At 50.2% G+C, this 230,933-nt stretch overlaps 4 protein-coding genes across 10 annotated transcripts; 3 read left to right on the plus strand and 1 right to left on the minus strand.

The window, feature by feature from the left end:
• The first annotated feature begins 77,347 nt into the window (after window positions 1-77,347).
• Window positions 77,348-94,692, plus strand: MLYCD (malonyl-CoA decarboxylase). The gene is made up of 5 exons (XM_033219152.1): window positions 77,348-77,941; window positions 85,474-85,586; window positions 86,620-86,776; window positions 90,456-90,605; window positions 93,473-94,692. The coding sequence occupies exons 1-5, from the start codon at window positions 77,414-77,416 to the stop codon at window positions 94,004-94,006; spliced, it is 1,482 nt and encodes a 493-aa protein (XP_033075043.1). The 5' UTR covers window positions 77,348-77,413; the 3' UTR covers window positions 94,007-94,692.
• A 13,256-nt stretch (window positions 94,693-107,948) lies between these two features.
• OSGIN1 (oxidative stress induced growth inhibitor 1) lies at window positions 107,949-143,388 on the plus strand. Of its 4 annotated transcripts, XM_033219147.1 has the most exons (8): window positions 107,949-108,041; window positions 126,814-126,917; window positions 127,748-127,895; window positions 134,348-134,446; window positions 135,952-136,088; window positions 137,577-137,768; window positions 137,991-138,082; window positions 142,123-143,388. In XM_033219147.1, exons 2-8 carry the CDS (start codon window positions 126,861-126,863, stop codon window positions 143,066-143,068), a joined length of 1,671 nt encoding a protein of 556 aa, XP_033075038.1. In that variant the 5' UTR covers window positions 107,949-108,041; window positions 126,814-126,860; the 3' UTR covers window positions 143,069-143,388. The 4 variants fall into 4 exon arrangements, with proteins under 4 accessions (XP_033075038.1, XP_033075041.1, XP_033075039.1 ...); XM_033219150.1 differs by lacking the exons at window positions 126,814-126,917; window positions 127,748-127,895 and having other exon boundaries at window positions 107,954-108,041; XM_033219148.1 differs by lacking the exons at window positions 107,949-108,041; window positions 127,748-127,895 and having other exon boundaries at window positions 126,819-126,917.
• Window positions 143,389-145,417: 2,029 nt separating this feature from the next.
• On the plus strand, window positions 145,418-187,643 carry NECAB2 (N-terminal EF-hand calcium binding protein 2). Of its 3 annotated transcripts, none has more exons than XR_004439010.1 (14): window positions 145,418-145,649; window positions 148,902-148,926; window positions 156,151-156,259; window positions 158,509-158,534; window positions 158,699-158,796; window positions 175,603-175,739; window positions 179,414-179,532; window positions 179,722-179,801; window positions 182,355-182,408; window positions 183,298-183,410; window positions 185,686-185,763; window positions 186,689-186,780; window positions 186,864-186,989; window positions 187,187-187,643. XR_004439010.1 is itself a non-coding variant. In XM_033219153.1 (14 exons), exons 1-14 carry the CDS (start codon window positions 145,449-145,451, stop codon window positions 187,213-187,215), a joined length of 1,239 nt encoding a protein of 412 aa, XP_033075044.1. In that variant the 5' UTR covers window positions 145,418-145,448; the 3' UTR covers window positions 187,216-187,643. The 3 variants fall into 3 exon arrangements, 2 of the variants coding, with proteins under 2 accessions (XP_033075044.1, XP_033075045.1); XM_033219153.1 differs by lacking the exon at window positions 186,864-186,989 and adding an exon at window positions 186,990-187,067; XM_033219154.1 differs by lacking the exon at window positions 186,864-186,989.
• A 7,139-nt stretch (window positions 187,644-194,782) lies between these two features.
• Window positions 194,783-230,357, minus strand: SLC38A8 (solute carrier family 38 member 8). 2 transcript variants are annotated; one of them, XM_033219927.1, is made up of 11 exons: window positions 230,116-230,357; window positions 229,529-229,719; window positions 223,676-223,874; window positions 219,985-220,126; window positions 218,315-218,416; window positions 215,577-215,634; window positions 207,724-207,838; window positions 202,353-202,500; window positions 201,720-201,928; window positions 198,122-198,173; window positions 194,783-194,990 (listed from the first exon to the last, which is right to left on the minus strand). In XM_033219927.1, exons 2-11 carry the CDS (start codon window positions 229,715-229,717, stop codon window positions 194,897-194,899), a joined length of 1,308 nt encoding a protein of 435 aa, XP_033075818.1. In that variant the 5' UTR covers window positions 229,718-229,719; window positions 230,116-230,357; the 3' UTR covers window positions 194,783-194,896. The 2 variants fall into 2 exon arrangements, with proteins under 2 accessions (XP_033075818.1, XP_033075819.1); XM_033219928.1 differs by lacking the exon at window positions 230,116-230,357 and having other exon boundaries at window positions 229,529-229,842.
• Window positions 230,358-230,933: the final 576 nt, after the last annotated feature.

Here is a 230,933-nt window from a genome sequence, read left to right on the forward strand (position 1 = left end):
TGAGAGTGTGGGCGGAGCTCTCATGCTGGGAGTCTCAAGCCTGGGCTAGTCCTAAAATAATTGAAAAGGAATTGATTCTTAATTACCAGAACATCCACGCTCTCGGACCAAGTGTGACCTCTTCCACCTTCTGAACCGAGGAGTCCACCCCTAAGCCCGAGGAACTGAGCATGAAGAGCCCTCACGCCATGAAGACTTGAATCACTTTAAATCAATTTGCCTCTGATTAAAATGTACTTCAGTAAAAAATCATTTCAACTCTTAAGCCACAAAAGGATATCCAGTCATTTAAAGCTTCCTGAGTGTTTCGGTTGATTAAAAAGGTTTTAAAGAGCATAGTAAATATTTTACCAGAAGGATAAGTTATTCAATACGGAGATTATTTATTAAAAACTAGTAATTTATTAGTTCATTTATCTTTATTTTCGTGTAAGTGCATTCTTTTAATCTAGGCACACTCTTTTCTATTCCCTCAGCAGGTTAAGCCGCCACTTGACAATTCTGTAATACATAAATGTATTTAAATAGAATTTAACTTGTGAAAATAACAAGATTTCACTAATAATGGGAAAGATAGCTGTACAATTACGGTTTAATTTGAACTTTCAGAGAGTTTTAAGCATAGTTTCATGCACTTAACAGGGAATCACATTTGCTGTTTTGAAAAAAGAACAAGATTCTCATGTATCGCTTGGGTCATTGATCCCGAAGGAAATAACTAAGATGTAACTTCTTTTTCTTATAGCTGGAAAGGAAAACATGTAATACATTAGCCCAAAATCAAAGTACTGGGTTCAAGTACTTACGATTGAATATTTTTTTCTCTAATAAAAACATTAGAATGTTTTCAGCTGCAAGCAATGACTAAAAATGGTTTAAATCACAAGGATATTGAGGGATCTCACGCATGAGATGCCCAGAGGAGGCTGTGCTGTGGATAGGAGACTTGTCACCCCTTCTGTCCACCCGTGCTGCTGACTCTTCTGTGGGGCTTGTGGCTTTCTTCTCAGGGTGACACAATATCTCCAAGCACCGCCTCTGTGGGCCACCCCAACGCCCTTGCCCCAGACCTTTCCTCAGCTGTGGGTGGAATGGTGTTCCCCCCAAAAGACCGGTGAAGTCCTAACCCCTGTACCTGTGAATGTGGCCTTATTTGGAAATGGGGAAAACCAGCCTGGGCAACATCGCGAGACTCTGTCTTGAAAACAAAAGTTGAAGGACATGTGCTCACCGACCGCTGCTCCTGTAGAAGGAAGGGAGGCCTTGCGATACCAGCTTGCTGCTGCCCTTGTTTAAGTCATCCCAACTCGGATACACGTTTCCCAGGCCCCATCCAAGGCAGGGAGGCAGAGCGGGGGCTTTGGGTCATCCTCTCTTTCTCTTTCTCTTTCCCTTTACCCTCCCTCCTCCTCCTCCTCCTCCTCCTCATCCTCCTCCTCCTCCTCCTTCTTCTTCTCTCTCTCTCTCTCTCCTCTCTCTCTCTCTCTCTCCTCTGTGTGTGTGTGTGTGTGTGTGTGTGTGTGTCTGTCTGTCTGTCTTTCCCCCAGGAGCACACTTTCCCATGATCTTCCAACAGACCTGCCCTTCTATCTGTTTGGCCAGGTGCTGGTCACACGCCCACCTCACAGCCATCACTGGTAAGGGGGTCCCAAACAACCTTGACTGGCTAAGGGCCAGCTGGGGGACAGCCTCATCTTCTCTGAGCCCGGGACATACTTTCAAGAAGGGGAGGGAAGGCACCTAAGAAGCACCAGCTGCCCACCCACCCAAACAGGTCACCCAGGCTGGCCCAGCCCTGGTGACGTCACTGAGTTCCACGGCATGGCTCCTCCACTCACTGGGCTCCAAAGTGGCCGCGTAGTCATTTTCAGTGAGAAATCAAAGTATAAAGGAGTCCTCTCCGCTGGCCAGTCTGCCCAGGCAGCTGAACTCCACTGAGAAGGTAGCTTGGAGCATGTGCTCCCAAAGCAAGCAGGACACACCTACCTCCCCAGCAGAGACCAGCCACTGCAGGGACCCAGTACCCAGAAGGCAGGAGGCAGAGTGCCCGTGGTTGCTCCCCAGCTGTCTTTGCATGGGGTGCCAAGGCTTACCCACCTCCTGGGTGCTTTTTGTCCTTTGCTGATAATGTTGATATAGTCAGATGCTAGACTAAGCTGGGCTCCAGGGTCCCGCTGTGTCTCTGGGCTGCCTGCAGAAGAGAGGAGTCGAGAGCGAATGGACAGATGCATTGCTCTGCTGTAAGACAAGACACAGAAGCAACAAGCAAGGAAGACTGTGGGTGTTGACACCAAGGGCAGACGAAGGTCATGCTGGGCCCTGCAGCAGCAACTCTGCAGACTTCTCTGGGGCTCCACCATTACCCTGTGTGTGACTGTCCTGGGGCTGCCCTAACAAAGTTCCACACACCAGGGTCCTTAAAATGGTAGATCTGTGTCCTGTCATGGTCTGGAGGCCAGACATCCAACATCAAGGGGTGGGCAGGGCTGTGCTCCTTCTAGGGCTCTAGGGAAGGGCCTTCCTTGCCTCTTCCAGGTCCTGGTAGCTCCTAATGGTTCCTAGCGGCTCCTGGTGATTCCCAGCATCCCGTGGCTGGCAGCTGCATTGCTCCCATCTCTGCATTCATCATCACATGGGCTTCCTCCCACCGCGGGTCTGTGTGTCCTCACGTTCTGTTCTCCTCTCCATGTGTCTGTGTCCAAGTTAACCTCTTCTTATAAGGACCCGAGATGTTGGATTAAAGCCCACCCAAATCCGTGATGACCTCATCTTATCTAGTTATATCTGCAAAGACCCTAGTTCCAAATAAGATCACATTCACAGATCCCAAGGGTGAGGATGTCAACATATCTTCTTGGGGGGGATGCAAGTCAAAGGACAACTCTGTGCCTGTTTGCCCAACCCCCAAGCCTGGAACCACCAAGCCACATGTTAGATACAGAGAGAGGCTCCGACTGGCCTCATTCACCCTTGCTCGTCAGAGCAGCTCGCTCACGTCTGTACCTGATCACAGGCACCATCCGTGTTCTACCTTTATCCTGGTGTGCCTGTCCCCTCCCGGGCTCCCTTTGTGTGTGCATGGGTTTTGCCATTGTCCTGCAAACTCTGAACACCCCTTTTTTCCCCAGTTTTCATGAATTCATTTGGACTATCTCATGCTGCCTGGCTTGGCATCTTATAGCCAGCTTTTTAAAAGCAATCATGGCCGGTACACCAAGGGTTGATTTGGTGTGAAGAAATTAAGCTTTTTTTTCTCTCATAAGCAAGTAAATTGGGAATTAAATTAGGTCCAAAATTCATCTGAGGCTTCTGAGAACTTGTTTGCAGAAAGTAATTGCTCTGGAACTGGCAACTTTAGTAATCAAAGAGAAGCTAAAGAAAAACAGAAAATTGAAAGAAAAAAAAGGAAGAGGGAAATAAATTTGAACCAAGTTCATTTTTTCCAACATCTTGAAAAATTTTAAACGTTCAACAAAGATAAAAGAATTTCTGCAGTGAACTCCTGCATGCTACCTCGCATCAACTGCTAACATGTGACTCTGCTCAATGTATGATATCGCTGGCTGTGCCATGGCACAGGTCACAGGAGACTCCAGGAGAGGAAGGTTCCAGGCTCCCCCTGAGATGGGCCAATGTCTCAAAGCAAACTGTCCTCAAAGAACTTGTGTTATCAACATTCAAAGCCCTTCAAGAGGCCAGCATGGCCATCAGATTCCTTGTGGAAATATCCATTTTACCCTGACAGTAACACCAGCAGCCAAAATTTGTTTTAAAAATTATTGCACCTCAAGCCTGTAATCCCAGCACTTTGGAAGGCCGAGACGGGCGGATCACGAGGTCAGGAGATCGAGACCATCCTGGCTAACACGGTGAAACCCCATCTCTACTAAAAAAATACAAAAAATTAGCCGGGCGAGGTGGCGGGCGCCTGTAGTCCCAGCTACTCGGGAGGCTGAGGCAGGAGAATGGCGTGAACCCGGGAGGCGGAGCTTGCAGTGAGCTGAGATCCGGCCACTGCACTCCAGCCTGGGCGACAGAGCGAGACTCCGTCTCAAAAAAAAAAAAAAAAAATTATTGCACCAGCTGGGTGCAGTGACTCATGCCTGTAATCCCAGCATGTTGGGAGGCGGGTGGATCACTTGAGGTCAGGAGTTCAAGACTAGCCTGGCCAACACAGTGAAATCCTGTCTCTACCAAGAAATACAAAAATTAGCCAGGTATGGTGGTGCGTGCCTGCATAATCCCAGCTACTTGGGAGGCTGAGGTGGGAGAACCACTTGAACCTGGGCGGCGGAGGTTGCAGTGAGCCAAGATCATGCCAGTGCACTCCAGCCTGGGCAACAGAGTGAGACCCTGTCTCAAAAAAAAAAAAAAAATTGCACATTCCTTTTTGTTTTTTCTCATGACTAGTGTGGTAAAATTTGGCTACCTACTACTTATCTGTTTATTGAAGTGTGCAATAGGTTTAAATATTCTTGCAACTACTTACATACCATAATAATTGAATAAATAGAATTCTTCCATACTCTGCAGCCTACGATTCTGAAAATGGTCTAATGGCGTGCACTGACTTTTCTGGGCTGACCTGGAAACATAGTCGTCTTTACAAGTTCTGTACCAGCACAGTGCCTGGCACAAAGTAGACACCCAGCAAACATTTGATCATTGGATAGATGCATATCCTGGAAAGCTGTGGTCAGACAAAAATAAATAAAGGATCCTATAGAGTCAGTATCAAAGGTCTGCAGTTGCACTGATGAGGGGGAAAGATCTCAGGATCTCAGGATCCCATCTTGGCTGAAGGCAAGACTTTGACTCAGGTACCAGTGCCATTTGCTCCTTGAATGCATCTCTCACTCCAGACTGAATATTCAGCTCCCTGCAAATCCCTGTAAGGTGATTCAGGAACCAAGGGACAGGAAATTTTGTTCAGGTTATTTACATTCCTTATCGCTTGCTTTCAGCTGCAAGTGACCAGTAATCTACCTCAAGGCATTGAAGTAAGAAAGAGCATTTGTTGACACTTGGAAGCAGGAGTTTTGGGGTAAATTCAGACATTGCTGAATCCAGATGCTCAAATTCATCAGGAATGGATGCTGCCAGTCAACTCTACCATCCTGTATGATGCCTTGGCCACCATGGTAAGATGGCCACAAGCAGTTCCAGCAGCATTCAAACCCCTCAGGCACCAACCCCTGGACAACAAGAGCTTCTCTGGGCCGAAGTTCCCGCAAATGTCCCAAGGTTATATCTCATTGGTCTGGTTTGGGGTATATGCCTATCTCTGAGCCAATCACAGGAGCCAGCCGAGAGGAATGGAATAATCTGATGGGCCAGGCCCGGATCGGCACTCTACACTGAGACTAGGCGTGGGATTAACCCACTCATCAAAGAACTGGAATTGATGATGAGGGAGAAGAGTTACCTAAGTGGGATCAGGTGCTCTTTGATCAGGCTACGTAAATTTAAGGCTCACCAAGCTCCAAATATTCAGGAAGGTGCACCTAATTTCCAAGTCTTTCCCACTCTCTCTCCCTCTCCAGCCAGCCCCAGGTGGCTTCCCCCACTGCCTGGCAAACTCCGAGCTCCTAGTCTGATGCAAACATGGAACCCAAAGTTGAGTCTCTTCTTGTTCATGACTCAGTTTAATTTTCAGCGTAAGCCCTCCAGTCAATTCGTTGCTCTAAAAAGTTGGAAAACATTTATTAAACACCCAGGAACTGTGCCAGGCCCTACAAATGGTGCTGTAGTCTACCTACTCATTAGAATCACCTGGAAAACCTTTGACACACAGCAATGCTAGGGGCCCACCCGCAGCATTCCGGGCAACATGCCCAGACCATTAGTATTTTTCCAAAGCCCTCCCTCCCCTGGCTGTCCAGCCAGGGTGAGAATCCCTGCATTAGGAAATAAAACGTATTATCCCGTAGGTAATGGAGCGCCTTCTTGGGAGTTAAACGTTGAGCTGCCAGCTGTGCCTTCTAGAAAGAGCCCTGGAGGAGACAGTAAAGCCCTGAGGTTGGAGTGAAGCAGGCCTGGTTGGAACCCACAGCTCTAACAGCAGAGCAGACACAAACTTTCCAGGCCCAGTGCAAAAATGGAAATGCAGGGTTTTTTTGGGGGGGGGGAGGGGGGTCTCACTCTGCTGTAGTCCAGGCTGGAGTGCAGTGGCGCAAACTTGGCTCACTGCAACTTCTGCCTCCCGGGTTCAAGTGAGTCTCCTGCCTCAGCCTCCCAAGAAGCTGGGATTACAGGCACCCGCCACCACGCCCGGCTAATTTTTGTCTTTTTAGTAGAGACGGGGTTTCACCATGTTGGCCAGGCTGGTATCAAACTCCTGACCTCAGGTGATCTTCCTGCCTCGGCCTCCTAAAGTGCTGGCATTACAGGCGTGAGCCACCGCGCGTGTCCAAGAAATGCAAGGTCTTGTGTTCAGAAACTGTTAGGAATCTCAAGATGACAATGGCAGAGCATTAAACCGAGCACAGGGCCCTGTGCGTACGTAGGTCACAGACCCCTGAAGCCAGCCCTGTTTTCCAGCTTTATAGCTCATAATCTTGGGAAAGTCATCTGACCACCGCAAGCCTCCTGACTGTCATTTCTGCGACGGGGATAGCAATAATTACCTCCAGGTTTTTGTGCAGGTTGCAATAAGATTATGAACGTGCCATACTTAGGGCGAGGCTTAAGCATCCATTCAGTGGGTGAAAGGAAGAGGAGAGAAGAGAGGAAGAGAAGCCCCATCTCCACGCAAAAACAGAGCAAAACCAGGGTGAAGGCTACCCACAAGGTACTGTGTCCTGCCCTGCTCAGTAGCCTGGCCCAGACTTCCATCTGCGGCCAGCAGAGGGCAGCGTTGTGCAACTAAAGCGCCCGGATTCGGGCAAGGCCCCAAACCCAGAGGACAACTTTGCTAGAAGGTCTGGCAGGGAGCCTGCATAATTTACTCCTAATTCTCAAAACTAAAGCAAACAACGTCCCAAGAAATGATACCTAAGAGGCACGTGACCTGCATGCAAATAAAGAGGTAACATGAAGTAATCGCTTTCGGGTGCGGTCTAATTTCCCCCTCACCCCCACCCCGCTCTCAGGATGAGAAGCTTCAGACCCCCGCATGGTTTTTCCAAGGCTAGAAGGAAGGATGTTTGATAGGGACTTCCCTGTGCCGTATTTCATTCGATTTTCCCGATAATCTGAAAGTTGGGCATTTTTCTATATTCTTCTGTTTCTAAACAGAAGAGTAAATCATGCTCTGCAAACTGTTTCTGGGACGTGCTGGCCTCCCTTCCACCCCAGGACCTTTGCTTGTGCTGTTGTTCTTGGCAGAAATCCCATCCTCCCACCGCACAGCTCCTTGGCGAACATCTCCATATGCGTACATCTCAGCTCAGACGTCAGGTCCTCAGGGGAGCACCTCAAATCTTGCACACCTGGCCTGGTGCTCTGGTTTCTACTTTCATACCAGGTTGTTTTTTGCAGAGCTTCTATCATAGTGGGATGTGTATCTGTGTGCCTTTGATTGTCTTTCTCCCTCACTAGCCTGTAAGCACCAAGAAGGCAAGAACTGTTTTTGCTCATCATTGACTCCCTAATATCCTGGACATTGCCTGGCACACCCTACCAATGTTTATTTGTTGAATGAATGAAGGAAGGAATGAACTTGCCCAAGGTTGCACAGCTGGAAGAGACGGAACTGGCATTCGACCCAGATCCTCTGACCTGCTAATCAGTCCACATCCCGCTTTATCTTGTTGCCAAATATGAGCAAATGTTGAAAATTGTTTTTTTGTTTTGTTTTGTTTTTGTTTTTAGTCCTCCCACCCAAGGGCATCTGGGAGATTTATATACCAACACCTGTCAGTCATGGTTGGGGGCTGCTGCGGGGGAGAGGTGGGTTAACAGTGGTGCTAATTCCCTGGAACGGGTGGTAGCGTGAAATCCTGTGGCAACAGAAAGCTCTCTAGCAAAGAAGTGCAGTTGCTGGAGGTCAGATGTCAGGCCAGAGTTTACAGAAGTGACAAAGGCAAGGGACATGGGAAGGTCGCTATATAGATTGTGTCCCCCCAGAAATGTGTGGAAGTCCTAACTCCCGCTGCCTGTGAATGTGATCTTATTTGGAAACAGGTTATTTGCAGATATCATCAAGTTGAGATTAGGTCATACTGAATTAGGGTGGGCCCTAAATTCAATAGCTAGGGTCCTTCTAAGAAGGTAATTTTCACAGATAGGAAACACCCAGGGAGAAGGCCAGGTGATGATGGAGGCAGAGACTGGAGTGACGCAGCTGGGAGCCAGGGAACATCAAGCATCACCAAGCATCACCAGGAACCGTCAGGAGCTGGAGGGGCGGGAAGGATCCTCCCAGGAGCATGGATTTGCAGACACCTTGATTTTGGACTTCTGCCCTCCAGAACTGTGAGAGGGCAAGCGTCTGCTGTTGTAAGCCCCTCAGTTTGGGGCACTTTGTTGCAGTGGCCCTGAGAAATGAATACGGGCCCCTACAGTGCCGCAACGGTCAACGGGGAGCTTTGTGCTAGTGACTGGGAGTACCACACAGAGCTTGCAGCTTGGACTCTTAGTACAGGGTCACACAATCTGTAGTTGGTAGAGCCCAGATTTCTGTGCTGTCATATCTGCTCCTCGAGGCCATGGAGTGAGTTTCTCTCCTCTTCCTCAATCAGCAATTCCCCCACCCGCAGCTTTGCAGTGCATCCCTTCTCATCTCCTAGGGCACTCCTATCCCATCCACACTATTAACAGAGGGTGTGCAGGGCTGGGACCCATGTGAGGCAGACCCGGGATGGCATTGCTGTCTGAGAAACTGTGCAAGTCTTTATTTCAGTTTTCCGCTGCTGTGAAGGGGTCACACAGGCCCAACAATAGGGTTCCAGTGTTTCCGTGAGCCTCCCTGGACCCCTCACCCCCAGGTGTGTCCGTGCCCAGGAACCTGCAGCCCTCCTCACCCTCCGACTTGCCTCCAGATTCTACTTCATGAAAGCACCCCTTAAAATGGTCAGTCCAAGCCAGATCCTCCTTGGAAGATGGGGAGAGCAGAGAAGCCGATGGCAGTGCCCAGTCTGCCCTGGCAGGGCAGAGGATGAGTGAGTCGGAACAGGTCAAGGGTTCATCGTTTTCATGGCCCAGTCTCATTGATGGAGAGACCCTCAGAATACTCAATCCTGGCCAAGACTAGGGAAGGGGGCTGAGACCTCCATCTTCAAGATAAGGGAGAGGTCAGAGGATCAGCTGGGTGGCAGAGCTACACTTTGAACAGCCTGTCCCCTGGGACTGGAGTGAAGGCCTCTGGGACCTGAGCCATCCTACCCAGACCAACATCCTCCCCGCTCCTCAGCCCATGTGACCAGGCGAGGGCACAAGCCTAGGAAAGAAGGCGCTCTGCACCTGACTATTACGAGATGAGAGAGTTGCACCAGCCCCTGGACAGGCGCTGGGTCCCTTGACAGCAGCAAGAAGGAATAGGGGCTCAGTCCTCACTAAAACGAGGCCCCACATAGCAAGCACAACTATCCCCTCTGACATGTGGCATCAAATTGCACGTCAGTATACAGAATCCTGGTAGATTTTTATTTTTATTTATTTTATCTATTTATTTATTTGAGACAGAGTTTTACTCTTGTTTCCCAGACTGGAGTGTAATAATGTGATCTCACTGTAACCTCCACCTCCCAGGTTCAAGTGATTCTCTTGCCTCAGCCCCCCGAGTAGCTAGGATTATAGGCATGCACCACCACGCCTGGCTAATTTTGTATTTTTAGTAGAGATGGAGTTTCACCATGTTGGCCAGGCTTCTCTGGAATTCCCGACTGCAAGTGATCTGCCCTCCTCATCCTCCCTAAGTGATGGGATTACAAGCCTGAGCCACCTCTCCTGGCCCTCGGTAGATTTTTAGAAACCTTCATCTCTGTGTGATTCCAGAAGCTCCAGGAGGCCAACAGCAGCCTGGGAAGGTGGAAAGCCCGTTTCCCCTAACTGGCCCACAGACAGAGGCTTTGGGACCCGCTGAGGTGGCTGGGTCTGCATCCTAGAGGAATGTGCACAAGTGCACAGGGAGGCCGAGGCACCGGCCAGGCCTGAGTGACCTATTCCCTGGCCCCCTCCTGCCTCCTCCCTCTATGCCCCTTCCTCTTTTGCTTGCAGTCCTGTTTTTCAAGTAGAACAAAGGCGTGCGGGTAAATTAACACTGAAGGATGACACCACAGCGTCTACCTACAGGGAGGCGGGGAAAAGGGTGATTTCATTTGATTTTGTACATTGATTTATTGTTTGCATTTTTTAACAGGCACATTCACGCATAACCTCTATAATCAATTTTGTCTTCTGTTTTCTTAATTCCCCAACAGGCAGGACAGCCGTGTCCCACGTTTCCCGCCATTTCCCCATGGTGACTGAGCTGCAGGGGTCCTGGGAGAGGGACGCTCACAAGGTCCCCGCACCGCTTCCCGGGGGTCCCAGAATGACAGATTTGTATTCTAAAGGTGAGTCTGTCAATTGCATTCTGCCCTATGGCAGTCTGGCCAAGGGGATGGCACCGCAGAGACAGGAGGGCAATCCCAGTTCATGGTCACCAGGCTCAACCACAGGCAACGGGCTGCTTGCATTCGCGTGCCAGGTCCTAGCTCCCCTGTTGTGTGGACAGGCGCGCGATGGGCGGAGCGTCGGTCACAAACTCTTGCCGGGGGCGTGGCCACGTGACTTGGTTGGTCCAATGGGATGCGAGCGGGGAAGCCCGCCCCATCCTAGGTCAGTGCCTGAGTCGCTGGAGCTGAGTGTCCTAGCCACATGCGCATGCTGGAGCGGAGGGGCTGTGCCTGGCCCGTGCTGCGTACGGCGGGGTGCCTCTGTTTCATGTCGGGTCAGTTTAGGGACACGGCATCATTGCAGCAAAAGCCTGAATCCATATCGCTGAAAAATCACCTTGGCTAATGGAGAAGCTGAAGTAGGGCTGTCTCCCATGTGACGCTGGCAAAAAATCATGTGACTTATTCGGGTCACATGACAGCACGCCCCAACCCTGATCTGAAGGTGTCCACGTGGCCGAGGCAGGCCAAGCAGAGTGCTTTTCTTTCTCGAAATCACGGCTGTAGGAAGCGGCAGCCTGGGCGCCCTGTTGCAAGGTAGAGTCTGTGGGTCATCCGAGACAGAGCAGAGCCACTTTACTCATTAGGTGTACATGAGCCAGCACTGGGGCCTACGAACTTCTCAGGACCTGTACATTTATTACAGACTTTTGTGGGGAAGGGGATGATATTGATACCAAAGTGAAATTCCAAAGTCCAACACGTTTGAATCAATATCTACGAAAGATACCGTTCTACCAACCTCATTAACAGGTATATTTAGCATTCATAGAATGTTGTGTTGGTGAGTAATGGTGTGTAGGTTTCATTTTCTTATGTCACAAAAATTCCCAAGTATGCAGGATAACTGCTGAGAAATCGTAGCCGACAGTAGAGGGAGTAACTTGCTGTGGAACGCCTCCTGGGAGGAAGGCTTCAGTAGCGGGTAGCAGAGACGCCCTTGACGCTGGGTCAAAGTAATAGGGAGGTGTTTTTCTCACAAAGCCAGAAGTCTGAAGGGGAGAGATCAGTCAACATATATTTAGCCGGAGACAGCCACACATCCATTTCTGAACCAAATGCTGGTAAAGACAATGAGATTGAGATTTTATTTAACAAAACGCTCTGTGCCGGGTATCATCCTAAGCACTTTACAATATGAGCTCAGTCCTCTTACAGCCCTATGAAATGTCTGTCATTATTATCCGCACACTTTACAGCCAAGGAAACTATGGCCCAGAGAGGTGAGGTTACTTACTCAAGATTGCATAGCATGTAAATAGAAAGGCAGGGATTTTAACCCAAGCTGTCTGACTCCAGACTTGACAGCAGTGCACACCACAGTCTTGTCTCTCGATGCCAGTGGAGGAGGCAGACGCATCCAGGAGCCAGGGGTTGGAGCAGCTCCTCCTGAGGGGTGGACTGCTTTGAGCACAGGGCAGATTCCAGAGTGAAACTGGAATTCCTTTAGGAAGAACGGGAATGGATGCAGAGCGGGTCCCAGTGCTGCCCCTCCTCTCTCCACTCCTCCCTCCTCCCTTTCTGCTCTTACTCCTCTCCCTTTGCCACCTCCCTGGGGAGGTGCTTGCATAAACTGGGAAACTAAAAATCCAATAACTGCTCCTCTCCCACCTGCGACCCTCATCATCCGGTCTGCCCTTGACCTTCGCTTTCCGCTTCTCAGACTTTGATTCGCATAATAAAATGACTTTTGCAATGTCAGCCATAAATAGATTATGAGAAGAAAATCTTTTGTTTAAACAGAAATTCTAATTTTCTGAAAGGTGGTGAATAAACACTCTGGAATGCATTAGAGATCAGCAAATCTTGTTTGCTTAAAATCCATGCTTCTATTTCTTTATATAAGCAGAAAATACTAGTTCTAACGTCCTTGCCAGAAGCTTCTTTGTATCAGAGTATTGGTCTCACTATTTCTATTTGAGTAGCTCAGAAGGTACTAAAAAGCCCTGGCTAGGTGAGAGGGCGCCTCTAACAGAACCAGGTGAAACAAAGGCTTGCTCGGGGATGCTGCGGCTCCTCTTTCTACTGCATTGCCCCAATCCTTTCCCAGAAAAAGCATTTTTGAAGGTGAGAATGAATTATAAATTGCTTTTACCAATGAGAAGAAATGCCCATGGCCTGGATCCAGGAGGACTGAGCCCCGGGATTGGAAGAGCCCTCCGTGATTGCTTAGTTTTTGCTGCCATCAAAGCTGAAGGTTCTTTTCAGCATTTCTCACCAGTGGCTCCAGTGTCTGCCTAATCCACAGGCCAAGGAGGGTCTTCAGGAGGCTTGGGTGGGCATCACAGAAGCCACCACACCCAATCTAAGCAAAATGGGGGCATTTCCATGAAGGGACAGGCGGGTCTCATGGAAGCAAAGCAATGTCCCAGTTGCCTGTGCTTTGTAACACAGCACCCAAAACTAGGCAGCGTAAACCACCCTTTATCCCTCCAATGGGGGTGAGGACTCAGCTCTTAAGGTAAGTCTTGGACACCAGACCAGCTAGACAGGGACTGGGTGGAAGCACCTTTTTATAAGACACACCTACCGGTGTTCCATGTCAGTTTACCATAGCCATGGCAACACCCGGAAGTTACTGCCCCTTTCCATGGCAACAACCTGATGACCCAGAAGTTACTACCCTTTTCCTTAAGATGTCTGCATAATCCTCCCTTTAATTTGCATGTAATTAAAAGTAGGTGTATTAGTCCATTTTCATGCTGCTGATAAAGACATACCTGAGACTGGGCAATTTACAAGAGAAAGAGGTTTCATTGGACCTAGTAGCTGGGGAGGCCTCACAATCATGGTGGAAGGCAAGGAGGAGCAAGTCACATCTTACATGGATGGCAGCAGGCAAAGAGAGCTTGTGCAGGGAAACTCCCACTTATAATAACCATGAGATCTAGTGAGTCTTACTATCATGGGAACAACGTGGGAAAAACCTGCCCCCATGTTTCAATGACCTCCCACTGGGTCCCTCCCACAACACATGGGAATTCAAGATGAGAGTTGGGTGGGAACACAGCCAAACCGTATCAGTGGGTATCAATATGATGCAGACCTGTCCCTGAATTGCTACTGTCAGCACACTGCCTATGGGATAGCCTTGCTCTGGAGGACCAGCCACAGAGCTGTAACACTGCTGCCTCAGTAAAGCTGTTTTTCCCACCATCAGCTGTCTCTCAAATTCTTTTCTGAGTGGAGCCAAGGAACCCTCCCAGGCTAAGCCCCAATGTGGGGCTGCCTGCCCTGCATCAGGAGATTTGTGTAGGGCAAAGCAGGAAGTGCATGCCACCACTCCAAGGGACAAAGTGCATGTTCCTGCTCCAGGGCTGAAAGGCTGCAGGCCCCGCCTCTCACTTGGCCGGTAGGTGATACGAGTGGTTGGCTGGGACCTCAGCTGGGCTGTCCATGGCCCAGGCCTCAGTGAGAAAATGTCTTGCAGGCCTCTGACTGCAGGGAGGGTGACAGCCCCACAGCCCCAGCTGCTGAATCCTGAAATCCATTGCCACATTTGCAGCATGGCCATGCTTGCCATAAGCTGCTCCCAACCAGCGACTGAGCATGGCAGAAACATTGAGCCAGGCCCCTTCCTGCGGGATGCAAGACTCTGATGGGGGACCTGACTCATAGACTCCCTGGCATCTCTGCCCAAGCTTTCTGAAAACTGCACTGCAAGAGGAGTATAACTCCCTCCTGCTTAGATGTGGGCGGCAGGCAGTGACTTCCTTCCAAAGAGAGGACAAAAGAGTCACTCTATGTATTATTTTTGAGACAGGGTCTCGCCCCATCACCCAGGCTGGAGTGCACTGGCATGATTATGCCTCACTGTAGCCTCACCTCCCAGACCCAAGTGATCCTCCTGCCTCACCCTCCTGAGTAGCTAGGGCCACAGATACACAGCACCAAGCCTGGTGTGCGTAATTTTTTATTTGTAGAGTCAAGGTCTCACTATGTTGCCCAGGCTAGTCTCCAACTACTGGCCTCAAGCGGTCCTCCTGCTTTAGCCTCCAAATGTGCTGAGGTTGCAGGTGTGAGTCACCACTCTGGGCCTAAAAGGGTAACTTTAAAGTGGAATAACATAACAAACATGACCCTGGCCAGGTGACCAAGATCAGCATCAACAATGACATTCCATTCACTGGAGGCCCCTTGATATAATGTAATGAGAAGGACATTTGACCGCCATAAAGTCTTTGTCCCCAGAACTCACAACCCCAGTCTCATGAGGAAAATCATCAAAGCCCAGTAAAGAACATTCTACAAAATACCCAACCAGTATTCCTCAAAATTACCAAGGTCGTCAAAAACAAGGACAGTCTGAGAAACTGTGGTGAGGTGGTATTGTTTGGGTCTGTGACCCCACCCAGATGTCATCTCAAACTGTGATCCCATGTGTCCAGGGGGGAATATGGTGGGAGGTGATTGGAACACGGGGGCAGTTTCCCCCATGCTGTTCTCTTTATCGTGAGGGAGTTCTCAGAAGATCTGATGGCTTAAAGGTGGCAGTTTCCCCTGGGCTCTCTCTGTCTCTCCTGCCACCATGTGAAGAAGGTACTTGCTTCCCCTTAGGCCATGGTTGTAAGTTTCCTGAGGCCTCCCCAGCCGTGAGGAACTGTCAATTAAACCTCTTACCTTTATAAATTACCCAGTGTGAAAACGGACTCACATGTAAGGGGTATGAGAAAATATAGGGTGTTTTGAGAACCTAGAAAAGGGAAGCTTCCCTTGTCTCAGAGGAAGGGCGCATAGGAAGATTTTACCAAGGAGCTGAAAAAGTTGTCTGAACAAAGAAAGTGGAAATAAGACTGAAGCAAAGTGACTGTTAGTATTATCATTATTTTAACCCTTGCTGTAGTCTAGGGAACAAAGTGATCATTTTGTGTGCAGGCTCTTGAAACAACCACTTTCAGAGCTTCCAGCAATTCAGAGAAGACCTCTGTGCTGGAAGCCAGACATGGGGAGGAGGTCTTAAGGAAAAGCTAGAGCACTTTGACAGAGGACAAAGAACCTTATTAAGACTTTTATTCTGAAAGACTCAGGAAGCCATTGAGAGGTTTTTAAGCAGAGACGTAACATAGTAAGATTTGTGGGTTTATAACCCAGTTTATAACCCACCTGTAGTTCATTTGCTTGTTCCAAACCAGCCACTGCAAGGAAAATGGGGCTGCCCTAAGTGGCTTAGAGTAACCAAAATCTATCCCTGGGTTGGGAAAGGGGTCACTTTCCCTTGAGTCTTTGGGTGTTTTCATAAAGTAGGACTTGGGTGTTGGTTGCCAGACAGGCACCAAACCATGTCCACCCCAGAGCTAGAGGGGATTCCCAAAGACCCATGGGAGGTCTCTGCAGGGCTCCAGGCATGACGTCACTGAGGTGCCTTGGACAAGCAGTAAACGTTGGAAGGACTGGATTAACTGATGTGCATTCAAGAGGTAGAATCAATAGTTTTTTGTTTTGTTTTTGTTTTTGTTTTTTATGGATTGGCTAGCTTGGTGCAAGAAATCAAGTTTTTATATGGATATACTACATGGTGATTTTCCTAAATTCAATTTCCCGGTAATCACATCCCAAAACCACCACAGAAAATACCATTCTACTATAAATGTGAGTCTTCAAAGAGGGGTGTCAGTATTCCCTGTTAGTAACATAATATGAAATTCCATAAGAAGAAGGACCTAATAATTTACCGAGGATATTTTCTATCCCCACCCATGACTTCACCACATGTTCCAGTCCTGAACACTTAGAAACATTTCAGCCCAATTTGGAGTAATTTTTAATGGGAAAAAACAAAAAGACTTTGTATTCATCAATTTTATGTGTAATAAAATTATGCCACTTAAGACTTCAATGTGATTAAATTTAAAATACAAATGTCTAGGTATAAAGTAAAACATAATGGCTTTTATTTAACCAGCTCCAGTCAAAAGCCCAGTTCAGATTTCCTGTGGTTTCTCATCTGCGTTTCCTGCTGAGTCATTCTTTCCATAAACAGCTTCTGAAATGATAAAGCATACATTTATCAACATGGATATTGCCATCTTTTCTTGTAGAGAACGTTATCACGTTTATTCCACTCAGAAGGAAAGGTGGCATGCCTATTTGTATTATTACCCCCAGAATAACTCTGTCATGAATAAGCCCTCGACAAATCATGGATCCGCTGTTCATCTGTGCTCTTTTTCTGACAGGAGCCTTGCAAGTTCTTTGCAATTGCTCTGAGCTGCTACTTTGATATCCTTCGGAGCCATACATTTTGCTATATGCCTTAAACTTCATTTGGAGGCAATTTAACCCTCAATTTATCCACAAACTTAAACTGGGCAATTTCCTGAAGCAAAATATTCCTGAAATATGCGTGGTGTCTCATAAATGTGGCCACGTGAAAACTGGTAAGGACTGCTCTGGAAATTAGGACAATTCAAATTCAAGCTAATTCAATAGTGACAAAATGGGTCTGTCGTTGTTGTGTTGTTGGTTTGTGGGAATTTTTTTTTTTTTAATCTTTAGGTTGTTAAAGATTTAAAGATTGGCAAAGGGATGGGTACTCTCATAATATGCTGATAAGATGCAAATTGGTTCAGCCTTGTTGGAAGGTGTCATAGCAATAGCTACTAAAATGTTTAGAATGCACATACCATTCATTGCAGTAATTTTGCTTCTAGATTATAGAAATACTTCTCCACGTGCCAAGAAGCAATAACTGAGGTGCCCCTGGTTGCAGTGGTTGCAGTAGGATAAAATTATAAACAACCTAAAATCCATTGAGATTTAAATGAGCAGTAGTGTATATCCATTCAAAAAGAATGAGCTGGACCTATCTGATGATTATTAAGATATGCTGTTGAGAGAAGAATATGGTAAAAAGTGAATCAACTTCAAACCCATGTTAGAGAATACTCTCCTAGGGAATTTTCTATTGGGGTATATATTTAGGTAGGTGCTTGGAAAAGGGTCTGAAACTTCATGCAGAATCTAGTAGGTGCTCAGTAGCTGAGTGAATACATGGTTGAACCAATATATGTTGTTAATAATTTTTCCCATTTGGTATCTGCCTATCTAATTTCCTTCATGGAGTTTTAAGCAATAAACTTATTTTCAAAATCTCTGATAATTGTCTTAGGATGGAGTCAATGCCCTTTTTCATTGTCCAACTTGGCAACTTTCTTTACTTGGTCTTGATTTCACTCAACTCTAGACAGCGGCAATTCTCAAATGAAATCTTACCTTTCAGTGACTTTTTCCATGGCACCCTTTTTCTTCTCCCTACCCTTCCCCTTTTCCCTTGATACCTCTTTTATCCCTCAAGAGAGAGTTTGGACATCCCTTCCATGGAGAAGAGCCCCTAACAATCCTGGAATAAGGCAGGTCACCTGTGGCTCAAACTGTGATGTTATAAGGTTGTTATGAAGATGAAATATCTTAATGCTTATATATCATTTAGAACAGTGCCTGGCACATTATATTGTGGGAACTCTGCAAGTGTGAACTGTCATTACTAATTGTAGTTACTAGACTGCAAGCTACATGAGAATAGGAACTCCATCCATCTCATTTGCTATGGTGAAATGCAAAACATGGCCACATTGCCCCAGATTCCTCTCATCCTGGTGTACATGTGCCTCTGCATTGTGATTTTGCCACTCCTCGCATCCAAAGGTGGAGTCCTAGTTCCTGCCATCTAAGGGAGCTAGTCTAACCTAACTCCCACCTGGTGGAGAACTGAGGCATCCCACCAGTACCCAGCACCAACAAATTCATATGCAAGGGAGCTATATTAAGATTTTCAGCCAGCAGAAGAATTATCCAGCCAACCCACAGAATCATGAGCCAAGCAATATCATTGCCATTTCAAACTAAGTTTAAATAGTAAGTACTGGGGTGGCTTGTTAGCCAGCACAGAATAACCAATACATTTACCATTGTATCCTCCAGCATAGAGGATGCAGCGCTGGTGCTAGTAGATGCTCAATAAATACTCGTTGAATAAATGAATGACTGCATGATGCAGTGGGGGAGAGGGAGAAAGGAAAGGAAAGGAAAAAGAAAAAGAAGGAAGGAAAAGGAAAGAAAAGGAGGGGAGAGAGAGGGAGGGAAGAGAGAGAGGAGGGGAAGAAAAGAAAGGAGAAAAGAAAGGAAGGAGGGAGAAAGGGGAGGGAGGGAGGGAGGAAAGAAGAAAGGAAGGAGGATGGAGGGAGGAAGAAAGAGATGCAACCTTCTTATTCCGTTGGAAAGATTAATGCCACAGAGTAGGAGGATCAAGTTACAACAACCATGATCTCTTTTTAATTGCTGATTTCATAGGCTGTGTACTTAGAAAGGGAAATGGGATCAGATGTAATCATGTAATCACATTGGAACTACTTGTAATCACATTGGAACTACTTGCAGGAGAGTAAAGGAATGTCCAGATTTCGGATCCAGGTCCCCTGACTGCTTTAAAAACTAAAATGTCCACTAATACATTTCAGGAAATGACACTCATATTGGTTGTCTTAATTATTAGTAAAGTTGATTATTTCTCCTTCCCTCAAACACCAATGAAAAATGTCATTTGTGAACACTGACAATAATTTGAACTCTATTGAATTCTTTAGTTTATCATGTATAACCAAAATCTTGGCCAGGCACAGTGGCTCACATCTGTAATTCCAGCACTTTGGGAGGCCAAGGCAGGTGGATCACCTGAGGTCGGGAGTTCGAGACCAGCCTGACCAATGTGGAGAAACCCCATCTCTACTAAAAATACAAAATTAGCTGGGTGTGGTGACACATGCCTATAATCCCAGCTACTTGGGAGGTTGAGGCACAAGAATTGCTTGAACCTGGGAGGAGGAGGTTGCATTGAGCCGAGATCAGGCCATTACATTCCAGCCTGGCAATAAGAGCAAAACTCCATCTCAAAAAAATAAAATAATAACAGAAATCTTAATTTTCCACTTGTATTAAGCTCTTCTTATTCCTGGGCAGAACCAGAAGGCACAGAATCTCCAAAGCCAATTGATTATGTTCGTGTCTTCTTAGATTTCAGCTTTAAAACAGAGTTGAGAAGACAAAACAGATTAATTCATTCAAGTGTCACAATTGTTGTTATCTAATTTGCTTTACTCCCAGATTTTCAATATTTTAAATTCAGCCAATAGTTAAGTTTTGAGGATTTATATGGCATCACATTTGTTAATCAACTGCCATAAAACCAAGATTTTAAAAAATGATTTCCTGGGGCTGATAGGGAGAGGAATATGATGAAAAAATAAATAGGACAGTTGTTTTTTCATTTTTCATGCCAGAGAGTCAACAAATACCATCCAAAGTTAAAACATGGAGTTTAAGAAAAAGCTAATGACTTCAGCCTCTGATTTTTCTAAACATTTTTCTTAACTTTAAAGGAACAGAGAACTCGTTTCTCTTGAGTGTGTATGCTCCTGTGTCCTTTGTGTATTTCTGTGTGTGTGTGTGTTTCTATGTCTGTGTGGGTGTCTATGTTTGTGTGTATCCAAAGGTCAGCAATTTCTTTAGTTTAACTTCAGATTCTTTTACTGGCAAATCTAAGTAAAATCAAACATTTTCATTTTAAAAGTAGCATCTACAGTAAAATTCCCCATTTTCAACTAATGTCTTTTTATTTGTCTTTTTATCCATGCAGCAGAGACCAAAGACTGATAATAATGATTATTTCTGGGAAGCAGGAGATTGAGAGTATCTTTCCATTCACATTATTATCCTTTGCACTTTTATACGTTGTTCAATGTTTTAAAATACCACATATAGTTTTATGAATACTATAAAGTTGTCAACAAAAAGAGTCAAACTCGGTAAAATATTTAAAGAGGTTTATTCTGAGCCAAATATAAGTAACCAGGGTCTGAGACACGGTCTCAAGAGGTCCTAAGAACATGCGCCCAAGGTGGTTGGGTGACAACTTGATTTTATACATTTTAGGGGGACAGGAATTACAGGCAGACATCAATCAATACGTGTATACATTAGTTCCATCCAGAAAGGTGGGACAGCTCAAAGAGCTGGGGGTGGGGGAGTGGTTCCAGGTCATAGGTGGATTCAAAGATTTTCTGATTGGCAATTGGTTGAAAGAGTTATTAGCTAAAGACCTGAAATCAGTAGAAAAGAGTGTCTGGGTTAAGATAAGGGGTTGTGGAGACCAAGGTTCTTATTATGTAGATGAAGACTCTAAGTAGCAGGCTTCAGAGTGAGTAGAAGTTAAATGGCTCTTATCAGACCTAAGAAGGTGCCTGCCTCTTAATCTCTCCTGAGTCAGAAAAAGACCTGGAAACAGAGGGGAATTCTCTAGAGAATGCAAAGACAACTTTACAGGGCCATTTCAGAATATCTCAAAAAATATATTTTGAGGTAAAATACTTCAGTTTCTTTCAGGGCCTGCCATCTGTCACATGATGCTATACTAGAGTCAGGTTGGAATTTGGTATCTTCTGGCTACAAAGAGTCTGTTTTATCAGCCTAACAATCTCTGTTTTAATGTTAATGCTGGTCAGTTGTGCCTGAATTCCAAAGGAAGGAGGGCATAAAAAGGCATGTCCAACTCCCCGCTTCCCATCATGGCCTGAACTAGTTTTTCAGGTTTACTTTGGAATCCCCTTGGCTGAGAGGAGGGATCCATTCAGTCAGTTAGAGGGCTTAGAATTTTATTTTGGGGACTGGGCACAGTGGTTCACACCTGTAATCCCAGCACTTTGGGAGGCCAAGGCAGGCAGATCACTTGAGGTCAGGACTTCGAGACCAGCTTGGCCAACATGGAGAAACCCTGTCTCCACTAAATATACCAAATTAGCCAGGCATAGTGGCGCATTCCTGTAATCCCAGCTACTCGGGAGGCGGAGGCAGGAGAATCGCTTGAACCTAAGAGATACAGCGGTTGCAGTGAGCTGAGATCGCGCCATTGTACTCCAGCTCAGGCAACAAGAGTGAAACTCTGTCTCAAAAAAAAAAAAAAAAAAAGATAAGGCTGTGGTGACCAAGGTTCTTATTATGCAGATGAAGCCCTCAGGTAGTAGGTTTTAAAGTCTCACTCTGTCGCCCAGGCTTGAGTGCAGTGGCACAAACATAGTTCACTACAGCCTCAACCTCCTGGGCTCAAGCAATCCTCCCACCTCAGCCTCCCAAGTAGCTGGGAACACAGGCATGCAGCACTATCCCGGCTAATTTATTTTATTTTATTTTTTATTTTTATTTTTTTGTAGCGACCAGATCTCATTATGTTGCCCGGGATGATCCTAAACTCCTTGGTTCAAGTGATCCTCCCGCCTCAGCCTCCCAAAGTGCTGGGATTACAGGCAAGAGCCTCAGCTCCAGATGTAAATGTTTCTCATCAGACTTAAAGCATCTGTTCTGTCAGTCTTAAGATCTCTGTTTTAAAGTTAATGCTGGTCAGCTGTACCTGAATTCCAAAGGGACGAAGGTATAATGATGGATGTCCAACAACCCATTCCCATCATGAACTGAACCAGTGTTTCAGGTTTACTTTAGAATGCCCTTGACCTAAAGGAAGGGTCCATCCAGTTGTTCGGGAGGCTTACAATTTTATTTTTGTTTGATGGAAGCCATAAAAGACAAAACTGATATATTTGCTGTAAAAATAAGCTCTTTGGCCAGGCACGGTGGCTCATGCCTGTAATCCCAGCACTTTGGGAGGCTGAGGCAGGTGGATCACTTGAGGTCAGGAGTTTGAGACCAGCCTGACCAATATGGTGAAACCCTGTCTCTACTAAAAAACAAAAATTAGCCAGGCATGGTGGCATGGACCTGTAGTCCCAGCTACTTGGTAGGCTGAGACAGGAGAATCACTTGAACCCGGGGGGCAGAGGTTGCAGTGAGCTGAGATGGTGCCACTGCACTCCAGCCGGGGCAGCAGAGCAAGACTCTCTCAAAAAAAAAAAGAAAATGAAGCTGTTCTGCCCAGAAATGTATACCATAAACACAGTAACATGACAAACTGAAAAAGACCTGATTTCTTTGATATGAAGGGAGCTCCCATGTATGAATTGATGAGGCTCAGGACACACCACCCCAAAATATGAATCAAGGAGACTGGCATAGGCCACCCAAATATGCCTCTTTGTCATAAGGATTATTTTGACCTGGTTATTTTGAGAAACTGCAGACATAGAAGATCTGAAAAGTTATCCTTTGTAAGAGAAATTGATATCTGTAAAGGAAATTTCAAATCTAATTTGAAAGGATGTCTCCCTCTAAGAGTCTCCATCAGTGGAGAAGGCTTCAACTGAAATCTGCACAAGCTCACTTTTGTTTTCCAGGACTTTTCCTGACCTTCTCATCTTAAAGGGGACTTTCCCCACCCTCTTGGCTTCGTTTCAGCAAACAATGATATTTCAGCCTGAAGCTTACACTCTTTTTTTTAAGATCGACTCGTTTCTTTGGGTCATCTCCCGTCTCTACAGGAGGGATAAACATTCTTAAACTTCTGTTTGTTTTTCTCCTGTGCATCTGTCTTTTGTTTCAGGGATTCCTGGCTAAGAACTATGAAGGAGAGAGAGAAAATTATTTTTCCTCCCCTGGAGAATCAATAAGAAAGACTGACAGTTGTGCAGAAAAATGAGCAAGGCTATCAACAGACAGTCCCCAGTAAAACAAAAACACTCACTCTCACTCACTACGCTTAAATAGATGAGAAGCTCAGTCTCACTTGGGAAAAGAGAAATTAAACTTAAAATGATGCAAGAGCTTCCCTTTTCCATCTCTCAGACTCTGGCAAGGGGAAGAGGCTTTAAGAGCCTGGATGAGGGGGCGCTTAGTGTTTCTATTTACGGTGTACACTTAAATCTTATGGCCTTTTTGAATTTCATACCATGGACATATTTTGCCTTTTCAAAACTAAATGTGTTTTAAATACAGAAGTCCTAAGCAAAAAGGTTTGAAATGGAGAAGTTAGATGTTAACTCTTCTCCCACGAGGCAGCTACTCGTTCACTCATGCCACTGACACTCCCTGAGCAACTGCAGTGCCTGGCGTTCCGGGCCCTGGGAAACGGCTGTGAAGAAAGTAAAGTCCCCAGCCTGGTGGCCCTTGTGTTCTGGCAGCGGGAGACAGACAATAAACAAACGAGTCCCTATGTGGTTTGCAGGTGATGACAGGTGACGTGGAGGACTGGCAGGGAGGGGAGGGGAGGAGCACTGGGAGGGAACTGGGTAGACTTCGGATGCTTTCTTAGCATAGGTTGCTCAAGAAAGTCCTGAGCAAGACAGTGACATTTGAGCCAAGTCCTCAAAGAAATGGGGGAGCCAGTCCACGCGCAGTGGCTCATGCCTGTAATCCCGGCACTTTGGGAGGCTGAGGTGGGTAGATCACCTGAGGTCGGGAATTTGAGACCAGCCTGACCAACATGGAGAAACCCCATCTCTACTAAAAATACAAAATTAGCTGAGCGTGGTGGTGCATGCCTGTAATCCCAGCTACTTGGAAGTCTGAGGCAGGAGAATTGCTTGAACCCGGGAGGCAGAGGTTGCAGTGAGCCAAGATTGTGCCACTGCACTGCAGCCTGGGCAACAAGAGCGAAACTCCATCTAATAGAGAGAGAGAGAGAGAGAGAGAGAGAGGAGAGAGAGAGAGAGAGAGAAAGAGAGAGAGAAAGAGAGAGGCCGGGTGCGGTGGCTCAAGCCTGTAATCCCAGCACTTTGGGAGGCCGAGACGGGTGGATCGCGAGGTCAGGAGATGGAGACCATCCTGGCTAACACGGTGAAACCCCGTCTCTACTAAAAAATACAAAAAACTAGCCGGGCGAGTTGGCGGGCGCCTGTAGTCCCAGCTATTTGGGAGGCTGAGGCAGGAGAATGGCGTAAACCCGGGAGGCGGAGCTTGCAGTGAGCTGAGATCCGGCCACTGCACTCCAGCCTGGGCGACAGAGCGAGACTCCGTCTCAAAAAAAAAAAAAAAAAAGAAAGAAAGAAAAGAAAGAAAGAGAAGAAGAAAGAAAGAAGAAAGAAGAAAGAGAAAGAAAGAAAGAAAAGAAAGAAAGAAAGAAAGAAAGAAGAAAGAAAGAAAGAAAAAAGAAAGAAGAAAGAGAAAGAAAGAAAGAAGAGAGAAAGAAAGAAAGAAGAAAGAAGAGAAAGAAAGAAAGAAAGAAGAGAAAGAGAGAGAGAAAGAAAAGAGAAAGGAAAAGAAGGAAGGAAGGAAGGAAGAGAAAGAAAGAAAGAAGAAAGAAAGAAAGAAAGAAAGAAAGAAAGAAGAAGAAGAGAAAGAAAAGAAAGAAAAAAGAAAGAAAGAAAAGAAAGAAAGAAGAAAGAAAGAAAAGAAAGAAAGAAGAAAGAAAGAGAAAGAAAAGAAAAGAAAGAAAGAAAGAAAGAAAGAAAGAAAGAAAGAAAGAAAAGGGGGAGCCAGTCATGGAACTATCTGGCCAAGAGGAAGGTGTTCTAAGCAGAGTAATTGCATATGCAAAGACCCTGCCTAATTCAGCAGCTGGGACAAAAGACAGAGGTGAGGCTGGTATGCACCAGGAGCAGCAGGAAGGCCTGCCAGGCTGTGATACAAGAGTAGGAGGAAAAGGGGAGGAGGAGAGACCGAAGAGACAGTGTTGGGTTAAACAGAGTGGGATTTTGTACATCACTCTAGGGTCGGGGAGCCAGGGTCATGCCGTGGTGCAGTGCCGGGCACGGAACCATGCACCTCTGTAAATGACTACTGGATTTGAATTTCAAATGCAACATGTCATCGTGTTAAGGGAAAACTCCCTTTACTATTTTTCCACTATTTTATGAAAACAGAGTGTTGAATAATGTTTTAAAATTGTCCATTTCAATTATTCATGCCTTTAAATATTTTCTCTATTCCATGATAAATTACCTTAAGAACAAAGCTTATTTGGCCTTGGTGACTTTTGTTTAATGAGTTGTTTTATGCTGGTTGGCAAAATTTTATGAAGGACTTCTGCATCTATCATTACAAGTGCTATTGATCTGTAATATTTTTGAGAAGGAGGATTTTTCATGGTTCTAGAATACTCCATTATAATAGGGTACCATAATCATCTAAGTTTCTGGGATTGAATATTCGAGAAGGGTTTGCCTTAATAGTCTCTCTCTCTCTCTCTCCCTCTCTCCCTCTCTCCCTCTCTCTCTCTCTCTCTCTCTCTCTCTCTCCCCCCCCCCCTCTCTCTCTTCCCCCCATCTCCCTCTCCCCGCCGCTTTCACTCTCGTGTGTGACTGCATGCACATACACGCACAAATGGGATAAAAAAATACATATATTTAAGACACAGATACATAGTGGGATTCAGATTTCTGTACTTGACCACCACTTCCTCGTATTCCATAGAATTCATCTGGTCTCTCCCGAGGCCCCGTCTCAGGGGTCATGGAATGAACTGCCTTTTGTCCCAGCTGCTCATTCAGGTCGTAGCTGGCCACTGGCCGTGCTAAGCCTCTCTCAGTTCTGTCTCTGCTTGCTCACCCCTCCCTGAGATGGGGTCTGGGTGTTTGGGAGACCAGGGGGCCCCCATGGTACCCCTTACAGCAGAGGGAAGCACTTCTCAGGTCCAGGCGGTGACCATGACGCGGTGCCAGCAGCCCCGTGGGCCTTCAACATGTAAACTGGGGGCTGGGGTAAGCTTCCGAGATGAGCTTGTTTGGGACCCAAGAGATCCTATGGCTGCCTCAGTCTCACCCCAGCCCTCTCCAAACTGGTCTCCTGTGAGTCTCCACCATGTCCTCCGTTTGCTTCCCTGTCCCCGACAGCCCATACCCAGCCTCTGCCTAAGGGTCACCTTGCCCCTTTCTACCCGGGAACCAAAAGGAGCCCAGTGAAGCCGGGATCAGGTGCGCCGAGCAATCCCTGCCCCCTTCAGAGAAGTGTCCTCCCCTGTCCCCGAGCCTGGTGCCCAGAGACGCCTCTGCCTGTGGCTTCCAATTGGGTTTGGCCAACAGACAGCACCAGCTGAAGCAAAAAGGAGGGAAAACAGGGCCTTGGGTTTTATCCTCATTTTCTGATTCCCCCGCTGTTGGGTCCTCTCCCCAAGGCCCAGCACCTATGGGGAGCCAGTCTACCCAGCACCACCCACCACTCTCAGGCCTGGGAGTGGCAGTGGCTCCTGCCTGTGCTGGCCCCAGGCCCTGTGGCCCCCTGCAACATTCTCTGTGCTCTGCTCACACATGGTCAAGTTCCCAGCCGGTGTGGGCCATCTGTTTCCTGCCAGGAGCCTGCTAGCTATGCAAGGCCTTCCCTCCTAGTCTCACTCCATTACTGACTTCTCCCTGATGCTGAAGTGGTGTCTTGTCTGGGGTAATCCCCGAGGTTCCTTGCCTCATGCCAAGACAATTAAGGACATCGACACACACGAGGAATGAGTTTAAGAGGGGAGGTTCAGGCCGGGCACGGTGGCTCACAGCTGTAATCCCAGCGCTTTGGGAGGCCAAGGCAGGCGGATCACTTGAGGTCAGAAGTTCGAGACCAGCCTGGCCAACATGGTGAAATCCCGTCTCTACTAAAAATACAAAAATTTACCAGGTGTGGTGCACACCTGTAATCCCAGCTACTCAGAAGGCTGAGGCACAGGAATCACTTGAACCCAGGAGATGGAGGTTGCAGTGAGCCGAGATGGCACCAACTGCACTCCAGCCTGGGTGACAGAGCGAGACTCTGTCTCAACAACAACAAAAAAAGAGTGGAGGTTTAATAGGCAAAAGAAAGAGAGAGGAGAACATCTTTCTCCCTTGCAAAAGAGAGGGGTGCCAGAATAGGACTTTTGGCCTGCAGCAGAATGCAGCAGATTTTACAGACAGGCTTGAGGAGGGGATGTGTGATTACAGAGGGCCTACAGACTGGTTGGACCAAGTGTGATGTTTACGTAGCATTCGGGGAAGCTGGCCATCCCACTCTCATCTTATTAAGCAAATTGGCTTTCCACTTGGTGGGTACCATGTTGTCTGCTCCTTACTGTACACTTGGCTGGCAAAGGGATGGGAAGATGGCGCCACCGTGCTGGACTTGCGTAGACCCAGGCAGACCCTTTCCTACTGGCACAGCTGCCAGCATTCACCCACGCAAGGTTCTAGCCTGCCTTTTTATGTGCACAGCTCGATTTTACAGGCTGCTCTTTGTTAGAAATGATTTGGGGGCTGCTTTTCATTAAAAGGAAAACCTTACTAAGGACATCCTTACTCTTCCTTAGTATCTGCCTAAATAATTTTTTTTTTTTTTGGTGGAATCTCATTCTGTCGCCCGGGCTAGAATGCACTGGCGTGATCTCGGCACACTGCAATTTCCACCTCCCCAATTCAAGCAATTCTCCTGCCTCTGCCTCCCAAATAGCTGGGATTACAGGCACCCGCCACCACACTAGGCTAATTTTTGTATTTTTGGTAGAGACGCAGTTTCACTATGTTGACCAGGCTGGTCTCGAACTCCTGACCTCAAGTGATCTGCCCACCTTGGCCTCCCAAAATGCTGGAATTATGAGTATGAGCCACCATGCCAAGCCAATAATTTCTTCTTAACTGCAGTATCAATGCAGTCAGGATAGCAGAGAACTAAACAGGAACCAGAAAAGAAGGCCTCCTGCTCGGGCTCCCTCCCAACTCCCTGCCAGGGGTCTCCTCCAAGAGACTCAGCAGGACCCATGCATCTGATCTTCCCCTCTGCTCCCTCAGGTCTGTTCACCCCACAAACTTCAGGAGCCATGAGCAGAGGGCTTCCCCAGGCTGCAGTTAGTCTACACAGCGTCTTGGTGTAATTTAGAAAGAGGCACCTCCTTCCTCAGGACACTTTACTTCTATCTGGAAGAAATATTGCTGTATTTATTTTGTATCTAGAAAACTGTCAGGACAAATCTATAAATCTACAGTGTGTCTGCCACGAATGAGAGATGTCGCTTACGTGAGATTCTTGCACAGTGTACAACCTGTACTCCCGGGCCCTGCCTTCCTGGCTTTTCTCTGTCTAATATATTTGTGTTCATCTCAGCTCTACTCTCATGACTGAGTACTAAGTATTTCTGCATCTTGGGAGGATCTCTAAGGTCAAGTGGTGAAAAACATCTTCCTAGAGAGATCAAGTACGCACTCTGTCCCAAGGATGATACCTTCCTGATTTAGCCTGAGGAGGCAGACTGCTTCATGGAGGACCTGTTAAAAAGGGGAAGTTAAAATGTGGCAACTTGGCCGGGCGTGGTGGCTCAAGCCTGTAATCCCAGCACTTTGGGAGGTCGAGACGGGTGGATCACGAGGTCAGGAGATCGAGACCATCCTGGCTACCACGGTGAAAACCCGTCTCTACTAAAAATACAAAAACTAGCCGGGTGAGGTGGCGGGCGCCTGTAGTCCCAGCTACTCGGGAGGCTGAGGCAGGAGACTGGCGTAAACCCGGGAGGCGGAGCTTGCAGTGAGCTGAGATCTGGCCACTGCACTCCAGTCTGGGTGACAGAGCGAGACTCTGCCTCAAAAAAAAAAAAAAAAAAAGTGGCAACTTAATATTGGCAAACATATTTTGTCCTTTACATATGCTAGAGACCTTACGCATCTCAATCTTCCCATGTTTCATTCCATTTTACAGATGTAGAAATTGAGCTACCCCATGACTCAGCAGCTCCCCCTAACATACCTTGTGAAATGCTATACGGTGAGGCTCTTCCCACTTCCAAATCCACTGACTGCTCAGTAAATTGGAAAACAAGAATTCAAGAGCATAGGAGATCTGTCTATTCGGACTCACTGTCCTCCACCCTGCTTTTTTAAAATGTGGCTCTGAGGCATTTTTGGCCATCTGCATGCCTGGGTTTGCAAGCTTGGATGCCAGTTTTCACTTAAGGAAAATTTTTACACTGCAGTCAAAAGCCATTTAAGAAATAAACGCTGGGAAGATGATAATGGAAGTGCTGGTAACCTTTAATGACGGTGGCGCTTGCAAAACGTATAGTTCAGGAAGGGCTGATGCTTGATCCAAAAAGCTCTTGTTAAAATCCAATCTTCTTCAGCAATGAGCATTAGCAGGAAATGCTTGCGATGAACAAAAACACAGGAAAGGTTAATGGCCTTCTTTGCTATAACAATTCAGGGTTTTATCTCACGTTCCAGCTCATCCTCGGATCACGCATACGTTGAACCGTGTTTTTTTTTCTTTTTGGTAATCAGGAGAAAAATTGATTACCAAAATTATAATTAAGAGCTGGGAAAATATGCAACAATTTGGCTGCTTCATTTAGCACATATTTCAGGTTAATTGCATGATTTTACTAATGAAGATATTTGCATGAATATTTTCAGTGGCTACATTCAACTTATTGTGTAATGAATACTCTGCTAAGCAGATGAGTTTACTTTCTGTTGGACTTACAACAAAGGCCACAACCCTCAGTGAGATGTGCAAGGAGACTGTTCTAGGCTTATATGTCAGCCTCTCAATTAGTAATCTAGTATGCTTCCCTGGCAGAATTTACACTGTCCACTGTAAAACCAGATCCTTTTCTAATTTTGAAAAAGACTAGAAGATTCCAAAGAAAGTGGAAAAACAACCTCTATTATCCCTTAAAAAAAAAAAAAAAAAAGGCCGGGCGCAGTGGCTCAAGCCTGTAATCCCAGCACTTTGGGAGGCCGAGACGGGCGGATCACGAGGTCAGGAGATCGAGACCATCCTGGCTAACACGGTGAAACCCCGTCTCTACTAAAAAATACAAAAAACTAGCCGGGCGAGGTGGTGGGCGTCTGTAGTCCCAGCTACTCGGAGGCTGAGGCAGGAGAATGGCGTGAACCCGGGAGGCGGAGCTTGCAGTGAGCTGAGATCCGGCCACTACACTCCAGCCCCGGCGACAGAGCGAGACTCCGTCTCAAAAAAAAAAAAAAGAAAGAAAAGAAAAGATAGCCATTGTTAAGGTTTAGGGACATTCTATTCTAAATATTTCTTCTTTGGTAAGAAACTTCTTGTTTCTTACCAAAATGAATTACACTGTACATACGGTTTTGTATTTAATCTACCTTTTTACTGAACAATATAAATTGTGAACACTCTTTCAATTGGTAAACGTTTTTCTATCACCGTGTAAGGGTACAAAGTTTTTCATTGCGTGGAAGGGTCACAGTTTATTTAGGTGATTCCCTTTTATTGGACCTTTAGGTTGAACTCAGTTGTTCACTGTTGTAAGTAGCAGACAGTGAACATTGTTGAAACTCTTTGAACACATCTAGAATTATTTCCTAAAGATACATTTGTAGAGATTAAATGATTGGAAAGCCCTGATAGAGACTGCCAAATCTGACACCCTGGGAAGATACATATTTGAAATCCCACCAGCTGGGTGGGATAAGGCTTGTTTCCCTGCAGTCTCACCAACACAGGAACCAATGCCATCCTTTCAAATGAGACCTGAAAAACTGATCTCTTTGTTGATTTCGTTTCCATTTCTTTAGTTCCTAGTGGAACGAGTGACTATTTATGGGCCATTTATGGTTCTTTGTAAACTGCTGGCTCAAGTGTTTTGCCCATTTTTTAAAATTGGGGTTAATTTTGTTTTTACTGCTTTGTAAGACTTTTTTTTTTTTTTTCTTTTTCTTTGGTCTTAAGAATATGGCCATTAAACTGCTATATATGGTACAAATATTTTTCCATTAATTGTAATATGTTTGTATTTGTGCAATAGCCAGCTTAGCTGCAACCCCCTGGTGAGGCCAGAGCTCCCAGCAACAGAGAGTTTGCACTTTGAGCGGCTGCATGTGGAGAAAGCTGGGCCTGAGAACCAGAAGGCCACGTGCCACCTCCCCCCCAATCACCATTAGTGTCCTGAGGGAGGCAGAGGCTCCCTGGGGTGCAGATGGAGAAGGGTAGCTGGAGACAAGGGAGGGCACTGGGCTTGCCCCCCTAGCGTTGGGCCAAGCTAAGGTTGGGTTGGGAAAAGCTTTTGTTCCCAAGCAGAGACTCCGCATGAGTTAAATCTAGAAAATGTGAGGAAATCTCAAAAAAACACAAACGACTGTTCCTTCAAAAAGATATTTAGGCCAGGCACGCTGGCTCAAGCCTGTAATCCCAGCACTTTGGGAAAATGGTTTGAGGCCAGGAGTTCAAGAACAGCATGAACAGCGTGCATAGCAAGACTCCATCTCAGCAAAAAAGAAATGATATTTAGTATGATTCTGAAATACAGTGAAGGGTCTTAGATTGGAGCCTGAGTTATGGAAAATATTGCTAGATGGCCTAGTATTGAACAGTGGAGTATGGATTATTTAGATCATAGTGTTGAATCAATATTGAGCTTCCTGAACTCAATCACCCCATTGTGATGACAGAAGAAGAGGCCTCGGTTCCTACGGGGACACCAGCTGAAATATTAAGGATAAATATCACACTGCCTGCAACTTACTACAGTTTAGAGGCTTCCTGAGAGGACCTTGGAAGACACTCGTGGTGAACATGTGTGTTTAACAAGGCAGGGACCTAGGAGAAGGGTCTGTGTGTGGCTGTTCACTGTTCTGTTCCTGTGACTTTTCCATAGGTTTGGACGTGTTTTCAAATTGAACATTTTTAAATGCTACTAAAATTCTAGGCCTGGCCAGGCTTGGTGGCTCACATCTCTAATCCCAGCACTTTGGGAGGCTAAGGCAGGAGGATCATTTGAGCCCAGGAGTTCAAGACCAGCCTGAACAATATAGGGGAACCCCATCTCTCCAAAAAAAAAGGGAGACAGGCACGGTGGCACATGCCGGTAGTCCCAGCTACTTAGGAGGCTGAGGTGGGAGGACCACCTGAGACTGACAGGTGGAGGCTGCAATGGGCTGTGATGGCACTACTGCACTCCAGCCTGGGTGACAGAGTGAGACCCTGTCTCAAAGACAAAACTAAACAAAAAAATCTAAGTGTAACAGCCAGGCTTGTTAAAGATGAACAGTTATTGGCAGAACAAAGTCAGGATTCCTGAGTCCTCCATCTCAGAGGCAGCTTCCCAGGGGCCCAATCTGCCACAGCAGCCCCAGCTCTGCCCCTGTGACCTCCCCCACACACCCCTCAAGTCTTCTACCTCACCCCTATTGTTCCCCACACACATCACACAGGAAAGACCTGTCTTTCTTGAAAACGGTGTTATTCACACTATTTCAAACACACACAAAAAGAACAACGCAATGAACGCCCATCTTCCCCAGACAGCATTATCACATCTTAGCCAAATGTCGCATTTCCTCAAATCTCTCTGTTGTTTTTCTTTTTTTAAGGAATAAAACATCATGGAATCACTGGGGCCCCCATGTAGCTGCCTCTAAGCCCTGTCGTCCCCCCTCTCCTGTGGTTCCTCTCTCATCCACTGGGTGTTTCTCCTTCACCTGTTTGTTTTCAAACTTTCAATACATATGTATGCATCCACAAACAATATGTGGGTTTTTCCAGGTTTTAAAACTTTACATAAATATTATGCAGAGCGCATCATTCCGCGACCTACTTTTCTGGCTCTGTGTTGTTTGTGAAATGCATCCAAGTGAATATACATGTGGTTCTAACCCATGGAATTTAACCTATGTTTCGTATTCCACTGAATTTGAATATCCCCTCATAGATTTTATTCTTTTCCCCATAGATGGATGTGCACCTGGTATCCCCTTTTACAGGCAGTGCTGCAATTCACCTCCTCAGCCACAGTTCCTTCAGCACCTGTGACAATGTCAAAGGTGTGTTTACCTGTTAAGGAAATAAAGGGAAGGGGAACTGATGGCGTTCAGCAGGAAGCACCATCTGAATCTCAGACAGAGCACATGCTCAGAGTTCAGACTGTGCGACTCAATTCCCTGTTTTCTGTCCCTCCTCTGCTTCTTGCACGTTGTCCCCCAGCACCTGACACAGCACCTGACACAGTATCAGTCAGGGCTTTGCTGCATTAATGCTGTGTCATAAACAATCCCAGATTCCGAGGGCTCTCAAGTATGTATTGCTCGTTCATGCATCGGGCTCAGCTCTGCGCCAGCTGTAGGCTAGATCTGTCCGCTCTGTGGGTGTTCGATTCCTGAAGGGTCACTGGTTTCCTGGGACATGCTCTTCTCCTGGTGAAAGGCCAAGCCAAACCATGAAAGCACAAAAGCACATGTAAAGCCTCTGTCCAATGCGGCGGATATGATATCTGCTCATATTCATTGGCAAACAAAAGTCACATGGCTAAGCCTGAAGTCAGCAAGAGGGGAATAGACTCTAACCACGGCGGTGCCTTGGGCAGGAGGGGAGGCAGAAGTATGTGCTAAATGATGCCATCTACCCCAGGCACAGACCTTCTCTTCCTCTGTTCCTCCCACCAATCACACACACACACACACACACACACACACACACACACACCAAAGGCGTTCAAACCAAAGTGACTCCATCTTGAATTGGGGTTGGGTAAAATAAGACTAAGACCTACTGAGCTGCATTCCCAGGAGGTTAAGGCATTTTTAGTCACAGGATGAGCTAGGAGGTCAGCACAAGATACTAGTCACAAAGACCTTGCTGATAAAACAGCCTGAGGTGCCGGGCGTGGTGGCTCACACTGTAATCCCAGCACTTTGGGAGGCCGAGGCAGGCGGATCACCTGAGGTCAGAAGTTCAAGACCAGCCTGACCAACATGGAGAAACCCTGTCTCTACTAAAAATACAAAATTAACTGGACATGGTGGTGCATGCCTGTAATCCCAGCTACTCAGGAGGCTGAGGCAGGAGAATGGCTTGAACCCAGAGGCGGAGGTTGTGGTGAGCCGAGATCATGCCATTGCACTGCAGCCTGGGCAACGAGTGAAACTCCATCTCAAAAACAAAAAACAAAAACAAAACAGCCTGAGGTAAAGAAGGTGTCCAAACTCACCAAAACCAAGATGGCGATGACAGTGCCCTCTGGTCGTCCTCACTGCTCTTTCTACACTAATTATAATGCATTAGCATGCCAAAAGACACTCCCACCAGCACCCATTTACAAATGGCCACGTCGGGAAGTTACCCTACATGGGCTCAAAAGGGGAGAAACCCTCAGTTCTGGGGATTGCCCACCCCTTTCCCAGAAAACTCATGAATAACCCACCCCTTGTTTAGCATATAATCAAGAAGTAACAGTAAGTGTAAGCAGCTGAGCAGCCCATGCTGCTGCCCAGCCCATGGAGTAGCCCTTCTTTATTCCTTTACTTACCTAATAAACTTGCCTTCACTTTATGGATTTGCCTCAAATTCTTTCTTGCTGGAGATCCAAGAAGCCTCTCTTGGGGTCTGAATCGGGACCCCTTTCCAGGAACATGCACACACACGCACGCACGCACACAGACGCACAGATGCACACATGCGCGCATGCACACGCATACAAATATGCACACTTGCAGACTCCTTCTCACCTCTCCTCCCCAGTTACCTACTGCCCACTCCCTGGTTCCTACCAGTTGTTCCAGGGCTGGATTGGGTTGGAGAGTGACAGCTAGACAGGTGCTGGGTGCACTGGTAATAAGGGCAGCAAATGCATCATCAGAAGGGTAATAAGATGAAGAAAACAGAATCTGCCCACAAACCTCCCCAGGAGGCTGAAATCATCCATTGGAAATGATCATAGGATGAGCCCCTGGAGTGGAAAGAGGGCCTCACGGGGCAAGCTCAGCTCACAAGCCAGGTTAGCGGCTGCCCTCCCAGAGGTAGAATGTGGCTCACTGCAAAGCCTTCGCCCCTCATGCCCAGGCAGGTTTTGGACCCCCAGGCAGAGCTGAGTTGCTGGGGACAAGAATGCTCAGCAGTACATGACTCGTCCCAGCCCTCTCCACTCAGCGCTCAGTCTCTCCTTAAGTAAATGTTGGTAAAATAAAGAACATGAGTTTGAGGGATTCCAAGGAGAATTCTGCTAGGATCCCTATATATCTTTGTTAACCTTAATGGTAGATTTCAGATTTCAGGACCCTGATGCAACCAAATAACTTATATTTTTGTCATTAGAGTTCTATTTTTCCAAGCTTAATCTTTCAATTTTTTTTTTTTTTCTTTTCTTGAGACAGAGTTTCTTTCTTGTTGCCCAGGTTGGAGTGCAATAGTGCAATCTCAGATCAACACGACCTCTGCCTCCCGGGTTCAAGCGATTCTCATTCCTCAGTATCCTAGGTAGCCGGGATTACAGGTATGCACCACCACACTCAGCTAATTTTTGTATTATTAGTAGAGACGGGGTTTCTCCATTCTCCGTATTGGTCAGGCTGGTCTCCAACTCCTGACCTCAGGTGATCTGCCCACCTCAGCCTCCTAAAGTGCTGGGATTACAGGCATGAGCCCAAGATTGGTGCCCACCCAATCTTTTAAGTCTATGAAGGAAAATCTATTGAGGAAACCAGCAAGGGCTCTTAATAAAATGTTTGTTGTGGGTGTTTGTTGACTGCACAACCAACATGTATGCCCTCCCTACCCATCTCCTCCAGGGCCCTGTGGGGAATTCACCCTCCCCCATTGTCAGCCATGTGGCTTGGTGAGACGACCCTGCCCTCAGCAGCGGGTGGGCCCCACGGACTTGAACCCGAGTCTTTTGGGTCTAGCGGTAGAACACAGGTCCAGGACGGAGGTTGCTGTGTAGCCGTCAGGAGTGGGCAGCCCCAGGGTAAAGCTGATATCAGAAGAGGCAGAGCCAAACTTGACACTGTCTTTTGAGCCCTAAAACGAGGCCCTGGGAAAGCAAGGCCAAGGCGTGTTTCAGATCAACATGCTCCCAGGTAATGAGCCAAGGAGCCGTTATTCAACACACCCTGGCCTGTTCATTTGGTGCTGCCTTGGAAAAACGGAGCCATCAGTGAGGCAGCGTCATTCTTCTGGGGTAATACCCAAGGTTTGTTGCCTCCTGCTAAGGAAATCAAGGACAGGCGGAGTGAGGTTAAGAGTGGAGGTTTAATAGGCAAAAGAAGGGAAAAGAGAATAGCTCTCTCTGCTGCAGAGATAGAGGGGTGCCTGAGGGGGTCTTCTGGTTTTATGGTGAAATGCATGGGGTTTCATAGACAAGACGGAGGAGGTGGTGTCTGATTTACATAGGATCCAAGAGATTGGTCAGACCAGGACCAGGTGCAACGTTTGCATAGCGCCAAGAGAAGCTGGTCACCCACCCTAATCTTTTATTACGCAGGGGGTGTCTCTGCTTGGCCAGTGCCATGCAGGCCGGCGCCATGTTGTCTGTTCCTTACTGTACACACGGTCAAGAAAGAAAAGGGAAAATGGAGCCGCCATGTTGAACATGCCTGGCCCCCTGGTAGCCTTTTCCTGTTGTCACAGGAGCCGCCATTCACCTTTGCAACCTTCCAGCCTGTTTATATTTGCAGCTCAATTTTACAGGCTGCTCTTTGTTAGAAAATAAATTATTTGGGGACTGCTTTTTGTTAAAAGGGAAGCCTTACCGAGGATCTCCTTACCCTCACTCTCTGCCTAAATAATTTCTTTTTAACCGCTGCATCACTTAGCTGTGTTACTTAGGGTGAGGAAATCAATAATGAGCCAATTATTGATAGGCATATGCCATGAAGCCTACTGAAAATATCACTTGAGGGCTTTAGGAGAATGATTGCTGTGTTTCTTAGCGGAATGACCATACAATTCCAGCTTTCAATTCCCGGTGCCACGCGGGCACTTTGCAGCGATGTAAGCTGATGTGTGCCCCTTGGCTCAAGCCAGTTGAAGGCCTCTCTATCATTCCTGACGTACAGAGGCCCAAAGCAACCCAACGCCCAGATCTCCCTGGGCTAACACTAGAGGAAAATCTCCAAGCCTGGAGCATCCACAGAGCCTCAGACCTCAAATGCTTGTCCCCACAGACCCACCATCTCCTGAGGAAACCCAGGCCAATACTCACTCTCCCCCCTACACAGGGTTTGGAGGACACCACGCCCCGTCTGAAGCTCCAAACCAGGGCAGGACACAAAGGATCTTTCCTTGAGTCCACCTAGCATCGTGGAGGAGTCCCACCAAGACCCCGAAGTGTGAAAGGGAATGTAGCAGAACTATGAAGTCCCACGTAGGAATGATGCTCTGCGGTCACCATCAGAAGGTCTGGATCGGGTTCCATCAAGGGATATGATGGATTTCTTGAATTGTCATCAAGACAGGATCTGAGGGCACGGCCAGGCATGGTGGTTAACACCTGTAATCCCAGCATTTGGGGAGGCCAAGGTGGGAGGATCACTCAAGCCCAAGAGTTTCAGACCAGCCTGAGCAACACAGCGAGATCCCATCTCTACAAAAAAAACGTTTAAAATTAGCCAGATGTGGTGGTACATGCCTGTAGCCCCAGCTACTCAGGAGGCTGAGGTGGGAGGATCACTTGAGTCCAGGAGGTGGAGGCTGCAGGTAAGCCATGATCCTGCCACTGCACTCCAGCCAGGATGACAGAGCAAGACCCCATCTCAAAAAATATATATACGTTTTTCGGGGCAGCCTGAAGACTAGATGGGGGCTAAGTTGGGGCAGGAGAACACTGAGAGGACTGAGCAACTGCAAAGACAGCATCCCAGTGTTTGCAGAGAATGATCACAGAGGCCAGGCTGCTGCCCTGGGGACGATCGCTTTGACTGCAAGGATCACAGTGGACAAGGCAGGGTCCATATCCCGCACTGAATAACAGAAAACAGCACAGATGGCGAAGAACCCCATTCATCCTGAGCAGTGAAGACCTCCAAAAAATCAACCCACTTTGAGAAGTCGGGCCACCTCTTACAGTGTTGGGAGAGAGATGCCAGTGTCAGTTTTAAAGAGCAAGCTATCTTCTCTTCTGGTGGCAACAGAATGAAAATACCAGAGAGCATGTTCCCTTCAAGTATTTAGCTTCACATAACAAATATTTATTGAACACCCAATATTTGCAGATACTCCTCTGGCCTGATAATGTGGAACAAGGGTTCTTTGCTAAGAATTTGAACAGGGTTCGTCTTATACGAGAAATGGATGCAAGCTGTAGATCCACCCTAAGTTGTCATGAAGCCACTGGCCCCTACACTCACAGAGTCGTGACAGGTGTGCGTGCATGACAGCTGGTGGGTCTTACATATAGCTTGTTAATGAGGATGAAGCTGGATAGTCAGAGCACACCCAGGGAGGGACTCTGGTTTGTTTAATTAAACAACAAGAGAATGGTACAAAAATCAATACTCAATTCCATTCTCAAAGCCAAAGACACCCAAATTCTGCATAGGTCATTTGTGCTTCAGGTGAACACGCTCCCAGATAACAAGCCAAGTAGCCGTCCCTCAACCTACCGTGGCCTCTTCATTTGGTTCTGGCTTGGAAAAACGGAGCCATTAGCTGCATTACTCAGGGTGAGGAAATCAATAACGAGCCAATTATTGATAGGCATATGCCATTAAGCAGACTGAAAAAATTACCTGAGGGCTTTAGGAGAATGATTGCTGCATTCCTTAGAGCAACGGCCATACAATTCCAGCTTTCAATTCCTGGTGCCATATTCACCAAGATTTACGGGGCTTTTGTAATACCTAATTGGGATTTGTAACAATACCAGAGCCTCCACCCTGTGGAATGATTTAGGCATGTATGAAAGCCAGATGACAAGGAAGGAGGAAATCAAATCACACCCAATCCTAGAAATGCAGGGAAGGGCCCTCGGGGTAACTGAAGGCCTGCCCTGCACTATATAGAAATTGTCTCCTTTAATCCTCACAATCAATGTATTGTTTCCCTCTGCAAGGCAGTGAAAATGAGGCTCAGAGAGGTGTACTTGACCAGCGTCACTCAGCTGAAGAGAGGTAGGATGGAGATTTGAAAGGACATCTGATTTAAAAGGCCACGCCCCTCCTGGTGAACCTCATTCCAGGTTTTCTCAAAGCCCCGATAGTTTCTTTGTCAATAAAATGATCATAGAGTGGGCAGGGCAACAAGATGAGGAAGAAGGGGAAGGAGCTCAATAAGAGTGTGATTTGTGGCCGGGCACGGTGGCTCACGCTTGTAATCCCAGCACTTTGGGAGGCTGAGGCGAAGGGATCACAGGTCAGGAGTTGGAGACCAGCCTGGCCAACATGGTGAAACCCTGTGTCTACTAAAACTACAAAAATTAGCTGGGTGTGGTGGCACATGCCTGTAATCCCAGCCATTCAGGAGGCCGAGGCCGGAGAATTGCTTGAACCTGGGAGGCAGAGGTTGCAGTGAGCTGAGATCACACCATTGCACTCCAGCCTAGGCAACAGAGTGAGACACCAGCTCAGGGAAAAAAAAAAAAGGTATGAATTCCCTCCCTTCATCTGGACCTAATACCTTACTTAATACAACCATTCGTCACATTTCCTTGATGGCCACCACATCCCATTGCTGGTCTGAAAGTGGCTAAACCTCCCACAGATATTCCGTAGGAATGTCTCTTAAGCTAGGTCTCCCCCACCCGATATTTGTGGGGGTTGGGAGGTATATGAGGCTACTACTTAGCATTCACACTCTTTTTGACTTACTCCAGCGGGTCTCCAACTTGCCTTTCAACCTGCCTTTCTCCATCATTGGAGAGACATCATCTGTATTTACATAATAGCTTCCCAGGTTTTCCTAGTTTCGAGTCAAGCTAACAAATTTGTAGCTATTATGGAACACAAATTGCTCTGGTATGTTTTAAATTCTGCAAATGGAAAACCTTGCCTGTTGAGAGAGGTGGCCAGACCTCAGAACAATTAGTGTATAATAAATTGTTAATGTCGGAGATGCTCAAAGATGCAGTTTTAAATGCCTACCTTAATGTCTTATGTGCAAAAAGAAAGGCATTTGAAGAAGCCATCATCGGGTTAGGCATATTAATATGACTATATGATTTTGTGAAATGTAAAAAGCTCCTGTTGTGTCTCTAAAAAGGGACAAATGAAGCCAGCATCCTTATTTTTATCACTTAATTTCCCTACTTATATACAATACAAATGATTGGCTGATTATTGCTAATTGTGGAGGGAGGCAGGTGGAGGACCACTGGATTGAGGGGAGAAGAGGTCAAGAGTTGAAAGACCCCTGACTGGGAGTGCACGTGGCGAAGGCTGGTCACCAGGCCTGCCCAGGGCACCTGTGCTGGAGAAGTCACCGTACTGCATGGTCTGAGCTCCTGCAAGCTCTAAGATGTGAGCTTATCAAAACTTGGAGGACTCACTTCACTAGGGTCAGAGAAGCTAGTGCAATCATAGGCAATGATGTTTTCTGCCCAGTGCCCTTCTCTTCCGACAGAGCAGCTCCCCTTCATCTAGCGCAGTGGTTCTCCCAGCCGATGGTGCATCAGGATCACCTGGAGGGGTTGTTAACCAGATGCTAATTTAGTACCTCTGCAGTAACCCCCAAATGCCCGTTCAAGTTCCCAGGTGATGCTGATGTTGCTGTCATGGGACCACACTTTGAGGATCATTGAGGTGGGGGAATTGATCCTTACGGAATCAATGTTAACCTTCAGAGAAGGTCATGTGACCTACAACGGGCTTTCCCATTGATTGCTCTCATATCTGGATAAAAGATGCCTGTTCCTTACTCATGGAAAAATGTGAATCTGGAAACTGGATCCAGCTCATGGACAAAGCCGACGGAGAGAATGAAGACGGTGCGCAGACAGGGAAAGACAAGGTGAAGAGGAAGGATTTCTGGTTCCAGCCCCAATGACTGTTCTTTCCAAGGTTTGACCTCAGCTAACCAGCTGCCCTTTTTGCCTAAGGTAGTTTACAATGTATTTCTGTCACCTGTAACCAAGAGACTTCTGACTACTACAGAAGGACAAACAAGAATGCCAATTTATGAAGATACAGTGAGGCCGTAACTGACAGCGGCCTCCGTGTCAGTACAGTCTTTCACTGAAAGAGGCCAGGCACGGTGGCTCACCCCTGTGATCCCGGCACTTTGGGAGGCCAAGGCAGGAGGATCACTTGAGCCCAGGAGTTCGAGAGCAGCCTCGGCAACACAGGGAGATCCCTTCTCTACAAAAAAAAAAAAAAAAAAAATTATCTAGGTGTGGTGGTGTGCACCTGTGGTCTCAGTTACTCAGAAGGCTGAGGTGGGAGGATCACTTGAGCCCAGGAGGTGGAGGCTGCAGTCAGCCGTGATTGTACCACTGTACTCCAGCCTGAGCAACAGAGTGAGACCCTGTCTCAAAAATAATAATAATTAAAAATAAAAAGTCTTTTGCTGAAAGAGTTTAATAGGATTACCAGATAAAATTCAGATAACAAATACTTTTTTAGGGTAAACAATGTCCCAAATATTGCAAAAGACATACTTATCCTTAAAAAAAATCATTTGTTGTTTATCTGAAATTCAAATAACTACATCCTGTGTTTTTCTTTGTTAAATCTGGCAACATTAGCTTAGGAGCAGGGCAGACCTAGGTTTGCCTCTCAGCTTGATCACTGACCATATGACTCCAGCCTGCATCTCCCAGGCTCCCGGGGCAAACTGGTCTGGTCAGTGGAGATGTCAGCAATGACTGAAGCGCAGGAGGAAGAGAAAAGCCACAGTGTTTCTGGGCCCATCTCTGATGGTGGCTGCCTTCCCTCCAGGGCCCCAGCTTCAACTGAACAGCCCACCATGGATCCTATTGGTACATGTATCATGTTGGTACGTGTATCATAAAGGTACATATTTTGACATTTTTTACCCAGGATCAGTTCTGTTTGTCTGAGACTCCATTCCAATTAAATCATACACTGTGTACTGCTGCGATCTGGCCTCTATCACTTGGCATGTTTCTGAGATTCATCCATGTCATTGCGTTTATCCGCAGTTCATTTCTTTTCATTGCTGTGTGTATTCTGTTGTCTGAATATACCACCTTAAAACAAATTTCTTCTCCTGTTGGTGGAGACTTGGTTAGTTTCCAACTTGAAACTATTGTGAATAAAGCTGTGAAGAACATTTCTATACATGTCTGTAGAGACACGTCTTCATTTCTCTTGGGTGAATATTTAGGAATGGAATTGTTTGACTGTAGGGTGGGTGAATGCTTTGTTTAAAAAAAAAACTTTCTGACCTTTTTCCAAAGTTTACCATGCAGCTACACGTGAGCATTGAATGTCTGTTATGACACGTTTCTTAGGATGAGACTACAAATCAGAATGGCTGAGATCCTTTCAAGTCTGGGATTCTGTGCTTCTTTTGTAATGACTGTGTTAGTGTTTTCTAATGCAAAATTCCCCAGGTAATTAGGTATGCAGAAGGTGCTGAGTCAGCAAATCCTCCTCTTTCCCAGAACTTCTGCAAAGATGCGGAATAAGAGGCAAATACACTCACTGCAATGTTATATTAATACATTTAATTCACACAGTTGGGGAAGTGGGAGTGAAGCTGCTAAGTTCCTGGTTGATGCCTGCTATGGTTTGACTGTGTCCCCACCAAAATCTCATCTTGATTTGTAGCTCCCATAATTCCCACATGTCATGGGAGGGACCCCGGTGGGAGGTAATTGAGTCATGGGGGCGGGTCTTTCCCATGTTTTTTCTCCTGATGGTGAATGAGTCTCATGAGATCTTTCGGTTTTATAAAGGGGAGTCCCCCTACACGAGCTCCCTGTTTCCTGCTGCCTGGTAAGACATCCCTCGCTCTTCCACCATAATTGTAAGGCCTCCCAGCAATGTGAAACTGAGGTTCATTACACCTCTTTCCTTTATAAATTACCCAGTCTTGGGTATTTCTTTATTAGCAGTGTGAGAACAGACTAATGTAATGCCCATCAGCTCTAGCTGAGCTGTTAGACTATGGGAGGGGCCACTATGAAGCACAACAGTAATATATAATCCATAGGAAAGCCTTCGTGGTACAACCACCCCGCCTGTGCCTTTGCTGAAGACCTTTAGAGAGAGGAAGACAGCCTTGAGTCCAGGACAAAGATCAGGCAGAAGCATCCTTAAAAGATAAAGAACAGCATGCAGCTGGTAGTTTTTGGAAATAACCAAAAGCAACCCTAACAGCCATAAATAAAAACAGGGGACATGGTTCCCATCATGGAGGACAGGCAAGGCTGAAGAAGGAATTCAGATGACACCGTCAGGCCTCCTGCCAGCTTGCTTTCCTCCTGTTGGCTGTGTTTCCAAGCAGACTTCCTCTGGTGGTCCACCTTTACATCCTCAGGTTTGGCAAGCTCCATGCAAAGGGAGCATCTCTATAATAATAATCCAACTAATAATATTCCAGTTGGGTCTCATTGGCCTGGTCTGGGTCACATGCCCATCCTTGAGCCAATCAGGGCCAGGAAGATGGAGTAGGCTGATTGGCTGGGCCTGTGTCACGTGACCCCCTTTTGTGCTAGTGGCACAAAAATTCTATGTGCTCAGAGTGGGAGGATCCCCTTAGACCAGGAGTTCAAGACCAGCCTGGGTAACATACCAAGACCCCTTCTCTACCAAAAAAAAAAATGTTTTTTTAAATTAGCTAGTCTGACACCAGAGGATTGTTTGAGCCTAGGAGGTCAAAACTGCAGTGAGCCATGATTGTGCCACTGCACTCCAGCTTGGGCAACAGAGCCAGACCCTGTCTCAAAAAAAGAAAAAGAAAATTCCACGTGCTGAGAGTAAAAGGGAGGATGATTATACCAAATCAACTTGCTGGTAGTGGGATAAAAGAGTGAGCTGGGCCAGCAGAGCCTCCTACATCTGCCATATCCTTCTGTCGGTCTACCTGATCCTATGCTGGGAGATATTAGATAATCAGGGTTAAAACTGTTGTGATTAGCAAGACCTTAGAAAAATAAACACTCAGGACGTGAAGACAAACTGCCTCCATTTTTTTCAGTAATATGTAAAATCAGGTAATACTGTGTCCGGTACTTTGTGGAAGTCTACTGAATAAGATTATAAATATACAGAAATCTCTTTTGAGATTACTTAGTGAAAGACAAAAGAGACATACGTCATTGGGGAAATGCTGCTTCTTTCCACGGCAGTAAAAATTGGGTAAAATAATATAGAGTGAAATGCAAATACCAAAATGCATTTCTTTGTCAGCATAGTCATTAGAAAAGGCATAGAAAACATGGAACATTTGAAGAAAGTAGGATTAAAAGAAATTATGCTGTGTGGGAGGTTTTTTGTACAGCTGGGTGAGAATACCTTTTTTTTTCTTTCAAAAAAGACATGTCACAGCTAATGGTATTTGCTAGATTTTGTTTCAATAAAGAAATACACAAAAGGCCACTTTTTCGTGAGCCATTAAATACAAGATGTACCAGGGAATACATATTCTCCAAAGTATATTACTTTTTTAATAGGAATACTGTCTAATGGAAAAGCTGTAAAGTATAGGTTGTAATGGAATAAAATAGAGCTCAGGCTGTGTGTGTGTGTGTGTGTGTGTGTGTGTGTGTGTAAAAATTTAAAATATAGGCCAGGTGCAGTGGCTTATGCCTGTAATCCCAGCACTTTGGGAGGCTGAGGCAGGCAGATCACCTGAGTTCAGGAGTTTGAGACCAGCCTGACCAACATGGAGAAACCCCATCTCTACTAAAAATACAAAATTAGCCGGGTATGGTGGCACATGCCTGTAATCCCAGCTACTTGGGAGGCTGAGGCAGGAAAATCGCTTGAACCCGGGAGGCAGAGGTTGCAGTGAGCTGAGATCACACCATTGCACTCCAGCCTGGGCAACTAGAGCGAAACTCCATCTCAAAAATAAATAAAGTACAATAAAGGTAGCACCACAAATTAGTAGATACACAGTAGATTGCTTAATAGATGGTATTAGGAAAACTGAGACAAGATTCCTGTGTAACATCTTACAGAAAAGTGGCCTCCAGTGAATTAAGAGTTAAATGTGAAAGATGAAACTATAAAGCCAATAGAAGAAACTTAGAAAAATGTCTTTCTGAGCAAAAACAGAGGAAGAAATTATCAAAAAACATTTTGAGTTTTTGGGCTGAGATGGTGGGGCTTTCTAAATATAGAATCATGTCATCTGCAAACAGTGACAATTTTACTTCCTCTCTTCCTATTTGAATACTCATTATTTCTTTCTCTTGCCTGATTGCCTTGGCCAGAACTTCTAATACTATGTTGAATAGGAGTGGTGAGAGAGGGCATCCTTGTCTTCTGCCAGTTTTCAAAGGGAATGCTTCTAGCTTTTGCCCATTCAGTGTGATATTGTCTATGGGTTTGTCATAAATAGCTCTTGCTATTTTGAGGTATGTTCCATCAATACCTAGTTTCTTGAGAGTTTTTAACATAAAGGGATGTTGAATTTTATCGAGGACTTTTCTGCATCTATTGAGATAATCATATGGTTTTTGTTGGTTCTGTTTATGTGATGAATTATGTTTATTGATTTGCGTATGTTGAACCAGCCTTGCATCCCAGAGATGAAGCCAACTTGATCGCGGTGGATAAGCTTTTTGATGTGCTGCTGGATTCTGTTTGCCAGTATTTTATTGAGGATTTTCACATCCATGTTCATCAGGGATATTGGCCTGAAGTTTTCCCTTTTTTGTTGTGTCTCTGCCAGGTTTTGGTATCAGGACGATGCTGGCCTCATAAAATGAGTTAGAGAGGAGTCCCTCCTTTTCAATTGTTTGGAATACTTTCAGAAGGAATGATACCAGCTCCTTTTTACCTCTGGTGGAATTCAGCTGTGAAACTGTCTGGTCCTGGGCTTTTTTTTTTTTTTTTTTTTGGTTGGTAGGCTATTATTGCCTCAATTTCAGAACTTGTTATTGATCTATTCAGGGATTTCACTTCTTCCTGGTTTAGCCTTGGGAAGGTGTATGTGTCCAGGAATTTGTCCATTTCTTCTAGATTTTCTAATTTATTTACATAGAGGTGTTTTATAGTATTCTCTGATGGAACTCTATATTTCTGTGGGGTCAATGGTGATATCCCATTTATCATGTTTTATTGTGTCTATTTGATTCTTCTCTCTTTTCTTCTTTATTAGTCTATCTAGCAGTCTATCTATTTTGTTAGTTTTTTCAAAAAACCATTTCTTGGATATGTATTTTTTGGAGGGTTTTTTGTGTCTCTATCTCCTCCAGTTCTGCTTTGATCTTAGTTATTTCTTGTCTTCTGCTAGCTTTTGGATTTGTTTGCTCTTGCTTCTGTAGCTCTTTTCATTGTGATGTTAGGATTTCGATTAGAGGCCCTTGCTAGGTTTCTGATGTGGGCATTTAGTAAATGTAAATTTCCCTCTTCACACTGCTTTAGCTGTGTGTCCCAGAGATTCTGGTACATTGTCTCTTTTTCCTCATTGATGTCAAGGAACTTCTTGATTTCTGCCTTAATTTCATTATTTACCCAGGAGTCATTCAGGAGCAGGTTGTTCAATTTCCATGTAGTTGTGTGGTTTTGAGTGAGTCTCTTTATCCTCAGTTCTAATTTGATTGCACTGTGGTCTCAGAGACTGTTACGATTTCAGTTCTTTTGCATTTGCTGAGGAGTGTTTTATTTCCAATTATGTGGTTGATTTTAGAATAAATGCCATGTGGCATTGAGAAGAATGTATATTCTGTTGATTTGGGGTGGAGAGTTCTGTAGACATCTATTAGGTCCACTTGATCCAGAGCTGAGTTCAAGTCCTGAATATTCTTGTTAATTTTTCATCTCATTGATCTGTCTAATATTGACCAAGGGGTGTTAAAGTCTCCCACTATGATTGTGCGGGAGTCTAAGTCTCTTCATAGGTCTCTAAGAACTTGTTTTATGAATCTGGGTGTATTGGGTGCATATATATTTAGGATAGTTAGCTCTTCTTGTTGCATTGATCCCTTTACCATTACATAATACACTTTTTGTCTCTTTTGATCTTTGTTGGTTTAAAGTCTGTTTTATCAGAGACTAGGATTGCAACCCCTGCTCTTTTGGCTTTCCATTTGCTTGGTAAATTTTCCTCCATCCCTTTATTTTGAGCCTGTGTGTGTCCTTGCACATAAGATGGTCTCCTGGATATAACACACCAATAGGTCTTGACTCTTTATCCAGTTTGCCAGCCTGTGTCTTTTAATTGGAGCACTTAGCCCATTTACATTTAAGGTTAATATTGTTATGTGTGAATTTGATCCTATCATCATGATGCTAGCTAATTATTTTGCATACTAGATGATGCTGTCTTCATAGTGTCATTAGTCTTTATATTTTCGTGTGTTTTTGCTAAGTCTCATGATACAAAATCAGTGTGCAAAACTCACAAGCATTCCTGTACACCAACAACAGACAAGCAGAGAGCCAAATCATGAATGGACGCCCATTCACAATTGCTACAAAGAGAATAAAATACCTAGGAACACAGCTTACAAGGGACGTGAAGGACTTCTTCAGGAAAACTACAAACCACTGCTCAAGGAAATAAGAGAGAACACAAACAAATGGAAAAACATTCCATCCTAATGGATAGGAAGAATCAATATTGTGAAAATGGCCATACTGCCCAAAATAATTTATAGATTCAATACTATTCCCATCAAACTACCATTGACATTCTTCACAGAATTAGAAAAAACTACTTTAAATTTCATATGGAACCAAAAAAGAGCCCGTATAGCCAAAACAGTCCTAAGCAAAAATAACAAAGCTGGAGGCATCACACTGCCTGACTTCAAACTATGCTCCAAGGCTACAGTAACCAAAATAGGATGATATTGGTACCAAAACAGAGATATAGACCAATGGAACAGAACAGTCCTCAGAAATAACACCGCACATCTACAACCATCTAATCTTCGACAAACCTGATAAAAGCAATGGGGAAAGGATTCCATATTTAATAAATAATGTTGGGAAAACTGGCTTGCCATATCAGAAAACTGAAACTGGACTCCTTCCTTAACACCTTATACAAAAATACAAAAATTAACTCAACATAGATTAAAGACTTCACTGTAAAACCCAAAACCATAAAAACCCTAGAAGAAAACCCAGGCAATACCATTCAGGACATAGCCATGGGTGAAGACTTCATTACAAAACACCAAAAGCAATTGCAACAAAAGTCAAAATTGGTGAATGGGATCTTATTAAACTAAAGAGTTTCTGCACAGTAAAAGTAACAAGCATCAGAGTGAACAGACAACATACAGAATGGGAGAAAATTTTTGCCATCTACCCATCTGACAAAGGTCTAATATCCAGAATCTACAAAAAGATTTTCTTGTAAATCTTAAATTTAAGAGAAGAAAACAATCCCATCGAAAAGTGGGGAAAGGATATGAACAGACACTTCTCAAAAGAAGGCATTTATTTATTTATTTATTTTATTTTATTTTGTTTTTTCTTGAGATAAAGTGTTGCTCTTGTTGCCCAGGCTGCAGCGCAATGGCGTGATCTGGACTCACTGAAAACTGTGCCTCCCAGGTTCTGTTTGGGATTCTCCTGCCTCAGCCTCCTGAGTAGCTGGGATTACAGGTGCTCATCACCGAGCCCTGATAATTTTTGTATCTTTAGTAGAGACAGGTTGGCCAGACTGGTCTTGAATTCCTGGCCTCAGGTGATCCACCTGCCTCAGTCCCTGAAAGTGCTGGGATTACAGGTGTGAGGCACCGTGCCTGGCCAAAAGAAGGCATTTATGCAACCAACAAACATATGAAAAAAAAAATTCATCATCACTGATCATTAGATAAATGCAAATCTCTAGAGAAATCATTAGAGAAATACAAATCAAAACCACAATGAGATACCATCCCGTGTCAGTCAGAATGGCAATTATTAAAAAGTCAAGAAACAATAGATGCTGGCGAGGGTGTGGAGAAACAGGAATGCTTTTACACTATTGGTGAGAATGTTCAACCACTGTGGAGGACAGTGTGGCAATTCCTCAGGGATCTAGAACCAGAAATACCATTTGACCCAGCAATCCCATTACTGGGTATATACCCAAAGGAATACAAATCATTCTAATATAAAGACACATGCACACATATGTTTATTGCTGCACTATTTACAATAAAACCAGCCCAAATGTCCATCAGTGATAGACCGGATAAAGAAAATGTGGTACATATACACCATGGAATACTATGCAGCCATAAAAAAGAATGAGATCATGTCCTTTTCAGAGACATGGATGAAGCTGGAAGCCATCATCTTCAGTAAACTAACACAGGAACAGAAAATCAAACACTACATGTTCCCACTCATAAGTGGGAGTTGAACAAAGAGAACACATGGACACAGGGAGGGGAACAACACACACTGGGGTCTGTCAGGGGCTAGAGGGGAAGGGGAGGGACAGCATTAGGACAAAGACCTAATGCATATGGAGCTTAAAATATAGATGATGGGTTGATAGGTATAGCAAATCACTATAGCACATGTATACTTATGTAACAAACCTGCATGTTCCGCACATGTATCCCAGAACTTAAGTAAAATAATAGTAAGTGATACCTGCCTAATACAGTAATTAAAGTTTTTGTGAAAATACAGGACACTATGAATAAAGTTAATAAAAAGGGGACAGAAATTGGGAGAAGACATTGTAAAATGTCTACAACGGACAAGACTTGAGTACCTAGTCCAGCACTTTTCACGAGAAGTAAAATGTGAGCCACTTACATAATTTTAAATTTTCCAGTAGCCATATTTTAAAATGTGCTTAGTAGCCACCATACTGAACAGCACAATTGTAGAATGATTCACAGGACTCCTGAAAGTCAATAAGTAAAAGAGGACAATCCCAGTAGGAAAATGGACAAAGACATCAATCGGGCAACTTATTAAAAGAGGAAAGCCAAAGGGCTCACAAGCATCTGAAAAGATGTTCATACTCATTAGTAATCATGAAAATTAACATTGAAACAACGAGATAAGCACTTGACACCTATTCGACTGACAAAAATTATAAATCGGCTAAGTGTTGGCAAGGATGTGGATGCTTGGGGGTCTTCATGCATTGTGTATAGGGGTATAGAATGGCATAAATATAATATTTGGGGGGAGGAGAAGACTAGCATTTAGTCAAATAAAAGAAGCCACACAGACTCCAGGACCCTACAATGCTGCTCTTGGGTCTCTATTTCAAAAAGGTACCCAGATTTTTGTTTCAGCTTTATTGAGGTATCATCGAGAAATAAAAAATTACGTATACTTAAGGTTTACAACTTGATGTTTTGCTATACATATGCACCATGAAGTGATCACCACAACCAAGCTAGTTAACATTTCTTTCACCTCACATAGTGTGTGTGTGTGTGTGTGTGTGTGTGTGTGTGTGTGTGTGTTGAGAACCCTTAAGGTCTACCCTCTTAGAAAAGTTTAAGTATACAACAGAATATTGTTAACTATCATTACCATGCTATATGTTAGTACTCCAGAACTTACTCATCTTGCACAACCGAAACTTTGTACCCTTTGACCAACACCTCCCCATTTCCCCACCCAGCCCCTGGCAACCACCATTGTACTCTCTGAATCTGTAAGTTCAACTGTTTTAGATTCCACATGTAAGTGAGATCACGCAGTACTTGTCTTTCTGTGTCTGGCTTATTTCACTTAGCACAATGTCTTCCTTCATCTATGTTGTTGAGAATGACAAGATTTCCTTCTTTTTATGGCTGAACAATATTCCGTTGGATGTATACCACAATTTCTTTATCCATTCATCCACTAGTGAACACAGGTTATTTCCATATCCTGGCTATAGTGCATAGTACTGCAATAGGCTTAGGAGCACAGACCTCTCCTTAACATACTGATTTTATTTGCTTTGAATATATACCCAGAAGTGGGATTGTAGAATCATATGGTAGTTCTATTTTTAATTTTTTCAAGAACCTCCATACTTTTTTCCATAATGGTTGTACTATTTTACATTTCCACCAACAGTGTCCAAGAGTTCCCTTCCCTCTGCATGCTTGGTAACAATTTTTTTTTTTTGTCTTTTTGATAATAGCCTTTCTATTAGGTGTGTGAGGTGATACCTCATTGTGATTTTGATTTCTTTTCCCTTATGACTAGTGATGTTGAGCACTTTTTAATTTATCTGATAGCCATTTATATATCTTCTTTTGAGAAATGTCTTTTTTAGTCCTTTGCCCATTTTCTAATCAGACTATTTGTCTTTTTTGCTATTTAGTTGTATTAGTTCCTTATATATTTTCAATATTAACCCCTTATGAGATATTGGCTGGAAAATATTTTCTCGCATTTTGTAGATTGCCTTTTTACTTTGTTGATTCTTTCCTTTGCTGTTCAGAAGCTTTTTAGTTTCATGTAGTCCTACTTGTTTATTTTTGCTTTTGCTGCCTATTTTTCAGTGTCATATCCAAAAACTCACTGCCAAGACCAATGTCAAGGAGATGTTTCCCTATGTTTTCTTCTAATAATTTTACAATTTCAAGTCTTATATTTATGTCTTTAATCCATTTTGGGTTAATTTGATTTTTTTTTTCTTTTTTCTTTTTTTTTTTTTTTTTGAGACAGAGTCTTGCTCTCACCCAGGCTGGAGTACAGTGGCGCGATCTCGGCTCACTGCAAGCTTCACCTCCTGGGTTCACACTATTCTCCTGCCTCAGCCTCTGAGTAGCTGGGACTACAGGCACCCGCCACCACGCCCGGCTAATTGTTTTGCATTTTTAGTAGAGACAGGACTTCAAGGTGTTAGCCAGGATGGTCTTGAACTCCTGACCTCGTGATCTGCCCACCTCGGCCTCCCAAAGTGCTGGGATTACAGGCATAAGCCACCGCACCCAGCCTTGAGTTGATTTTTTATGTGAAGTGAGAGAGGATCCAATTTTATTCTACTGCATGTGGATATACTGTTTTCCCAGCACCATTTGTTGAGGAGACTATCTTTTTCCCATTGTATGTTCTTGGCATCCTTGTCTAAGATCAGTTGACCATACATGCATGGATTTGTTTGTCCCCTCTAGTCTGTTCCACTGGTCTGTCTTTACACTAATACCATACTGTTTTGATTACTGTAGCTTTGAAAATGAAAAAGTAGGATTCCTCCTGCTTTGCTTGTCTTGCTCAAAATTGCTTTGGCTGTTCATGATCTTTTGTTGTTCCATTTGAATTTTAGGATTTTTCTATTTCTGTGAAGAATGCCATTGGGATTTTGATAGGGATTACACTGAATCTGTAGATCTCTTTGGACATTTTAACAATATTAAGTCTTCCACTCCATAACATAGGATGTCTTTCCACTTATTTGTGTCTTTAAATTTCCTTCATCAATGTTATACAATTGTCATTGTACTCACCTCTTTGGTTAAGTTTATTCATAGATACTTAATTTTTTGTTGTTGCTATTATAAATGAGATTGTTTTCTAAATTGGGTTTTTTGGATAGTTTGTTGTTTGTGTATAGAAACATCACTGATTGTTATACATTGATTTTGTATGCTGTAATTTTACTGAGTTGTTCGTTAGTCTTGACAGTTTTTGTTAAGATGACATAATCATGTCATCTTCGAACAGAGATAATTTTACTTCTTTCTTTCCGATTTGGGTGACTTTTCTTTTTCTTATGTAATTGCTCTAGCTAGGACTTTAGTACCTTGTTGAATAGAGTGGCAAGAGTGGGCATCCTTGCCTTGTACCAGACCTTAGATGAAAAGCTTTCAGTTTTTCTCCATTGATTATGATGTTAGCTGTGGACTTTTCATATATGGCCTTCATTGTGGAAAGATAAGTTTCTCCTATACCTATTTTGTTGAGAGTTTTCATCACAAATGGATCCTGAATTTTGTCAAATATGTTTTCTGTATCTATTGCAAATATTATGTGTGTTTCATCTTTCATTCTGTTGATGTAGTATATCACATTGATTGATTTGTGTATGTTGAACCCATCATTGTATCCCAGAGATAAATTCTACCTAGTCATGGTGTAGAATCCTTTTAATGTGCTGTTGAATTCAGTTTGCTAGTATTTTATTGAGGATTTTTACATCTATGTTCATTAGGGATATTGGCCTGTAATTTTCTTCTCTTGTGATGTATTTGTCCGGCTTTAGTAGCAGACTGATACTGGCCTTATAAAATGACTCTGGAAGTGTTCCCCTTTCTTCTATTTTTTGGAAGAGTTTGAGAAGGATTGGTATTAATTCTTCATTGAATGTTGGGTAGAATTTATCCATGAAGCCATTTGGTGCCGGGCTTTTCTTTGTTGAGAGGTTTCTTGTTAGTGAATTTATTTGCTATTTGCTATTGGACTGTTCAGATTTTCTGTTTCTTCTTAATTCAATTTTGGTAGGTTGTATGTTTCCAGAAATGTATATATTTCTTCTAGGTTACCCAATTTATTGGCATATAATTGTTCATAGTAGTCCCTTAGGATCCTTTTAATTTCTGACGTATCCATTGTAATGTCTCCTCTTTTATTTCTGATTTTATTTATTCGAATTTTCTCTCTTTTTTCCTTAGTCTAGCTAAAGATTTGTCAACTTTATCCTTTAAAAAACCAACTCTTAGTCTTGTTCATTTTTTTTCTATTGTTTTTCTGTTCTCTATTTGATTTATTGCTGCTCTAATATTTATTTCCTTCTTTATGTTAACTTTGAGCTTAATTTGTTCTTTTTCCTTGGAGTATAAAGTTAGGGTTGTTTATTTGAGGTCTTTCTTCTTTTTTAATATAGGCATTTATCACGTAATTGTCTCTCTCAGTGCTTCCTTTGCTGCATCTCTTAAGTTTTGGTATGTTATGTTTTCATTTTCATTTGTCTTAAAATTACTTTGGGTCCCTCTTTGACCCAATGACTGTTCGAAAGTGTGTTGTCTAGTTTCCATATATGTATATGTGATTCTCATTTTCCTACTGTTATTGATTTCTAGTTTCCTTTCATTGTAGTTGGAAAAGATAATTGGAATAATTTCAAACTTCCTCAGTCTGTGAAGACTTCTTTTGTGACCTAACACGTGATCCATCCTGGAAAACATTCTGTGTGCGCCTGAAGAGAATCTGTATTCTTCTGTCACTGGGTGGAACATGCTGTATATGTCTGTTGTTCCATTTGGTCCATAGTGTTGCTCAGGCCAGCTGTTTCTTTATAGATTTTCTCTCTGGATATTCTGTCTACCTGCACAGGTGTACGAAAGGACAGACACAAGGATGTCCAATATACTATATTTTGTGGTAGGTTATCAGAAGCAAGTTGAAGGTCTATCTTTCGGAGAAAAAGAAGTAAAACATGAGGCTATACATCATGGCAGGGAGTTAGAACGGCCAGGCTTTTTACCACCACCACCCCCCCCAAAAAAAAAACATTTAAATGTATCATTTATAAAAGTGCTCAAAGCTGCATGCCTAAGATCTTGGAAATGAACTATTCCAACCATTTACAATATCTTTCAGATAAACAGTTTTAGTGGGTTTTGAACTCACTTGTTAAAAATATCAAAGGGAGCACCTTCCAATTAGTTTGCAAGAACAACATCAAGATTAGGAAACATGGGAGTTTACTAGCCAGATGTCAAGAAAAATCTGTGCATAATTGGCAGTTGGGATTGAAAAATGAATATCATTAGCTGCTTCTGCACAGAGCCACGAGCATTTGTGTGGAATATTTTCCAGTTATGATAGCCTTTCAAACCATGTATTCAACTCTATGGAACCTGGCTGAGCACAGTGGCTCATGCCTGTAATCCCAGCACTTTGAGAGCCAAGGAGGACAGATCACTTGAGGTCAGGAGTTCGAGACCAGCCTTGCCATCATGGCAAAACCTTGTCTCTACTAAAAATATAAAAGCATTAGCCAAGTGTGGTGGTGCATGCCTGTAATCCCAGCTACCCCAGGAGGCTGAGGCATGAGAGTTGCTTGAACCCAGGAGGCAGAGGTTGCAGTGAGCCAAGATGGTGCCAGCGCACTCCAGCCTGGGCAGCAGAGCAAGACTCCTTCTCAAAAAACAAACAAACTATGGAAGTTTAGAATCAGTTCTTTAAATTATAGTATCAAAAAGCATTCAAGAGTTTAAAAGATAATGAAACAGGTTCAATTTTTCACTCTGATTAAATATTTATTAACACTATTTATGCAAATAATTTTAGTGGTAACCACAAGGATTTTATACTGTTAGTACATGAATACATACAAAAATGTATTTCAAAACATTTGTTGTATCCTCTTTATCCTTTTTAATTTCTGTTTGTATTTGCTCTACAATATACATGATGAATCTGTGTTGTAGAAAATTTTTTGCTAATGAGTGAAAATGTTTTGCTAAGGGGTACAATCAAAAATGTTTAGAGACTGTATCAGTTTCCCCTTCCTGCTGTAACAAATTATCATGACCTTTGTATCTTTATTTATTTATTTATTTATTTTTATTTTTATTTTTTTGGTGGAGTCTCACTTTGTTGCCCACGCTGGAGTGCTGTGGCGTGATCTCGGCTCACTGCAACCCCTGACTCCCTGGCTCAAGCAATTCTCCTGTCTCTGCCTCCTGAGTAACTGGGATTACAGGCATGCACCACCACGCCCAGCTAATTTTTGTATGTTTAGTAAAGACAGGGTTTCACCAATTTGGCCAAGATTGTCTCCATCTCCTGACCTCGTGATCTGCCAGCCTCAGCCTCCCAAAGTGCTGGGTTTACGGCGTAAGCCACTGCGCCCAGCCCCGACCTTTATATCTTAAAACAACATAGTGATTATTTCACAGTACTAGAGGTAGGAAATCCAACATGGCTCCCACTGGACTGAAATCAAAGGGTCGGCAGGGTTACACTCCCGGAGGCTCTGCGGGAGAATCACTTCCTTGCCTTTCCACCCACAGAGACCACTGCATTCCTTGGCTCATGACCCTGCATCACTCCAGTTTCTACTTACATCATCTCATCTCCTGTAACTCCTGCCTTCCCCTTACAAGGACTGCTGTGATTCCACTGGGCCCACCCAGAGAATCTAGGGTTATCTCCCCATCTCAGGTCCTTAAGTCAGTCACTTCTGCAAAGTCCCTTTTGCCATGTCAGGTGTCATATTCACAGATTCTGGGAATTCAAATGTGGACACTGTTAGGAGGGGCATTGTACCACCTGCTACAAAGACCTTGGGCAGGAAGAGTAAAACAGAGCCAAGGAAGAAAGTCACTGTGATCTTCAGGGTCAGATTCGGTGTGTCAGCTCCCCAGCAGGGCAGTCCCCACAAGCTCACTCTCCAGGCTGTGCTTCGAGGGGCAACTGGGCCTTATCTTCAGCTGACGCACATGGTATTTCTTTGGTCACATTTCCATCCTTTTGGCTAAAAGCAGTGGACCTTCTCTTGTTTAGGTGATAGGGTATCAAGATGGTTATTTCTTTTGCTTTCTACTGAGTCAGCTGGACCAAGGTCCAGATCTTGATTCAGGCTCTTGCTACCCTGTGTGATCTGGGCAAATTTCCTAACTCCTCTGATCCTAAGTTATCCTCTCTTTAAAACAGAGACACTAATCCAGGCTTTGCAGGGTGGCTGGGGATTAGAGGAGATAACATACAGGTTGCTTGCACAAGGAGCCTGCTGAATGAATGTCCGTTTCTTTCCCTCTTCCAGTTAAAATTTCCACTTCTTCAATTCTGCATCCAGGGAAAAAGCCTCGTATGTAAAGATGCAGAAACATGAGGGTAAATTGAGTCTAAGAGTGAAGACTCCTTGCAATAATTTCTCAATTCATCTAGGGATGAAGAAATGTACAGCTTCATTCATGGCTTCTTCAAGAGTGCCAAGCCCAACAATGAAAGTGAACTGGTGTAGAACAAGAAGCACACTTGGCCAACAGTAGTTGTCAAAATAATTTCCCCCAGACCCCTTCAAGACAAAGATCGTATTAATTTAACAATGATGTGCTTTGACAATTTCCCAAATTTTTGGAATGTAAACACAGTAACCAGCCAGCATTTGTTCTACAGACTGCCTTGATTTTCATCTGAGGTCTCTAAGAGGGATGGGTGGTGGAAAAACCCTTTCACGAGTGAACATCTTCATCTCAAAAGAAAGCGTCTTCATATTCCTGTGTTGGAATGTGAGGCTTATCAAATGGGTTTCCTGCTAAAGATTTTTCCTTTCATGCAGTAACATCCCCCTCTGCTGGAATTTGTGGGTTTTGCTACAAAAATGTATTAAGAACAAGTAAAAATTAAATATGAAATGCATGTTGCATCTAAACTGGTAGTTCTTAAACTCCCTTTGTGTAAGAATCTTCCAGGATGCTGAGAAGGCGGCCAGCCTCTCCACACCTGTGGCTATTTCTCGTCGGGTGGGACGAGAGACCGAGAATGAAATAAGACACAGAGACAAAGTACAGAGAAAGAACAGTGGGTCCAGGGGACCAGTGCTCAGCATACGGAGGACCTGCACCGGCACCGGTCTCTGAGTTCCCTTAGTATTTATTGATTACTATTTTCACTATCTCAGCAAAGGGAATGCGGCAGGAAAACAGGGTAATAGTGGGGAGTAGGTCAGCAAGAAAACATGTGAACAAAGGAATGTGTGTCACAAATAAGTTCAAGGGAAAGTACTATGCCTGGATGTGCACGTAGGCCAGATTTATGCTTCTCTCCACCCAAACATCTCAGTGGAGTAAAGAATAACAGAGCGGCCGGGCGCGGTGGCTCAAGCCTGTAATCCCAGCACTTTGGGAGTCCGAGACAGGCGGATCACGAGGTCAGGAGATCGAGACCATCCTGGCTAACACGGTGAAACCCCGTCTCTACTAAAAAATACAAAAAAAACCAGCCGGGCGAGGTGGCGGGCGCCTATGGTCCCAGCTACTCGGGAGGCTGAGGCAGGAGAATGGCGTAAACCCGGGAAGCGGAGCTTGCAGTGAGCCGAGATCCGGCCACTGCACTCCAGCCTGGGCGACAGAGCGAGACTCCGTCTCAAAAAAAAAAAAAAAAAAAAAAAAGAATAACAGAGCAGCACTGCTGCCAACATGTCTTGCCTCCCGCCACAGGGCAGTTTTCCTCCTGTCTCAGAAGGGAACAAATGTACAATCGGGTTTTATACAGAGACATTCAGTTCCCAGAGGCAGGCAGGAGACAGTGGCCTTCCTCTTATCTCAAGTGCAAGAGGCCTTCCTCTTTTACTAATCCTCCTCAGCACAGACCCTTCACGGGTGTCAGGCCAGGGGACGGTCGGGTCTTTCCCATCCCATGAGGCCATATCTCAGGCTATCACAAGGAGAAACCTTGGACAATACCCAGCTTTCCAGGGCAGAGGTCCCTGCAGCTTTCCGCAGTGCATTGTGCCCCTGGTTTATCGAGAATGGAGAATGGCGATGACTTTTACCAAGCATACTGCCTGTAAACATTTGATTAACAAGGCACACCCTGCACAGCCCTAGATCCCTTAAACCTTGATTCCATACAACACGTGTTTCTGTGTCTCAAGGTTCAGGCAAAGTTACAGATTAACAGCATCTCTAGGCAAAGCAATTGTTCAGGGTACAGGTCAAAAGGGAGTTTCTTATGTCTACCTTTTCTACATAAACACAGTAACAGTCTGATGACTTTTTCTTTTCCCTACAATGCTGTTTGTAAAAATATATATAAAAGGAGACGTTTGTAGCCATGACCATCTTCTAAGGGGAGTTCACATCTACTTTTTTCTTGTTTTTGAGACAAAGTCTCGCCCCATCACCCAGGCTGGAGAGCAGTGGTGCCAGTTCAGCTCACTGCAACCTTGAATCCGCCCAGGTTCAACCAACTCTCCTCCCTCAGCCTCCCAAGTAACTGGAATTACAGGCACCTGCCACCATGCCTGCTGAATTTTTGTACTTTTTGTAAAGACGGGTTTTCACCATGTTGGCCAGGCTGGTCTCGAACTCCTGAGTTCAGGTGATCCGCCCGCCTCAGCCTCCCAAAGTGCTGAGATTACAGGAGTAAGCTAACGTGCCTGGCTCTCACGCGCATTTTGAAAAACTTTTGGAGGTTGAGAAGAAGACGGGGTGAAGCTAGAATTAGTGTACTTGCAGTTGCGTCCAAGTGGAGTGGCCGCTGCGTGGTACTAAGTATGGAGTACTGCCCATTCCTCTGTAAACAGTTGAAACCATTGACCTGGAGAAAATGCCTTGTTCCTCGCAAAGCTCATTATGCCAGGCCCCTCCCTCCCCAGCCCTCCGGCTACAGCTCCTGGCAATATGGCAAAACCGCATCTCTACAAAACATACAAAAAATGTACTGCATGTGGTGGCACACACCTATAGTCTCATCTGCTCAAGAGGCTGAGGCAGGAGGATTGCTTGAGCCTGGGAGTTCCAGGCTGCAGTGAGCTATGATCATTCTACTGCACTCCAGCCTGGATGATAGTGCCAGACCCTGTCTCAAAAAAAAAAAAAAAAAAAAAAAAAAAGCAAAAGAAAGCAAGTGAAAGTGACGTGGTTTGTATTGGTTTGTTTATTTGAGATAGAGTCTTGCTCTGTTGCCCAGGCTGGAGTGTAGTGGCGCAATCCTGGCTCACTGCAACCTCTGTCCCCCCGGGGTTCAAGCGATTCTCCTGCCTCAGTCTCCCAAGTAGCTGGGATTACAGGTGTGAGGCACCACGCCCAGCTAATTTTTGTAATTTTAGTAGAGACGGGGTTTCACCATGTTGGCCAGGTTGATCTCGAACTCCTGACCTCAAGTGATCCACCTGCCTCGGCCTCTCAAAGCGCTGGGATTACTGGTGTGAGCCACTGCACCTGGCCAAGAGTGATGTGGGGTGTTTTTGTTTTGTTTTGTTTTGTTTTTGAGATGGAGTCTCACTCTGTCGCCCAGGTGGGAGTGCAGTAGCACGATCTTGGCTCACTGCAAGCTCCCAGGTTCACGCCATTCCGCTGCCTCAGCCTCCCGAGTAGCTGGGACTACAGGCGCCCGCCATCATACCCAGCAATTTTTTTGTGTTTTTAGTAGAGACGGGGTTTCATCATGTTGGCCAGGTTGGTCTCGAACTCCTGGCCTCAAGTGATCCACCTGTCTTGGCCTCTCAAAGCGCTGGGATTACAGGTGTGAGCCACTGCACTCGGCCAAGAGTGATGTGGTTATTAACGTGAATAACTTCACACCTACTCTTTATGGAGCTACAGCGCCCAAATCTTTAACGTACAATTCTATGGTTTTTACATAGATACACATTTGTGTAACCCACTCAGATAAAAATACAGAATTTTCCCAACACCTCCGAAGGCTCCCTTCCCTGTAAATACACACACCTCCTACAGACGCAGTCCCTGTTCTGACTTCGATCATCATAGAATAGTTTTCCCTCATCTTTCCTTTGATGTGAGCAGAACACACGGTGCACAGTCTGTCTGTTTTCCTTTACTCATCATCGTGTTTATGAGATCCATCCATGTCGGGTGTAGTGGTTGCTTGTTCTTTTTTATTGCTGTGTAGTAGTCCATTCAATGAATATACCACAATTTATCGTTCTCCCATTGATAGACTTTATCTGTTCACCATTTGCGCTAGTACCTAGAAACATTCTAAAGTTTGCCTTTCATAAATTCACTCCAGTTTTAAAAAGTTTAAATCCTCTACAAACAGCCGTGTTTTAACTTTTAACAGCACCCAGTTGCTTGGGATAAAACTTGGGATAACTGCTTGAAACCCAAAATGCTGGAGCTGCCAGCCACTGCTGAGCAGCCGAGAGTGCTGGGAGTGTTAACAAGCTTGGAGCAGGAGAACGATGCAACAGTGTCAGATTTCACAAAGAGCGTTCAGGCAGCGGCTGAATACCACCGTTTTTGTGACTGAACTGATGCCCTTTTTGGGGGGCAGGCATGTGCTTTGGCCACTGAAAACACAGAGGGTGTGACGGAGAAAAGAGAATGCCCACTGTTGTTAGTGTTGCTTTTCGCTCCCACCATCTCTCATTCCATTTGGGGAAAGTCAACAGCTGAAATGAAACTTTCAGCTCAAAGAGGCAGATCTGTTTCTCCTTGTCCTGCATCTGTCAGAAATGATATCCATTCCACAGACTAATGTCCCTGTACCATGGTGAAAGCACTTTCCTGCCAGCTCCAAAGCCAGGGACCAGGGGGAGCATAGGGCACTGAGTTCTTGCTGCCCACCCCCTGTGCAGACAACCAGGGATCAGCCACCTGCCGCTGTCTCCCAAGAAGAGAAGACACAGCAATGTTGGTTTCATCAAACCACCTGAAAGGGTGGGCAAAGCTGGCATAGGCTTGGAGGCTAACAAATGTGAAATGGGAAGTTTGGGGGGCTGTCATTGGAGCCTTTTTTTTCCCCACGAAGGAGTCCACTGTGTCGCCCAGGCCGGAGTACAGTGGTACGATCTCAGCTCACTGCAACCTCCGCCTCCTGGGTTCAAGTGATTCTCCTGCCTCAGCCTCCTGAGTAACTGGGATCACAGGTGCCTGCTACCGCGCCCGGCCAATTTTTGTATTTTTAGTAGAGACGGGGTTTCACCGTGTTGGTCAGGCTGATCTTGAACTCCTGATCTCAGGTGATCTGCCTGCCTTGGCCTCCCAAAGTGCTGGGATTGCAGGTGTGAGTCACCACGCATGGCCCATTGGAGCCGTTTATATAGTATATCTGCTCCCACTGCCTTGGGAAGGAACTGCCTCTGGCCACAGGCAATTGGATCAGAGCTACACACTTGGTTCTGAAGCTGGAAACAAGGTTCAGAGCTGCTTCTCAGCTCCTGCTGGTTCTTCTCTCACAGGTGAGCTGGGAGAGTGAGAGGGTCATGAGCTACCTCTCATCCAACAAACAAGGTATGCGTGGTCCCAGTCACTAACTGCATCCCGAGTAACCACCATCCTGACTCCTGACAGCAGAGGTGTTAACAGTTATTGAACTTTATACCAGGAGATCACACAACATAGGCTCTCTTGGGTCCAGCCGCCTTCACGCCATCATCTGTTTGGAGATGCATCCCTGTGGCTGCGTGAGGTTGAGATTGTTCATTCTCGTTGCTTTGGACTGCTCCACTGTGTGAATGTGCCATGCTTTATGTATGTATTTTGCCGTTGATGGATGTGATAGGCAAACTTAAGGTAGCCCCCACAATCCCCATCTCCTGGGGTTCATGAGCCTGTGTGAGCCCCTCTCCTGGAGAGTGGGCAGAGTGTGTGATGTGATTCTAACCAATAGAATTACAGTGAGTATGATGGAATTCACTCACAGTTACATTACACAGGACTGTGACCTCTGCCCTGCAAGAGCACTTTCCCCCTTGCAGGCCTTGTTAGACCAAGTGGTATTTTGGGGAGGCCCCTGTGGCAAGGAACAGGGGGCAGCCTTCAGTTCACATCCAGAAAGAAACTGAGGCCGTCAGTTTTACAGCCACAAGGAAATGAATTCTGCCAGCAACATGTGAACTTGGAAGCAGACCCTACACCTGTTGAACCTTGAAATGGGGCTACTGCCCAGCAGACACCTTGCAATCATGTTTCCAATAGGATTCCAACATATCAAATCCTAACCTCCAAGGTGATGGTGTTAGGAAGTGTGGGGTCTTTGGGAGGTGATGAGGTCATGAGGGTGAAGCCTTCATGAATGGGATCAGCATCCTTATAAAAGAGGCCTGAGAGAGATCCCTTATCCCTTCCACTATATGAGGACACAGCTAGAAGTTGCCATCTATGGACCAGAAAGTGGGCCCTCATTAGACACTGAATCTGCAGATGCCTTGATCTTGGACCCCCAGCCTCCAGAACTGTGAGCAATAAATTTCTATTATTTATAAGCCACCCCGTCTGTGGCATTGTGTATAGCAGCCTGCATGGACTGAAACACACCTGGCTTGCAGTTTTGTGAGATTCGGAAGCAGAGTCCACGACCTAACTCCTGATTGACAGAAACCATGAGGTCAAAAATATGTGTTGTTTTAATCTGTTAATTTTGTGGCAATTTGTTATGTAGCACTATAAAACGAACACAGTGGACATTTGGAGAGTATCCAGATCTGGGCTTTTTAAACCCTGGGCTACCATGAACATTCTAGTACATGTCTGTGGAAGCCAAAGCAACTCCATCTTGGATGCTAATCTACCACTTTGGCTTGTGATTAACTCCTGTTATAGGAAGGCCTTTAAGATTTCCAGTTTGGCCGGGCGCGGTGGCTCACGCCTGTAATCCCAGCACTTTGGGAGGCCAAGGCGTGCAGATCACAAGCTCAGGAGTTTGAGACCAGCCTGGCCAATGCAGTGAAATCCCATCTCTACTAAAAATACAAAAATTAGCCAGGCGTGGTGTCGGGCACCTGTAGTCCCAGCTACTCAGGAGGCTGAGGCAGGAGAATTGCTTGAACCCAGGAGGTGGAGGTTGCAGTGAGCCAAGATCATGCCACTACACTGCAGGCAACAGAGCAAGACTCTGTTTCAAAAAAAAAAAAATAGATTTTCAGTTTATCTATTGTTCCTTGTGTGAGACCAGGTACTTGCCATGAATCCTGCCCTTAGGTCAGGCAATGTTGATGTTACAGTACTTCAGTTGTCCCACGCAACCCTTCTGAACCACCCTTTCCCTGTGGTATATAAGCCCTGGATCTCAGCAGCAGTGCCACACGGCTCCACCATCTTGTCTCGGTACCACCCAACACACAGACATGGCTTCTGTTCCTAAGTCCCTATTAAATGTTTCCTACTAAGAAACTGGATTTGTCAGCCTTTTTCTTAGGCTTCTTGGCTTCCTTTCACTTTGGGGTAGGTTTGCACAGACCTGCCCACCGCAGAACATGGATTTTGGTGAACATGCATGTGTACTCGTGTTTGGTGTGTATTCGTGTTTGGTGTGCACCTTGGAGGGAACTGCTGGGTCATAGGAATGCGTATGTTCAGCTTTCGTGGATTCTACCAACAGTTTTGCAAACCAAGTTACATTTACATGGGTAAAGATGGGATTCAAACCCTGGTCTGCCCAGCTCGGAATCAATGTCATAGTCTGTGTGAAGATTTGGGATGGGCTAAGGAGTACAAGGATGACTTCTCTTTCCTTGGCACTGATCGCATATGTCTTTATAACTATGTTGAGACTGACCAGGAGCCACTATCTCATGGACTGTCATTTCTGCTTATTTAAAATTAGGGGTCTCATAATTTTGAGTTTCATAGTCTCATAATTTTAATCCTAAACCTCAGAAACACCCTCTGTTTTTCTTAACAAATATTTGGAGGGTGTCTTAGAATGCATTCTCATCACAATTTAATTAGAGAGGAAATGTTTGCATTGCTACACATGTATTTCGAGGCAGCTCAGAACTGGTCCATATCTGTAATCTCACTGAGCATGCAAAACAGTTACCAATGTACATGGAACACCCACTATGCTGAGCTCCCACAGAGTAGTAAAGGTGCAGAAGGATTATGAAAAATGGCAGGCCCCACGCTCACATGCCACAGCCCACATGGTACTTGTGCCAGCTATTTATTGCTGGGTAACAAATCAGCTCAAAACTCCAAAACTTAGTGACTTAAAACAAAAGTATTTCATCTCTCAGGGTCTCCGTGGATCAGGAATTCAGGATGAGTTAGGCTGGGCAGTACTGGCTTAGGGTCTCTCGTGTGATCTCAGTCCAGTGATGGCTGGAAGTAGAACCCCAAGGAATTGGAATAATGGGGGCTGATCAGGCTCGCTCTCTCTCTCTCTCTCTCTCTCTCTCTCTCTCCTCTCTCTCTCTCTCTCTCTCTTTCTCTCTCTCTCTCTCTCACTCTCTCCATGTAGTCTCAGGGCCTCTCCACGTGGTCTCTTCATGTGGGCTCTACTTTGGGCTTCTTCACAGTATGGCAGCCTCAGGGGAGTTGAGCTTCTTACGTGGTAGCTGAAGGCTTCAAGAGTGAGGGTTCTAGCAAGCAATGTGCAAACTGCATTGCCTTTTGTAGCCTCGTCCTGCAGGTCACGCAGCGTCACTTCCGCAGCCCTGTGTCGCTCACAAACAAGCAAAAGGCTGCGTCAGATGGGTCTCCTGGGAAGCAGACCCTGAGATGGGAGTTAGGAGTCAAGAAGTTGAGTAGGGGTCATACCTGAGACAGAGAATGGGAGGAGGAAGCAGAAGGAGGCCGGAAAGGCCTTCAGGATACAGTGTGGCTCTGACAGCTGTAAAGGGAAAGGAGGGGACACGGGATGGTGCAGGAGAGTCTCAGATGGCAGCATAGATTGGACAGGGTCTTGGCCAACCCACTTCACGCTCCGGGACAAAGAGTCCCATAATGAACAGAAACAGCCGGGCCCTAGACCCCTGCCCTGCTCAGTCATTGGTTGAGTCTGTCCAGAAAGTGGCCTTGGCTTGAAGGCGAAGACACACCATGGTGGTGCCAAGAGGTGCAGACGGCAGCTCAGCACTTTCCTTAGAGCTGAAAAGTAACTTTTTTCTTGACAGGAGATCTGAGAGATGAAATCCGCAGCTACCAAACAAGCCCACCCAGATTCAAGGGAAGAGAATTAGGTTCCATCCCCTGATGGAGAATTGGTAAGATTCTAGAGGAACACCTGGGACAAGATTTATGATTCTAGGAACATTCCAAATTCTTTGGAACCTAAAATTTGCTCTAACACGCAAACACAGTTTGAGCATGGAAAGGTGCATAGGTTAGAGATGAATGTCTTAGGCCTTGGAATCGGCTTAAAAATGGGTTCAAATCTTGGCATGTCCACTGACTAGCTGTGTGACCTTAGGCAAGTTACCTAACCTATCTGAGCCTCAGTTTTCTCATCTGTAAAACTGAGAAAACAGTAAAGCCCATCCTTCATGGGTTATTCTGAGAATAAAATGTGATCACACATGTACAAGTTTAGCACCTTGCCTCACACGTAGTGTTCAGGAAGGAGAATACATCATTATTATTTACTGAGTAGCAAGAAAACCATAACAGTCCAAGACCACTTAGTCTAAGCAATAAGTGACCCAGTGTGTCAATGCGGGAGCCTCCAGGAGCATGACGAAGTGTATCCCGTACAATACAGATTCATTCCCAACAAACAGTTTCACACTAACTCGGGTTTGGTGAGGACACTGAGTTATTAAGAAGAGATTGACTTGTATTTATTACAGATATTAAATCAGAAATTGCGAGCTTTTATAAACAGAGAACAGAAGTCATTGCTTGGCACTCTGAGCTCTCTAAAAGCAGGAATTGTGCTTTATTTGTTCTTGTAACACCAGGGCCAACAGCTGGCACGGAGTCAATGCTCCCCAAATGTTCATGGCGTTGAATGACATCTAATAAAGATAAAACTTAGCTTGCTGGAAGATGCGTAGATTCGTAACATCTTATGATGCTAGATAAATATAGGTTCTTTTTTCTATCCAGAATGGAAATGGGAAAAAATAAGACTCGTTCTTATTATTAAAAGTCACGCATGCTCGTTGTGGTTTTAAAAAACCCATGCAACTCAAAAATATATTTAAAAGACAGTTTTAAAAAACCCATCGCCCAGAAATAACTTCTATTCACATTTTGGTGAACTTTCTTTCAGAGTGCTTTTCTAAAAAACTAAGAATAGCATCATGGTACAATGTCTTGTAACTGGATATTTTTCACGTGGCAACATACGGCCACCAGATGAGTGAAAGCTGACAGAGACATCGGCCGGGAATTCACAAGGGGGCAGGAAGACAAGGACTGTGCGCTACTGTTCTCTCACCCTTCGCATGACCACCATTGTGTGGGCTGCTAGCTGTCATTGCAGGCTTAGCTGACGCTGCAGCCGCTCACCCTCTGTGCCTGGAGATGCCTGGATCTCTGACCTGGAAGCCCGTCCCTGTCCAGCTCAGCTCTCCCCTCAGTCCTGTGAGCCATTGTCTCCTGCAAGTTCTCTTATTGGTCATCCCTGACCACAGCATCACATACTCTTCTCCCCGCCTCAGCTGAAGGGTGTTCGACTCCCTTCCCTTCCTATCATCTCTGACAAGCAGAAGGACACCACTGGGTCCTTGGGTCCCTGGGTCCCCAGCACTGTTCCAAGCAGTTTACATAAAACATCCCAATTAATTCTCCACAACTGCTCTAAGTAAGCTAGAGGGAGATGCTGTCATCAGCATGCCCATTTTACAGATTAGGAAGTTGAGACTAGAGAGGTTGAGTACCTTGCCTACTGTGACAGCAAGCAAGTGATGGATCTAGGAATGGACACAGAATGAACACAGGAAGGAAAGGAGACTCAGTGTCTCTCCCCTGACCACTTAACCACTGTGCTGAATTACAGAACCAGACAAGAGGTGGGAATACATTTAGCGAGTGCTTCCTCATGAAGCAGCCACATTGTCTGGGGTAGGTATCAACGTTCTTGGTCTCAGAGCCAAGGAGATACAGGTTGCGGACACAGACACACACACACACACACACACACACAGTGAGTTTGGAGCAGGAGTTTAACAGGCAAAAGGAAAGAACAGCTCTCCATCATGGACAGGGGTCCCGAGCGGCTTGCCAGGTGGTAGTAAAAATGTCAGCGTTTTTATAAATGGGCTAGTGAGGAGGGGATGTCTTCTACTCCTAGAGCCCGATGGTTTAGTTGGGACCAGGTGTGCTATTTGTATAGACCAGAGATTTTTTATCGGCTCTCACCCCATTCCCTGACTACCTAGGCCAGCTCTTAGTCTGTGTTGCTTATCTGGGAGGGAGAGTTTCTGTGTCTGTTCCCAGAGAGCTTCTTGCAGCGGTAGACACCCCTCCAACCCCAATGCACTTTTAGCTCCGTTTCTTGGAAAGGAATGTGCTCATTAAGGCCCACTGTTTCACTGAGGCCTATTGTATGAGTGTGAAGTTTGGTGGTTACCCAGGAGACTCTGCCCGCTTCTATGCTTGAGCTGTCTTATCTGTGTTTTACAGCTTGATCATTCAGGCCACTTGTTGTTAGAAGAGAAGTGATTTATTTGAACTGCATGAGGTTAGAAAGGGAGCTGGGTTTTTTTGTTCTTTTTTTCTTTTATTCTTTTTTGAGACTGAGTCTCACTCTACCACTCAGGCTGGAATGCAGTGGCACGGTCTTGGCTCCCTGCAACCTTCGCCACCCAGGTTCAAGCAATTTTTAACCTCCTGAGTAGCTGGAATTACAGGCACCCACCACGACGGCCAGCTAATTTTTGTATTTTTTGTGGAGATAGGTTTTCACCATGTTGGCCAAGCTGGTCTCGAACTCCTGACCTCAAGTGATCCACCTGCCTTGGCCTCACAGAGTGCTGAGATTACAGGTGTGAGCCACGGTACCCAGCCCTTTTTTCTTTTTTTCTTCTGAGACAGAGTCTTGCTTTGTCACCCAGGCTGGAGTGCCATGGTGTGATCTTGGCTCACTGCAACCTCCGCCTCCCAGGTTCAAGTGATCCACCTCCCTCAGCCTGCCAAGTAGCTGGGACTACAGGCACCTGCCATTATGCCCAGCTAATTTTTGTGGGTTTTTTTTTTAGAGACAGGGTTTTATCATGTTGGCCAGGCTGGTCTTGAACTCCTGACCTCAGGTAATCCGCCCACATTGGCTTCCCAAAGTGCTGGGATTATAGGCGTGAGCCACTGCACCTGGCCTGAAAGGGAGCTATTTCTGAGTTACTTTCTGTTAGAAGGAAAGTTTTCTGCCGGGGACTCTCTTTACCCTGTCTACCTAAATAATCTCTTTCTGCCTCCTATAACACTCATAATTTTCCTCCTGTCACTGAAGTGCCAGTCCTTGAAGGAAGAGTGTTTTGTTTTGTTTTGTTTTTGTTTTGTTTTGTTGAAGAGGAAACTTAAGCTCAGAGAGGTAAAGTAGATTGCTTGGAGTTTCACAGCTAATAAACCAACAAGCCAGGATTTTAACCCACACAGGCCGGTGCAGAAGCTGACTTACTCCACGGTAACAAGTGAGCTTCTGTGTCAGTGCAGGAGCCCCCAGGAGCGTGACAAAGTGCATCCCATACAACATGGATTTATCTCCAATAATTTCCCGCCAACTCGGGTTTGGTGGGGACACTGAGTTATCAAGAAGAGATTGACTTGTATTTATTATAGTTATTAAATCAGAAATTGTGAGCTTGCTCTCCCAATGAATTTGCCCCCACAGTTTTGCTCTACCATATCTAGAAGGGCTGCATGTCTTACTTGAAAAAATCAATCTTTCAAGTCACCAAACACAAGCATGGCAGTGGCAGGGACGCTGCAGCCAGACTGCCTGGGCAGCCTCGATCAAGTTATGCAACCTCTTTGTGCCTCGGTTACCCTATCAGTGAAAAATGTAGATAAAAATAGTACCTACCTTACAGAGTTGCGAAAGTTCAATGAACGGTTTTATGTGAAGCACTTAGGACCATGCATATAGTAAGAGCAATATCAAGCATGAGTTATGATGACTATTCATAGAGTCCAGAGCTTGATACAAAGTATTACTTTCCTCTTTGCATTTCCTTTTGGAGCAAACAAAGCCAGCCTTGAAAGATGTATGAGTTTCCTGTGGCTGCTGTAACAAAAGACCACAAGTTCAGCGGCTTCAAACAACACATTTATTTTCTTACTGTCCTGGAGGTCAGAAGTCCAACACAGGTCTCACTGGGCTGAAATCTAGGTGTTAGCAGGGCTTCATTCCTTGCGGAGGCTGTAAAGGAGCCTCTGTTTCCTTGCCTTTCCTGGCTTCTAGAGACCACCTGCAGCGGCTTCCAGCACCTACCCCACTGCCCTCCCCCCTCACATCTTCCTCAGCAGCATATAATCTTCACATTTTTCTCTGAATCTGACTTTTCCACCTCCTTCTTACTCCCAGATCATCCAAGATATTCTCCCCATCTCCATGTCAGCTGAGTAGCAATCTTAATTCCATCTGCTGCCTTAATACCCTTTTGCCATGTAAACTAACGTGTTCATAGATTCCAGGGATGGGGACATGGACATATCTGGGGGTACATCTTTCTGCCAACCACAGACCAGTGACTAGGATCCCTGTCAGTCTGATCCCCATTTCACTTCTCTTTACTCAGGCCTCCCCACCTCAACCCTGACTCCCTGTGGTCAAGGTTGGAGCCTCTGCCTCCTGGCATCCTCTTCAGATAGCATGGAGGTCCCTCATGGCTGCTTACCATTCTCTAAGGCCTGGACTTCCGTCTTTCAGAGTTAAGAAAATGAAGCATCTACAAGTTCTCAAACTTGCTGATAGGCACCACCCTTCTCAGCTTGAGTCTGAGGTGTTGTGTTAAAAGACTCCATCTTGGCTAGGCGTGATGGCTCATGCCTGTAATTGCAGTACTTTGGGAGGCCAAGGTGGGCAAATCACCTGAAGTCATGAGTTTGAGACTAGCCTGGCCAAGATGAAGAAACCCCGTCTCTACTAAAAATACAAAAATTAGCCAGGCATGGTGGTATGTGCCTGTAATCCCAGCAGCTACTTGGCCCAGCAGCTACTTGGGAGGCTGAGGCAGGAGAATTGCTTGAACCTGGGAGGTGGAGGTTGCAGTGAGCCGAGATTGTACCATTGCACTTCAGCCTGGGAACAGAGCAAGACTCTGTTGCAAAAAAAAAAAAAAAAAAAAAAAAGATTCCATCTCCATCTCTGTTTGTAATCCTGCTTCTCTCTTACTGGTTCCAACAACAACAAAATCTTATCTGATGGCAGCAAAATGATAACCTACTTCTAATCATTCAACAACAAATATACATTAAGCAGCTACTATATACCAGCTACTTGGTTAGGTGGCAGGTATCTAAAGATAAGTGAGACATAGATCTTGGCTTTGGGGAGTTCAGTTTTGGGACATAGAGAGTGGAAGTCAGACGTGTGTTTATAAAAAAAGTCCCTGGAAAACACTTATTGTTGCTTAGTAAAGCACAGGCCTGCAATCCAGCAATTCCGCTCATAGGCATTTGCCCCTGTGGTTTTAAACATGACTCCACATTAGACTCACCTAAGGCTTTGCTTTTTAAAATCTTCATGCCCCACTCCAGACCAATTAAATGAGAACCTCTGGGTGCCTGGCTCAGGCATCAGTTTTTTTAAAGCTCTCACATGATTCCAGTGTGCAGGCAATGTGTCTAGCACTGTGCCCCTAGGGATGTTGATTTAATTGGTCTGGGATATAGTCTTGGCATTAACATTTTTATTTTTTTAATTAATTTTTTTTTTTGAGACAGAGTCTCACTCTGTTCCTGGGCTGGAGTGCGGTGGTGCCACCTCAACTCACTGCAACCTCTGTCTCCCAGGTTCAAGCGATTCTTATGCTTCAGCTTCCCAAGTAGCTAAGACTACAGGTGCGAGCCACCATGCCTGGCCAATTTTTGTATTTTTAGTACAAGACAGGGTTTCACCATGTTGGCCAGGTTGGCCTCAAATGATCCTGGCTTCAAGTGATCCACCCACCTCAGCCTCCCGAAGTGCTGGGATTACAGGTGTGAGCCACTGTGCCGGGCCTATTTTTTTTTTAATTTTCTTGAGACAGGGTCTCACTCTGTCACTCAAGCTGGAGTGCAGTGGCATAATCTTAGCTCACTGCAGCCTCAATCTCCCTGAACTCAAGTGATCCTCCCACCTCAGCCTTCCTAGGCATGCACAATCATACCTGGCTAATGTTTGTATTTTTTGTAGAGATGGGGTTTTGCCAAGTTGCCCAGGCTAGTGAAAAATTTTTTTTAACTCCTCATGTGATTCTAAAGTGTAGCAAGGTTTGAAAACCATTAGTCCAGAGCAGTGATTCTTAATAGCAGGAGGGGCATTAGTCCAGAGCAGCGATTCTCAATAGCAGGAAGACATGTTTGGTACATGTCTTCTTACCAGGAACTCCTCCTGGCTTCTAGAGGCTCAAGGTCAGAAGTGCTGCTGAGCATCTACATTGCACAGACAGCCCCCATAACAAAGAATGATCCGACCCCAAATATCTGTCACATCAAGGTTGAGAAACTGGTCTAGAAAGACCCTTACACATGTGCCTCAGGACCAGGAGTTATGTCCATGGATGTTCATAGTAGCATTGTAACAGCATAGGCAAACCAACCCAGATACCACACCAGTGAAAATAGAAATCTACAGCAGCCCATTCACACTGCAGACAATGTCAGTGCACTGTTGGTGAGGGAAAGAGGCAGAAACAGCAGGGGTGAGAGAACAGGGAATTCCCTGGTGGGAAGGGGGTCTCCTGGAATTGTGGCTGCATTCCCGATCCCTGGTGAGTTTATGAGTCTCTCTTCTTTCTAGGCTGCTTGGTTAGCTTGACATTTCATGGGAAATTTTATCCTATTTGGTCTTTTTAAGTAATGTGGGCAATTCAAGTAAAGAAAGAAACATCAGTATGCACGAAAGTATTTCCTACAGTACGAGATGTATATCTATATAATAGCAAAAAAAAATTAGAAATTATGTAAATATCCAGAAATGGGAAAGTGATTACAATAATTATGGTACATACACTCAATTGAATGTTATGCAGCCATTAAAAAGGATAATTATGAAGGTGATTTAGAAACGTGGGAAGTATTTGTGATATGATGGCAAGTGAAAAAAACCGAAATCAACAGCACAAACACAGTGATTACAACTCTAAAAAATATGTTGGCCTGTGGACAAATACTGAAAGGATTTGCAGAAATAAAAGCTCTAGTGATTAAGATGCTAGGATTATGGGTGATTATTTATTTTTTCTTTTTTCCAAGATTTTCTTTATTTTTATTCATTTTATTTTATTTTATTTATTTTTATTTTTTATTTATTTATTTATTTTTTTTTTTTTTTTGAGGCAGAGTTTCACTCTTGTTGCCCAGGCTGGAGTGCAATAATGCAATCTGGGCTCACTCTAGCCTTCACCTCCCAGGTTCAAGTGATTCTCCTGCCTCAGCCTCTCGAGTAGCTGGGATTACAGGCTTGCACCACCACACCCAGCTAATTTTTTATATTTTTAGTAGAGATGGAGTTTCACCATATTGGCCAGGCTGGGCTCGAACTCCTGACCTCAGGTGATCCACCTATCTCAGCCTCCCAAAGTGCTGAGATTATAGACGTGAGCCACCGCACCCAGCCTAATTTTTTTTTATACTTAAAGTAGACATCTTTTGGGACAACTGCCTAGCCCACACCCCTCTTATCTGAACACTGTGTCCCCACGCAAAAGGCTAAATCTGTACCACCTCTGAGGGCTCCATGCTACCCTGTATCCCAGTCTAGCCCTGATCCAAACTGAACCAATCAGATTCTCTCTACTGAGTCTTTGAAACTGGTAGAGACATGCTAATGCCTCTGAGGTAGTTCTGTTCTGTTTTGTTTGTTTGTTTGTTTGTCTTCTTTTGCCCAGACTGGAGTGCAGTGGCACAATCTCAGCTCACTGCAGCCTCCACCTCCCGGGTTCAAGTAATTCTCTGCCTCAGCCTCCTGAGTACCTGGGATCACAGGCACCAACCACTACGCCCGGCTCATTTTTGTATTTTTAGTAAAAACGGGATTTCACCATCTTGGCCAGGCTGGTCTTCAACTCCTGACCTCATGATCCGTCCGCCTTGGCCTCCCAAACTGCTGAGATAACAGGCGTGAGTCACCGCGCCTGGCTAATTTTACGTATTTTTAGTGGAGATGGGGTTTCACCATGTTAGCCAGGATGGTCTCAATCTCCTGACCTCGTGATTCACCCACCTCAGCCTACCAAAGTGCTGGGATTACAGGCGTGAGCCACCGTACCTGGCCGGAATTCTTTATACAATCCAGATACAGACCCTTATCAGATATATGATTTGCAAATATTTCTCCCACTCTGTGGCTCTTCTTTTTACTTTATTGATGGTGTCCTTCAATGCATAAAAGTTTCTCATTTTGATGAGGTCCAAGTTATCTATTTTTCTTTTGTTGTTTGCGCTTGTGATGTCATATTTAAGAAATAATCACCTATTGCAAAGTCATGAAGATTTACACCTATTTTCCCTTCTAAGGATTTTATAGTCTTAGCTCTTACATTTAGGTCTTCGATCCATTTTGAATTAATTCTTATATATGCTATAAGGTAGGTAGGGGTCCATGTTTGTTATTTTGCTTGTAGATGTCTAGTTGTCCCCGTCCCATTTGTTGAAAAGACTCTCTTTTACCCACTGAATGGTCTTAGAACCCTTGTCAAAAATCAATTGACCAAGCCAGCACAGTGGCTCACGCCTGTAATCCCAGCACTTTGGGAGGCCAAGGCAGGCAGATCACGAGGTTAGGAGTTCAAGACCAGCCTAGCCAACATAGTGAAACCCTGTTTCTCCTAAAAATACAAAAATTAGCCGGGTGTAGTGGCACGCACCTGTAGTCCCAGCTACTCAGGAGGCTGAGGCAGGAAAATCGCTTGAACCGGGGAGGCGGAGGTTGCAGTGAGCCGAGACCACGCCACTGCACTCCAGCCTGAGTGACAGAGTGAGCCTCCATCTCAAAAAAAAAACAAAAAAACAAAAAAATCAATTGACCATAGATGGATGGATTCATTTCTGGATGTTCAATTTTATTCTATTGATTTTTGTGTTTTATCTTTCTGCCAGTACCACATTATTTTGATTACTGTGGCTTTGTGGTAAGTTTGTTCTTCTTTTTAAAGATTGTTTTGGCTACTCAGGGCCCCTAGCATTTCTACATAAATATTAGAATATGTTTTTCTATTTCTGCAAAAAAAAAAAGGCAGTTGAAATTTTAATAGGGATTGTATTAGATCTGTAGGTTAATTTGGGGGGTATTGCCATTGTATTAGTCTGTTCTCACGCTGCTGTAAAGAAATACTTGAGGCCGGGCGCGGTGGCTCAAGCCTGTAATCCCAGCACTTTGGGAGGCCGAGACGGGTGGATCACGAGGTCAGGAGATCGAGACCATCCTGGCTAACATGGTGAAACCCCGTCTCTATTAAAAAATACAAAAACTAGCCTGGCGAGGTGGCGGGCGCCTGTAGTCCCAGCTACTCGGGAGGCTGAGGCAGGAGAATGGCGTAAACCCGGGAGGTGGAGCTTGCAGTGAGCTGAGATCCGGCCACTGCACTCCAGCCTGGGCGACAGAGCGATACTCCGTCTCAAAAAAAGAAAAAAAAAAAAAAAAGAAATACTTGAGACTGGGTAATTCAGAAAGAAAAGAGCTTTCATTGGATCATGGTTCCACAAGTTGTACAGGAGACATAGTGGTTTCTGCTTCTGGGGAGGCCTCAGGAGGCTTCCATTCATGGTGGAAGGCAAAGGGGGAGTGAGGAGCTTCACATGGCCAGAGCAGAAGAAAGAGAGAGGGTGGTGATGCACACTTTTGAACAACCGGATCTCCTGAAAACTCACTATACAGTACCAAGGGGGGATGGTGCTAACCCATGCATGAGAACTCTACCCCTATGATCCAGTCACTTCTTACCAGGCCCCACTTCGAACACTGGGCTTACAATCAAACGTGAGATTTGGTTGGGACACAGATCCAAACCACATTAGCTATATTAACAATAGTACATCTTCCAGTCCATGAACCATGCATGGACCATTCCATTTGTTCAGGTCTTGTTTAATTTCCTTCAATACTGTTCTATGGTTTTCCATCTACCAGTCTCACACTTCCTTGATTAAACACTTTTATCCTTTTAGATGTTCTTGTAAATAGAATTGTTTTCTTAATTTCATTTTTGGATTAGAGCAGTCTTTTGAAATAAGGACATGAGTGGGGAAAAAGCAGAGGATGGCTGTTGACACCTAGAGAAAAACAAGTATAAACACAGAGAAGAAAAAAACAGAAGCCAGAAATTACATTAAAAGGAAGGCACTGGCAAAGCTGAGAAAGAAACAGGGTTGTGGGGGTACGACACTTAGCAAATGCTTAAGCAAAGTCAAGCTTTCAAGACAAGATTTCTAAAGCAAGGCAGCAGTAGCTATCCTACCATAGACAAGAGCTCACTCGACAAGGAAAATAAACACCAGAGTTTCGACCAGACTGACTCCCTTAGCCAGCTGGCAATATGGTTTCACCACTTCTTAGAAAAGAGGAACGTAGAGGTGTGCTCAAAAGCCACCACTAGGCCTTCAGATTGTTTTGTGTGTCTGTGTCTTGGCAGAATGAGCCAAACATAATTTCTTCATATCCCATAAGATGAGACACACCTAGCAAAAGCTGTCCTCATACAGAACTACCTCCCGGTGTCTTTATACTGCAAGACCTGCACCAGAGGGTTCTACCTATAGAAATCCTAGCACCTAGATGTAGTCAACCAAGTACCTAGCTCCCTCACCCTCCAAGCAAAGATGCTATATTTCCATCTGAGTGGAACAAAATCCCACTGTTTTCCTAATGCCTCCGGCAATTTTGCATGTGGGAGACATGGTTGGTATGTGACATTCTCTTCTACAAATTGTAATGGATTGGGGAAGGAGGGGGAAATAGAGTTCAGGCCTAACTTTCCAGAGGACAAAATAAATCTCTCTTGGTAACTGCAATTATCTGAAAACTGTTTCAAAGAAAACTCTTTGTGTCTTCCTGGCATTTGCTCAAGGGCAAGGCTTTCCATCAGTCTCTCTGTCTCTCTGACATACATATGTATGTATATATGCGTACGTATGTGTACATACATGCCTACATACAAACATATTCTCTTTCTCTCCACATACACACACCCCTCCAACCTCTGTGGCTCTGGGAGTCATCAGTGTTAAGAAGACCCTGACGCGAATGGTGAGTGCCTAGGCAGGGGTCAAACAAAGGCCACAGGATTGCCACAAACACCTTTAAGCACGTAGATTCTTTGGCTCCTGCCAGACACTGAATCCGAATCTCTAGGATTCTGATTTCGGAGCTCAGGAATCTTCGAGTGCAGGAGTTCCCAGGTGACTCTGATGCACCTGGAGGCGCTCAGATCTAGAGACGAGGCGGCACTTGTGTAGTGCAGTCGGGGAAGAGAGAAGGGGCTGGGCCGGTGCCTTTAGGCAGCCAGGTGTTAGGACCGGAGGACAAGCCGCCAGCTGAGCCGGAGCAGGCCCCGAGGCACCCCCGCCGCGGGGCGGTAACCTTTGGCCACACTTGGCCTCGGGCCTCCGCCAGACCCGCTCCGCCCCCACCGCCTCGCCCCGCCGTCCCCCCCTCCGATTGGCCGCCTCCCCATCCCGGCCCCGGCCTCGACCAATGGGGCTAGCGTGCGCCGGAAGCCGGAAGCCGGAAGCGTGGCAGCGGCGGCTGCGCTCCCCCTCGGCAGCTGTTTTCGGCACCATGCAAGGCCTCGGGCCAGGCTTGACGGCCAGGCGTCTCCTCCCGCTGCGGTTTCCCCCGCGGCCGCCCGGGCCCCGGCTGGCTAGCGGGCAGACGACTGGCGCCCTGGAGCGGGCCATGGACGAGCTGCTGCGCCGCGCGGTGCCGCCGACACCGGCCTACGAGCTGCGCGAGAAAACACCGGCGCCCGCCGAGGGTCAGTGCGCGGACTTCGTGAGCTTCTACGGCGGGCTGGCCGAGACAGCCGAGCGGGCCGAGCTGCTGGGCCGCCTGGCGCGGGGCTTCGGCGTGGACCACGGCCAGGTGGCGGAGCAGAGCGCCGGCGTGCTGCAGCTGCGCCAGCAGCAGCGAGAGGCGGCGGTGCTGCTGCAGGCCGAGGACCGGCTGCGCTACGCGCTGGTGCCGCGCTACCGCGGCCTCTTCCACCACATCAGCAAGCTGGACGGCGGCGTGCGCTTCCTGGTGCGGCTGCGGGCCGACCTGCTCGAGGCTCAGGCCCTTAAGCTGGTGGAGGGGCCGGACGTCCGGGTAAGGGGCCGCCCTCGACCCCCCGGCAGCGCGGACTGGCCGCTCTCCTCGAGTAGTCCTCATTTGCCCCCTCCAAGCCCCACACACCCCGCCTTCCCTGCCTAAAACCACGCTCACTTCGCCCGCAGTTACAGCTCGCCAGCTCTGTCCCCTTCCCACGCTGAGTCCTGGCCTCGTCAGAGCACACCCCCGCCTCCCTCCAGTCTGTCCTTGAAGTCCTCACTTGAATAGTGTTTACTAAATACTCAGCACTTGGTGGCCTTGAAGGTAACTGTCGCCTCCCGTACCTGATTAGTGTGTGCTCTGCAGCCTCTTTTTTAATTGTTGTAGCTGATTAAAGTGTTTCATCTATATGGTATACCTGAGCTAGAGTATCAGGCTGAGCATCGGGCAGCCTTCTGAGACCCTGAATAGTGTTTCAGAGGTCAGTGGGCACCCGCTATGTGTGAGACATTGTCCTGAGAAGTCCTGTGAAATACACAAAGGTAAATAGGACTCAAGGTCACCACCACCACCACTCAGGAGTCTCCATGGCTTCTGGCCTTCTCTGTGCTCCATGACTTTTGGGAGGGCATTTAACACCCTGAGTTCAGTACTTAATGTGATGATTCTGAGTTGACTTGAGGTAATCAGGCATTAGCACAGTTCATTCGTGTTAGATGCAGATACAGACTTTGAGATTTAAATGATTATGACCCGAAAGAAGGCCTAAAGCAACATATACTCTCCTTTTATACTGTTAGTATTAAATACGGCGAAACGCTAGCCTGCCTCTTTTTTTTTTTTTTTTTGAGATAGGGTCTCACTCTGTTCCCCAGGCTGGAGTACAGTGGTGCTTTCACGGCTCACTGCAGCCTCAACTTCCCCAGGCTCAAGCAGTCTTCCCACCTCAGCCTCCTGAGTAGCTGGGACTACAGGCGCAGGCCACGTGCCCGGCTCATTTTTGTATTTTTTTGTAGAGAGGGCGTTTCACCATTTTGCCCAGGCTTAACCTGCCCTTTTAATTAATAAAAAAATGATGTAAATGTTTCAGGAAGTTTTGGACATTCAGAAGTTTGTTATGTGCAGTTGGTGTTAAAAAAAAAAAATTGAACGATTGAATGGTTATGACCGGACCCATTTAAGAACTGTAATACTGGTTTAATCGTTTCATTTTCATTCCTTCAGTCTTACGTGGGTGATAACACGTATCCCTTTTACAGTAAAGGAGAAGATGCTGAGGTTGTGTGACTTGTCCTTAAATTCAGAGCAAAAAACTCTTGCTGATCACCCGCCCAAATCCAGGGTTCTTTGCCCTGTGCTTTATCACTGTCTTACTGTGTGAGTTAATCAGATGTTTATTGGAAACTTTCTTGCCTTTTTTGGCTACTTAGATGCATAAAATCGGGCATAATTAAGTATGGGATTAATGTCGAGTGACAACAGTGGCCATGATTTGATTCCCCGTGATAGCTGGTTAATTTACAGTGCTGTTACTGAGGGCCAGGCATCTTTGGCCGTAAGATTCTCAGACAGAAAGCCCACAGTTGCTAATTGCATGACACAAAATCACTCAAGAATTCTTACCATGTTGAATTATCATGTTCTGGTCTCAAGCCAGGTCTGAATAGCTGAGCCTTTCTGTTCCACACTTGTACATAGTACTTGGCAACATATCATCCCCCCAAGTAAGTGATCAGCTCCTCGAAAACTGGGAAACTTGTCTTAAATTTCTTGCATAGCAGAGTGATGAATGAGTCATTGCAATAGATTCCTGGGTGCCCTGGCACGAGACATACTTGACACACTAATCATTCAGCATTTATGTGGAGGTAAGACTGCCCCACACTCTGTCATAGATTTTTGAGCCTGGAAGGAAGCCACGAAGGGCTGGAAAGGTTTCTGCCCAGCTGGGAGCGTCCTCATATCAGACATTGGCCAGCTTTGTCCCTCGTTGATTTCTCACATGCAGTCCAATTCTGAATTCCCTGGTTCTGTGAGATGTTGTAGAATACATCCTTTTGTTCTTCCCCACTCAGGAAAACTCTTGGTTATCCCATCGTTGGGAAGGAACACGACTGAACACACTCACATCCAGACTTGACTGGTGAAAGAAAGGAGCTGGCCCCCGGGAAACACAGAGACTGCTGAGTCCTCAGACATTCACACATTTCCTTGATTTTTGACCAAGGCTGTCTATGTACATAAGGGAAAAAAAAAACATTGCATACTATAATATTAGGCCAGAAGTCCTGTGGACCAGAGATATCGAACAATGAATAATGGCAGCCTGATCTTTGCCTCTGCATATGGTTAGGACATAATGGCTGCAGGAGCCTTTTTGTGATTGCTTTATTGTGCCCCTTCCATTTCTTTACCTAGAAACCCCAGCCTTATATTCAGTGCATATAACTGTTAGTAGCTGAACCTGTTAATTCCCTTCCCCTTCCCTTGTTCTGTGTAGTTTTCTCATATATACACGTATATATGTATATGTATATATGTGTGTGTGTGTATATAGAGAGAGAGATGGGTTTTTGTTTTGTTGTTTATGTTTTTTTTAGAAATGGGATCTTGTTGTGTTTCCCAGGCTGGTCTTGAACTTCTGGCCTCAAGCAAGCAATCCTCTAGTCCCAAGTGCTGGGATTATAGATCGGTGTGAGCCCGTGTAATTTTTTTTAAATCCCTGTCATTTAAACATTTAAATCAGTCTGAGAATAGAGTTACATTTTTCTGTACATATAAACTATCAACTGGGATCTGATACTGTAACCTATGTGTTCTATTTTTTTATCTGATTTTTTTTTTTTTTTGAGACAGGGTCTTGCTCTGTTGCCCAGGCCGTAGTGCAGCAGCACAATCTTGGCTCACTGCAACTTCCGCCTCCTGGGTTCAAGTGATTCTCCCACCTCAGTCTCCCGAGTAGCTGGGATTACAGGCACTTGCCAACATTCCTGGCTAATTTTTGTATTTTTAGTAGAGACAGAGTTTTGCTATGTTGGCCAGGCTGGTCTCAAACTCCTGACCTCAGATGATCTGCCTGTCTTGGCCTTCCAAAGTGCTGGAATTACAGGTGTGAACCACTGTGCCCGGCTGTGTTCTTACTTTTTAAAATGTCTTTTCCTCTGGTTCAAGTGAGTTTGGAGGTTTGTTACCGTGCCTGGATTTGTGGCCTCCTGAACATGGAGGAGTCTGTAGGCATGTGGGTCCCTGTGGTTGTATGGTAGGTGTGGGAATGAGGATGTGATGTGTCCGGGGGCTGGTGGTTTAGAGGCTTTTTGTTTTTCTCCAGAGGCCCAGTTGGTTGATGACTTCAGTTTCTTGGAGGTGAAACCCCAGTGAAACCGAGTCGAATCCCCAGTAGAGGGGAAGGTCTGAGCATGGTTCAGCAGTTTGTGGGCACTCAAGGGAGGCTGGCCTTTAATTTGTGGAAAGGGTTCCTGATGGGCGGTTTGGACCTCGGTGGAATGAGAGGTGTTCGAACCTTAACAGAGGCACAGAAACTAGAGAGGGACCTGGTTCCCACTGCCACAGCCACCCGGCCATGCTAGACCCTTGTGTATCCTCTGCCTTTTAGTTAGTAGAGTACTCTTTGTTGGGTCTAGTAAATTCTATGCTTAGCTGTGCTAAATGATACTTATTTTGAGATAGGAAAGTATATCCATAGTATAAAGTGTACACCTGCAGAGTGGAAGCTTATGTGAGTGGGAATTGTCCCCAAGTTTCTCAGCCTCTGCAGTGCTACCCTCATCCATAGCTTTCCACTCCCTTCCCCAGCGCAGGGCTTCTGGGCAAGGGAAGGTGACTTTTCTTCCATACCAAAATAAGCAGATCTTGATAGAGCTTCAAAAGAGAGGGAACCAATTTATCTTTTAAAAGGAAAAGTTGGCTGGTCTAAACAATGTCATACACGTCAATGGAATTAACAATACAGAATACACAGAGCTGGATGCAGTGGCACGCACCTGTAGTCCCTGCTACTTGCGAGGTTCAGCTGAGCCCCGGGGTTCAGCCTGGGCAACATAGCAAGACCTGCCTCTGAAAAAAAAAAAAATAAGAAGCACTCCAGCAGAATACACTGAGAACTGTCGCTACCCTTAGCATCACCAGGATATTCCCAGCAGTTGTGTTTCTCAGTCTTGTATTGGTGATAAATGGTGGCTGAATTAATGCGCGTACAGTCGCGGAGGCTTCTCTCCCTGGTGTTTGTATCCCGGCAACCTTGCAGGGTACCTGAACAGCTGCTGCCAGTGTTAAAGCTGAGCAACGGAGACTTCTAACCTTTAGCCTAGATTCCCAGTTCTCGTGTACCAGTGTCACATTTTGTAGCTGTCAGGAGCCCAAAATAGAATGAAGAGATTTGTAGGGGAGGAGCTTTCATCAGCCAAACCATTTCTTTCATAATTAATATTGAACTGATGGTAAAAGTAGGTATTTTCAGCTTTTTTCCTATCATGAATATAAGAGAGATGCCAGTACCTCTTACACAGAGCTCAGCTCATCTGTCCTAACCTGGGGTACAAAAGTCCTTCTGGCCCCTGAGATGGTCCATAGATAAGTATCAGAGGAGTCCGTGAACCCTGGGAAAACATGTGCACAGTTTTATTAATGTGTTTGCAGTGTTCTGGGGACAGGGCCTGTGGTTTTTAACACACACTCAAGAGTGTGAGAGGATCCCAGGAAGATGAAGAGCCGCTGTCGTCAAATGCAGAAAATACAGTTTATAAGGGCCATTCTGTGACACCTAGCAAACAGTCTCTCTCATCCTCCCCTCCTGCTGCTTACTAATCACCATTCGTTCCATTTTTCCATCTTTCTCATTTGATATCAATCTATTAGTGAATGCTTTGCGAACCGCAGAAATGAATCAGAAGTGGACCCTGCCTTTATGGAGTTGACAACCAAGTAAAGGAGATTCAGTGATGGAATGTAAAGTTAAAAGGAATTGCAAAGATCGTCTGGTTCAGCCATCTATCCAATGCTTAAGTCTGTTTTCAAACAGCTCCGCTGAGTTCTGTCCACCTGTGCTTGGTGACTTCCAGTGCTGAGGGTCACCGTCCCCCTGGATGACCTCTGTGGACAGCTCCAGCTATTCAGAAGTTCCTCTTTACACTAAATTGAGGCCATGTCTGACTGTCCATAACTTACACCAGTCGGTCTAGATTTACTTTCCCAGCCCCCATGGGGTCACACAGAACCAGGTTGTGGCCTCCTTCACCCCCTAGTGCTTAAACATGTAAAGGGAGATCTCACATCCTTCCAAAAACGTCTCTGAGCCACCATTCCAAAACCTGCAACTCTTCCCCAGGTGACAAAGTTCTGAGTCCTTTCACCCTTTCACAGGAATTAAAATGTAAAATGATTTTATGAAATTTGGAAGCTGAGGCAGGAGAATCACTTGAACCTGGGAGGCAGAGGTTGCAGTGAGCTGAGATTGCACCAGTGCACTCCAGCCTGGGTGACAGAGCAAGACTCCGTCTCTAAAAAAAAAAAAGAAAAGAAAAGAAAATAGCTGTTATAAAGCCACTCTTTATAGGTGTTGCCCATTGTGTTCTTCATGACCCTTACAGAGAGATTCAGAAGGTCATTCTTTTATCAGATGTCCTGAGATGTTTACTGTTATTTAATAATGTTTAGTGGATCTGTTGATATGTAATTTATGAGTAACAAAGACCCAAAATAACAGTGATTTGAATATGACAGAAGTTTGTCTCTCATGTGAAAGTCTGGAGGTCGGCAGTCCAGATCTGATTCTGCTCTTTGGTGCTCTTGGTGGATCCAGACTTAAATCTTATTGCTCTGCCCAGAAAAACCTTCATCTCCAAAGCAGCCCAAGACGGCTGCTCCAGTGCCAGCCATCACACCGCCTTCCAGTCTGCAGTGGAAAGGACAGAGAGAAAGATGGGCCAAGGGCTTGCTCCTGCTGTCTTTCCAAGTTCCCCAAAGTGGCTGCGGGAGACCTCTGCTTACCCCTCATTGGCCAGAACTCTGTCACATGGCTACCCCCAGCCACAGGGCAGTCTTTATTCTGGACAGCTGTGTCCCTCACTGAAAAGTGAGGCTTCTGTTAATTTGGAAGAAAAGGATACAGCCATTGGAGGGCAACAAGCCGTGGCTGTGCAGGCGACACCGAGACGACGCTGCTCCTGCTCAGGGCCTTGTGTTCTGCTCTTCCTGGAAAAGCTTCAGTGCAAATATATCTTGGGTGGTCAAGTCAACTCACGTCATTTTTGGAAGTAGATAAGATATAATAAAGATATAAATAATTGAAGCAAAATTAGGATAATTTCATCACCTCTGAAATGCATTGGTTGCCAGATATACTATTATGTCCCTCTAAGGTAGATTAAAAATGCTGCCAGTTACGGCGAGGCGCAGTGGCTCATGCCTGTAATCCCAGCACTTTGAGAGGCCGAGGCAGGTGGATTGCCTGACCTCGGGAGCCCGAGATCAGCCTGGGCAATATGGCAAAACCCCGTTTTTACAAAAAAAATTTACCTGGGCGTGGTGGAACTCACCTGTAGTCCCAGCTACTTGGAGGGCTGAGACAGAAAGATCACTTGAGCCCAGGAGGTCAAGGTTGTAGTAAGCTGTGTTCATGCCATTTACACTCCAGCCTGGGTGACAGAATGAGACCCCGTCTCTCAAAAAAAATAATGCTGCCAATTAGACTGCGACCCGCCGTCATTCAAAAGCTGCATCCTGACTTGAGAGATGTTAAAGTATGAAAATGTACATCTCTGAGTTGATAAAGTAGGGCCCCTGGACCAAGTACTTGTTTTTCTTAGGAAACGTAGGAGTAATGTTTTGACGTATCAAAGAAGGTTCCCAAGAGGATGAGGATGGTGCTGTTGACACCCTTGCTGTCTTAGTTTTCCCTTACAGTGCATCTTTCGTTGTTATGTTAATTTGATATAATTAGTATCTTCACTATAGTGAACACATTGGAACATATTATTTGATTTAGGCAACTTAGTTCAAATTGAATCGTTTCCGTTCAGGGGTCTTACGGACTGAAGTAGTTAAGTCTAAATAGAGTGTTGAATGAAAGCCTGACTTGGTTTGAGATAAGAGTCTCACAGAGGAATCTCGGGAAAAGCTGTTTGGAGAATCATCTTGCGCAGTTGTCTGCTTGAGCATTTTCTTTTTTTTTTTTTTTTTTTTTTTTTTTTTTTTTTTTTGAAGCGGAGTCTCGCTCTGTCGCCCGGACTGGAGTACAGTGGCCAGATCTCAGCTCACTGCAAGCTCCGCCTCCTGGGTTTCCGCCATTCTCCTGCCTCAGCCTCCCAAGCAGCTGGGACTACAGGCGCCCACCACCTCGCCCGGCTAGTTTTTGTATTTTTAGTAGAGACGGGGTTTCACCGTATTAGCCAGGATGGTCTCGATCTCCTGACCTCGTGATCCGCCCGTCTCGGCCTCCCAAAGTGCTGGGATTACAGGCTTGAGCCACCGCGCCCGGCTGCTTGAGCATTTTCATTCCCTGTGCTGGCCACAGCACAGAGAGGGGCTTGATCCGTTGCCCATTGAAGGCCTGGGCTCTATCTTCTTTTCAGGAAATGAATGGTGTGCTGAAAGGAATGCTCTCAGAATGGTTTTCTTCCGGGTTCCTGAACCTAGAACGGGTTACCTGGCATTCACCGTGTGAAGTGCTTCAGAAAATCAGTGAGTAAGTATTAAGGTTTTCATTTTCTTTGTACATATATTTTTCATGTATATTTATGTATGTTTTATATTGGCTGAAAGCCAATCTATCTTCTTTCACTTGTACAGTTTATTTCAAGTCTAATAAAATGCAAACACAGTATTTGCAAATGCTGCGGCTGTCACCGCACATGATACCAAGATCATGGAGGAAGAGGAAGGGGCACCAAGAGAAACCGATGCGTCTGTCAGGGACCTGCGTGTGGGGTCTTATTTGTGTCCTCTTATTTAAAGCAAACACGCCCATTTACTCTCTTCCCAAGACCCCATGATCAGTTGTAGAAACTCACTGGACCAAGCATTTGCATTCATAATCAAAACAGCATTTAGCCCACCTGGTGGTTAAGAGTTTTCCCTGGGTTAAAATCTCAAAACAAACTATATCATGCGTTACCTCCAGGACCCAGTATAACACAGGCTAGCATGTCATGGTGGCCTCACAACCCGGGACTCTTTGCACGTAGGTGTCTTCACATTACATGTTGTCCCATGGAATCCAAGGTTTGAAAAGTGGCCTATTTGAAATGTAACCAATTCAAAGGGCTGACAGTGCCTGCTGCCATTTCACGTGCTGAAAACAAAATAGCGGTGGGGTGAGGTTGCTAGAAGACACCAGATGAGCCCCGTGTTTGCAGCACTGACAGGGCTTCACAGAGATCCCAAGGAAAGAGAAGACACAGTGTTCAACACCAAGCATTTGATTAGGTTTCACCTGAAAATCTGCATGAATCCTTCCCTGGAGCCTCACAAACTCCTCTTAAAACTGGGATTAAAATTGGAGCACCATTTTGTATGTAAAATGGTCATTCACTGTAGTTCCTCTCAGTGGGTGCTGTTTCTCATGAAAATGACTTTCCTTGAATCTTCCAGAAGAGTCCATTAAAGCTCTATTTAAAGAACTTGTTTGACTTAGATGAATAGTATGAATAGGAGTCAGCAACCATTACTTAAGTTGTGAATTATGCATTTGTCTTATCTCTTTATAAATTTCGCCCCAGGGCTGAGGCTGTGCATCCTGTAAAAAACTGGATGGACATGAAGCGCCGCGTTGGGCCCTACAGAAGATGTTACTTCTTTTCTCACTGTTCGACCCCTGGGGAGCCCCTGGTCGTTTTGCACGTGGCACTGACCGGTGACATCTCCAGCAACATCCAGGTACCTGCGATGGTCAATCAGGGACAAGATAGGCAGCCCACAGAGCCCCTTGTGTTTTTGTTTTGTTTTGTTTTTACTTGATTTTATCCCCCTTTTTTTTTTTTCAAATAAATGGTTTTGGGCTTTTTAATTGGTTAAATAAAATCTCCAGATTTGTAGGTGTAGAGTGTAGAAGTGTAGCAGGCAGACAGTTACGGAGCAAGGAGACCATTCATCTGGCTGCGTTGATCTTAGGTTGAGATACAGTTAAAGTCTATCACAGAACATGTTTGTGAGGCAGAAAATAATTGCGAAGGGAGAAGAGACAGGATGCCTGGTTCATACATGGTTCACCTTTACAGCGTTTGTTACGTGCCTGTGGGGAGTTTTGAAAGATACTTGATTAGAAAATTGAAAGAGACACATCCCTCATGCCTGATGTGGGCCCAGGACACTCCCTGGCGAGTGGAGGTTATGGGACTTGGGGTTGATAGCCCCGTCCTGTGGCAAGCTGCTCTGCTCCTGGATGAGTTTGGCAAGAATGTCTGAAACGCTCCTGCAGGTTCACGGGGACAGAAGAACCAGGGACCACATGGCAGGGTCTGGAAATGGGAGTGCTAAAGACAGGTGGCAGGGAGCGTGAGACCCCTGGGGCAGCGCAGGTTTGCTTAGGCCAAGAGGACATGAGGGCCTGTTAGGAAGCCAAGTGGATGATGGCCCATCACAAGGTGAGTGCGCTAAGCAGGTGTCCTGCTGAGAAGTTAGAGAAGTTGAGTAGGGCAAATGAGCAGACGTTCCTGATCACCAAGGAGAAACGCATTCCCTTACAGTGTTTGTGTGTGAAAGAGTCACACTCCAACGTCCTGTTAGTGCGACTAGGGGCCATTCTGACTTCTCTGAGGGCAGTTTGGCAACATGGATGAAAATTCAGAATGTGCATTCCTCCTGGCCTAAAAAGTCCACTCTTAGGAACTTCTGGGGAGATGCTCAGCCCTGAGAGTCAGATGGCTGTTCCTGCAGCATTGCTGACAGTTTGAAAGGCTGGAGATGATATCCTAGGGCCCATCAGGAGAGAATGGGCTCCAGGAGGGCGGTGTAGACACACGGCGCGGCCTCGCATACATCGGATATCTGTGCATGTATTTAAATATTGATGTGGGTTTATATTTTGACATGGAAAGCCAGCCTTGACTTATGGTTGAGTAGAAGTTCAGGTTTACACAGTGGCTTGTGTGTGGTGTGGTCTTATGAATAATATTAATAAAATCTGTTGAGTATGCACTCTGTGCTTATCAGTCTGTGAAGCACATTTTGTGTGTTACTGTTCAGAGCATCCTGTGATTTAGGTGTTATTTTGTTTGTTTGTTTGTTTGTTTTGTTTGTTGGTTTGTTTTAAGCAGAGTTTCTCTCTTCTTGCCCAGGCTGGAGTGCAATGGTGCTATCTCGGCTCACTGCAACCTCCGCCTCCCAGGTACAAGCGATTCTCCTGCCTTAGCCTCCCAAGTAGCTGGGATTACAGGCATGTGCCACCATGCCTGAGTAATGCTTTTGTATTTTTAGCAGAGACAGGGTTTCACCATGTTGGCCAGGCTGGTCTCGAACTCCTGACCTCAGGTGATCTGCCCACCTTGGCCTCCGAAAGTGCTGGGATTATAGGCGTGAGCCACTGCACCTGGCTGATTTAGGTATTATTATGAGAAAACTGAGGCTTAGGGAACATCTGTAACTTACCTATGATCATAGAGCAAGTAAGGGTGGAACTGGAATTCAGACCCAGCTCACCTCCTGACTCTGAGGGGAGATGCCTTCCTTCTGTGTAGATTGAGCATATGCATTTGGGCGCAGGAGCATGTGTATGGGTGCGCAGTCCTGTGTACCTTTGTGTGCATACCGAGAGCCTCTGAGACAGCCTGGAAAGGTGTTCGTCAAAAGGGCAGCAGCAGCAGGCATGGGGATTCGATTTTGGAGTAATTTGTCGTTTTTTCTTCATGCGTGGTTTTTTGTTTTTTTGGCCTCTTTTTGTCTCCTTCACTTTGCCTTACAATTTTTTTTTGCCTCTTTGACATTACATATACCTCACTTGTATAACTGAAGAAAGTTTTGTTCTTATTTTGAAAACTTTAACGAAAGATTGCTGGGATTTTTGCATAAGGAATCACAAGATAACTTACAGACTTCTTAAAAAACAAAGCAGAACCGGGCGCGGCGGCTCACGCCTGGAATCCCAACACTCCAGGAGGCCAAGGCAGCCGGATCACCTGAGGCCAGGAGTTCCAGACCAGCCTGGCCAACATGGTGAAACCCCGTCTCTACTAAAAATACAAAAATTAGCCGGGTGTAGTGGTGTGCGCCTGTAGTGCCAGCTACTTGGGTGTCTGAGGCACAAACGAGAATCGCTGGTCAGTAGGCAGAGGTTGCAGTGAGCCGAGATCGTGCTGCTGCACTCCAGCCAGGGCAACAGAGCAAGACTCCGTCTCAAAAAAAAAAAAAAAAAGAAAGGAGATAAGCCTGGGAGTGATGTGAAGGGAGCTCGGTTCTGTGAACCACAGAGCTCTTCCTTCCATAGAGCACGGTGCAGGACAGCGGGCCCCTCTCGGTCCTTAGAGGATGTGTCCTTCGTGTCATGAGCTCTCCCCGTTTCCTCACAGCGGCATTTCTTCACTTTGTAGGAGTCACTGACCCTGTTAAGAATCTGAAGGGAAAAACACTGAGGACGTTTTCCTCAGGACAGATATGCATAGACTCACACATTCCATACACTATTTCAGAACGTTCCTGGACTGACTACCAGACCTCATCTATGTGGTCTAAGCTAAACACTCCTCCTTCCAGAATGGACGGTAGCTGGTAGACGTTAAAATAGTTTAAAGGGGTTCTTCAAAAGTAAGCTGGTGTAACCTGCTTCAAAGCAAATGAAAAAGTAGCCCCCTGCTATTCCACTGTTACCCAGTGAGCTTTGGAGTATTAAGGATTATGCTTCTGAGTGTTAGGGATTAGAAAACGCTGCCATCAGAATGAGAGGCAGTAAACTCAGATTTCAGCTAAGCGACTTCCCGGTCTAGCTCGTTTCTTAGAATGCCTCGCCGGGACGTCTGTGTTACTATTTAGGAAAAGCAAAGATGGCATGAAACCCGAAAGGGGCATGAAACCCAAAAGGTACATGAAAAAGTCAAACAAAGGTATATTTCCTAAAAGAGAAGTATATAGGACTGCCTATGGCCTCTTGAGCAATTTGAAAAACCTAGGGTTCAGAGAAAAGGAAGAAAACAATTCAGTGATAGGAAACACCAGCCCTTTAGGAGAAGCCGAAGGAACTGGAGCTATTTGGTCTCGGGGATCCGTGTGTTATCGCTGAGTGTTGGCAGGAGAGTTACGGAGCAAGTTTTTGTTTGCACAGAGGCCTAAAAGAGACAGAAAGGGGCATACATTGCTCTTCAGCAAAGTTTGCGTGAAAATTTCAAAATGGTAGAAATGCTGCAGCACTGAGGACCCCCAGGGAAGCTGTGGAGTGGCCTCCTCTAGGGAGGTTTCGAAACAGGGCAGCTTTTAGGCTCCATAGCCTACACCCCAGTCAGGGAGCCGAGGTCTCTTCCAGCTCTTCCAGTGCTCTGAGAATTGTCTTCTGGTCCCAGCAACAGGGTTGCCATGTGGGCTGCAGAGTGGCCAGGCCAACCTTAGAACCATCGTTGGTGTTTTCCAGGCAATTGTGAAGGAAAGTCCTCCATCAGAAACGGAAGAGAAGAACAGAATTGCTGCTGCGATCTTTTATTCCATCAGTTTGACCCAGCAGGGACTCCAAGGGGTGGAGCTGGGAACATTCCTCATAAAGCGAGTCGTCAAGGAGTTGCAGGTAAGCGCTGCGCAGGGAGCCCTGGTCACGCTTGGCTTCCGTGTGGTCAGGTCAGCGAACTCGTGGGGTGTCGGCTGCCACGAGGGACATGGATGAAGACAGAAGCTAAAGGGAACGTCAGGGAGTAGAAGAAGTGCCAGAGGCCCCCTCAGCAACTCCTAGGAGCCCTGAGTCTCCCAGAGAGATGAGAATGATGCTGAGAGAGGCCTCCGGCCCAGCCGCCTGCAAGGTGCACTTGTGTTCTGAGGTCATCAGCTCTCTCGAGGGCGACCTCATTCTGACCTGCTCAGGATACTCTTGATTTCATGTGTCGTCCTGGCGTAAGTGTCACTCTGAAGTGTCCCAGCCAGATGGCATAGCTGATGGTCATCCTGCCATGCCTGTCCTCCCCCCGCCCCCGCCCACACTCTCAGGGCCTCTGACACGTGACGTGCTGTTAGCATGGGCCTTCTCATGGCCTGTGAGGGAGTGCTGAGGTGAGACCAGACAGCTCGAAGGTAAATGCATCAGCTTAGTTTTGATCTCACTCCCCTTTCTTGGCTGCCCTGTGAAAAAACACATTCACCATCCTATATCAGAAATGTTGATGTTCACTCTGGGCCTAGACTTTCAAAAACCACCAACCTCATCAGGGGCTTGGATAAATTCCAATGAGTAGACTCTAATGATTAGGTGCAGTAGCTAGATGTTTGCTAATGTGTGACTCTGAGCAGGGTGTTCTCTGCGTTGGGGGCTGCAGTTGGCTGCAGCAGAGACCTTCGAGGACGACAGTGTGGAGTGGGAACGTTTACGTGCTCCTAGTAAATTCATAATCAGTTTCAAATTGAAGCCCTCGGGATTCAGCTACGTATGGGCTTCATTACCACGCTGCCATGTTTCCACCGGGTAACAAGCCACAGCTTCTTCCCAGTTTCCTCGTTCCTCTGTCTTCCCTGAGGGTGGTGATGAGCAGGGTGGGGTGGGGAAATGTAGCAGGGTAAGGAAGGCAGGAAGAGGAGGAGCATATCCCAGGATTCAGGGGAGTTAGGCCTTAGCCCAGCTGCTGTCCTGAGGGTGCCAGTTACCTGCCCCTGGGCAGCTGCTTAGAAGTCCTCAAACGGGGTCTAGAAGGGAACGAATGGCCACTCTGCATGGAGGCGCTCGTCAGGGTTTACAAAAGCAAAACACAGGTGGGCGCAGTGGCTCACACCTGCAATCCCAGCTGAGGCAGGCGGATCACGGGGTCAGGAGTTCGAGACCAGCCTGGCCAACGTGGTGAAACCCCGTTTCTACTAAAAATACAAAAATTAGGCATGGTGGCGCATGCCTGTAGTCCAAGCTACTCGGGAGGCTGAGGCAGGAGAATCACTTGAACCCAGGAGGCGGAGCTTGCAGTGAGCCAAGATTGCACCATTGCACTCCAGCCTGGGAGCAAGACTGTCTCAAAAAAAAAAAAAAAAGGCAAAAAGCCCGGGAGCTACCACGAATGCCCAATGAGAGGAACATGGTGAGGAAAATCATAATAGTCTTCTCTTTTCATATTACTCTGTGGTTAAAATTCTGTGGTTTTGAATTTTAAATGATAATGAGAAAATGCTCACGATATACATTCATAATGCAAAGTATAAAATAAGTGTCTCACCCATGCGAAAATCACATCAAGAAACACCAGGAGTTTACTTGAGCAGACTGTTGAGAGTAGTTTTCTCAGTGTAGTGGAGTATGATGGTTTTATTTTCTTCTGTCATTAATTTTTTTTAAAAAACAGCGATAGTGAGCATGTATTAGGTTTATAGTCAGAAAGTAGTGGGTTGGGCCGGGCGCGGTGGCTCAAGCCTGTAATCCCAGCACTTTGGGAGGCCGAGTCGGGTGGATCACGAGGTCAGGAGATCGAGACCATCTGGCTAACACGGTGAAACCCCATCTCTACTAAAAAATACCAAAAACTAGCCGGGCGAGGTGGCGGGCGCCTGTAGTCCCAGCTGCTCGGGAGGCTGAGGCAGGAGAATGGCGTGAACCCGGGAGGCGGAGCTTGCAGTGAGCCGAGATCCGGCCACAGCACTCCAGCCTGGGCGACAGAGCAAGAGACTCCGTCTCAAAAAAAAAAAAAAAAGAAAGTAGTGGGTTGTTGGAAATGATCATGAGATCTACCTAGTTGGGACAGTAACGATTGAACCGTGTCATGTGATATAGAGAGAGACCTGCAGCGTCCCCCTTCTCCCCCTATACCCCGTTCTGCACCCACTGTGGGGTGGCTGGGCAGCTCGTTGCTCACTCATCAGTCCCTGGCCACTCGTGTGCCCAGCAGCAGAGCAGCCTCTGGGGCCTGACAGGTGGCCATGGGAGGAGCATGGTGTACGAGAAAGACAAGGTCTGCAGTGAGTAGCTGCGGTGCACCAAGCCCCACTCCCCACTGGCCAGCTGTCTGGTTTTAGGCAAGTCCCCCAACACTCTAGTCTCGGTTTTGCCGACATGAGAAGGGATGGTGGGGACGGAGACGCTCTGCCTTGGGGAGTCAGGATGCTTCCAGGGTCTGGCACACATCAGGTTCCTGATAAATATTTCCTGCTGGTCATGGTGGTGCGCCTGTGGTCCTAGCTGCTCATCAGGCCGAGGCAGGAGGATGGCTTGGACTCAGGAGATGGAGGCTGCAGTGAGCCATGATGATGGCACTGCACTCCAGCCAGGGCAATAGAGCAAGACCCTGACTCTAAGAAAAAAAACAACAGTTCCTTGAAAGAAGATAAATAACAGGTACCAAATGTCACTCTGACCACTGCACAGCAGCATCTGAGCCGTAGGTTGAGAGGTGCTCATCTGTTGGTAATGTACCTGCTGAATTTGTGTGTTTTCTCCGCCTTCCTTTCCACCCCAACCATGCTTTACAGCGAGAGTTTCCTCACCTTGGAGTGTTTTCGAGTCTGTCACCTATACCTGGATTCACCAAATGGCTTCTGGGGCTTCTGAACTCACAAGTGAAGGATCACGGGAGGAATGAACTCTTCACAGATTCGGAATGTAAGGAAATCTCGGAGATCACGGGTGGCCCCACTAACGAGACCCTCAAGCTCCTCCTCAGCAGCAGCGAGTGGGTGCACTCGGAGACCCTGGTGCGGGCGCTGCAGACTCCGCTCATGAGGCTGTGCGCCTGGTACCTGTATGGAGAGAAGCACCGTGGCTACGCACTGAACCCCGTGGCCAACTTCCACCTGCAGAACGGGGCGGTGCTGTGGCGCATCAACTGGATGGCGGATGTGAGCCTCAAAGGCATCACCAGCTCCTGCGGCCTCATGGCCAACTACCGCTACTTCCTGGAGGAGACGGGCCCCAACAGCACCTCCTACCTCGGCTCCAAGAACATCAAAGCCTCTGAGCAGGTGCTCAGCCTAGTGGCCCAGTTTCAGAAGAACAGCAAGCTCTGACAATAAACCTCTCCTAAAGCACAGGGCCCCAGCTAAGAAAATGATCGTTTTCAGGAGGGGCCGGGAGTTTTGTATCTGAAGGAGTTTTCCAAGCAAAGCCAAAGTTCACTGTGTTCTTGCCCCACAGCCGGGCCACGCTGTGAGGCCAGACCTCAACTTCCCTTGCCTTGGGCGAGACACGTGCCCAGTGTAAGACGGTTGTGGGTGCAGGTGCACACAGATAGGTGGGTTGCTGTGCTGGCTCCAGAAGATTTCTTGTTGCCCTTGACCTGGCTCCCTGCCCGGGGCTGGTGCTGTGGTACTTACATCTTCAGGAAGCTGTGCAGCCTCTGCCATTGTCGTCCCAGGGGGATCCGGCATCCTCCTAAGGACCAGGGCGAGTGGCCCAGATACGAGTAGGTGTTCCTTTGCGCTCACAAAACAATGCAGCGATGGTTGCTGTAGCCATTTCTCACCATGCAATGCAGAGGGATAAAGGACTGTGCTACACTTCCCGGTTAAATTCTGAAGCTCATAAATGTATGAAAAGGTTTGTGACTTTGCACAAGGTGTGTGTAGTAAGTTAAATCGTGGAACACAAAAATGTTGCTGCTTGAGGCATAAGTTGAATGATAGGCTTTAAATGATCAGGGATTCAGGTTCATAATGAACTTCACAGTAAAGAACATGTTTGTTCTGTAAAGCATGAAACGTCTGGTTATGTAACGGTGGTCATCTTTAAGATTAGAGACCTGGGAAGGCTGGAATCAGCCAACCAGCCTGTGGGGAGTTTGGGATGAAGGAGTCTGGGGTGTGTGGGACGAGAACAAAGATGAAGGAAGGGGCAATCACTGTGGTTGTGGGAGGAAGGCGGGTGTGTTTGTGTGTGTGTGTGTATCAGGGCACGTCTGTGTGCATATGCACGAGCATCTCTGTATCAGGGCACATCTGTGTGCGTGTGCACAAGTGTCTGTATCAGTGCACGTGTGTGTGCATGTGCACGAGTGTCTGTGTATCGGCACGTGTGTGTATGTGCACGAGCGTCTGTATCAGGGCACATCTGTGTGCGTGTGCACAAGTGTCTGTATCAGTGCACGTGTGTGTGCGTGTGCACGAGTGTCTGTGTATCGGCACATGTGTGTGTATGTGCACGAGCGTCTGTATCGGCACATCTGTGTGCGTGTGCACAAGTGTCTCTGTATCAGTGCACGTGTGTGTGCATGTGCACGAGTGTCTGTGTATCGGCACGTGTGTGTATGTGCACGAGCGTCTGTATCAGGGCACATCTGTGTGCGTGTGCACAAGTGTCTCTGTATCAGTGCACGTGTGTGTGCATGTGCACGAGTGTGTATCGGCACGTGTGTGTGTATGTGCACGAGCGTCTGTATCAGGGCACATCTGTGTGCATGTGCACGAGCATCTCTGTGTGTATCAGGGTACATCTGAATGTGCTCACACATCTTTGTGTGTCTGTGTGCGCGTGTCCTTAGTTGCCCTGTCCTCGGATTGGCAGACAGGTCCCTCGCCTTCCTTGCCTTTCATCTCCCAGACTTGTGCCAGGCCCTTCTGTCTTCTGCGTACCGCATGTTGCCTCTTGACAGACGGTGGGATGGTGGAAGCTGTCTCATGCCTCTTGTTCTCCGGGCTGATTCTGAAAGCACCAGAGTGGCTTGCAAGCCAATCACTGCAGTCTTGGCAGCCTGCCAGCCCTTCCTGCGGGCAGAGTTCTTTACCACAAGCGTCCCCAGACCCTCAGGCCTGCGGAAACCTGCTGGGCCTTACCGTCTTTGCTTAGCTTTTGGCCTAAAAAGCTAGGATCACCCGTTCGGATCACTCTGGCAGCCTTTCGGATCCGGTGGCACCCTTCCCGGCTGTGTCCCTCAGCCGCACAGGCCGCTGGGAAGACAGGCTCAGGTGACATCCGAGGAGGCTTCGGCTCACCAGAGGAGTTGGTAGATGTCAGTCATCCCCAAGTCACTAGGAACTAGCACTCCTGAGGTGGGTCTCGGAATGGTGTTCAAATCCATTTCACTATTGTGGCCAAGGAGCCCTCCCTCCAGCAAGGCCGCTTATCACATCATGTTACTCTTTAGGCCAAATGTGACCCCTGCCCCTGGGTTTTATTTATCACTAAGGCAGAGTTTCTTAACCTTTTGTGAGTTACAGATCACTGAAATTCTGGTGAAAGCCAGGTGGGCCTCGCCACAGGAGAAACATACGCGGTGCACAGGAGAACACGCACAGAGTGCACAGGAGAACATGCACACACAGTGCACAGGAGAACACGCACACACAGTGCACAGGAGAACACGCACACAACGCACAGGAGAATACACACACAGTGCACAGGAGAATACACACACAGTGCACAGGAGAATACACAGTGCAGAGGAGAACACACAGTGCACAGGAGAACACACACGGTGCACAGGAAAGCACTGCACAGGAGAATACACAGTGCACAGAACACATACACTGCACAGGAGAACACACACTGCACAGGAGAACACGTACAGTGCACAGGAGAACACACAGTGCACAGAACACAGAGTCCACAGGAGAGCACACAGTACACAGCAGAACACACACAGTGCACAGAACACCCGCAGTGCACAGGACACACGCAGTACACGGAACACCCGCAGTGCACAGAACACAGTGCACAGAATACCCGCAGTGCACAGGACACACGCAGTGCACAGGAGAACCTAGTGCACACAGTACACAGCAGACCACACGCAGTGCACGGAACACCCACAGTGCACGAAACACCCGCAGTGCACAGGAGAACCTAGTGCACAGAGCACACACCCCATGCACAGTTTTGTTTTGTTTTGCTTTTGCAATTGCAGGAAGCTCCCTGGCTCCCCACAGCCATTCATAGAGCCCATTCTGTTTGGGATAAAAACAGATCTCCGCCAGCTCACGTGAGGCTAGGCACCAGTTCCTCAAAACATTTTTGGGCAGCTAGCAGCTCATCTCACCAGGTTGAAGCCGCTGCCTGTGAACAGTTGACAGACCCAAAGGCACCCAGAATGTTCTGTGTCAGAGAGCCTTGTCTAACGGGCAGAGCTGGGAGACACCCAGGAAGACCCCCAGCCCATGCCTGTTCTCAGGCCTGAGGTTCATTCTCATTCTCTCCCTCTTCCCTTTCCCCTTCCTCCCTCCTGCCCTCAAATCTGCAAGGCCTCTCCCGGTGGCTGTGTTCTGCCAGGGCCTCCCAGGCTCCAAGATCACTGCCTTCGGGGAGCCCAGGAAGAGCTGCACATCTACTGCCTCTGTGTGGCAGGCGTGTCCAAGACTGCAACTCCTAATTCCCACCTTTCACACCTCATCTCTTTAACCTCTTATGGAAAATTTCAAACGTATGTAAAAGCAGGGAGAAATTGTATAACAAACCTGCAGACCTATCACCCAGCTTCCACAGTCATCAGTGGTTTTCTGTTTTTACGAAACTGTATCTTGGTACTTCTTATAATGCTTCACATTTAGCAGGTCCTCAATGAAGATTGGATGGATGGATGAAAGGAAGATGGATGGATGGATGGACAGATGGACGGACGGACAGACAGATGAATAGTGGAGCATTAATGGAAGGAAGGAAGATGAGTGGATGGATGGATGGTGGAGGGTGGATAGAAGGAAGATGGATATATGAATAGATGGCTGGGTGGATGGAAGGAAGGAAGATGGATGGATGGATGGTGGAGGGTAGAATTGTGTTTTTTGTTTTTGTTTTTGTTTTTGTTTTGAGATGGAGTCTCACTCTGTTGCCCAGGCTGGAGTGCAGTGTCCGGATCTCGGCTCACTGCAAGCTCCGCCTCCTGAGTTTACGCCATTCTCCTGCTTCAGCCTCCTGAGTAGCTGGGACTACAGGCGCCCGCCACCTCGCCCGGCTAGTTTTTTTGTATTTTTTAGTAGAGATGGGGTTTCACCCTGTTAGCCAGGATGGTCTCGATCTCCTGACCTCGTGATCCGCCCATCTCGGCCTCCCAAAGTGCTGGGATTACAGGCTTGAGCCACCGCGCCCAGCCAGGGCAGAGTTTTAATGGAAGGAAGATGGATGGATGGAATGATGGATGGATGGTAGAGGGTGGATAGAAGGAAGAAAGATGGATGAGTAGATGGCTGGGTGAATGGAAGACGGGTGGGTGGATGGATGGATGGTTGAATGGATGGATGGATGGTGGAGGGCAGAGTGTTAATAGAAGGAAGATGAATGTATGGATGGAGGGTAGAGGGTAGGTGGAAGGAAAGGATGGATGGATGGATGGATGGATGGTGGGTATATGGAAGGAAGAGGATGGATGATGGAAGATGGATGGATGGGTGGACAGCTGAATTGATGGTGGAGGATGTTAGGATGGGTGGATGGATGTATTAACATCCCTTCTCCATGCCTCAGTCCCCATCATAAGGAGAAAGAGCCTGTGGTCCCTCTATGATACTGCACTGAACCAAAATTCCCCTCACGTCATGGGTGTTACAAACCTCTCATCATCTGTTTACCTCTCACTCTTACTGTAGAACCTCTAAAAAGTCAGGTGGCTTCTAGCTCCTCACTTTTCCTGAGGGATGGTCTGACCACCCAGTCTTCCATATGTCATCTTTCACACAGTGACAGTGCAGAACAAAAGCAGACAGCAGCCGGATCTGAGGGTGATAAAAGGCTACTCAGTAGGTCCTAGTGTTCTGAACTACATCCTACAGGAAAGTGCTAACTCAGTGCCCAGGTGACATCATCACAAGAGGGACACAGTGCTAAGAGGGCAGGGGCTCAGTCTCGCAGACCTGGTTTCCATCCCACTTGCTCTCAGGAACCCTGGGCAACCACTCTGACCACAGTGGCTTCGTCTGGAAAGAGTCCAGCAGTGTTGGGCTCACAGTAGGTGCACAATAAATTGTCATGAGTACTTTCCGCTGTGTCCCAAATTCAAGGCTGAAGTCAGAGCCTCACCCCTGCCACAGAGCCAGCTCCCCTGAGAGTTCCCCGTCTCAGTCTGAGGCCCAACCTGTGGTTCCGGAGCCCGGGTCCCGTCCCATCTCAGGGGCTACTCTGCTCCATTCCCCCCCATCCCAGACCTAAGTTCCAGCTCTCCTTATCTATTGGAGCCCTGCCATCTGTGGGTCAGATGCTCCCCAGCTCCCTCCATCCCACCCACAGGGTTTCACAAGAGGCCCAACCCTGCACCCTGCTGGGGTTCAGACTTGCGGGGTGCCACTGGAGTCGGGGTACACCTGCTCTGACCTGTTCACGGGCTCCTTTTTCTTTTGAAATGCAGTGTGAGGCACAATGGAGGAAGCTGTAGACTTTATCTCTGGCCAGTGCCCAGTTCAAATCCTGGCCCCACCACTTCCAGCTGAGTGGCCCAGGGCAAGCCACCTACCCTTGCTTTGCCTCAGTTTCCCCATCTTTAAGTGGCAGTAACCATAGTACCGACCCCACAGCCTGCTGAGAGGCTCAAAGCAGACGATGTATATAAAGCAGTTAACTGATGGCTGCCCTGGGAAGCAGACCCGTCCCTGTCATGATAGGCGTTTCTGCATCTGGACTTGGGTGCCACCATCATGCTCGCCTGAATGCGGGTTCTGGGATCTTTCAGCCCTTATTTGGATATTTGAATATTTGTTGGTTTTCTGGCTTCTACTCAGAGTTTCTAAGAGGTGACTAAGTGGATCATTCGTTCCCGGGAGAGGTGGGCATGGCTCCTCTGTACACTGCATTGCACAGAGGCTTGAGGGCCTCCCGACCCCTGATGGCTGAGCACCCCTGTCGTAGTCCTCAGGGAGAGCCCAGGCCACCCGGTTAGCTCTAGACTGGCTCTGCAGGGCCTCAGAATCTGAACTCGCTGTGGTCACTCTGAGGCCTCTCTGTCTCTCTCTTCCTACCCCTCCATCCCTCTGAGGGTTTGACCTTCACTGACCTCCAGATCAAGAACAACCAAGAGTCGCTCCCAAGAGGGCTTCCCTCCTCCTCATCCATTCCGTGTGACCTCAGAAATGGGGGAGTCTCAGTGCTTTGTGCAGGCATTTGCTTATTCTGAGCTCTGAAATTAAGCATGAGGTATACTGAAGATTTAAATTGAGCAAACACCTCTGTGGTTTCCAGTTGGATTCTGAGGCACTTACTGAAATATGAAGTCCATTTTGATCTATTCTTAGAAACAAAAGCTGCCAATGATTTCACCACAGAAAGTCTGCTTCATTTGCGGTTTAGCAGACTTGACAAGAGATTACCCTAGATCTCTTTCTGGCCTTTGTTGGGTTTATTTCCAAATTGCGTTTGCGTTTCCCTCCCGGCTAGTTCTTGATCATTGAGGGAGGGAGAGAGAAACGAGATTCTCTGCTCTGGGCCAGGCATTCTCTGTACACGTTCCTGGTCCCAGCCTCCCTCCTTCCCTAGAGGATCACCACGTCCAACCCTCAAGCTGGAGCGAGTGTTTCTCACTTAGAGATGAGGTGGTGAGCTGGGAGAGGGCTGAGCAGCTGATGAGGGCAGAGCTAGGACTCAGACCGAGGCCCCACCACCATCCAGCTCTCCTTCCACCCCACTGGTCCACCTCCTGACCACACGTGGGGAGACCCACCCAGAGAGGAGAAGGCCAGCAATGGGTAGAACAGAGTGGGCCGCAGGTTTTGGCAAGCCTGGAGGGGAATAGGTCAGAAAGGTAGCCTGGCTGGGCTGAGAGGCTGAGGACAGAGGGTGTTAGGATGCTGACATTCTGGCAAGGGGGCGGGGGTCTGGAAGACCACCCCAGGCTGGGGTGGCTTCTCTAAAACCCGAGCGTGCACAGGGCTGGCCATGTCGGTCCGAGCCCTCGGCTGCCAGGGACAGAAGCTGAGCTCCCGCCAAAGCATAAAATCCCGGCCAGCGAGGGGCAGCCAGACCACGAGAAGACAGGAACCCGGACCTGGCTGTCATGCCGGAAGCAGGCTGTGCACAGCTCCACCGCCACAGAGACAGCCTCCTCTCATGACCCCAGACTCAGCCCGGGCTGTGGCGGGAATGATGGTTGGCCCCATTTGGAGATGGGGCATCTGGCCCTGTGGGGAGAGCAGCCGGAGCAGGTATGTCTCCGGAGCAGTTGAGTAGAACAACTGGTGTCCCCTATTCATGTTGATAAGGGGAGAGGAGTGGCCCAGGCAGTTCCTAGAACGGGGGAGATGGAGTGGGCCGTATCCCACCCAGAAGGAGAGCTTGCTTCTGAAGCTCCTGTGCGTCTGTGACAGGCTTGAACCCCCGGCCTGTTCTCTCAAGTCTGTTGCCATAAATCTGTCTGCATCACCTGGCACATAGGAGAGCCTCGGCAAATATTTTTGGTTCACTGAAGAAAGGCAGCCCTCACTCCTGCTGCTCAGACAGCACCCCCTGAACATGAGTTACTGCCTCCTTGAGAGCTTTTGCAGGAAGGAAGGAGACCAGAGGGCTGCCTTCAAAGATGCCAGAAACCATTTTTATTTAAGCAGCGCTGCTCCAGAGAGAACTGGCCATTTGCAGTCTCCACCCCAGTGTGACTCACGATGCCACCTCTCCTTGCCAGCTCTCACCGAGGCCCCCAGTGACCTCCTAGGGGGTACATCCAGCCAGGTGCCCCCTCAGCAATGGCCAGGAGCCACCGTGGGCCACTCTGCACTTCCCAAATGCTCCCGGCACTGGCACAGATGCACACCTTCTTGGCCGTCCCCACCTGTCCTCCGCCACTCTCGGTCAGCCATTCCTCTCAGCTTCCTGGAGTCCCTTCCTTCTCTAGGGATCTCACCCCCATCTATGTCTCTGCTGTCTCCTAACTACCAATAGCAAGGGCACCAGCGCCCCTGTTTGCCGGGGACAGGCCCTGTCTGGGGCACTGTTGTGGCATCATTGTTAACAGAGCTGCTCTTCACTCTGAAGTGTTCAGTTAGGAGAGTTACTTGCACAGTCCCCTCACTGGCGACGCAGACACCCCATACCTGTGTGTTTCCCCTGGATAGCTCAGCAGCAGCTCAGGCTCAGCACGGCCAAAGCTGAATGCAGATGCCCTCCCTCCAAAACCTGGCCTTCTCCAGCTGTTCCTTCCTGGCGAGGCCACCTCCAGCCGTCCGACTGTGTAACACAGAAGCCTGCGTGCCATCCCTGGGGCTCCCCTCACCCCCACCTCCTACTCCTTCCTGGGCCCCTGCATGGACCACTGGCCTTGTTCCCTTCATTTCCCTGGCCCAGGTTACAAAGTCTCCTTCCTGATCATGTGCAATAACTAACCTCGCAGCTGCTCTGCCCATCTGCCTACGCCATACCCTTGCAGATCCTTCTCCACCCCAGCAGACAGAGTTGTCATTGTGAGATGCAAATCAGGTTCCATCTCTCCTTTCCTTTCCTCCTTTCCGCCATCCCTGTCACCCTCCCTCTCACACACAGCCCCCTCCATGACCTCCCAAGCCTGCTGTGGCCTGACCCTCCCCTCTATACATTTCCAGGCCCTCCTAGCACTCCCCTCCCTCAGTTTGGGACTCCCTGTCCTCCCTCCTTCCTGCCCGGTGCATGCTGCTCCCTCCTCCTGAAATGCTTTCCCCTCCCTGCCTCCCAGGCAGTGCCCACTCTGCCTCCAAATTTCATCCATCATCCTCTCCTCAGGAAGCTTTCCCTGATGGCCTGACCAGGTCACATTCCCCCATTATTTGCTGTCATCTCTGGGACCTCTCCTTCCTGGTAGCTTCTCAGCAAGGCAGTTTCATGTGTGTATCTCCACTAGACTAGAAGCTCTCTGAGGGCAGGGGCCCTGCTTGGCTTCTGGCCTGAGGTGGCTGTAGGGTCTGCAAGATCATCAGGGCCCCCTCCAATCTGACACTTGCAGAGGGGACCCCTGGCCTTGGGCCATGCTGGTTACTTGGGTACACTCCTTGCCCAGGGCTCCACAGCCCCTTAAAGGCAGGGTCTTTCTGGCCACGCCTGGCCCCGGCCTGGCCTCCCCAAGGAGCCCTGCCGCTGGGGGTGCTGTGTGGGAACAGGGCACAGGCCCTCCTTCCCAGAGCCCAGGAGATCTCACTTTCTGCAAGCCCAGCTCCCCCAGGAGTCAGACCCCAGCTGCCCTGCACTGAATGCTGGCTTGCTCTAACTCACTCGGACCCCACCCTGCACTGGGAAGGAGTGTTGCTGTCTCCATTTGACAGGTGAAGACACTGAGGTCCAGAGAGCTGCAGGGGCTAGCCAAGGGCTTGGGCGCTTCCCTTCTCACACTGCTGCCACCACACCTAATCCATCCAGGGAAGTTCCCTTTACACACAAAAGGGAACGGTGAAGCCACACGTGGCCGCCCTTCTCGGGAAACCACTTCCACCTCTCGTGAGCTAAACAGCGAGTCCCTCCTCTAGCTGAGTGGGCTGCCCGGCTGTGAACACAAGGACACCTCCGATTCTGTCCTGTGAATGTTGATATTAGTGGTCCCTTCCTTCAGGGGCTGTGGGGATCTCAAAAGATAAGGCAGGTCTGGAGTCCTGCGCGGTGCGCGCCGCATGGCAAGCTCTTTAGGGACAGTGCAGGGATGCGCTTTGATGCTGAAAATGATTCTCTGGGACAGGTGGATCCCGGTCTGGGTCCTCACAGGTGCTGTGCACCCAGTCGCCGCGAGATGGCGGTGTTGCGCCCCTCCAGCCTCCTCTACTCTGCGCTTGAGCGCTGAATGTTAACATTTCTATAACAGGTGAATCGCTTGAATCCGGGAGGCGGAGGTTGCAGTGAGTCGAGATGGCGCCACTGCACTCCAGCCTGGCGATAGAGCGAGACTAAGTCTCAAAAAAAAAAAAAAATCCTAACAGGTAGCAAACCAAGCCAGGCGTTAAACTTGTACTCAGAGCCTGCACAGCCGCTCACTCCCCCTCGCAGGGATTCAGTAACGATACTCAGAGCCAGAGCAGGCATTTGGGGCTGTCCGAACCAGCTGCCCTTCCTGCTTTCCCAAGCTTCCCCGGGGCTCTTCTGGCTCCCAGTCCGAGCCTCCTGTGGTCAGCGCCTCCTCGCCCAGCCCCGTGGTCAGTCGTCCTTGCCCAGTCGTCGTTTGCGGTAGAGCAGGGGCGTGGTCATTTGCAAATGTCCCAGAGGGCCCCCTCCAGCCACTTCACATGGGTCTCAACTCAGGCCGACTGAGGGCATGACTTTCTGCTTCAGGCATGGAACCCAGATCACAAATCCAAACCCCGCTAAATCTAGAGGCGACGGGTCCCAAACACCAGTCATTTGCTGACCACTGTTGCAGTTTTTTTAATATCACTCCCATCAATAAAAGCTGGATTGTTTTCATTAAGTGGAAGTTGAAAGTAAAAAGTAATGTAAAACCAAAACAGCAGCCGGGCGCGGTGGCTCAAGCCTGTAATCCCAGCACTTTGGGAGGCCGAGACGGGCGAATCACAAGGTCAGGAGATCGAGACCATCCTGGCGAACACGGTGAAACCCTATCACTACTAAAAAAAAAAAAAATACAAAAAAAAAAAAAACTAGCTGGGCAAGGTGGCGGGCGCCTGTAGTCCCAGCTACTTGGGAGGCTGAGGCAGGAGAATGGCGTGAACCCGGGAGGCGGAGCTTGCAGTGAGCTGAGATCCGGCCACTGCACTCCAGCCTGGGCGACAGAGACTCCGTTTCAAAAAAAAAAAAAAAAAATTAAACTTCAGTTAGATATAGTTGCTTTCTCTCTCAAAAAAAATTTGGGCGTGGGAGGATTAATAAATGTTAAGGTTTTTTAAACATATATTAAGAACCAACAGACTTTCTCTTTGAGGACTCAGAAAGTCCTCAAAAGACTTGTGAAGGAGCAAGAATTGGAAGACTTAAATGAGGTTATTGCTTCGTCCAGGAGCCACCCGATTATCACACATCTCACACCCTGGGCAACCAGTGGTAAGCACTGGGACCAGAAGGAGAAGCTACGTGCAGGTGGAAGCCAGACGTTGGCATCCTGGGAGGAGGGGCTTCCCTACGTGACCAGGAGTTGGGGTACCCCAGCAGAACCTGGCCTCTGCTTGGCACAGGGGCGTTGGGGACCAGCCAAATCCTGCAGGCCTTCCAGAGCTCCAAAATACTTTACTTATTAAGCTTTCACTTAAAATCTCATTTGTAACTGCACTGGAAGTGGCCAGTTCACAAATGTGATGCATCAGATATTAGCATGTTGGAACCACCAACCTGTCACCTTGTGGTATGAGGTCATCTCGACTTTGTAAGCCCTCAGCATACCCAGGCTTCTCCCAAAATCTGTGAGTTGGAGCACACACACAGAGACCAGTCTGAAACTCTTGTAATTTGCAGCTTTTTATCTGTATGAATCAGAGTTCCCGCTCATTCCTGTGCAAGCACAGACACAGGCTGGCTTAGAAACCAGCAGCGGACATAAACCTCTGCTGCCCAAGTGTTGCAATCCTCAAAGCAGCCTTGTGGTTGAAAGTGGAGATTTTTACCCACGACCTCAGGATCATGAAGGCACCACCCAATGGTAAAGCAGTCGATTGCCAAACCTCTTCTGAAACGAATGTGAGGTTTTTACAACAGTAATCGGCACTGGCCTTAGTCCCAGGCAGGAGGGCACCTGCCACGGACCCTACACTTGAGAGGCCCTTACGCGTCGCAGACGCACACACAGGGCGGGTTCCCGTGTCCCTGAGATACAGCACTCAGTGCTGGCCCAGACTTAGCGTCCACTCTCGCACAACCACTGCCCAAGCCTCGAAGAAACGTTGTCTGCGTCTCCCGCTTGACAACCTTGAAACAAAGGCCACTGCGTCTAAATGCTGTGAAGGCAGGTAGGTTGTGCATCACCAACAGAGACAGACATTGTACTGTAGCAGAGGCAGGGTCTGGGGGGTGGAAGAGCTGAGGTGAGAGAAGAGGTGCAGTCATTGAGTTGTCTGGTCCTTGCTCTCTGATAGCAGGAGTCCAGGAGCCTCTTGCCTGACAAAGTCCAGCTTCCCATGGAGCAGGTGTAATTTATGAATCACACTCGACTGCATTCAGTTACCCATCCAGACGGTGCCGGCGCATCCATGCGACGCACAGTCACCTCTGACATCTTGCTGACCTTTAGGCACGTAAAAACACAGCTGTACCCAGTTTTTTTCAACTGTATTGTTACAGGACAGAGGCTAGAAAATATTAGAACCCAGAGATGGGCCCTGAGCTGGCATTGTCACTTATGAGCCATGTGGCCGTTACTAAATTTACAGTAAGTAAATGTATCCATTTTGGCTGGGCATGGTGGTTCATGCCTTAATCCCAGCACTTTGGGAAGCCAAAGCAGGAGGATTCCTTGAGCCCAGGAGCTGGAGAACCAGCCTGGGCAACATAATGAGACCCCCATCTCTACAAAAAATAAAAATAATATTAGCCAGATGTGGTAGTGAGCACCTGTAGTCCCAGCTGCTTGGGAGGCTGAAGTGGGAGGATTGCTTGGGTCCCGGTGGTCAACACTGCAGTAAGCTATGATCACACCACTGCACTCCAGCCTGGGTGACAGCGTGAGACCCTGTCTCAAAAAAATAAGTAAATGTATCCATTTTAATGTATAAAAACAATGTAAACCAGTAAAATTAATTTTTTATGTAAAATGTTTCATATTGGCCTTCAAGTGAGATGTTTGTCATTAAAATGCTTCTGTGGTCGTTTGGTAAACAGAGTTTGAAACTTGAGCAGGACGATCAGCAGGCGCTGCCGAACTGCCCTGCTGGCACTGCAGGCTGAGCCGCCTCCTCCCTGGTCCTCATGTTCGTTCTCAGGTCGGCTCTCGGTGGCTGCCTGCAGTGGTGATGGTGCTGCTGGCTCCAGGCAGCTCTTGGAATGAGCTGTGATTTGTGTCTCCTGTTATAGCTCTGATTTGTTTTATATCTGCAAAGGCCGCCTCCCAGAGAGGCCCGGGTGTCCACAGGCTAGGCCCCTGGGACTGTTCCCACAGCTGGCATGGATGACCTTCTGAACATTTCTGATGTCTTCCACCTTGTCTTCCTAGGATCTGTGCTGTCCTTAAGCAGCTGTGCTATTCACTGGGATCTGGGGCCAAGTGCTGGTGCCCCCCTGAGGAGGACAGGAGATATTCCTGGGGGAGCGGAAGCAGTGCTGGGCGGAGATGGCTGCCAAGGGGAAGCGGTGGAGAGACAGAGCTGTATTTCCCCTCCCTCGCAGCAGCTGTCCATGCAAGGGCAGCTCTTAGGAGAATAACCACGGGCAGACAATGAATTGTGGGCAGAAATGTGGTAGTGAGGGGGTCTCAGTCCTCAAGGAGGGTCCCGTCCAGAGTCCCCCCAAGGCCAGCAGCCTCCTGAGCCTCATTCCCGCGGAGGAAGGCTCCGAGCTGACCAAGCCCTGGCCCGATTCTAAGTGTGTCGAGCGGTGGAGGAGTGTCGGTCCAGCAGGGGAGTTCCACGGAGAATTTCGTCCCTTACGGGAAGTGGGATGGAGGCAGGACAAGTGGAAACCTCTATCCCCAGGGCTCCCACACCCTCACAGCCAGCAGAGCCGCCTGGGAGGAAGCACCGGGTGGGCACCGAGGTTGGTACAAACCTCCATCCCCAGGGCTCCCACACCCTCACAGCCAGCAGGGCCGCCTGGGAGGAGGGCACCAGCTGGGCCCTGAAGTTGGTCTGGGTTTGAGCCCTGCGTCAGCACGTGTGTGCTTGTGATCATGGGAAAGGCACATCCTTCAGCAGGTGTTTACTGAGTCCCTACTGTGTGCAGGGTCCTGTGTACCCGTCATCACAGCAGCCCAACCTGCCCCATGGGCACACCTTGGCAAGATGTGCCCCTTTTCCAGGTGCCGCCACCGAGGCTGCAGATGCTCCAGAGGAGCTGCAGCAGAGGATGGGAGCGGGGCCGGCTGGGCCCTCAGACAGAGCCACCCTGAGGCTGCCCACCACTGACCGGGCACCCCAGCAAGCCCAGGGCAGGACTTTGTGATGCGACAAATGGCTCAGCTGGCCTCTTTTCCCCCAGCTCCCCTGTTACCACGTTGGGGGGGTCCCCTGGGGGAGGGCCAGCCCCACTGTGTCCACTCTTCCCCGGCCAACTAGTCACCTCTATCGCACCCGGCCCCTTCATCGTCAGGTAAGGAGGGCCTGGAGCAGGAGGGGCAGGGGCTGCTCCAGGAGGGGCTGGGGTGTGCTGCAGGGGGCCTGGTCGGGCCAGACAGGAGGAGGGGCTCCCAGGAGGTGGCCCTGGAGTAAGGAGGCTCAGCTTGTGGACTCGGGCGCAGGTGGTCTGGGTGGGGACCTGGTGCCTTTGCTTACCTGTCATGTGATCTAGGGGCAGTGTCATTACTTGTGAGCTGCAATCTCCCTGGCAGTAAAATGGGCTACTCGGGTCCCTTCCTCACAGGGATCCTGGGAGGTGAAGTGAGCCCCTCCACGGGAGACCCTGGCACTCGCCCCGTGTGCAGAACGTGCTTGATACACATCGGCCTTGTCATCAGGCCCCGAAACCGACCGCCACTCATGCCTGTCTCAGCCAGGCTCGGGCGCTGGCCACTGGTCACCAGCCCCTCGTTGATTGCCCACCTACTGCCATGCTGGGGCCTGGCCCCTTCATCCTGGTGGATGGGGGAGAGCGAACGGCCAGAGCAGGTCTGCCCCGTGTACCTCTTTGCGTCTACATCCTGTCATTCTCGCCTGGCTGTGGGTGGCACTCAACTGGGGGAAGGCTTGGGTCCCTGGCAGAGGCCTAGCATTAGGTTTTCTGAGCCTGAGTCACATCTCTGAATGAGCTTGCCCAGGGGACTCTGTGTGCCCCACAGGGTGTGACTCAGAAAATAAACTACAGGCCCTCCAAGGACGCCCATGGCCACCCCGTCTCTCCCACCACAGAATGGCAGATGCTGCGGCCTCACTGCGCTTTTGGTTCCCAAATGTTCAAGACCATCCCCTTCTCTGTCCAGCGAGCTCCATTCAGGGCTCAGCGAGAACGGCCTCCCAGATCCGGATCCCACAAGGAAGGGCAGGGCTGTAGTTTGAACCCAGACCTCTCCAGACTGTTCCGCTACAACCCATGGCTGCCCATGAGAACCACCTGGGAAGCTTTGGACAACACTGGGACTGGGAAACCCAGTTCCCAACCCCAGACCACAAGTGGATTCCCTGGTCAGGGGACCCACCCAGGTCTGTGATCCCAGCTCCACCAGCAGAGGCCGCAGACTCGCGGTCCAAGGCCTCAGTGTGCTCCCATCCCCATCAGCGTGCTCCCGCCCTGCTCCCCAGCCCCTCAGCCCTGGCTCCCAGTGCTCCAGACTCACACTTGGTTTTGGAGTCTTTGCCCAGGAACCCCCAAACCTGTCCTGGTCCTTCCTGTGGTGGCAGGCACTGGGGAACCCTCAGCTCTGAGTGTAGGAACCCATGCTGAGACCTTATCGTCATGGTAGGTCCAGCCAGGTTTTGAAGTTGGACAGGCCCCCTCCCTGGAGGGACACCTGGTCCCTTGCACACACGAAGGCCACAGAGCCTTTTAGTTGGAGGCACCTAGGGCCTCAGCCGTGCTGACCTCACCTCAGGAGGCTTAGCTGCTCTGACCCCGGCCCCGCCACTTCCTGGCAGGATGACCTTGGGAAGGCTGTTTTGCCTCAGTGTCCTCATCTGTAAAATGCCTGGCACGGCAGCTTCCTCAAGGGGAGGCTGAGACGCCCCATGGTGTAACACAGGAAAGATGCTGAGCTCTGCTGGTGGGGTGGGGGCGATGAGTGCTCCAGAAATGGTCCCCACGCTCCACTGTATGCCGGAGCCTCTGCACTTGGGCCACTGTTTCCTGCGCCTTCCGTAGGAACAGCATGGCCTTGGCGCACGCTCGCCCCGTGTGAGCAGTGTCACTCTCCTCCCGTGCCGTCTCTTTCCTATTTTCAACGTCTCCAAGGTTACAGCCAAGGGCAGACGAGGTCAAGTACAGCTACACCGCCCCCCTTCTTCCCTTCATTTTGTCAGACTTCGCTTCTGGCAAACACGAGGCCCAGAATGTTCCGCCAGGGCAGCCGCAGGTGCCCAGCTTGGGGAGGGAAGAGGCGCCGAGCGACCCCCCCCAGCCCCTGCCCTGTGCCTGCCCCTTGTCTCCTCGATGCGCCTCTGCCACCCCTGCAGGGCCCCCAGCTGTGCTGGAGCCCCGACCTGAAACTTGAAGAAGAGATGATCCTCCACAGACTCCTCATCAATCCTTCTGTCGGCGTCTAATCCCCCTGCAATTCCTCCTGAATGAGTTTCCTGTACCTGACATCACCAGTGACCACAAACTAAGTGGCTTAAAGCAACAGAAACGTACCCTGTCATCGTTCTGGAGGCCAGAAGTCAAACTTCAAGGCGTCAGCAGGACCCCCGCCCTCTGGAGCTTCCAGGGAAGGATCTTCATTGGCTCTTCAGGGGGCTCCAGGCGCCCCTTGGTTCTAACCGCTGCCTCTGTGGTCTCATGGCCTTCTTCCCTGGGTCCTCAGATCTCCCCCTTTCATACAAGGATGCTTGTCGTTGGATATGGGGCCCACCCTAAATCCAGGATAATGTCATTCGAAGGTCCCTCACTGAATGACTTCTGCAGAGACCCCTCTTCCAATCAAGGTCGTATTTACAGACTCTGGACACGTCACTGGGAAGCCACCATTTGGTCCTCAACATCCCGTCTCCTCTCCCCTCGGATGCGATGGCGTCTCAGCAGCGACTTGGAGCCATGCAGGGTTTCTGTTGTGGTTGTTCACTTGGGTAAGCTTCCTGCTCTTACCGACAGTGGATGACACACTCCCCACTCCCACACCACTTCATGTTCCTTTGGGAGCGGAGGGGGTTGGAAGAATAAACACCCAGATCTTCAAGACGTAAAGTCCCTTGGAGAGAACCCAGACCAGCCCTCTTATTTATGGATGAGAATCCTGAAGCCCAGATTGTGGCTTTTGAACCAAGCTCGCAAATCCATCTGATTGTCTGCACCCTCATCACCACCCTCGCCTCTGGCCCGACCTTTGCAGCAACAGGCCCTTCTCCCAGCAGCCGATGGTGGCCTTTCTGCAACCCCCACGAGAGCCTGCTTCTGCCCTGCTCTTCCTCCCAGCCCCAGCCCCCTAGGGGCGACAGCAGCCTCCATCTCTGCCCTGCATACCCCAAAGCTCAGCCTCGGTACTGAACCCCACAGAGCCCTGTCCCCTCCTGTGTCAGCCTCAGCTTCTTTTCCTGCTGGGGGACATCTCTGGGCACAGCTTTCCTGGCTAAGGTCTTTGGTCCTTAATCTTACTCCTGCAGAAAGTCTCTAAGCCTCCTAGACTGGGTTGGGGGGAATCTTCTCAGCGCGCCCAGCAGCATGCGCCATGGGTGTGGCATTCGCCTCCCGCTTGCTCGCCTCCTCCGCCTGTGAGCGCCTCTGTCTGATGGACCCCGGCATTTCCCCCCCCAGAGTTGGCCCTGTTCCAGATGAACAAATAACATGTGTCCTGCCCCAATTCCCTGGCCAGCAAGAAGCTACCTCTGGCCTGCTGGCCATCAGTTCAGGGCTCGTTGTGGCCTTTGCAAAGGGAAAGCCAGCGGCCACTCCTGGGGATCCAGGAGCTTAAAGGTGTCCTGCAAGGGCTGAGCCTTCTGGTGTTGTGTCTCCAGGGACAGAAAGGCCAGGCCCAGAGGGAGGAGACCGTGACCCTGTTCGTCTCTTGCTTAAGGAATGCATGTCAGCCCAATTCAAGCAAGGGTACGTAGGGAGCACCTACTATGTGCCAGGCAGTTGAGATACACCAGGGAAGACAGCAGAGGACACCCTGCCCTCTGGGAACCTGCATCCCAAGGTGGGGATTCAGACAAATGATCAAGGAAGTGTGTAGCACCTAAAGCACCAATGAGGCTGTGTAGAAAATTGCAGGTGCGTGAAGGGGAGGGAGTTCCAATTTCATGCAGGGAGAGCTGGCCTGGCTGAGAAGATGCTGGAGCACAGACCTGAACTCACTGAGGCAGTGTCACGTGGGCGTCTGAGGGAACGGTGTTCCAGGCACAGGGAACAGCAAGTCCAAAGGCCCTGGGGTAAGAGTGATTCAGGAGCAGGGAGGAGCCCAGGGAGATGGAGACGGGGACACGGGACCCAGCTCAGCAGTGACTTGTTGATATCTGGGGTGGTCAGCAGAAGGCTTTGTTCTGGTGTGGGTGTCCCGGCCACTGTGTGGAGGGTGCAGTGGGGGCACCGTTCAACTGGGAGGCTCTGCAGCAACCCAGGGTCACAGGGAGGGGCCCAGGGGTCAGAATTCGAATCTCTTTGCAGGTGGAGCTGGTGGGTTCACTAAGGGATTGGGGTGTGAACGAAAGAGGGGGCAAGGTTGACTCAGGGTTCAGCCTGAGCCACTGAAGCAAGAGAGCGGGGCTGGGGAGGGAAGGAAGGAGGCGTGGGCAGTGCCAGCTTTGGCGCCCAGGCAGGGAGAAGTGCAAGTTCCCAGGGAGAGGAGGTGGCTGGGCATGTCCTGCCCCGGGTTCACCCTTTACCCAGAAGCCCATTTCTTCTGCTGAGCCTGCGGGCAGGGCCTCACCCACCCATCCAGGTGGGACCCAGCCCACCTGGCCCACCCAGAGATGAGTGGCTCACACAGAGGGACATCGTGTGCCTAAGCACCTGGGACAGAGCCCCACTGCCCTCTCAGCCCAGAAAGACTCCCAACCCCGTCGTCGCTCCACCCACTTCCCTGGTCCTTGCCACCCAGAGCAGGAGGCAGCATGCCTGCCAGGGCACCCAGCCTGTAGGGACGGGCAGGACCACTAAGCCCTCCTTCCAGGACGTGGAAGTGTCAGAGACACAGCTCGCAGTTAAGGGCCTGGGCAGCACCCAGAAACCCTGGACCTCTGCCAGCTGCAGACTCTTCCTAATCAGGGAAAAGACCCCAAACCCAGGCTGGCTGGCCCAGCGTCCAGGCCCAGCTCTGTCTCCCCAGCTCCTTCGCTGCTAATAACAGTAACAATGGCAGCGACCATTGCTGCAGAGGTTACTGTGTGCCAGGCACCATTCCCAGTGCCACCCGGCATTCTCAATCCCAAGAGATGGCTGCTGTCTTCCTCTCGATTTTGCCCTGAGGAAACTGAGACCCAGAGTGGTTAAGTCACTGGCCCGGGCCACACAGCCGGAAGCAGCCCCTGAGACTGGTTCCTGACTCCACTGTCTCTCGGCCCTGTGGGGTCAACCCTCTGTCCCCGTCTCTGCTATCGCTGTCTTCACCCCCAGAGCTCCACACCCTCGGGTCCTACTGCTGACCTCAGACCCACAGGGCCCTGCCAGTCCCCAGGCCTCTGCCTGTGCTCTTCTTTCCTCCTGGAGTGCTCTTCCTGTGGCTGGCTCCCCACCCACTCCTCAGGCCTCGGTGGAAAAGCCCCCTCTTCACAAAGGCCAGCCCTGGTGGCCCATGTCCCCCCCGCATCGGGACCCCGTCTCGCTTTCCTGCTCACTCATTCATTGAATGCAGCTGTATTGAGCATGCCCTGAGTGCCGTCTGGGCCAGGGATGCAACAGAGAATGAGGACATCATGGTCCCAGCTTTGGCAGACCTGACCTCTGGCACAGGGTGTGCGTTCTTGGGCACAACTACCAGCATGGCCCGCACTGTCATCTGACCCTTCTCCTTTCCATCCTGCTTCTTAAATATTCATGAACTCGTCGGATCGTGCCTGAGATTAGCTGGTCTTCCTGCATGACCCTGGAGGATCACTGATCGCCGTCATCACCCAAGTGAACCCTTGTCACCCTACCCTAGGTCGCTCTCATCTTGGGCTCTCCCCACCCTGCATCTACCATTTCCACCCTCAGGAAATCCCTCCTGCTCCTTGGTGGGAAGGCAGAAACACCAGAGTGGCTTCACAGGTGAGCCCTCAACTGACAGAGCTTAGGGCCGGTGTGGCAGATGGCAAGCCCTGAACTGGTTCCCATGCTTCCCAGAATGGCCACTATCTGTAGAGTTCTGTAGAGGACAGGCCTAGTTTGAGCCCCTCAAGACCAAGTTTTGAGTCTCCTCGCTGTACTGGTTTCTCTGTTCTGAACATTTTCCAACTTGGTGTTTCCATTAAGCTGTGGGGCTCAGAACCTGGTATCATCGATCAATGACAAATCAAGCAGGACCATCACCTCCCACATTCTGTAGACTGTGCCCTTATTAATGTGACCCAAGATTGCAATATAGAAAGATCATCATCCTCTTGCCTCACCCACTGATCCTAGCTGTAAGGCAGTGGTTCTCCCCAGCCTATACAATGCAATCATTTGAGAATGTTAAAAATCCAGTTTTATCATCTCTGGAGATGGTCTCCGGTGATGACAGTGGGTAGCCAGAGCCGAAAGAGGGAGGTGCTGGTGTCCCATGGCCTCCTAGTCCTCTGAGCTCCAGCCACCGTCCCTAACTCCTGAAGTCCCTGATCCCCAGGCCTTTAAGGACAACCGTCGGTATTTATGCCAGCTGCTAGCCATGGTTCCCGAAGTGTGTTTCAGGGAGCACTAGTGCTACAGAGTGCAAAGCTGTGCATCTCTATCCAACTCCACTGTTCAGAAACATTACACTGGTATCGTGAAATTGATCATGGTGGGGGTGTTCACACCACAGATAGTGGCACACTGCAAAACAGGGCTTTCCACAGTGCCCCACAAGGCTGGTGGGGTTTTTTTGTTTTTTTGTTTCTTTTCTTGACATGGAGTCTTACTATGTCACCCAGGCTGGAGTGCGATGGCACGATCTCGGCTCACTGCAAACTCCACCTCCTGTGTTCAAGTGATTCTCCTGCCTCAGCCTCCTGAGCAGCTGGGATTACAGGCGCCTGCTACTACACCTGGCTAATTTTTGTATTTTTAGCAGATACGGGTTTCACCATGTTGACCAGGCTGGTCTCGAACTCCTGACCTCGTGATCTGCCCACCTCAGCTTCCCAAAGTGCTGGGCTTATAGGCGTGAGCCACCATGCCCGGCCCCAAGACTGGTTGTTAAACATTTGACAACACAACACCGCCCTGATCACCCGCTCCTCTCCCACTCTGGACTCTGCCACAACCACCCATTGATCAAACCCAACCAGAAGCCAGCTGGCCAGAGCGCCTAAGGGTGCAGAGCCTGGGGCTCAGCCTCCTGGAGCTCAGAGCAGGACAGAGGAGGTAGAGAATGGATGGAGGAAGCCAGTGGAAAATGATCATCCTGCCCACACCTGCTCTCAGGGAGACACGCACCTGTGGTCACCATGTTCCTCCATGTGAGGCAGACCTGCATTGCCGGCACTGAGCCAGGCGACCACCTGGGAGCTGGGTGATCCATCAAGGAGGCTCTGGTGCCCTACTTATGTAATAGACCATGTCAACCCTGTGTACTAGAACCTCTTTTTAGTTTTTTGGAATAGTGATAACATACATCTACTTAAAGAAAGCGATGCTCCACTTTGATTGATTTATCTCCAACACATTCCTGGGCTAGGCATCAGGAGCTCTCATACTTGAGCATACATCAGAACCCCTGGGTCAGGGGGGAGGTTAAGAACATGGTTGCGGCCGGGCGCGGTGGCTCAAGCCTGTAATCCCAGCACTTTGGGAGGCCGAGACGGGCGGATCACAAGGTCAGGAGATCGAGACCATCCTGGCTAACACGGTGAAACCCCGTCTCTACTAAAAATACAAAAAAATTAGCCGGGCGAGGTGGTGGGCGCCTGTAGTCCCAGCTACTCTGGAGGCTGAGGCAGGAGAATGGCGTAAACCCAGGAGGCGGAACTTGCAGTGAGCTGAGATCCGGCCACTGTACTCCAGCCCAGGTGACAGAGCGAGACTCCATCTGAAAAAAAAAAAGAACATGGTTGCGACTGGGCACAGTGGCTCAGGCCTGCAATCCCAGCACTTTGGGAGGCCGACGCAGGCGGATCACCTGAGGTCGGGAGTTCAAGACCAGCTTGACCAACAGGGAGAAACCGTATCTCTACTAAAAGTACAAAATCAGCTGGGTGTGGTGGTGCATGCCTGTAATCCCAGCTACTCAGGAGGCTGAGGCAGGAGAATCAGTTGAACCCAGGAGGCAGAGGTTGTAGTGAGCCGAGATCATGCCATTGTACTCCAGCCTGGGCAACAAGAGCAAAATTCCATCTTGAAGAAAAAAAAAAACCATGATTGCTTGTCCCCGGAGTCAGACCAGTGTTTCTGATTCTGTGAGTCAGAAGGATGAAGGGTACCCACAAACTTGGATTTCAAAATCCCCAGGTGCTGCTGGCCTGGCACCCCACTTTCAGAATTCACTGCTGTGTGTAGACTAAACCGTAATACTCCCCTCCTCTGAAAAATACAAAGTGGCTGGCTGTGTTATCACACCAGCAGGCATGGAGGAGGGGCCAAGCCTTCTCCTCGTGGATCTAGGTGGCATGCGTGGACCAGGGTTTGCAGTGAATGAAAGACCAGGTGTTTGCAAAGAGGGCAGCAGACATGGGGAGCCCTGGGCAACCTGCCTGGGAATCCTCTGTGAGGTGCCGACGTAGTACCATGGCCCATGTATTTCAAGGATATTCAAATTCAGATGTCCTGAATTTCAAGGATAATTTGCCAAGAACAAGAAGAGGCCTTGTCCACTCAGAAACCAGGAACTTACAGACCAAGCCCCACCCCAGCAGAGGAAGGAAACAGGAAGTCGGAAGAGAAGTCTAGGGAGAGAAACGTCCAGGCTAAGGCAGATGCCACATGTCAAGGCAGAGGAATTTGCTTCTCAAAGCGGGAGTGTGGCTGAATCTCAGAGACACGACATCAAAGAAAGCCAGACACAAGGGAGGGCATTCTGTGCGATTCCATTTATGTCAAATTCCAGAACAGGCAAAACTAATCTATGGGGACAAAAAGCAGAAAGGGGTCAAAAAACTGAGGGGTCTCAGGCCGGGTGCAGTGGCTCATGCCTGTAATCCCAGCACTTTGGGAGGCTGAGGCGGGTGGATCACGAGGTCAGGAGATTGAGACCATCCTGTCTATCACTGTCTACTAAAAATACAAAAAATTAGCCACGCGTAGTGGCAGGTGCCTGTAGTCCCAGCTACTCGGGAGGCTGAGGCAGGAGAATGGCGTGAACCCGGGAGGCGGAGCTTGCAGTGAGCCGAGATCGCGCCACTGCACTCCAGCCTGGGCGACAGAGCGAGACTCCGTCTCAAAAAAAAAAAACAAAAAAAAAAAAACTGAGGGGCCCAAGGAAGCCTTCCAGGAGGCTGGGCGTCCTCCCCGTCTTGTCCTGGGTGATGGTCACAGGAACAGGCGTCTACAGAGATTCACCCTGCTGCCCCCTTCAGTGTGGAGCTCATCCCTCAGCCTGCGCCCACCCGCACTCGGTTTCACGGATTGATTGCATATTTACTGAGGCCTCCTTGTCCTGCTGGGCTCTGTTGACACAGCTAGGGAGGAAAAAGTCACCATCCCTGACCTGACTGTACAGCATCCTCAGTGTGCTCAGACAGTTTGTACAACGCAAACCCAGTGTGCTCAGACAGCCCGAGCCAAGGTGGCTTCGAGGAGGCAGGTGGAGGCGGCCAGAGGATGCTAGTCAGGGCCTCGGAGGAGTTAGCAGGTTGAGAAGATGTTTTAGAGGTCTTAGAAGACAAGGAGGCTCTCCCCAGGAGGGCGAGGGAGGGACCTGTGCGCCAGGCAGAAAGGACAGTTTGTGCAGAAGGACAGAAATGGTGTGTGCTCAGAGGAGAGTGGGCTTTCAATATGGCCGGAACATGAGGTCCAGGGTGGGGAAACCCGCAGGGCTGGGGGGTAGGAGGTCTGTGGCTCAGCAGAATCTAAACTTTTCCTCTGAAGGCAGGGCAGTCATCAAAGCGCTGTAAGCAAGGGAGGGGTGTGGCCTGCTTTGCAGGTAGAAAACTTGCTTGATAGCAGGGAGCAGGGGGCAGGATGCTGAAAGGCTGCCGTGGAAACCCTGGTGCAGTGGGGGCAGCCCTCTGGAAAAGTGGGTGCAGTTTCTAATACACATCACCCTCGCCTTCCCTGTGGCCAAGCAGTGCCACTTCTCGGTCTTCACCCAAATGCCCAAATGAAAACAGATGGCACACAAAGACTCCCACGGGAATGGCCCCAGCAGCAAGCTGATAACAGTGAGCCTCCATCCCTGGGAAACAGAGCTGCAGGCTGTTCAGACAGGGGACCCGTTCAGCAGTGAGAAGGGGGGACCGCTGGTCTGCACGTCAGTGTGGTGACCAGCAGAGACGCAATGTCGAGCCACAGAAGCCAGGCACAAGAGAGAACATCCTGTGCGGTTCCATCTATGCCAACATTGAGAGCAGGCAAAACTGACATATGGAACAGAAGTCAGAAAAGGGGTTGACTGCTGAGCCGGGCCCAGTGGCTCACTCTTGTAATCCCAGCACGGGAGGCCAAAGCAGGAGGATCACCTGAGCCCAGGAGTTTGAGACCAGCCTGGGCAATATGACATGGGACACATGGGAAGGAATGCCTTTTTTTGTTTGTTTTGTTTTGTTTTGTGAAAGGGAGTCTCACTCTGTCGCTCGAGCTGGAGTGCAGTGGCACGATGTCGGCTCACTGCAGCCTCTACCTCCCGGGATCAAGTGATTCTCCTGCCTTAGCCTCCTGAGTAGCTGGGATTACAGGCATGCGCCACCACGCCCAGCTAATTTTGTATTTTTAATAGAGACAGGGTTTCACCATATTGGTCAGGCTGATCTCGAACTCTTGACCTCATGATCCACCCGCCTCAGCCTCCCAAAGTGCTGGGATTACAGGCATGAGGCATGAGCCACCGCACCCGGCTGGAATGCCTTTTTTTCCTTTCCCCCCCACCGCGATACTGGGTCTCACCCAACCTGGAGTGCAGTGGTGTGATCTCCACCTCCTGAGTTCAAACTATTCTCCCGCCTTAGCCTCCCAAGCAACTGGGACCACAGGCACACACCACCATACCCAGCTAATTTTTTCTATTTTTAGTAGAGATGGGATTTCACCATGTTGGCGAGGCTGGTCTCCCAACTCCTGACCTCAAGTGATCCATCTGCCTTAGCCTCCCAAAGTGCTGGGACTACAGGTGTGACCCACCATGCCCAGCCTGGAATCGCTTTTTGGCTCATCTGGTCTGGTTTTCAGAGCAGGAGCCTCAGAACCTCCTAGCCAGGAGTGCGCTTGTCAAGTTCTTGGTACAAGCACTGCCCACAGCAGGACCGCGGAGATGCAAGCTCCATTCCCGCCGCTTCTCTGGACAGTGGAAAACTAGAGACAAATCTAGAGAGTGTTGCCCAGACCAGGGTAAAGCAAAGAAGGGCCTCCAAGCAAAGCAGAGCAGTGCAGGTGAGGGGAGACGGGCCATGGGCCAGCCCACGCCCTGGAAGGACAGAGCAGAGAAACCAGGGGGGGAGGTCCTCCCAGGTCAGTCCCTGCAGGGGCCTGTCAGTGCTGGGCCATCAGTCTGGGGTGGGCCTGGGGACAGCAGGAACCCCTGCAGGATGTTCCGTAGAGCAGGGCAGGGTCTAAATTGTAGTATATCAGATTCCAGAAGTATGCAGGACCTTAGTTGAAAAGGACAGGACTCTGGAATCCTGCTTTGCCTAGTGACAGGAGCCCAAAGGCCAGGAAAGTCCCTGGAATGCCAGGAGGTCCGGCACTATGGCTCCTCTGCAGAGAAAGGTGCAGAATTGACTGGGCATGGCAGCTCATCCCTATAATCCCAGCACTTTGGGAGGCCAAGGTGGGCGGATCACAAGCTCAGGAGTTCAAGAACAGCCTGGCCAACATGGTGAAACCCCGTCTCTACTAAAAATAAAATAATTAGCTGGGCGTGGTGGCGTACACCTGTAATCCCAGTTACTTGGGAGGCTGAGGCAGGAGAATCACTTGAACCCGGGATGCCGAGGTTGCAGTGAACCAAGATTGTGCCGTTGTACTGCAGCCTGGGCAACAGAGCAAGACTCCATCTCAACAACAACAACAAAAAAGAAAGGTACAGAGTGCTCGCAGGCTGGGCTGGCCCTGTGTCTGGGGAGGGGCATGGCTCACATGACTCTCAGTTATGTCACTGACCCTACCTGTGCCAGAAGTCAAGGCCTAGAGTGTTTGTGGAGTCTGATAAGAGCAGCACACAGGGTTTGTTTGGTTTGGTTTGGTTTAAAGCAGCTGTGGGGAAAAGGAAAGTGATGGTCCTTCCCCCTCCAGAGGGGCAGTGGCCTCTCTGTCGAAGGCAAGGGACTCGTGCTGGAACGGTCACACACTTGTTAGGAAGGAATGGAAGTCTGGGCAAGGGACTGGAGTCTGCAGACCTCCTCATGCTGCAAAGTGACCTCCTGGTGTGCAGGGGACCCGGGCACTCGCTCTTAGAGCCACTGTCACTTCTGGGTCACAGGAAACCATCAGGGCCCTTAAGGGCAGGGACATGCAGGTGAGGCTCCAGTTTTCTGTGGAATGAGGGAGGCATGTGCAAGAACCCCCGCCGTGGGGACTGACAGCCCTTCCAGGCAGACTTCGAGCACAGGCTTGTGGGTTAGAAGCCTGTAGGAATGGAGAAGCTGTCACCCAGAGGGTCTACCCTGGATTCCCCGAGAGGGCCATGCCACATGCCTGTCATTCTTGCTGTGCCTATGGACTGCTCCCAAGGAGGGTGTAGGCCGAGAGGCCCCTGGTGGAGTTTCTCATCCTGTCCTACAGTGGCGGCTCTCAAACTCAAGCAAGCATCAGGACCACCCAGAAGGCGTGTGAAAGCGCAGACTGCCGGGCCCACACCCAGAACTTCTGATCTACTGGGTCTCGGGTGAGCCTGAGAATCTGCATTTCTGATGCATTTCCAGGTGCTGCTGGTGCCGCTGACACTGCTGCTCCAGGGACCCACACTTGGAGAATGACACCCCTGGAGGACAGGTGTTGGGAAATGACAGGAAAGTCAGTGGCTGCAGAGAGCTGGATGATGAACACCCACAGGGTTTGGTGGACAGAGGTGGGGGGTACCCACCATTTACTGAGGAGCTAGGAGGTGTCAGGCAACAAGTCACCTTGGAGAACAGGTATTACTATTCCTCTTGTATAGATGAGGAGATTGAGGCTCAGAGAAGAGAAGCAACTTGCCCAAGAACACCCTAGGAAGTTCCAGAGCTGAGACGCAACCCAGAGTTCCTGACTGCATGGACAGGACCCTTTCCACTCAGCCCTCTTCCAGTAACAGAGCTATGTCCACTGGAGAAAGCATCTCTAATGGTGAGCCACAGGGCTCTGTCTTCACCTTTGGCCAATTCAAAATTATCATCAAAACTGTAAACATATGGACAGGCTCACTCCTGTAATCCCAGCACTTTGGGAGGCTGAGGCAAGTGAATCGCTTGAGTCCAGGAGTTTGAGATCACCATCGAGAGCAACATGGTGAAACCCCATCTCTACTGAAAATATAAAACTGAGCCAGGCATGGTGGCACATGCCTGTAATCCCAGCTACTCAAGAGGCCAAGGCACAAGAATAGCTTGAACCCAGGAGGCAGGGGTTTCAGTGAGCCAAGATCCCGCCGCTGCACTCCAGCCTGGGTGACAGAGCAAGACTGTCTCAAAAAAATAAAAAGTAAGTCTATGAAAGGCGTGTCAATCCATATGCGTACAGTATAAAGCCAAGAGGAGCCACGCCTGCTGAGAAATGTTTTAAGAGTTGGCCTGGTGTGGTGGCTCACGCCTGTAATCCCAGCACTTTTGGAGGCTGAGGCGGGCAGATCACCTGGGGTCAGGAGTTCGAGACCAGCTGGCCAACATGGTGAAACACCATCTCTACTAAAACTACAAAAATTAGCCAGGCATGGTGGGGCATGCCTGTAATCCCAGCTACTTGGGAGGCTGAGGCAGGAGAATCGCTTGAACCTGAGAGGCAGAAGTTGCCGTGAGCCGAGATCAGACCACTGCACTCCAGCCTGGGTGACAGAGCGAGACTCCCATCTCAAAAAAAAAAAGTCTATCAGCAAAGTGTGAAAGCAACAGGATTCGTTCATTCATTCCATTAATATTTATGGAACTACTATTATGCCCTGGGCCCTGTGCTAGCCATCTGCGAATACCGAGTGAACTCAGCAAAACACAGAAGGTCCTTGTCCCACCGAATTGCCTTTCCTTATGATTATTGTTCATTATACAAATATAATGGAAATTAGCAATCAGTCTAGCTTCTTTCTTTCTTCCTGATCCCTTTCCAGCTCCTGCCCAGTGGCCTACACATCGGACGCGGCATCAGCCCAGTCTTATCATCTGCTTATCTTGTTGCCGCTCTGCCACCTGGTTCTCTAACTCCATTTCTCTTTTTTTTTTTTTTTTTTTTTTTGAGACGGAGTCTCGCTCTGTCGCCCAGGCTGGAGTGCAGTGGCCGGATCTCAGCTCACTGCAAGCTCCGCCTCCCGGGTTTACGCCATTCTCTCGCCTCAGCCTCCCGAGTAGCTGGGACTACAGGCGCCCGCCATCTCGCCCGGCTAATTTTTTGTATTTTTTTAGTAGAGATGGGGTTTCACCGTGTTAGCCAGGATGGTCTCGATCTCCTGACCTCGTGATCCGCCCGTCTCGGCCGCCCAAAGTGCTGGGATTACAGGCTTGAGCCACCGCGCCCGGCCTCTCTAACTCCATTTCTTAAGGCTGTATCATATTCCCGTCTGGGCATTTGCCAGTGTTTGCTGAATGGTTCTCATAGTCGGACACCGAAGTTGTTCCCAGTTTTTCACTATTAATATTAATGTTCATGCTGCAATTGATGTCTCCTTGTCTGTTGTAACCATTTCTCGCTTGGGGGTTTTTCCCTTGGGACTTTTTACTTTAAGATTATAATTTGGGCCCAGCGTGGTGGCTCACACCTGTAATTCCAAAACTTTGGGAGGCTATGGTGGCACTTGAGGGCAGGAGTTCCAGACCAGCCTGGCCAACATGGTGAAACTCCATCTCTACTTAAAAAATAATAATAATAATACAAAAAGAAGATTGTAATTTGGGGCTCAGAGGATGGCCATGCTTAGGATGAGTGACATGAAACACCGTAGGGGAAACGCCAAGTTCAAGTCCGTTCCGTTCAAAGTCAGTGTTATGGGAACTGAGTCAGGGAAGGGCTCATCCTGCACACGGGTGAATGAGCATGGTGCCCACGGGGTTCTGTCCTCCAGGTGGCCGATTCGGTAGCCCTTTGGGCTTCCCATGAGCCACCCCCATACCAGGGTCACCAGCGGGCCCCTGCCATCCTGCTGGCCTGGCTCTTCTGAAGATGAACGTTTCCTTTAGAACCTGTGGCTGTTTCTTCAACGGGGCAGTGAATGTATTTCACACAACAGATGGGCTGCCGGGTGGAGGGGGGAGTGATGTATGCGGCACCTCCACAGGCCAGGCAATTTCTAGGCTGCACCTCAGCTCATCCTCCAACAGCCGCAGGGACAGAGGCTCTCAGCCCAGGCCATCGCCGGGCACAAAACGCCCCATGTCCAGCCACACTCCAGCCCAGGGATGTCAGGCCTCTCTGGGCCGGGACCCGGGCATCAGTGTATTTTAAAATCTCCCCAGCCAATCGCAGTGTGCAGCGGAGACGGAGGTTCCGCCAGAAGGCAGGTGCCGCTATCCCCATCCCACACACGGAAATGGAAACGCTGAGAGGTTCAGCCACAGGCCCGGAGTCACACAGCCAAAAGTGACGGAGCCCATTCCCAGCTTGTCTGATGCCGAAGTGGAGGGCTTTTACACAGCTGGGCTGGACCACCTGACCACTTGAACTCTGGGGCAGGCACATTCACTCTCCTGCCGAGACTCGCCCTTGGGTTTTAGGAAAAAGAGGGAGGAAACGGGGAAGACAGGATGTGGCTGCCTGAAGACAGGGCCTGACCCCTGTGCGGCCACCCTTCCCCGCCCTCCTCCTATGGCTCCTTACCTCCCTCTACCCCATTCCCTGGGCCCTGAGTCCTCAGCTGTGACGCCCTCTTCCCCGGGGGTAACAGTGACCCGCGCCCGCACCCCCCGGGGAGCTGGCTGATGCTGTCTCCCCTGAGCAGGGCGCTGGCAGCTCACACCCGCGCCCTCAGTGGCTTTGCCTCCAGACACACTGAAGTCTCAATCCCTTTACCCCGCTTTGTTTCCTATGGCCTTGGGAAGGCTCCTCCGGCTTTCCTCTTCTGTAAACTAAAATCAGTATTGTAAATATCTGCCCACCTGTGTGTGCTCTGGGAGAATGGATGACACAGTGTGGGTGAAAAGGCTCTGTACACCTTGTGGCACCAAACAAATATTAGCTGTTTCATGAGCTGGAATGGCCTGATCTCTTCATGCCAGCAGGCAGGACGGGGTGACAGCCCCAGCTCTGCCACTGACCATGACTTGGGCCACACCTTACACTCAGGGCCTCCGTTTCCTCACCTGTAGTGTGGGGAGAGTCATAGCACCATGCCCTCCTCGCCGGACTGGTGTGCAGGTCTAAAGCATGGGTCCAAGAAATGCCCCTACAGTGTGGGCAGCCGTGGACATGGGCAGGCACCTCAGGGCCTGTGGGCTGTGGCATGGTGAGCATGGGCGAGTTTCTGGACCCGTGCCTTTGCACCTGAGGCAAGAAGGAGGCCTTCTTCATCCCTTTGCTCTACGTCTTTTCCTGGAGGTGCCCAACTCTGCAGCTGGGTTCGAGCCTCAGCTCTGCCACTCACACTGTGTGGCCACAGGCTTGAGATCGGCCTCTCTGAGCCTCGGCTGTGCCTAAAGAACCCTCTGTTCACAGTGCCCAATGCCTGCAGGTGCCCAGCAGTGGTAGAGCTGTGGGAGCCACTGGTTGAGGAAGAGGGAGGCAAAAAAACAGAGGTGGGAAGGGATGAGGAGGAGTCAAGAGAGGCCCCTTTGAATGGCTCTGGGATTTCTTAGGCAGAGAGGAATGGTGGTTTTCCAATAGGGGCACAGGGGATCCATTTTGATACCAAGACCACCAGGGATGCACCCTAAGGCCACCCCTACCCGCTTCTCCCCTGGCTCCTCAGCTCTTGGGCAGCCTGCATGGGGGCCGGGGAGGCCTGGGGAGGGGCCTGCCATCCAGCACCAGGGGCTCCCCAGTGCCAGGCCCCTTCCTTCAGCCTGCACGGATTCGCTGCCACCACCTCAACACTCCACGTTGGCAGGAGCAGTACACAGATGGGGAAACGGAGGCTCAGAAGGACAGCACCTCCACTGGCCACACTGCCCACCTGGGCACTTGCGGCACTGCAGGGTGACCAACTGTCCTGGTCTACCCAGGCCTGGGGGTTCCTGGGACAGAGTGGGGCTTTCAGTGAGAAACCCTGGAATGTCCCAGCTCTTGTTAGCAACAGTGCCGAGGTCCACACCAGTAGTGTCCAACAAAGACCCAACGAGAGCCATGTGTGTCCTCCAACATCCCAGTAGCCAAGTTAAAATAAAAAGAGATGGGTGAAATTCATTTTAATAGTATGTTCTTTTTTTTTTTTTTTTTTTGAGATGGAGTCTCACTCTGTCGCCCAGGCTGGAGTGCAGTGGCGCGATCTCGGCTCACTGCAAGCTCCGCCTCTCAGGTTCACGCCATTCTCCTGGCTCAGCCTCCCGAGTAGCTGGGACTACAGGCGCCCGCTACCACATCTAGCTAATTTTTTTGTATTTTTAGTAGGGACGGGGTTTCACCGTGTTAGCCAGGATGGTCTCGATCTCCTGACCTTGTGATCCGCCCACCTTGCCTCCCAAAGTGCTGGGATTACAGGCGTGAGCCACTACGCCCGGCCTCTTTTTTTTTTTTCAAGATGGAGTCTCGCTCTGTTGCCCAGGCTGAAGTTCAGTGGCTCAATCTTAGCTCACTGTAACCTCTCCTTCCCGGGTTCAAGCAATTCTCCTGCCTCAGCTTCCCTGAGTATCTGGGATTACAGGTGACTGCCACCATGCCTGGCTAATTTTTGTATTTTTGGTAGAGACGGGGTTTCACCATATTGGCCAGACTGGTCTCGAACTCCTGACCTCAGGTGATCAGCCGCCTCAGCCTTCCAAAGTGCTGGGATTACAGAAGTGGGCTACTGCGCCCGGCCTAATTTTAATAATATGTTCTATCTAGCCCAATATGTCAAATATTTTCCTTATTTTCATTGCAACATGTAATCCATATTAAAATTATGACTGAGATATTGTACCTTTTTGGTACTAATTCTTTGAATTCTGGTATGTATTTTACATTTACAACTAGAATTGACAAATAAAATACAGGCTGCCAGGGAAATTTGAATTTTCAGGTAAATAAGAAATAGACTTTTAGTATAAGTATGTCACATACAATATTGAAGCTATACTGAAAGTTTCTTATTTATCTGAATTTCAAATTTCCCTGGAACCTCTATTTTCTTTTGCTGTCTCTGGAAACCCTCCTGTGGGCACACCTGAATTTGGAGGATCACGTGGCAAGCTCTCAGTAGCCACATGAACTCATGGCCTCAAAGCACAAGGCAGGTCCAGGGGAACCAGGGCACCCACTGGCCCCCAAGACAGTCAGCCCCCTCAAGTCAGCCTGCAAAGACCCATTTGGCTCCTCCCCTCTCCATGGCCCTTCTAACCATCTCCCTTTTGCCTGCCTTTAACAGTGTCTGTCTTTGTCTTAGTCAAACTTCCTAGGAGCTGAACTCAGCATTTCTGTTTCCAATGATCACCTAACAGGTAAACAGGATTGCAGGGAGGAAAGTCCACGTCTTGCCCCACAGTTCTCCGTATCAGCAGATTTTCAAATTCTAGAACAAGGTCAGGGTCAGCAGGGCCAGGACAGGTTTGGAGGAAGGCCAGGCCAAGCCCAGGAGACGAGACGGGGTCCAGGGAAGCCCACCTCCTTCCTGGGTCTCCCCTCCAGACCCGCAGCCTCAGGCCTTCTCAAGCCCCAGCCTTAAGAAGTTGTGCATTCCAGGGTGGGGGGGTCTCTGATCCTGGGTGCATGTCTCTCTCTGCCTCAGTTTACACACCCAAAATCTCTTGGAAGCTGCAGACTGGGCACCGTGGGATGGGGAAGTGGAGACCAAGAGGCTACTGCCGGGGAAATATGCAATGCAGACAAGAGGTACGTTGGCCACAGCTGCCCCGCTCCCTGCCCTCATGTTCAGAACCCCTGTCTAGGTCCTGGTGTGTTCGAGCTGCACATTCAGAGTGTGAGAGAGTGTTCATCACAAGGCTACAGCTGGAACAGAAGCCCAGAGAGGGAGGCTACCCACCCTAGGTCACACAGCACACCTGTGGTGGGGCTAGACACTGGCCAGGAGCCGAGGCTCAGAGCAAGGGGCTTCCTGCTCCGCCCCCCCACCCTGTGGGATGCTGCTGCTGAGGGCCCTGGGAGGAAAGGAATACGAGGGCCCATTTATTTCCCTTGGTTAAAACTGAGGCTGAGGGGACTATGCCTCGTCAAAGCCTACCCAGCCCGCCAGGGCTGAACCCACAGGCAGCTCCCACCTACCCAGCCTCATGCAGGGTGCAGTCCCATGCTGGACGCATCATGTGATTTTGGGGCCTAGTACTAAATGGAAATTCAGGACATTCATGTTCAAAATTAAGAATTTTAAGGCAGTGGCAGCAGAGCATTAAACCAAACTCTGGGCTCTCCGATCACAGGGCCCTGGGCACAGGTCACCCAGGGAAACAGAGGAGGGGAAGGAGAGACCCAGCTCAGTCCTGGCTCTCTCCCTAGCCCTCCTGGCCCTCTGTGCACGTGGCCCCAACTGTGTCTAACCTCTTCCCTAAGCTTTTTCACTCCAGCTTCTCATTCTGCCCCCTAAACCCTTACCCCTAGCCATCAGGCCCTCCCTTAGTGCCAGCACTGGCACACAGGTACACACACACATGCACAACATTCTCATTTTCTCTCTCTCTCCCTCCCTCCGTCCCTCCCCTCTGTAGGTTCCTGCTACTCTCACCTCATCAGAAGTGTTGTTCACCAGGACCCAGCCCCAGCCCCTGCCGGCAGATGCTCTGGGGCCCTGGGCTGTGGTTTCCAGGCTGTACATGACTCCAGGGCAGGGCTATGGCCACCAGGTCCAGGACGAGGGTGAGGAGGGTGAGGCATCACCTCAGGCACAAAATTTTAGCAGCACCAAAGCACCCCCATCACCAGAATACATACTGTGTGCACGCAGCGCTCTTACAAATCAAAATTCATGAAGAAAAAATCCAGAATGAAAAGAAGATCAAACTTTTATTATAAACACAGCATCGGAAGTCCTGGTTCTCCTTTTGCATCAGCCCCAAGGCTCTGCTCTGGAAGCTGTCTGGGTTTATCCTGGCTTTTTTTGCATTAATTTAGATTTTTTTAATTGCCTCAAAATATTATTTTGTTTACTGGTTTTGGTTCCCTCTTAAAGTTTGCACTCAAAGGTGCACCCCCCATCCCTCACCCCTCCAAGGTGGCAGACGGGAGGACGAGGTCTACAACAACATCAACACTGAAAATAACAGCGAATGTACACTGAGGTCTATGTGTGTACCATGTCAACTTCCTCCCTCCCTCCCTCCCTCCCTCCCTCCCTGCCTTCCTCCCTCTTTCCCTCCCTCCCTCCCTCCTTCCCTCCCTCCGTGCCTTCCTCCCTCCTTCCCGCCCTCCTCCCTCCCTACTTCCCTCCCTCCCTCCCTGCTTCCCTCCTTCCCTGCCTTCCTCCCTCCTTCCTGCCCTCCTCCTCCCTCCCTCCCTCCCTGCCTTCCTCCCTCTTTCCCTCCCTCCCTCCCTCCTTCCCTCCCTCCGTGCCTTCCTCCCTCCTTCCCGCCCTCCTCCCTCCCTACTTCCCTCCCTCCCTCCCTGCTTCCCTCCCTTCCTGTCTTCCTCCCTCCCTGCCTTCCTGCCTCTCTCCCTGCCTTCCTCCCTCCTTTCCTCCGTCCCTCCCTACTTTCCTCCCTCCTCCCTCCCTCCCTGCCTTCCTCCCTCCTTCCCTCCCTCCCTCCCTACTTCCCTCCCTGCCTCCCTTCTGTTTAACCGATATTGAGCACCGATGTGTGCTAAGTGCTATTCTAGACACTGGGTAGAACAATCACGAATACACCTTCCTGCCCACACAGAGCTCACATTCTGGTTTGGGAAGAGAGACAATAAAATAATTCAGAAACAGGCCAGATGCGGCATCTCGCCTGTAATCCCAGCACTTTGGGAGGCTGAGGCAGGCAGATCATCTGAGGTCTGGAGTTCCAGACCAGCCTTGCCAACATGGTGAAACCCTATCTCTACTAAAAATACAAAATTACCGGGCATGGTGGCGCACGCCTGTCATCTCAGCTACTCAGGAGGCTGAGGCAGGGGAATCGCTTGAGCCCGGGAGGTGTAGGTTGCAGTGAACCGAGATTGCGCCATTGCACCCCAGCCTGGGAAACGAGCTAAACTCCGTCTCAAATAATAATAATAATAATAATAATAAGGAAACAGCAAGGTGTGGGGTGTGCCGTGCTACCCACACAAAACAGGAGAGAAGAGCCAGGGAGCAGGCTTCAAGTTCTAAGCATGGCAGCCAAGAAAGATGTCATTTAAACCCTCACAGCCACTCTGGCAGAGACAGTCTGTGACTTGGCCCCAGTTTTCAGATGAGAAAACTGAGGTGTGGGCCCTAAGCAGCTTGCCAGAGCCCTGCAGCCAGGAAATGGCAAAGCTGGATTCTCAGCCCAGGCAGGCTGGTGCCAGAGGGCTTTTGGGGGCTGGAGGGTGCAGTAGAATCCTGGTGGAATGAGGGAACTGGACGGGTTTACTTTGTGTGCCGGACAAAGCCATCTCCTCCTCCCTTGTGGGAAAGGCCGGGCTGGCTCATTCAGAGGTCACTGGTTCCTCCTCCAGAGACTGAGCCCCGGGGACGGGGGTCTGGCTGGGGGGAAGTGGCTGGGAGGCAGCGTCACCCTAGGCCCCCTGGCAGGCTGCCCAGCAGGGGCCCTTTAAGGCTGGCCATGAGGCAGGCAGTGTGACACCCGCCCAGTGTGCAAGTTCATTCATCACGGGTCCCTGCTGACTCACGCTTATGAAAGTGATTTTCCTGGCCCCGCCCACTGCCTGCGCCGCCTCCTCCCTCCCTGTGAAATACCCTCACTTCCCTCTGGCCTCTCAGAGCCTCTTGGATCCCCACGGGGTAATGGGTGTCCCGATCTTACGGGGGACTCTGTGATCTGTGATCCTCTGACCCTCCTAGAGCACAGGCTCACCGGGCTCCCGCACCACTGCCTGTCAGGTGAGTGTCCGGGGCCAGGCTCCGGGGCAGGGAATCAGGCACATCCCAGGCACCAGGGGCAGGCCCAGCTGGACTGGAGGGTCTTCAGAGCCCGGGCGCCAGGCAGTGATCCCGGGTGGTCCTGAGTGGAGGCCCTCCCCTGGGTTCTCTGGAGCCCGGCAGGATTCTCCCCTACCCCAGGTTCCTCCCAGATCCTCAGCTGTGTCCCTGTCCAGGTGCCAGGCACCCTCAGCCAAGCAGCTGAAGCGGCCACAGTCCCAGCGTACCCTGGCCCATGTAACCGCCGTTCCTAGCAGGAAAGAGGGGTGTGGCCAGCCCGAGTGTGCTGCCCCGCTGTTCTAAGGCCACTGTATCGGCAGCCAGGCTGGGTGCCCTCTGGGTTTCTGCTTCTCCTGCTCAGGAGGGACAGGGTCCGTGGGTGCCCGTGAACAGCCCCCAGCCCCAGAGGTCCCAGCGACTTAGCTTCTCTCAGGAGGCTCAAGAGTGCGGTGGGTCGGGAGGGCAGCCCCTGGGAGGCTGGGGAGCTGCAGGAGATCCTGGGCTCCAGGTGTGCGGCACTGGGGTGAGGGCTCATCTGTGATAAACACCAAGTGCCGCTTGCGTGGACAGACCACCTCCTCCCACTTTAGCCCCCCCGGGCTTCATGTCACTTTCTTGGTCTCCCTGTAATCAGTTGTTTTACTGGAGGGGACTTGGCAGAACTAAGATTTGTCACATGGCCAGGGTCTTGGACACTCCTAGGTGACCTGAGGCAAGACGCCCACTCCTCCTGAAGAGCGTTTCTTCCTCTGCACAATGGGGATAAGAAAGCCCACCTCTTGGGGTGTCTTCAAAGGCAAATGAGTAAATGGCCACTAGAAAGAAATGCAGACATACAGGTGTCCCAGAGTCTCAGAGCAGTTTGCAGCTTTAACAACCTCAGAAGTACAAATGCTGCACACTTGAAAGAAGCGTCAGTCGAAGGTGCAACTGTTTTTATTTCTTTTATCATATTTGCCTTTGTGAAATTTGAAACATCAATTTTTAATGGTAACTTCTTTCCATCAGCTGCCATCTTCAATCAAAGGGAGTTAAAAAGATAACATTAAAAATTGATTCTTCCAACTCCATAAAACTGAAAAGCACAAAAAGAATTGAAATGAAACTTTTGAACACTCTTTTGTAAGTTGGCAGCATATTTGTCTGAGGTAATGAGTGACAGTGTCAAGCTGCTTGGGACTTTGGGGCATCCTGGGTCACTCTGCACAGGAAGTGACTTCTCAGGTCCAGCCCCTGGGTGGTGACCTCACGCATGTGGCATCCAGAAGCTTCTGTTCAGGTGCCTGAGGACAGTCTCAGGAGGGAGCCCTGGACTTGGAGCCCCAAAGCTCTGGCGGTAAATCAGTGCCCTCTGCTGCCTGCAGAGGGTGGTAAAGGGCAGCTGGTTCTGATTCCTCACTGGCCAACAGGGGCTCCTGCAAGTGTCTTTCTCGGGGTGGTGGAAGAATCCAAAAGAACAAAGGAGGGGCAGGGCATGGCCCAGGGCGGGTGCACTGGGGCAGATGGAGCAGGTTGGCTCACCCGTTTGGGGAAGGGGTTGGGGTGTCTGGGGGGTCAGCCCACGGGGATCAAAGATCGGTTCCATCGCCCACCGGCTCGATAGCCTCAGGGCATGGCTTCACCTCTCCAAGCCTCGGTCTCCTCATCTGCAAAGTGGGTTGCTAGGAGGATCAAAGGAGGTAATGTGGGGAAGGCCTTACCAGGAGGTCCCATGCTCCCCAGTGGCTGCTGTTCCTGCAGACCATGATGAGCACTGAGGGGCTCCGAGCCATTCAAGGGTACCAGGAGCAAGCCAGAGAAAGGTACCAGGAGCGAGCCAGAGAAAGCTCTCTGGGACCCGCAGTCCTATTCTCCAAGGCCTCTGGGTATACCCAGCACTCAGGGTCAATGAGAAATGATCCCTTCCTGGCCAGAACACCAGGTCATCAGCTGTCCCTCTGCCTCCCCGCCTGCCACTAGCACTGTGACAGAGCAGTGGGGGACCCTGGAATGGACACTGCACGTTCCACCTGGCAGAGGGGTCTCAGCAGGAGCTGTCACAGCCCTCGGGGCACAGAGAAGGCTCTGGAGCAGGGCGACCTGGGCTCCGATCCAGCCCAGCCTGTGAAAGCAGGTTCAACCACCTTGCAGACTGTAAAGGGCCATGAGAAACTCTCTGGCCCTCAGAGTACTTACAACAATCCGATTAAGTAAGGATTCAGTTTGTTAATGTGTATTAAGTGTTGATATCATGCCTGGCACACAGCCCACTCCACAGAAGTATGGAAATGTCAGCCACATGCTGTCTTTGTTGTTCTTGTGACTATTACTATTATTATGATTGGTGGCGGCGTCACCCGGAAATCCCCTCCCCAGGCAGGCATCCTGGGGCCTTGCAGGGAGCTGGGCATGAAGAGGCCATGTGGTCCCTGGTGAGTGCAGGATGTCACCTTCCTTCTCTCCAGAAAGGGAGGAGGAGGTCTTGGGTGCAGGGCATAGGGGCTTGCCTAGACAGGACACGGAAGCTGTCCCTGGCCCCCACCCCAGCGGAGGCAAGAAAGGCTGCGCTCAGGGGAGCAGAGAGCACCAACACAGGGGTCCCTGACAGACCTCTTCCCTGCTGGGCTCATCCTCACCCTCGGCGCCTCCTTCTCCTCACCTGCAAGACGGAGGTGACAGGGCTTACCTGTCAAGGCTGCTGAACGGCCTGGATGCTACTGCCTTACATGCAACCTCCTTCCCACTGTAGAGTGCTGTGAGAAGGTCAGTTGTTGTCACTGTGGGGGGAACACTTGGGTCCTCTCCGTGGCCCATCTGTATGGCAGTCTCTCATCCATCTCCTCACAGCCTGCCTGGGGGCGGACGATGGTGTTTCTGTCACCCTGCACACATCAGAGGCCACACACTGGTCTCAGCTGTATTTGGTTGGCCTGTTAAGGATCTTCCAAAACTGTGCTTTCATTCATTGCGCACTTCTTCAAATCAGATAATTCACATAGAAATGCAGATTCCCACTTTCTCTGGAAGAATTCTGGAGGCAGGTGACCCTGGGCCCCCATCCCTGGCCACTCTGGATGGTCCAAGCCCAGTGCCCTCCCACTCAGTCTTTCCCCTGTGAGTATGACACCTGGGTGGACCCGGGATCTCCACGGGGGACAGGCCGAATGGCGTGGGTGGTGGCACTGGCAGGGCCTTGGCACCAGCGATCCCTGGGTTTCAAAGCCAGCTGCATGACACTGAGAAGCTTGTGCGACCTCTCTGAGCCCCGTTCACACATCTGTGGAATGGGACATTAATACGGCCAGGACTGCACAGGGTCCGTGTGAGGCGGATATGAGAAAAAGCATGTCAAATACCCGGTACAGAGTAAGTGCCAAATGCTCACCATCCCTGTGCCCACAAGGGTGTTGCCTTGTGGCTCTCAGGATGGCAGCATGTGGCCCTCGGGTGAGGCTAGTGTCCTCTGCGAGCTGGTGTAGGGGAGAAGGTGGGTCTGATGCCCCTCCAGGCACCGGCAGCTCTAGGACCAGCACCTGAGTCCCTTTGAGCGATTTGGACCTGGGGCCAGCAGAGGGCGCCGCTGCCCCAGAGATGGCAGGTTCACCGGCACGTCCCCAAACCTGGCCTCTGCTTCCATTTCCCCACGTCCAGCCCAGCCCCTGGGGCAGGCCACAGCGCTGGCCCTTTCCCCGTGGCAAATTCGCTCCAGGCAGGTGCTTCCCGTCTGTGACCCCACTGCGTCCCTCAACCATCCTAGGAGGTAGGGACTCATTGCTTCCATTTTACAGATGAGGAAACTGAAACCCAGAGAGGCCCAGGAATGGGATAGGGAGCAACTTACCAGGGCTGGGTGACGACTCCAAAGTCCACCAGGCCACACTGGGACTCGAGGGCTGTGGCCCACGGAAGGGCCTGGCAGGGCTTGTTCCTGGGTTGGGCTGGAATGGCCTGTCGGGAAGACAGATAATGAGCTTCGGGGACTGTTGCTGCTCCAGTGAGATGGGAGAGTAGAGTGAGGCTCAGAGGGACAGTGGCTGCCTGGGGCGACCAGGCCAGAGGAGGGGAGGTCACGTCCTGCATGACCGGGGAGGGGTGGGGCAGACGGGCTGTTGGGAGCAGAGGCTGTGTGGGAGCAAGAAGGGAGTCCCATCAGATGTGCCTCACAGGGACCCCAGACAGGACGCTAGGGACCACAGGAGACCACCCTAGCCGGGAGGTGGAGTGGCTGTGTGGACACCCAGGCCTCACCCGAACGGGCTCTTCCTTCCCCTCTCCCCCGCTCCAGGTCTGCCGCCAGCCCCAAGCCCCCCACCAGCCATGAGCTCCTCCGGAAAGGACCACCTCGGCGCCAGCAGCTCAGAGCCCCTCCCAGTCATCATCGTGGGTGAGTGTCAGCGCCAGCCGGGGAGGGGCTCCACTGAGCCTTCCGGGTACCCCCCAGGTCTGAGGGCAGGAGCTGGGCAAGTCCAGGCCTGGCCTCTTTTTTTGTATTTCGGGGTTTTGTTTGTTGTTTGTTTTTGTTTTGAGACAAAGTCTCACTCTGTCACCCAGGCTGGAGTGCAGTAGTGCGATCTTGGCTCACTGCAACCTCCGCCTCCCGAGCTCAAGCGATTCTCCTGCCTCAGCCTCCCGAGTAGCTGGGATTACAGGCGCCCGCCACCACGCCCGGCTAATTTTTGTATTTTTAGTAGAGACGGGGTTTCATCATGTTGGCCAGGCTGGTCTCGAACTTCTGGCCTCAAGTGATCTGCCTGCTTCGGCCTCCCAAAGTGCTGGGATTATAGGTGTGAACCACCATGCTTGGCCCAGGCCTGGCCTCTTTACAGTGGTCTTTAAATTAAGCCATTGAGCGTTTACTATGTGGCCAGTGCTAGGCTTAGCAGTTTATAAACTATCATTCCCTTTTACGCCTCCGAGAACCCAGGGCTCTAGAATACACCCATCAGCTGGAGGCAACCCAGCGTGGGGCAGGGAGGCCTGGTCCTGAGCCCACACTGGTCCCATGACGACCCTGTGCCCAGCACTGTGCTAGGTGCCCACACGAGAGGACACACAGCAGCGGCTTATAATTCCTGTCCTCCGTCTGCAAAAATGGGGACAGATGACCCCCCAGTATGCAGGCGTCCAGTTGAGCCACGTGAGATGGTCATTTCTGTAAGGCAAAAACAGATGGGTGCCTGTGATTTCTTATGGTTCCTCCTGGTATCCTACATATGAGCAATATTCTGAATCAGACGAGATAAGGAGAGGGGAAAGGACAGATAAAAAGAGAAGCGCGATCACAGGGCTGTGCCTGGTGAATTGCCCAGGAAGCACCACAGATGGTGGCGCAGTTCTTCAGACGTGCAAGCAGCAGACCCAACAGGTGGCCCGGCACCCCTGCGCACCCACGAGCACCCACCACTCAAGCTCGCCCCCAGGCCACGTCGCAGTCTGTGCTACATTCGCTCATCCATCTGACCTAGTTCTCAGCAATCTCAGAATCTCAGTCATGTTGTCAGAGGTTCCCCTGTCTGGGTTTTCATCCCGGCTCATCTACCTTCCAGCCGTGTGACCACAGGCAAGTCACTTAACCTCTCTGTACCCATTTCCTCAAGGATGAAAGGAGGAAAAGAGTAGCACTTACCTCGCTGAAGCTATTGTGAGGCTATTGCGACAGCTCTCAGTACAATTCCTGGCATAGAGGAAGCTCTCAACAGTTATTCATTCCTTCTTTTTTAAATTATCATTAGGCACAGTGTCTGGCACAGGCTAAGGGCTTAATCAATATTTTATTTTTATGAATGAAGGATACATGAATGAATGTGCCCCATCTAGATCAAAGCGTTCCACAGTAGTATCTCCCACCTGAAAAGGCCACCCCCTTTAACCTCCACCCTCTCTCCCCAGGTAACGGCCCCTCTGGGATCTGCCTGTCCTACCTGCTCTCCGGCTACACACCCTATGTGAAGCCAGATGCCATCCACCCACATCCCCTGCTGCAGAGGAAGCTCGCCGAGGCCCCGGGGGTCTCCATCCTGGACCAGGTGGGTCAGCCTGGGGCTGGAGCTCTGAGGAGGACACACCCGCCCTTGGAAAACTACCACAGCTTTCCCAGGGAAAAACAATAGTGTGTGTTTGCTGGAAACAAGACCAAACACAGAATTCAAGAGTCCACACAGTCAGCCACGGAGATCATGAAAGAGAAATCAGAGACCCACAAATGTCACATGGTGTAGGACTCACTATGCCCTAGACCTGTGGTTCTCAAGGAGGGGATGATTTTTCTCCTCGGGGGGCACCTGGCAATGTCTGGCGACAATTTGGGTTGTCATTGGCAGGGTGGTGGGACTATCAAATCTAGCAGGGTGGAGGCCAGGGATGCTGGCAAACGTCCAGCACTGCACAGGACAACAAGGGTGGTGGAACTGAAATATCTGCGGTGGAGTTTCTCAACCTTGGCCCCACTGACATTTGGATGACTTTGTTCTAGCTACAAAGAATGATCTGGCTCAAATGTCAATGGGGCCAAGGTTGAGAAACTCTGCCACAGATATTTCAGTCCCACTACCTCCTGCCCACAAGGGTTTGCAAATCCTCCCTCCATACCCCTTGTTTTCCACTGTGCCCCTCCACGACCTCCCCTTGTTGACCTCCCTCGTCAGGCAGCGTACATCCTCCTGTTCCCCTCCCGCCCAAGCTGGGGATGAGGAAATAGGTCTTGACCATTTGATCTGGATCAGTATTTTTCAAAATGCTCTCCATAGAATACTAGGTCCTCAGTATAATATACAGAGAAAAATGTCCCCACTCCAGTAAAACAGGGACATACTGGGCTTGGCAAAATTAAACAGGTAAATGATGGATGGCTGCAGGACTTGTCAGAACCCGCCTGCATTATCTACTGTTAAGAGGCAGCACCGCCGGCCAGGTGCGGTGGCTCAAGCCTGTAATCCCAGCACTTTGGAAGGCTGAGGCGGGTGGATCACGACGTCAGGAGATCGAGACCATCCTGGCTAACACAGTGAAACCCCGTCTCTACTAAAAATACAAAAAATTAGCCGGGCGCGGTGGCGGGCGCCTGTAGTCCCAGCTACTCAGGAGGCTGAGGCAGGAGAATGGCGTGAACCCAGGAGGCGGCGCTTGCAGTGAGCCGAGATCACGCCCACCGCACTCCAGCCCGGGCGACAGAGCGAGACTCCGTCTCAAAAAAAAACAAGGAAAACAAAAACAAAGAGGCAGCACCTCCCAAGCTGACCTGACCACGCTCATATTAGGGTAGGGATGTAGGCTCAGGCAATCGCCCCAGTCTCATCTAAGCTTGCCCATTTGCTCTGTACTCTGGGACCCTTGGCCTTCTGGAAAGCCTTCAAAATGAGAGCTTCAAACCGCCCCCAGTGCGCGCATCTCTCTGAGACCCTCCAGTGCCACGGAAATGGCCCAGCCCCAGTCCCCACATTCCTGCCCAGCCTGAGACTCTGGGGAGACGACCCCGCCCTCCTCCAGCAGCCCCTCTGACCCTTGTCCCCCTCCAGGACCTGGACTACCTGTCTGAAGGCCTCGAAGGCCGATCCCAAAGCCCCGTGGCCCTGCTCTTTGATGCCCTTCTGCGCCCGGACACAGACTTTGGGGGAAACATGAAGTCAGTCCTCACCTGGAAGCACCGGAAGGAGCACGCCATCCCCCACGTGGTCCTGGGCCGGAACCTCCCCGGGGGAGCCTGGCACGTAAGTGGGGCAGCGAGGGCATGCCTTGTAGGGGGCGCTCTCTCCCTCATTCTCCCCACTTGGAGCTGGGACTCTAGCATCTCCCTTTCCTCATTCTCCACCCCGCAACCCTGCCTCTCCCTCCTCCCTCCACCCAGCCCCAGCCAAGGCCTCCCATGCCCTCTAGCCCCAAATGGGTTCAGGTTAGCAGAGGCCTGGACCAAAGCGTTCCTTTTCCTGCAGTCCATCGAAGGCTCCATGGTGACCCTGAGCCAAGGCCAGTGGATGGGGCTCCCGGACCTGGAGGTCAAGGACTGGATGCAGAAGAAGCGAAGGTGAGGCTGCCCCAGGACGCCTTGGGGGACACAGAAGGTTGGGCCTGTGAACCCAGAAAATCTGAGACAGGTCTCAGTTACTTTAGAAAGTTTATTTTGCCAAGGTTGAGGACGCACCCATTACACAGCCTCAGGAAGTCCTAAGGACGTGTACCCAAGGTGATCGGGCACAGCTTGGTTTTGTACACTTTAGGGAGACATGAGACATGAATCAGTATTTGTAAGTACACTGGTTCGGTCTGGAAAGGTGGGCCAACTTGAAGCAAAGGCAGGAAGCGGGGAGGGGGCTTCCAGGTCACAGGTAGGTGAGAGATAAACAGTTGCATCCTTTTGAGGTTCTGATGAGCATCTCCAAATGAGGCTATCAGATATGCATCTATCTCTGTGAGCAGAAGGGTGACTTTGAATAGAAGGGGAGGCAGGTTGACCCTCAATAGTTCAGCTTGACTTTTCCCTTTAGCTTAGTGATTTGGGGGTCCCAAGATTGATTTTCCTTTCACAGGCCCCCCACACTGAGCCCAGGAGCCAGAGGTACAGGGGTTCAGAGTGCATCTGGTCTGTCTTCCTCTTCTTCCAGAGGGGGAAACTGAGGCGCAGATAGGGAAAGGACTTGTCCACCCCACATGAGTGGAGCTGAGCAGCAGAGCTGGGCTCCCCTGAGGACCCCCTGTCCTATGCAAGCAGCAGACCATCCGGTCACATGGCCCCCAACTGGGCCTCCCCGGAGTGCCCCAGCCCCTAAGGAGGGGGTGACAGCTGGCCCCTGACCCTCACGCCCTGCCCCATGCCTCTGGCACAGGTCCCCCAGGCCTTGTGGTCTCCCTTCAGCCCCTCCCTCTATTCTGAGCCTGGCCTAGAACAATCTTTCTGACTCAGCTAATAGGGTGGCTTTCTTTTTTCTTCTTTTTTTTTACTGCTTTTGCTACAGGTGAGTTTCATCCTTAACCATGAGCCCACAAGTTGGGTAAATTAACTCACCTAAGGTCATGCAGATTATTGGAAATGCAGAAGGAAAACAGCTCACCCGAAACCCACACTTCTCCCCACCCTTTCACTCCTGGGGTATTTTCTCCCCATCTGGCTTCCTGCCGCATCATGGCCACCCTAGAGAAATGGTATGTGAACCCTGAATATTTGAGACAGGTCTCAGTTAGTTTGGGAAGTTTAATGGCCAAGGTTGAGGATGCGTGACCATGACACAGCCCCAGGAGGTCCTGATAACACGTGCCCAAGGTGGTCGGGGTACAGCCTGGCTGTATATATTAGGGAGACTTGAGACATCAATCAATATATGTAAGATGGACATTGGTTCCGTCCAGAGGCGGGGCAACTCCAGCAGGGAGGGAGTGTCCAGGTCTCAGACAGGTGAGAGACAAACGGTTGCATTCTTGAGTTTCTGATGAGCCTTTCCAAAGCAGGCAATCAGATGTGCGTTTATCTCAGTGAGCAGAGGGAAGACTTTGAGTAGGATGGGAGGCAGCTTTGCCCTAAGCAGTTCTCCGCTTGACTTTTCCTTTAACTTAGGGATTCAGGGGCCCAAGATTGATTTTCCTGTCACAGTTTCAATCACTGAATAACGGAGTTCCAGCCCCTGCTCCTCCCGGGGGTGTCCACTCAAGTGAGAAGCTGGTCCAGAGCAGATACTCGGGTGCAGTCTGCCTCTTGGGATGCCTGGCCTCCTCTGCCCCCAGGGCTGCGACCCGGCTTGTGTCCCCAACGGCAGGCACTCCAGGCGTCCCCCTCCAGGCCTCACTGTCTCTTTGATGCAGACTCTTCTGCATGTTTGGCAGGAAAACACCCAGGTTTGTGTAGCTGTGTGTTAGTAGGCAGCCAGAAGCTTTCATTTCACATGTAAGCACAGCCTTTTATAGCCTACTTTTGCATTTTCACATTCTATCCCAAGCATTTCATGTGGCGATGTCACAGCGTTCAAAACCATCCTTTTACATGGCCTCACAATATTCCCAAAGGTGGGTAAGCATCCCCAGTCCAGCAAATCACCAAATGCTTATTATGCGCCAGGCCTTGGGCTTAGACGTCAGAGCACAAAACCACCGCAGACACACCCCCTGCCCTCACGGCGCTGCCGAGGTTACCCAGCCCCTGCCAGCCCTGGAGCGTTCATTCTTTCCATTGTGTCAGTATTATAAATAACTCCGCACAGAACATGCTCTTGGGACCGTTCTGTATCACAATCTTTACAAAAACTGAGAAAAGGAGAATGGCGGCCCACAGAGATAAACTCCAGGGTCACAGACGAGCTGCGCTGGGTTGACTGGCACGGCCTTGGGGGTCCATTGTCAGCTCCTGCTACATGTAGCCAGACAGCAGGTGGCGCAGGATTCTCCCCTAGGGGAGTTCATCCTGAACCGTGAGCCCACAAACTAGGTAAATTAACTCATCTAAGGTCACACAGTGAGATACAGGAAGGTGCTAGGATGATGCCAAAGCCTGTAATTCAACCCCCACAAGAATGGGCCTGCAGTCACTGCCCCTGGAAAGAGTGACAATTAAAACAACAACAACAACAATAGTAAAATACCTCCTGCTGCTGTGTGGGCTGGGAATGATGTGAGTGCCTCACGTGGGAGTCTTTAAATCAACTTTTAAATTGACTACATATAGGCCAGGTGCCGTGGTGCGAGCCTGTAATCCCAGCACTTTGGGAAGCCGAGGCTGGTGGATCACTTGAGGTCCAGAGTTCGAGACCATCCTGGCCAACACGGCAATACCCCATCTCTAATAAAAATACAAAAATTAGCCAGGCTTGGCGGTGCACGCCTGTAGTCCCAGCTACTCAGGAGGCACAGGCATGAGAATCGCTTGAGCCCAGGAAGCAGGGCTCAAGGAAGCAGCCCAGGAAGCTGAGATCACGCCATGGCACTCCAGCCTGGGCAGCAGAGTGAGACTCCGTCTCAAAAAATAATAATAACATACAATTTAAAAATTAGCTACATATAGAAAAGTATATAACTCCTGTGAGTACAGGTTGATGAAATTTCTCAAGGTAAGCACAGAGAATCAAGAAACCGACCCTCTCCGCAGAAGCCCCATGCCCTTTCCGACCAGGACCCCCTTCCCCATCCCCGGACGTAACCCCTCTCTTGATGTCCAGCTCCATAGATGAGTTCTGCCTGTTTCTGAACTCTATAAAAATGGAATCATACCATATTTAATCCTTTGAGGTGACAATCATGTGGCCCATCCTCATGTGGCACTTACTTCCAGTCAGGTTCCATCCTAAGCCCTTTGTTTTTATCGGCTCACCAAATCCTTTCCACGACCTCACCAAATCCTCTCCACGACCTCACCAAATGCTCTCCACGACCTCACCAAAGCCTCTTCACGACCTCACCAAATCCTCTCCATGACCTCAGCAAAGCCTCTCCACAACCTCACCAAATCCTCTCCATGACCTCACCAAATCCTCTCCATGACCTCACCAAATGCTCTCCGCAACCTCACCAAATCCTCTCCACGACCTCAGCAAATCCTCTCCACGACCTCACCAAATCCTCTCCACGACCTCACCAAATGCTCTCCACGACCTCACCAAATGCTCTCCACGACCTCACCAAATCCTCTCCACGACCTCACCAAATCCTCTCCACGACCTCACCAAATGCTCTCCACGACCTCACCAAATACTCTCCACGACCTCACCAAATCCTCTCCACGACCTCACCAAAGCCTCTTCATGACCTCATGAAATAGGTTCTGCCACCAACATCTTCCTCATTTTGCAAACTGGGGAAACAGACACAGCTCCCTGATGGCAGAGTCAGGATTCGAGCCCAGGCAGTGTGGCTCTGGAGGCTACACTCTGAACCCCACCCTACACCACCCTCCACTACCCTATACCACCTCTCCTGAGGGAGGTACCCTTGTTAGCTCCAAGAGGAGACTGAGGCTTGGAGAGGTTGAATGACCTGGCCTAGTCCAGCTCCAGGGCCTGATACTGCCCTGGACCTCTCCCATCCCACCCAGCCCCCCAACCCTTAACAGTGTCTGACTCTGGCCTCCTGCATCCTCCCCAACAGAGGCCTTCGCAACAGCCGGGCCACGGCCGGGGACATTGCCCACTACTACAGGGACTACGTGGTCAAGAAGGGTCTGGGGCATAACTTTGTGTCCGGTGCTGTAGTCACAGCCGTGGAGTGGGGGACCCCCAATCCCGACAGCTGTGGGGCCCAGGACTGCAGCCCCCTCTTCCAGGTGAGCGGCTTCCTGAGCAGGGACCAGGGCCGGCAGCCCTTCTCGCTGTGGTCCCACAACGTGGTCCTCGCCACTGGCACATTCGACAGCCCAGCCCGGCTAGGCATCCCCGGGGAGGCCCTGCCCTTCATCCACCATGAGCTGTCCGCCCTGGAGGCGGCCACAAGGGTGGGTGCGCTGACCCCGGCCTCGGACCCTGTCCTCATCATTGGCGCGGGGCTGTCAGCGGCTGATGCAGTCCTCTACGCCCGCCACTACAACATCCCCGTGATCCATGCCTTCCGCCGGGCCGTGGACGACCCCGGCCTGGTATTCAACCAGTTGCCCAAGATGCTGTACCCTGAGTACCACAAGGTGCATCAGATGATGCGGGAGCAGTCCATCCTGTCGCCTAGCCCCTACGAGGGTTACCGCAGCCTCCCCGGGCACCGGCTGCTGTGCTTCAAGGAAGACTGCCAGGCCGTGTTCCAGGACCTCAAGGGTGTCGAGAAGGTCTTTGAGGTCTCCCTGGTGCTGGTCCTTATCGGCTCCCACCCCGACCTCTCCTTCCTGCCTGGGGCAGGGGCTGACTTTGCAGTGGACCCTGACCAGCCACTGAGCACCAAGAGGAACCCCATTGACGTGGACCCCTTCACCTACCAGAGCACCCGCCAGGAGGGCCTGTACGCCATGGGGCCGCTGGCCGGGGACAACTTCGTGAGGTTTGTGCAGGGGGGAGCCCTGGCTGTGGCCAGCTCCCTGCTAAGGAAGGAGACCAGGAAGCCACCCTAACACCCAGCCAGACCTGCTGGCTCCCAGGCCCTGAGAGGACAAAGATGACCACATCTCTGCTGGATGTAGGGCCCGTCCAAAGTTGCCCCAGGAAGGGGCGTCAGCCCATATAGCTGACCTTTGGGGTCAAGAGGAGTAGGGATCCCAGTGTCTGAGGTGGTAACAGTGGCCGCAGGCCAGGGTCGGCCTAGACCTAGGATTTGGGGGGAAAGCTGCTGGCGTGAGCTGGGATCACCAGGACCAGCTGAGCACCCAGCAGGAGACCTTCAGGCCTGCACCTTCCAGAAGCAGGTCCCAAATAAAGCCAGTGCCCACCTGCACTCATGCGTCTGAGGACTCTGTGCTCAGGGAGGGAGCTGTGTTCCCGGGACCCTGCACTGGGCTCGGGGGAAGGGAGGGAAGGGGATTGGGGGAGGAGTCCTGGGGCATGTGGTCCTGGATGAGGTCCATGACTGGGGCCTTGGGGTACAAAGGATGGTGCCCCAAGTGTGGGGGCAGTTGAGCGGGCAGCTGTACTACAGCCTAGGGGTGGGAGTGGCGGGTGTGTGCAGGGATTGGTGTCCTGGAGGGCGCTGCAGTTCTGCCCCCACCCCCCGCAGTCTGTCCCCCCTCCTCTCTGTTCTGCCACGTGGCTTCCTTTCAGTCCCTCCTGCTGGCCAGGTCCCTGCCTACCGCAGGGCCTTTGCACAGAGGGTCCCCAGCCCAGGACAGTTTCCCACCTCTCTTTAATTCCTCTTCCTTGGGATCTCTCAGCATAAGAATCACTTCCTCTAGGAAGCCTCTTCTGACACAAATCCCTCCACTGCCATCACAGCAAAGACTCCTCTCATGGTCCAAGGTGCTACCTTTTCATAGCAGTTCAGTTTTTTTTTTTTTTTTTTTTTTTTTTTTTTTTGAGACAGAGTCTCATTTTGTTGTCCAGGCTGGAGTGTAGTGGTGCTTGGTTCACTACAACCTCTGCTTCTGAGTTCAAACGATTCTCCTGCCTCAGCCTCCCAAGTAGCTGGGATTACAGGTGCCTGTCACCTCGCCCAGCTATTTTATTTTTAATAGACAGGGGTTTCACCATGTTGGCCAGGCTGGTCTTGAACTCCTGACCTCAAGTGATCTGCCCTCTTTGGCTCTCCAGAGTGCTGGTATTACAGGCATGAGCCACCACACGCTGCCAGCAGTTCAGTTTTAGTTGTTCATTTATTTGTGGAATCATTTCAGTGTTTGGCTCTGCCCACTTGGATGTAAGCTCCAGGAGCTCCAGGAGGCCAAGTACACCATCTGTTTTGTCCATTGCTACAACTCAGCACTTGGGCACCTGCCTGGCACCTAGTGGGTTCTCCTTAATTCATCTTTTAAATGAATGGGTGGATGGATGGATAGATGGGAGGATGGTTGGATGGATGGGAGGATGATGGGTAGGTGGATGGGAGGGAGGATGGATGGATGGGAGGATGATGGGTAGGTGGATGGATGGATGGATGGATGGATGGATGGATGGATGGATGGAGGGTGGGTGGGTGGGTAGATGGACAGACAGATGGGCGGTCAGATGGATGGATGGATGGATGGATGGGAAGGTGGGTGGATGGATGGGAGGGAGGATGGATGGGTGGGTAGATGGATGGATGGGAGGATGGTGGGTAGGTGGATGGATGGATCAATGGATGGGCGGGCGGGTGGGTGGATGGATGGATAGATGGATTGATGGACAGGTAGGCGGGCGGGCGGATGGCTGGATGGACGGAGGGATGGGTGGGTGGATAGATGGATGGGTGGATGGAGTGTAAAGGAAAGATGTTCTGGGGTGAAGACTGGTTCTGGGCGTTGTGTAACGAAAGGGGCGGCTTGAAGGGTCGTCCACGCCCGCGGGAGGTAAGGGTGGGCGCCCGCGGGTGTGACAGGGCCGCGGTGCGTGGGCGCCGCTCCCCGGGGCTGGAGCCGGCAGAGGGCGCTCCGGGCTCGCTGGACACCCGCGCTCCGGCCCCTGCAGCGCGCCGCGAGTGGGAGGGGGGACTTTAGAAGCGGGGACAGCAGGAGACTTTTGGGGAGCAGACCCCAGGGGCGCCGCCCCGCCCCCAGGCCTCACCTGCCCCGCGCCTCTGGGTAGCCTCATCTGTGGCTGCGCCCGCGCCCCTAGCCCCGGCTGGCAGTCCTCAGGCCCCGCGCCTGGCCGCCGGGGGTGGGGGCGGCGGGGAGCGGGCACGTGTCTCGGGGTCCGGCCGGCCCGCCCCCCGGCGCTGGCCAGTCCCCGCGGTGTCCGCGGCCGCGGGGGCAGCGGAGAGAGGGCGGGGCAGCGCGGCCGGCGCGGGGAGGGGGTCGCGCGGGGGCGGGCCGCGGCCGGGCGGGGGTCGGCGGGCTTCCGGGCGGCGGCGGCGGGCGCGGCGCGATGTGCGAGCGGGCGGCGCGCCTGTGCAGGGCCGGCGCGCACAGGCTGCTCCGGGAGCCACCGCAGCAGGGCCGGGCGCTGGGCGGGCTGCTGCGCTGGGTGGGCGCCAGGATGGGCGAGCCCCGGGAGCCGCTGGCCCCCGCCGTCCCCGCGGACCCCGGCCCAGCCTCGCCGCGCGGGGGCACCGCCGTCATCCTGGACGTGAGTACGCGCCGGCCGGGACCCGGAGCCCCCTCCGCCCCTCGGGCGGACCCCGACGCCGCGACTCGCGAGGCCCCCCCCTACCCGGGCAGGAGACCCCCGGCCCCTTCGCGTGCCAGAGCGGGAGTCCCCAGCCCCGCCACGTCCAGGCCGGTCTCCAACCCAGTTGTCTCCCTGGGCCGGAAGACCCCCTCCTCCGCCCCTCCACCCGCACTTCTCCGAGTCCCTGCCTGCCCACAGTGAGGACCCGTGAGCCCCCAGACCCGGCCACTGTCCCCCTAGTTTTGTCCAAGCCAACCCCCCACCCTTTACCCCGCGGGACTGGAGTCCCTCGCCGCCTCCAGCCCCCTCCTCCTCTCCATCCCGGCTCCTGTCCGGAGCGATACTTTTCAGAGGCCCCCAACAACCCCTACCTCTAGCCCACCTCTCTTCGCTCTAGACCCTGAGCCCCCGCTCATCTCACGCCCAAAGACCCTTTGCCCCAGCTACTGCCACTTTAAAAGTGAAGCTTCCTCCCCACCTTCTGTCTTCTCGTCTCCTTTCCGTAGAGCCAGAGCCATCGCCCATCAGCCCTGAGCCGGTACCTCTCTGGTCTTCTCCACCCCGCCCCCTTCCATTCCAAGCCCTCTCTCCTGTCCTCTGTACCCTTCCCCACACCCCTCTACCCTAGCGAGAGCTGGGTCCTCTTCATGGACCAGACTCACCCCCACCCCTCCTAACTCCCCTGGGACGCAAACCACCCGCCTCTGGGAAGCCCACCCCACCCTGCCACCCACCCCACCCGGGAGGGAGCGGCTTGGAGGAAGAAGACTTCTCCCGGCAGAGAGCACTAGGAGGAGGTGGACGGGGCTTCTGGGGGTGTGGACTGCGTGTTTCAGCGAGGGTCCTTCTGGAGTGGCGCTGGGGGCTGCCTCTGCCTGTGTGGTGGATTTCTGGGAGAGTGGTGGGTGTGTGTGAATGTGTGCACACGCGTGTACAGCAGATCCCTGTGAGTACGGGGGGCTCCCTCCCTTCCTCTCTCCTCTTCCCTGCTCCTGGAACCCTTGGCAGGGTCTGGACTCGGGGCGGGGGGTGCTGGACAAAGCAGGGGAAGCTCTAGTGTGCCACACTCACAGGCACACACGCGCGCACGCACACATAGCCAGAGAAACACCTGTGCAGCCACACACACACCCCCCACCCCGTCTCAGGACCCCCACAGAGCTCCCACTGAAAGTCCTAGGCAGAGCCCTGCAGGCCTAGGCTGCCCTGCACGGAAGCCCTGCCCAGTGAGGGTGGGGGCTCTGAGCCTCGGTCTCCTCACCAGCCAAATGGAGTGATGAGTGGTGGCGGGGCGGGGGGTGCTCCTGCAGACTCCTGGAGCTGGCTGACATGACCAGGTGTCAGCCCTGCCATGTCACTCATGTGTTCAGCATTCTTGCCCAGAGCCGGCACCTGCCTGGTGCCTGGCCTCAAGGGGGATCTGGGACACCCAGATAGGGGCCCCAGCTTTGAGGAACCTTGCCCAGTCAGGAACAGGGCTGCAGGGTGCCCAGGCTGGATCTTTGAGGAGGGCCTGGGGGTCTGAGGTTCAGCTGGGAGGAGGGGTGATGTTTGAGAGGCCCTCCCGTGCTTCAGTCTCACTGCCCAGGTGCCTGGAAATGACCAAGGGTGCCCCTGTCTTGTTGCTTGGAGGGATGGGGGTGGAGGGCATCTGTCCTTTACCCTAAGGCGAGGACAGAGGGTGGAAGGGTCAGAGTGAGTATTACTTCCTCCTCCATGGCTGACCTGGCCCCAGCAGCCCTCCCTGGTGTCAGGAAATGTGCACATGTTGCTGCCCCTCCCTGGGTCTCAGCACCCTCCTTGCTACAACAAGCCAGTGAGAGTGGGATGGGGGCCACCCCAGACCCTGGGATCCTTCTCAGGCTTTAAAGTGCTGGTGGGCCAGGCACCGTGGCTCGTGCCTGTAATCCCAGCACTTTGGGAGGCCGAGGCGGGGTCAGGGGTTCGAGACCAGCCTGACCAACAAGGTGAAACCCCGTCTCTACTAAAAAATACAAAAATTAGCCAGGCAGCATTGTGGCAGGTGCCTGTAGTACCAGCTACTGGAGACGCTGAGACAGGAGAATTGCTTAAACCTGGGAGGCAGAGGTTGCAGTGAGCCAAGATCACGCCACTGCACCCCAGCCTGGGCAGCAGAGCGAGACCCCATCTCCAAAAATAAAAAATAAAAAGTACTAGTGAATCAGTTCCCTTAGGATCTGGTGACGGTGAAAGGTCTGATTCCACTACAGTGCAGAGTAGGTGGGGCGTCCTGCATTGCAAACAAGCTCCTGCAGGACCGCCGAACAGCTCCTGTGAATAGCAAGGTCTTGGCACACAGGTGTCACCAATGTGCCTGGGAAGCTTTAAATATGCTGAAATCAGAGCGGGCCTCGCAACAGCTGATTCAGTCACCCTGGGGTGTGGCCTGGGCTGAGGAGGTTTTGAAAGCTCTCCAGGCGATGGTGCTGGAATGGGCGGAAAGCTGCCTTCGAGTCTCATTCTGGCAAGCGGCACCTGCCAGCCAGACCTTGAGGGAAGGGGAGCAGCTCTAGCCCAGGGATTTGGATGTCACTGGAAAGGCAGGAAGAGGAGGCACCTGGTCTGTAGGTTCAGGCCAGCCTTGGAGCTGCCCTTCACCCATCCCTGCCTAATGCAGCCAGAACCTCGTCTGTGGCTCCTTTTCTGAGCTCTTGGCATCCTGTTTCTCCTCCTGCACCCCAAAATTAACACAGTCCTGCCTGTGGCTGGCATTGTCACCAGGCCTTGCAGACACCTCCGTCGGACTTATCCCAACCTCCCTGGAAACACACCGGGGTTCTGGAAGGACTGCAGTGGTAAAGGTTGCGGCGCTCCCTGGGACACTGATTCGGAGTGGTTGTATGCAGCTGAGCGTTTGGCAGTGGTTGAAGCTGCGTGGACTGATGACTGTGGATGTACACCTGCGGGGATGGCTGTAGGCCTGCGTGTGTCTGTCAACATGGCTGGGGGCAGGCTGGTGGTACTGGCAGCCGCTTCCCCGTGGGCAAGGGGAAGGCCTCTGCCTGCAACATCCCTCTCCCGTTCCCCCTGGATCCCTGCCCAGGGATGGGGAGAGGGAAGGGGGGCTCAGCTTCCCAAGACCCTAAGCTGCTCCTGGGAGAAGAGAAGGATCCCAGTATCCGGTCAGAGGCCACCGGAAGGGCTTGCCTCTCCCTGGCCCAGGGCTGACTCAGCCTCTCTTTTCTGCAGATTTTCCGCCGTGCGGACAAAAATGGTGAGTTTGCTTTCCAGGCAGTCTGCCGCCCCGCTCCTTCTGTCCTTGTGCCTCATGGGGAGGGGATCAGGGATAGGAGACATGTGCAACTCTGAGCCTAAAGGCTTGGAGCGCAGGGGTCTGAAATTAGAAGGCCAAATCCTTCTGCTGCTCTGTGCCTCAGTCTCCCCATCTGTCAAATGGGAATCCTAGTAGGGCCTACTTAGCAGGGATAACTCCACTCGAGGGCTCAATGAGTCATGTCTGTGATGCCAAGAACAATGACTGGCTGTGGTAAGTGCTGGGTGTACTTCAGGCCTTTTCCTAGCTGGGCTGGACCAGAGGAGCCCAGGCTGGGGCCCAGAAACCCTCCTTTAAAGGAAGCCCCCAGCTTCACACTAGGTCCTTTACAAGACTTGGTGCACTTCTTCGTAGCAACCTGAGCAGTCAGTGCTCTTGCCTGTGTTGACACCATAGCGGCCCAGAGAGGTTAAGCAATTTGCCCCAGGGTTGCCCAGCTGCGTGAAAGAAGTGGAGGCTCTCCTGCAGACCCGGGCCCTTTTCCCCATATCTCTCAGCCTCTTCAAAAATGTGAGCAGCATCTTGTGCCACGGAATTCATAGCACTCCACTTCTCCTGACTCCTTGGAAGGGCTCCACTTGGAGAAGGAGCCCAGGCCTTGAGAGTAAGCACGGTTAGGAAGGCCCAGCTGAGCCTCAGCTAACACAAAGCACCACGCCTGCTTAAAAATACCATACAGGTGCAACGCAAGTCACTGTGGACTTTAACCAAGACACATTCCCTCTCTGGGCCTTGGTTTTCCCGCGGGTAAAGTGGGACAGTAACACTTGCCCTGCCTCCTTCCCTGGGTTTTGGGGAAAAGCCAGAAAGGGGGTGTGGGTGACAAATGTTTTTAAAGAGAATTGAGTGCTCCTGGTGTGTTCATTTATTGAGAAAATCCACATCAAGTACCAAACCTGTGCCAGGGGAAGAGCAGGCAACAGAGACCCTGTGACCTGCCCCGGGACCCTTGGTCCTCAACACCTCTGGCTCCGGTTCCTCTCCTGCACAAGCTGGAGTTGAGGATGGCAGCTCTGGCCTGGGTCTCCGGCACCCGCCTCATCCCTGGGAGTTGCTGTTGATGGCTCCCACCCAGGGCGGTTGCAGGGTGAATTTGGAGGCCTTGGATGGGGGTGGAAGGGCAGTGCACAGGCCTGGGCTGGAATCAGTTCCGACAAGTCTCCCACCCTGGCCTCCTGCATCCCTGGGGGTGACGGTGACCACTCCCAGGCTTCTGGGGAAGAAGGACCATCAGCAGTGATTCCATACGGAGGAGAGGAGGAAATAAGAGGGACGTAGGGAGATGATGTGGCTCTGGAAAAACAGCCATAGCATCATGGCGTGAAAAGCCTTGGAGATCAGCCGGGGAAACAGGAGGCTGTCCCTGAGATGGGGTCACTGGAAGCCTCAGCGTCATTGTCTGTGTGCTCGTCTGGCTCCTCTAGCAGGTTGAGAGGTAGGGATTTGGGTTTGTCCCTTGTCCTGGGCCCGATACCCAGCATACAGTAGGTCCTCGGTAAATGTCTGTAGACTTCGTGGACGTGTTTGTTGCTGAGAGTGTAGCTGTGCGTATCTCGGTGACTCAGCAGCGTACAGCTGCTGGCAATGCGTGTGTCCAGTGTGGGCCTCTAGCCACAGCTGTATATCCCGAGTGTGTGTGTGTGTGTGTGCGTGTAGTTTGTGTGCAGAGCCGGTGTGGGCCTCTACCATAGCTGTACATCCTGAGTGTGTGTGCAGTTTCTGTGTGTGTGTGTGTAGTTTGTGTGCAGAGCAGGTGTGGGCCTCTACTATGGCTGTCCATCCTGAGTGTGTGTGCAGTTTGTGTGTGTGCGTGTAGTTTGTGTGCAGAGCAGGTGTGGGCCTCTACTATGGCTGTATATCCTGAGTGTGTGTGCAGTTTGTGTGTGTGTGTGTGTAGTTTGTGTGCAGAGCAGGTGTGGGCCTCTACCATGGCTGTACATCCTGAGTGTGTGTGCAGTTTGTGTGTGTGTGTGTAGTTTGTGTGCAGAGCAGGTGTGGGCCTCTACCACAGCTGTACATCCTGAGTGTGTGTGCAGTTTGTGTGTGTGTGTGTGTGTAGTTTGTGTGCAGAGCAGGTGTGGGCCTCTACCATGGCTGTACATCCTGAGTGTGTGTGCCGTTTGTGTGTGTGTGTGTGTAGTTTGTGTGCAGAGCAGGTGTGGGCCTCTCCTATGGCTGTCCATCCCGAGTATGCAGTTTGCGTGTGTGTGTCTTCCTGTGTGCGGATCTGCGGGAGCCATTGCAATGTGTACACTTTGGTGGGTGGTGCCTGGCCCCCTCGAGCATAGATGGGGTTCTGTCCTTGCTGCAGGCTCCCCCCGTCAGAGGTCATGTGTCGCCCTGAGCACAGCTGTGGGACCCTCAGTTTAATTACTGCAGCCCCCCAAAGGCCGAGCCTGTTCCTTCTTGGGGCTTACATCTTCCCAGCCACCATGTGACCGCTGGGGGCTGTCACCAGGGTGAATGTGGGTGTGAGATACGGGTTCCAGCAAGAGCTTCCCAGGTCCCGGAGCCTGACTGCCTAGGCTCAAGTCCTGGCTCAGCCGCGGCGAGTCACCAAACTCCCCAGCCTCAGTTTCCTCATCTGTAAATGGGAACGATGGTGACAGCACCCACCTCGGACGGCTGTCTGAGGATAGAGCTGCTCTCCTGTCTTGGCTCACTGAAGATGTCAGTAACTCCCAGCTGCTCTGCCTCAAATGCCTTGGAAATGGGAGTCCGCAGGAGTGGCTTGTCTGGAGGGGTTTGATTCCTCCATGCTCAGCAGGGAGTTTGGTCTGGTGGAGGCTGCCAGCAGCCACTGAACATCTATTATGCACCAGAACTTGAACGCGCTTTTTCCTTTAATCTTCATGGTGATCCTACTGAGACCAGAAGTATCAACCCCCCACCCTCCTTCAAGATGACAAAAACAAGGCTCGGAGATGGCACGTGATAGTCTTCACATGGTCGGGGGGCAGCGGTGCAGGCAGGTTCTGATTCAACGCAGCAGCTTAAAGCATGTAGGAGTGGGGATGAGACTTGGTGTGGGTATAGATAGGGGAGTGGTGTGTGGGAATAGGGTGGCTGGGGAAAGAAGAATGAGTGTAGGGGTGCGAATAGATGTCAAGGAGTTGTGGGTGCAGGGATGAGAGCAGGTGTGCAGGGAGGTGTGGGTGCAGGGATGAGAGCAGGTGTGCAGGGAGGTGTGGGTGCAGGGATGGGAACAGCTGTGCAGGGAGGTGTGGGTGCAGGGATGGGAACAGGTGTGTGGGAGGTGTGGATGCAGGGATGGGAACAGCTGTGCAGGGAGGTTTGGGTGCAGGGATGGGAACAGGTATGCAGAGGGCTGTGGGTGCAGGGATGGGAACAGCTGTGCAGGGAGGTGTGGGTGCAGGGATGGGAACAGCTGTGCAGGGAGGTGTGGGTGCAGGGATGGGAACAGGTGTGTGGGAGGTGTGGATGCAGGGATGGGAACAGCTGTGCAGGGAGGTTTGGGTGCAGGGATGGGAACAGGTATGCAGAGGGCTGTGGGTGCAGGGATGGGAACAGCTGTGCAGGGAGGTGTGGGTGCAGGGATGGGAACAGCTGTGCAGGGAGGTGTGGGTGCAGGGATGGGAACAGCTGTGCAGGGAGGTGTGGGTGCAGGGATGGGAACAGGTATGCAGGGAGGTGTGGGTGCAGGGATGGGAACAGGTATGCAGAGGGCTGTGGATGCAGGGATGGGAACAGGTGTGCATGGAGGTGTGGGTGCAGGGATGGGAACAGGTGTGTGGGAGGTGTGGGTGCAGGGATGGGAACAGGCTTGCAGGGGAGTGTGGGTGCAGGGATGGGAACAGCTGTGCAGGGAGGTGTGGGTGCAGGGATGGGAACAGCTGTGCAGGGAGGTGTGAATGTAGGGATGGGAACAGGTGTGCATGGGGGTGTGGGTGCAGGGATGGGAACAGGTGTGCAGGGAGGTGTGGGTGCAGGGATGGGAACAGCTGTGCAGGGAGGTGTGGGTGCAGGGATGGGAACAGGTGTGCATGGGGGTGTGGGTGCAGGGATGGGAACAGGTGTGCAGGGAGGTGTGGGTGCAGGGATGGGAACAGCTGTGTGGGAGGTGTGGGTGCAGGGATGGGAACAGGCGTGCGGGGAGTGTGGGTGCAGGGATGAGAACAGACGTGTGGGAGGTGTGGGTGCAGGGATGGGAACAGACGTGCAGGGAGGTGTGGGTGCAGGGATGGGAACAGGTGTGCAGGGGGTGCAGGTGTGGAGGCAGATAGGCACACAAGCACACACAGGACTACTCAACACTGATGCTAGCCCTGCCTCAGGTGTCCACAAGAAGGATGGATGGGGGTGCAAACTCAAAGGAGCCCCCAGGCTGCCCTTAGGCCTTAGAGATTACAGGAGCAAAGGCTCAGGGCTGGCCTATTAGGGTGGTTCCTGTGACAGAGACTTGTTTGGCTGAGATGGACACCAGATGCCCAGTCCCTATGGGAAGGTTAGCATGAGGGGCTTGACTGGCATCCTGGGACATAAACCCAGAGGGTGGCAGAGGGCTAAGTGCCAGACAGCATTCCCTCCAGGGACATGGACACTGGTAGGCTCTTGGCATTTGAAAGGTCATGGAGATGCTGAGTTCGTGCTAATTAGCAAAGACACCTGCAAAAGGCTTGCTTGGGGTCTCTGGCAGAAGTGCCGGCGCTGACCCGCTTGGCCTGTCTAATTGGACTGGGGGCCTGCGTAGGCCATGTTTTTCCTCATTAGCGGATTCATTAGGCCGGTGGTCAGGCGTTCAGGGTAAGCGGAAAGCTCTGTGATGGGGCACCTTGCTGGCCCCTGTCTGCCTGCTCTCCCTGGGTGCAGAGGGGGACCAAGGTACCTCGACAGGCACGTGGGGAGATGAGGCAGCCAGAGGGAGGCTGGGGTTGGGGCTCACTAAGACCTTCCTGTCATGCGCATGGTGACTATCCCTCACCCAAAGTGGGGGTGCCTGAGCCAGCACCCACCCCCTGCTGGGTAGGTGGCGATCTCGCTGCAGGATCCTACCCCTGGATTAGGTTGAGAGCCTGGACTTGGGAGCCAGATGGCCTGGGTTCAGGCTTCAGCTGTAGGACCTAGGCAAGTACCCTAATGGCTCCGTGCCCCATTTACCCCTCTCTAAAACAGAAGTGATGGCACTACCTGTGTCTTGTTGTGAAGACTAAAGGAATGAGCATGTGGAAGGAACTCCACGTGTGGCCTGACTCCGTACCGTGATTCCTGGGTTTTATCTTCAGTCTTGCTGAAGACACTTGGAAGGCGTTCTCTGTCACAGAACACAGAAAGCCACAACTTCGATTTCACTTATTTCATGGCTGACTATGGACTTTTTGTTGTTAGGTTTTGAGTCTTTGGTTTGTGCATGTGTGGTTGGATTGGGGTTTTGTTGGCCTTTCCTTTGAAAGTCAAATTCTTCCCACTGTAACCTCGAAATCTGCGCTGCGATGTTGGGGGCATCTTGGGATATTGGCCCTAGTCCCCCACGCACACATGTTCATGTTGTTTACCAGCCTCTGATACTTTATGCCCTGTGGGGTTAAAGAGAAAAGTGGTGGCATGAAACCATGGTAAGATCTGAAGACCCCCCTCTCCTGAGCTTATGCTCTCACCCTGTGTTGAGCTCCAGCAGAGCTGCTAGGAGCACAGACAGAAGCACTAGAGCCTTTAAAGTTTAAGAATGACTCATTCTGAAACCAAGTAGGTCTGCCATGTCGGGTTAGGCAGATTGTGTGCTGCACAAGGGCACGCACCCGAGGAAGTGGAGGGTTTCAAATCCAGGCTACAATCCACTTTCAACACGTGCGCCAACACTGGTCTCATCCTCTCAGCAGAGAAAGTAGTGTCTTTTTCTAATCCACAGGAAGGTGCCATGTGGACTTGCAGGGCCCTTGTCCCAAGCACCCAGCTTTGAATGCAGATCCTCTGGAAGTAATGTGAGGGGTTTATGTAGAGAGGCTGGGGGCCAGGAACCGTCGTGGGCTCCCTTTTCTCCCTGACCTCCATGCCCCTCACATAGTTTCTGTTAAGGAGGAACAGATCCTTGAGGAGGGGGAGGTGGCTGCAGGGCAGGTGGGGGATGAGCTTGCTGGCGTTTGCTCAGCAGGTCTGTCTAGGTGGAAGGAACTGAGGGTAGAAGCTTAGGGACTGCCTTCCAGAGTCCCTGATGTTCTGCTCAAGCCACCTCCCCTGGTGGCCCAATCTGATCCAAACCCACAAGACCTTCCTGGTGGGGCCAAAAGTGTACCCAGAACAACTGCGAGTGAGGGGAGGTGAGGCGATGGGCAGGACAGGTGGTATGCGTCAGCTGTGGACACCCCTCTGTGGAGCTCCACCTCAGAAGCACAGCCTCTGGCCAGAGCATTGGCACCTCCAGGCCTGGCACCTCCTTCCCGCATGGCTTGACATCTAGACAGCTGCATCTGTGGCCTGGGAGAGGAGGTAACAGTGAGAACCTCATGCCAGCCATTGGCAGGCATCTCATGCTGCCTCAGGGAAGGACTTGAAGTTTGCCACATAGATGGGGCAGAGAAGAAAGGGTTGTTCTGTACTCTAAGAACAGTGCTGAGAGAGTCAAGGCTTAGGGGCTGGGATTGGGGATGGGGATGTGGGGAGACCACTTGGCATTTGGAAGCTATGGAGTGGTGGCTCATCCAGCTGCTGGGCTTTGGATCCACTTCATACCGATGGTGTGACATGGGACAAGTTGCTCACACTGGGTTATCTTAAATAGCACCTGCTTCCAGGTGGCCATGTAAATTAATGAGAGAAAATTCCCTGGCAGGGGCAGGTACTCTGTATTTGTTGAATACATGGAAACTGTTGAGTGCATGGTGAGCCCAAGAAAGCTAGCTATTGCATTATTGTTGGTTTGAGGATTATCTGTAAACAGGCATTGGTCTGGGAATTAGCTGGATGAGGCAGTGATACTCTATGTACTGGAGGTTACTGGTTAGTGTGGGAATTAGCTGGGTGGGTAGGGATTATCTAAAATGGAATTTGTCTTTTAGTTTGGGAGTTAACTGGGAGGGCAGGGATTATCTGAGCTGGAGTTCCTCTGTCAGTCAGGGCATTGCCTGGATTTGGGGGCCATGCATGCACTGGCTCCACCAGCCTTATCTCTGCAGACACCAGCTCTTTTCCCTGCTTCCTTCCTTGCAGATGATGGGAAGCTGTCCTTGGAGGAATTCCAGCTCTTCTTTGCAGATGGTGTCCTCAGTGAGAAAGAACTTGAGGATCTCTTTCACACTATTGATTCTGACAACACCAAGTGAGCTTCAGTCCTGGTTGGCAGAGTGGGGGCATGTGTGGGCCATGGTGGAGGCATCTTTTCATCTAGTCTCCATTCCTAGTCCCCTGTAAGGGGCAGGAGAACTGAAAATCCCCAAATTTGCTAATCCGGAAGTCAGCTCTTCACCGCCTGGGGTGACTGGGGCGTGTGCAGATTCGTATTGCATTGGCTACTATCGCAAGTGTGTCTCTTCTGAGTGCACATGGCCAACTAAGGAGAGACTCTCGGTTTTGCAGTGGACATGGGATTATGAAAATGGGAAGTTGGCAATGACTTCATCTTTCTGCCATCTTCAGCCAGCAGCTGGTTCTAACCTTAGCCCCAATGCCTGTGCATCCTCCTAGTCCTAACTGTGAGGTTGAACCTCACCCTAACACTGACTTCTGTGTTAAAGCAAACACGAATCCTAACTCAACACTACATCTACCATTATACCGTATTAAACCTGTTCTCCAACCCAGTCATAACCCTAACCTGCATCTCAGAATCAGTCAAAAACTCTGGCTCCACCCCATCTCTAAATCAAGTGGGAAATGCAGATTCTATTCAGACTTACACTTGGTCCTTCCCAACGTCACCTCCAATCTTGCCCTTGGGATTCCCCAGACAGGATGAGGTCTGAGCCCTCTCCTCAACCCCACCTTCAGGAGGGATCAGAGCCCCACCTGATCTCCTTTCTCAGGACTACTTGCGTGATGAGGACCCAAGTGTCCAGAGGGCTGCTTAGGGCACATTTGGTAAGTTGAGGTTCTCTGAGACTGGCTAGAGATGGTCTGGACAAGAAGCTACCACAAAACCAGTGTGCAAGGGGCAGAGCACAATGGTGGCTTGGACCAGAGGCTGGGGCTGAGAGTGTCCTGGGGGCACTGGCTGGGCACCAGGATGTGGTAAGTGGAGCATACACCATCCTCTGGGAAAGGCCACTTTAAAGAAATGGCTTCAGGCTGCAGACTGCAGAATGGAGAACTCTCTGGAGCCAGATGGAGATTTCTGAGCTGTTACTGCAGCTTCCTGGGGTGCTTTGAAGGGGCCAGGCAGGTGCCCATTGATTTAGACCTTCTCTTTCAGGGCCTTTTGTGTTAGGGCCAGCAGGGTACAGGAGGGGGTGGAGGTGGAGGGAGAAGGAGGCACTGGTTTGAGAGTCGAATTGTGAGAGTGTGTGTGGGTGGGTGGGGGTGCAGGGAGGACTCGTGGTTATGGAAGGTCAAAGCTCTGAAAGACTTTCAGGATTAATCTCCTCAACATTCCCTAAGGTGTAAGCCACAAACATTAGCTCCTTGGGATGCTAAATAGACTTTGTGCCCAAAAGAGTGCACAAACAAAAAGATTTGTTAAACACGAATTAAAGCAGAATGACAGGGTCGCTTTCTGCAGGACTTGCCAGAACTCTGAGTATGAGATGGAGGCTGGAGGCACCTCCTGACAGAGCATGCAAAGCCTCCGAGTGCAGATTCACTGGGCCACAGAAGCCTTCTGTCCAGATGCGCCTTGCTGAGCCTGGGCTCCTCTGAGCACGAGGAGGAACCTGGTCCCAGAAAGGGCCACCACTGTACTGGGTCCCTTGCACATTGACTTGGCAGTTGCTCCTTATCCAGAGCATCTCTAGCTAGTCCCAGAGGGCCCCAGCTTATCAAATCTGCTCCTAAGCTGCAGAACCACCATGGTTGCCAGCACTGCAGCCCTGATCTTGGGGCTGGTGTATGCTCCTTCACTGCCATGGGGATAGGCTCATGCTCAGCCTGCTCCCCCAAGAAAGGACAGGACCCTTCTCCAGGCTGCAGGAATGGGGATGTGGGACCCAGGGGCTGGGACCAGAACAAGAAGGGCTCTGCCACACCCCCAAGGACTCCAGGACCCAGCAGGCAGGGTCTCCTGGGGGTGGGTCAGTGGGTCAGGTGAGAGCTTTGTTGACAGCCCGTCACAGTAACGGGTCCCCACCCTCTGTCCCTTTACCCCTTTCCCGGCCCCTGGCTTGGCCCTACCCTTGGTGTCATTTATTCATGATGGGGTCAGCAGACTCAGAAAACAGAAGAAGGGTGGGCGGTGTCGGGTCAGACAGACATGGGCCTTCAGGGCTGGGGGTGTCACCTACCTGCTGCACACTCATCTATAACGCGGGGCTTGTGGGGCAGCACACAGGCTGCGAAGAGCAGGCGGGATGTGTGTTTTCGCAGGCTGTGCAGGGTCAGGCCTGCTAACCCCCTCTCTGTCTCTGTCTGTCTCTGCAGCCACGTAGACACCAAGGAGCTGTGTGGTAGGTGCCTGGCTATTCTGGGACCAAGATGGGGGTGCCGGGATGGGGCTGGAGGAGAAGGTCCTGAGGCAGGGAGGCTGGGGCTAGCGCAGGTGGGAGGGGCAGGAGTGCTGAGTGGGAGGGGCAGGACCTGTGACCCCTGACCTTTGTCTTTCCTTCCCCAGATTACTTTGTGGACCACATGGGTGACTATGAGGATGTCCTGGCCTCCCTGGAGACCTTGAATCACTCTGTATTGAAGGCCATGGGTTATACCAAGAAGGTCAGTGGGTGTAGGTGGCCCCGGGGGTCCAGGGCTCCAGTGCTGCTTCAGCTCCACCCTTGCCTAAAGATGCCTGGATTTTTGAAGACAGGCGCCAGGGAGGCCTACCTCAGGGGTGGGCTTTGCTTGGGCCTCTCCCAAGCAGCTGAGATAAACTGGGAAGAGAATGGAATGGCATGGTGAATGGCTGTGGTTGGGAGCAGGAGGCATTTTCCTGGAGTCAGGTCTGATCCTGGGCTGGGGTCTTAGAAAAGGTGGGTGCAATCACCCTATGCCCTTAAGGGGTCCGCAGACAGGTGTCGTACACTGTAGGTCGGGCTTACAAGACTGGGGGCGGGGCGGGGTTGGGGGTGGGGGTGGTTCGTGCATCTGAACCTGGCCCCATATCAGGTTCTCAATGCTCAGCACCTGGTTTAATCTCACAGCAACCCTATGAGTGGTTACTATCATCTCCACCATCTCACAGCTATGGAAACAGAGGCTCACAAAGGTGAACTCAACAGAGTCACAGCCAGACAGCCATAGCTGCTGGCTGGGATGAGAAGGGAAACTGAGTCAGGGGTGACAGGAGGCATGGGAGTGCAGCATGAGACTCCAGGCACACCCAGGAGGCAACCGGAGAGTCAGTCAACCAGGAGCAGAGGGCAGCCATTGGGCACACCAGTCCAGGCCCACGGTGAGGGAACTGGGAGCATGCAAGGATGAGGGACACACAGGTGCTCGAGGCAGCAGCCACCATCACCCTACCCTGAGTTTTGGGAGCCCAGAAAAGCCCAGCCCTGTCTGCCAGTTGAGGCCGGGGAACTTAGCTGATAAAACCAGCCAGACCTGGCTGAAGGATTTGAGCTGGTCATTTCCCTTTCTGAGCCTCAGTTTCTCCATCTGTGAAATGGAGACATCCACCTTATGAATTATGAAATCCTTCAGAGATTGAGTAAAGTAAGGCTTCTGAGCTATTGAGCATACAGGACAGAGCACAGAGCAAAGGCACCTGCTGGTTTGTATCAATAGGTTCCTACTGTATGCTCAGCCAGACGTTAAAACCCATCCTGTGTGATTTTCCCATGCTTCTCAGTTACTGCCTGCCATGTATTAGAGAGTCTCTGTTTTGCCATATATCTAAAAATAGCTGGGCCTCATTCTGAACCTCCAGGATTCCACATTTCCATTTCTGTCCCAGTATCATGCTGTTTTGAGTCTTGCTGTTTTAGAGTATATTTTAATACCATGTAAGACCTGCTCCCTCCAATTATGAATCTTTGTAGAATATCGTTTGATATCCCAAAGTATCAAGGTATAGGCGGTGGATTAGAAGGTAGCTTGGAAAGATCCCAGGCTTCTGAGTCACCCAGACAAGGGTGGCAACCCCAGCTCTGCTCCAAACAGGCTGTGTGAGGTCACCATATGCTCACGGGTGACCTTGGGAAATGGAAATCACCTCCTTGAGCCTGGGTTTTCTCACTTTAGAAGGGCCCATGTCCTAGCCATGCTATGAGGCATTCATAACATCCATGGTTGCATCTTAGTCTGTAGTCAGACTTTTCAGGAACATAACAGAGTTCTCCGTCACTGTCTACCGATACAAGTTAGACCGGTTTTAGAGATCTCGCTCTCGGAAATCATATGCATGTGATGTCAGGGGTGGTCTTTGGTGGTTTTTTTGGCAGTCGTGGTGATGACAGGTTGTTGCATCCGTGATTGGCATTTCTTTTTTTTCTTTTTCTTTTTTTTGAGACAGAGTCTCACTCTTTTGCCCAGGCTGGAGTGCAGTGATGCAATGTCAGCTCACTGCATCCTGTGCCTCCTGGGTTTGAGTGATTCTCCTGCCTTAGCCTCCTGAGTAGCTGGGACTACAGGCGCCCACCACCACTCCTGGGTAATTTTTGTAGTTTTAGTAGAGATGGGGTTTCACCATGTTGGCCAGGCTGGTTTCAAACTCCTGACCTCAGGGGATCCGCTGCCTCGGCCTGCTACAGTGCTGGGATTCTAGGTGTGATGTGATTGGCATTTCTTGTGCTTGCGTAGTTCCTCACTGGGTTTTGTTTGTAGAAGTGCAGCTGGTCGGTTGTTGTTTTGAATGCTTTTCTTGTATGTGCTGTTGGCTTTCATCAAGCTGTAGCCTCAGTTATTTAGAGTGCTGTTGTCTCTGCATTCTAGCACGTGCCCCTCTTGCTTCCGTCTATCCTGTGGCATTTCCCCGCGTGTTCTAAAACACCGTGGTGGGGACTGGCCAGACACGCTTGATTGGCTCCTGATTTTCGAGTGCATCTCTAGTAGTTCTCTGCTGATTATCATATTAATACCAGGTCTTACTTTAGAATCCTCATCAGCATGTTGGAGAAATACTTTTTGCATTCCCTTTGTTCCATTTTGTCTTAGGAGGGTGGTAGTGAATGTTTTCAAATGCCTTTTGGTATTTTTAAATGATCATATGACTTTTTCCCCCTAAGCTATTGATGGGCTGGATGCTATTTTTAGATTGTTTCATTTTGAACAATCCTTAGCTCCCTGTGATAAGCCCTAATTGGTACATTATTCTTTTATCACATTACTGAGTCCTTGTCATGAGCCAAGAATTTTATCTCTGTCTCCATTGGGAATGGAGATTGGATGATAGCTTGGGAATGATTTTGTGAGGTGGTTTTGAATGTATTCTGTGTATGAATCAGCTTCTCTAACATAGAATCATTTTTCTACATAAAAATAGAACTTATCCGTAACTCTTGGGTCTTGGTGTTAAACAAGGGAGGGGATTATTTTCATAGTTATTTTAATGTCATCCCTACTTTTAGTCAACTTTTTCACTTGTCCATTGTAGTATATTTTTAAACAAAACTGCCCTGGGCATAGTTGTTTTTATAATCAGTCCTACGTGGAATGTTTTTACGATTATTTTTAAAAATCTAAAACACTGTTTGACACAAGCAGCCACTTAATGCAGATTAAGTTCAATAAAAGATCTGCTGCCCCTCATGGTGGCTCACGCCTGTTATTCCAGCACTTTGGGAGGCTGAGGCGGGAGGATCACTTGAGCCCAGAAGTTCAAGACCACCCTGGGCAACATAGTGGGACCTCGTTTCTACCAAAAACGAAACAAAACAAAATTAGCCAAGCGTGGTGGCATGCGCCTGTAGTTCCCACCTACTTGGGAGGCTGAGGTGGGAGGATCTCTGGAACCTGGGAGGTTGAGGCTACAGTGGCGCACAGCATGCCACTGTACCCCAGCCCGGGTGACAAGAGAAACCCTGTCTCTCAAAAATAAAAAAATAAAATTTGCTGCTATAGCTCACATCCTAAGTGTCTCCTATTTTTCTACATTTTAAAACCTTCTATTTGACAGTTTTGCCTGTTTTAATTAGCTGTTTGAAATATCAAGCTCCTGGCACATTTATTTAAATTTCATGACATGTTTTCTCATTTATTTATAGTTCCTATCATTATTATTTCCTCCCTCTTAAAACTTTAGGTTTGTTGTTTTTGCTGTTCTTTTTCATATGTGAAATGGAATGCTTACTTTTTTTTATAATGTTTGAAATTTTAAAAATTTACTTTTGACGGGGGCTGGGTGCCGTGGCTCACGCCTGTTATCTCAGCACTTTGGGAGGCCGGGACGGGCAGATCACCTGAGGTCAGGAGTTTGAGACCAGCCTGGCCAACATGGTGAAACCCCGTCTCTACTAAAAATACAAAAATTAGCCGGGCGTGGTGGCAGGCGCCTGTAATACCAGCTACTTAGGAGCCTGAGGCAGGAGAATCAGTTGAACCCCGGAGGTGGAGGTTGCAGTGAGTGGAGACCACGCCATTGCACTCCAGCCTGGACAACAGGAACAAATCTCTGTCTCAAATAAATAAATAAATAATGGCCGGGCACGGTGGCTCACACCTGTAATCCCAGCAGTTTGGGAGGCCGAGGCAGGTGGATCACGAGGTCAGGAGATCAAGACCATCCTGGCCAACATGGTGAAACCCCGTCTCTACTAAAAATACAAAAATTAGCTGGGCGTAGTGGCAGGAACCTGTAATCCCAGCTACTCGGGAAGCTGAGGCAGGAGAATCTCTTGAATCCGGGAGGTGGAGGTTGCAGTGAGCCAAGACTGCACCACTGCACTGCAGCCTGGGCAACAAGAGTGAATCTCCGTCTGAAAAAAAAAAAAAAAAAAAAAAATTACTTTTGATGTTCCCATAGCAATCATAGATGTTAATGTGTAGTATTTTCACCCTCTCTATTCTTTGAGCAGCCTGTTATGTTCTCATTTATTTTTCAGTTCATTGTGTTAAGATAAAACTGAATGACCAGTGAGGTTTCTACTCTATTTTTTAAATGTACTGAGATTTTTCCATTACATTTGTGTTTGTTTTTATAACTATCTCATGAGTGCTTGAGATGGTGTGGATTGTGCTTGCAGAATTATCAGATTTGAAAATAGCTATCCTTTCTTTGTTATGAAATATGTGCTGCTAAGAGACAATTTTTTAAAGGTAAAATTATGTCTCTTCTGCAAGTATTAAAATGCACACATCAAATACTTTTTCTTTCTTCTTTTCTTTTTTTTTTTTTTTTTGATACGGAGTTTCTCTCTCGTTGACCAGGCCAGAGTACAATGGCGTGATCTCAGCTCAATGCAACCTCTGCTTCCTGGGTTCAAGTGATTCTCGCACCTCAGCCTCCCAAGTAGCTGGGATTACAGGCATGCACCACCATGCCCGGCTAATTTTTGTGTTTTTAGTAGAGACGGGTTTTCACCCTGTTGGCCAGGCTGGTCTCGAACTCCTGACCTCAGGTGTTCCACCTGCCTCGGCCTCCCAAAGTGCTGGGATTACAGGCGTGAGCCACTGCGCCTGGTCCAAAGATTTTCTTTAACTCAATGTGAGAATCGGTAAGATGTTGGAACTGGCTCAAAGGAGAATTGAAAGAACTTGTGCACTAATATATTAGGTAAATAGCAATTCCGAAATCAATTGGTGAATAAATGCATGACGGGTCACTATCCCAGGGCAACAACCAATTGCCCTGTGGAGAGTGCCAGACAAAATTTCTGGCCATTTCTGTGGAAGATAATTTTTTTTTTTTTTAAGATGTGGTCTTGTGTTGCCCAGGCTGGAGTATGGTGACACAATCATTACTTGCTGCAGCCTCAACCTCCCAGACCCAAGCGATCCTCCCACCTCAGCTTTCCAGGTAGCTGGGACCACAGGTGGGCACCACCACTCCCAGCTAATTTTTTTCTTTTCTTTTTTTTTTGGTAGCGACAGACTTTCCTTATATTGCTTAGACTAGTCTCAAACTCCTGGGCTCAAGCAATCCTCTCCCACCTTGGCCTCTCAAAATGCTGGGATTACAGGCATAAGCCACCATGCCCAGCCAGAAGAGAACTCTTTGAATTATTATAAATGGTCTGTGTCCACAGAGTTGTAAAAGTTGCTCCAGGGAGGGTAGGAGTGGGGTGAGGGTTGAAACATTACCTCGTAGGTACAATGTTCAATATGTGGGTGATGGGTACACTAGAAACTCCACCCCCACCGTGACGTACTCGTGTAACAAACACGCACATGTACCCTCTGATTGTGAAATAAAACTAATAAAACATAAAACCCAACTTTCTGTCCTCTGCTTCCCTCCTTTAACAAGTTCTCAAATCCATCTTTCAAATAAATCAGTTTTGGAAAACAAAACAAAGTAGCTCCTGAATAAGGAATGACTTAGATAAACTAGAAAAAATAGTGAACTTAGAAAAACAAGAAACCCAAGAGTTGTTTTTGCCCATTTCAAAGACTTTCACTGTTGTTTCTAACTGTGCCCTTTGCATCCTTATTTATCATTATCTAATGATCCCTGTGGACAAGGGTTAGCTAATTTCTCATACTAAATTGTGTTTTGTCATTAAATCTTTGGCCAGGCGCGGTGGCTCAAGCCTGTAATCCCAGCACTTTGGGAGGCCGAGACGGGCGGATCACGAGGTCAGGAGATCATCCTGGCTAACACTGTGAAACCCCATCTCTACTAAAAAATACAAAAAACTAGCCGGGCGAGGTGGCGGGCACCTGTAGTCCCAGCTACTCGGGAGGCTGAGGCAGGAGAATGGCGTGAACCTGGGAGGCGGAGCTTGCAGTGAGCTGAGATCCGGCCACTGCACTCCAGCCCGGGCGACAGAGTGAGACTCCGTCTCCAAAAAAAAAGTCTTTGTGTTTCTGATGGTATCTTTTTTGTATTTTTAGCCATGTTGTTTGATGCATATAGACTTGTTACAGTATTTTTGTTATATATAAATGGTACGTAGTTGATATGCAAAATTTAGGGAGTAAAGTATAAAGAAAATTCAAATTGCTTCTAATTCCCACTATCCCTCACCACTGGTAACATTTTAGTTTATTACCTTTAGCATTTTTTTTTTTTTCTTTTTTTGAGACGGAGTCTCGCTCTGTCCCCCAGGCTGGAGTGCAGTGGCCGGATCTCAGCTCACTGCAAGCTCCGCCTCCCGGTTCACGCCATTCTCCTGCCTCAGCCTCCCGAGTAGCTGGGACTACAGGCGCCCGCTACCTCGCCTGGCTAGTTTTTGTATTTTTTTAGTAGAGACAGGGTTTCACCGTGTTAGCCAGGATGGTCTCGATCTCCTGACCTCGTGATCCGCCCATCTCGGCCTCCCAAAGTGCTGGGATTACAGGCTTGAGCCACCGCGCCCGGCCTCCTTTAGCATTTTTTATGTGTATTTCTTAAACTTATAATCTGTGTACAAAAATATATTTCCTGCTCTTTTACCTAACATTTTAACATTTTCCCCATGTTATTAAAACTGTTCAAAAGCATCATTTTAAATATTTTAATGTACTTATTTTTCTTCTTCTGTTAGGTATATTAGATTATTTCCAAGTTTTTGCTATTATGAATACCTTGTGGGATACATAGTTGTCCATATTTTGCACTATTTCTTGAGGATAATTTATCAGAGTTGGGAAATTACTGGGTTAAAAAATCTGAGCAGTTTATGGCACTTGACATATAGCAAAATGGTTTGATTAGATAGCTATAAGCATTGAAGTCCCCATAGCTATATCCTGTGTCAGTACATGAAGATTTAATAATGGCATGTCCTTGTTATAACTTATGCCTGTTATCATTATATTACTACCTTTCTTGGGCAATACTTTCTCATTTAAATTCTAACTTGATAGTGATATTGTACCTTATCCAGTTCATTCAATCACAGTTGGTTACTGAATCTTTACACAGGCTTTTCTTTATAAGTCCTTTGTGCTGTTTTGGTTTAGGTGTGCTTCTGATGGACCTTGTTTAATCAGATCTAGGACTGTGTCTTTATATAAGGAAATTCGGGCTGCCTTTTTCATTATGATTGTTTTATTTGGTCTGACTGTTGTGTTTTATTCTTCCCTTTTTTAATGCTTTCTTCATGTCTTTTACATTTTACCTTTTGGTGCTCTGCCCTGTTTATATCATGGATTATGATTTGGAATGTACAATTCCTAGTTTTCACTTTACAAAAATACATTATTAACATTCTTAATCCTTTTTTTTTTTTTTTTACTTTATAAAGAACAAAAATTTATTTCTCATAGTTCTGGAGGCTGAGAAGTCCAAGACCAAAGTGCTGGCATCTCATGAGGGTCTTCTTCCTGTGTCCCCACAGGGCATAAGTGTGTAAGACTATGAACTCACTTCTGCAAGCCTTTATGCAGTGATATTCATTCATGAGAGTGGGGACCTCATGACCTAAATATCTCCCATGAGATTCTAACTCCCAACACTGTTGCACTGTGCATGGAGTTTCTAACACAAAAGTTTTGGGGGGCACATTCAGACCATAGCTTGGAGTTTTCTGCATTGAGAGATGAAAGATCCATTTAATACAGGGACCTCAAAATGTAAAGAGAAAACTGATTGGCTGTGTGGAGCTAGATGAAGAGGAATAAGAAACTACTATTTGCAAGACTGTGTAATTCCAAGGACTGTTATTCTTGGATAGTATGATGTTTTTAAAGAACAAACTACTATACATTTGCAAGTTATTAAATTATGAATATTATTTGAGAATTTCAAATGGCTTAATTAATCAATGTGATATAGTGGGAAAATTGGACCTTTACTTGTAGACGCAATTTGCTGATTACCACTTGGTGACGATGCCCTTGCTTCCATAACCCTCAGTTCATCTTGTAAAATGCATTAGTTCTACTCCACAGGGCTAGTGTGAGATTTATTTATTTATTTATTTATTTATTTTATTATTATACTTTTAAGTTCTAGGGTACATGTGCATAATGTGCAGGTTTGTTACATATGTATACTTGTGCCCTGTTGGTGTGCTGCACCCATCAACTCGTCAGGACCCATCAATTCGTCATTTATATCAGGTATAACTCCCAATGCGATCCCTCCCCCCTCCCCCCTCCCCATGATAGGCCCCGGTGTGTGATGTTCCCCTTCCCGAGTCCAAGTGATCTCATTGTTCAGTTCCCACCTATGAGTGAGAACATGTGGTGTTTGGTTTTCTGTTCTTGTGATAGTTTGCTAAGAATGATGGTTTCCAGCTGCATCCATGTCCCTACAAAGGATGCAACTCATCCTTTTTTATGGCTGCATAGTATTCCATGGTGTATATGTGCCACATTTTCTTAATCCAGTCTGTCACAGATGGACATTTGGGTTGACTCCAAGTCTTTGCTATGGTGAATAGTGTCGCAATAAACAAACGTGTGCATGTGTCTTTACAGCAGCATGATTTATAATCCTTTGGGTATATACCCAGAAGTGGGATGGCTGGGTCATATGGTACATCTAGTTCTAGATCCTTGAGGAATTGCCATACTCTTTTCCATAATGGCTGAACTAGTTTACAATCCCACCAACAGTGTAAAAGTGTTCCTATTTCTCCACATCCTCTGCAGCACCTGTTGTTTCCTGACTTTTTAATGATTGCCATTCTAACTGGTGTGAGATGGTATCTCATTGTGGTTTTGATTTGCATTTCTCTGATGGCGAGTGATGATGAGCATTTTTTCATGTGTCTGTTGGCTGTATGAATGTCTTCTTTTGAGAAATGTCTGTTCATATCCTTTGCCCACTTTTTGATGGGATTGTTTTTTTCTCGTAAATTTGTTTGAGTTCTTTGTAGGTTCTGGATATCAGCCCTTTGTCAGATGGGTAGATTGCCAAAATTTTCTCCCATTCTGTAGGTTGCCTGTTCACTCTGATGGTAGTTTCTTTTGCTGTGCAGAAGCTCTTTAGTTTAATGAGATCCCATTTGTCAATTTTGGCTTTTGTTGCCATTGCTTTTGTGTTTTAGACATGAAGTCCTTGCCCATGCCTATGTCCTGAATGGTACTACCTAGGTTTTCTTCTAGGATTTTTATGGTATTAGGTGTAACATTTAAGTCTCTAATCCATCTTGAATTAATTTTCGTATAAGGGGTAAGGAAAGGATCCAGTTTCAGCTTTCTACTTATGGCTAGCCAATTTTCCCAGCACCATTTATTAAATAGGGAATCCTTTCCCCATTTCTTGTTTCTCTCAGGTTTGTCAAAGATCAGATGGCTGTAGTTGTGTGGTATTCTTTCTGAGGACTCTGTTCTGTTCCATTGGTCTATATCTCTGTTTGGTACCAGTACCATGCTGTTTTGATTACTGTAGCCTTGTAGTATAGTTTGAAGTCAGGTAGCGTGATGCCTCCAGCTTTGTTCTTTTGACTTAGGATTGTCTTGGCAATGTGGGCTCTTTTTTGGTTCCATATGAACTTTAAAGCAGTTTCTTCCAATTTCTGTGAAGAAACTCATTGGTAGCTTGATGGGGATGGCATTGAATCTATAAATAACCTTGGGCAGTATGGCCATTTTCACGATATTGATTTTTCCTATCCATGAGCATGGTATGTTCTTCCATTTGTTTGTGTCCTCTTTGATTTCACTGAGCAGTGGTTTGTAGTTCTCCTTGAAGAGGTCCTTTACATCCCTTGTAAGTTGGATTCCTAGGTATTTTATTCTCTTTGAAGCAATTGTGAATGGAAGTTCATTCATGATTTGGCTGTCTGTTACTGGTGTATAAGAATGCTTGTGATTTTTGCACATTATTTTGTATCCTGAGACTTTGCTGAAGTTGCTTATCAGCTTAAGGAGATTTTGGGCTGAGACAATGGGGTTTTCTAAATATACAATCATGTCATCTGCAAACAGGGACAATTTGACTTCTTCTTTTCCTAACTGAATACCCCTTATTTTTCTTTTTCTTGCCTGATTGCCCTAGCCAGAACTTCCACATTATGTTGAATAGGAGTGGTGAGAGAGGGCATCCCTGTCTTTGCCAGTTTTCAAAGGGAATTTTTCCAGTTTTTGCCCATTCAGTATGATATTGGCTGTGGGTTTGTCATAAATAGCTCTTATTATTTTGAGGTACGTTCCATCAATACCGAATTTATTGAGCGTTTTTAGCATAAAGGGCTGTTGAATTTTGTCAAAAGCCTTTTCTGCATCTATTGAGATAATCATGTGGTTCTTGTCTTTGGTTCTGTTTATATGCTGGATTACGTTTATTGATTTGCGAATGTTGAACCAGCCTTGCATCCCAGGGATGAAGCCCACTTGATCATGGTGGATAAGCTTTTTGATGTGCTGCTGAATCCGGTTTGCCAGGTTTGCCAGTATTTTATTGAGGATTTTTGCATCGATGTTCATCAGGGATATTGGTCTAAAATTCTCTTTTTTTGTTGTGTCTCTGCCAGGCTTTGGTATCAGGATGATGTTGGCCTCATAAAATGAGTTAGGGAGGATTCCCTCTTTTTCTATTGATTGGAATAGTTTCAGAAGGAATGGTACCAGCTCCTCCTTGTACCTCTGGTAGAATTCAGCTGTGAATCCATCTGGTCCTGGACTTTTTTTGGATGGTAGGCTATTAATTATTGCCTCAATTTCAGAGTCTGCTATTGGTCTATTTAGGGATTCAACTTCTTCCTGGTTTAGTCTTGGGAGAGTGTAAGTGTCCAGGAAATTATCCATTTCTTCTAGATTTTCTAGTTGATTTGCGTAGAGGTGTTTATAGTATTCTCTGATGGTAGTTTGTATTTCTGTGGGGTCGGTGGTGATATCCCCTTTATCATTTTTTATTGCGTCTATTTGATTCCTCTCTCTTTTCTTCTTTATTAGTCTTGCTAGCAGTCTATCAATTTTGTTGATCTTTTCAAATAACCAGGTCTGATTTTTTGGAGTGTTTTTTGTGTCTCTATCTCCTTCAATTCTGCTCTGATCTTAGTTATTTCTTGCCTTCTGCTAGCTTTTGAATGTGTTTGCTCTTGCCTCTCTAGTTCTTTTAATTGTGATATTAGAGTGTCAATTTTAGATCTTTCCTGCTTTCTCTTGTGGGCATTTAGTGCTATAAATTTCCCTCTACACACTGCTTTAAATGTGTCCCAGAGATTCTGGTATGTTGTATCTTTGTTCTCATTGGTTTCAAAGAACATCTTTATTTCTGCCTTCATTTCGTTATGTACCCAGTAGTCATTCAGGAGCAGGTTGTTCAGTTTCCATGTAGTTGAGCGGTTTTGATTGAGTTTCTTAGTCCTGAGTTCTAGTTTGATTGCACTGTGGTCTGAGAGACAGTTTGTTATAATTTCTGTTCTTTTACATTTGCTGAGGAGTGCTTTACTTCCAATTATGTGGTCAATTCTGGAATAAGTGTGATGTGGTGCTGAGAAGAATGTATATTCTGTTGATTTGGGGTGGAGAGTTCTATAGATGTCTATTAGGTCTGCTTGGTGCAGAGATGAGTTCAATTCCTGGATATCCTTGTTAACTTTCTGTCTCGTTGATCTGTCTAATGTTGACAGTGGAGTGTTGAAGTCTCCCATTATATTGTATGGGAGTCTAAGTCTCTTTGTAAGTCTCTAAGGACTTGCTTTATGAATCTGGGTGCTCCTGTATTGGGTGCATATATATTTAGGAGAGTTAGCTCTTCCTGTTGAATTGATCCCTTTACCATTTGTAATGGCCTTCTTTGTCTCTTTTGATCTTTGATGGTTTAAAGTCTGTTTTATCAGAGACTAGGATTGCAACCCCTGCTTTTTTTTGTTCTCCATTTGCTTGGTAGATCTCCTCCATCCCTTTATTTTGAGCCTATGTATGTCTCTGCATGTGAGATGGGTCTCCTGAATACAGCAGACTGATGGGTCTTGACTCTTTATCCAGTTTGCCAGTCTGTGTCTTTTAATTGGAGCATTTAGTCCATTAACATTTAAGGTTAATATTGTTATGTGTGAACTTGATCCTGCCATTATGATATTAACTGGTTATTTTGCTCGTTAGTTGATGCAGTTTCTTCCTAGCCTGGATGGTCTTTACATTTTGGCATGTTTTTGCAATGGCTGGTACCAGTTGTTCCTTTCCATGTTTAGGGCTTCCTTCAGGGTCTCTTGTAAGGCAGGCCTGGTGGTGACAAAATCTCTAAGCATTTGCTTATCTGTAAAGGATTTTATTTCTCCTTCACTTATGAAACTTAGTTTGGCTGGATATGAATTTTGGGTTTAAAATTCTTTTCTTTAAGAACGTTGAATATTGGCCCCCACTCTCTTCTGGCTTGTAGAGTTTCTGCCGAGAATCTGTTGTTAGTCTGATGGGCTTCCCTTTGTGGGTAACCCGACCTTTCTCTCTGGCTGCCCTTAAGATTTTTTCCTTCATTTCAACTTTGGTGAATCTGGCAATTAGTGTCTTGGAGTTGCTCTTCTTGAGGAGTATCTTTGTGGCGTTCTCTGTATTTCCTGAATTTGAATGTTGGCCTGCCCTACTAGGTTGGGGAAGTTCTCCTGGATGATATCCTGAAGAGTGTTTTCCAACTTGGTTCCATTTTCCCCCTCACTTTCAGGCACCCCAGTCAGACGTAGATTTGGTCTTTTTACATAATCCCATACTTCTTGCAGGCTTTGTTCATTTCTTTTTCTTCTTTTTATTTTGGTTTCTCTTCTCCCTTCGTTTCATTCATTTGATCCTCAATCGCTGATACTCTTTCTTCCAGTTGATCGAGTCGGTTACTGAAGCTTAGCTGTTTGTCACGTATTTCTCGTGTCATGGTTTTCATCTCTGTCATTTCGTTTATGACCTTCTCTGCATTAATTAGTCTAGCTATCAATTCTTCCACTCTTTTTTCAAGATTTTTAGTTTCTTTGCGCTGGGTACGTAATTCCTCCTTTAGCTCTGAGAAGTTTGATGGACTGAATCCTTCTTCTCTCATCTCGTCAAAGTCATTCTCTGACCAGCTTTGATCCGTTGCTGGCGATGGGCTGCGCTCCTTTGCAGGGGGAGATGCGCTCTTATTTTTTGAATTTCCAGCTCTTCTGCCCTGCTTTTTCCCCATCTTTGTGGTTTTATCTGCCTCTGGTCTTTGATGATGGTGACGTACTGATGGGGTTTTGGTATAGGTGTCCTTCCTGTTTGATAGTTTTCCTTGTAGCAGTCAGGACCCTCAGCTGCAGGTCTGTTGGAGATTGCTTGAGGTCCACTCCAGACCCTGTTTGCCGGGTATCAGCAGCAGAGGTTGCAGAAGATAGAATATTGCTGAACAGCGAGTGTACCTGTCTGATTCTTACTTTGGAAGCTTCCTCTCAGGGGTGTACTCCACCCTGTGAGGTGTGAGGTGTCAGACTGCCCCTAGTGGGGGATGTCTCCCAGTTAGGCTACTCAGGGGTCAGGGACCCACTTGAGCAGGCAGTCTGTCCCTTCTCAGATCTCAGCCTCCGTGTGGGGAGATCCAGTGCTCTCTTCAAAGCTGTCAGACAGAGTCATTTGCGTCTGCAGAGGTTCCTGCTGCTTTTTTTGTTGTTTAACTGTGCCCTGTCCCCAGAGGTGGAGTCTACAGAGACAGGCAGGTTTCCTTGAGCTGCTGTGAGCTCCACCCAGTTCGAGCTTCCCAGCGGCTTTGTTTACCTACTTAAGCCTCAGCAATGGCGGGCGCCCCTCCCCCAGCCTCGCTGCTGCCTTGCAGTTAGATCTCAGACTGCTGTGCTAGCAATGAGGGAGGCTCCATGGCCGTGGGACCCTCCCAGCCAGGTGTGGGATATATTCTCCTGGTGTGCCCGTTTGCTCAAAGCGCAGTATTGGGGTGGGAGTCACCCGATTTTCCAGCTATTATGTGTCTCAGTTCCCCTGGCTAGGAAAAGGGACTCCCTTCCCCCTTGCGCTTCCCAGGTGAGGCGATGCCTTGCCCTGCTTCAGCTCTTGCTGGTCGGGCTGCAGCAGCTGACCAGCACCGATTGTCCGGCACTCCCTAGTGAGATGACCCCAGTATGTCAGTTGAAAATGCAGAAATCACCGGTCTTCTGTGTCGCTCGCGCTGGGAGTTGGAGACTGGAGCTGTTCCTATTCGGCCATCTTGCTCCGCCCCCCCCCATTGTCTTAATCCTATTTTTATACTTAGCTAATAAACACTTTATCTTCCCTTTGGGAATAAAAATAATTTTTAAGATTTTAGGCTTTTTTTTCCCTATACTTTATTGACCGAATCCAATATAGTTGAAATTAAACCATTAGTGGTTAATGTTTTTATTTCCTAACTTCTGTAACCTGAATGTTTAATTTGAGTGATCGCTGTTACTTCTTTTCACAACTTCCCCATATGAAGAACTTTCTCTCATTGAAGCTCAGATGACTTAGGACAAATTCTTAAGCATTGTTTGCAGAAAAGGTGCTCATCTAGTAAAACTGCAGAAATTTGCAGGTTTCTGGAGATCTCCCAGTTGTTCTACCAATGAGTAACTTGTCCACTGGATGCAAAATTTCTCCATCTGAGACTTTCCCTATGGAGCCTGTGGAGCTGGTCTCTTGTCTGAGGCAGCTCAGTCCCCTCACCATGATGTAATATACCCATGTAACAAATAGGCACCTGTACTCCCGTGTCAAATCTGGGATTGTATTTTTACGTTGGGGAATGTAGGCTGCTTTTCAATTGTGGCGGAGGAGGAATCACGAAAAGCTTCATTTTTTTACTCACTGGAAAATAACTTGCCTTCTTTGGAATTCAGCTCATTGGTAACACTGATCCCTGACCACATCTTCAGTCATTGGTCCGGGTGCTTTTGACACACACTTCAGCCCATTTTTCTGCTTGATCACTTCTAGCAGGCTTTTTCTTTGTGTTTAAATTTTTTTTTTTTTTGAGAAGGAGTCTCGTTCTGTCGCCCAGGCTGGAACGCAGTGGCCAGATCTCAGCTCACTGCAAGCTCCGCCTACCGGGTTTACGCCATTCTCCTGGCTCAGCCTCCCAAGTAGCTGGACCTACAGGCGCCCGCCACCTCGCCTGGCTAGTTTTTTGTATTTTTTTTAGTAGGGACGGGGTTTCACCGTGTTAGCCAGGATGGTCTCGATCTCCTGACCTCGTGATCCGCCCATCTCGGCCTCCCAAAGTGCTGGGATTACAGGCTTGAGCCACCGCGCCCGGCCTGTTTAAATATATTACCAAGCTATGCCTTTATGTCCATTTTTGGCTATTCGTGTGCCTGGAGTCTGTTGATCACTGGATCACGTGTGGTTTCGGTCATTACCGTATATCAGGCTGCCAGAACCTGCTAGGCTGTAAGAACCTGACATACTTTTGGCCATGCCCTCTCTCAGGGTCTGTCCCCAGCAGGCCCTGGTCCAGCCATTAGCTCGGGGGGTTGTCCACCTCCACCATGCCTTAGCTGTCTTATGTGCCCCTCCTCCTCCTCTGTTTCTCAGTCTGTCTCTCAGCCGTGTTTCCCATTGTGCAATTATTGCTAATTAATTTCCAGTCTGAGTGATGGATGGTTTAATTTGCTTTCTTTGAGAGCCGTGTTTTTCCTTGCCTTGCCTTGCCAGGGACTGGGCAGAATTCCAAGGTGCCTGCGGCAGGTGGCTTGGGAAGGCGGGGTCTTGTCAGAGGAGGCCAGGAGAGCAGGTCAGGGTTTGGGAGACCCAGGATCCCCCAACACAGCATCATTTTCATCATCTTGTCCTTGAGCAACGTGGATAAGCAGAGCCTTCTCCCTTCTGCTGTAAAGTCTTTGCAGCCCAAAGCATCTCCACTGGATCCAAACGCTTGAGAAATGTCCTTGCAGAGTCTCAGGACAGAGATGGAAATTCTGTTCCACACCACAGAGCAAAACTTGGAGAAAATTCTCTTTTTCGTCTTTTCCCCAGAGTTCCCCCAGTCGCAGCATCTGCTAAGACCCCCTCTCTGATTCCCCCCCAGGCTCCTCTCTGGCCGCCTCCTTTTGATTACTAAGTCCTGGGCACTTTCCTCCCTTGAGCTGCTTTTGATTCCGTTTTGTCGTTTTCCTTAGCAGCAGCCTGGAGATCCAGAAGCCCTAGGAATCCTCCTTGGAGGAGGAAGTAGGGAGGGAAGGTTGTGCATTCTTCTTGCCTGATGATTATCCTTGTCACAGCAACAACAAAACCACCAGTCGCTATCACTGCTACCATCACCGTCATCTTGACTGTAGCACCTACTGTTGATTGAGTCTTTGCTGTGTGGCAGGCCCTGTGCAGAGCATTTTATACACATGTCGCCATTTAACCTTTACTTGTGAGATAGATACTTCAGTGACACCATTATACGCGGGGAGGTCACACAGCTAGTAAGTGGTGAAGCCAGGGTTCAAATTTGGTCTCTAAACCTCTAGCCTCTGCACTGGACACGCTCCAGCCTCTAAGACTGGACCCCAGGAGGCCAAGGGGTCCTCCCTTCCCTTTGCAAAGCAAATTCACCAGCACCAGCTTTCCCCCACTCCTGTGCTAGACCCCACCTCAAATTTCCCTCCCACCCATTTGCCCTCAGTGCCCCTTCCCTTCCCGCTACAGGTTTATGAGGGCGGGAGCAATGTGGACCAGTTTGTGACCCGCTTCCTCCTGAAGGAGACGGCCAATCAGATCCAGTCACTGCTGAGCTCAGTGGAGAGTGCGGTGGAGGCCATCGAGGAACAGACCAGCCAGCTCCGGTGAGTCTCTGAGACCCTGCAGGGTCCCATGGGGGTATGCTGTGCACACGCACGTGCCCACCTGCTGCTTGGTGGGGGTGTCTGTGTACCTAAGAGCTGGGTGACCTTGGGCAAGTTGCCACAGCTCTCTGTGCCTTCCGTGCTCCACTGTGTAATATAGGCACAATTATATACCTGAAACCTCAGCCATTGCAAGGACTGAATGAGATAGGAAATGCTCAGGAGAATGCCTGGTGCACGTATTTATTAATATAGTGAAGACACCATTTCCCAGACTCTAATTTGTTTTGCCGCGTCCACATACTACTTACTGTTTATGCAGAACTATTCTGTTGTTTGGGTCACATTTTATTTTTAATTTTTTTAAATTTTAGACAGTCTTGCTCTGTCGCCCAGGAGTGCAGTGTCATGATCTTGGCTCACTACACCCTCTCCCTCCCCGGGTTCAAGCAATTCTCATGCCTCAGCCTCCTGAGTAGCTGGGACTGCAGGTGTGCAACACCATGCCTCCTGATTTTTGTATTTTTAGTAGAGATGGGGTTTGTCATGTTGGCCAGTCTGCTCTTGAACTCCTGGCCTCACATGATCCACCTGCCTCAGCCTCCCAAAGTGCTGGGATTACAGGCGTGAGCCACCGCACCCAGTCTATTTTCTCTTTCTTTTCTTTTCTTTTCTTTCTTTCTTTCTTTTTCTTTCTTTCTTTCTTTCTTTTTCTTTCTTTCTTTTTCTTTTTCTTTCTTTCTGTCTTCTCTTTTTCTCTTTCTCTTTCTTTTCTTTTCTTTTCTTTTTTCTTTTCTTTGAGACTGAGTATTGCTCTGTCACCCGGGCTGGAGTGCAGTGGCGTGATCTCAGCTCACTGCAGCCTCTGCCTGCCATGTTCAAGCAATTCTCCTGCCTCAGCCTCCCTAGTAGCTGGGATTACAGGTGCCCGCCATCACACGCCCAGTTAATTTTTGTATTCTTAGTAGAGATGGGGTTTCACCATGTTGGTCAGGCTGGTCTTAAACTCCTGACCCCAGGTGATCCACCCACCTCAGGCTCCAAGTGCTGGGATTGCAGGCTTGAGCCATGGAGCCCGGCCTTATTTTATTTTTCAACACAGGATCTCACTGTGTCCCCCAGGCTGGAGTACAGTGGCACCATGGTGGCTCACTGCAATCTCCAACTCAGGTTCAAGCAATTCTCCTACCTCAGCCTCCCAAGGAGCTGGGGCTACAGACACGTATTCCCAGCACACCCAGCTATTTTTTTATTTTACTTTTTGTAGAGGTGGGGTCTTGCCATGTTGGCCAGACTGTTCTCAAACTCCTGGTCTCAGCAATCCTGCTGTCTCAGCCTCCCAAAGGGCTGGGATTATAGGCAGGAGCCGTTGCACCCCAGCCCACTTTTGAAAATTAGAGATCAGTTTAGGAAATGGCATATGGTTATAACTGCACTCTCACACCACATGCCATAAGTGAAGTAAGTGTAAAAATAAGCACCCATCATTGCTTACCATCCAGCTTGAATCCTGAGGCTTGCTACCTCTCTGTGAAAAACAGAGACTGGGAAATCGGAGAGAGGTGTTGAAGACAGTAGTAGCAAGTTGAGACTTTCTCAGGAGGACTGAAAGAGACATGAAAGCGGGTGGTTTTCTCACAATATTTGGTCTTGTGTTAGGCCTTGTTTGTATGCTTGGAACCATGGGAATGCATCTGGGGTCCCCTCCTAGGTGGTAGATGCTGTGTGAGGGCTGTGCCCTGGTATTTAGGGAGAAGCGGCATTCTCTTGGCTCAGCAGTCCCAGCTCCCTGGGGACCACGAGCACACCTCACCTCCCTTTGCTGTTCTAAGTTGAGACAAACCCCTCTTTGCCCAGTTCTTCCCAGAACAGCTCCTGTGCTTGGCACAGAGAAGAAACAGAGAAAATGCAAACAGATGAGGGCAACAGCCAGGTGTCGGCACCCAAGCTCGATGGAGCCTTGGATTTCCCAGGCAGAGGCACGTGAGGACCAGGATGTTGGTTTGCTGGGGGACAGAAGTTTGATTGTATGTTTCTTTGTGGATGAAGAGCTGGTCCTGATCAGATATGATTGTGAAGGTCGCTCTGAGATACTGTTTCCAGTTGAGTTTGCTCTGAGCATTTGCTGCTGAATGACCTGGGAAAATTAAAACACAGATTCCTGGGCTCCTGGCCATACCCACTGGCCAGAATCCCTGGGACTGGAGGCCAGAACTCTGCATGTGTGATCAGTCTTGGGATTCTTGGGTTCCCTCGAATTAGCAGCCATCACTGTGAAAGCTGACACTTAGATTTCCTTGGTTTTCATGTTCCTATCTTGATGAAAACTTGCTGTTTCTACCCGGCCACAGAACAGATAGTATTGTTGCACGGTTTTCAGAGCTGACTTCCCGCACTGGGCCAGTTCCATCACGTGTCAGCAGTTACGTCCACCTGCCCCCACGGTGGGACCTTACTTGGGGATGTTGTCGGAAGGGCAGCTTGTCGTGATGCCTCTGTTCCACATGTGCCTCCCTCGAACTTCCCCATATGTCAGCTAGTTTGGCTCTAGGCTGTGCGTCCCTGAGGACTGTCCTGTTTCCCAGCCCCGGGACAGTCTCCCAGGATGTCGCCCCTAGCACAGGCTACTGGCTCAGACCCCACCGCCCAGGAGCCCTGAGCAGCCCGTCATGGTCTGAGGGACACATTTACTTTCCTGCTGGTTTGTAGAGAAGCCATGATTGACACCACAGACTCTGCCAGCCTCTCCCCTCCCAAGGCAGGAGTCGAGTTTGCTCCCTCGGCATGGGGGAGAGCCTGGCTGAGTGCGCAAGGTTCACAAGAGTCAAATTCCAGAATGTACCAAGACCGTGGTGCACAGACACCAAGGGAGTGTGGGGGCCGTGCACAGGGCACTGTGTGTGTCTTTTGAGGGGAGTGTCTGTGTTTCTGTATGTCTGCTGAGAGCTTTTCAGCATCCTTTTGCACGGGAAGATTTGGTCATTCACTGAGCATTTTTTGAGTCCCTACTATGTGCTGGGCACAATGCAAGGTGAGCAGTGTGTGTGTGTGTCTGTCTCTGGCTAGCTGTGCTTGTCAGGGCACACAGGGGTGTGTGCACATCAGTATGCACAGGAGTAGGGGTGTCCAGGGCCGGGAGATGGGGCCAGGTCCAGGTCAGGATGACAGTTTTTGTCGTGTTACATCCCCACTGTCAGTGTCTCTTTAGGTCTGGCTTTTGTGTGTATATGTTGGAGGGGAGTCTTGAAACCAGGTCCCCCACCCCAGAGGGCAGCAGACATTAAATTGGCTTATGAGGGAGGGAGGGGGACTTGGTCACGCCACAGCTTGGGCTCTACAGGTGCCCGAAAGCTTCAAACTGTTAGGGTGGGGTGGGTGCCTGGCTCAGTCTCCCCCTGGAACTGAACTTCTTGGGGAAAAGGCCTGGGCCGTGGCGTCCTGGAATGGAGCTGAATTCAAATCCCAGCTCCGCCCAGCTAGCTGTGTGGCCCTGGCTGAGTCACCTGCTTTACGAACCTCATTTCCTCCTCTGTCAAAACAAAGGCCACGATGCAAGTTCTGTGCACGTGTGAGCCCACTGTCTGTGCTTAATAAATGCCCGTTGAAGGTGCTAGAAGTGGTCAGGGCCCTGAAGCCGCCATCATAGTTTGTGTGTTTTCCCATTCAAACTGCAGACAGAACCACAGCAAACCTAGCCATGGTGTGGCACAGACCTGGTATGGAAGCCCCACTCCCGCCTCTGCCCCCAACCACAAGCTCATGGCCATGGAACAAGGCAAGAGCCTTCCATCTGGTGAGAGAAACCGGGGCCCTGGTGGGGGTCGCGGCTGGAGGTCCCTAGGAGTTCTGAGAGTCCTCTGATGGGGACTGGGGAGAGGAGGGGCAAGTCTGACGCCCCTGGAGGGCCGGGTGTTTCCAGCTTCCCCCTGAAGCCCTCGCCCTGCGCACCACTGAAGTCTGTGTGTCTCTTTCTCTTCCACAGCCACTGAGGATGCAAAGGAAGAGGGTCTGGAAGCCCAGATCAGCCGCTTGGCAGAGCTGATTGGGAGGCTGGAGAGCAAAGTAAGCCCTGGCAGGACCCCCACTTCTGTTCCAACCCCTGGAGGAGTGCGGTTAGGTCTGGAGTTCAGGACAAAAGTCTGGGCTGCAGAGGGGCCAGGGAACCGTGGAAAAGACATCCCTCAGGTGGGGCATGGGTGCCGAGGACAAAGCTAAGGATGAAACCACGGGGGATGCGTGTGTTGTTCAGGCCCAAGGAGGGGCTCCTGGGAAAGGGAGTGTTGGAGGGTCACGTGGGCCGGCAGGAGCAGCTCCAGGAGCAGAGGGTGGTCAGCAGGGTCCCGTGTTGCAAGGTCCTAGCTTCAAGGAGACTTTGCTCTGAAATGGCTGGAGCAGGTACTGGCCAAGAGGCAGCCCCAGGAGGAGAGAGAGACGTGATGATTCGGGAGAAATTCAAAACAAGGAAGGAAGTGACCAGCAGTAGCAAATGTATTAAGTGTGATATGGGACATCCACAGGTGATAGAAAATGGCACAGCCCCTACAGAAAATACTTTCAGAGAATGTTTCATGACTCGGGATAGAGTGCTTACGATACGACCATTTGGTGGAGAGAAAAGTTTATCTTAGGGCCTACAGACAGATGGACTCAGGTATCAGAATTCTGGTTGTGCCGCTTCATAGCTGTGTGGCCCTGGGCCAGGGACTTGTCCTCTCTGAGGCTTAGATTCCTCTTCTGATGATCAAGAAAATACCCTGGAGAATGGGACCCCTCCCTCATAGGGGTGTCAGTAGGAGGAACCAAAGTGATGTCTCAGTGGTTCAGCACAGGGCCCAGTGCCGTAGTTTGCATTTAATATGAGCAATGTTAGCAATTATTATGAGACATTCTGTTACCCAAACCTATCCACATGCGCACACCACAGCCGTATACCCACAGAAGCCAAAGTAACTGAGCTCCCAAGAACCCTGGGATTGAGGTGGTTTTATGTTTCTCCTACTTTTCGGTTTTTTTTTTTTTTTACACCCTTTGTAAAAGGTATTGCTACTTTTAGTTTGGGGGTTCTGAGGAATTCATGGGGGCAGGAACAAGGGGCCCCCCCACATGGAGAGAGGCGGAGGCTGACGTGGAACGAAGTCCCAGGGAGGAAGCTCAAACTTCCTCCTGCAGGGATGAGGCTGAGGTAGAGTTACCCGTTGCTGAAGTCGGCTGCGGGAGCGGCTCGGAGGGGACCCCGTGGCCCGGTTGTCATAACAACTCAGCGGGCGCCTCGGGAGGGAGACTCTTTGAGGCTTATTTTTAGAGCCCCGTCGCCCTAACAACCAGGCTGGCTGGTAACCACGGAGTACCTGGGCGTCCTGGAGACGGGGTGGGACCAGGTCCTCCTCCCCAGTCTCTAATTGGCCCGGGCGATCAGCAGGGGCCAATCCGGGCCTGGCTTCAGGCCCCGCCCTTCACCGGCCAACCTGGGCTGGCATGGATGGAGGCCCTAGGGGCGGCTGGCTGGGAGAAGAAGGGGGCAGATATGGGGGCCATAGTGCCTCTCCTCATCCTCCTATGGCTCTTCCAGCCCCAGCCCTGCAGGACCCCTCACGTGTGCTTGTAAAGCCATGGAAACCGACTTGTTCCTGCCAGGCACACCTTCATCACTTACCAAGGCGTGTCCGTGCTGTGTGCGCCGGAGAAGGCAGCACACTTGCCAGGATCAGCTATTGCAGGGCCCCTTGCTCAAACATTTAGAACCTCTCGGTGGTGACTACACAGACTCATCCACCTGCTGCTGTTTTCCTTATTAACCGGTGTTCTTTACCTGTGCCCTGGGTGACTCCCACAGACGGTCTGTCCTCATGGAGGGTGGATGGAGACAGCCACAGAGGTAGTGGTTAGTGGGCTGCCCAAGCTAAAGGAAGCAGCAGCAGGATCCTGTGCGTCAGCATCAGGTAGAGACGCTGGGTTCAGACCCACGCTCTGACACTTACACTGCTTTTGTGCCTTCAGAGCCGGGGTTGTCTGCCGTGACAGAGTGACTGGGGATCATCTGTCAGGGCTTGGCCCTGTGTAGGCACCGGCGTGGGTGAACAGAGCAGATGTGGTTCCTGGAGACTGAAATTGACAGTGGGGTAGCACCTCCCCTGGGGCGTTTGGAAGAGTGAATGTGTATTTGTAAACCATCTAGCTCCGAGCCTGGGGAAGCCCAGAGGGAACAGCTCACCCCATTAGATCCCTGAGGTGCTGGGGGTTATGATGGGGGTAAATTGTAAGTTATAGGGAATCTAAGGGCTGTTGCTCATCATCGTGGCAAACCCCAGCATCTTGCTACTCAGGCCTCTGGAGTTCCCAGTGCTGCCTCTCCCAAGCCATCCTTGCCCCAGCAACATGTTCTGGGCCCCCCTTACGCCCTCTGCAGTGGATCAGCTGGGCCTCTCTGCCTCCCATTGCCCCCAGATGCCAGGGCCAGAGGGAGTCTCAGCCACTTCCTAGGGTTGGTCTTCCAGCCCTGTGCAACAGGGCCTGGCCCCTGGGAGCTCCCAGCAGCCCCAGGGATCCCAGAGCTCCTGGCACCTGGGACGGAGTGGGGCTCTGGGTCTAGCATCACTGCGTGCTGGATTGTTTTAGGCACTGTGGTTCGACCTGCAGCAGCGCCTCTCAGACGAAGATGGCACCAACATGGTGAGTCCCCTTCCCACCTCTCTCCTGGGGCCACATCCCTGCCCACACCAGGACTGCCAAGATCTAAGTGGCTCAATGCCCCTGAACCCCCTCTCCCTGCCTAGGACCACCATGAGGGGAGATGTGGCCCCAGTACTTGGCCCCCAGACCCTGCCCTGGCCCAGGAGCCACCCCACTGACTCCGGGGGTATTTCTTGAGGGTCCGTGGACCTTTTTTTTTTGAGACTGAGTCTCATGCTATGGCCCAAGCTGGAGTGCAGTGGTACGATCTCAGCTCACTGCAACCTCCACCTCCCGGGTTCAAGCGATTCTCCTGCCTCCTGAGTAGCTGGGATTACAGGCGCCTGCCACCATGCCCGACTAATTTTTATTTTTAGTAGAGACGAGGTTTCACCATGTTGGCCAGGCTGGTCTCGAACTCCTGACCTTGTGATCCGCCTACCTCAGCCTCCCAAAGTACTGAGATTACAGGTGTGCGCCACCGTGCCTGGTCCAGAGGCTCCTGGACTTTGATCCAAAAAGTTTGGCCTAGAGCAAAGTGGTCAACCAGACCGTGATGTGAAAATGCTGAGTTCAGCTAAGTCCATCACCTAAGTTTTTCTTGTCAGTGGATGTGCTGTGTCTCTGGGCCATGGAGGCCTTGCAGGCAGCTGTGGACATGGGTGGGGACTCGGTAAACAACTCGTCTGTTTTCCCCATTTGTGGGGGCTACTTCTGCACTGGGCTCTTGAGGTTCTAGTCCATTCTTATACATTCATGGGTAAGAATGAAAAGTCGGGGAGGTTTATTTTATTTTGACCAAGGAAGGGAGGTCATGGAGGCCGGATGGGGTCTTTTGGGAGAAGGCCTGGCATGGAGCCCCACACTGACTCCTGCTGTGGCCTGGCAGCACCTGCAGCTGGTCCGGCAGGAGATGGCCGTGTGCCCCGAGCAACTCAGCGAGTTTCTGGACTCCCTGCGCCCGTATCTGCGGGGGACTGCCGGAGCGAGGAGCTGCTTCCAGTGAGTGAGCTGCTGACGCATGAGTGGGAGGGATGGTGGCAGGGAAGCTCTGCCTGGCAGTGGAGGAACAGGGCGCAGTACAAATGCACCCCAGGGAGACACATAGCTGGGTGCATAAGACCTGGGTTCAGGTCTCCTCCCAACCATGCAAACGTGGCATGTGCCTTCATCTCCCTGTTCTCAGCTCATTCATCTGTAAAGGGGGGGGGCTACCCACAGGACTTCTTGCTGAGGTGATCACGATTCATATACAATCAAGTGTGTGAATCTCAAGTGTGAAGGGCTCTGGCCGGGCCTGGTGTGCTCAGTCAGCCTTAGCTGTTGCTCTTGCAGGGGTTGCTGCTTAACACCAGGCCCAGAATGTAGTGTGTGGTCAGTTAACAACCGAGAAAGGAAAGGAGAGTCAGTGAGGCTGAAGGGAAATGCCCAAGAAATGTAGCCGCTCCTCTCTCCCTCCCCCCGGGTCTGTGCTCAGATGTCTTGGGCAGGGCAAGGGGCCTCACCCTCAAATTCCTGTTCATCCCCCCCAGGATTATGTAGCTCCTTGGTAAAGCTAGGCCATGGCCACAGTGGAGGGGGCTGCAGAAGACAACAGCCGTTTGTTCTTGCTGGTACTGGCCCAGCTGTTCCCCCTGCCCCTCATTTCTATGCCAAGGCTCTGCCCAACTCCCTCCCTTTCCAGGGCTTTCTTCCATCCCCAGGGCACACATTCATTCACCCCGTTGCCTGGGGGCACGGCTGTGAACCAGGCCAGGTCCTGCACAGGGTCTTCAGGAGGGACTCCCTGTGCACTGAGGCCTGAGTGACAGCAGCCTGATCTGCAGCACTAGGGGATGAACAGCCTGGGCAGGAGTGCAGCTGTTGCGGAGACCCGCAGGGGCCATGCTTGAGTACGGGACCCACTCCCATCCACCAGGACAGACTGTACAGGAGCAGGGGCCAGACTTGATCTTTTCTCCATTACATGAAAAAGTGGGAGGCCCCAAAGTAGGGCCATCCCGATAGGCTGTGGAGAGAAGGCAAGGTGGACATAGAGGCTCTGGTTTCAGAGCCTCAGTAGAGGACAGTGCCATTTGTTGAATCGGAGACGGCCAGCTTGGAGAGCCAGGTGAGACTGCACTTGCCAGGCACGGTGTACCTAAAGCTGCACCGCAGTGTGTCTGCCCCAGGATGGACTCCAGCCTGAGCACTGTTGCCCCTCATCCCCTGCTCTTGGCCCCCTTTATGGTCACTTGGGGCTTCCTCGTTGTAGTGCACTTGCAGAGAGGAGTGTGCCTTTAAAATGAGGTGAGTGCTGTCCTCTGGGTCCCACAGAGTGAAGGGGGACTTGCTTGCAGCCCCTTCCTCCGTGAACCCCCTCTCCTTCAGCCTCCTTCGGTCAGGTACAGTGCAGTGGGGTTGTTGCCAAGGATTAAAATGACAGGAGGAAGATGCTTTGATAATTTAAAGATAGGGTTTATATATATATGTATTTTTGTTTTTGAGACCAAATCTTGCTTTCTTGCCCAGGCAGGAGTGTAGTGGTGGAAGCTCAGCTCACTGCAACCTCTACCCACCACGTTCAAGTGAGTCTCAAGCCTCAGCTTCCTGCGTAGCTGGGATTACAGGCCTGTGTCACCAGGCCCGGCAACTTTTTTTTTTTTTTTAAGAGACCAGGTTTTGCCATTTTGGCTAGGCTGGTCTTGAATTCCTGGCCTCAAGTAATCCACCTACCTCGACCCCTCAAGACTTCCAAAAGTTCTGGGATGATGTGAACCATCACACCCAGCCACCTGGTTTTGTTTAAATAAATGTGAACATTTTAACATGACATTTCAGCTAGGCACAGTGGCTGAAGTTTGCAATCCCAGCAGTTTGGGAAGCCAAGGTGAGAGGACTGCCTGAGCCCAGGAGTTCAAGACCAGCGTGGGGACCACAGCAAGACCCCATCTCTACTAGGACATTTTTTTAAATTAGCCCGGCCAAGTGGTGCACACCTATAGTCCCAGCTACTTGGGAGGCCGAAGTGATTGTGCCACTGTACGCCAGCCTGGGCAACAGTGTGAGACCCCCGTCTCAAAAGAAAAACTACATGTCATTGATTCTATTTAACAAATAGCTATTGGCCACTCTAAGAAACCAGGCCTGATTCCAGGTGGTGGGGGCACCCTGTCGAGTCTCGATGGAGGACAAGACAGGAAGAAAGGTTGGAGGCAGCCGTTGTGCATAGTGGTGGGCTACAGGCCTGAGGTGGTCATGGTTGAGTCCCAGCCTCCCCGCCTGTCTCCTGTTGCAGCATCACTGCCGTGAGGCTCTCAGATGGCTTCACCTTTGTCATCTATGAGTTCTGGGAGACGGAGGAGGCATGGAAGAGGTGAGACACTGGGTCCCCATAGCAGGTGAGGGGGATACAGGGAGGTGGGGAGGGGGGGCTGTCTTCCTGGAGCCAGGAGCTCCTGGGGGGTAGACACACCCCCCCCCCACCACACTCTTTCCCTGTAGAGCACCTTGTCCTCCTGGAATACCCCTGTGGCCCATGGCACTGCCTTCTTTACCACCCTGTAGAGTTGAGGGCCTGACCTAGAAGGTACCTCAGTCCCTATGTGATCAGGTGTTCCAGCATTTAACCTCCTCTCCCGCTGAGTGCCTGCTGGGAGGGAGGGAGATGGGGTAGGGTGTCATCAGCTCTGATGGGCTGTAGGCCTTTGTCGTCTGTTCAGAGCACATCTGGGACAGGTTGTTCCCTACTCTGGGTAGAGACTAATTTCTGATGTGCCAGACCACACAGGCAGGAAGCAGGGCCTGCTAGAGTAGCTCATGCTCCCAGGTCCTGCGTCCCTGGTAAACACGGTTTGCGGACAAACTCAGGACCCCGGTGGGAACAGGGACTGTCATGAGAAGTGAGGATGTCCCCTCCCTGTCCGTACTTCAGTGACTCATAAAACAAGGGACTAAAACTCTTCCCAGCTGCTGTCTTGTCATCGGTCCCAGGCAGAGGATGGCCCCACTCCTCCTCCTAGGGTAAAGCGGGAGGTAGAGGCTCTGTGCACTGAGTCGGGGGATCCCGTGCCCCATGTAAGGCTCACAGGGAAGAGAAGCTCACTGCCTACCCCAGAGATCCCCAGAGTCAGCCTCCCTGGGCACCCCCCCTTACCTTCCCACAAAGGCTTGGAGTCCAAAGACCCCCCCTCCCCGGGCTTATAGATAAGCTCCCCATTTTGGGCAGAGCTAGGATTAACAGGGGATCCACATGCAGAGCTCCACTCCCAGTGCCACTAACACATGTCCCTGGGTCGCAGGCACCTGCAAAGCCCCGTGTGTAAGGCGTTCCGGCATGTCAAGGTGGACACACTGAGCCAGCCTGAGGCCCTCTCCAGGATCTCTGTGCCAGGTAGGGGGCAAAGGCCTGGAACCACAGTGGCCACCTGATTGGAGAGCCAGGCAAAAGCCTAGAAGCCACCCTCCATCTCCCAGGGACTTGCCTGCTTGCTGTGGGCCCACTATAAGCCCCTGACACCAGTGCCAGGTGTGCAGAGAAGGTTCTAGGGGAGAGGAGAGCTCCAGGCTCATGAGCCAACCCTGAGGTGACCCCACATCCAGGTATGCTGGCCAGAGCTTGCGCCAGAGCCCCCCTTCCACGGCCCCCTACTTCCAGCCAGACTGAATTTCCCTTCCCAGGTATGTGGTTTGCTCCTGGGTGACCAGTAAGCACCCGTGGGTCACATAAGGACTCAAAGCCATCTCTCCAGCTGCCCACATTCGCCCTCCTCCCCTCTACCCTGTCTCTCTCCTTCTAGCTGTTTGGTGCACAGTGGGACGGGACTGACAGCCTCCCAGAGGCCCGCGGAGGAGCCCACCCCGGCCCCTTCTGCTTGTGAAGGACATCCCCTGTTTTCTAGAAACTGGTGCAGAAGCTGTCTTTTCAGTCCATTCTCCACAAGGTGTTTCCCTGCTGTGACGTGAAGGAGGCCTCCCCTGCCCCCACACGAGAAGGCAGAGCAGTCTCTGTGCTGCCAGGTCCTGGTGAAGTCCAAGGTTGTGGGTGAAGGGGGCGGCTTCCTGGAGCCAGCACCCCCACCTCTTGGTCCTGGCCTCTCCCCGACCCCTCAGACGGCCACGCATGCCCCACACTCACCACGCCCTGCCCTCTTCAGTGACATTCTGCTACCTGGTAGGAGTCATGACCCTGTAGTGCCCAACCTAGCCAGGCCGCCACCACTGGGCCCAGGCACCGAATAAACCCTGGTTGGGAAAGGCTGTGTACTCTGTGTCTGTTCCTGGTTGACAACAGCAGGGGCCTGAGAACCCTGCAAGTGCCCCCAGCCTCCGTTTTCTGAACCATAAAATGAGATGTTCACTCTATGCGGTATTTCTGCCTATTCAGGAGCCCAGAGGGCACCACCCCCACCCTCAGGTCAGTAATTCACTCAGAGGACTGGGCGCAACTGTCAAAGTCAAGGTGGATGACAGACAAAATCCAGCAAAGAAAGAGGCTTCCGGAGCAGGGGCCAGGCACAGGCTGCCAGTCAAGGCACGCAGACAGCACTGAACCCTCCCAGCTTCAACAGACAGAGTATCACCAACCAGGGATGCAGTCCTGAGTCTTGCTAGGGTTCGGTGATATAGACACAGCTGACACCTCATGGCTCAAGACCCCACCATAAGTCACATGGTTGGCACAGAACATGCAGTGTGGCCCAACTAAGACACACCAGGGAGGATGCTCCAGGGACCGGTGAGTCCTTCCCAGCACAGCTGTGCATGAGCCATTCAACAACGCAGGAGAGCCCAACTGTGAACTGCAAGTCAAGCCTTAAGTCTTATTCTGGAAGCTTTGTAACTTCTTCCTATTTCTCAGTCCTGGTTAGCAGGAAAGAAGTCACTCACGGCCCAGTGCAGTGGCTCACACCTGTCATCCCAGCACTTTGGGAGGCCGAGGCAGGTGGAAGACCTGAGGTCAAGAGTTCGAGCCCAACACGCTGAAACCTTGTCTCTACTAAAAATATAAAAATTAGCCAGGTGTGGTGCTACAACGCCTGTAATCCCAGCCACTTGGGAGGCTGAGGCAGGAGAATCGCTTGAACCCAGGAGGGGAGGTTGCAGTGAGCCAAGATCACACAACTGCACCCTAGGCGACAGAGCGAGACTGTCTCAAAAAAAAAAAAAAAAAAAAAAATCACACACAAAAGTTCCAAGGACAAAAGAGGGTAGTGGGTCTCTCTCCTAAAACAGGTCAGAGCCAAGACCATCACAGGCCAGGGCACAGGTGGGAGCCCTGGGGTGGGGGCAGGACCCAGAATGCGCACCTTTCTACCTCCTGCGCAGAGCCCGGAGGACTGGCTAGCGCCACATATGTGGTTATTAACACTGTCGCCACCCAGCGAGGTCCCTGCCCACACTGTCCAGCCCCCTGTGGTTGCCAGGAGCTTTGAAATCCCTGCTCCCAGGGCAGGTCCCTCCCCCTTGGGTCCTGCCACCTCCTTGCAGGGTGTGATGCCCGCTGCTGCAAAACCAGAAACACAACATGAGCTTACAGGAAAGCAAAGGGGGTTCAAGAACCATCCATGCGTCTCCAAGCTGAATGTCCCTATACCAGCCTCTCAGGGCCTGTTTTCTCACCTGTACAGCGGGGGAAAGACCCTCCCCTGAAGGACCAGGGGCTTCACTGCCTGGCGCACGAGAACGCCACTTACAGGCTCCTGCTGCCCTACCCACCGCCAGGCTGGTGCATTCCAAGCAGCTCAGCTAGTTTAACAACAACATTATCAAGGGCTAAGGCTTTCTAGGGTACAACTGAGGAATCTCCTTTAGCTGGGCATGTTCCCCTCCCACATGTCACATCTACCCAGCCCTCCATGGGGGTAGTATCTCTGCTGCTTGCAGCCCAAGTGCACTGAAAGCCTTCAGGGGCCCTCAGAACCTGAGTGGCCGGGGATGGGCTGTGACAAGAACATGTTTCAACCCTAAAAGCTCTAAGAGCTCCCACTTAATTCACACTTCAGAGCCTGGCACAGTCAAGCACTTGGCAGGCCCATCTCCCTCCATGCTCCTTAGGCTGTCCTGCTCTTGGCAGGTGGGGAGACGGAGACAGAGAGGACAAGTAATTCACCAGAGGTCACACGGCAAGTAGCTGGCTCAAGTCAGATCCAAACCCAGAGTTCTGTGCCCAACCCCTGCGCCACACAGCATCAACCCACGAGGAAGAATGGCTTCAGATTAACCCATTAAGATCAGAATCAGGTTCCTCCAAATGCTAATGGCGAACTACCGTAACGCATAGAAGTACCAAAGTACCATATCCCATAGAAGTACCGTATCCCAGCAATTCCACTTCTAGGGAGATATTCTACCTGAAATGGAAAAACGCATCCACTCACTCACTTGGCCCACGTACTCATAACGGCACTATTCACAATAGCCACAAGGTAGAAACGATCCAAATATTCATCAGCCGATGAAGGCATAAACAAATGCAGTCTCTCCAAACAGCTTATCATTCAGTCATCAACAGGAGTGAAGGACTGGGCCATCGGTGACTCAAAAACCCCACACTGAGTGAAAGCAGGCAGAGAAAACAGATGGCGTCTAATATTCCACTTACATGAAACATCCAGAATAAGCAAATCCACATAGACAGAAAGCAGAGTGGCTGCCTCCGGGATGGAGGAGAGGAAAAGGGGAGGGACAGCTCATGGGCAGGGGGCTTTCCTCGGGATGGAATGTTCTAGAACTAGATGGAGGTGATGGTGACGCAGCACTGCAAATGTACTAAAGGCCACTGAATTCTATGCCTTAAGATGGTTAGTTTCATGCTATGTGAGTTGCATTTCAATATTTAAGAATCTCAAATCACTCTCAAAAACAATTCACGACCTGTCCTTAGCCAGCAGAGCTGCATACTCACCAGGCCAGGTTCAAAACCTGCCACTTGTCCCTGGGAGGCATCTGCGGGTGGGCAACTCCTCCTGAGGCGCTTGTGCCTTGAACCAAGGGAAAGAGGTCTCCCCTGCAGCCTACCATACTCAGAACAGGAGCACAAGGCATTTGCACTACGAAGCATCACCGGGCCATGTTCAAAGCTGTTACTTCTGACTCTCCACTGACACACAGCTGTCACCCTTGGCCAGGTGCTGCAACAGGATACGCTCTGTGTAGAGGGCTTTGCAAGGACCTCAGCTCAGACTCACAGCAATCCTGGGAGGGAGGGGCTGTCCACAGCTTCACGTTAGAAAAATACAAAGAGGTCTGAACTGGAAGGCTGAGGCCGAGGAGAGCACTGGCAGGGATTTTCCTGCAGTCACCACCCTAGGAACAGGCTTTGCCGAGGCCACACAGCTGGTAAGTGGCAGGCAAGAGTCAAGTCACCTGCCAGCCCCACAGCCCGTGTGCTGGAAGCCCTACACACTGTCACCTGGCCCCTGAGGACATCTGGCTGGAAGGTAACATCCCAGCTTCTACCACTGTGATTACATGAGTGTGTCCTTGCATTATGATAATTTGCACATAGTCATGGCAGGATCACATCAACCTGTCATAGAATCAAGATAGAAGCCTTTGTCCTGAGTAGTGACATTCAGTCACCCCTTAAAGAGCCCCAGCATCACTGCTTAGCACTGAGTGCAGTGCCCGTGCCTCCTGAGGTGCTTGCCTGCTTGGGGATGAGTCCTCCACCTCCTCATAACTTCCCTTTTCCCTTGGCTCCCAGGAAACTCAGGTACCCCTTGCCAATCACAACCTTGGTCTTCTGGGAATAAAGCTACATTGCTTGGGTCTCCATTGTGTGCGAGGTATCCCATCAGCTACTCTGGATCCATCATCGCCTTTAATCCTCACAAGAGACCTGCTTCGTACTGAGTAAGCCTGCTCCATTTTGCTGGTAGGGAAATGGATTCTGCAAAAAGGTTCACACACTTCCCAAGGCTATGAGATAGCAAATGGCAGAGCCAGTGTTAAAAACCAACCGTCCAACTCCAAAGCCACTTCACACACAGTCTTCTTTGATGGCATGACCCTCACCCCACCACACTTTGGTATCTCAGGACTCTCCATAAATAGTACTAGCACAGCCCCAGCCTTCCTGGCCAGGGCCACAGAGCCTGACAGAAGCAGACAGGTATAAATAAGAAATGAATGACTATTCAGCCTCACCTCTCACTCCAGGGTGATAAATTCTCCATTACAGCAATCTGGGCTCAGTGCAATGGCTCACGCCTGTGATTACAACACTCTGGGAGGCCGAGGTGGGAGGACTGCTTGAGGCTAGGAGTTCATGACCAGCCTCGGCAAACAGAGTAAGACCCTGACTCTACAAAAAAAAAAAAAAAAAATACAAAAATTAGCTGGGCATGGTGGTCCCAGCTACTCAGGAGACTGAGGCAGGAGGATTGCTTGAGCCTGGGAGTTGGAAGCTGCAGTGAACCGTAATAGTGCCACCACTGCACTGTAGCCTGAGTAACACAGTGAGACCCTCTCCCCGCAAAAAAATAAATAAATAAAAATAAGGCCTGGCACAGTGGCTCACACCTGTAATCCCAGTACTTTGGGAGGCTGAGGCAGCTAGATCACCTGAGGTCAGGAGTTCGACACCAGCCTGGTCAACATGGCAAAACCCCATCTCTACTAAAAATACAAAAATTAGCCGAGTGTGGTGGCGGGTGCATATAATCCCAGGCTGAGGCAGAATTGCTTGAACCCAGGAGGGAGAGATTGCAGTGAGCCGAGATCGCGCCACTGCACTCCAGCCTGGCGACAGAGTAAGACTCCGTCAAAAAATAAAAATAAAAACAGAGCAATCTGCCCGCACATGTTCCAATTCCCAAGGCCCTTGCCTGGGAAGATGCTGTGGCCCGTGAACATAGGGTCTGACAGGTCACGGTGAGGTTGGTCAGACATTGAAGAAGGGTCCTGGGTACCCTCCCAACACCCCCACAGGGTCAGAGTCTACACCTGCAGCCACACTTCCCCCATCCCCCAGCAGCCAGGCTACAGGAGCCCCAGGGCCAGGCACCTATTCCCACCCCCTGCCCCCCACCTCTGATGTGTCTCCTCAGCGTGGCATGTAGAGTGGGAAGGAAAAGAATTTAACCCCAAATGAGTTCTGATCTAATCTCTGTACCTTGCAGGACATGCAGCCTGGATTTTTCCAAGCCTCAGTTGCCTAACCTGTAAAATGGGCACATCTAGAAACATTATGCTAGGTCAAAGGAGGCACACACAAAGGCCCATGTACATGTGAGGCTGTTCAGAGAGGGTGCCTGTAACAGGCAAACCCAGAGACTGAGCGCAGCTGCACGGATGCTGGGAGCGGAGGGAGGGACAAATTGGGGGGGTGACTGGTAATGGGCACCGAGTTTCTTCTGAGGGTGATGAAAATGGACTAGAATTAGTGGGGCAGCCCCACAGCTCTGTGAACACACTAAAAACCACTGGATTATACACTTTAAAGAAGTGAGTCTTTATGGTATACACCTTCTATCTCCATTTTGAAAATTCATGCATGTGGATAAGCTGAAAAAAAATACGGACCAGTCACCGCCAGCCTTGCACCGTCACGTACATCATACCACATGACAGCAGGAAGGGCCTGGCCTACTGGCTACCCTGAGGAAGGCATCCTCAGGTGTCAGTCCCACCCTCCCCTGACTCTGGCCCTGCTGGCTTCCAGGAGGACATCCCAAGGCAGAGAAGCGTGACCTGAATGGAATCTAGCAACCGGGGCCTGTGCAGGGTCAATGCCAGGGAGGACGCAAAGGAGCAGCTGGGTCCCTGTCTGCCTCTCCGTGTCCTGCCATTTTTTTTTTTTAATTATTGTTGAGATGGAATATCGCTCTGTCTCCCAGGCTAGAGGGCAGTGGCACAATCTCAGCTCATTGCAACCTCCATCTCTCAGGTTCAAATGATTCTCCTGCCTCAGCTTCCTGAGTAGCTGGGATTACAGGCGCCCCCCACCACGCCCAGCTAATTTTTTTGTGTTTTTAGTAGAGATGGGGTTTCACCATGTTGGCCAGGCTGGTTCTCAAGCTCCTGACCTCAAGTGATCTGCCTGCCTTAGCCTCCCAAAGTGCTGGGATTCCAGGTGTGAGCCACTGTGCCCAGCTACCTCCTTTTCTTTACCCAGGTCCTGGAACAGACCTCTTGTCTCCTCTCGCTCTCTGCTGCCAGTATGACTCCTTGTCCCAGAACTGGGGAGGCCACCAAGGAGAACTGCAGAGCAAACAGTCCACTTGGCTTCCAGGCTCTTTGGGTCCAGCTGGTGGGAGGGAAAGCGCAGTTTCCTTGGAGTCATCCACCCTCCGTGGGGCATGGGCCAAGTGCATGGTGCTGTGGCCTGTTCCGGGCATACATCTCCTTGGGCCTCTCACAGCCAAGGGCAGGATTCGGGCGTTTCCTGCGCCCTGGCCAAAGGACCGCTTGAGTCCGTCACCATCGCCAGCCACGCGTCCTCCACTCCCTTCGGGGCTTCCCAACCCTGTGCAATATCCTCACCTGACACCCTTGGTCCTGACAGTCCAAAGCCAATTATGTAGGCCTCAGCCCCCAGCTCCCTTTTTATGGGCCGAATCTTGTCTCCCAGAAACATCCATTGAAGCTGAACCCCTGGAACCTGTGAACATAACCTTATTTGGAAATTGCATCTTTGCAGGTCCTAATTCATACAAGATGCAATCAACGTAAGATGAGATCATACTACATATGGGGGTGGGAGGAGCTCACTTAATGATGAGAGGGATTTGGTCACAGAGGATACACAGGGGACAGTCACAGGAAGAGAAGAGAAGAGGCTGGAGTGAGGCAGCCACAAGCCAAGGAGTGCCGGCCACCTCTAGAACCTGGAAGAGACAGGAGGGAGCCTCCCCTAGAGCCCACAGAGGGACTATGGCCCTAATGACATGTGATTTCAGACTCCTGGCCTGCAGAACTGTGATGCAGTAAGCATCTGGTTGTTTGTTTGCTTTGTTTTGTTTTGTTTTGTTTTGTTTGAGACGGAGTCTCACTCTGTTGCCCAGGCTAGACTGCAGTGGCATGATATCGGCTCACTGCCAGCTCCACCTCCTGGGTTCATGCCATTCTCCTGCCTCAGCCTCCTGAGTAGCTGGGACTACAGGCGCCGCCACCACGCCCTGCTAATTTTTTGTATTTTTGGTAGAGATGGGGTTTCACTATGTTAGCCAGGGTGGTCTCGATCTCTTGACCTTGTGATCCACCCACCTCGGCCTCCCAAAGTGCTGGGATTACAGGCGTGAGCCACCACGCCCGGCCGCATCTGTTATTTTAAGCCACCAGAATGCGGTTGTGGTCACTTATCACAGCGGCCATAAGAACCTACCTCACCTTTGTACCAGAAACCCTTCGAACCAGCAGAGCCCAACCAGCAGCCCGAGGAGGCAGAGGCATCAGTCTCTCCAGTATCTTTATGATGAGAAATGACATCGGTTTCCCAGCTGCACACAGCAGCCTCGTGGGGTCAGCCTCCTGAGGGCCCCTTCCTGCCGGGCACTGGCTGCCCATCAAAACATCTCCCAGACCGCTGCCACCGTGCTCTGCCCAAAGATGAAGGTGCCGACCAGCACAGAGACCACTCCCCAGACCTCCAAGCAGCACCTGCCAAATCAATAAACCCATGTCAGAGCTTTTCTAGATGATTGCACAAATAAGCCATGCACACACAGAAAATTCACTACGTAAAGCCGAGTATGGGGTCATCAATTTGGAAAAAAGAAAAATTCAGAATATTCCCAGTTACCTGTAGGGATGGGCTTCCAAGACAATGGGAAGCAAAGTGCAAAGTACCCAGGCAATTTTTTTGTTTGTTTGTTTTTTTGAGGTAGAGTCTCATTCTGTTGCCTAGCACGATCTCAGCTCACTACAACCTCCACCTCCTGGGTTCAAGCAGTTCTTCTGCCTCAGCCTCCCGAATAACTGGGACTACAGGCACACACCATGACACTGGGTCAATTTTTGTATTTTTAGTAGAGATGGAGTTTCACCATGTTTGCTAGGCTGGTCTCGAACTTCTGACCTCACGTGATTCGCCCTCCTCAGCTTCCCAGAGTGCTGGAATTACAGGTGGGAGCCACCATTCCTGGCCCCAGGCAATTTTTAAAAGCCCTCCGATCCCACCTGTTATTTCATAACCCATTTCTCCCCAGTATTTTATCAAATAAAAAGACATGGGGCCAGGCACGGTGGCTCACACCTATAATCCCAGCACTTTGGGAGGCTGAGGCAGATGGATGCACCTGAGGTCATGAGTTCAAGACCAGCCTGGCCAACATGGTGAAACCCCATCTCTACTAAAAATAGAAACAAAAAATTAGCCAGGCATGGTGGCAGGCACCTGTATTCCCAGCTACTTGGGAGACTGAGGCAGGAGAATTGCTTCAACCCAGGAGGCAGAGGTTGCAGTGAGCCGAGATTGCACCACTGCACTCCAGCCTGGAGGACAGAGCAAGACTCCATCTCAAAAAAAGAAAAAGACATGGAGAGAGGGGAGACACTGCTTTCAAAGTCCCCCCACCCTCCTCCCTTTCTGCTCCTCAGCCTCTGATGAAACCCCACGAAAGTGAAGGAGAAAACACAAGCTCTAAGTCACACACCATCTCAAAGCGGTAGGGGATGAGGACGCAGGAGGCAGAGGTGGTTGGGACTGGCAGCCACCGAGGCCACATTTGTGAGCTTCGTAATGTAACCAGAGATGGGGTAGACAAGGAGGTCAGAGCGATAACAAGATTCCCACAAAATGGCAGAGCCGCCAGAAATATTTCTGGCCCCATTAACAAAGGCCAGAAAGATGGGCTGTCATGGAAGGAATATTTCTAACCAAGCAGCATCTCAGCATGGCTGTTCAGCGCCATAAACATCCATTCATCTGTGCCGGCACTGTGAGGCCAATGTGCCCGTGGGCTGCAGCACTCCTGGAACAGTGCCGATGTATTAGAAGGACCTAAAGCAGTTTTAGCAATAAAAATATCTTGAAAGCTCATCAGTAAAAGCTGTTGTGAGCTCAGATCAAGGGAGAAAACAAAAAGCACGAAGACTCCGAAGAGCGCCCCAGGGAACGAGCAGCTTAGTGGGTTGCCAGACATTGGGAGGCTAGTTCTAAACCGAAGGCAGGTTTAGAAACATCCAGAAAAACTGCTCTCAATCCAGAAGAAACCAGGCCAGGCCTGCTCCTTTGCAAAAACCAAGCTTGGGCTCAATGGGGCTAGAGGGACGGGGGCTATAGGGGAACAGACCTACAGCTGGGCCCCAAGTTCACACTTGCTGTCATTTAACATTATCTGTGGTGGGGTGAAGGGTGGCCCCCACAATTCACGTCCACCTGGAACCTGTGCTGGCGAGCGTATCTGGAAACTGGATTTTGCAGATGTAATTAAGTGAAAGATCTTGACAGAAGATGCAATCTAGATTTCGGGTGGACCCTAAATCCAATAGTAGATATCCTTATAAAAGAAAGGCAGCCAGGTGTGGTGGTGGGCGTCTGTGGGCCCAGCTAGTCGGGAGGCTGAGGCAGGAAGATCGCTTGAGCCCAGGAGGTTGAGGCTGTAGTGAGCCATGATTACACCACTGCACTCCAGCCTGAGCAACAGAGCAAGACTCTGTCTCAAAAAATAAAACAAGTAAAAGCAGAGGGATATTTGAGACCCAGAAACACAGGGAGAAAGCTAGATAAAGACAGAGGCAGAGACTGGAGTGATGTAGCCACAGGCCAAGGAGCACCTGGGGCCACCAGAAGCTGAGGAGCCTTCAGAGTCCAGCCCTGCCAACACCTTGATTTCACACTCCTGGCTCCAGAACTGGGGAAAAAAATCATTTCTGTTGCCTTAAGCCTCCCCACTAGGTCCCAATTTGTGGTAATTTGTTACAATGACCCCAGAAAACTAATACGTCATTCTCTTTACCTGTCTCAGCCTCAGTTTCCACATCTGTGGAATGGGAGGGAGTCGCCCAGACCCTCAGGCTCCCCAGGGGCGGCTGAGGAAGAGCCCATCATTCATGTGCACGTCATCCTCTTCAGTGGGTCAGACTCAGCTGCTCAGTGGCAAAGCACAGAGGCTCAGTTGTGTCTGACCCACAGGCCCGTTCAGGGATAAATATTTATCAAATAAAGAAAAGATCTAAATTCTCTGGTCTCAACAGCACTGTATGCCAGGCAGGTGGGTTAGCATGGGGACTGGGAGCCAGGGGCCTGAGTTGCATTCTAGTTCTGTCCTCACTAGCCTCCTGGCCCGCCTCCTCATCTGTAGGATAGAGACATCCAGGTATGGTGGGGAGGTGAATATGTAAAAGGACCTAGCACAGTGCCTAGCAGAGAAGCCTCGGAACGGCAGCCCACTGCTGTGATAGAACACGTTGTTCTGGTGTCTGGCCGGCCATGGGGCGCCTCTAACTCAGTCTGCACCCTGATCCTGCCCTGGGCCCGAGCCAGGTAGCAAAGGAGGATACAGATGCACCACTGGCTGCTTCCAGAGGCTGGAATCTACATGAAATCCCAACTACAGACCTCAAAGCAGAAGGGAAAGCCCTTGCAGGACCCAACATCACTGGCCTGGGCTCCTGTCCTGGCTCAGATGCCCTCATAGTGGGTGGACAGAGACTCTCCTCTTGTGGCCTGCGGGTTTCTCATCTGCAGGATGTGGAGGATGGGAAATAGGATGTCCAGGGTCCCCTGAAGCATTGTTACTCTGATCCGGGGCACGCCCAACTTGCCACCTCATCTTAGGGACACTTACTTGACTCTTGGTCCTATAGGCTCGATGCCCATTGCACAGATGAGGCACAAACCTGCAAAAAAGACAGGGTTACCCTCAGCTCTTCGTTATCAAACCCAAAGCAACAAAGAGGTCCCGGGAGAAGTCCTCAGGGACCCAGGAGGCCAGCAAGACCTCTGCCCACAGGTGCCCCTGGCTCAGGCCCCCTGGAGAGGCAACGCAGTGGAACTGGAAGGATGGGGCTGGAGTCCCAGCTCAACATGCCCTAGTGACTCAGCCAGAGGTCTGGCAACACCTGGCTTCCCAGAGCCCCGTCTTTCAGGCAACCTTGACAACATGCCTTCCACAGCAGGGTCTGTGAGGAGATGGTGAGAGTCCATGCCTGACGCCCAGGAAAGGCTCAGCAACTGGCAGCTACCATTTTTTTTTTTTTGAGACGGAGTCTCACTCTGTCACCAGGCTGGACTGCAGTGGCACCATCTCAGCTCACTGCAACCTCCACCTTCCGGGTTCAAACGATTCTCATGCCTCAGCCTCCTGAGTAGCTGGGACTACAGGCATGTGCCACCACGCCTAGCTAATATTTGTATTTTTAGTAGAGACGGGGTTTCACTATGTTGGCCAGGATGGTCTCAACCTCGACCTCGTGATCTGCCCGCCTCAGCCTCTCAAACTGCTGGGATTACAGGCGTGAGCCACGGCACCCAACCTTTTTTTTTTTTTTCTTTTTCATAGGTCTGCTAGGATTCAGGGCCATGTAGCTCAAGCTAAGGTTCCCAAAGGATCCTCTCTTATCCCAAACCTGTCCTGGGCAGTCCTTCCCAGCACAGGAAACAGCCAGTGCTACAATTGGCCACCTGATCACAGAACCAGAACTTAATCCAGCAGCCCAGACCAGGGAGTGTGACAGAGGAGCCACGTGGCCACACCCTCACCTCTGAGAAGCTCCACCCAGAGCTGGAGTGAGGAGCAGTGTGGCCACACCCTCAGCCCTGAAAGCCCCGCCCTGAGCCTGAGAGAGGGACTGTGTGACCACACTCTCACCTCTGAGAGCCCCACCCAGAGCTGAGGGAGGAAGTGCATGGCCACACCCCTCATCTCTGAAAGCTCCAAAGCCTGAGGGAGGAGCTGTGTGGCCACACCCCTCACCTATGAAAGTCCCGCCCAGAGTTTCAGAGTTTCACCTATGAAAGTCCCGCAGAGAGGAGCTGTGTAGCCACACCCTCACCTCCGAAAGCTCTATCCCAAGCCCGAGGGAGAAGCCACACAGCCACACCCCTCACCTCTGAAAGCCTCACCCAGAGCCTGAGTGAGGAGCTGCATGGCCACATCCTCACCTCTGAAAGTCCAGCCCACAACTGAGGGAGGAGCCGTGTGGCCACACCCCCATCAATGAAAGCTTCGTCCAGAGCGTGCAGGAGCAGGTGTATGGCTACACCCCTCACCTCTGAAAGCCCTGCCCAGAGTCGAGGAAGGAGCTTTGTAGCCACACCCTCACCTCTGAAAGCTCCACCCCAAGCCCGAGGGAGAAGCCACACAGCCACACCCCTCACCTCTGAAAGCTCCACCCCAAGCCCAAGGGAGAATCCACGTGGCCACACCCTTCATTTCTCTGAAAGCTCCACCCAGAAGCTGAGGGAGGAGCCACATGGCCACAACCCTCACCTCTGAGAGCTCCGTGCAGAGCCAGGAGCAGAGTGGGTGACTGTTCTCCCTTCCCTTCACTTCTACAGTTTTTATCCCTTAATCCCAGTAGACCCCAATTTACAGGAACTAGGGCAGGTACAGTTAGATTCTCAAGGGACTATATCAAAGACAACCCCGAGTCTTAACTCACCTGCTAAGAACCCGCTTTTCATATTCCACACATCAGTTGGCCTCTTTGATAACCAAAGTTTCTCTGTGGCCCTCAATTCTTTCGTCCCCCACCTCTGGACTATTGACAAAGTTGTCACCACCCGCTTACCTGGGACCCTGAACAATGTTTCATTTCATTTCATTCCCTCATTCGAGTTTTGGAAACCCTCTAAGAGCCTCTCCTGTGCTTTCTGTAAGTTTCACCAACGGGCATCTACTTCTTGTCTGTTTGACATAAGGGTTGCACTAGGGTACTGGGGTACCTGGCTAAGGGTCCCCAAGCTCAATGTCTCCTTGACGGGGTTCCTGTCACGGCTGAATCACAGGGTCCACTCACAGAACATGCACTGAGAGACCCTCGACTGTGTACTCAGTATTTGCTGTGTGTGGCGCCCTGGAACAGCCCCCACTGCGGATCTGGGGTCTCTATTCTGGGCTCCAGTGGGCCACTACAGTGTTCTCTCTTCCTCTGGAAGAAGCATCCCTCCAGCCCCTCCTTGCTGGCTTCCCCTCAGATAACGCTTGGGCTGTTCTGAATTGGAACAGCTCTCCATCGCACACTAACTTTGGGAAGGTTTCCTAAGAAACCATCCTTCGCAGAAACAGTGTTTGCCTCCAGGGCCTGGGGGCAGGAGGGGAGGGAGCCTTCGCAGGGTGTCTTGAGCCATGTGACTTTCACATATATGATTTTCTTTTTTAATAAAACAAGTCCTTTACCAGGAGGTACCAGCAGTAGCATGGACAGAGCTGTATGATTGACCCTCAGCCCTGCTGCACACTAGCTGTGCCCCATGGGGGGTTCAGGGCCTCGGTCTTCCCATCTATGGAGTGGGATAATAAAAGTTCCTCTGTCAAGGATGTCCATCAGGAGCTGTATTAGTCTGTTTGCGTGCTGCTAATAAAGACCTACCAGGGACTAGGTAATGGTTTGTTTTGGGTTTTTTTTTTTTTTTTTTGAGATGGAGTTTCACTTGTTGCCTAGGCTGGTGTGCAGTGGCACAATCTTGGCTCACCGCAACCTCTGCCTCCCAGGTTCAAATGATGCTCCTGCCTAAGCCTCCCGAGTAGCTGGGCTTACAGGCATGCGCCACCACGGATGGCTAATTTTGTATTTTTAGTAGAGAAAGGGTTTCTCCATGTTGGTCAGGCTGGTCTCGAACTCCTGAGCTCAGGTGATCTGCCTGCCTCAGCCTCCCAAAGTGCTGGGATTACAGGTGTGAGCCACTGTGCCTGGCCAGAGGCTAGGCAGTTTATAAAGGAAAGGGGTTTAATGGACTCACAGTTCCACATGGCTGGGGAGGCCTCACAATCATGGTGAAAGGCAAATAAGGAGCAAAGTCACGTCTTACATGGTGGCAGGCAAGAGAGCTTGTGTGGAGGAAGTCCCATTTATAAAACCATCCGATCTCATGAGACTTATTCACTACCACAAGAACAGTAGGGGTGGAACCACCCCCATGATTCAACTATCTCCACCTTGCCCTGCCCTTCACAGATGGGGATTATCACAGTGCAAGGTGAGACTTGGGTGGGAATACAGCCAAACCGTATCAGGAGCTACTGAGATGTTCAATGAGTGAGGGAAGGTATGTAAAGCCCAAGCCCTGTGGCTGGCTCAATAAACAGGGCACCTACGTGGGGCCTTAATCTACCCATAGGTGGCTCCCACCTTCCAGAACCTTGACCTCCAACACGGGGAGTCCCCACAGAGATGAGCAGGGAAGAACGAGTGGGCAGAAAGCCTGGAAAGCAGGGGCCTCACCTGGGAAGATGAAGATGAAGAAGGAACTGATGCCTCCGATGATGCTGACGATCTCGCTGAGGTCGGGCATAAACAGCACCATGGAGAGCGTCACGGTGACCCACAGGACAGTCAGCGGCATCCGGACCCACAGCCCTGAGGGGTCAGCCAGGGCCCTGGGCCCCCATCCCCGCAAGCAGCTTCTCCTCCAGTAGTCCTGCATCACCGACCTGGACGCCATGCCCAACACAGACAATGGGCATCCCGGGGCACCAGCCTCCACCTGCCAGCTGCTCCCCCAGTCCTCCAGGAGTTCCCCACCCTCCCCACACCTGCCAGGGCTCCTGTTCCACAGCCAGGTGTTAATTCCCCAGGAGATCTTGCCAATCCTCAGGGGTTCTGCCACCATCAGGCAGCCCATGGGGCAGGGGATAAAGCACGTGGTTCGAGTTCCAGTCCTGGCTGTGACACACACTCATGGGGTGACTTTGGGCAATCTACCTAAATCCTCTGTGCCTGTTTCCTCCTCTCTGCAACTGGAGACGATGGTAGTCCCACAGCCATGTAACCCACACCTGGCACATGCTCAATCACAGCACACATCAGCAGACCATGCTGAACAGTGCCCCCCCGCCCCACTGAGCCAGGCCTCACCTCCCCAGGAAGAGCACGATGGGGTAGACAGTTACGATGGAGACAGCAAAAAGGACCCGGGCCACAATGATGACCATGTCATTGCCTGGGTAGGACATCAAGATATCAGCAGAAACTTCTGTCCCAAAGGTCAGGAAGCCATAAACCCCTGAAGGTGGGAAAGGACGGAAGCCAGAGAGTGGATTAGGAAAATGCTGCCCCCCGCCCCCACCAACAGACGGAGAGTGCCTGGCTTTACCACCTAAGATTTTCCTTAGGAGCTGACGGAAGGTTCTGGAAGGGATAGCCCAAAGCTTTCCTGTCCTAAGCCTATACCTGACTCTGCTCCACGGATTCAAAACTCCTGCAAACAAATCCGCCACTTGTCCTTCTTTCAAATCTCTCACAGAGCTGGTGCACAGAGCTTACCCATAGCACGTGTGTTGACTAGAAGCACAGAACACTCTGAAAAATACAAACACACCTCCCATGCCCTGTCCATCTCACTCCTACGACATCTAAAGAAAGCAGCTGGCTGTGCACACATTTCCAAATGGGGAAAACCAAGAGCCAGGGAGTCAACGAATGCCTAGAATCACACAGCTTGTTTTCGTGGACTGAGGACTACAGCGTCAGTCCCTTTGCCCCAACAGTGATGCTGCTTCCATCACCCCGGGTTGCCTGCCCTGTCCTGAGACATCTGCCTCTGACTAACAGCCGTGTCCCTTTCACCTCTCTGCAAGCCCTTTCTGAGAGGTCCCATGGCCCTGGCAGTGAGAACTTGTGGAGGTGACACTGAACGAGAGTCTCACCCAGGGACTACAGACTGATGGGACCTCCTCTGCTGGGGAGGGAGTCACCCAGCAAGTTTCCTGGGTAACCACAGTATCTTAGTCCATTTTCTGTTGCTGACAACAGAATACCTGAAACTGGGCATCTCATAAAGAAAATAAATTTACTTCCTATAGTTACGAAGGCTGAGAAGCCCAAGACTGAGTGACCACACTGGGAAGGCTTTCTTGCCAATGGGGACTGTCTTCAGAGTTCCGAGGTGGCACAGGGCATTGCACAGCAAGGAGGGTGAGCTCTGACTCAGCCTTCATTCCCTCTTCTTATAAAGCCACCAGTGCCATGTCCACGACAACCCATCAGTCCATTCACCCATTAATCCATTAAGCCCGTGCCCCATGCCTGCCTCTTACGTGAGCTCTTCGGCTGGACCTAGAAACTAAAATCGACACCAGTGAGACAATCAGATCAACGGGAAAAAAGCCTACAGATCTTATTAATTTTCCATGTACATGGGCTCTTAACAGAGTGATGTCTGAAGAAGAGGCCAAAATGAGATGCTTTTATACTTTTTAGACAAAGAATAAATCTGACAAGGAATAACAGGCCAAAGGGGATCTGGTCGGGGCAGTGAATTTCTAGGGGTGTCACTAGGAGATATATGGGGTGGGTATAAAACTAGCAGAAGCTAAGGGCTAGTTCAGTAAGTGGATTTATTCAGGTCCACTGCAGCCAGACATCCCCCTTCCAGTGATGTCGACTATTTTCTCATGCTGGTATGGGGAAGGAGCCCCTCCCAGAGGAATTTTTATGTCCCGATTCCTGCAGAAAGAGTCAAGTCAGCTAGCTCTTTCTGAAACTACAATTTCTCTCATATATACGTGTATATATGTATATATGTGTGTGGATGGAGTCTCACTCTGTCATCCAGGCTGGATTGCAGTGGCACAATCTCGACTCACTGCAACCTCCACGTCCCACGTTCAAGCGATTCTCCTGCCTCAGCCTCCTGAGCAGCCGGGATTACAGGCACGTATCACCATGCTTGGCTAAATTTTTGTATCTTTAGGAGAAACGGGGTTTCACTGTGTCAGCTAGGATGGTCTTGATCTCCTGACCTTGTGATCCACCTGCCTCAGCCTCCCACAGTGCTGGGATTACAAGCATGAGCCACCATGCCTGGCCTCCGATATTTTTAACCCAAAATAATCAATGTACCAGTTTGGCATACTGGCAGATGGCGCGTCCTTCAACCTTTCACCACAAACGGATTAATCTGTTCATGAGAGCAGCACTCTCGTGACTCCACAGCTTCTTAGAGGCCTCACCTCTTGATACTGCCATACTGGCAATTAAATTTCAACATGAGTTTTGGAGGGGACAAAGAATCTAACCATAGCATTCTGCCCCTGGTCCCCAAAACTCATATCCTCCTCACAGATAAATACCCCATAGTTATTCCAACCCCATGGCCCCAAAGTCTTCATTTGCTCCAGCACCAACTCAGAGGTCCAAACTCCAGAGTCTGGTCTGTGAGCCTGTGAAATCAAAAGCAATCTACTTCCAAGACACAACGGCAGTGCAGGCAAAAGAAACATTCTCATCCCAGAAGAGAGACCAAGGCCAAAGGAAAGGAGTAAAGGCTCCAAGCAAGTCTGAAACCCAGCAGGGCAGACGCTCAAGCTTCAAGCTGGAGGATCATCTGTTCCGACACCATGTGCCACCCCCTGGACACACTAGGGCAACTCCACTCCTACGGCTTTGCCAGGTACAGCACACGTGTTTGTTCACAGGCATTGGCGCTTGATGCCTGAAGCTTTTGCAGGCAGGTGTTGCACATTGCTGCTAACTTCGCGGTTGGCAGCCCCAGCGGTGGTCCCACTCTCACAACTCCACTAGGCACTGCCCTCATGGGGGCTCTGTAGAGTGGCTCTGTGGCTGTGACAAGTCTCTGCCTGGACCCCTACGCTTTCCACAACATCCTTTTTTTTTTTTTTTTTTTATTGAGACAGGGTCTTGCCCTGTCACCCAGGCTGCAGGGCAGTGGCACAATCACAGCTCAGTCCAGCCTTGACCTCCAGGGCTCAAGTGATCCTCCCGCCTCAGCCTCCTGAGTAGCTCGAACTACAGGCTCACACCACCATGTTCTGCTAAATAAAAAAAAAATTTGTAGAGACAGAGTCTCACTACATTGGCCAGGCTGGTCTTGAATTCCTGGACTCAAGCAGTCCTCTCACCTCAGCCTCCCAAAATCCTGGGATGACAAGCATGAGCCACCACACCTGGCCTGAACAACATCTTTTGAAATCTGGGCAGAGGCTGCCAAGCTTCTGTAGCTCTGTCTGCCAGGCTGCAGAATTAGCGCCACATGGATCCTGTCAAGGTTTACCACTTATACTTTCTGGGGCTGCGGCACGAGCCAGACCAGGGGCCATTTGAGCCAAGGCTGGTGCAGCAAGGAACCCTGTGCCAGGGTCCAGGGAGCAGAGACATGAGGGCACCTAGGATAGCCTGTGGAGGCACCCTGGGTCTGTCCCCAAAACCATCCTGCCCTGGAGGCCCCTGAGCCTGTGACGGGAGGGGCAGCCTCTAAGATCTCTGAAATGCCTTCAGGGTCTTTCTTCCATTCTCTAGATAATCCTTTCTCTCTGTACTAATCTCCTTAGCAAAGGTCTCAGGGCCATAATCTTCGTTTCCTATCCAGAACCCGCGCTGCACTCTACATGGCCAGGCTGAAAGAGTTCCAGATCTTGCTGCTTTGCTTGTCTTTTGATGATCAGTTCCATCTTCAAGTCATTTTTTGCCTGTCCCAGCATAACGTGAGCAGCTAAGAATAGCCATGCAGCCTCCTGAATGCTCTGCTACTTGATATCTCTTCTGCCAGCTACCCTAGTTCATGGTTTTTTGCCGGGGGAGACCGAATCTCCTTCTCGTTGCCCAGGCTGGAGTGCAGTGGCACGATCTTGGCTCACTGCAACCTCCACCTCCCAGGTTCAAGTGATTCTCCTGCCTCAACTTCCTGAGTAGCTGGGATTACAGGTGCCCGCCACCATGCCCAACTAATTTTTTGTATTTTTCATAGAAATGCGGTTTTACCATGTTGGACAGGTTGACCTCAAAATCCTGACCTCAAGTGATCCACCTGCCTCGGCCTCCCAAAGTGCTGGGATGACAGGCGTAAGCCGCGGCACCCAGCCAGTTCATTCCGTTCAAGTTCAGCCTTCCACAAAGCCCTCGGGCATGCACACGGTTCAGCCAAGTTATTTACCAGTTTCTAACAGGTTTGGCCTTTACTCCAGCTTCCAAACCCTTGTTCCTTGGTTCCGTCTGAAACCTCCTCAGAATAACCTTTACTATCCATATTCCCATGACTAGCTACAGCATCTAAAAAGTTCCAAATGTTCCCTAGTCTTGTCTCTAAGCCCTCACCAGAATCTAGGCTTTTTCTAGCCTGCTCCTCCAAATTCTTCCAGCCTACACTCATTGCCCAGCTCCAAAGCCACTTCCATGTTCCAGGTAGTCAATCATCAACTCTTTATATCAATTTTCTGTCTTAGTCTATTTTTTGTTGGTTACAACAGAATGCCTGAAACTGAGTGATTTATAAAGAAAGGAATTTTGTATTTTTACAGTTACGGAGGGTGAGAAGTCCAGGATCAAGAGGCTGCATCTGGTGAGAGCCTTCTTGCTGGGGGGACTTTGCAGAGCCCTGAAGTGGCACGCAGGGTGTCACATGGTGAGGGGGCTGAGCGTGTGAGTCCAGGTCTCTCCTCCTCTTCTTACAAAGCCAGCAGCCCCACTCCCATGATAACCTATTAATCCATTCATCCATGAATAGATTAATCTGTTCATGAGGGCAGAGGCCGCATACCCCAATCCCCTCTTGAAGGCCCCACCTCTCAATGCTACCACATTGGGGATTAAATTTCAACGTGAGTTGTAAAGAGGATAAATATTCAAACCATAGCACACAGGAGTCCAAGCCTGCCTGACAGACCCACTGCAGCCCAAGAGCTTCCTAGATTGGAGGATACAATGTGAATGAAAGAAGACTGAAGGGGCCAACCAGAAGCCAGCCGTGCCAGGGACCTGGGTCTGTGCTTCCGACGCACTGTATGACCTTGGGTGTCACAGCCCCTCTCCGAGCCACACTTTCCTCACCTTTAAAGACCCTCTACCTCCCACACACAGTTTGTAAGCACCTGAGTCCACTGTACCCACAAACGTTTTGTAAACCACCACCCAGATGTTACAGTGTAATGACCGACAGCAGTCAATGTCCTTTGAACAGCAGGCGGCAGGGCTGGGGTGTGGTGTGTAAGAGCAGGGGCTGTGGAGATGGCTAGGCTGGAGTTCAGGTCTCAGCTTTGCACATCTAACTGTGAAACCCTGAACGAGTTCTGGAGGGCCTCTGAGCCTCAGCTTCCTCATCTATGAAATGGGAGCTTTTCCTATGGACACTAAGGATTAAATGAGTCCAGGAGCTCAAAACGTGGAGTATTGGGCCCAGCACGTGGTAAACTCTCTAGAGAGATTCTCACCGTTACTCCCTTTTCTGCTGTCACTCCCCACCCTCTGCAGGGGTGCCTGGGAAGGGCCTTACCCGTCAGTGAGTAGATGAGGCAGCAGGCCAGCAAGGACAGCACGGAGACCAGGGCCCAGTGGGAGAGGCTCCGCTTGTGCATGCTACAGTAGATGGACACGGCAGCTTCGTGACACTGCAAGACAGAGGGTGGCTCAGCAGGACGCTGGCATCCCCTGGAACCAGAGATGCGAAAAAATACTCATATCCAAAAGGTGGGAAATGTGGAATATGAGGAGATTTCTCTTCAAATAGCCTGATCAATCCTTTCTTCCTTAATTCACAGTACACCCCCACCCCTTTTCCCTTTTTTCTTCCTTCCTTTGTTACATGTCCAAACACGCCACAGTACCAGGTGTTATCAATACCAGCTCATTCTTTTTCTTTAAAAAAAAAAAAAAAACTAGCTCTCTAGCTCATTACAAACACCCCTTCCCCTTTCCCCTCTCCTCCTTACCTGCCCACCTTTTTTTTTTTTTTTTTTTTTTTGAGACGGAGTCTCGCTCTGTCGCCCAAGCTGGAGTGCAGTGGCCGGATCTCAGCTCACTGCAAGCTCCGCCTCCCGGGTTCATGCCATTCTCCTGCCTCAGCCTCCCGAGTAGCTGGGACTACAGGCGCCCGCCACCACGCCCGGCTAGTTTTTTGTATTTTTTAGTAGAGACGGGGTTTCACTGTGTTAGCCAGGATGGTCTCGATCTCCTGACCTCGTGATCCGCCCGTCTCGGCCTCCCAAAGTGCTGGGATTACAGGCTTGAGCCACCGTGCCCGGCCCCTGCCCACCTTATCTAAAAAAAGTTCCAATGTCTAACCAACCGAGACTGGTTTAGATTGTGCGGCTCAACCCCAGCCAGTGGAAAAAGCGTACAGGGGCAGGACTTGCGTCAGGAAGAAAGGCTCTCGCACCCCTTTATTCAGGTGTGCTCTCACGGCTACTGGCCAAGAAAAAGCACCCCTTTGCACAAAAGTAAAATCACTTTGCTAAGAATCCTTTGAGGCCGGTCAGGAGATCGAGACCATCCTGGCTAACACGGTGAAACCCGTCTCTACTAAAAAATAAAAAAAAAAAAAAAAACTAGCGAGCGAGGTGGCGGGCGCCTGTAGTCCCAGCTAGTCGGGAGGCTGAGGCAGGAGAATGGCGTGAACCCGGGAAGCAGAGCTTGCCGTGAGCTGAGATCCGGCCACTGCACTCCAGCCTGGGCAACAGAGCGAGACTCCGTCTCAAAAAAAAAAATAATCCTTTGAGTGTTCAATTTCATTAAGATTTTGAGTGTTATTCCTAACAGACACAACCCACATGCCCACCAAGAGCAGAGGGCGTAAATCAGTGGCAGGATGCTAACACACAGAGCATGACATGGCTCTGACAAAGAACTATGCACCTCAACACAGAAGAATCTCGCAGACAGAATGTTGAACACGAGAAGCCAGACAGGGGCTGGGCGCGGTGGCTCACACCTGTCATCCCAGCGCTTTGGGAGGCCAAAGGGGGCAGATCACTTGAGGTCAGGAGTTCGAGACCAGCCTGGCCAACATGGCAAAACTCCATCCCTAAAAATACAAAAATTAAGCCGGGCATGGTGGCAAGCACCTGTAATCCCAGCCACTCGGGAGGCTGAGGCAGGTGAATCGCTGGAATCCGAGAGGCAGAGGTTGCAGTGAGCCAAGATCGTGCCACTGCACTACAGCCTGAAAGACAGAGACTATGTCTCAAAAGAAAAAGCAGCCAGACAGCAAAGAATGTTTCCGTTAGTGGATGCAAAGTTCAAGTTACAAGATGAATGATTCTACACCAGGATTTCTCAGCCTTGGCACGATTGGTGTCCAGTGTGGGATAACTCCTGGCAGCCGCCCTGTGTGATTGGGGGCAGGGGGGTGTTGTGCAGTGTCCCTGGCCGGGACCTACTGGATGCCAGTAGCAACCCCCCTTCCCCCAAGTTGTGACAACCCAAAATGTCTCCAGACATGGCCAAATGTTCCCTGGGGGTATAACCAACCCACATGAAACCCACTCTGTGGTGCTAGAAGGCAGGATGGTGGTTTGGGTAGGGTGGGTGCTACTGACTAGAAAAGGTCATGAAGGGGGTCCCGGGTGCTTGACCATGTCACGTGGGTGCACACATACTTAGAATCTACATACTGTATATGTGACATGCCATATTGGGGTTAGAATTTTTTTTGGTAGAGATGGGTTCTTACTGCATTGCCCAGGCTGGTCTCAAACTCCTGAGCTCAAGCAACCCTCCTGCCTTGGCCTCCCTAAGTGCTGAGATTTCAGGTGTGAGCCACCATGCCCAACAGGGATAAGAATTTTAAATGCAGGAGGGAGCGGTGGCTCATGCCTGTAATCTCAGCACTTTGGGTATGCCAAGGCGGGTGGATCACCTGAGGTCTGGAGTTGGAAACCAGCCTGTCCAACAAGGTGAAATCCCATCACTACTAAAAGTATAAAAATTAGGTGTGAGGCCGGGCGCGGTGGCTCAAGCCTGTAATCCCAGCACTTTGGGAGGCCGAGGCGGGCGGATCACAAGGTCAGGAGATCGAGACCATCCTGGCTAACACGGTGAAACCCCGTCTCTACTAAAAAGTACAAAAAACTAGCTGGGCGAGGTGGCGGGTGCCTGTAGTCCCAGCTACTCAGGAGGCTGAGGCAGGAGAATGGCGTGAACCCGGGAGGCGGAGCTTGCAGTGAGCTGAGATCCGGCCACTGCACTCCAGCTTGGGCGACAGAGGGAGACTTCGTCTCAAAAAAAAAAAAAAAAAAAAAAAAAAAATTAGGTGTGGTGGCTGGTGGCACACGCCTGTAATCCCAACTATTTGGGAGGCTAAGGCAGGAGAGTAGCCGGAGCCTGGGAGGCAGAGTCTCGCTCTGTCACCCAGAATGGAGTGAAGTGGTGCCATCTTGGCTCACCGCAACCTCCGCCTCCTGGGCTCAAAGGACTCTCCTGCCTCAGCCTCCGGGGTAGCTGGGATTACAGGCATGTCCAGCTAATTTTTTATATTTTTGGTAGAGACAGGATTTCACCATGTTGTCCAGGCTGCTCTCATACTCCTGACCTCAAGTGATCCTCCCACCTCAGCCTCCCAAAGTGCTGGGATTACAGGCATGAGCCACCAAGCCCAGCGCAATAATTTTTAATGCAAAACATACACAGTCAATGCCAAGAGCCCGAGTCACGTGGATTCATTTCTTTGGGTGGGATGTGGACACTGGTGATTCATGAACAGCCAAGGGAACACTGATGTATAGCCAGGGCTGCGCAGGGAGGCTCTGCTCTGTCCAGACACACCGGGCGGGGAGGCTGCTTCATCTAGACACACTGGTGGGTTTGGCGTTCTTCCCAGGCTCCCAGGGCTGGTTCCCACCATCACACCCACTCACTCACTCCTGGTTAAAACCAAATGTGCCAAGGCCTCGCTCCTGCCCACCCTGCAGGGACCCTATGCAAGGAGCTCAGATTGGCTGGGTCTCCCCTCCCTGCCTCAGGGCCTTTGCCTATGCTGGTCCCTCTGGCAGGATTTTCTCTTAGTCCAGCCAGCTCCTCCGCACCCTCCCCGGGAGCCCTCCCAAGTGGGCTGGTTTCCTCTCTCACACGGCCATGTCTTCAACATAAGCAGGCTTTTTGTTTTGTCTGCTCAGCATCTCTCAATCACACAATAGCAATGACCACGTCTGCCTTGCTCAGGGCTCTGAACTTGGGCCAGGATCAGAGCCTGCACCCAGCTGAATGAACACTCCAGGTGTTACCCACCTACCCATCCTGTGAACCCACCAGGCCTCCCTCCACCCAGCCCCGCTCTCTGTCACTCATGAGTCCTACTCGATGCAAGTGAGCAAAGCCAAGGAAACAAGCCCAGCACAGCCATCCTCCCACTCCCAGGACACATTCTGTAGATGTAGCAGTGCACAGTGGCCTCCTCCCTCCGGCTTCCAGCCCCCACTAAGCACACCCCTTCCACTGACCTCAGGCGCCGTGCACCCCTGCTTTCTGCCCCCAGGTTTCCCTGACCTATGGGAGGGCTCCACCAGCAGTGGGGACTCAACACCTCTGGGACTCTGCAGATCAACCCTCTGCCTCCTGTACCCCCACAGCACTTGTGGAGCTCAACCCACACACTCAGGTCAGCCCTGTGGACCTGGAGCCCCTCTCCTGTTCCTAAAGGGGCACCAGCACCTCAGCCCCATCGCAGGCTCTGCCTTCAGGGCACTACAGGTGTCCCGAGGTGAAGGATCCCGGAACCGCAGCTCTGCATATAGGAGCACAGCTGAGTCCAGTATAAGGGAGAAGACACTCAGTAGTGCCAGACAGGCTGGTGGGCAGGAGGGTGCCTCCTTTTCTCCCCATTTGACTCCCCAGTTGGGTTTCTACTGGTGTTTTTTGTTTTTTATTTGAGACAGAGTCTTGCTCTGTAGCCCAGGCTGGAGCGCAGCGGCATGATCTTGGCTTACGGCAACCTCCACCTCCTGGGTTCAAGGGATTCTGATTCAGCCTCCCAAGTAGCTGGGATTACAGGCCCGCGCCAGCATGCCCAGCTAATTTTTGTATTTTTTGTTCAGATGGGGTTTCACCATGTTGGCCAGGCTGGTCTTGAACTCCTGACCTCAGGTGATCAGTATGCACACATACTTAGAATCTACATACTGTATATGTGACATGCCATATTGGGGTTAGAATTTTTTTTGGTAGAGATGGGTTCTTACTGCACTGCCCAGGCTGGTCTCAAACTCCTGAGCTCAAGCAACCCTCCTGCCTTGGCCTCCCTAAGTGCTGAGATTTCAGGTGTGAGCCACCATGCCCAACAGGGATAAGAATTTTAAATGCAGGAGGGAGCGGTGGCTCATGCCTGTAGTCTCAGCACTTTCGGTATGCCAAGGCGGGTGGATCAGCCTCTTAAAGTCCTGGGATTACAGGCATGAGCCACGGTACCCGGCCTCTATTGGTTTTATAAAGGGCAGCAGAGCAGGCCTGCTGAGGGCGGGCGGCACCCAGGAGGTGGTGGCAGTGTGCAGACACTCATTGCTCGGTGATAGAGAGAGATGAGAAGACGACACAGTGGCCAAAAAGTGGACCCCACCCAGATGTCCATCAAAGGACACAGGGATAAAACACAGCTTATCCACACAACGGAACGTTATTTGACCACACGTAGGGTGGCTACAACATGGACGAATCTCACCAACACGGTGGGGAGGGAAGCCTGTCATTGAAGGCTACAGTGGGATTCCATTCCTAGGAGAGGGCCATTGTAGGCAAATCCAGAAACAGGAAGCACAAGAGCTGCAGGCAGGGGTGGAGAATGGAGAGCGACTGACGGCGACGGATTTCTTCTGGGGGCAACAGAAAGGTTCTCAATTGACTGTGGTGATGGTGGCACAGCTCTGAATATACTAAAATCCATTGTGTTGTACACTTCAGAAAGGTGAATGGCATGGTATGTGCATTCTATCTTAATAAAAATGTTTTTTAAGACCACAAAAACCAGCCCGGCACAGTGGTTCACGCCTGTAATCCCAGCACTTTGGGAGGCTGAGGTGGGCGGATCACAAGGTCAAGAGATCGAGACCAGCCTGGCTAACGTGGTGAAACCCTATCTCTACTAAAAATACAAATTAGCTGGACATGGTGGCAGGTGCCTGTAGTTCCAGCTACTCAAGAGGCTGAGGCAGGAGAATCACTTTAACCCAGGAGGCGGAGGTTGCAGTGAGTCAAGATCGCTCCACTGCACTCCAGCCTGGGCAACAAAGCGAGAATCTATCACAAAAGAGAAAAAAAACCACCAGAAGTCCTGGCATAGCCGCATTGGCCAGGGGTGGACACAACCCCTCTGCTCCTGAGTCCCCTCTCACAGACTGGACAGGCCTGGGGCGGGGGTGCCCCATTGGCAAATGTGTTTGGGCAGGGACGCTGTGTTTGAGTCAGGTCAGAGTTCCTGATGATAGTATGTGACCGTCCCTTCCCTGCAGCCCTCTTCAGCCTCACCCCCTTTTCCCAGCACCTTCACCTACATTTATTCTCCCCCGCTTCAGATCCTGGTAGCCCCCACCTCTAGCCTGAGCCCCCACTCCCACTCCTTCAATTCCCATCCTTCCCAGCTCTTCATCTCGGCATCTCGTGTCCCTGGAAACGCAGCCCAGGCCTGGTTGCTAGGAGAATCGGATGAGGGCTGCAGGCAAAGGTGAGGGGCACCGCTTGCCAGCATCGGGGAGGCGGCCCCAGCGTGGGTCTGCTGCACCATATGGTGCTTGGGCACAGAGAGGGGTTGTTAAACTCAGTCCAGACAAACAGTTGACAGCAAAATCAGTTCTTTAGATCTTTCAAAATATTGGGCATGCAAGAAGCAATGTGAGAAATCCACAGAAGTAGCTTGCTGAGGCCCTGAAGCAGCACGCGGACTTATTACGAGGAAGAGAAATGGCAATCTTTCAGGATTTTTTTTTTTTTCCTAAAAAGGGTTCTCAAAGAAAAGGCAAGATGAAGAACAGAAGCAGAGCTCACTGATGGTCAAGGGAAGAGAAGAGCTCAATGGCTACAAAGCTGAGATCCAGTGGTAAACCCTGGACGCATCTCCCTGTGGACTTGATTTTACTTTGGAATGCTTTTGTTGGTGCTGGTAGTAGGCAGTGGATAGATGGTTGTTTTTAGGAGATAGAGGTAAATCTTCCCTAAAATAAGCAACGTGGCCAGGCATGGTGGCTCATGCCTATAATCTTAGCGCTCTGGGAGGCCGAGGTGGGCAGATTGCTTGAGGTCAGGAGTTCGAGACCAGCCTGACCAACATAGTGAAAACCCCCTCTGTACTAAAAATACCAAAAAAAATTAGCTGGGCATGGTGGCACACACCTGTAGTTCCAGCTACTTGGGAGGCTGAGGCAGAAGAATTGCTTGAACCTGGGAGGCGGAGGTTGCAGTGAGCTGAGATCCACTGCACTCCAGCCTGGGCAACAAGAGTGAGACTACAACTCAAAAAAGAAAAACAAACAAAAAAACCAATGGAAGAACAGTGTCTGCTGCCACCTACTAGGAGGGCTAGGGATACCCATGACAGCCCAGAAGCAGGGGACTGAGCCCAGGCCTGCCGCCTCCCTGCGGTCCCCCCATCCCTGGCCACCTTTCCCCCAGCACCATGCCACAGAGCCCTCTGCACGTCTCTCTCCAGCTGTGCCTGGGGTCTGCTCACATCGGCGCCCACCTGTGCTGTCCTCTCTACCTGGGGTGCGCTCCCAGTCACCTGGCTGCCGCCCATATATCCTTCAAGATCCCTTTCAAACCCTACCACCTTGAGCAGATGCCTCTGACTCTGCCCCTCTGCCAGGATTCTACACATATAGCCTCATCCTCCCTCCCATGATATTCTATTAAAAATTCTGTATTCCTGTCCCCTTCCCCTCTCTAATCAGCTACCTGTACACCTTCCAGCTCCTCTACCCTGTACCCCTCAGGAGGCAGGATCTTGCCTGCCCAAAGCCCTGGGCAGAGTCCACCTGGGTAAAACTGTCCTGCCAGAGTTAAGTAGGCAGCTCTAGGCCTCCAGGCCTCAGGTCTGATTACAGTCCTGTGGGGGTTCTGCAGAGGAAGGGACAGGTCCCAAGTCCCCACACTCTACCCAAGACCCAATAAACATGGTGCTGCTTTTGGCCGTCAGTGGGGGCCGGATTCCCAAGTTCAAGGCAATTCCCACCTCCCTGAACCCAGACACCAACCCACTCTTGTGGTCTTGAAAGACAGCCTGGAGACCACAGGTAGGCAGCAGAGAGCCCACTGTATCCTAGAAGTCCCAAATGCCTAACAGAGAAACCAAGGTTTCCCAAGGGAGCAGAGGCTGTCACCCACAGCCTCTGCAAATGCCACAATCTTCAACACAGATGCTCAAATTACCTGAAACCCGAAGCAGATGGTGGGGAAGACACTGAACACAGAGGTCCAGGAGGCAGGGCTGTAAACAGACAAGAATAGGAGTTTATTAAAGAAGGGTCACACCCAGAACAACCTGCGGCTACAAGGGTGAATTTTAAAGGATGCTGGGAAAATGTAATAGAGCATGGCTGCCAATTGTATTTTTAATGACTATGTCCGTGACCAGGCTTTTGGGAATGGAAAAGGATGCTGGCTAATTGCTGCACTTTCTAAATACGTCTTTGCTGACATTTGGTAGCATGACATTTTCCATGTGGGCAGAATTCGGGCAGGGAAACAGCAATAGGAACTTCCAACTTCCCTCTTGAAGGCTGCTGGCTCCCAGAGCGGTGTGGTAATGGGGGTTACCCACAGCATCCACGCAATGATCCCAAAAAGCACAAGGATGGTTTGAGCTCCATCCAAACCACCTAAGAGGACAGAGGTCTGCATGGGAGAACCTCCAGGTCCAGCCTCTTGGGATCCCCGCCTGGTTCCCAGCTTCCTTTGACAGGCTTTCTAGGTGTAATTATTGAAAGGAAGATGAAGGCCGGGCACAGTGGTTCAAGCCTGTAATCCCAGCACTTTGGGAGGCTGAGACGGGTGGATCACAAGGTCAGGAGATCAAGACCATCCTGACTAACACGGTGAAACCCCGTCTCTATTAAAAAATACAAAAAACTAGCCGGGCGAGGTGGCGGGCGCCTGTAGTCCCAGCTACTCGGGAGGCTGAGGCAGGAGAATGGTGTAAACCCAGGAGGCGAAGCTTGCAGTGAGCTGAGATCCGGTCACTGCACTCCAGCCTGGGCGACAGAGCGAGACTCCGTATCAAAAAAGAAAAAAAAAAAAAAAAAAGAAAGTAAAATGAGGTCATGCTGGATTAGGGTGGCCTTAATCCAATGCCTGCCGCCCCAGCTGGAAGGGAAAACAAATACACGGAGAGAACATAGTGTGAGGATGAAGGCGGAGACCCAGTGATGCGTCTATCAGCCAAGGAACACAGATCGCTGCGGCCCCCAGAATTGGGAAGAGGCAGGAAAGATCCGCCCCTGGAGCCTTCAGAGGGAGCATGGCCACACTTTGATTCTGGACTTCTAGGCACCAGAAGTGAGGGAAATTTCTGTTATTTTAAGCCACCGAGTATGTGGTCACTTGTCACAGCAGCCCTTGGACACTCACATATCCTAACTCACCACCTCCTGTTTTTACCAGGGCCTCCTCATCCCCCCGACCTGCCTGTGCTAAAGTACCACCAGCTCAGTGTACAGATCTCAGCACTCACAGCCTTGAACGCCGTCTCTGGGCCAATGTCAGCCACGTTTCTTCTGCCAGCCTGGACCTCTCTCCCTAAACTTCAGACACACAGACCCGCCCAGATGCTTGACTTCCCTCTTAGACGTCTCAAAGTCAGCTCCACCTTGACTGTTCCAGCCTGAGCTGCTTCCAGGGACCCGCCCTTCTCAGTCCTCTCTAATCCGGGAAACGGCATCTCTGTCCTTCCCATTGTTCAAGCTGAGAGCTCCAAGTTACCTTGACTTTCTTCTCTTACTCACCGTCCAACCCACCAGCAGCACTGACTACAGAATTCACAGGGCCAGATGCAAAAGGAACGTGTGGGGACCTTTGTTGGACAATGATTAAGAATTTTAAGACAGCGACAGCAGAGGGTTACACTGAGCATGGGGCCTGGGTGACTGCAGGGGTCCCACACCCACGAGCCAGCCCTGCCACTGGGAAATCTGATCTCAAGCATATCCAGAGTCTGACTATTCCTCATGGCTTCCTCTGAAGTCACCAGGTCTTGGACCTGGGATCTAGGCAGGGGCCTCCTACTTGGTCTCTGCTGCTGCCGCTGGTTCCCAAAGACGACAGAAAAGCCAGCATGAGATTTTTTTTTTTTTTTTTTTTTTTTGAGACAGAGTCTTGCTCTGTTGCCCAGGCTGGAGTGCAGTGGTATGATCTTGGCTCGCTGCAAACTCTGCCTCCCAGTTCAAGCAATTCTCCTGCCTCAGCCTCCTGAGCAGCTGAGATTACATGTGTGCACCACCACACCCGGCTACATTTTGTATTTTTAAGTAGAGACAAGGTTTCACCATATTTGCAAGGTTGGTTTTGAACTCCTGACCTCAAGTGATCCACCTGCCTCAGCCTCGCAAAGTGCTGGGATTACAAGTGTGAGCCACCACACCCTGCCCAGAGTGACCATTTTTAAAAACAGGTCCTGTCACGTCCCTGCTGTACTCAAAACGCTGGCAAGTCTCCCAACTCATCCAGAGCAAAACCAAACTCCTTCCTGTGACTCTGACTCCCTACACGACATCCCCGCCCACGCTCTCTGCCCTTGCTATGGCTGGCTTGGCCACACCGGCCCCCTCACTGTTCCCCTGAGCCGGCACTTGCAGCTGGCTGGCTGCCAGGTTATGTACCTCCACGCTGTGGGGGCAAGTCTGCAACAGCCTATGACCCCTAGGCTGCCGCAGCCTTTGGCGGTTTTGCATCCCTTAGCCCGTCCCGGTCATCACTAGCCACAGCCAGGTCCCTGCAGCAGAAGGAAAGTAGCCCTCGCTTGCCTTCACCACATCAGAGACGGAAAGAACTGCATGGAAGGAGCCCAGGCTCTGCAGTGAGCCACAAGAGGCTCCTCCTCCAAGACTCCCCTGGAAGACTCCCCTGCCATGCCTCCCCACAGAGGCTGCCGGAAGCTGTTCCCTCAGACTTACCTCAGTGAAGGACCAGACTCGCGCACGAGGCCCTGGGGCCAGAGGTAGTACTGCACGGTGATGACCAGGGCCAGGTAACAGGCAGCCAGGGTGCCTAGGATGCTAACACACAGTGACCATATGAGGGACTGTGCAGTGGGTGACATGTGCGGTTGATGCACGGGGACAGATGGCAGGATCTGAATCCCAGCTCCACCCTTGACAATGAGGTGCTGGCCAAGCTCTCCACCTCTGCCTCCCTGTCCTCATCTGTACAGGGTGTGCGTGGGGCAGGGCTGGTATGGGGTCCAGGGGTCAAATGTATAGAGGTTTTTGTTGTTGTTGTTTTGAGACAGAGTCTCACTCTGTCGCCCAGGCTAGAATGCAGTGGCGCGATCTCGGTTCAGTGCAACCTCTGCCTCCCAGGTACAAGCAATTCTCCTGCCTCAGCCTCCCGAGTAGCTGGGATTACAGGTGTCAACCACCATACCTGGCTAATTTTTGTATTTTCTGTAGAAAGAGAGTTTCACCATGTTGGTCAGGCTAGTTTCAAACTGCTGACCTCAGGTGATCCACCCAGCTCAGCCTCCTGAAGTGTTGGAATTACAGGCATGAATGACACCGGGCCCAAATGCATAGAATTCTCAATGGCACCCAGCGCCCTTGGGGATGGCAGCTGCAATATTGTTTCCTTCCCGACAACAAAAGCTAATCAGCCACTCAGCCTGAGGCCTAAGGCAGGAGGCCAGCAGGCCTGGTCACACTTGAGAGGGGACAAGGCCCCCTGGCTTAGTCCGAGTGGGACGGGAGCCTTGCAGGGTAGAGGCCTGGGGGAGGCTCCAGTTTGGTGCCTGCTGTTTCTACACAATGTCTATTGTCCATACACAACACGGGAGAGGCAGGCGGCAGAAGGGGATGGATACTGTTGCCAAGCTTTGTTTCTTCAAAAGTATACAGAGCCTTAGCCACAAAAAGAAAACCGTGTGTGTGTGTGTGTGTGTGTGTGTGTGTGCGCGCGCGCGCGGCTGGGGGACGAGGGAGTGTGTGCACGCAGGGGGGGGGGGGGGCAAGAGGGTGTGTGCGCCGGGGGGGGGGACAGGGGGGTGGGGAGACGGGGGGGTGGGGGGCCGGGGGGTGGGGGGCGGGGGGCCAGGGGGGTGGGGGGCCGGGGGCCAGGGGGGTGGGGGGCCAGGGGGGTGGGGGGCCAGGGGGGTGGGGGGACGGGGGGCCAGGGGGGTGGGGGGACAGGGGGCCAGGGGGGTGGGGGGCCGGGGGCCAGGGGGGTGGGGGGACAGGGGGACAGGGGGACAGGGGGACAGGGGGCCGGGGGGGCGCGCGCACGGGGATGTGGGCGCGCAGGGGGTGGGACGTGCACAGGCGGGTGCGGGGGTGGGGCATGTGGGGTGGGGGGCCCGCGGGTAGGTGCTGGTGGGTGTGTCGTGGGGAGGTGTCTCTCTGAGCCCATGTACAAAAAGTCCAACAATGAAACCGTGAGTAGCACTGATGTTGTTACGGGTCATTTTGTTTTTCTGGCTCGTCTGTATTTTCCATCAGGAAAACATTTTACTTGCATAATTTCGTATTGTTTTCCCCTTCTCCAAATGGGAAGGCCAATCCCCCAGCTCCTCTGACCCCAGATGGACAGACACCCTGACGGAAACACTCAGCAAGGCAGCGTCCCCAGCCCTTACCTTGTATATTTCTGGAAGGCGATCTCCCGTGGGGTAGATAGGGGCAGGATGACCAGCGCGGAGAGCAGGGGCAGGGTGAAGCGCTGGTCTGTGTACCACGGCTGCGGGGCGGGCAGGGTGCCAGACAGGAGGGAGTCACACACTGCCAGAGACACGGGGAGAGCTGAGCCACAGAGCACAAACGCCGTGGGTTCTTGGCTCCTGCCTGGCCCTTCAACCCTGAGTGGGGTTGGACATCCACCCTCAGTCAGCCCCAGGAGCCCAGGGATCGGATGACAAGTGAGATGGAGACAGGTCACGTGCCCCACACAGGAACAAAACCTGACACACGAATTAATGCAACAAATGTTCACTGAGCTCCTTCCCCAAGGCCAGCACTGCTCTAAGGCCCGAGATGTGGAGATGACCCGACATGCCATCTGCCCTCATGCCCCTGACATTCTGGTGAAAGCCTCTTTTTGTTTTGCTCAGGAACTCAACAGTATCTGGGGTCAAATGGGGGCCTGAAGTAGATTTTTGGTCACTGTACAGGCAGCGCCAGGCTGCTGTCCATCAGAATAGCAGGTTCCCATGGTTGCAGCAAAACACATGACCCCAAACGCAGTGGCTTAGAACCACTTTATTACAACAAGTCATAGCTTGTAGCTAGAGAATTAATTCAGGGCCGGGCCAGCCAATCCTCCATATAGGATCAGCTGGGGTTGCTTGCGGGTCTCTGACTGGCAGTGGGGCTGGTCTGGAGGGCCCTTGATGGCTCCCCTCAACACCTGGTGCCTGGTGGGTACCCCTGGGCCTTCCCTGAAGTCTGGGAGTCTCTCCACATAGGCCTTCTAGCAGGTGCCTCCAACTTCTTCCATGGCAGCTGAGGGATCCCAGAGACAGAGGCAGAAGCTGCCTGTCCTCTTAAAGGCCAGGCCCAGCACTGGTGCAGCGTCCCATTTACCACACACTGCTGGACAAAGCCATCCAGGCACACCTAATTCAAAGGCAAGGGACACAAGCTCCACTCATCTCTCCATGGAAAGAACACCAAAGAATCTGGGGCCATTTTTATTCTGCCACAGTGGGATGAATGATTTGGAACCCCTCTAAGAGTTAAGACAGATGGGGGAGGGGAAGCACAGGAGAGTGGGAGGGTGGCTGGAGGTGGGAGCTACGGGGAACCACCTAGGTGGGTGAGGTGGCCCCTGCGACCACTGGAGGTGGGAGGCTGAGCAGCTTGAGATGTCTTCATTTGTTTCAGGGGTCGTTGGCACTGAGGTGTCATATATGCTTCTTTGATCTCACTCAACAAGGGGAGCCGTGTGAAAAATGAATGCATGTGAGAACAGCTCATGTGTACAAAATGATGAAGGGGAAGGTTCCACAAGCAGGTGGTCACAGCAGCATCCACGTGGGACAGCCAGAGTTGCCAAGGGAATGCACACGTCCTAAGACTGCACCGAGATCCTGGGCGGGTTTTAGACCCAGGCAGCGTGGGATGCGGCAGGCCCTTTGTCTGCATCTCGACCTCCCATAGCCAGGATCCTCGGGGCCAACAGCAGGACTACACCAGCTCCTTCCTAAACCTAGTGTTCTTGGATGCTTGAGATCTCTGGCACCAAAGACACGGCCATTTGTACCTCATGCCATGACTCCCCCAAGCACTCTAACCTCTATCTAGCACTCCCTCTCAGAAGCTTGGCCTTCCCTACAGAGAGGCATCCTCAAATATCTAACCAGATATACACAAGAATGCTCTCTCCACCACAGTCAATCCACCCAGACCTGGGGTGGCCCATACCCTCACCCGTCCTCTGACTAGTCAGGGGGCTCTGTTCCCAGTGAGGCTCGGAATCCCTCTTAACACAGCAACACGACCAGTTCACTGGAGTTGAAACTGCAGACGAACTCTACTTGCCACTAGTGGGCAGGATGTTTTTGTGCCCACTTACCCATTAAGAGGTTCAGATATGGCCGGGCGCAGTGGTTCAAGCCTGTCATCCCAGCACTTTGGGAGGCCGAGACGGGCGGATCACGAGGTCAGGAGATGGAGACCATCCTGCCTAACCCGGTGAAACTCCGTCTCTACTAAAAAATACAAAAAACTAGCCGGGCGAGGTGGCGGGTGCCTGTAGTCCCAGCTACCCGGGAGGCTGAGGCAGGAGAATGGCGTAAACCTGGGAGGCGGAGCTTGCAGTGAGCTGAGATCTGGCCACTGCACTCCAGCCTGGGGGACAGAGGGAGACTCCGTCTCAAAAAAAAAAAAAAAAAAAAAGAGGTTCAGATATGCCAATCTCCCTTCTTTTTGGTATAAGACAGTGTTTACCAAGACACAGCAGCCTTCAATCTCAATACCCCCCTCCCCAGTCAGGGGCCTTTTGCTTCATGGATCAAGAGACACACAGAACACACACACGGCAAGATGGTAGACTAAATGTCACCCTATCAACAATCACACTCCAATTAGAAGTCTAAACATTCCAATCAGAAGACTGAGACTGTCAAGTTGGATAAAAAAGCAAGACCCTACCATATACTGGCTACAAGAAATGCATTTTAAAATCCCAAGCCATTCTCAGGCTGGTGTTGCAAAAAGGAATTATAAACAAAAAACAAACAAAAAACAAAACAAAAAAACAAACCCAAGTCAGAGTTAGATTGTAAGTAAAAGAATGAGAAGAGAACTAACTTCTATACAAACACGAGTCTTAAGGATGCTGGAGTGGCTACATTAATAGTAGAAAAGACAGATTTAATACCAGAGATAAAGAATACTTCATAACAATAAAAGGATAGAGTTTCAAAGACCATGAAGCATGAAACTTGACAGAATAGGCTAATCTGCAATCACAACTGGCAATTTTAACATCCTTTTCTTAGGAACAGAATAACTAAAGATTAATATGGTTGCTATGGGAGATCTGAACACCACTGTTGACCGCCTGGACCTAATGGACATTGCCAGCACACTGTGCCCAGCAACTGTCGAGTACACATTCTTTGAAGAGCACACAAAATGTTCTCCAAGACAGACAGACCATGTGCTGGACTACAGAGCAAGTCTCAGTGGATCTCAAAAGACAGAAATGACAGATTCCCTGACCATGATGTGAATTAAGGTAGGAACCATGAAGGAATCTAAAAAACTCCCCAAGTGGCAATTAAACACAACTCTAAACATCTCACGAGTCAAAGAAACCACAGTGAAAATTAGCAAATATTTTACATTTTCCATTCATGAGAAATAAGTCAAATGAAAATGAAAATAGGACATCCCAAAGTTGGTAAGATGCAGCTAAAGCAGTGCTTCGAGGGAAAATCTTAGTCGGGAACTAGAGGCGGAGTCTGCATGAGGGCTGAGAGCCACAGCCATCCCAAAGTCAAAGGTGTTACTGGTGCTCTCTCAGAAGGACCTGCTTACTGGTGGCTCCATTTCCTTATCTGTGAAACGACTTATCTCCACTGGACATCCTAATTGCAGCCACAACCTCTCTCATGCACTTGTGTGCCTATGACTCTCACCCCACTGGTGACCATCCATGCTGAACCTCCCTTCCCCACCATGTTAGGAACAAGAGTGTGGTTTCAGCCTCTGCTGTCCCTCAGGGCCCAAGCCAGTGCCCCACGTCCTGCTCATCAACTGGAAACCCCAAGAGGCCATTAGAGGTCCAGCACCCTGGGCCACCCCAAGTCCCACAGAAGTACTTACGCTTCTCCAGCTGGTCCCCGATCACCCTGAGGAAGGCCACGGAGATCATGAGCAGGTTGACAAGGAAGCAGGCCTCACATAGCTTCCCGATGGCGGGGCCACAGAGCCCTCTGACCACGCCCTGGTAGGTGGCCTGGCCACTGACAGCAGCAGCATAGCCCAGGATGACCAGCCCGCTGATCAGGAAGACCAAGGAGACCTGCGGAGCAGGACTTGGAACTGGGGTGTGCCCACAGCCCACCCAACCCCCAATCAACCACCCCTCAGACACACTCTCCACATGGCTTCTTGTCCACAGAGGCCAGGGCTGCTGCCAGCATGGGAGGCGCTCTACCAGCTGTGTCACTGCACACCCACCCCTCACCCCATCTATCCTGAAATCTGAGCTGCAGAGCAGGCTGATTCCGGCAGCCTCACTGGCTCTAGGCTGTGAACCTGGGAATCTGAGACCATCCTGCCCCAGTCGGACAAATGAGACATCAGAAACCCAGAGTTTAAATTCCTCTCCTGAAACTGCCTGGGCTGTGGGTAGAGAGGCAGTAGGCATGGTGGCTTGGAATACGAGGTGGAGCAGGCACAGCTGGGCTCAGGTTCTAACCACTGCTCACCTGCTGTGTGGCATGAGGCAGGCTGGCAACCTCTGCTTTTCCATTTGTGAAAGGGGCGTAGCACTGCCCCCCTGCAGGGGTGCTATGACACGTCAGGACTGAACAAGGCCTGTGACACACTCAGCTCAGCACGTGAGTGCTCCAGAAATGGTGTTCCAGCTGGGCACAGTGGCTCATGCCTGTAATCCCAGCACTTTCAGAGGCTGAGGTGGGTGGATCACCTGAGGTCAGGAGTTCGAGACCAGCCTGGCCAACATGGAGAAACCCTGTCTACTAAAAATACAAAAATTAGCCGAGCATGGTGGCAGGTGGTGCCTGTAGTCCCAGCTACTCATGAGGCTGAAGCAGCAGAATCGCTTGAATCTGGGAGGCAGAGGTTGCAGTGAGCCAAAATTGTGCCACTGTACTCCAGCCTGGGGGATAGAGAAAGACTGCCTCTAAAAAAGAAAAAAAGAAATGGTATTCCCTCTATTTCAGCTTAAATTTTATTTATTTATTTTTTGGAGATGGAGTCTAGCTGTCACCCAGGCTGGAGTGCCATGGCATGACCTCAGCTCACTATAACCTCTGCCTGCCGAGTTCAAGCAATTCTGCCTCAGTCTCCTGAGTAGCTGGGACATGCCATTACACCCAGCTAACTGTTTTTTTGTATTTTTATTTATTTATTATTTTTTGAGATGGAGTCGTACTCGGTGGCCCAGGCTGGAGTGCAGTGGTGCAATCTCAGCTCACTGCAAGCTCTGCCTCTCGGGTTTACGCCATTCTCCCGCCTCAGCCTCCTGAGTAGCTGGGACTACAGGCACCCACCACCACACCTGGCTAATTTTTTGTATTTTTTAGTAGAGACGGGGTTTCACACTGTTAACCAGGATGGTCTCGATCTCCTGACCTCATAATCCGCCCGCCTTGGCCTCCCGAAGTGCTGGGATTACAGGTGTGAGCCACTGCGCCCGGCCTTTTGTATTTTTAAAATCTTTTTCCAAAATTATAAAAAATTTTCAGGCCAGGTGCTATGACTCATGCCTGTGATCTCAGCACTTCAGGAGGCCAAGGTGGGCGGATCACCCGAGGTTGGGAGTTTCAGACCAGCCTGGCCTACATGGTGAAACCCCGTCTCTACTAAAAATACAAAACTTAGCAAGGCATGGTGGCACATGCCTGTAATTCCAGCTACTTGGGAGGCTGAGGCAGGAGAATCACTTGAACCCGAGAAGTGGAGGTTGCAGTGAGCCGAGATCGCGCCGAGCTGAGAGTGGGGACAGAGTGAGACTCCGTCTCAAAAAAAAAAAAAAAAATTCAGATGTACAGAAAAGTTGCAAGAACGTTAAAGTGAACACCCCCTGTGGGTAACCACCCGCCTTCCCCATGATGGCTTGCTGTGCTTGCTCTGACTTCTCTACCCTTCCACCCAGGCCTCTGTGTGGCCATCCATCCGTCTTAATGGATTAGCACTTTGAAGCAAGCTGCAGATGCTGGCGTACGCGCCGTGGAACCCTCTGGCTGCCTACCAAGCATTCGAGCCTGGTGTTTGTTCGTTCACAGGCCTTTTCCCTTGTGGGGTGAAAATTTACATATAAAATGCACAAAATCGGCCGGGCGCGGTGGCTCAAGCCTGTCATCCCAGCACTTTGGGAGGCCGAGACGGGCGGATCATGAGGTCAGGAGATCGAGACTATCCTGGTTAATACGGTGAAACCCCGTCTCTACTAAAAAAATACAAAAAACTAGCCGGGCGACGAGGCGGGCGCCTGTAGTCCCAGCTACTCGGGAGGCTGAGGCAGGAGAATGGCGGGAACCCGGGAGGCGGAGCTTGCAGTGAGCTGAGAGCCGGCCACTGCACTCCAGCCTGGGTGGCAGAGCAAGACTCCGTCTCAAAAAAAAAAAAAAAAAAAAAAAAAAAAAAAAAAAATGCACAAAATCTTAAGTGTATTGCTGGAAGATGTACAATGCACACATGCCAGCCAAACCTCTACCCACAGGCAGAACATCACCACACCCTGGACGGTCCCACGAGTCCCCTTTCTGTCTCCTTCCCATCCCCACTGGTCTAGTATTTTCTACCTTTATGTAATTCCCAACTCCTCCCACTCCACCACGCGTGATGGATCCGCGTGCACACAAGCAGCTTGCTTCTGTTTTTTGCTAACAGGCCATTGTCTGAATAGATCACAATTAGCCAAGCGTGGTGGTCAAGCATTCCACATCTAATCCCTCAAGTCTGTGAATGTGGCTTATTGGAAACAGTTTTTGCAGATGTCCACAAGGAAAACCTAAGGGAAAAAGGGTTTTGCCTATGTCATTAAGGATCTTGAGGTGAGGTCATCTCGGATCTGGTGGGTCCTCAACCCAATGAAGTGTCCTTGTAGAGACAGAGGAGGAGGAGGCAGAGATTGGAGTCATGCAGCCACAAAGCCAAGGAGCACCTGGAGCCACCAGGAGCTGGAAGGGCCTTTGGAGGGAACGAGGCCCTGCTGACACCTTCGTGTCAGACTCCTGACCTCCAGAACTGTGAGAAAATACCTTTCCAGTGTTTGAAGCCCTCCTTCTTGTGGTAGTATGTTACAGCAGCCCCAGGAAACAGACACATCCAACTCTAAAATATTGAGGGATTTCTTCAATGCCCTCTCACCCAGGCTCTAAGCTCCGTGAAGACTGGGCAGTGTCCTTTTTTCTATTTTGCCCCAGAGAAGGACCTGACAAATGCAGACACTCAGAAAACAGCTGTGGTTGAAAGGCAGGGGGGCCGGGTGCAGTGGTTCATGCCTGTAATCCCAGCACTTTGGGAGTCCAAGGCGGGTGGATCACATGAGGTCAGGAGATTGAGACCATCCTGGCCAACACAGTGAAACCCTATCTCTACTAAAAACACAAAAAACTAGCCAGGTGTAGTAGCATGTGCCTGTAATTCCAGCTACTTGGGAGGCAGGCTGAGGCAGGAGAATCGCTTGAACCTGGGAGGCAGAGGTTGCAGTGAGCCAAGATCACGCCATTGCACTCCAGCCTGGGCAAGAGTGAGACCCTCAAAAAAGAAAGAAAGAAAAAAAAAAAAAAAAAGAGGCAGAGAAAGGTGTGGGCGCAGGGAGCCTCACCGGTGAGCCATCCCTGGAGAACAGGGTCACCACAAGAGGGACTGAGCCTCCGGGCAGCAGAACCGCAAGGAGCCCCGGCCCCCGTGCCAGACCCAGCCCCTCCACAGCTCCCAAGGGGGGTGTATCCATTTTCATCCAATGTCTCCCATCTAAGTACGAATCAGGCCTGACCCTGCTTAGCTGCTGAGATCAGATGAGATCGGGTACGTTCAGGGTGGTAAGGCCCGAGACTGTTCTCATCAAATGTCACTAAACCTCCCACCCTAACGAGTCAGACTTCCAACCTCTGCTCACCGACTTCACGTTTAAATGCTCCCCATGCAGAAGCCTCACAAGCTGCGTGGAGGGAAGCAGCCTCCCCCAAATCCTCCGTCGTTCAGTGACATCACCCCAGCTCCACCCCCATCTCCCCAGCAGCCCTGGAGGCTAAAGGAACAACTTGGAGTGGCAGGAGCTTGTCAAGAGCCAGCCTGTCTCCTCTACTCTGCCATGAGTTTCCATTTATTCATGTCCGGGTTCCCTTCTCAAGTCTGCTGAGCGAAGAGATCTCGAGCTCATCCTAAGCAAAACAAAACAGCCATTTGCCCAGAGCCAAGTCACAAATGTGGTCTCAGGCCCATCCAGCCCTGCAGGGCCAGCGTCTGACTTCAGTAAGATCTGTAGGAAATGCCTGCATGGTGCTCTTGGAGCAGGGATCCCCCTCTCTGGCTCATGGCCATTCCTGCTACTCAGGGATTGGCCACGACCCTACCCCCAAGTCCCAACTGCCTCACCCTGGGCCTTCTGTGGCTTGAGATCCGGTTTCTCCCTCATTGCCCTAACGGTGGCCTTCCTGACGCACTAGTCCGAACACAGGCATGCCCCCCCACCCACGTGCACCTCAGGAAGCTCTTACCATTTCCAATGGGGCTCAGTGCAAAGGTCACCTCCTGTGAGAGGCTTCTGACCACACTGTGTCATATCATCCCCCCATCCCCAGAGACACATGACCCTCCTGGCATGATCCACCATCTGAAGCTGATGACATGCATCTTGTCTGACCTCCCATTAGAACAAAGCTCCATGAGAACAGGGACCGCACTGCCTCGTCCATCCTAGGCCAGGCACGGGGCAGGCGCTCGCCAATGCCAGGGGTGGCATGGGTTACACCCGACACTGCAGTTTCCAAACAGACCCTCAGGGCACACAGTTGGAACTCAGCCATTATCCACCAGCTGCTATAAAACATGTGAGATAAAACCCGCCAAAGAGCTTACCACAAAATGCAGCAATTTATTCCATCAGCCAGGGAAAAGCATCTTACACAATAAAGCTGTGCTCCTGAGTGGCTCTCCCACAGCAAAAAGAGCGCGGCGTCCGCGCTTCCCCGGAAGGGAATCCCGGCTCTGCACCTGGCAGGCAGGAGAGCCGAATATCCCACACCAAGCAAGGCTGGCTTGGCTCTACGTGGGGAGTATGGGGGTGTCACACCAGTTAACAGCTCAATCTGCACACAGGAGTCCAGCTTTGTTTTTCTTTGAGACGGAGTCTCACTCTGTTGCCCAGGCTGGAGTGCAGTGGCACAATCTCAGCTCACTGCAACCTCTGCCTCCCAGGTTTAAGCGATTCTCCTGACTCAGCCTTCTGAGTAGCTTGCATCAATAGGTGGCCACCACCACACCCGGCTCATTTTTTTATTTTCAGTAGAGACAGGGTTTCACCATGTTGGCCAGCCTAGTCTTCAACTCCTGAGCTTAGCTAATCCGTCCACCTTGGCCTACCAAAGGGCTGTGATTACAGGTGTGAGCCACCAGGCCTGGCCCAGCTTTAGTTTTTGAGATGAGACCAGCAGGCAAGAAAGAGCAGCTGACCAGACAGGGTGCCCAGAGAGGCTCCTTCCCGGGTGAAATGTCCACTTCCCAGACGCAGCTGCGTCGCCTCTAGCTCCATCCCGGGAGCTGTGTATCAGACATCACCGGGCCCAGAGGGGATATTCTCGCCCCAGGGCTACAGTGGGATTATCTTCTCCCCTCATTAGCTGAGCAGAATAGCAGTTAAAACCCCGAAGCTATAGCTTACAGGACACTCAACTCCGCAGAAGCAATGCAGAGAACCACACCCAGAAAAGCCAAAGCCGCCTCGTACCCGTCCCCTGGACTCACTTCCTGGGGACTTACCAGCTCCACCAGGAAGGCAGGGACCACGCCGCCCGCTTTGGAGAAGGCCCAGGGGAAGTTGAGCAGGCCAGCTCCCAGCGCGGACTTCATGAGGATAAAGACAGCACCCACTGAGGACAGAGTGGCAGCGGCTGCGGCAGGGTGAGGCTTTTCTGGAAGGCCTCTGCTTCCTGGGGTCTGTCCCTCCATGGCTAGAGGCAGCAGAAGGGTGGAGAGAAAGCATGATCTTCACACTTTCTTCCCTCCCTAAGTTCTAGGTATCCTTATTTCTCTCCCCAACTCAGTGAGAGCTCCCTGAGCCGCTCTTGCCTGCTTCCTTGGCATCGGCTCCCCCTTTCCAAAGGGTGCTGCATGCATCTGCCCGTGACTGCTGGTCCCCCTTCCTATCCCCCATTTCCTACCTACATTATTCTCACTCCTGCCCTCCCACTAGACCCCAAAACAACCTCACCCCTTCCCCCCTTCTCTCTCTTCTCCCAAACCCCCAACCTTCCTCATCCCCATCCTCTACTCCCCGAATTCCCATCCACCTCCTTTGCTTCCAGCCAAACTTCTGTACAGACAGAGCCCCAGTCCCTGGTCTTTACCACCAAATCCAACCTTTAAGGTGCCAGACAGTCCTTGGCTGTCGGGGATGGGACTCAGGCTCCCTCCAGGTGACTCAGCTGCATTTCCTGGGGCCAGAGGGGTGGGAGAAGGAAGATTCTAGCTTGGAGGGTGGGCGAGTCATTAATTAAAGGAGCCCTAGCTAGTATGTGTCAGGGTCAGGCCCCTCCACACCTAGGAGGACAGCAGCAAGTAGTCAAGGCCACGGGTCCCAAGCATTTGCAGCTTTTGAAACTTCTGACCTGAGCAAGGAAGGCTTAAGACTCCCGCCTCTCTCCAGCCCCCTGCAAGCCCGGCCCCAGGGGTGGAGCTTTCTCAGCTGCCCTGGAGGGTGACAGGGAGCTCAGCTAGTAGCAACATGGGGCAGGGGAGCAGGCACCATGATCTCATGGCAGCTTCTGCAGCACCTCCATCCTCAGATGCCTCTCCAAGGCTCCCAGCCCAAGGGAAGGGGTGTGAAAAGCGCATGGAGCCCAGCCTCCTGTAGAACAGGCTCCACTGTCTGCAGGTGCTGCCTCCAAGGTGGTTTCCTTTACCTCATCCACCCAACTCCAGCAGGTGTGCCTGAGAGCTAATCCCATGCACACGAGTCACCCACGGGGCTTGTTGAAAGCTTGGAGGAGGCGGCAGCTGCTGGTCCCTAGGCTATGCTTGAGTAGTGAGACATCTCTCCAAACTGATACGTGGTTAGCTAAGGGGGCAGAATATCCGAGACGGCCCCATTCCGGAAAATGCTGGCACATCCAGGTCAGATCTGGAATTTGACTGTTTATTCCTGGAACCCAGGCTCCTTCTCACC

The sequence above is a fragment of the Trachypithecus francoisi genome, unplaced genomic scaffold (genome assembly GCF_009764315.1).
Source record: "Trachypithecus francoisi isolate TF-2019V2 unplaced genomic scaffold, Tfra_2.0 Lachesis_group10, whole genome shotgun sequence".
Taxonomy (NCBI): Eukaryota; Metazoa; Chordata; class Mammalia; order Primates; family Cercopithecidae; genus Trachypithecus; species Trachypithecus francoisi.

Excerpts from the sequence above, each read along its gene's own strand:
- OSGIN1 (XM_033219147.1), top strand. The coding sequence starts at position 126,861 with ATGGGGAAGTGGAGACCAAGAGGCTACTGCCGGGGAAATATGCAATGC. Across the intron at positions 127,896-134,347 it reads CCACCAGGTCCAGGACGAGG|GTCTGCCGCCAGCCCCAAGC; the intron begins GTGAGGAGGGTG and ends CCCCCGCTCCAG. Across the intron at positions 136,089-137,576 it reads GGGTCTCCATCCTGGACCAG|GACCTGGACTACCTGTCTGA; the intron begins GTGGGTCAGCCT and ends GTCCCCCTCCAG.
- MLYCD (XM_033219152.1), top strand. The coding sequence starts at position 77,414 with ATGCAAGGCCTCGGGCCAGGCTTGACGGCCAGGCGTCTCCTCCCGCTG. Across the intron at positions 77,942-85,473 it reads TGGAGGGGCCGGACGTCCGG|GAAATGAATGGTGTGCTGAA; the intron begins GTAAGGGGCCGC and ends TCTTCTTTTCAG. Across the intron at positions 90,606-93,472 it reads GAGTCGTCAAGGAGTTGCAG|CGAGAGTTTCCTCACCTTGG; the intron begins GTAAGCGCTGCG and ends CATGCTTTACAG.
- NECAB2 (XM_033219153.1), top strand. The coding sequence starts at position 145,449 with ATGTGCGAGCGGGCGGCGCGCCTGTGCAGGGCCGGCGCGCACAGGCTG. Across the intron at positions 156,260-158,508 it reads ATTGATTCTGACAACACCAA|CCACGTAGACACCAAGGAGC; the intron begins GTGAGCTTCAGT and ends CTGTCTCTGCAG. Across the intron at positions 158,535-158,698 it reads AGACACCAAGGAGCTGTGTG|ATTACTTTGTGGACCACATG; the intron begins GTAGGTGCCTGG and ends TTCCTTCCCCAG.
- SLC38A8 (XM_033219927.1), bottom strand. The coding sequence starts at position 229,717 with ATGGAGGGACAGACCCCAGGAAGCAGAGGCCTTCCAGAAAAGCCTCAC. Across the intron at positions 215,635-218,314 it reads GAGTCTGGTCCTTCACTGAG|CCCTGCCTCCTGGACCTCTG; the intron begins GTAAGTCTGAGG and ends GTCTGTTTACAG. Across the intron at positions 198,174-201,719 it reads CTTCATCTTCATCTTCCCAG|GTTTGTGCCTCATCTGTGCA; the intron begins GTGAGGCCCCTG and ends TCTTTTTTGCAG.